Genomic DNA, 288,358 nt, shown 5'->3' on the forward strand with positions numbered 1-288,358 from the left:
ATTATTAATTCTCAAAAACAATATGCAGATAATAACAATAATAAATGATGGTAAATTAAAAATAATATTAAATCAAATAAAAAGGGAAGGTGTTAAATACTTTCAAACTAGAAACACAGTGATTTTGAGAATGCCAAGTCATTAAAGACGGGAAAATAACGGCAGACTGCGCTTCTTTGCACGGTATCTTTCTGTTAATTTTCATGTTGAAGCGTTACGCGCAGGTGAGGTACCTGGCATCTGTAGAGCAAGCAGACGGACGCGCAGGTCACGTGGCCGCAGGCAGCAGCCCAGCTGGAGGAGATCACGTGACCACGTTTGTTGTGCCCGCACCACACGGCCGCTGCGCTGCAATATCATCACCATCACCATCTTCCTCATTATTATCTTAGCCCTTATGAGCGATATTTCCCGACGGAACTCATCCGTGGCGGGGCCGAGCCGATCGCGAACATTTATTCAATGCTTTCCGCCTGAAAGAGCCGCTGTTGGAGCGCTGCGCGGGACAGAAAGGTGAGCTGCGTCGTCTTTTGTGTTGTTTTCTGTCAGATTTGGGTCAATAAACAAGTTCTCGATTCAATCATGAGACCGTTGCAACGTTTAAGATAAAGGAAACAGACGGGGAAAAACAACGCAACGCACGTTTGATCGAAAACACTGCTTTAATTTCAAAATAAGCGAACGACGTAAATAAAAGCAAACAAATGCAGAAAAATGGCATAAAGTCACCAGACAGACAGACAAAGCGGTGTCATCCATGTGAGGTCCCTGCCGTGTACATTCATCATGAGCTGTGCTGAATATATGACTGCTGCCTAATACTAATAATCACAGACCAGTGACACATTTCAATACAAACAAGCAGTTTATTTAGGGTCAGAGCAGGTGAATTGGGACACTTAAGATGTGCTATGTTGTGATCATCATATGAGGAAAGCTCATAATTCATAATAATAACCTGTATTAGTAGACTACTAATATTTTAATCTGAATATTGTGATGAGAGATGACACGTTCTCCTTTAATGGTGGCTAAATGGGCCTTTTTGGCAAAAGTGTTGGAAACAGGGCTGCAAAACGATTAGTCACGATTAATCAATTCAAAATAAAATAGTTTAGGTTAATACTGTGTATATATAAATAGACACACATATGTATCATATATAAATATGTTAAATTACATATAAATTTAAAATTTTTCATTAATATATTCCTGCATGCGTGTGTATTTATATATACATAATAAATATACACAGCACACACACACACACCGTAAACATAAACTATTTTATTTTGAGATATATTATTTTGAATCGATTAATCGTGGCTAATCGTTTTGCAGCCCTAGTTGGAATTGAAATTGTAGTCATACTCATTTAGATAAACAGCTTAAAGCGATTTGTCACCTAAAAAGGAAAAACCTGTCGTCATTTCTCACCCTCCACTTGTGCCTTTTTTCTGTTGAACACAAAAGAAGGTATTTTGAAGAATGTTGGTAGCCAAAGAGTTGACGGTAGCCATTGACTCCCTTAGTATTTTCCCCATACTGTGTAAGTCAATGGCTACCAGCAACTCTTTGGCTACCAACATTCTTCAAAATACCTTCTTTTGTGTTCAACAGAAGAGAGAAACTCATCAACTCAACTATCACTTTAAGTAAGTTACTTTCAGTAGTCTGATCACATTGTGTAATCAGAAGTGAAATAAATGTTTGAACTTCTTGTTTCTTATGGGAAGCATGAGTCTTGTAGTTGCTCTCGGGATGGAGTTGCGAAACGCTCTTGTTTACACTAAACTCAGAATCGATGTGAAATTCCTGGAGTAGCTCTGATACGTTTCTCTCATATTTCTCTAAAGACTCGTGTCTTGACCTGACGTTAACTTTATTTTCATCCAGGTCGTGAAGCTCTGTGAGTCTGAAAATGGCCGTGTGGCAGCAGTTTGGATTGCTTCTGTGGAAGAACTATATTCAGCAAGTGAGTATTTGTCTTATATTTGCAATGTATGTGCTGGTATTTTTCTTTTTGCTGGATGTTAAAAGATGTTTAAAGATAGATGGTTGTTGATGGTATTAAGCTCAAGTTTTGTCATGGTTCTAGACAAACATCAATGGTTTTAGGGCACTGATACATTTTTTTGGGTGTGAAAGAAATACTTTAATGCAAGGATGTATTAAATATATAAAGTGACATTAAAGACGTGTTATAAATGATTTCTATTTTAAATAAATGCTGTTCTTTTAAACTTTATATTCTTCAAAAAATCCTGAAAAAAATGTATCACACTTTTCACAAAAAACACACTCCAAACTTACCAGTGGCAGTGATGTATATAATATTTTAATAGTATTTTCAAAAATGTATATCTTTCTCATCTAAGTCTTGTTTTCCAATACAAATATCTAAACGTCCTTAAATCGAGAAACATTTAATTGAGATCCTTGCTTTAATCATAGTCTTTATTTTGATCAGGGTTTTTTTTTTTCTTTTCAGAAAACTAAATGTTTTATGTCTTATCATTGTGCATCTCAAATAAATGTATCCTGTTTTAAGAATCTTGCACTGGAGAACATTTTTTGATTTATTGTATTCATGTTAACTTATTGTGTTCCCTTGAATTTATTCCTTACATTTTCTTTACTTGGTCTCAAAAAGGTCTTAAATTTATCTTCATAAAACCTGCAGTGTATTGAGTTAACCCTGGGTTATAAAGCCCACAAATTATGCTGCCAAAGGTGTAGTGCGTGGAAGAAATGCAGTGCTGAAATGTCATATATCATTTAGATTCAGGCAACCACATTATAAACTTCCTTCAAACTAGCCTCATTAAACGTTCATGTAATGTCCTATAAACTTCCACAATATGTTAAAATCCAGTATTTTTAGCACGTCTTAAAAGAATTAAGACAACCACAGCATGTTTTGTTCATCAGATTAACGTTGATTAACCTTGCAAGTATGCAGATAGTAATGTGATTTTGCAAACGTAGTGTGAAATCTCAACTACCTCAGATGAATCATTTAGGGCAGGGGTCTGCAACCTTCAATGTCAAAAGAGCCATTTTGGCCCCTTTCCTGCGGAATAAAATTCATGTGGAGCCACAAAATATTTGATGCCCAAATAAAGATAACACGGCATATATCTAAAGTTTTATATTCAGTTATGTTACAGGACTGAGTAGTAGCAATCATTTCAGACTACAAACTGCAAACACTTTTTCCATTTTTATCACAGAATAAGGCAGAAAATATATGTGACACTGGAGCACAAAACCAGTCTTAAGTTGCTGGAGTATATTTGTAGCAATAGCCAAAAATACATTGTATGGGTCAAAATTATCCATTTTTCTTTTATGCCAAAAATCATTAGGATATTAAGTAAAGATCATGTACCGTGAAGATATTTTGTACCGTAAATATATCAAAACTTCATTTTTGATTAGTAATATACATTGCCAAGAACTTCATTTGGACAACTTTAAAGGCAATTTTCTCAATATTTAGATTTTTTTGCACCCTCAGATTCCAGATTTTCAAATAGTTGCATCTCGGGCAAATATTGTCCTATGGAAAGCTTATTTATTCAGCTTTCAGATGATGTATAAATCCAAATTTCGAAAAAGTTGACACTTATGGCTGGTTTTGTGGTCCAGGGTCACATATTTTATAGCTTCTGTACTGTAATAAATGCTTTCAATTACCACTGTATCATTCATATTTATTACCTGGAGAAGACTTGAAAAACACACAAACCATATCGTCTTCACATTTCATCAGTTACGTTTTATGCTTGTTATTCAGCTTAGCTACAGCGATAGCGGGATGCCTGTCAAAAGTTATTATTACTTCTCAGTTAGTCTCAGCCTCAGGCATCACGCCCACAGAATGTTGGCTAAACGTCTGATGCATATGGCACACTTTTCTGGAAACACTTCAGGAATGTCGAAGTCATAATCTGACTGGTTGAATTAAACCGGATTTCCGGGAGATGTGAGTGTCACGTTTATTTTCGGTCCGCCGGGAAACAAAGATGCCGTGGAGCCAAACCCCCTCATGAAAGAAGAAAGCCGTTGTGTTTACAAATGTGACAATGAACGCTTATCAGGGTCAACTAAATGCTGGATTTTCAAAAGTATGTGAAATATTTAAAGTTCGCGGCATAGAATCTTTAAAATGCATCTGAGAGTTTCACACACTGGTCTGTTATTGTGGTGACATTTCCACGCCCCGAAACGTGACACTGAACGAAACGAACTATGATTGGTTGTTTGACATGTCGGTCAAACGACCTCATGGGCGGGCCTTGGCCAATGAAAGCGGACATATATTCCAGACCTTCTGCTGTCAGTCTGAAGGTCTGGCTACGCCAGACTACTTCTCATATGTGCCCCCCCCCCCCCCCCCCCCCCCCCCCCCCGACTTTTAGTATTAATGAAACATACAGCACGTGAGAGTGTTCAGCTCTCCGTGAAGTTCACATCGTTTTGTATACGAATAAAGCGAATCCAAAGCGACATGACTATCTTTTTTCTCTTAATTTAAATCTAGATTTATTCACATTGGCCCTTGAAAACCTCTACTTTAACACACTTGACCGAGAAAAAGTGCAGGGCAAGAGTTTAGGTTGTATTAAAAGTCAGGGGGACACCACCCTTGCAGATTGCACACCCACGCTACAGGGAGCCACCGCAGAGGGATGAAAGAGCCGCGGGTTGCCGACCCCTGATTTAGGGCAAAGTATGAACAATGTGAAAAATGGAACAAAATATTCCAAAATTATGATCAAAAAGGACTATTTAAAGTGTGAAAAGCCCATTAGAGTGAATTGGTGTGAAAATTGTGAAAATCTATAAAGATCAAATATTTTAGTTAAAGAAACCTGATATTTTAGTTGAAAAGTTATAAATCTTGCCTTCGAACAGCAAGACAGAGTCTCTTTTACCATCTTAAAGAAACAAGGAAATGTGTCAAGTAGTTTGCGGTGAATAAAAATGCACAAGCAAAACAAAGGCATGGAGTTGTATTTAATTATTACCCCATTCACCTTACTTCCTGTAATCATTTAACTCGGCTGTATTGAATGACTTCTATGCTCCTTTCCATATTTAGATCAGATTTGAGACTCTCTTTCATAAACGCAAGACAACAGAAGCTCTGTTTAACGCCGATGCATCGCTTTGGTTGTGTTTGCCTGTGTTTTTTGCTCTCGGTATGCTCCACACACTTGTCGTCTTGTGTGCGATGCTGTGCAGCTGAAGTCTATCACAAGTGAACTTTCTAAACAGTCAATTGTGCTGGATCAAAGTGCTGCGGGAAGCGTCCCAATTCCCTCCTGATAGAGGGCTGTTTGCACACTACTGGGCTCCAGCTGTTGCTAGGACACCCAAGCCCAGCTGAGGCGTAAACACTGGGCCGTTCATGCCTCATCATGGCACACAGCGCTGCCTATCTGGCCCAGATCAGAGGTCTAAAGTTCTCCATCAATCGAGATTAAGCCCCTGGTGCTGTGTGGGATCCTGCTCGCTTACACATTGACTTATTGAAACTAGATCTGCAACATGAATGTGACTAATTCACCTGTTGACACAAGCTTGCACATGGAAGCTGATAATCGCTGAGAGCATTGCTTTATTTTAATATCATGACAGTAAAACCATCAACTATAAAAGTTAAAAAAAAACTTAAAAACAAAAAATTTTAATTATGTTTTACTTTGTATTTTTATTTTATTATTTTTTGTCTTGTCATTACCAAAAATTTCAAAAAGAAAAAAATATACAGCAAATATATGCAATAAATTGACTAACTCAAAAGGAAGCTTAAAGCTGGCATACCATTTCCATTATTTATTTATTTATATATATATATATATATATAAGGGGATTCGGTGCCTTGCTCAAGGGTCTTACCGCAGTCGTGGTATAGATATCTCATTCATGTATAGTATATAAACATTTATCATTTGCACAACACAATAATATTTTTTATTTATATATTTATTTGTTAATTATACTTTTTGTTATATTTTACTTTATAAGTATGGAAGTATATTCCTAGAAATACAGCTAACATTACAGAGCTGTGGCCTAATATAATTGTAAAAATGGTAAAATCATCAATTGTACCACAAACAGTTATTTTAAATTTTACTTTTTATTATTTAATTTTAATATAAATAAAATTACAAATGTTTCATTGTAACAGTCTAAATTATTGAAATTAATTCATAAAAATGCAACAATTTCACCACAATAATAATTCATTTAAATGATAAGATTAATTTATTTTTTTAAATTATATGTATTTAAAACTCCTACAGTACTGGACATCCTCCTTCAGGAATTTTAAAAGCAAGATGTTCATTAAATTTAAATTTAACTTTTTTATTTTTGGAGCATTTTTATTTTTTTAAGCATGGTTTAAAAGCTATGGTTTAGCGAGTAGTGCATTTATTTTATTTTACTTTACTTTTACTTTACTTTACTGTAATGCATTTGACAGATGCTTTTATCCAAAGCTGCTTACACTGCATTCAAGGTACACATTTACATTTTATCAGTGCCTGCTTTCTCTTGGTTTATTTTATTTTATTTTCTTGGTTTTGTCTTTTGTTACATTAAATAACCATTTAACCATCCATCGCCCCTTATGTAATTAACCATTATCTCATTTTACCATCTTCCATACATGCATATCAAGCTGTCTAACTAGCCATCCATCCATCAATCCACTCATCTTCTGTTCTTCCCACTGACGTCCTCTTTCTCTTGCTCCGCAGAAGCGTCAGATCCTGGTCACTCTGGTGGAGATCGCTCTGCCGCTGCTCTTCTCAGTCACCCTGATCGTCCTGCGACAGAAGGTGTCGTTCATCAACTACCCCAATGCAACGCACTACCACAGCTTCGGTCTGAGCGACCTGCCGTTCCCTCTGTGCATCCAGGACCTGCAGCTGGCCTACGTGCCTGCAAACGCCAGCGTGGTGCGGCAGATCACAGAGGACGTGCAGCACAGCCTACAGAAATGCATCCGAACCGGTGAGAGCGTTGGCTTTTGGGCTGTTTAACCATCAAAAGTGTGGAAGTGTGTTCATAAAGACAGCTAACATGTCTGAGCTGTGCCCTGAATCATTGGCTGATCTCATTATCGCCTCTCTCCATATGGACAATGAAATGGAAAAAAGCAAAGAATTATTGTATTGTATTTTATTTCAATTTATATTTTATTTTATTTTTAGTTTTAATAATATTGTCAAGAATGATAAAAAAGAAAAATGCATACAGCAAATATAATGGGTGCATTAAATTGGCTACATGGAAAATTTTTATTCTATACTGCCAAAAATGACAAAATATATAAACGTCAAACATGCAACAATTTGGCTACATGGAAATAGACAATGTTATTTTATTTTTCTATTTATAGTCAAAAATGGTAAAAAACTAAATTGTAGTGTACATAACATGCAGAAAATATTTATTTTGTTATTTTATTTAATGCTGTTTCTTTTTCTTTTATTATTTATTATTGTATTTTATTAATCTTGTCAAAAATGACAATAAGGAAAATATATATGGGCAAACGTGGAACAAATTGACTACATGTAAACGTTGGAAATAGAGAACTTTTTTTCTATTTATATTGTCCAAAAATGGCACAAAAAAGATTGCACATCTTTTTGGAAATCACACATTACCCGATAAGTCATGGAAGTTCATTGGTCCAAAAGTGGGTGAAGCCTGCCGTTTGTGTAACTGCTCTGTTGTCTCTACAATATGTTTGAGTTTGCAGTGGAAATGAAAGCATATAATGAGGTTTTGGGAATAAATAGCATCATGACCTTGCCAGAAACCTCATGGCCGCTCTTCTTGACATAAATAGCCTCCGCTTGACCCTTGAATTGCCCTGATGCTTGAGTTTATGAGCTGTTGTAAAGGGCTGCAGGTGATGAGTCGCGTAATAAACGATTCTCTGGGCTGCGTCCTGATCATGTGACTCATGTCGTACCCTGTTTGCCGCCTCATGTCGCTCTGATCGTGCTGATCCATAATCTGTTGCCTCAACTTTGACTGTAAAATGAACAGCTTGATGGTGTTAAAGCGCTGTGTGATATTCGCCAATGACTCACTGCCTGAAGATCCTGCTATAAAAGAGTTTGCAGCAGGGCTGATGTAATGAAAGTCAGCGATTTTGACATTTTAAACCCAGACTTGTGGGATAGCTGAGATGAGGAGTTTCAAGCAAACACATCATTTATCTGAAATGACAGAGCTTTAAGTAGCAGTTCATTTCTAGATGGACGTGATGATGAAAGTGATGTCTTGAGGAAAATAAATGAGTTTAATGCAGGTTCTGATTCAGTGAAGTCTCATTTGACCGAGTAAAACAGATCATTTTGATTGATTTTGTTTTTGTTGGACTGTTTCTTTTCAAATAAGCCATTTGTTCATGAGCAGCATTAATCACACTGTGTGATTATTCATAAACAACACAATAGAAAGACATTTTGTCTATTTATTGTCTTTATAATATTTTGCAGCTCAGACTGCAAAACATTTATAGTTTGTTAACACATAATCATAATCATTAGCCAGTGTTATTTTAGTATTATTTTTATTCTATTATTGTATTTATTAATATTTTAAGTCGACTTATTTTTATATTTTTCATTTATATTTTAATTTGTTCAGTTTTTTTTGTGATTTGTTTAAAATTAGATTTTGCTTTTATATTTTCAGTTTTAATTTTATTTTGTTTTAGTAATGTTATGTGATTTTTAAATGGGTTTTATTTATATTTTCAATTTAGTGATTTTTTTTTTTTTTTGGCTTTAATTTATTTGTATTTCATTTTAGTGATGTTATTCCTTACTTTTCTTATTTTCATTATTTCTTAAGTTTTTCATCTAATATTTAAATTTTATTTTAGCTTTATTTTATTAAAAATGATTTTTAATAGTTTTAGTTTTATCTACAATAGCAACGCTGTCATGAACAAAAATTATTAATATTTTTGGTAGTTAACAATAACAACACTGTCACCAACAGAACAGATTGATATTTTTGCTAGTTTTTCGGTGGTTAACAGTAACAACACTTTCATTATCTTTTTGGTAGTTTGTTCTAATATTTAAAAACTAGAATGGTTCAGACTGGTTCCCTATTTTAACCATAGAATTTGCTTGTTGATCCTGAGGGTGCGGGGAGATCAGATCAGGACAGGACAGAACGCTGCAGACCTTACAGGAGACTGGTGTCACGCTTTCTGAGCCGGTTTAACCGGCTCAACCGACATCTCCTGCTTTCATAGAGAGAGATAATGTATCTAACAATAAAGAATCGTGTGGACTTGGTTACGTGTTAGACCAACGTTTGACCCAGATATGAAAACTGTCATTATTTATTCTACCTCACATCTGTCAAACCCTTTATGAAGTTATGTGTTTTGTGGAACAACAAAGAACAGTAAAATGGCAATAAAAAGTAGGCCTACCTTATAAAATACAAATAATAAAACGCTTTCTCATTTTTTGTTGCACAGAAATTAATAAGAATATGAGCTTACAACAACACAAAGGTGATATAATGACAGACTTTTCTTTTTTAGGTCAAATATTGCTTTAAAGTTGCTCGCTTCATGGGCTCTAAAGCATACTGGTATGTGTGTGTGTGTGTGTGTGTGTGTGTGTGTGTAATTGGATTTAGTTGGTAAATCCCAGTCGTGACCTGGCTGAAATCCGGTGCTGCCTAGTGTCTCATTAGCTTTTCCTTTTAACATTATTTTCTCTTGAAAAAAAAAAAGAAGCCCACCAGTGATGGTGATATCATTAACATATGTTTCCAGTTGGCTGACAAATCCTAAAATCAATTATTTTAAAGGTCAAACAGTGAGCCAGTGTCCACACATCTGCTTTAAAGGTCACATGGTTCCGTGTGATTGCTTAAATGGTTACATACCTCATTGATTCTTCTATTTTTATCAGTTTAACCCTCAAACTTTCTGCACACTGAATTGATCGCATGTAACAATATGAATGATTTGTTTGTTGGAGAAATGCATTCTTTGCTGCCATGATGCTGAAATGTTGTGGGTGGTTGCTATGGTGTTGCTAAGGCGGTCTGGGTTGTAAAATTATGATGCTAAAATACAAATAATTTTTTGCCCGAAGAAAATTAACTTTTTGGACTGGTTACGTGATAATTAAAATGAACGTGTAATGAATTGATTGCATATTTAAACCTATTTAAACAAAAACATGAACAATTATTGTTGGAAAGGCGGGGCTTAGTGCACCTGTCAATCATCGCCAGGACGCAGCAGAATAGAGCGAGAGAGAGACTTGTCCCGAGAGCGAGAGAAATAATCTCCTTTTGTGTGTTATTGTGTGCGTCGGTGACTAATTGTGAGTATCTGCTCAGCTCTAGGGACTGTTCTTGTTTCTTCTAATAATCATATCGGAGACATTTTGGTATTTGTCCACTGTTCGCGATTGAACGTGTGAAATGTATGTAAGGCTATGCTAGTGCATTCAGCGCACGCACAAGTTGTGTTTACAAATACGCTATCACTATTAGTATTATCCGGTTTCATGCTGCTACATTGGTAATTATTACGGTGAAGTTTATAAGTTTAAGAGTACTTAATTGTTCTGACTTGTGAGGTTTATTGCAAGTATTTGGGCACTGTCAGTTTAACGTGCCAATTATGTTTGCATAAAAGAGAACAACGCAAGATTGTGTGTATATTACCACTGAAAGTCAATACTGTATATTGTATTTACACACTACTACCTTGTATACATTAATGTGATTTGCTTTGATACAGAAGTCAAATATTGTTATGCTGATTATTTCTATATTTCTGTTTTATTGTAGAATCACACCATACACACATCCTCATACACCCCCCAAATCCATCTTCAGTGTTCAATAAACTCCTTTGATTGAAGTTAACCGCTTAATCCACTCCTGTGTTCTAATCGACACACTAAGAGGAAGGCTAGAGAAATCAGAACCACCTTAGAATACAATCCTAGATCAGCTCCAAAACAAAATTGGTCCTTCGAGCCGGATCTCAGCCATTGCTCTTGGATCCAGAGGATCTATCAGCCCTAATATGCAACCAGAAGGGGTGAATCCTGAAGGTGCCAGACCTAAACGTCATGTTCATCCTCCCGTTTACCTTGAGGACTACGATCTCACAGCCACACGTCGTAGACCAGTCAGTACGCCTACACTGCATCACGCTGCAGAGGAGTCATGGAGAGGTGGCACCTCAGACGCTGCCAAGATTTCTCCCTCCCCATCTGACAGAGCTTCCAGTCCGGTGAGTCAGTATTCATGGCAAGTGGTCGATGAGTGGCCCCTGGCTGCCTTTGACGGAGAGCGTTCTTATGAAAGACAGCAAGCGTCACAGTCTAGAGCTTCCATGCCATCTGCTCAACCTGCTCAGTCTTCACCATTTCACCGGCCTTGGGAAGAGACTGGGTGTCAGTCATCTCCAAAAACTGTCGTTAATACCTCACACAGGCCTAATCAATCTCTGGTGTGCTCCGAGTCTCTTCCAATGCCACTTCCTCATTCATCTGCCATCAGTCAGGCATTGCCGTTGGCCAGTACAATCGCTGCACCAGTAACCTCAGTTCTTTCATCCCATGAAGATGATTGTAGCTCATTACCTAACCCCAAGCAGATTGTGAGTTATAGAGATCATTCTGCTTTGCCCCGACGACCAGAGAAGAATGCTGAGGAGTCGCAGAGAGAGCATGTGTTGGTAGATTTCCTGGGTAAGATGCTCAGTGAGCTGCAAGTGATGAGAGACCACATACAGACGGAACTGCCAGCCAAACGGGAAGTCACACAGTCCGTTCAGCCTCCTAATTATCCAGATTCCATTCCTGCTAACTATCCCGATGACTCTGTCCGACCAACTACCCGCCGATTAGCGCCGCCACCTATCGACTACAGTAACTATACTCATGATCCAAGCTGGTATCCGGAGCAGAAGTTTGAGCCTGTTAGAGCTGCCCACCTGCCTCCCCTTCATGAAAGCGATGAGCGAAGGAGACCTGGGTATCAGACGCCTAGGCACAGAGCTTCTACCTTACATCCAGGTGAGAGAGAGAGCACTTATCGCGGACCTACTCCAACCATTCCAGACTTCACCACAGGGGACCCTAGTGAGTTTACCAGACTAAAGATTGCTCTTGAGAACCTTCTACCTCCTGATGCTACTGAGCTCTTCCGCTATCAGATCTTGATGGATCATTTGAGATTAGATGAAGCTCGTCTAGTAGCTGACTCCTATCTTAACTCACCTTTCCCTTACAGGGATACTATGGCAGCTCTGACTGAGCGGTTTGGACAACCGTACAAGCTAGCCCTCAGAAGGATAGCGAAAGTTATGGATGCGCCTGACATTCGACGAGGTGACACAACAGGCTTTGACAAGTTCGCCTTGCAAATCAGATCCTTGGTTGGTATGCTGGAGACTTTGGGCCATGAAGGACAGGCTGAATTGAGGTGTGGTTCGCATGTGGAGAGGCTGCTAAGCAAACTTCCTCCTGAAATGAGGTCGGAGTTCAGAAGACATATGTTTCGTCGTCCCGGTGCGGTGTATAACCTCCTGGACTTCTCAGAATGGTTACAATATGAGGCCTGGTGTCAGAGCAGTGAGAGTCAGATATCAGACCGCAAACGGAGGGTAGAGCAGAAGACAGTCTGGGGGAGAGCCGGGAACCCTGCTGGCCGTTCCACTACTGTACTCCATGGATCAGACGAGGGCCCTGCTAAACCACCATCTGGACCAGCTCCGATCCCATTAACCAGTTCAGGGGTCCTCAAAGTACAGGCCAAAGCTTTCTGTCCGTATTGTGACAAGACCGATCATTACCTCAGTCAATGCCCTACTTTCAAGACCTTCAATAAACAGCAAATCACAGATTGGATTCAAACGAATCACCGCTGCTGGCGTTGTGGGCGTGCACACCAAGCAGCCAAGTGTACCCTCAAGAAGCCATGTAGTATCTGTAAAGGCCGGCATTTGCAGATCCTTCATGAAGTCAACTCCAAACCCGTGACTGAAGGTTCTTGTCTTGTTAATTCAGCGACCGAGACTCTGTATTTAGATAGACCTACGGGATGTAGGAAAGTTCTCCTAAAGGTTGTTAGAATTCTGCTTCGTAACGGAGAAAAAACCCTGGATACCTATGCCGTCCTTGATGATGGTTCGGAGAGGACAATTCTCCTTTCCCCTGCAGCAACTAAACTCGGAATCTATGGTCCTGAAGAAAGCCTAGCTCTGCGGACTATCCGGCAGGATGTACAAACTGTGACTGGAGCCTCAGTCTCCTTCCAGATTTCTCCAGTGACTCAACCACAGAAGCTATACGGAATTTCGTCTGCCTTCACCGCTGAACGCCTCGGACTTGCAGACCATTCCTACTCTTTGAGTATCCTGGAGAAGTATCAGCACCTGAAGAACCTACCCCTACAGGATTTCGAGGGAGTACGCCCACTGCTGCTAATCGGAGCTGACAATACTCACCTCATTACCCCTATATCACCTGTTCGTCTAGGCCCTGCTGGAGGACCTGCAGCTATTCAGACAAGGCTTGGATGGACATTGCAGGGACCTGTAAGACTCTTCAAAGATCAGTTATCAAGACAACAGTGTCTCTTCTTGTCCCTTACCCCCTCCGAACTACAGTTGAAGAGGGATGTCGAAAGGCTTTGGCAGATCGATGTCTTGCCATACCGCTGTGAGAAGCAAGCTACCCGATCCAAGGAGGATCGAGAGGCTATCAGTCTCTTGGAAGCCAAGACTACGCGGGTCGATGTCAACGGAATCTTCCGCTACGCAACACCGTTATTGCGCAGGAGGGATTTTCCCTTCTTTTGTGCTCCAAAAGAAGCAGTCATGCCTAATCTCAGAGGAATGGAGCGTCAGCTCGCTCGGACACCAGCGAAGGCAGAGGTGTATAAGTCTGAGATAAAGAAGCTGGAGTTGACTGGTGCTACCGTTAAACTGCGAGAGGAGGGACAGGGACCTGCAGGAGAGAAATGGTATATTCCACACCATTTGATCACTCACAACGGTAAAAACCGCCTAGTGTTCAACTGTTCCTTTGAATACGAGGGGCTGAGCCTTAATGACTTCTTGCTACCTGGTCCAGTTTTAAGCCCCTCTCTCCTGGGCGTCCTCCTGCGGTTCAGGGAGCATTGTGTAGCCATAAGTGGAGATATACGGGGGATGTTTCATCAGGTCCTACTACTACCTGAGGACAGACCACTGTTACGTTTCCTATGGCGTGACCTGCGACGAAATGAGCCACCAGATACCTATGAGTGGCGAGTCCTTCCCTTCGGGACTACATCCAGCCCCTGCTGTGCAACCTTCGCCCTCCAGCGACATGTGGCTCAGCACAGTACTCCTGAAGAGGATGTGAGATTCTCAGTCGATAAATGCTTCTATGTGGACAACTGTCTACAAAGTTTACCTTCTGCAGGAGAAGCACGTCAGCTAGTGGATAAGTTACGGGCCCTCTTATCCTCTGGTGGTTTCGACATCCGCCAATGGGCCAGTAATGTCGTGGAAGTTGTCAGTCACCTACCTCCTGAAGCCAGATCCACTAAGATGGAGTTGTGGCTCTCTCAAGATAAAGCTGACCCCAGAGAGTCAACCTTGGGCCTGAGCTGGCACTGTGAGACAGACCAGCTAGGGTTCAAACATAGACCTATCACATACAATGCTTTGACAATGCGGAGCATTTACCGGGTGATGGCGAGTCAGTACGATCCCCTTGGAGTCATTCTTCCATATACCACCCGAGCCAAGGTGATCGTGCAGCAGCTTTGGGCCACCCACCGGGACTGGGATGATCCACAACTCCCTGGTGAGCTCCGGCAAGCATGGATAACCTGGGAGGAGGAGCTTAAATATCTTCCCCAAGTAACGCTCCCCAGATGCTATAACCCCTCATACATGGATCAGCCTGACATAGCACGGGAAATCCACATCTTCAGTGACGCCTCTGAGAAGGCATATGGGGCTGTAGCTTACCTGCTTTCAGAAGGTCACCAAGGGGAACCCCACCTTGCCTTTCTTCTAGCGCGATCCAGAGTGGCCCCACGAAAGCAACAGTCAATACCGAGGCTTGAGCTCTGCGCCGCTCTGATAGGTGCACAGTTGGCAAAGCTGCTTGCAAATGAGCTCACTTTAAATTTGAACAAAATCACCTTTTGGACTGACTCCACCATTGTGCTGCACTGGCTCCATTCCGAGTCCTGCCGATACAAGGTCTTTGTAGGCACCCGGGTAGCGGAGATTCAGGAGTTGACCAACCAGGCAAAATGGCGTTACATAAATTCGGAAAGAAACCCTGCCGACGATCTGACTCGTGGCAAGCACCTGCAAGATCTTATTGCCCCCAACAGATGGCTTCAGGGTCCAGAGTTCCTACTACAAGCTCAGGAGAAGTGGCCCTCTCATCCCACCTCACGCATTTCTGAGACTGAAGACACCACTGAACTTAAAGGAGGAACATTCTGTGGGATAACTATCACCATGCCAGTGATTCCCGATGGAAAGAAATACAGTAGCTGGAAAGATTTGGTGGAGGCAGTCGCACAGGAACTGCATGGGGCGGCCGCCCAGGATAATTCCCCTCCAGCTAATACTTATAGAGAGGCAGAGACTGTTGTTCTGAGAAGGATCCAGATGGACAGTTTCCCTGAGGATTATCGTCTGCTGAAAAACAACAAGCCAGTTCGCTCAGATAGTCGGCTACTATGTCTTTCTCCAGAGTTTGACGCAGAAAATCAACTCATACGAGTCGGAGGACGACTGAGGCGAGCAGAAGACCTTGACCCACATACAGTGCACCCTATCGTACTCGACCCTCATCATCCTAACACCCAACTGCTTATTAAGGACTGTGACACGAGACTTCATCACCCAGGACCTGAGCGGGTCTTTGCTGAGCTCCGGAGGAGAGTGTGGCTTCTGAGAGGCAGAGAGGCCATTAAGAAACACCAAAGGTCATGCATCGAGTGTTGTAAGTGGAGGTCAAAACCAGCAACTCAGAAGATGGTCGATCTTCCCCCTCCAAGACTCAGATTATTTAAGCCTCCGTTCTATTCCGCAGGAATGGACTGTTTCGGACCTTTCATAATAAGACTGGGACGCAGGACGGAAAAAAGGTGGGGTCTCCTGTTTAAGTGTCTCACCACTCGGGCTGTGCACCTAGAATTGCTAACCTCTATGGACAGTGACGCCTTCCTGATGGCACTGAGAAGGTTCATTGGGAGACGTGGCCAGCCTGCAGAACTGTACTCCGACCAAGGCACAAATTTCAGACGTGGCGATACTGAACTCCGAGAAGCTTTCAGCAAACTCAGTCCAAACCTACAACAGCTGTTAGCCAAGCAAAGGATAAGGTTCCACTTCAATCCTCCGGCATCTCCACACTTTGGAGGTGTGTGGGAGAGGGAGATCCGGTCGATAAAAGCTGCTCTTCGTGCCACTTTAGGCTCAGAAACCGTGTCTGAGGAAGTACTCCTGACAGTTTTGATCGAGGTCGAAGCCATCCTAAATTCAAAGCCTCTAGGATACGTTTCAGCAGATCTGGCCGATCCGGATGCTGTTACACCAAGTTGCCTACTGATGGGGCGGCCAGATGGTTCCTTACCTCAAGTGGTGTTCCCAGAGTCTGAACTCCTCACAAAGCGGAGATGGAGGCACTCCCAGGTATTAGCCGACAGATTCTGGACTGCGTTCATAAGGCAATACCTACCAACAATGCAGACAAGAGGCAAGTGGCAAAGATCCTCACCTGACATTGAACCTGGCACTGTCGCCATGTTAGTTGACCCACAACTACCTCGGTCCTTGTGGCAGATTGGAAGAGTAACAAAAGTCTACCCGGGAGCAGATGGACATGTCAGAACAGTGGAGATCCAGATAAAGGACAAGACGTATACCCGGCCTATTGCTCGGCTGATTGTGCTTCCTGAAATCCCTGAGGAGGATGAGCTCCCTGGAAGTAAAGACAAACAACAGGAAACCTGAATCACTTTCTCACGGAGCAAATTTACAACTAAATTTGGGGGCGGCAGTGTTGGAAAGGCGGGGCTTAGTGCACCTGTCAATCATCGCCAGGACGCAGCAGAATAGAGCGAGAGAGAGACTTGTCCCGAGAGCGAGAGAAATAATCTCCTTTTGTGTGTTATTGTGTGCGTCGGTGACTAATTGTGAGTATCTGCTCAGCTCTAGGGACTGTTCTTGTTTCTTCTAATAATCATATCGGAGACATTTTGGTATTTGTCCACTGTTCGCGATTGAACGTGTGAAATGTATGTAAGGCTATGCTAGTGCATTCAGCGCACGCACAAGTTGTGTTTACAAATACGCTATCACTATTAGTATTATCCGGTTTCATGCTGCTACATTGGTAATTATTACGGTGAAGTTTATAAGTTTAAGAGTACTTAATTGTTCTGACTTGTGAGGTTTATTGCAAGTATTTGGGCACTGTCAGTTTAACGTGCCAATTATGTTTGCATAAAAGAGAACAACGCAAGATTGTGTGTATATTACCACTGAAAGTCAATACTGTATATTGTATTTACACACTACTACCTTGTATACATTAATGTGATTTGCTTTGATACAGAAGTCAAATATTGTTATGCTGATTATTTCTATATTTCTGTTTTATTGTAGAATCACACCATACACACATCCTCATACACCCCCCAAATCCATCTTCAGTGTTCAATAAACTCCTTTGATTGAAGTTAACCGCTTAATCCACTCCTGTGTTCTAATCGACACACTAAGAGGAAGGCTAGAGAAATCAGAACCACCTTAGAATACAATCCTAGATCAGCTCCAAAACAATTATGAACAACTAACGTGAATTTTATGGCAAAATGCATGATAAACACATTTTAAACTTTTTGTGCAATGAATTGCTCACACAAAAATATTAACATTTTAAATTAACCTGAGGAATGATTGTTTTGCAGTCATGATGCTGTTTTGGGTGTTTTCTTCATGTCAGGTGTAAAAAGAGTCAAGTTTTGTTTGTTCACGTTTGAGCTATAATAACAGTAATAGTGAGGTATTAATGATGTGTCTTGATCTTGTTTTCCAGTGCGTGGCTTTGAAACAGAGGAGCAGTTTGAGGAGTTTGTGAAAACTGACCCAGAGTCAGGCAAGATTTTGGCAGCCATTGTGTTTGAGCACCAGTTCACACACGACGACGAGCCGCTTCCTCTGCAGGTGAGATGTCACGAACTGGACGGATCTGTGTTTTGGCGCATCAGCATTCCCAATCACCCTCTTCCTGTTTACTTCCTCCTTTTAGCCGAGATCAACCTGATAAACTGCATGCTGAACACTTCAAATCATTGTGTAGATGACTTTTGTGAAGAAATCACAAATTCACTCCAGCATCTGAAAAATACAGAAAAGAAACCACAGACACACAAAAAATGAGAGCCGGGGGAAAATAACTGACAAAACATTATAATGGTACTGAAAATGCAATTAGATGTACTAATGCAAAATCACTTCCTCCATTTTCTTTTGATTTTGGTGTGAAATATAGAGCATTTTTGTCAGTTTTAGTGAGAGTCGTCCATTTACTTGTCATTCATGATGATAACCGTTACTTAACGTCCCCATGAAATCAAAATTAAAGTTTTTTTTGGCTTTTAGTATGAATATGTTAGCCTTAAGGTTATCTATAAGGTAGTGTGCTCCAAAGCAACAACAAAATTCACATTTACAAGATATAAGCATTCAAAACTTTCTCTCACTTCCGCCAATATGAATCAGCGATTTTGATGACATCACCCTGCACTTCAGTTTCTCATCAAACTTTGTCCAATCAGATTCTCTCTAGAATCCGAAGGGTCCCACCCCCTACACTATAAATAGACGTTGAAGCTGCAGTCAGTCACTTGTTCACAGTGTTAGTATTTCCTGTGTGGTGAATGACATGTAGTGCACAATGTAGGCGATAGGGAACGATTCAGACAGTTTAAATATGCTTTCGATTGGGGTAAATGAGGTCTGGTTTCGCATTGTGTCACACGAACCGCGGCAGCGCGCACAGTCTGCTCCGGACTTTGGCTCCGGTCCAGAGACGCAATCGCACGGAGCGGATCATATGCGCGAGTCGGCATATATTAAACACTATATTAAACACTCAGCAGGATTATGATCACTGTTTTGTTTTAGTAAGAGTTTGATGTTGAATCTAGGGGTAATAGACTGTGGCTGTCAAATGCTGCTTAAACGCTAATGGTTATTTTATAAAGGGGGCGGGGCTGCTCGATGTCCCGCCCTGTTTTCCTCTTTCAGTTGAAATTACATCACCACAAAGAATAACGCTGTATGTTTCAAAGCACTTCAGTGGACCTTTAAAGCCTGTGTTCCTGAAGGAAATGTTCTTTTCTGAGCATTTGTGGACAAAATAACCTGTTTTCCACAGAGGTCAAATCTAGCTGGAGGAATCAAGCCATTAGTGCTCTGGCAACAAATACCTGCCTGCACTTGTGTTTATGAACCACTGAAACTTCAGGCTGAAGAGTTTCAGCTGTTTTGAGATGCACTTGCTGAGGTTTCTCCGTGTGCCTAATGGAGAGCTGTCCACTCTGGTTTCTTCTCATGAGGACACAAGTGAATCATCATCTCTCGTGATGAAAGCTCTCAGCCCTCACTCACGGCAGCGAGTCCTTCACTGACACTGTAATGAGTTTACCACAGCTCCAGTGCAGGTCCTGGATCAGCGTCGAAGAAGAGAGCACATTTCTGTGTAAATTGTTCATAAAATGTATGTTTTTAAACAGTTAACTTAAGAATGGTTTTATGAATGATTTACACAGATGTTAGTTTTCCTCATGTCATGAATGAGGCCCAAAATGACACACGATTCTCCCAATATGATGGATTTCCACAAATGCTTTTTTCTCAATGACTCTTTTATTTTGTCAGATGAAAATTTAGAGTAGGTGCTGAACTGAATTTGATGCAGATAAGAAACGAAGGCTGTGCGTTAAGTCCATTCAGTGTTTCAGGTTGTTTGTCAGTCTTTCACATGAGGAAACACTGGAGATTCATATTTTCAGTGGACAAAATACATTTTTATTGGGTGAATAATTACAGCTGCGCAATTTATTATTATTATCATTATTATTCATATTATTAATAATAATAAAGATTATGATGATGATATCGTATATTGATTATATATTAACAATGTATTCATTTTAATATATAACTAAATAATAACTATTATTATCATCGTTGTTATTGTTATTAGGAATCATTCACTTTATTTTACAGTCAAATATTACAACAGAAATACTAATTATTTTGTTTTAATTATTAATATTAAATACTTTATTTTATAGTAAAATTTGTTTGCATAGTATTTTTATTTATTAATAATAGTAATATGTGATGATGATGATGATTATTATTGAATATTAATTTTTGTATTTTACTGTGAAATATTACAACAGACAAAAATCTTGATTTTGCTATTATTATTCTTATTGTTAAATACTTGATTTTACAGTTAAAAATGCTTGTGTAATATTTTCATTTAATTATTATCATTTAGTTATTATTATTATTAGTAATAATAATAGTAATAATACATAGTCATATTGATATGATATATAATCACAGTTTTGGACCATATTATGCAGCCCTACAAACAACTACAGCAAACCTAGGGCTTAAAGTTGTATTTTATTATTATTTTTTATTTATTTTTTATTTTTTTATTTCTGAATGTCAAATTAAATATCGCAAATGTATATTGCACAATATTCTACGGAGCCCCTACAGGAACATGGTAGTGGGAAAAAAATCACAGTGAGTTAAAAAATAAAAAATAAAATAATTGGGGTGGGAGGGGAAAAAAATGATTATTTTGCTTTCTCTTGCAAAGTTATTTGCGTTCTCTCGCAAAACTTTTGTTATCTCACAAAACTAGTTGAGTTTGGATAAACACTTTCTGTTTACTTTACAGATTCTAGTGGTTCATACAGTTTTATTTTGAACTTGGACAAAATGGTCAGTGCATGCTTATCAAGGCACTGTTTTGGGACATTCAGAAATGCTTTCACAGACAAGGCTTAAGGCTAGTCCCAGACTAAAATGCTTGTTTGAGCTGTCTCAACTGAAAATATCTGGCTCTGACATAACTTAAAATATGTCAGTGCCATTGTTCTGTCTCAAGATGCACACGTGTAACGTTTTCTTCTAAGGCATTTTTATAAAATGCTTAAATATCTTAATTTAAGTAAGGCCTAGTCCTGTCTTAAGCTAAATCCCGTCTGTGAAACCGAGCCTTAATGTAAAACACTGGAGGATTAAATTCAGTATACACCTTATTATTAAAACATACAGACAAGCGGAATAGCCCAGAATATGAACGTAACCCGGTGAATTGCACGTTAAGCGTATCCCCTATAGAAAGAAAACGCTTAATTAATGGACTAAGACAGTGGTATAAAAAGACCAAATTCGGTATACAGTTTATTAATAAATTATATATGAAAGCAGGTAAGCCCAGAATATGAACAGAAGCGTTTTCCTCCCATAAAGAAAACACGGCTTAATGAAGACTATGCTATAGAGTATGCTATAGAAATTATTAAAAAATATATTCTGTGTATTGTCCAAACGCAAAAAAAAAAATTTCACCCACCGCGATTTTTTTATTTTATTTTATTTTTTTTCCCACCACCATGTACCTTTAGGGGCTCCGTAATTTTCAGTATTATCTGGTATGGTAAGTGTAAGGTTGTAGGTTCAAACCCCACAAGAGTTATTCAGTCTTTATTGTGCCATTAGTCAAGACACTCGTGTTATTTTGGGGTTTGACCCTGTATTACATGAAAACTTGAGTCATGTCATATGAAAATCATTGGCTAAGTAACCATTGATCTGATGTGTGGCAGGTCAGCTATCATCTGCGCTTCACGTACAGCCCCAGAAATGCTCCGGCACGCGAGAAGTCCGAGCTCAACCCCAACAATGATCTGGACTGGCACACGCTCAGTCTGTTTCCTCTGATCCAGCTGCCCGGGCCCAGAGAACAACACGAGCCATGCGGGGGCACGCCAGGTCAGTCTGCACTGATGCATTGTGGGAAATGTTGCTGTAAAGTGCCAATAAACTCAGCATAAGAAAATTACAGGCCATGAATTTCAAAACAGAAAATGTGCTCACCCTCAGGCCAAATTTAGCATTACGTCACTTGTTCACCAACGGATCCTCTGCAGTAAATGGGTGCCGTCAGAATGAGAGTCCAAACAGCTGATAAAAACACCACAATAATCCACAAGTAATTCACATGACTCCAGTCCATCAGTTAATGTTTTGAGAAGTGAAAGGCTGTGTGTTTATAACAAACAAATCCATGATTAAGACGTTTTTTACTTCAGACTGTTTTGTCTGTCAATAATCCATAATAATGCTTCATCCAGTGAAAATGGTTATCCCCTGTTGTCTCTCACACCAAAATCCACCCACATATTTGTTTAAAATGCAATTAGATGTTTTGGACTGTTTTCACTTGTAAACTATGCTTGATCTGTGCATTTCTCTCCTGATTCAGACCAGATTACTTTTTTTAGAGGACTTGTATTTTAGCCATTAGCGACAGTTTAACGTTAAAAACATCTTAATGATTGATTTGTTTCTTACACAAACAGCTTTTCACTTCTCAAGATATTAACTGATGGACTGGAGTGGGGTGGATTACTTGTGCATTATTGTGATGTTTTTATCAGATGTTTGGACTCTCATTCTGACGGCACCCATTCACTGCAGAGGATCCGTTGGTGAACAAGTGACGTAATGCTACATTTCTCGAAGAGCGAGTCTGTAAATTCATGTGTGCTTAATGTTGAATTTTTATGCATTAAAATGTAGATGATGTTAAAGCTAACCTCTGCAAACCTACAATTGTAGGCTAATACAATAGTATCAGTTCTTTAAAAAAAACCAACAACTCTGTAATCAAATTGCCCATCAACGTGCAAATTGGACCTGGTAGCGTCTTCATTTGTGATCGATTTCTTCCTTTAACAGACTTGATACACCAGCTGTCAGTTACCGTCAACAGATGAGATAAACCAGCTTGTTCTCTTGCTTCCTTAATGATCTCTTCCTGTACGTGAGGTTTCCCGTGACAGTGCTAGCTATTGATTAGGAAGTGATTTGGGTTAGTTAGCGCTCTCTTTGTCTGATGGCCTCCAGTGCTGCTAGCGGCTTCAAACGCCTGTCTGTTATTAATCATGAGAGTTGCATTAGCATCGGGTCTGAACTTTGATGACTGTCAACCTCTATTTTAGGCACGGTGCTACAAATTACATCTTGATCTCTGCTTTCATCACTCTTCACGCTTCACCGTCGTCCTTTCATCTGCATGTAATTGCATTGAGTTGCTTTATAGTGCTAGTGACCCCGCACAGAGTGTTTTGATCTTTGAGGGTCATTATGGTTTGTAAAGCCATAAGAAGCAGCGAGGAATTTTCAATAAATGTTTAAGCTTTGTGACTTTCAGAAACTCAGTAGAACTATTATTAGGTGTTTTAGTAGGGCTGCACGATAAATCGATTAGTATCTTTCAGTGAAGCACGGTTCTGTGATCAGTAGTAAATCTCCATCCAAAGTCCAGAAGGTGCTCTCGCGTGGAAACTCCAAATACACCCCGCAGAAGAAATCGCTGCAGCTGAATAAACAGAAGATTTAACTGCTTTCATTGATTCAACGTGACTAGTAAACACACGACTACAACAATATATGGTTTATCTGAGTTCTTATTATTACAATTTTCATTATAATAAAGTATATTTATAATGCAATGCTAATCAAAGCCTTTAATCACTGCTTAGAATACTATGAAATATGTTGCATGCCTTATTCTGTGTAAGAAGCTACATAATCTCACAGGATTTCAAGCACTCGACTGACATTATGAAGTGAGTTTGGAGTAAAAACGTTATTAAATGTGGTATTTTCGCGTGCTTTCAGATGGAGCAGCATTTACTACACAGAGCCGTAGTTCACCGACAAGCTACGCAAACAGCTGTCATTATCACGAATGATTTCTTCGATTTCATAATCGTATGATTATAACGTCTGGGATGTGTTATTATTATTATTATTTTTTGCGTAGCTTGTCAGTTAACTACGGCTCTGTGTAGTAAATGCTGCTCCATCTGAAAGCAGGTGATGGAGATTTACTACTAATCAAAGAACCGGCTTTACTGACAAGATGTGCATGACAATCGTATTCGATTAATCATGCAGCCCTATGTTTTAGAGTTTAACCCATCATTGCTGTGTTTTTTGTAGATTGTAACCCAAAGTATTTTTCATTTTGCCCATTAATTTCATATGATGGTCATTTTTGACCATTAAGAACATAAGTGACTTTTTCTTTTTAAAGATCGTTATGCCTTTCCGAATCATGTCCAATTTTTTGTTTGTGTTCATATAGCAAGTATTTCAAAAGTCCCCAATTTTGTACTATTCTGATGCATTGAAACATTTAATAAAAAATTCACAATCTTAAATATTTATGGTCTAATATGACCAAAGGTTGAGGTTACCGTGAGGCATTTACAATGTTTTTTTTTGTTGGGTGAGGATGCAACAGCAAAAATGTGAAGCTTCTAATATTAGAAAAAAAACACATTAATTCTTCTTTTTTTTTTTTTTTTTTTTTTACCTAAAAGCTGAAAATTCTGAATTTTTACTGTCATTTGTTTTTTGTTCATGACATTGCAACGTCATTGCGATGTTTTTAAAATTAAATATAACTTACTTTACACACAAAAAGGTCAGTATTTGATATTTTTACATTTAGATTGGATTAGATAGATAATCATTTTAATTATAATTTTATAAAAGCATTTACATGCATTCTTCTGGTTGTTTTTTCTTTTGCTTTAAATCATAATTTTATAGTCATTTATTGTGTTTTATTTGTTTATGACATTGCATTGTCTTGGTAACACTGTAAAATTTGTTTTTTTTCTATTTTTTTTAAAGTTTGTAATTGATTTTTACAAAAATAATATTTTTATCATGCATATTCTATTTTTGTGTAGGTTAGGTTGTGCTCCAAAAAAATTGCTCTGTATTTTGTTTTGTTAATTTTTTTTTTATTGCTCTGTATTAAGTTTTGTTTACATCATTTTTACAGTCTTTTTATTATTATTATTTTTTTTGTTGATGTCAGTTTGTAGTGTTAAACTTTTAAAACTGAATGTAACTTCAGACACAAAAAAGATTAATACATTTTGTCACACTAAATATAACACACATTGTCTTTACTGGCTTTACTATTAAAACTGAGTTTTAACGTACAAATTGGCCTCACTCACTTGCATTGCATTAAACCTCACTGTAACCCAGATTTTTGCTCTTTTAAAGAAAAGGCAGGGCAAGTGGAAATTAATATTTGTGGTATCCAACTTTAAACCACAAATGCTGTCGATTGAGCTTGTACTTGTACAGAACCCAGAACATTCTCCTCAGTTTGTTTGATTTAATTAAAACCCTCATCAGTTTGATTGAGTGAATCTCATGCGTATAGTATGTGTCTCTGACATCTCTGGACAGGATATTACCGCGAGGGCTTCCTGCAGGTGCAGCACGCGGTGGACCGGGCCATCATGAAGGCCTACAACAGCACGGCAGCGGCGGCCCTCCTCAAGCGAGCCCAAGTGCTGCTGGCCCGCTTCCCTTACCCAGCGTTCATCTACGACGTCTTCATCCTGGCCATCCAGAACCAGCTGCCACTGCTGCTGGTGCTCAGCTTCACCTACACCTCTCTGAATATCGTCCGCGCTGTGGTGCAGGAGAAGGAGAGGAAACTGAAGGTACACAAAGATGGGCATGGACATGGATCCTGTTGCTCTTGATTTGAGAAAGCTCGACTGAGCTGTGTGTGTGTTTTGCAGGAGTACATGCGCATGATGGGTCTCAGTAACTGGTTGCACTGGAGCGCCTGGTTCCTCATGTTTTTCCTCTTCCTCTCCATCTCCATCTTCTTTGTTACCGTACTTATCTGCGTAAAGGTAAACACAGGTTATATTTACGCTCAAGTTATATGACCTGTTCTTTGTTTGCACCTTGTGCTACTAGAAATACCACTATACTGTTTGCATCTCTGTGAAAAGTTTTTTTGGTTTAGCTCACTTGAGACCTGAGAACCAGTTTTTATCCAGAACAAGTTCCACTTGTTGCACAAAAGCACTGGAATGGACTGTTTTTTGAACATTTACATATTTTCACAGATAAAGATGGTATAGATGGTGATATGCTTGTTTATGATAACATTTTCCTAAAGATATTCATTTAGAGTTTTGCTTTAATTAAAAAAGAGATATTTTTAAAGGTGTTGTTTTAGTATACAGTCAACACCAATTAATTGATGTCCTCAAAAATACAACAAAAATCGTTGAAGAAGTCTCTTTTTTGCAGTAAACGTTAGCATATGCAATTTATATATATGAAATATTATATAATATGGTATGCATACCACTGCTTATAAATGAAAAGAAATGGAGAAAAATTAGGAATAATAATTAAAATATAAAACAGTATCTAAGTATATACATATACTTCTATAAAACTCAAGAATAATACTCAAGACTATGAATTTCATTAGTATTTTGCATGTTAAAATTAAATTAGTATTTTGCATCTATTATCAAGACGTTTGGCCATAATACATTTTTCCAAAGCCAAAAAACCTCACTGTATTCTAAAATGTACACTGATTAACTATCTTTTTTTTTTCCAGTAAACATTAACATACATATACAGTAAGTTTTTTTAAGTGTAAATTTTAAATAGAATTGTATAGTTTATATATATTAAAAAAAAAGTCGTGACGTATTGTCAAGTATGGTGACCCATACTCGAAATTGGTGCTCTGCGTTTAACCCATCCAAGTGCACACACACAGCAGTGAGTAGTGAACAAATGCACACACACACACACACACACACCGTGAACACACACCCGGAGCAGTGGGCAGCCATGCTGCAGCGCCCGGGGAGCAATTGGGGGTTCGGTGCCTTGCTCAAGGGCACCTCAGTCGTGGTATTGAGGGTGGAGAGAGCGCTGGACATTCCCTCCCCCCACCTACAATTCCTGCCGGCCGGGGGCTCGAACTCGCAACCTTTCGATTACGAGTCCGACTCTCTAACCATTAGGCCACGACTTCCCCCAAAAATATATATATATATATAGTACTTGTATAAAAGTGATTTTGTTTCATAATAGCAAAACTGTATTGATATTTTAATTTATACATTTCTATAAACCAAATTGTAATTGAAGGAGTGCAATGAATGGTTAATTCATTTACTAAGGAATCAGAATCATTAATTACAATGAGAATCATAATTGTTAAATTCCTTACGATTCCCATCTGAAAAGTACACTGTTTTCTAGTTTTGCCAAACAGTCGTATATAGGTTGTGTATGTAATGTAACGTTAAGTGTTGTCTCTGTCAGGTGAGTCCTAACGGAGCGGTGTTGACCAACAGCGACCCCACGCTGGTGTTTGTCTTTCTGCTGGTGTTTGCCGTGTCCACCATTAACTTCAGCTTCATGATCAGTGCCTGCTTCTCCAGAGGTGACTTCTCCATCTCTGCTTTGTGAATGTGTGATGTCTCTTTTCAGCTCAGAGCGTAATTGTCCTTACACTGTATTCTCTGTTGTGCATTTATAGCATGTATACTGTATATACAGCCGTTTAATCAAGCGGCATTATTACGGAGAGAAACAAAGCCTCATAATCAAAGGCTGGAGATAGTAGAACGTGAACCAAGAGAAAGCAGTGGTGACTAAAGAAATGAAGGCACATATTTGCTATATTTTTGACTCCGTACATGAACAAACAAAATGAGCTGCATTTAAGCTCAACTCTCACAAAGCTTTCAGAAATTAGCTCTCCTTTATCCATAACCTGCACTACTTTTTTCTTTTCTCTGTCAAACAAAAACCTCTGATTACCACAAACTGTGTAAAAGCCATTAACCAGCTGGGGAAAATGCAGCTATTGACCCTTTTTGATGCTAGAAATGCTTTTAGTGAGTGAAAGCAGGAGTCGTGGCTAGACTGTATTGCGTTTGATTGGCACTTGTGAGCACGGCGGCCCTCAGGTGAGCTAATAATAATATGTGTAGATGTACATACCTGCTTTAAGAGCAGATAACTCTTCATCCTGATGGGAGGAATGAATAGGAAATCAGATGTGCATTGGGGTTTTGTGCGTTTAATTTCATGTCATTATTGTGTTCGCAACGGACTCTTTATGGAAACTGCTCTGATTTGGGAACCGGACATTTCACCGCGTCTGGTTTTCAGTTAAAGCTGTAGTTCAGCAAAAAATTTAAACTCGATCACATGTTGCAAAAAATGTGCAAAAATCATGATTTTTGTAAGCAGTAAATACTCACTTAAATGTGATACTTTTCAAAAGAGACTTAGTATTTGAGGTCAGTTTGCATCTCGAATAAATTAATATTGATTTAAGATTGTATAGATATTTACTGGAAAAAAAAAAAACAAGAGTAAGAAACATTTTTTCCATTTAAGGCTTCAAAAAGTCAAAATGGTACATGGATTTCTTATTTATTTTTATGAAGAACTAGGCAAAACACGTTAGCTTCTGCTGAAATAGCATGCCTTGTGCTCTTACTGTCCCAGCTTGTTCACATTTCAGTGTTTTAAAACCTGGCATGACACATTTAATGTTTTGTTTTTATGTGAAAGCGTTTGTTGAGTGAATTGCATTTAAAAAGGTGCTCAAATATGTTGATGCATTAATAAAGTCATCAAATGATTCCTTTTAAAGTGCGGCTTTGAAAACATTTCAGGCGCTCTGGCATTAAATCGTGACACACAGCATTATGTGTAGGAGGAAATAAGGCAGTGGATGTCTGTATTGCTGTAAAATGCAGCCTCGGGCAGGAAATGTAATATCATATGTTGTCCTGTGTAAAAAAAAAAATCAGCTGACACTGTGCTTTTAAGAGAAATGTTTGCTAAAGGCAAATGCTTTGGTTGACAGTAATATTGTTCGTTGTAGATTTACCTTTTCATATGGTTCATGCTTCATTTGCCTAATGCAACTTTGGTTAGATTTTCATCTCAAAGATTATGAAATAATCCATTTCTGAAATAATCTGAGTGTAAAAGAGTGTTCATATAGTTTACTCATTTCATCACAATACTAAAAACCAAAAAGGTACTTAAAGCTAATTTAGGACAAGTACGTTTTTATTTTATTTTTTTGTTGCATTTTTGTTACTGCAGTTTATATAATAGTCTTTATTTGTGGTATATTTTTATATTTATTTCAAATTTGAATTTATTTTTTTGTTTATTTGTATTAATGTGTTTGTATTTTTATGAATTTATTTATTTATGGAACTGTTTAATTTCATTCATTTACATCCATTTCCTTTTTTATTTATTTTATTTAAAATGAAAACCAGTGCAACAAATACTACCATGATGTATAAAACAGTTTAACTATAATTTAATTTAATTACAGGTTCAAAATAATAAAAAATTCTTAATAATCCTACAATTTGATCTCTTCTTTAAGCAACATAGAATGTCTTTGTTTGATTTTAAAGGTGAAATATGACCTGAGCATTTTCCTGATGGGATCTCGTTTCCTCATAACTGTTGAGTTAACATGATAATTTATTGTTGTTGTTTTCTACAGCTGCTGTATGTGAAGCAGAGGTCAGCTGTTTTTTTCTTACAGCACAGTGAGGCCATGTGTCTGAAATCGAATCGGTGCGGTACAATGACCTGTATTCAAAAGCCCATGGAGACTCTGCTCTCGGGTTTAGAAAGACAGAAAATGGACCTTAATCAGCACGTCCTGCTCTGCCAGTCCGGCCCATTCAAAGCCCAAATGACATATTGTTAATGACATATATAGCCCAGTGTGTCATTTTTCTTCCGTTTGTTGAGCAGTGGTGCCACTTTTTTCACTGCGCTTTCTCTCATCACCACTCACTCTTTGGCTCTTTTGTGGCTGTTCGAGGGTTGAAGGTAATGCAGCTCAAGGCTGTCTGTGAGTGAGTGCAGGGGTTTGATTCTGGAGCCTCATAATGAAGACTCATTCACATCACACGTCCGTCATTACATCTCACACACTGAATCTCATGCTGGTCAGAGTGAATGGCACAAAAACAGCCAGGTCACATTTGCCCCAAAATTATTTCTTAGTTTGTAAAATGCTTCCCGGAGAAACGTCTGTAAAATAATGTCACACTGTATTTATGTATGTAAATAATAATATAATTTTACTTTTTTTGTTTGTTTGCTTTCCTTTACAGTTGCCTCTTTTTTTTTTTTTTTTTTTTTTTTTTTTTCCTGTCAGAATCAGATTTTAATAAATTTTCCCCCAAATTCTATGTAATGTGACAAAATAATTAATGTTTTTTTAATTGTTTTAAAAATAAAATAAACATAAAAATAAATCGTATTTAAATATCATTTTTTTCATAAATAATGGTAGTTTTTGGTGTTTTTTTTTCTCAGACAAAATTAGACAACTGTACATTTGTCTCCAAATTCTCATTAATATAATGTAAAATAAATAAAACACTATATAAAACATTAAAAATAAATATTTAAATACTATGTATGCATTTATAAACTATTAATGAATATAATTTATAAATAAAATTATAATTTAATTTAAACATTTATAAATAAAATAAAATGTATAAATAAAACGCATTTGCTGTTAGATTTTTTTTTAAATCAGCATGAATTAGTTTATTACTAACTGTAATAACTATATTATTAATTTTATAAAATGTTTTTATAAAGTGCATATATATCATGGTGTGATGTTTTTTTTATTTCTTCTTTTTTTTTTCTTATTTTATATAACTTTCACAATTACCTATTTCTTTCCTGAAGCAGACTTCCATACATTTCTTCCCAAATTCACATTAATACAATATGAAAAAATAATGAAATTTAAAAATTTGATAAACAATTAAAATAAAATATAAAAATAAATATTATTGCAATATCAAAGTGTCTTCAAATGGTAGTATGTGTATTGCTGTCTTCACTTAAATAAGTATAATGTATTATATTACAGGATTTTTTATGTAGAGAATCACCTTTGGCAATAATGGGAAATACGAAAACACACACACACACACACACACACACACACACACATATATATATATATATATCTGTGTGATTTTTATTTCTTATTTAATTTTTTTCTGAGCCAGAAACTTTCTCCCTAAATTCTCATTAATATAATGTGAAAAATAATGAACATTGAAATATGAATAGCTTTAAAATTAAAGTGAAAACATGAAAATAAATATTATTTAAATAAGTTATATCACAGTATTTTTTTTTTTTAAAGAGAATCACCATTGTGAGTATTTGGAACGCAATACAATGTTTAAAACAATGACACAATGTAAAACATCTTAAAGCTCTTAAAAAGCCATCTTTAAGTGAAATGTATTTTGTCATGTCTTTCAGTGTGAATGTGTTGGACCTGTTCTTCTGATGTTCTCAAATAATTCTAAGCAAAACAGTTTTAATTAAATGTTTTCCTCTCCTGTAGCGAATGTGGCCGCAGCAGCGGGCGGCTTCATCTACTTCCTGAGCTACCTGCCGTACATCTTCCTGTGGCCTCGCTATGACCTGCTGTCACACGCACAGAAAGTGTCCGCCTGCCTCATCTCCAACGTGGCCATGGCCATGGGAGCCCAGCTGATCGGCATGTTCGAGGGCAAAGGTCAGGGGTCCGACTGAACCGACACTGCTGCTGCTCTAATCACACATCTCAAGCTGACACTCATGTTCTGTGTGGTCCTCAGGGACGGGGATCCAGTGGCATAATCTGTTTGAGCCGGTGACGGTGGACGATGACTTCTCTCTGGCTCAAGTGCTGGGTCTGCTGCTGCTGGACTCGGTGCTGTACGGTCTGGTGGCCTGGTACATGGAAGCCGTGTTTCCGGGAGAATATGGAGTCCCTCGTCCATGGTACTTCTTCATTCTGGTAAGTATTGTCTACATCAGTGGTTCTCAAACCTGTCCTGGGGACCCCCAGCCACAGCATATGATTCAACACACCTGATTCAACTCACCAGCTTATTAGTGGAGTCTGCAAGACATGAAATGGGTATGAAACTATTTCATGTGAAACTGTGCTCAAAGTAGGTTTATTTTGGCCTTGTGAACTTAAGTAGTGAGAACCAGCACGAACGCAAGTTAAGTGACTTTCCTGACCGACAGGCTCTTGAAAGACCGGAAGCATTTGGTCTCGGCAGGAAAACCGTGTTATGTCATCAAGACAGCCAGGAAGTGCATGTACAGCCTTATCTCCAGACATACAGGATCTACTGTAGGGTGTGAAAGGGAGGGGATGAAGAACAGTGATTTGTGCAGAGCCATTGTACATCTAGGACACCCACTGCGTCAATGCTTGTGTTTGTAGACAGGCTTATCAGCGGAGCGGCAATTCAGAGGGAAAGTGATACGAAACAATGGCCTTCTGGGTCACACCTTTGACTCAGTGGATGTCTAGCATGTTAATACACAAATTCCTTTGTACACAGAGTGTAACGTAATGAATGACCTAGTTTTTGAGCTAATCTGTAAGTTTTCATAGATTTATGGGTTTGCGGGAACTTCTTACACTCAGTTAGTTACTTATTAGCTATGTTTTTAGAGGTGTTTTCTAAGGCAAGCATCACTATTACTGTTGTTCATGTTTGGGGATTTGAATGGCTCTGACAGTTTATACTGTGGACGTGATGAATACATTACATTACATTACATTAAATGTTACCTGAGCACTCTACTGAAATGAACCAAACTATGCTGGTTTATTAATAAATCTTAAACCAGTTTATGCTGGTTTTACCTGGTCTTCTGCCTGGACTGTATTCACCTGGGGACTTGAGAAAACTTCCAAGTAGGCTTCAAGATGACTTGAAATGATTTCAAATAAGGCAAAAAAGCATTACAATAAGATAAACTAATAGGAATCTTGATATTTCTTGTTTTAATAATTTAAATTTTATTATTTCTCACACCAGGGTTCAAACTGTCTAGAAAAATCTGGATATATGAGGAAGGCTAATTTTAAAAGTGTGATTTTTAGACCTGGAAAAGTCCTACGATATAAAAAATATATAACTCCATGGGCAATTTTATACATTTTTCTAGTTATGCCAAGTGTTACCGCTTTATAAATTGAGTAAAAAATAAAAAGACCAGCAAACCAGCTTAGGCTGGTTTAAGCATGTTTTTTCAGCAATGCAGATTTACAATTATCAGTAAAACTGGTGGAACAAATTCCTATATTATACATATTTAAAGTCATTTTTTACTTGACAGACTTTAGACATTTAAGGTGCAGTCATGTTTATTGGATTTTTACATTGAAATCCAGTTATTTCAATGTGAATCCGCGCAATGTGGCTCAAGTTGGTTTCGCAATTGGTTCAAGTTAGTCACTCTAACTTGAACCAATGTTAGGGGAAGTCGTGGCCTGATGGTTAGAGAGTTGGACTCGTGATCCAAAGGTTGTGGGTTCGAGTCTCCGGCCGGCAGGAATTGTAGGTGGGGGGAGTGAATGTCCAGCGCTCTCCCCACCCTCAATACCACGACTGAGGTGCCCTTGAGCAAGTGTGTGTTCACGGTGGGTGTGTGTTCACTGCTGTGTGTGTGCACGTTGGATGGGTTAAATGCAGAGCACGAATTCCGAGTATGGGTCACCATACTTGGCTGAATGTCACTTCACTTCACTTCACTTCACTAATTCGCAGCAGAAATGGCTTAGTTTTTCTACAGAGTAATGGTTTGCATTTCAGCATTAAATGTGGTTGAAACGTAACTTTACGTATAAACTAAATATTTACAGAAACCTCTGAAACAGAAGATCGATTGAATTGCATCAGTAAATTCATGTTTTACCTGACAGACTTTGAATGCTTAAACTGCGGCTGCATTTTTACCATTTTTGAGTCAATATTCAACGGCAAAATCCAGTTTTTTTCCAATAGGAATCCATGCAATCAGGAATTTTGCAACAAATTCAATTGGTTATGTGAACCAAGGACAACATTAACCATAAAGATAAAGTTTTAAAAATCGTTCTAAATTCTAGAGAATATCAGAATCTAATTTCTCGGACGGCTGAAGGTCTGGAATCCATGGCAGCTTTCATTGGCCAAGGCCCGCCCATGAGGCCGTTTGACCGACATGTCAAACAATCAATCACAGTTCATTTTGTTCAGCGTCTTATTTCGGGGCGTGGAAATGTCACCACAATAAAACTCTCAAAAGTATTTTAAAGATCTATGCTGCGAACTTTAAATATTTCACATACTTTTGAAAATCCAGCTTTTAGTTGATCCTGATAAGCGCTCGTCATCACAGTTGTAAACACGATGGCTTTCTTCTTTCGTGAGGGGGTTTGGCGCCACAGCATTTTTGTTTCCAGGCAGAACGTTAAAGAACACGACACACACGTTTCCCTGGAATCCTGTATAATTCAACCAATCCGATGACGACTTTGAAACTCCTGAAGTGTTTCCACTTTTGTGTGCCATATGCATCAGACGTTTAGCCAAAGGTCCGTGGGCGTGACTTCTGAGGCTGAGACTTATCAGAATCCACAGCACAACTATCATAATAACATTTACATAGGAATAATATAATTGGAATCACTTTCAGAATATTTATTTTTTTCAAGCTGATGAACGATAAAAACATTGACTGCCAACCAGAATCCAGCCTTGGTGTGAACACTAATATAGTTATGATTGTCTTATAATTATCATTCTTAATGTATACAGGCCTTTGCACTCATTAATATTTTATGAGAGAGAACATTATCTGAATCTTTATGAAACAAATGGGAAATATTTAGCCATTATGGTGTAATGTTATGTGTAACAATCTAATATTTCTCCTCCTCATCTGCGCTTAGCCCTCATACTGGTGCAGCAGCCCTCGTGTGGCCCTACTGAAGGAGAAGGAGGAAGAGGAGGAAGCAGAGAAGGTGTCGAAGGGTGAATTCATCGAAGAGGAGCCAGCTGGACTGGTCTCGGGGGTCAAGATCAAACATTTGGCAAAGGTATTATCAGATGCATGGTGTTTTGCTTTAATAATATTAGAGGCATAGGGGACAGATGGTAGACTCTGTGTGCAAGGTCGGTGTGACAGAGACATGGATCACCTGTAGAAACTGTGAATCCTTCTGTCGCAGGTGTTCAGAGTGGGAAATAAGACCAAGGAGGCGGTGAGGGATTTAACGCTCAACATGTTCGAAGGCCAGATTACTGTTCTGCTCGGTCACAACGGAGCGGGCAAGACCACCACACTTTCAATGCTGACAGGTAATGAACACAGCAATGTAGTTTTATGTGTAAGATAGTGTGACTGTCTCTCTCAAATGGCTTTAGGAAATGTGATTCACTTTAGTGAGTCAGTTTGTTTGCATGGTTTTAATGAACTGGTTCAATAAATGATTCATTTGAATCATATGTTTTGTGTTCTTGTAGCATCCCATATGACATTGTATATCATCAGTTTTGTGGTGGAATAAAAATTTAGTTAAATACTGCTTTTTACAGTTATGTTTATGATTCAGTTAAATTATATTTTTAACACTTAAGTGTTATATTGTAAATCTTGTGGCAGTTAAAAACAGAACTGAATGATATAATCTGATAATAAGTCGAATGTCCTCTTATGTAGTTAGCTACTTATGTCAGTAGCTTGTTATGTAATGTAGCTATATTCTTTTAAAAAATAGTATCTTGGCTGTTTAACTACATTCAATTATGTAAATTAATCAAGTAGTTTGTAGCTATTTTGAAAGTGGCGTCACAATTTATATAAACTGATTATAAGATTTTTTTTTAAGACTTTTTAAATATTGATTGACCCCTTAAATATTTTCATAGTTTAGCTACTTTTTTAGCAGCTTGTATTGCTACAAGCTAGTCTCACATTTAATTTACCTGAAATTATGATTAGCTTTTAGCTAGTTTGAAAGTAGCTTCATAAATTGATTATAGGTAGGTTTTTAAAAATATATTTTCCCCTTAAAATCCATAACAGTTTAGCTATTCTTTGTTAGCAGCATGTAATATAGCTACAAGGTTATGCAGTTTCAGTTTACTTTATGATTAGCTTGTAGCTAGTTTGAAAGTACTGTAGCTACACAACACTGTATATAAACTGATTATAAATTGTTTGAAAAGATATATTATCCCTCACAGTTAAGCTGCTCTTTGTTAGCATCTTGTATAGCTACAAGCTAGTAATTAATTTACCTTGGTATTATGATTAGCTTGTAGTTAGTTTCAAAGTAGTTTCACAACACTGAATATAAACTGATTATAAGTTGTTGTTGTTTTTCCCCCTTAAATACCTTCACAGTTTAGCTACTTTTAGTGTTAACAGTAACTAGGATAGCTTTCATTTACTTTGAAATTAGCTTGTAGCCTGACAGTTTCATTCATATTTAAGTCATTTAGCAAATCCAGTTCTTATCCAGAACAACTTACAAAAGTCTTTAGATCTGCATATTTATTAACTAAACACAGCCCTCTGATCGCACACATTCATTCTTGCCAAGTCAAGCTAAACGATATCTCTTATAGCAGCTACACCATTGATTCAGCTGTAACTGTAAACAGTGATAACGGAGGTCAGTCAGAGTTGATCGCTTCTTTACATCATTCAAACTCTCTTTGTCTCTTCTTTCTCAGGCCTTTTCCCGCCCAGCAGCGGTGGTGCGTACATTAACGGTTACGACATATGTCAGGATATGGCTCTGATCCGCCGCAGCCTGGGTCTGTGTCCGCAGCACGACGTGCTTTTCGACAACCTCACTGTCCGAGAACACCTGCTCTTCTACACACAGGTAGATACAGACCGAGGACGTCTGCATACATACCCAACTCAGCTACATTATCAGTTTTTCTGATAAAATGTTCTACGTGCTCTTTTTTAAAAAAATGATCTTTATTTGTAATAAAGTGCAGCAGTTCCCACCCACATTATCAGTGACATTATCAGGAAAATAAAATTCTATTCATTTTTTTCCCATATGGAGAACCTTTTTTTTTTAATGGTTTTAGTTTTAGTCTAATTATTATAATCTTGCCAGCTATGAGGTAAATCAAATTTGATTTGAAGCAGTAAGCTATTTGAAAATTGGACAAAAAGACAAAGACTGTGTACTTAACATCTTTAATGAGGGAAAGAGCTATAAACCCATGAAGCATTATTGGTGACAATCAAATTAAAAAACAATGGAGAAATATGAAATTGTTCATTTAGAGTTATTAATATAGAAATGTTTTTAAGTTTGTTGCAAAATATGCTTATAGAAATGAATATACAAATATAGAAGTAGTTCAAGAGAGCTGGGAGTGACTTTCTGATTGGTGAAGATTCCTCTGCAGAATCATGGGTAATATAGTTTTTCACCAGGAATGTGTTGGCCAATGGCTTCGACAATAGGTTTGCAAGTTATTGTTTAAAAAAAATCTGTGGCCTATGGAGAAAATGAATAGTATTTTTACTTCTGGAACCAACTGTTACTCTGTATTCAGCATTGAGATGGATCTTTACATATCTTGTCTTTTATTTTCAGTTGAAGGGTTATCCTTGTGAAAAGATCCCTGATGAGGTGGACCGCATCCTTCGGATTCTGAATTTGGAGGACAAGCGTCATGCGCGATCCAAAACCCTCTCTGGCGGGATGAAGAGGAAGCTTTCCATCGGCATTGCTTTAATTGGAGACTCAAAGGTCAGGCAACACTTTGTATTTCACAGTGCATTTTACACTATATTGCTAAAAGTATTGGGTCACCCCCTTCTAATGAACATGTTTGACATTTGGGTACAAATCTTAATGTTTAAGCATATAATGGTATTCTAGGGAATTGTGTGCTTCTAATTTTTATAGCAACAGTTTGGACAGAACCCTTTTCTATTCTAACATGACAGTGCCTCTGTGTATAAGTCACGGTTCAAAAAGACATGATTGATTGAGTCAGTGTGGAAGAACTTGACTGGTCTGCAGAAAGCCAAGTCCTGATCCCAGCTGAACTCCTCTGGTGTGACTTTATATGCAGACCTTGAGCCAAAAACTCATCACCAAACACCAATGACTTGTACATAAGGGTAATGTCATTTTAGACACGTCCAAAACTGTTTCAACAGAGATGGAAATACAATTTTTAAATACATGAATTATGTTTCCATCTTTGTTGGCACAGTTTTGTTAGTGCCTTTTTCTGTTCTAAAGAAGGGGGTGTCACAATACATTTGTCCTTATAGTGTCTATACAAGTCATTGGTGTTTGGTGATGAGTTTATGGCTCAAGGTCTGCATTTAAAGTCACACCAGAGGAGTTCAGCTGGGATCAGGACTTGGCTTTCTGCAGACCAGTCAAGTTCTTCCACACTGACTCAATCAATCATGTCTTTTTGAACCGTGACTTATACACAGAGGCACTGTCATGTTAGAATAGAAAAGGGTTCTGTCCAAACTGTTGATATAAAATTAGAAGCACACAATTCCCTAGAATACCATTATATGCTTAAACATTAAACATTGTACTCATAGAAATTACTAAAGTAGTCAAGCATGTTCATTAGAAGGGGGTGACCCAATACTTTTGGCAATATAGTGTATATTTAGCAGGTGATTTGTTACGTTTCATTTGCATTTGTGTTCTGTGTATTTATTTCCATGTCGGTCCAGGTTTGTTTATGCTAGTTAGCATGGCTATGCTGACTATATAAGCGAGGTAAAGAAATTTAAACCGCTTCCTGTCATGTTTACACTGTTCTGTCATAAAGGCAAAAATACCAAAAATAAATCTTAAAAAAAAAAAAGGAAATTGTTTCCAATTAGCGTTAGCCACTCTAATGCTAACAATCCATGTGCTTTTGTTTATTTCCCTGTAGGTGGTGATGCTGGACGAGCCCACCTCAGGAATGGACCCCTCAGCCCGCCGGGCCACCTGGGACCTGCTGCAGGGCGAGAAGCGTGGCCGCACCATCCTGCTGACCACACACTTCATGGACGAGGCCGACCTGCTGGGAGATCGGATCGCTATCATGGCCAGCGGAGAGCTCCAGTGCTGCGGCTCGCCGCTCTTCCTCAAGAACAAATATGGTGAGACCACTGCAAGATCATGACAGGAACAGAAAGAGGTTCTCACGGGACGTTTGTGGATATCCATTAGGGTAATGCGGCCCTGAGTGTAGACATGGGGTTACATTATTAAAGAGCTCCAGATTGCGTCAGTGAAACACTGTCTGTTTGTTTGCTTTACTGCGGATTCGTTTTTAACAAGAGTGTTCGACACAGGCTTTTCAGAGAGACTGTAAAAGACGATGCAGTGCTGAGTCTGACTATTGGATCCAGTAGTAATGTTGCAACACATAAGTGTGAGTTACCACTATTGCGCTGTTTGTTCCAGATCGTTTGATGTGTACAGAATATTGATAAATTTCTAACCCAAATGACCCTTGTTGTTTTCAGGGTACATCACAGCAACTATCCATCTATTATTATTATTTTTTAAGTTATATTTATAGGCTTTATATGCCTTTATTTGGACAGGACAGTAGAGAGCAGACAGGAAATCATTGGGTAGAGCGAGAGGGGAACGGGATCGGCAAAGGACCACGAGACGGGATTCAAACTCGGGTCGCTGCGAGTGCAGTTGTGCTGTATGTCTGCGCACTAACCACGAAGGCATTGGCACGGGCCCATCTATTATTTTAATATGCAAAACCAATCATAGCAGTTGGCATTTACTTCCATTTACTTGAATGCATCTCGCCTATAAAAACAGACTGTTCTGCAGAAAGGGTCAAAAACAGGACACAAAATAGCCTATTTCTGCTAAATGCTGATGCTTTTTGATGTAAAAATCTTGTTTACACTAGAAGTAGACCTGAGAGAACATTATAAAATAATAATAATAAAAAAGCAGTTCATGACCCCTTTAAAATTAGTGTTTTGATCCAACAAAAATTTTGCTTCTAGCTAGTAGTCTCCAAAAAAATAAAAATTATCTGATTTAATCTTGTATTTCTACAGGTGCTGGTTACCACATGGTTATAGTAAAGGATGCTTTTTGTAACGTGTCCGAGATCACTCGCCTAGTGCACATGTATGTGCCTGATGCCACTCTAGAGAGCAGTGCAGGCGCTGAACTCTCCTACATACTGCCCAAAGAAAGCACCAGCCGGTAAGACAACACTGACTTCACATGTTTACTGCGTAGTGTACTGTGCACTGTGCTTAAAATAGTGAAACAGGATGCATTATGCAGTGCAACTGTATTAAGAAACATTGTCCACTTTACCTAATTATGTTGCATGTTAAATGCAGCGAAAAGTGGTTGGTCATTCAGTTTTCTAGTGCATATAGACGTCTGCATACTGGCAACAATGCTGCATACTGCAAAAACATCTACATGGTAGAATTGGTTAACAGGAATGCAAACATCAAGGTCTTATCCTCATTGCCTTAAATCAATAATAACCTTGATTGCTCAAACCCTTACAAGGGACAATGAAAAAATGTTTTGATGTATCCAGATAAATGAAGTGCATGGGACTTTGGTCTGGTTCTTGTGAGCTGCGGTAGCAACAGACAGACTAAATTTACCCATTGATCTGTTTTTTTAGTGAAGGTCTCGAAACAACAGTCTGTTCATCAGACACGTGTGTTTCTCGTCCCCGACCCTCTAAACCATCATCAGTGAGAGACAAACATCCTAAAAGAACTTCTTCAAAGAAATAGTGCATCTGAAAAGTGAATTTATATCATTTTTTATTGTCCTTATGTTCCTTAAATTATATACAATATTTTTTAATGGAACCAGGGTTATGTTGTTAATTAAAAAAAAATCTTAAAAATGACTTGAAATAAAATAAACATCAACGGAAATAAAATGTTGAACATATTTAATATTTAAAAAAAATATATAATAAAATATATATATAATATAAAAACCCTAAAAAAAAAACTAAACTTACTAATGAAACATTTATCATTACTCTTTCTCATTTACTACTATGAAGTACAAAAATATCCAAAACTATAAACTGAAACTTTATAAAAAAAAAAACTATAAAGACATTATATATGAAATATATATTAAAATAAAAAAAAATTACCAAAAACACAATACATTTGCTAAAACATTAAAATGAACACTAAAGTAACATTGCACTGAAGAAAAAAAGCATTTTATAAAGTTGATCAAAAGTACCATAAATATATTATAAATGTAGCCCATAATTGTTGATATTTAGCAAATACCGACAACTCTTTTACAGAACTATCAAAGGGTATTAGTAGACTTCTGATACAGCTTATTAATAATATATGGATTATTTTTGAGGTGCTTCATACAAGTTTTAAGTGACTAGAATAATAAGTTTGCATTTTTTGAACTAATAAAAAATAGAATTAAAAAGAATATGTATGGTTGGATTTGCCAGAATTGATTTCAGTTATTGATTTTGAATCTGCGTGTTCAGATTTGAGTTTAGACCTGGTGTTTCTCCGCAGATTTGAGCTGCTGTTTGCTGAGCTGGAGATGAATCGAGACGAGTTGGGCATCGCCAGCTATGGGGCGTCTGTTACCACCATGGAGGAGGTTTTTCTCAGGTACTTCACCACGAGACCACCACAAATAATGAAGAATCTCTAAAGATGCTGTGTGCTGTGATGCACAGATTTGTATTTTTCCTTGCTGTACTATTTATAGTATTACTATACCGTTATACTCTACTATTATAGTATTTAATATTTTGATTTTATTTTTTATATTTAAAATTTTCATTAATTTTAGTGTAAATTAAATTATTTAGTGTATTATTAAATATTTAGTAATTTTGTTGTTTGTGCTTGTTTTTTCAAAGCTATATTTCTATATTTTATTGTATTCATCTTAAAGTTAAGTTGCCAAGGCATCTCTAATTCTTGTTTCTTTTCAAATTTTTCATCAATTTTATTTTATTTCAGTGTTTATTTTCAGTTAGCAAAAAAATTTTTTATAACACCGTCTCACTCTCCCAAAACATTGTATTCATTTCAATAATATCACAAATAAAAGAAAATGCATTAATATTAGCATAAATTCAGTCACGTAGCACAGATGATGGCTTTTCTTGTTTACAGATCAATACCAATAAACTACATTAGCCTGTTTGCTGAAATGTAAAAAGCTTGAAATTGAAGTGAAAAATGTATTCCTGAAAAAAACTAAACTATTTAAACAGCCATTTTGTGAACAGTATGTTCCCTGAGAAAGATTTTAACACTGACTGTATCCAATCTAAAATCACGTCACATTTGAAATGCTGTTTCAGAAAAAGGTATCCTGTGATTTAAAGAACTGCTGAATTGGATATACAAACTGATTCATTCAAAAGAACTGATTTGCATGACTTCTCAACCCTACAGAGAACTGAGAAGTGTGCAGAAACACTCTCAGTCTCTAGTGCGTCATTCACAAGAGTGTTTTAACCACTGCTCATTTTTCATCTCTACAACATTTTTCGTAATAGATTTGGAGAGCTCAAGTGCAGTCCTATATCTTTTGTCCTACTTTAAACGGCCATTAGCTGTAGGACGGGGCACAGATTGACAGGTTCAATGCTATCTCTCCTTCAGCGTCATTTTTGAAAGCCTTATACATTTTACATAATCGCTTTTGTGTAGGCACATACAATGGCTGCCCAGCTGTGTCAGTAAGGGCCACTTTCTTTCATGCAGATCCACATGTATGTGTCATCTTTTATGTAACCGTTCGTGTCTTTTGTGCTCACACTCTCAGGGTTGGGAAGCTGGTGGACTCCAGTCTGGATATTCAGGCCATCCAGCTTCCGGCTCTTCAGTATCAGCATGAGCGGCGGTCACATGACTGGACCATGGACGACTCCAGCAGCATCAGCGGCATGACGGACGTGACTGATTTCACTGACAGTGGCACTATGATCTCAGAGGATGGCTCCAACATCAAACTCAACACTGGGGTCTGATTTCAGCGCTTCTCACAGAAAACTCACTGTGCTTTTAGAAATGAGCTGCTTTCACTATTCTAAGTAGTAGACCTAAAGCCCTACTTACTGAGAGTGAAAGATTCAGAATATTACAGAGATTTCTGGATACTTTTGACTTGGCATCCTGACAGCGATATGTATAGACAAGCGCTATTCACATGGCCATAAGTATTATCATTAGTGTATTATTTCTCTAGCGCCTCTAAATGCCACTGTACGTTTTCCAGTATCTTTCCTCAAGAATATCAAAATAGGGCTAGAAACTTGTTAAAAATTACCTTTACAAAATGTTCATCCATCTCAGGAGGTCCAATTAAATGTTAATAGTGGATTTTTGTGGTATTTTCTGCATGTGTTCACCCTCAGGCCAGGCTCTATATGCAGCAGTTCTACGCTATGTTCCTGAAGAGGGCGCTCTACAGCTGGCGCAACTGGAAAGTGATGGTGGCTCAGTTTCTGGTGCCGCTCATTTTCACAGTGTTGGCTCTTGTAGTGGCCCGCACCCTCCCTGGAAGCCAAATCACACCCCTGCTCCGTCTGGTGCTAAAACAATATGGCCCTACTCACGTACCCGTGGCTGTAGAAGTCAATGCTGGGCCGCTGGCTACAGCTCTGGCTGAGATCTACACAGCACAGCTGCCTTCCCAGAATGCTATTGCTGCCACTAATATAACAGGTAATAAATAATAAAAAAATAAAAATAAATAGTAGCTGCCTCAAAATCATCCTAACCTGTGGTTTGTCTGATCAGATTTGTCAGAGTATGTGCTATATAATGCCATGAGGGAGGGCGGAGCTTTCAATGAGCACTGCGTGGTGGGCGCGACTTTCAGGAGCCGATCCAGGAAGAGGACTGAGGTCATCGGCTACTTCAACAACCAGGGCTATCACACCCCCGCTACAGCGCTCATGCTGGTTGACAATGCTCTCTTCAAACTACTAGCTGGACCCGATGCCTCCATTCAGACTGGAAATTACCCCATGCCACGCAACATGTCTGAGACGGCCCAGAGCCAGCTTTCTGAGTATGTATTTACTTTGAGAGCATTTAGTGGTGCTTGCCAAGTAATGAAATCTGTTTTATTTTTTCACAAATTCTAACTTTCTATTTTAATGTATACAAAACATGGTAAAAATTTATTTTTATTTTATTTATTTATTTTTCTGGTAGTTGACAGTATTTTCTGATTTATGGAGTGATAAATGGAGATCTAAAATTCCCTTGTGTGTCAACAGAACAAAAAAATTAAGTAAATATTTATTTCAGAAATTATATTATAATTTTCCTAGATTCTGTTTATTTATGATTTAATACAGTTCTTTATTAAAAATGGTGTTAATAATGCAAAAAAAAACTGCCATTTTACAAATTTCATCAAATTGCCATTTTACAAACTGTTTTATTTTTAGGAAAAAGAACACTGCACAACAGAGGTTAGCTGTTAAAATAAAAAAAAATTACAAAAACATTTGATGTTCCTTAAAATAATGTTGTAATATATTGAAGTACATTCTACTGTACAATAGTAATATATTTGTCATAATTTCTTCAAGTTAAACTGAACTTTTATGTTGGCAGGTTGTAGTGAAGACATTTGAGTTTCTGTGTGTATCTGATGATAGTTTCCTCAAATGCAATGGTTAAATTGCTGGTGAAGTGACTCTCATGTATTCATGTCCTCATATAGTGAGATGGCAGATGCTAAAAACACCACAAACATCACATGTGCCGTGTAGTAAATGATCAACAAAGACATGGTAGAGCAAATAGACTTCATGTTTAAATCTTTTGCTATTTAATATTCATAGACACTAGTCCATATTATGGATTTTGTGCCATCCGTGATTCTGTCAATGTTCATGTATCAGAAAATCAGTCCAAACAAACTCCAAACCCTAAGTGACGTTAACTTGGGACACCTAGCCATTTAGTTGGTCTTTCATCCTTATTTTTGTCTCTACAGGGGTCAGACAGGCTTTGCTATCGCCATAAACCTCATGTACGGCATGGCATCATTAGCCAGTACCTTCGCCCTGCTCCTCGTCTCTGAGCGATCGGTGAAGTCCAAACATGTGCAGCGGGTCAGCGGGGTCTACCTCTCCAACTTCTGGTTCTCTGCCCTGCTGTGGGACCTCATCAACTTCCTGTTGCCCTGCCTGCTCATGCTGGTCAGTATGAATGTACTGTCTAGGTTCTGTCAGTGGTTCTTAATCTGGAGGCCAAGTCACAGTTGCAGGGGTGCCTTAAAATGCTTTAAAAGGGTCATTGGATGTCCATTTTCCACAAGTTGATTTGATTCTTTAGGATATTAATGAAAAGTCTATAACATACTTTGGTTAAAATTTCACAATGGTAGAGTAAAACAGCACCCTTTTTACCCTGTCAAAAACCGCTCTTTTCACAGCAAGCCGTTTGGTTGCATGTCCCTTTAAATGCTAATGAGCTCACCCCACCCCTCTCTTCTGGATATATGAGGACGCTTTGTTTTTTCTAGGTGGTCTTCCGAGTGTTTTCAGTGAAAGCATTTGTGGCCGAGAACCACCTGGTGGACGTTCTGCTTTTGCTGCTTGTGTATGGCTGGGCAGTGATTCCCCTCATGTACCTGCTCAGCTTCCTGTTCTCTACGGCCGCCACCGCCTACACGCGCCTCACCATCTTCAACATCCTCAGCGGCACGGCCACCTTCCTCGCGGTCACCATCATGGCCATACCTGGTGAGTCACGTGCGTTCGCACTTGCATTTCAATTATTGCTACAATGTCTGTTCACACACCTTGTGTTCTTGTTGTTGTCTTCCCTCAGAGCTGAAGCAAGTAGACATGTCTCACCTCCTGGATAAGATCTTCCTGATCTTCCCAAATTACTGCTTGGGCATGTCCTTCAGCCAGTTCTACCAGAACTACGAGATCATCACCTTCTGCACCTCCAGCACCTTTGCAGAGTATATTTGCAAGTACTACAGTGAGTGTCTGATAATCACCCTGAAAAACCACTTGACCTGAAAATCATGATCTCATGCTGGGTCAGTAGGCCGATACCGATACTTTTTTGTGTTAAACACAATCTAACAAATATTGTATAGATGATTAGATATGATAGAAGGATGGTACTAAGATATGATGGATGGATGGTTAGATATGATGTATAGATGATTAAATGTGATATAGATGGTTAGATATAATGGAATTATTGGTTAGATGTTATGGATTGATAGATGGTTACATTTGTTGCATGATGATGGATAGTTATATATAATCAAAGATAGTTATGTATGATGGATGGATGGCTGGTTAGATATGATGATTAACTATGAAGGAACTGATAGTTAGATATGATGGTTAAATAAGACAGATTAGATATGATATAGATGGTTAGATATAATGGAATGGATGATTGGAAATGATGGATGGATGTTAGATATGATGTATAGATGGTTCAATATTATATAGATGTTAGATAGAATGATGGGCAAGTGGGCAGCCAATGCTGCGGCGCCCGGGGAGCAGTTGGGGGTTTGGTGCCTTGCTCAAGGGTCTCACCTTAGTCGTGGTATTGAGGGTGGAGAGAGCGCTGGACATTCACTCCCCCCACCTACAATCCCTGCCGGACCTGAGACTGGAACCCACAACCTTCAGGATAGATGGTTAAAAATAATGGATAGATGGTTAGAGATGATGGATATAAGATATGAAAAATTGTAAGAAAACATTTTCCTGTCATTTAGTTTTGGTGGATTTGATGTGGAATTATCTTATGAATTAGAAATGTGGTTTCCTACTGAGTTTCACTTCGCTAATGCAAATGTGATTGTGATTGTGAAGGATATTGAATTTTTGTTTTTGTGTAATATGTTACCCTGTGTGTGTCTATGCTAATTAAATAATCCACTGTGTTTATACAGTTTATGGGTCTCGATAGAGCTGTAAGACCAGAACCGAATATTGCCATAAATGAAATCTCAATCAACAGCACTGATGTCATTGTGACTGACATCACTTAAAGTCAGCTAGCAGTGCAGGCATGAGTGATTTAGCATCATGTGGCACACTTAATGTGGACTACGTAGTCATTCTCCTTGTCATTTTGGCTGGTCATCTGCAGACATCACTTATCAAGTGAACTACTTTTCCATGGATGAGCCCGGAGTGGGCCGCTTCCTGGTGGCCATGTCCCTACAAGGTGTCGTCTTCATCGCCCTGCTTCTCCTCATCGAGCTTCGGTGTGTCCACATACTACTCAACCTCTGCGGGAGCAGCAAGAAGGTGGGAGAGGAATGAAAACACGGGATATAGTGCTCTTATTTTATTGGTTTGAATGCTAACAATCACAGCTGTTGGTGTGTGTTTTTGTCAGGTTTTGCTGTTGGCAGAAGAAGCTCTCCAGCCTGAGGACAGAGATGTTGCGGAGGAGAGGAAGAGAGTTTTGGAGTGCCAGCCAGTGGTTGAGTCAATGGTGGGCAGCCCGCTTATCCTACAGGAGCTCAGCAAGGTATCACATTCACATTCTGTTATTTGGTGCCAAACTACACTGTTAATGTGTTTACCTTAAGGTTTCATTTTCTACCTATATTTTCGAGCATTTTGAAATCAAGTTCTCCAAAAGATTATCAGATCATCTTCAGAAAATGCTGTGAGAATGTGTTTTGCAATGCTTCACTGTATTAACATGCAAATTCCACTGTAACATTGCCACAATGCCCTGAGTGTCGGGTGGCGCCACCTATTGGCCAAAGTGCATAACATGAGGAAAATCTGTTAAAATCTCTAAATCACTTCAAAATAATTTGCCTAAATGGGATTTTTGGTATACAACAACATTCTCCAGAAATAAACAAATTGCTGGCAATTATATGCACTGGATGGAGTTAAAAAGGTTTTGCATATTTTTACAATTGCCACAATGCAGCGAAATGCCATGAAAATTAGGTCAGAGCATGCCCTTCATATAAATATTTGAAGTTCGTTAACCAAAAAAAAAAAATCTGTTACCAGACAAATTAGTTTTAGTTGACTGTTTTTGTCCCTTTTTTCCTTTTTCCTAAAATCTGTGGTTGTTTCACTAGGTATATTCAGGCGGGCAGTCACTGTTAGCGGTGGACCGTTTGTCTTTGGCCATTGGGAAGGGCGAGTGCTTTGGTTTACTGGGATTTAATGGAGCAGGGAAGACTACGACATTCAAAATGCTGACAGGAGATGAAAGCATAACTTCAGGAGATGCCTTTATTGACGGCTACAGCATCCTCCGAGATGTGAAAAAGGTTTTTATTTTATTATCTCATATTGCCATTTCATATAAAACAGTTCCTTGACTGGAAATTAATTTTTAGAGAGGAGATATTTGAATTTTTTTGTCATAGTATGTATAAGTGAATGGCTTAACAGTACTAAATATGACTTTGCTTCAGGTGCAGCAGAGAATTGGCTACTGCCCCCAGTTTGACGCGGTGCTAGATCACATGACAGGGCGGGAAACCCTGAGCATGTATGCCAGACTGAGGGGCATCCCAGAAAAATATGTCACAGCCTGTGTAGAAAATGTCCTGCGTTCGCTGCTGCTCGAACCTCACGCTGACAAACTTGTCCGCAGCTACAGGTATGAACATGACACCTGAGAGAAAGTGGATGGATGGTTAGATATGTTTAATGGGTAGTTAGAAATGATGGAAGATTTATTTTTATGGTTAGATGAGGGTTAGATATGATATATAGATGGTTAAATGTCATTAATGATTGAATATATGATATATGAAGGATGACTTGGGTTTATGGATAGGTGAGGGTATGATATATAGATGTTAGGTGTGATGAATGGGTGTTTAGATATGATAGATCATTAAGTTTGATGTTAGATTATGGTTCAATGTAATGAATGGATGGTTAAATATGATACATGGATGTTAGATATGATAGATGAGTGGTTAGATATGATGATTAGGCTTAGATGATAGTTAGATGTGATATAGATTGTTAGATATGATTGGGTGGTTAAATATGATTCATGTTGATTAGATATGATTTGTCTGGTTAGATATGATGAAGAATGGATGGTAAAATATGATATACAATTGGTTAGATCTGATTGGGTGGATAGATATGATTTATGGGTGGTTATATATGATTAATTGGTGGTTAGATATGATTCATAGGTTAAGGTAAATTGTGATATATGGATGATTATATAATTCATGGGTAGTTAGATATGCTCTATCTACAGATATTACATATATGGCGGATAGATGCAAGATGATTATGTTTGATGGTTAGATGATGGTTGCAAATTATGAATGGATGGTTAAATATGATGCTTGTTAAGTTGATAATGCTTAAATTGGTTATATATGATTGGGTGGATAGATATGATTTATGGGTGGTTGTATGATTAATAGGTTGTTAGATCTGTAAACAGTTAGAATATGATCTGTAGATGATTAGATATGATTCATGGGTAGTTAGATATGATAATGAATGGATGGTAAAACATGGCATGGATGTTAAATATGATGATTAGATATGATTCATTGGTGGTTAGATATGATTTATCACCAGATATGATAGATATGATGGATGATTAGGTTTGATGGTTAGATGATGGTTTAAAATCATGTATGGAATAGTAGATATATATTGGATTGGTGATTGGATAAATGCGTGAGTAAATGAAGAATTCATTTGCAAAAAAAGATATCTCCGTTTTTAACAATTTTCAAAAATCATGTTTTATCATTGTGCATTCCAATTAATCTCAATCAAACTGCAGTTGGGTAAATAACTAAAAAATACAGCTAACTAACATGATTTTTGAAAATGTATTGTTTTTGCAAATAAACTCTTCAAATATGATGGACTAGTTTATTGAAGTGTAGGGAAACATGCAGCAGGAACACTCAGAATGTCAGAAGTTCAATCATTGGTTGGTTATATGCTGTTGGTGTGTATTATAAGTTGTCTATTGGATCTTACACAGTGGTGGCAATAAGAGGAAGCTGAGTGCAGGCATGGCTCTGATCGGTGGGCCTCCCGTGATCTTCCTGGACGAGCCGTCCACTGGCATGGACCCAGTGGCCAGACGGCTGCTGTGGGACGCAATTACACGCACCAGAGAGTCTGGCAAAGCCATCATCATAACCTCACACAGGTGAGCCACGTCACATGATTAAAACAGATATGGACTGGAAATGAAAAGAAGCCTGCTGCATCAGAACAAACCGTTTCTCATTCTCTCTCTGCAGTATGGAGGAGTGCGAGGCGCTGTGCACCCGGCTGGCTGTCATGGTGAACGGCCAGTTCAAATGTCTGGGCAGCCCGCAGCACCTGAAGAGCAAGTTTGGGAGCGGTTACACGCTGCTGGCGAAGGTCCGCATGGAGACAGAGTTAGATGAGATGGACCTTCAGCTCTTCAAAGACTTCATTGAAAGCACCTTCCCAGGTATCTAAATGACATGCATTGTATTTCTGCTGGGCAGTGTGACGGTTTTTATAATTTTCACCTGATGGCTCTCGCAGGAAGTTTACTGAAGGATGAACACCAGGGGATGGTCCATTATCACCTCACTGACAAAACTCTCACCTGGGCACAGGTACGTCTCAGGATCATGCAGTCTAAACATTGTGATGTTCCGAATAAAATACTACTATGTATGTCTCACATGCACTTCTAACGTATTTCTGTGTCTTTATATGTCAGGTCTTTGGTGTTCTAGAAACAGCCAAAGAGAAGTACAGCATCAAGGACTACTGTGTCAGCCAGATCTCACTTGAGCAGGTGTTCCTCAGCTTCGCCCAGTTCCAGCACTGCGCCGAGGCCTGCAGGAAATGACACGCTCAAGCACTAAAGAGGGGGAGCTCCTGGATCTGACCTTCACCTGATAAGTAGGAGGTATAGCCTGGGCCGACTGACTCTCCATCAGACCACTGGACATTGCTCAGGTGTCTCTCTTCACATACACATCTCTGACGTAATTATATGTACGTAACACACACTTCCAGACTCAAACACTGAGAGACAGGACCACTAACCCGAGGTCTCCGCCAGTAGGGTTTGTGCGTTTGCAAGCAGTTTGAGCTTCAACGGGACGCTCGTCACACCATCGGAAACAGTCTTTGAATTTTAATCGGTGGGTCTCCGCATCGAAAAGAAAAGACGTTTGTTTATTCTCTGTAAGCGCGACGGAAAGGATGTCTCGTGTGTGCACATGTGTACGATTGCTGTGTTATTTATAAAGCTCTTTTTTTTGTTCGTTTTTCCTCACCTGTTTTCTACTGTGGTCTCAATGCTGAAGGTACATGCGCTTCGCCTCTTTCCTGATAGCATATGCAAAATAAGGCCAGAAATATAGGAAAATGCGATGTGCAAAAACATAAAATAAAAGCTGCTTCTTTGGGATTTACAAGAAAATTTACAAGAAAAGTCGCTGAATATGAATGTAAAAATGTTATAGAATAGCTTTAGGCCATTTATAGAATTTATACAATACATTTATTAGCATTATCTAGGCATTTATAGTCAGCTGTTTGTTAGAAATCAAATTTATCTTCCAAAAAAGGAAATTATTCCACGTAATACTATTCTTTATGTATGTCAGAATAAAAGTCACTTTTAATGTTTTTTCATTGCTGCTAAAAAAAATCCCATAAAACACATTCCTCAATTCTTTTCAATGAGACCACAGATGTTTTAATGCTTTTCCCTCCACATTTCCAGTTATCATTTTTTGTGATGGAGGATTTTTTGGGCTTTGTGTAATTCCGCAGATGACCACTAGAAGACGTACAGTGCACTTTTTTTTTTTTTTTTTCATCTGCTTCGAGCTGAATGTCTTTAGATACACTAAATGTCCACTTGCGTCATTCTGTCACGGAGCAAAAACCACAAACTTTTGTTTTGTACTTACCGTGCAGTGCACTACTGATGTGGACCAATTCATGCAGCTTCACAAAATCCATAAAAGAGCTCACAGAAACATGAAGCATCGCAATTCAGGAGGGTTTAACATAAGATTAGTTGTCTGTAAAATAATTCTTGTCAATTTTTTGCATTGAATGTTTTTAAGATCTTGTAATTCATGTTGATGAGGCTCAGTGACTCTGAGGTCATGCTGCTAATCTCATTTCTACATTGTTTATGCTAGATTTCCTCTTAGTCACTTAGTCACATCAATGGGTCTTTGTTGAACATGATTCTACATCATTACAATGATTGAAATGAAAGCAGCATGGCTCCCTTCCAGACCGTACTGACATGACTTTGACCACGTTTCGGTCCACGCTCAAGCGAACTGAATGTACTTTCGTAGTGAAGGAAGAAAACGCGGGCTCAATCGAACACACTGACATACTGTAGATAAACAGGGCTCGACGGTGACTGACCACAAATTGTTTCTTTTCTACGTTTTTGTCGTTGATTGGTCTGTTTTGCACAGTGCTCTGGCTGTCGTGTCTGCTTTTATGAAATATTGCATTTTGTGAATCGAGAAGGCAAACTTGGGAATGTTAATGATGACAATGTCGATTAAACATGGTAAAATGTATACCATAATGAAAAAATGGACTTTACATTGTAATCTTGTGTACTGTATCACTAAATTAACCTTGTGAGAAATGTAAGTATTGCCATTTTCTTTTTTTATTAAATCTGCCTTACGCAAAGGAATTGTGTTCTGTAGTCGTTTTCTTTTATTTTCATATAGATCATGTTTATCTTATGATCCCATTCACACACTGATGACTAATTTCTACAATAATTAACTACAAAATTTAGAAAACAGTTTACTTTTCAGCTCCAAACCCAGAAATGTGAGTCCATTATGTAATAAAGATAAACCAGCTGACGAGAGTTAACAATTAACTTCAGTTCAGGAGTGTAAAGTACTCGTATAATTTTTATTATTATTATAAAGTTATAAATGGTGAACAACTTCTGCATAGCAGAACAGATGTTTTGTCTCAGTGTTCTTTATTCATTCATCAAAAGACAATGAACTCGTGTTGTTTATTCTTAACATTTTTCAAGATATAATTTTTGTGTTACACAGAAGAAACTCATACAGAGAGAAAATTGAGAGAGAGAATAATTACAATGACTTTTTAGGTAAACTGGCCCTTTAAATACCAAAGGCACTTTTTTTCTTCTTCCATTTATTATTCATTTTCAAAGACAAAAATATAATTAATGTACTTTTTACTATGTATTTTTTAAATAATTTAATACTTTTTTTATATATACTAATGTGTTATTTAGTGTATATATTTTCATAATTATTTTCATGACATTTTTCTCAACGCATTAAATTTAGTACTTAAATGCAATTTCTTTATACTTTTTGCTTCCCTGTAGTAATTTATTCAGTGACTTTTTATTAATAGTATCAGAAGGCGTAAGTCCGATGTTAGCATTGTTCTGGAAAAAAAGGAGGCTAGAGTTCATTTCATGAAGTTTTTCGAGTAGTTTATATAACTTGGAAAAACAGGTAAAAAGTAAGTGGGTCAGTACCCTAAGGTACAGAAGCTAAAAGATAAATCTTTGTCTCTTAATTGCCTTAAATGCTACATATTAGTCCCTTAAAGGTATATTATCATATTTCCAAAGGGTTAGACCCCAGTGACAGTTGGGTATCTTTTTTCTGAGAGCGTATGAGTTGAAGAAAAAAACAGATATAATAATCCCACTATTTAATGCCATTGTTCTTCTTGAGCTTTTGTGTTCTCAGACCTGCTAGCACTCGTGCGTGAGAATCAAGACACTACATGTTACAACCTCCGTGTTCCTGTCAACCCCTGGGACAGTTTGCAATAAAAGCTAATCATCCTCAGACAGGTGAAGGTTCAGCCATGGGAAAGGAGGACAGAAGTCAACGCTTCTTTTACTACAGCGGCAACAAAAGGTATTTAAATCACTTAGAAATGTGTGAGCATCACTGCATAGGATTACGTGTCTGGTTTTTTGTTGTTGTTGTGGTTGCTCCATTTGCTTTGAATCAGCTGGTGTTTTTTTGTTTGTTTGTTATTTTTTTGTAGTAGATAAAGCGCAGGTGGAGTTCATCACATCAATCAACATAATCTACTAATGTTTTGATGTAGTTAGGAACAGGTATAAAAGTGTTGCACAAAGTTTAATTACCTTCGGTCTGATCTGAACTACATTGAAACAGCAGTGTAATATTGTGATGAAGCATTAATCTTGAAACATTTGGCCGTCAATACATCAGGCCAAATTAACAGTGAAACTGACCGGAGGTAACTTTCTTTCCCATTTATAGTAGCTACAGTCGGTTACTGTTCGTTTGAAGACCATGAACACCAGATGACTGCAAAATGAATAACATGACCGGCACAATAGGAAAAGTGTCACATTTCTCATTATGTTAAATAAATCAACTTTTTTTTCTTATAATTTTGAGTTTTAATCTCACATTTTGGACTTTTTTTTTTTTTTACTCGGAATTCTGAAAAAAAAGGTCAAAATTGTGAGACACTCAGAATTACAAGATATAAAGGTTTTGGTATAAAATTGTGAGATATAAAAGAAAGAAACAAGAAATGTGAGCGAAAAGTCGAAACCAAAGTGAATTGTGAGAGAACTCAGAATTCAGAGAAAAAAGTGAAGATAAATGCAAGATTTAGACTAAGAATTGTCTGAAAAAAGCTGTAATTGCCTTTTATTTTTATCCTCCCTGGGAGGAAACAACTGTGTTAATGTTTTTTAAGAATACTGTATGCGTCACATAAGCTGTCCACATTGACTTCTAATTTAACTTGCTTCTATTATGTGACGGATGAATTTGCACTGAAGAGCTACAACTTTTGGCATCATTTTCAGAAGATATTGCAAGTGTTTTCTGCTGAGAAGGTGAATCATTTTTGAGAGCTTATTTGATTGACAGGATGAAATGGTACTCTGACGAAATGTTGCGTTGCTTAATCAGGTCTGTGAAAGTCACTCCAGGTTGAAGTGTGACAGAGGTGAGAGAAGCACTTATGAACTTTGTTAACAGGATTTGTGTGTGTGTGTGTGTGTATGTGTGTAATTATATATATAATATATAAAATTGATAGACATTTGAATATGGAGCACATTATTGCTGAATGTTGCGTGAGAGATAATTTGCCTAATGTGAACTAGAATATCATAGCCTATTTGTTTTAACTCTGAAAATTACAATCTTATTACAAAACTTAATCATGAATATGCGATTTTAATAAAGTTTAAATATGTGCAAATGTTTTTTTTAAATTACACATTCACAGTTACACTAACTGCTAAATGCAAGGAAAACTTTGGTTTTAATACTTATCTAAACACACTGATGATTTGTCTGATTTAGTTTTTAATATATATGAAATGAATAATAGAGCTCAACAACTTTTAAATTTAATGTTACTCCTCTGAACACAGTATAAGGTAGGGGTAGGGAAGAGGTTCCGCAGGTTTTAAGTTTACTAAAGGTCATAGATCTCTGTGTGTCATAGTTCAGGCGTGATTGCTATTCAATTGTAGACAATATTGCAATATTTAGTGCATATATAAACCAAAAAGCATGCAATAGTATTAGTGCAAAGATTGTGTTAAACCTAAACTTTTGCTTTTATGGCTTTATTGCTTGAATAATGTTCCTGTCCTGTTTTAACATGCTGAAGAAGATTGATGATTTACCACTGGGTGTCACATGCATGCTAACCACACCAAGCCTTTTCTTCTTATGGATTTAAAAAATATTTAGGATTAGGTCCCTCCCTTACACAGCTGCTATAAAAGTGTGAGTGCATCGGTCTGAGGAGCTCAGAGAGAAAATGGCTGTTGTCGAGTCACTGCTGCAGTTTCCAATCACAGGTACATTACTGGGAGCCTTGCTGTTGCTTCTGGTTTTGTATTTGCTTTCTTCTCGATCCAAATCTCAGAAAGAAGGGAAAGAGCCACCAGGACCAAAACCACTGCCGCTGTTGGGGAACCTGCTGACCCTTGACCTCACGAGACCCTTTGACACCTTTTTTGAGGTGAGAACTTGACTTGAAACGCATTCAGTAGCAAATGCAGCCTAACATTTTGATATTTATTTGTAAATGTCTTTCTCTGTGTTCTCCAGCTCTCCAAAACCTATGGGAACATTTTCCAAGTGTTTTTGGGTCCCAAAAAATCTGTGGTCCTAGTTGGATACAAAACCGTCAAAGAAGCTCTTGTGAACCATGCAGAAGAGTTCGGTGACAGAGATATTGGACCTGGTTTCAGGATAATGAATGATGAGCATGGTAGGATGCTTCTTTTTTTTCTTCCCCAAATGAATGTAAATGCAAGAAATTTCACAAGACAAAAATGTTGGCCAAACTTTCCGACCTTCATGGCCTTTTAGGGCCAATGAAATATACTCAAATGTATATGACTACTAAAAGAAATTAGATTCTCATAAAATTTCCCATAAATATGAGCTGATTATAAGGATGTATACAACATTTGGTGGGAACCTAGCATTTTAATAATGAAAACCCTTAAAATGCATTTAATTATGGGACTGTTGGCTTGAAAATGTGCATGCTATGCCTTAAGTGAGTATATGTAGGTTACCAGCAATATTTGGTGACAGAATGTGTAACACATAAATTCATGACCAGTCATTTGTGAAATGACTTGTCACCTTATTAATCTGCCATAAAATGCATGCTGACATTGTATATGTTCCAGAGGTCTAAAGTTAATGTATGTTTAACTCCCTGCATAATCATTCTCTGCTGTGTTGCTGCAGACTCATTGTCAGATGGTTTTGTTTTGATCAGGGATCATCTTTTCTAATGGAGAGAACTGGAAAGAGATGCGACGCTTTGCTCTCAGCAACCTGCGGGACTTTGGGATGGGCAAGAGAGGAAGTGAAGAGAAAATCATAGAGGAAATTGAGTACCTGAAAGGAGAGTTTGATAAGTTTGAAGGTACAAACTGAGACACACATGGAATCATGCTCTTAGTTTATAAGATCCATTGAGAGACGGTTTGTTTCCTCTTCACAGGGAAACCCTTCGACACGACACAGCCTGTGAACTACGCTGTGTCAAACATCATCTCATCTATCGTGTACGGCAGCAGATTTGAATACACAGACCCTCAATTCACTGCAATGGTCGACAGAGCAAATGAAAATGTTCGGGTTGGTGGATCAACTTCTATGATGGTAATTATGATTTATATGTTAACCTGAACAGACATATGGACCTGTTTTGCAGTTTTGTATAAAGTACTCAAACATAAAAAGCTCACCTTTTTACAACAGATTTAGTTCACTAATAACTGACAATAATAATCTAAATGTGATTGTCATTTACAATAATTAATACTAAAATTTGGCATTAGCAACTTTTCGCAACATCAGTATGGTACAATAAAGGTCCAATGATGTCCTGGTTCTTGGCTCATGAACAGTTCAGTCAGTTGTTAACTGGATCACTCTGACTGGAATACTGAATCAAAACTGCAACAGCTGCAATCAGATTAATCCAATTCACAAATGAATCATTCAGCATAAATTGCGAAGTTAACTGAAAACTATCAGATTCAATGTAGTGGGTAAAAGTAGGGCTATAAAATTACAAGTACACAATTCCCTAGAATACCATTATATGATTAAACATTAAGATTTTTACTCATGAAAATTACTAAAGTTTTGTCCATGTAGTTTGCATTAAAGTAAATATACTATACGCCTCCGCTGTTAAAACCTACCACAGTTACCTCTGAAAGTGCATCTCTGGAGAACGTGTCACTCAGTCTTTCTCGTCTCGCTGATTGTCCATTTGTAGTTTTACAACATATTTCCATGGTTGGGACCGTTCCTGAAGAACAAAAAGATTTTTAAACAGAATATTCTACAAAATAGACAACAGATGAAGAAGTTGATCAATGGGCTTCTGGAGACTCTGAATACACACGACCGCAGAGGGTTTGTCGACTCCTTTCTCATTCGTAAACAGAGCGAAGAGGTACTTCCTTTTTTTTTTTTTCACATTTTCACTGATGATTCCCTTTACTGTAAATCAACACTGAAGATGAAAATCATCTGAATAGGTCTACTTTCATTTCAGGTTTAGTAGTTTATTCATTTTAATGCATTTTTGTGGATTGCCTTTGACAGAAATCTGGCAAGAAGGACTCATATTTTCATGAGGACAATCTTATGATGACTGTGATAAATCTCTTTGTCGCTGGTACTGACACCACAGGAACTACTCTGCGCTGGGGTTTGATGCTTATGGCCAAATACCCTCATATACAGGGTAAAAACACAGTAATGTCAAGAGTTTTTCCTAATTTTTGAATTCAATGGTGTCCAAAGAATGTGTTGGATTTGTGTGCAGATCGAGTTCAGGAGGAGATTGACAGAGTGATCGGTGGACGTCAGCCAGTGGTGGAAGACAGAAAGAAATTACCGTATACAGATGCCGTGATTCATGAAACTCAAAGACTGGCAAACATAGTACCCTTGAGTCTACCACATGTAACCAGCTGTGATGTTACCTTCAATGGATACTTCATCAAGAAGGTCAGTCAGAGGAATAAATATGTATGTATGTATGTATGTATGTATGTATGTATGTATGTAATATGTAAGGCCTAGCGAAGATACCATCTGCATCTTGAACATTAAAGTTTTGGTCTTTTCTCCATTTTCTAGGGCACCACTGTAGTTCCTCTGCTGATGTCTGTTTTGAAGGATCCAAACGAATGGGAAAAACCAAACAGCTTTTACCCAGAACACTTCCTTGATGAGAAGGGCCAGTTCGTCAAGAGAGAAGCTTTCATGCCTTTTTCTGCAGGTACAGTGAAACTTCAGCTCAAGGCTGAAATGATGTCTTGAACATTCAGGGGACCACAGCAATTTTAGATAGTATTGGTCTTTTAAATTTTAAAGAATTAAATGATTAAAGCATTGGTCTCAAACTCTAACTAAACTGTGCAGAGCAGGGCTACAGCTCTGCTCAGTTTAGCTCCAACCCTTATCAAACACCTGATCCAGCTAATCAAGCTCTTCAGGATCACTAGAAACTTCCAAGATTTGGAGCTGGTTGGAGCTAAACTGTGCAGAGCTATGGCCCTCCAGGAATTGAGTTTGAGACCAATGGATTAAAGAATTTAGAGGAAGTTAAGAGAATAAAGGGTGCGTCTCAATCAGCTCCCTAACTCCCGAGCTCATGAATCAGTAGACCGTGTACATGAATTTGGTCACTGGTAAGTTCCCTGACTCACTGCACTTTGGGACAGTGATCACTCGAATTCCAGTGACATTATTACATGCGTCAACGGACAACATAGTACGTCATCACTGTAATTTATTTTTTAATGTTATAACTATGAATTTTTCCCAGTATTTTGACTTATTAACTTTTGTATGTCATTATTTTGATTGTCATGTCTTATTTAAGAATAACCAGGGAAGATTTTTTTTTGTGTAACAGCCTTCCATAGGCCTACATTTGACATTGATACACCAAGTGTATTGAGAATGAAGTTACAACCTACCTTCAGCCAACTTGACTTGAGACAGGACTAGTTAGTTTTTTATTTTCGGCTATATATCCTCAACTTCCCCAGACTTCAAATCGGGGAAAAAAACCTGGACAAAAGTCATGTAGTGTAGTATATGCCTTATTCAAAGCTTTAATCATAGCTAAATGGCCTCCTAATATTTGTTGTCTCATCACATTCAATTATGACTTAGCATAACTGACAGCATAACTGAACAAAATATCGAGTGGTTTGCGTTACTGGATATTACTGTTGGCCGTTTAACATTTCTATTGTGAAACAGTTATCAAATATGAGCAAATATTAAATGTGTATTATGTCTATCTATAACTGTTAAAAGCGTTGTGATAGAGTTCGGGCTTGTCCTTTGTAAAGCCCATCTTCTTTGATTTGAGATTTCATTTTGAGATTGACGAGCATTGTTAGAATCTCTCTCTCTCTCTCTCATGCACAGGACGCAGGGTTTGTCTTGGAGAGAGTTTGGCCAGGATGGAGCTCTTCCTGTTCTTCACCTCCCTTCTTCAGAGCTACCGCTTCACAACTCCACCAGGAGTGTCTGGAGATGATCTGGATCTCAAAGGAATAGTCGGAGTCACATTAAATCCATCCCCACACAAACTGTGTGTCAACAGACGCTCCTGATTTAAGAAAACAGAAACAGAAACAAAACTCACCTTGTTGTAGTAGTTTTTGAGTGAATTTTTTTTTTTTTTTTTTTTTTTTTTTTTTTAACTGTAGGCTACATATTCTTAATATGTAACCTCTTTGTTTTATAAAACTTCAAAGATAAGAGCTTCAATACAAATGAAACATTTTGAGGCTAGCCGCTAGATTTATTAATCAAATGAAGAGAAAAGCGCTAATGCTCAAAAAAATCAACATACCGAACTTCTCTCTTTGCTGATAACATGCTTTATTTGACATCATTCCATCAATTAATTCACTATTGTTGTGGTGTAAATCTTTTTTTTTTAGTTTTTTTTGAAAACATGTATTTTACCTCGCAAATAAAATATGTTTTAGAGTCTATGGTTATAAGGCAACACAGTTTTTATGTCGGTGGTCGTGAATGGCCCCTTATTGTGATGTGACAATATACACAAAATACTATAGAGTTTGATTGCGCCTTACATCAACTTCAAAAGATATTGGAAGTGTTCTCTGCTTAGACGTTGAGTTATTCTAACTGTGAACAATTATATGATAAGTTGCATGTTATTTTGGCATTTAATACCATCAGAGACCCTCATAACTGATCTGGGACCCATATTTGAGAGCCGATTTGACTAACAGGGCCAGTTAGTGTACATGACAGTTTCAGCATAGTTTTACATCCTGCCTCTGATGAAATATTCTCTAATCAGGTCAGTGAAAGCAGGTCTGAAGTCACTCCAGGTTGAAGTGTGACAGAGGTTAGAGATGCACTCATGAACTGTCTCATGGGCAAGATGAATATATATCACAACACAGCACATTTCACAGATAATGAAGAGTTTAATCGAATCACTTCATGTTAACTGACATTAAGTTATACAATGCTAAACATATTATTTGAATGTAAATATGCAAATATTTAAAACAATATTTCATTAAACATGCAATGTCATATTATTTAATGTTATTTGTGACTGTTATTTTAAGGCATCATTTGGCTTCAAGTGGCTTGGATTATCGCAGTCATACAGCATATGGTTCACGTGTGATACTTTTATGGGGCATCCTTATTCTCTTTCTCATGTGCTGTGATAGATGGTTCAAGACAGATTCAGATTTGGTTACTCTCCTGCCTTAAATCTCCAGTTTTAATAACGTTTAAATATATGCAAATGTTCTTAGTTTACAATATGTGTCTGGTTGAGTTATTATAAAGTTTCAATATAAACAAAATAAATAATAAAGGATCAGAAGAGCAATTAAAGTCAAGCATATCCTGATTGGAGTCAAGATTGGTGTTGCTCATCTAAGCACAATATAAGGTGAGAGGTTATGCTGGTTTGAAGTTTGATTTTTTTTGATAGGTCACAGTTCAGACTTGCTCATTATTGGCTGTCAATTAAACACATTAATATTTATCCAATGTATAAACCAAAAATCACATTTTAATCATTTTAACAATTAAAAAAATTAAGTGTAATAATATTGGTCCTAAGATTGTGCTAAACATGACTTGGCTTCTATTGCTTTATTGCTTGATAAATGTTCCTGTCTCAGATTAATGGGCTGAAGAAGATTAATGATTCACCAAAGGGAGTAACATAAATGCTGATGTAATTGTGCCAACCCTTTCCACTAATGGACTTTTTTTATTTTATTATTATTTTTTTAGGATCACACAAGGTCCCTCCCTTACACAGCTGCTATAAAAGTGTGAGTGCATCGGTCTGAGGATCTCAGAGAGAAAATGGCTGTTGTCGAGTCACTGCTGCAGTTTCCAAGCACAGGTACATTACTGGGAGCCTTGCTGTTGCTTCTGGTTTTGTATTTGCTTTCTTCTGGATCCAAATCTCAGAAAGAAGGGAAAGAGCCACCAGGACCAAAACCACTGCCGCTGGTGGGGAACCTGCTGACTCTTGACCTCACGAGACCCTTTGACACCTTTTTTGAGGTGAGAACTTGATGGATTTAAAAGATAATAGTAGCCTAATATTTTGAGAGATGTTTGTAAATGTCTTTCTGTGTTCTCCAGCTCTCCAAATCATACGGGAACATATTCCAAGTGTTCCTGGGTCCCAGAAAACCCGTGGTCCTTGTTGGATACAAAACTGTCAAAGAAGCTCTTGTGAACCACGCAGAAGAGTTCGGCGACAGAGATATTGGACCTGGTTTCAGGATAATGAATGATGAGCATGGTAGGATGCTTCTTTTTTTCTGCCTCAAATGAATGTGCAAACTGTAAATGCTTGAAATTTCACAAAACAAAAATGTTGCGCAAGCTTTCAGATCTCCATGACCTTTCCAAGTCAATCAAATATACTCTAATGTGTTTGACAACTGAAAAAAAATACATTTTCATTGATGAATGAATACAAAATTTGGTTGTAAAACAGACCCTTTCAAAGGGTCATATGATGCTTTTTTACATAACACTCCACTTTTTTGGAAATAGGCTCATTTTATAACTCCCCAAGAGTTTAACATTGAGCGCCTGAAAGTAGTCCCCAGCTATGTCATAGACTACTGAGCTGGGGACTATGCATGCCGTCAGCACAGCTGAAGAGTTCTGCGTTCAAACGCATGCAATAGGCTAAAGCTTGCTCCAAAGCTCCAGCAAAAGTAATTACCATGAATGTGTCCGGGGGAAATAGTTAGGAGATATTTGAATTGTTTACGAATAAACCTGGTGTTTCTGAGTTCAATTCGCAAGGATGAAGTTGCCGATCCTGACTCATCTTTAGAGAGAAATGCATCTTTATGGATTATGATTATAATTAAAGAGTTTTTGTTTTCGATTTGTTTTATTTTGTTAAGTAGTAATATTTAATTATATAAATATTACTACGTATATTTAATGAACAAAACAATGCTCCAAACATTTTGCTAAATTAACTTAATAAAAAAAAACTGAAATTAAATAATCGCTTTGCCATTACATACAAAACTGAACTATTTTAATATCTGAAACGGTATTATAATCTTATTTGGGAGAAGGGGGAAAAAATAAGGGCTTGGGTCTGAGTCGGGCCGTTAATAAGCTGTCGGACACGTGCCAGGCTAGGGCCTAAATTTGAGGCCCGTGCAGGGCTCTACAGGGAACGCGATCGCAATTTATACCGAGGGGGACTCCCCTGGAACGTGATTGAACGCGAAACGCTATCTGTACGGAGGGGGACACCAACAAATACATTTTTTTTAATGAATCTTTGCAAACCGCCTTTCCTAATAACATGCTAGTTAGCAAGTTTCATGATGAGTGCAGCTAAAGTTTACCATCTCTCAGAGAGTGACTAAGAAGAGAGGGGCAGGGTGAGCAGAGCTCATTTGCATTTAAAGCAACATGCTACAAAACAGTTTGCTCTGAAAAGAGTTGATTTTGACAGGGTAAAAAGGGTGTTGTTTTACACTACCATTGAGAAATTTTAACCAAAGTATGTTATAGAGTTTTCATTAAGATCCTAAAGAATCACATCAACTTGTGGAAAATGGGCATCTGATGATCTCTTTAACAAAAACCTAAAAAGATTTTGATTATGGAACTGTTTGCTTATAAGTGTATGCTGTCTTTAATCAATGAGTATATATTGGTTCCCAGCAATAACTGGTGTAATTTTTTAAAAGTAGCATATAAATTGATTTGCCAACAGATTAATCTTTTACTAGCCTGCCATACAATGATTTTAATCAGTGTGACACTGTATATGTCCCAAAGGTCCAAGGATAGTCTACTCATTGCATAATCATTATCTGCTGTGTTGCTGCAGACTCATTGTCAGATGGTTTGTTTTGATCAGGGATCATCTTTTCTAATGGAGAGAACTGGAAAGAGATGCGACGCTTTGCTCTCAGCAACCTGCGGGACTTTGGGATGGGCAAGAGAGGAAGTGAAGAGAAAATCATAGAGGAAATTGAGTACCTGAAAGGAGAGTTTGATAAGTTTGAAGGTACAAACTGAGACACACATGGAATCATGCTCTTAGTTTATAAGATCCATTGAGAGACGGTTTGTTTCCTCTTCACAGGGAAACCCTTCGACACGACACAGCCTGTGAACTACGCTGTGTCAAACATCATCTCATCTATCGTGTACGGCAGCAGATTTGAATACACAGACCCTCAATTCACTGCAATGGTCGACAGAGCAAATGAAAATGTTCGGGTTGGTGGATCAATTTCTGTGATGGTGAGTATAATAAATATGTTAACCAAAAGCTGTATTTTGTCCGCAGATACTACAAAATATATTATTTACATACAAGGCACCCATTTTGAAAGTGTCTCTCTTGTGTCCACTCAATTCAGTGGTGTCCAAAGGAACAAATATGTATTGCATTTGTGTGCAGATCGAGTTCAGGAGGAGATTGACAGAGTGATCGGTGGACGTCAGCCAGTGGTGGAAGACAGAAAGAAATTACCGTATACAGATGCCGTGATTCATGAAACTCAAAGACTGGCAAACATAGTACCCTTGAGTCTACCACATGTAACCAGCTGTGATGTTACCTTCAATGGATACTTCATCAAGAAGGTCAGTCAGATTAATGAATACACCTAGCTTAAAATAAGGCCTGGAAAAGTTACAATGTGCATCTTGTTCAAGTTTGTATTTGAACAAGATGCACATGGTACCACATACCATTTTTCTAGGGCACCACTGTAGTTCCTCTGCTGACGTCTGTTTTGAAGGATCCAAACGAATGGGAAAAACCAAACAGCTTTTGTCCAGAACACTTCCTTGATGAGAAGGACCAGTTCGTCAAGAGAGAAGCTTTCATACCCTTTTCTGCAGGTACAGTGAAACTTCAGCATAAGATAAAAAAAGCTAAAGAAAAGTGTCTGTGCCCATCATACATTACCAACCAGCTGTCCAAATACATAACCAACTGGCTCTGACCTACAGCAACTAGCATTGACTGCAAATCTGGCCAAAAGTGTATTCCAGCTCTGCAAAATTTTGCAGGTGAAATCCATTAATTTCAATAGGTATCCACATGCATGACTTCTTCATGCAGATTTCACTCACATTCAAGTTCACATAAATTTGCCACACTGACCAACAGAAAGTTGCTTGGTTTTAAAGTGATTTCTGTGTGAGTAATTCTTCACACATTGCTACATTACTAAAAATGGCTGTGCCCCAAATGTACACTGTACACTATGTACTTATGCACTGTGTACTCAACTGCATAGTGTATCAATTATATACAGTTTTTTTTGTCATTCATAATCTGAGTCTGATAGCCCCTCCCCCTAATTTCGTAATTAAAGCTGCAACAGTTGAGTGCATGAAGTGTCCAACATTTCACACTTTTAATTTGTATGCACCATCTGGGTATTTAAAGTGCACTTTTTCCTTTTGGAATTTTTAATGTGAACACAATACTGTGTTGCACTATTTATACTACAAAATGCCATAGAGTAAGTGCACAAATTGGGACGCACCTATAGGACCTTTTTTGCCCTTAAAATGTTGTTAATGTGACCGTAACTTTAATCATCGCCTATGCTAAATATGTTGAAAATGACTCTTAATATTTCTTGTCAAATTCACTTATGAATTACACAAATCATTTGAATCATTACATTTAATTAAAAGATTAAAAGACTATATTTTCGATTCAAATGGTACTGTATACTTGGACAACAAAGTCGAGTCGTTGCATCACTGCATATTACTATCTTTCTACGGTTCTATTTACACATCAGCACGTCACGCTGGAGAGTGCCAGCTCCCATTAGCTCTGTTTTAAAACCTAGCGTGCAGCCTAAATTGACAGCATTTTAAACCCAACAGAACGTTCAACTGCCTCTCTCTCACACACACACAGGACGCAGGGTTTGTCTTGGAGAGAGTTTGGCCAGGATGGAGCTCTTCTTGTTCTTCACCTCCCTTCTTCAGAGCTACTGCTTCACAACTTCACCAGGAGTGTCTGGAGATGATCTGGATCTCAAAGGAGTTGTAGGAATAACTTTGAATCCATCCCCACATAAGTTGTGTGCGATCAGACGCTCCTGAATGATGAAAATATCCGCAGTCCTTAGAAGATTATGGAAACCAAACATCTCTGCTCGTTTCAGTATGAGTTGGATTTCTGCACTTTTTTTATTTATTCTTTTGAGTAAATGTATATATGTAAATACTAAGCAAAGTGTGAAACTAACCACTTTTTAGTTCTGTAAAACGTCTTGTTGTAAAGGTTGTAATAGGCCAAACAAAACATTTTGAGGCTATTTGCTAGATTGTTATTCATTGAAATAACCTGTGGCGAAGTTTATTTTCATTATATTATTGCACTGTATTATTTGCAATGTAGTGAAGGTTTTCGAGAAATTAATTTTCTATCAAAATATATTAATCAGTTTAATATCTTATCTCCATCTCTGTCAGGTTTTAGACCCAACTTTCCCACAACCATGGCCTAATGAAATTCGCCAATGATTTGTTTACTTCCTTTGATAAATGTCGACTTACTGGTGCAATCTTTATTGATCTTTCTAAAGAATTTGATATGGTGGACCATTACCTTCTGCTTGATAAGTTACACTCTATAGGCTTTGATCAAAACTCTCTTTTCTAGTTTAATTCCTACCTTCATAATAGATGCCAATATGTCTCATTTCACGGCTCAAATTCTGAATATCTGGTTGTTGATGAGGGTGTTCCTCAAGGTTCAACACTTGGTCCTTTGCTTTTCTGTTTATACTTATTAATGACCTTCCCAAAACTTGCTCACACTCTTTTATTCAGCTTTATGCAGATGACACTGTTATTTACTTTTCCCATTCTGATATTGCATATATTCAGTCCTCTCTGCAGTTAGACTTTATCTTGTTTCTGATTGTTTGGAGAACTAAAAAGTTGTTATAATTTGGATGTAAATTAAGTGCAATAGAGACCTCTCACAAAGCACAAGTGCTCTTTCACAGAGCAATGCATAGAAAGCAGACAGTGGTACTTTTTATTATGACTAATTTCAACTTTTTATGCCATAATTATGACTTTTATACAGTCAACAAGCAGTGTTTTTTAGAATAAACAAAACACTGTTTATTTTGAGATATTTAGCTTACTACTTTTTTGATAATTACAATATTATTTTGCATTATTTGACATCTGTCCATATGTTATTTCGCTGTTGTTGTGGTGTTAATTGTAGTTTGCTCCTTTATCTTCGCATTATGGCATTTAAAAAAAAAACCTCACATGCATTTCACTTCACAAATAAAATATGCTTTTAGGCAAACATTGTTTTAGTTGGCCCACATTATAATGACAGTCCAAGTGTTTTTTGGGTCCCAAGTTGTGGTCTTAGTGCAACTGTGTATCTAACTTATCGATTGTAGTGAAACTGACCTCAAAGAAATTCAGTATTAATATTACTGTAATATTATTTTTAAAAGAATACTATAGAGTTTCTCACACAACCTTTAACATCAACTTCAAAAGATATTGGAAGTCTTTTCTGATTAGACACAAGTTATCCTAACTGCATGTGTTACTGTTACTATGGTTGCATTTTTATTTTTGCTTAACCCCCTCAAAGACCCTCATATCAGATCTATGGCTCATTGAGAGCTGATTTGATTGACAGTTATTTTACCAGTGGTTTTACATTCTAAAGCATCTGACGAAATGTTATGTCACCTAATCAGGTCTGTGAAAGCAGGTCTGAGGTCACTCCAGGTTGAAGTGTGACAGAACTGAGAGAAGCACTTATTAACTTCGTGGTAACAGAATAAACTATTGTATAGATTATAGCATAAAAGATAACTACAATAGTGTTTTGACATGTCAATATTAAAGCATAGAAGAGAGTTCATTTCAGTTAATTACAAAATAATAATAATAATAATAAAACATTTCTTTTGTAGTCTGCTCTCACATATGCCTTTGTGACCTTGAAGGATGTAATAACATCTTACTTTAAAACTCAGTAAATACATAGCAGATTAAAGTTCACCCTAGTTTATAGTGTTATTCTGGTGGATCTTATTATCCGATGGGCAAAATGAGTAGTTTACAACACAATAATAGTTCAGTACAAGAGTTTGAATTTTAAAGTCCCTTATAAATTATATAATGCTGAACAAGTCATTTAAATGTAAATATGTAGATATTTGAAACAATGTTTTATTAAACATTATACAAGTTGTTGTATTTAACGTTATTTGAAACTGTTAAGGTATCGTTTAGCTTCGAAGGTCCTGGAGTATTGTACTCATACAATTGATGAATCACTTTTATGATATTTTTATTGTGCTTTTGCATCCTTAATCTCTTTCTCGTGTGCCGTGACCGATTCGGTTCAAAAGAGATTCAGATTAAGTTTCTGCTGTGTAACATCCACTGATCACATACAACATCCCTCTAGGCTTAAATCTTCAGTTTTAATAATATTTAAATGTGAGCGAATGTTCTTACTTTACAATGTGTATGTCTGATTTTGCTGAGATTTGCTGGTTTGAAGTTTGATTTGTTATAGGGCATAGTATCTCCATGGATCACAGTTCAGAACTACTTGCTATTTGTTGTGCATTGTTGGTAAATAAAAGTAAATAAAACAATATTTAGTGCATCTATAAACCAAAAAGCATGTTTTAATCATGTCAATGCAGTAATATTGGTGCAATGATTGTGTTAAACCTGAACTTTTGCTTTTATGGCATAATATTGAATAACGTTCTTGTCTTGTTTTAATAGGCTCGGTAAGATTAATGATTCACCAGAGAGTCACGTACATGCTGATGCAACCACAGCAATCATTTATTTCATGGATTGTTTTAGAATTTTTTTAGGATCACACAAGGTCCCTCCCTTACACAGCTGCTATAAATGTGTGAGTGCATCGGTCTGAGGAGCTCAGAGAGAAAATGGCTGTTGTCGAGTCACTGCTGCAGTTTCCAAGCACAGGTACATTACTGGGAGCCTTGCTGTTGCTTCTGGTTTTGTATTTGCTTTCTTCTGGATCCAAATCTCAGAAAGAAGGGAAAGAGCCACCAGGACCAAAACCACTGCCGCTGTTGGGGAACCTGCTGACTCTTGACCTCACGAGACCCTTTGACACCTTTTTTGAGGTGAGAACTTCACTTAAACACATTCAAATAGTGATAGCAGCTTAACATTTTTTATTTATTTGTAAATGTCTTTCTCTGTGTTCTGTAGCTCTCCAAAACCTACGGGAACATATTCCAAGTGTTCCTGGGTCCCAGAAAAACTGTGGTCCTTGTTGGATTCAAAACTGTCAAAGAAGCTCTTGTGAACCACGCAGAACAGTTCGGCAACAGATATATTGGACCTATTTTTAGGGTATTGAATGACGAACATGGTAGGATTCTTTTTTTCTGCCTCAAATGAATGTACAAACTGTAAATGCAAGACATTTCACAAAACAAAAATGTTGCTCAAGCATTCAGATCTTCATGGCCTCTCAGGGCCAATTAATTATACTCTGTGTAGGACTACTGAAAGAAATGAGATTTTCATTCAATTCAACACAAATTTGAATTATACACTTAAACACATGAAAAAAAACTACAAATATATTTAATTATGGGACTGTTGGCTATGAAATTGAGTGTGTGCGCTTTGTGCTGTTTTTAATCAAGGTCTTAAAGTGAATAATATCTGGTATGTGGCATGTGCAGTTTCATAAAACTGGAAGACTCTCCAAATGTACTGTATATTAGTGGTATAATTTTTTTTTTTTTAAAGGTTCATTTAATTGATAAAAACCCCCAAAGAAAATCAGGGTTAATAAATTATGAATAATTTGGTACCATTGTGTGAATATGTAATCATGTAATTTATAAAAAGGTAACTGATTATGAAATGTATTTATTTTATGAAATTTATTTTAAAATGTAATATAATCTAATTGCAAGTGTTTAATTTTTGGAATCTGATTACATCATCCAGATTACATATAATCACTTAATACCCAGCAATGCATACAATGTTTATAAGAAAACTGGCACTGTATATTTCCCAAAGGTTTAAGGTTAGTGTATGCCCAACTCATGAAGTAATTTTCTTCTCATGTTGCTGAGAAACACAATAAAATGCTTTTGTTTTGATCAGGGATCATCTTTTCTAATGGAGAAAGCTGGAAACAGATGCGACGCTTTGCTCTCAGCAACCTGCGGGACTTTGGGATGGGCAAGAGAGGAAGTGAAGAGAAAATCATAGAGGAAATTCAGTACCTGAAAGCAGAGTTTGATAAGTTTGAAGGTACAAACTGAGACGCATGAAATCTGTGGCGAAGTTTATTTGCATTATATTATTGCACTGTATTATCAATCAAATATCAAAATATATTAATCAGTTTAATATCTTATCTCCATCTCTGTCAGGTTTTAGACCCAACTTTCCCACCACCACGGCCTTAATGAAACTTGCCAATGATTTGTTTACTTCCTTTGATAAATGTCGACTTACTGGTGCAATCTTTATTGATCTTTCTAAAGAATTTGATATGGTGGACCATTACCTTCTGCTTGATAAGTTACACTCTATAGGCTTTGATCAAAACTTTCTATTCTAGTTTAATTCCTACCTTCATAATAGATGCCAATATGTCTCATTTCACGGCTCAAATTCTGAATATCTGGTTGTTGATAAGGGTGTTCCTCAAGGTGCAATACTTGGTACTTTGCTTTTCTGTTTATTTATTAATGACCTTCCCAAAACTTGCTCACACTCTTTTATTCAGCTTTATGCAGATGACACTGTTATTTACTTTTCCCATTCTGATATTGCATATATTCGGTCCTCTTTGCAATTAGATTTTAACTTGCAATATGGTGTTTTTTAAAAGATGCCATCGCCTTCACTCTTTCGATTTAGATATTAGTTTTAATGATGGGTCACTCCTAACTAATGCAGATTTATTTAAATATCTTGGTCTTTGGCTCGATCCCGAATTGTCCTTTAAAGATTTAGTTCATCCGCTTGAACGGATTGCACGTATGACAGTCAGCAGAAGTGAGAAAAACAAAAGTGTTTATTACATTTGAAATATGGATATTTTTCTTACAAAAACGCATGGATTTGCTACAGGAGGCCTTTATTCACCTCCCAGAGCCGTGTGAGGCATGTTTTATTTCACGTCTTCTGGACTGTTGACAAAAAGCACTCGCTTACCCCAATTGTTTTTGGTTCCTTTTCCTTCTGTCCCCTTCAACATATGCAGCATCCATTTTTCTTTGTTCCTGGAATTTTTACTGAAGCCAGCCGAAGGTCATTCCGACATAAAGCTCCATCTGATTTGAACAATATCCCTCCTCTCGCATCTTTCCGTCTTTTCAGGATTAATTTATTTTCTCATTTGAAAATAACTTTCACGTTTTTAATTGTAGTCCTTCTATATCAACGCTTTTCAAAAAATAAAATTCCTGTTTTTTCTTTATATATTTATTTGTTATTTTTTTCTGTTATATTTCAGGGTGTACATACATTTAAATTTTCATGTTTGCACTAAAATGTATGTCTTGTATGTACTCTTATTTGTTTAATACAGTTGTAGACTGTGGGTGGAAGATTAGGGGAGCGAGCTGTTTGTTTGTCTAAGACAAGTTATTATTTTTTGGTTCAAATGTGTTGTACTTTGAATTGTTTTATTATTGAGATCCCCTCAAAAATAAGATGGATCATCTCAAGGGGCTATCCCTTTAATAAAATTCAAATTCAAATGCTCTTAGTTTATAAGATCCATTGAGAGACGGTTTGTTTCCTCTTCACAGGGAAACCCTTCGACACGACACAGCCTGTGAACTACGCTGTGTCAAACATCATCTCATCTATCGTGTACGGCAGCAGATTTGAATACACAGACCCTCAATTCACTGCAATGGTCGACAGAGCAAATGAAAATGTTCGGGTTGGTGGATCAACTTCTATGATGGTGAGTATACTTGACACTGGCCTGTAGTTTGTCCACAGACATATATTATTTACGTAAAAGGCAGCTATTTTGTAGAATGACCCAAAATGTACTCAGTCTTTCTTGTGTTTCTGAATGTGCATTTCTAGCTTTACAACACATTTCCGTGGTTGGGTCCGTTCCTGAAAAAAAAAAAGATTATTGTAGATAATGTTCTGCAAAATAGACAACAAGTGATGAAGTTAATCAATGGGCTTCTGGAGACTCTGAATCCACACGACCGCAGAGGGTTTGTCGACTCCTTTCTACTCCAGAAACAGAACGACGAGGTACGGAAATCACCATGTTGCATAATCTCCCAAAACATTTTCAGTGATATTGCTCTTTACTGGAATATTTGGAAATTCAGGTGGAGAATGAAAATAAGTAGATTACACAAGGGCTTGGATTTTGTAAGTTTAAATATAGTCTTTTTTTTTTGCATATTATGTTTTCAAAGTGAATAAAGTTGCATTTTGTTGATTGCATTTGATAGAAATCTGGCAAGAAGGACTATTCCTCATTATATTAGTAAAAGGGATAATTTTGTGTTTTGTGGGTTTGTACTTATCAGCAATCAGGCAAGAAGGACTCATACTTTCACCAGAAGAATCTTATGATGACGGTGGGAAATCTCTTTGTCGCTGGTACTGACACCACAGGAACTACTCTGCGCTGGGGTTTGATGCTTATGGCCAAATACCCTCATATACAGGGTAAAAACACAGTAATGTCAAGAGTTTTTCCTCAGTGCTCAATTCAGTGGTGTCTAAAGGAACAAATATGTATTGCATTTGTGTGCAGATCGAGTTCAGGAGGAGATTGACAGAGTGATCGGTGGACGTCAGCCAGTGGTGGAAGACAGAAAGAAATTACCGTATACAGATGCCGTGATTCATGAAACTCAAAGACTGGCAAACATAGTACCCTTGAGTCTACCACATGTAACCAGCTGTGATGTTACCTTCAATGGATACTTCATCAAGAAGGTCAGTCAGAGGAATAAATATGCATAGCTTAGAGAAGACACCGTGTGCATCATGAATATCAGGGTTTTGGTCTTTTCTCTCCATTTTAGGGCACCACTGTAGTTCCTCTGCTGATGTCTGTTTTGAAGGATCCAAACGAATGGGAAAAACCAAACAGCTTTTATCCAGAACACTTCCTTGATGAGAAGGGCCAGTTCGTCAAGAGAGAAGCTTTCATGCCTTTTTCTGCAGGTACAGTGAAACTTCAGCTCACCATGTCTTGAATATTATTTGATTGGCTACCTTAATCATTTAATTGCTATTAGACCGCTAACACAGACCAGCCTCAAACAAATAGAGCAGCATGTAATGAAGGGCTGCAAAGCAGCTCTGTTCCAAAACTTAGTGTGCTGCCTGCCTACAGCATTTTAAACAGATCATTCAACTACCTCACACACACAGGACGCAGAGTTTGTCTTGGAGAGAGTTTGGCCAGGATGGAGCTCTTCTTGTTCTTCACCTCCCTTCTTCAGAGCTACCGCTTCACAACTCCACCAGGAGTGTCTGGAGATGATCTGGATCTCAAAGGAGTTGTAGGAATAACTTTGAATCCATCCCCACACAAACTGTGTGTCAACAGACGCTCCTGAATCAAAAAATAACAGTCCTTTGAAGGAAACATTAGTAGTGAGTATCCGCCAGCAAATGACAAAATTATTAATGGCTTTGACCTTTGTGACCTCATAATAATATGAATAATTTCCATATGTGACCTTTGATCTCAAAACGAGTTTCAGATGCGGAAATCGGTCGAGCGTGAAACTCCGAGTCATCCGGGGATGAGATATGTTGTCCGGTTGGAGGAAAAACATAAATGAGTTGTCAAGTAATGTTTTTGAAGATTTTATGGAGCGTTTTGAAAACTTCCTGATAGGAACATCTGTGTGGCGCGCCCCTCCCCATCTGCTGCGCGCGCGCGTCCGGTTGCGTTCCAAAGCGCGCTCTCTCACTCTCCCTCTCTCTGTCTCTGTATGGGAGAGCTGTGAGAAAAAGATATTGGATTTAAGGACAACAACACAATAAATTAACGATTTTAACAGGTCACGAGAACATATCACAATATGTGTACCCACAATATATTATGTTGGTTAAATAATTTAAATAACACTCCTATTAATGAGAAGGGATAATGTTTAGCTTAACGAACAAAATGGTTCAGGGAAAAAACAAAATGCGCCTCTTCACAGTGGGTCTCAAATAAAATATTACAAAAAATGGTCGTGTTTAAACTTTAATTCTCTCTCTCTCACACACACACACACACACACGTTTGCGTAGCCATCTAAAATGGTGATATTACACAGAATCCTGATGTTTTTATCTACAGATAATTATACATGTTACAACGCATCACAGAAAACTTTACATCTAAGAAAATAAATAAATAATTAATTTGCTTTATAAGTAATTTACTCATGGGCTCAATAAAAAGTCCCCCCTCTCTCTCTCTCTCTGAGAGGATGCTTGCCCCACACCGAACAAGACACACATTCAATTGTCACAGTCTTACGCTCTCTTTTAAATGAATTTAATATAAATAAATTATGCGATCACACATACGATATGAAACAAAGCAAAAGATTGACACTAGTTTTAGGTAACAAAAATTTGTAATGAGGGTCGAGCCAAGTAAAGGGGGAAAAAATACAAATTTAACAGGCAAATGGTAAGGAATATAGTGGACTCAACATGTCAGGGCATGCCATTGTTATGTTTGGAAGCCATAAACATTTTATTTTTTATTTCCATGGACATATTAAAATTCAATTCACGTTTATTTTTTTCACAAAACAAATTGTTGCAAAGCAGTTTCACAGAAAAGTAAAGTTTCTACATCCTATTTACAAACTTTTATATTCATATTTACATTATATTAATGAATTTTATCCTGTATCATTCCCATCGCAGTAAACTTTCTGCATTTTATATTTTCATAGACATTATTTAATATAGTATAAAAAGCTGCTATGATCGTGGGGCAATTATTTGAAGTATTACTACACATTGGGTTTGTGTCCCTTTTTTGCTATTTTGTACAATGTCTATTTTGTATACATGTATATTATTCTTTTTATTCTCTTTATGATCTGTGTCCTGTCTTGTCGCTGTCATTCTGTTGCACTGTGGAGCTTCTGTCACTAAAACAAATTCCTCGTATGTGTAAACATACCTGGCAATAAAACTCATTCTGATTCTGATTCCAAACCTGCCCATCACAGTAAACTTTCTACATTTTCTTTTTTAAATGTTATTTATTTTATTTTTATATGTATATTTCATTCACATTAGTATAATTCTTAATTATGAAAATTTCATCATAAATCACAAAACACAAGCATGCATATCCATTATGCTAACATATTATTGTAACTCTGTTTGTACCGAATACACTATAAGCAGACTTTAACCATTGATATAATTTTAAGATACCGAAAAACACAAATGCCAAAACTTGCTTCAGCAATTATATGTAACATACTGTATAAAAATAAACATTTCAAGCTAAAAAGAGACTCAAGTAACAAACTTGTTTTATTTTTATTAAGGAACAAACATGTTACTAAAGCAAAGCAAAACATTGATCATTCTCAGGGGGCAGAGAAAGCTCAATCAATTCAATTGAATTCAAACTGGCTTTATTGCCATGAACACTTCCATAGCATCTACATTTGTCAAAACAATGGTAAACAGTAACAGTATAACAATTTACATTAATTATATACAATGTGTGTGTGTGTGTGTATGTATGCGCGTGTATTAGTCACTGTCTCCATCTTCAGGAGGTTCCCCAAGTTGTTCTTCTGCTGCCTGAAAAAAAAGCATAAATAACAATATTTACCAATCACTACAAATACTTTTTAATGGCTTTTAATTACACTTGGGTATATACAGTGGTGCTTGAAAGTCTGCAAACCCTTTAGAACAGTGGTCACCAACCTGTCGATCGACCTGTCGATAGATCTTTATCACTGTCCCAGTAGATCCCAAAAATAATAGTAAAATAAGTACAAAAAGGCATTACATTTCTCTGCTTTGTTTACAGCAGTAACCAAGGAAATGCTATATCATGGGTGGTTGATAAGTGCTATCTGCTGTTAGAGGGTGAATTTGAGCCTCATTCAGGCCTGCTGTTTTTGTTTCATGCAGATATGTTTTATGTAGCAAAAAAATAAATAAATAAAATACTTAAAACCTAAAGTCAGACCATTCTGTTTTTGTTTTAAATCCAAATTCAAATTCAAATTTTATTTGTCACATACATATACATACATAGTACGACATGTAGTGAAATGTATTGTACGACTGTCCAACAAATTGTCCAACAAAATTAAGAAAAACCTCAAGTTTACAAAAATACAAATAGAAAAGTACAGTAAACATATATACAGAAATAAACTAGCAATAAAATAAAATAAAAATAGATATGAGAATAAAAATAGAATATGATTCTAAATAGATTCTATAAAAAGTAAAGTGTATGTCAGTGATAAAGTGTCCGTGTGCTGTGCAGTGCAGTAAAGTGTTTAAGTGAGTAAAAGGAATACTAAAGACAAAAGACAAATGGTATGTAAGTCCCACTCATTTATCCTTACGTAACCTTCTACAAATTAGTGCAGATTGTATTTGAAAGTGTGCAAAGTGAAAGTGTGGGGTGATGTGCTGAGAGTGGTTAAGACTCCGAATGGCCTGCGGGAAGAAGCTCCTCCTCATTCTCTCTGTGTTCGCCTTCATGGAGCGGAAGCGCCTTCCTGAACGCAGCAGAGAAAAGAGTCCATTGTTGGGATGGCTGAGGTCCTTCACTATCTTCCTGGCCCTGGTCAGGCACCGCTTGCTGTAGATCTCCTGCAGGTCAGGGAGCTCGGTGTGAATGGTACGTTCCGCTGAACGCACCACCCTCTGGAGGGCTCGTCTGTCCTGCATAGTGCAGTTCCCGAACCAGGAAGTGATGCTGCCCGTCAGGACGCTCTCGATGGACCAACTCTCCAGGTTCTTAATCTCCTGTATGTAGGCCGTCTCGTCGTTGTCTGAGATCAGGCCCAACACAACAGTGTCATCAGCAAACTTGATGATGGTGGTGGAGTTGGAAGTGGCCACACAGTCATAAGTGTACAGTGAGTACAGCAGGGGGCTCAGAACACAACCTTGAGGAGCTCCAGTACTTAGGGTGATGGAGGATGAGGTGTGTTTACCCATCCGTACGGCTTGCTGTCTGTCCTTCAGGAAGCTGGAGAGCCATTGGCACAAGTATGTGCTGAGACCAAGGACCTCCAACTTGGAGGTGAGTGTGGAGGGAATTATGGTGTTAAACGCTGAACTGTAGTCCACAAACAGCATTTTTACATAATTCCCTTTTCTGCAGTCCAGGTGACTTGTTGTGGTGTGGAGGAGGTGTGAGATGGCATCCTCCGTGGAGCGGTTATGTCTGTATGCAAACTGTAGTGGATCCAGTGTGTCTGGTAGTGATGCAATGATGAAGTCTCTGACCAGTCTCTCAAAGCACTTCATCACCACTGATGTGAGGGCTACAGGGCGATAGTCGTTTAGGCAGGTGGGCTGGGGTTTCTTGGGGACAGGAACAATGGTGGACTGCTTAAAGCATGAGGGGACTATGGACTGTTCCAGGGAGAGGTTGAAGATCTCGGTGAACACCGGTGCTAGCTGGTCAGCGCAGGCCTTCAGAACCCGACCTGTGATGCCATCTGGTCCTGCTGCCTTCCTGATGTTCACTCTCCTGAATGCCCTCCTCACGTCATGCTTCGTGATGGTGAACACGTTGTCCTCACCGGCTTCCTCAGCGTGCATGCAGTTAGCACTGCTAGCGCCGCTAGCGTGATTAGCTGCAGCCTCGAAGCGAGCATAAAAAGTGTTCAGCTCGTCAGCCAGAGAAGCGTCCGCATTCCCCGATCTGGAGAGTGGTGTTTTATAGTCCGTGATGGTTCTAAGTCCCTGCCACAGGCTCCTAGAGCCGCCATGTTGGAATTGCGACTCTAGTTTCCTCCCGTAGCGCTGCTTCGCCTCCTTCACGGCTCTGCGCGCGCTGTAAGATGCAGCCTTGTAGTCATCCATGTTCCCGGTGATGAGCCCTGTGTTGTAGGCAGCGGAGCGGGATCTCAGGGCGTCGCGGATGGTTTTATCCACCCACGGCTTCTGGTTGGGAAACGTCCTGATGATGGTTTTCTGCACTGTATCATCCATTAGTTTCTCTATAAATCCCACAACCGCTTCCGTAAACAAGCTGACGTCATCAGAGCTGTGCCGCGTTGGACCTCCCTCTGCACCGGGGCTTCCTGTTTCAGCCTCTGTTTGTAAACAGGCATGAGGAAGATGGCGGCGTGGTCCGATTTCCCAAACGGTGGTTGTGACTGTGCCTTGTAGCTGTTCTTGTATGGAGTGTAACAGTGATCTAATGTCCTTTCGCCCCTGGTGGGGCAGCCGATGTGCTGATGGAAGTTCGGCAGTGCACGCTTGAGGTTGGCACTGTTGAAATCTCCCAAAACAATGAATGCGGCGTCCCGGTGCTGTGTCTGTTGAAGGTGTAGTGTTTCAAGTAAATCCCATATCGCAGTGTCCGTGTCCGCTTGAGGTGGAATATAAACGACGATGACCGAGCTAAATTCCCGAGGGAGATAAAAAGGGCGACATTTGATGGTCAGAAGTTCAAGATTCGGTGTGCAGGAGCGTGAGAGGGGAACAATGCTCGCGCTGTCGCACCAGTGTTTGTTCACCATCAGACATACTCCACCTCCCCTAGTCTTCCCCGAGTCCAGCGTTCTGTCCATGCTCGGCCGGCTGGATGGCGTGGTCTGGTACCGCTGGGTTCAGCCATGTCTCGATGAAGCAGAGAAGGTTGCAGTCCCGAATGTCCCTCTGGAACTTGACTCTTGCCCTGAGGTCATCGAGTTTGTTATCCAGCAACTGGACATTGGCGAGCAGGACACTTGGTAAGGGAGCGCAGTGTGCGCGTGCCCTCAGCCTGTTCCTGATAAATCCTGAAATTATACAATCACATTCAAATGAAAAACAACTGCTTGTGCAACATGTGTGCATCATCTTTGTTTGGATCATGATTAAAATGCAGTGGTTGTCTCTAATTTCAAATGGCTATAGGCATTTTTTGTTTAAGGCCAGTTTGTTTGTTATAATTAAATAGCCAATACATTTTCTTTAAAAAAAATCTGTGTCAGAATCAGCCAATTTGTTAGGTACAAAAATAAAATCTGATTTTGAATCAGCTATGATCAGTACATCACTAAGTAACATACTAAATCAAAGGCCTCAAATTGGAAGTACAATCTGGGATGTCTTTTTCTATCAATTCTTCAATAGGTAGATCTTGTCTTTCATAAAGGCAGAGGTCAGGGATCTTGGGCTTAACAATTTTCAAGTAAAACCAAGTCCGGAAAGTTGACAAAGAGAATCCAATCAGAGAAATGCAATGAAAATATATGCTTTCTCATTTATTTATTCAAAGAATTTATCTCATTTTACATATCTGTGACTGGCAAAAGTATGTGAATGTGTCTACAATTAGTAGTTAATTTGAAGGTGAAATTAGTCCATCTGTTCAGAGGTGTTTTCAAACAATGTGATGACTAAAAGGCGTCAGTGTCTGCTCTGTTTTACTTAAAGAACAGGGATCCATCAAAGTCTGATCAAGTTTGTAGAAGTGAATCATGGCATGAACAAAGGAGATGCTTGAGGACCTCAGAAAAAGAGTTGATGTTGCTCATTAGGCTGAAAAAGGTTATAAAACCATCTCTTAATCACCAGTTTGGACTTCCCAAATCCAGTCCGACACATTGTGTACAAATGGTGTATATTCAAGACCACTGTTACCCTCCCCAGGAGTGGTCAACCAACAAAGATCAGTCCGAAAGCAAGAGGTATAATAGTCTGTGAGGTTGCAAAGGACCCCAGGGTAACTTACAAACAACTATAGGCCTTTCTCACACTGGCTAATGTTACAGTTTATGAGTACACCATCAAGCGAACACTGAACAACCATGATGTGCATGGCAGAGTTGCAAGAAGAAAGCCACTGTGGTTACACTTTATTTTAAGGTGTCCTTGTTACAGTGTAATTATACGTTTAAGTACTGAGTAATATTAATTAACTACATGTACTTACTATATGGTTCAGGTTAGGATTAGGGTTGGCTTAGGGTTACTTGCATGCAATTATGCATAATTTATTGCTATTATAATAGTAAGTACATGAAACGTGACACCTTAAAATAAAGTGTTGCCACCTCTGCTCTCCAAAAAGAAAATTGTTGGTCTGCAGTTTGCTAAAGATCATGTGGACAAACCAGAGGGATATTGGAGAAATGCTGTGTGGACGGATGGCACCAAAAGAGAAATATCTGGTTTAAATGAGAAGCATTACGTTTGGAAAAGAAAAAACACTGTATTCCAGCATAAGAATCTTATCCCACCTGTGAAACATGGTGATGGTAGTATCATGGCTTGGGCCTGTTTTGCTGCATCCAGGCCAGGACAACTTGCTATCATTGATGGAACAATTCATTATGAATTATAACAACAAATTATAAAAATGTCAGGACATATGTCCAAGAACTGAGTTTCAAGAGAAAATGGATCATGCAGCAAGACAATGACCCAAGCACACAAGTAGCTCTACTCATTAAAGAACAAAGTTAATGTTTTGGAATTGCAACTTCAGAGTCCAGACCTAAATCCAATTAAAATGCAGTGGAAGGACCTTAGCAAGCAGTTCATAGGAGGAAAACCACCAACATCACAGAGTTAAAGTGGTTCTGTATGAGAAATGGGCTAAAAGTTGTTGTGCAGGACTGATCAGCAGTTACAAGAAAAGTTAAGCTGCAGTTATTGGCGGTCACATCAGATACTGAAAGCAAAGATTCACATAGTTTTGCCAGATATGTAACACATATCGTCCTAGATATGTTTTTCTCAATAAATAATGAGAAAGTATATATTTCTGTCTCCTTTGTTTGGTTGGATTTTCTTTGTGTACTTTAAAACAAACAAGCAGACAAAGAAATTGCACTGTTATGGTCACTGGCCATATATTAAACATGCTATTTTCATTACTCACTGTATAATGCGCCTTCTATTTATACTCACTGTGTAATGCACATTCTGTTTATACTTCCTTTGCACCTTATGTTGTATTTACAGTAATTTGCATTGAGCTGGTCTCTACCTCATAACTCATACCTCAGGCCGTCTCGTTTAATTATAGGCTGAGGGCACTTCATATACGTTGCACATCCTACAGAGGATGCGACCTTCGGAGGATTCGACGTTCGGAGGACACAGTCTTCTAAATGAGACACGGCTCATGATTTACAGACTTACGATTTTGGAATCACATGAATATAGTGGTTTCCCCAGTAACGGAAGTACACAAAGCAGTGCAACACCTAACTCATGTTTATTGAATAAAACTATAGCCTTTTGAAGTGTACATTAATCACATTAGGTCACATTAATCCATACAGCACATTTTTGTCTTTCTGTCCCCAAATTTAAGACCTCTTGCAATCATAATTAGGACTTGCACCATTTAAGATTTTTTTGAGGCCTCAAATTTGATAAAAAATGTAAGACATTTTTTAAGGACCCATGGAAACCCTGGTAGTAGGGGTATTTTTATTTCATGGATGGAGCAAAAACAATGTAAGAGTCTACAAGCACAAACGGCTGCATTCAGTCTTAATGGCATTTTAGGACACAACATCAAGTAAGTAACTTTAAGAGTAAATTATCAGGAAATTTTAATTCTGGGGTGAACTAATCCTTAAATACACAATGTAGGCTACACAATTTGATTATTTCAATACTTCATGCTTGGATTTAACACAACAGTTATAAACCAATATATCCTCTTAATAATGTAAAAATCTCTTGTTATAACACCATTTTTCTGTCCTGTCAGCAATATGCTGCTGTAATTTTGCAAGTCAAGCCTACCTTCTGAGATGCCATCACAGCTTGCATGTGGGCAGTGTACAAGGCAGGGTCTGGGAAGCACAGCAAAGGGAATAGTATAGACTTTGTTAGAGCATTGCATTCACTGTAGTACAATAAGTGTTCATTGCTAATCAAAGGGGACAAAACGGGCACAAAAAAAGACAACTGTAAAAGGCTTACATTATAGGAAAAATTACTAAAAAAGAAACAAAATTCTGATCCAACATCTTTTGTTTAAGATCAATTTCATTGTTCATACATAGGTATTTGCTAGTAACGCTAGTAAAAAGGACAACACATACATTTTCAAAATGTGGTTAATGTGTTAAAACATTTAAAACATGACATTTAGATTTGTAGACCCCTTAACCAACCTTGCATGTTAAGATTCTTGAAGTTATTTCTGAATGTGCAGCTCATCATCAGCGCGGGTTTATATGCTAACAGCCGCTGCGAGGAAGATGCTTCAAATACACGCAGTTTTATAAGACTTGCATTCAAATGAATTACTTTTGAAATTATTTTGCGTTTTGGTGTGTGTTCAATTGTCAGTCACAGCATATCGGAGAAAAGGCCTTTGGTGTCCCACGTACGGCAAACTAAATACATGCAATGATTAAACTAATGCAGAAAATGGCATAATTGTAAGTGTTTATAAACAGACTAAGTTATATCTAGTCTTGTTGAACTGGACTCGAAACCAGTTATCAGCAGAAATCTCAGAGAACAGACATGTTATCATTTTATGTAACGTTAAATGAGCAAACTTCACTTATTAAGCACAGTTAGAAACATGCCTTGGTATGAAAAATACAATATAATACAATATAATACATGTTAATGCCACGATTGCATATTCATATGGATTTATTTGTAAGACGGTTAAGTTACGTTGTTCAGACATAAATAATTTACGTTTTGTCCGGACGACAGAATTAGTTTAACTTGCTGTTAAAACGTTTCAGTGTCTATACAAACGCAAGTAAATATACATCTTGTTGAACCACATTTTACGAAAAATAGACGCGAATTCTCACGAGATAATGTTGATAACTTAATGCTGACTTTGGTTTCGCAAAGTGTGGTCACAACATTAGCTTCATTAACTTCAACGTTTGCTTCATTATCAGAAAAATAGCGTTTCACAAGAAGTGCAACTCTGGTAACAACAAAATATTAAGAATCAAATATGTAATCTTTTGAACGGAGTAATTTTTATCAATTCAACTATTATTTTATGTTGTGGACTATAATGTATTTTATGTGAAATACCTTATTAAGGTCAGTATTAAATAAAACATAACATGAATTTTGTATGATCCGTCTGATTTTGGTAAAATAAATAACATTCTGCAGATTCTGCGAGGTGTATTTTGCATCCAGCGCAGTTCCCGAATGAAATGTCCCCATCTAAGTAAAAGGGAACTGTATGGCAACATTCTGTTAACGTTAATGTTCTCTTTGTAACGTTGCTAGATGACCATAGAATAACCAATACGGGACGTTCCCCTTAAGTCATATCAGGAACGTTATTGTGTGACCAACAGAGGACCATGTGGGAACGTTCTGTTAATGTCCCAAATGTTCTCTTTGTAACGTTGCTAGATGACCATAGAATAACCAATACGGGACGTTCCCCTTAAGTCATATTGGGAACGTTGAACAACAGCACTTTCAAAACCAAAAGAGGACGTCCTAATGTTCTGTAAAGGTTTGGGACTTTCGTCACTTTTACAGGACCTTAAGGGAACGTTACGCAAGGTCGCGAGAACGTCCCCGGCACACACACAAGCACACACGTACGCCTGCACACACACACACGCGTTGGTTTTAATGTTTTCTGGGGACGTTCCATATATAGTCGTAATGATTTTGTACTGTACGCCTACCAAAATTCAGCATATACCCCTTTTTAAATAAAATATTGTTTGCAAGCTATCTTAATTACGAGGACTCAGGAAATGTGATCATAAACCACATTTACATTGTTATATCAGAGTATTACCCACATCATTATTTAAATTTGTGTACTGAAAAATCATATAAACACACATACATAAACATTCATGCTGCTCACATATTATTGTAGAGCAGTATACTCAGACTTTAGCCATTAATATGCTTTTAAGATTCTGAAAAACACCAATGGTAATACATATATAATTATACATGACAGCATGTTACAAAGGCAATTCATTCATCACACATTTTAAACACATTCAGCATTTATTTAAGTATATTGAAACTTATAAAACACATCCTTCTCTTCTTTTAAAGATGTTAATAAATAATTTTGATTATATGTTGCATACTATATAAAAGTAAACATAGTCTTAGGCTATAATAAAATGTCTTACATTTTTTCTGTGAACAATGATGTCCATTCTGCGAATTAAAGATTTCTAAAATAAAATAAAAAATAAATAAAATGTTGTAAAGAATATTAAATATAACAAAAGCTCAGAGATCCTCCCAGGGTTAGTCTCCAATGTGAAAGCGAGGGTCTGCTTCAGACCCTGACAGACAAGAGAGGGTGGGGGGTTGAGTTACAGACCAGATGATCTGAGATGTTAGTCTGTTAACTTTTTTTCAGAGTAAACAAAGACATCTTAAAAAAGTATTATTATTAAAGTATAATCTTAAGAGTGTAAATAAGATCTTTCAAACTTAAAAAAAGATTGTTTAGATGAAATCTTAAAGGTTTTAAATAAAATATTTTACTTATGTTTGCAAATTTAACCTTAATTATGATTTTTATTCAACAGTACCTGTTCAAATTTTAGTTTATCATTTTAAAATAAAATTGTACTTAGTTTATTTTATTTCAAAGCATTTTCACGCTTAAAAGGCTAAATAAAACGTTTCCATATCTTAGACCATTACTAGGGTGGGCCTGTGATCTAGTTCTACACTTATATAGTTGTATATGTTCATACTTTTCTGAACCAGACCTTAATCGGCGTGATAAATATCATAGGCCTATCAATATACTATTGGTTATCTACTGAAAATATATGTAGAAATATACAAAATGTGATGTATCCGTTTAGTATGCCGGTCTTTGAAGAGATTTTATGACTTTTGTAGGCATCAACCCTTTCCCTCATAAAGCTGATTTAAAAGGTTTAAGTCAACTACAGACATGTCGCCACGACACACATTCTTTGGATTACACGCTTGAATTAAGCAGCACATGTGAGGAGCATCCACTGCCATTCAATGGCTCTCCTGAGAATATTGAATTGAGCTTAAAAAAAAAAAAACACAGAACAAGCTAAATGAAAAAGACGTCCGGTGGTAGAAAATACCTACACCGTTAAAACCTATATACAATTTGTATTAAACATATTTTTTTGTATGTATATTTGTGCCCAACTCATACTGACATTTCATTCTTCTGAGTTAGAAGAGCTCAAAGCAGGACTTAATTTCCCAACTTAGGTACATTTTATAAACATTTCTTTCGAGGTATGAACATCATTGCCCCCAGAATAATGTATGTTATATATAATCACAGTTTTTAACCACCTAGCTTCTTTAAAAGAAGAGAATAAATTTAAATGTTGAATACTTCTTAAAAATGTATGATAAATGACTTGCTTTAGTAACATGTTTGACATATATAATTATACATTTTGTTTATTATAATATTCTTAAAATGAAGAGAATGATCAATGTTTTGCTTTGCTTTAGTAACATGTTTGTTCCTTAATCAAAATAAAACAAGTTTGTTACTTGAGTCTCTTTTTAGCTTGAAATGTTTATTTTTATACAGTATGTTACATATAATTGCTGAAGCAAGTTTTGGCATTTGTGTTTTTCGGTATCTTAAAATTATATCAATGGTTAAAGTCTGCTTATAGTGTATTCGGTACAAACAGAGTTACAATAATATGTTAGCATAATGGATATGCATGCTTGTGTTTTGTGATTTATGATGAAATTTTCATAATTAAGAATTATACTAATGTGAATGAAATATACATATAAAAATAAAATAAATAACATTTAAAAAAAAAAAATGTAGAAAGTTTACTGTGATGGGCAGGTTTGGAATCAGAATCAGAATGAGTTTTATTGCCAGGTATGTTTACACATACGAGGAATTTGTTTTAGTGACAGAAGCTCCACAGTGCAACAGAATGACAGCGACAAGACAGGACACAGATAATAAAGAGAATAATATACATGTATACAAAATAGACATTGTACAAAATAGCAAAAAAGGGACACAAACCCAATGTGTAGTAATACTTCAAATAATTGCCCCACGATCATAGCTGTCACGAATCTGGTCCATGCTCTCCCGGTCAACCACCACTAGAGGTCACCCGTTCACCACATTGACTTTTTCACTCACAACACACTGGACTCCATTTCCCACAATTCATAGGGTCATTCGACCCTGCCTGTCTTGACCATGTTTCATAATAAAGCTTTGCACATGCATCCGCACGTCTCACGTCTCGTCAGCCCCGTAACAGAACACTCGGCCACAAGAGGATCCAGCAGCTTTTCAAGGGATCAGGAGAATGGTATGGACACAGCATTTCGTCTGTTGCGGTTCAAGCAGGGTACCCGATCATTGGAGGAGTGTATTGAGGAGTTTTTAAGCTTAGCCAATGACTCAGATCTGCCGGACTGTTTTTTGATTCATCTTTTTGGTGATGGCGTTAATAAACCTCTCAGAGGTAAACTCTTTAGAGAGGGTCCGCGTTCGTCACTCGCTGAGTTTATGGACTATGCTTTGCTGTGCGCGGGCTCTTCTTTTACTGTGGGTGTCGCGGAGGAACGCGACACCGCACTTACTCACAAAATGGCGGCAGCAACAGCACCCCTTCACGTCGTCGCTGTCAAGCCAGAGTCTGCTCAGCGCATCTTAGGGTCTGCTCTCCTCTCTCTGCAGGACATCTACCTCAAACGCTGCAAAAGTAGAGCTGTTAAAATCATCAAGGACTCTAATCACCCTGGTAACCATCTATTCACTTTGCTTCCATCTGGTAAACGCTTCCGTAGCCTGATGGCAAAAACTGAGAGACTTAGGAGGAGCTTCTTCCCCCAGGCCATCAGGCTCCTAAACTCTAACTCTGTGTCATAACATCACACGACTCCATGTAAATATCACCATATCAATAAGCTATTCATAATTTTTCTCTACCTCATATTGCTGCTATTCAAACACCCTGTACAACTTTTTGCACATTATTTTTGCACATTCCTCTTATTACTATTTAAGTCAACAACATACTGACCTGCACATTTATATTATATTTCTTATCTTATTTTATTTTACTCTATTTTATTTTATGTTTTGTACTTCTCCTTCTTAATATTTGTATTCTATATAATTGCACTGTCCTTGGAGTGGACCTGACCTACATTTCAGTGCTGGTTATACTTTGTATAATTGTGTATGTGACAAATAAAACTCTTGAATCTTGAATCACGTCGTCGCTGTCAAGCCAGAGTCTGCTCACGTCGTCGCTGTCAAGCCAGAGTCTGCACACCACGTCTCAGTGCTCCAGCCAGAGTCTGCACACCACGTCTCCACCGAACTGCCAGAGGCTGTTACCACAGATTCAAGGTCAGTCCTTCGAGTTCTGATATCCAGTGTGATGGACCCACCACTGACGTCGGTGCGAGTAGCTGGCATTCCCAGGGCCTCAACCCTGGCTGTTACAGAGACTGTTCCCCTGACCTCAGTGCTTCCCGTTATGGCGGTCGCCATTTTGAGTGTGTGGGCTGTACACTGTGCTCCTGAGGCCTCTCCTGTCCACGAGTCTGTTCCTGAGGTCTCTTCTGTTCACGAGTCTGCTCCCGTGCCTCCAGAGGTGGCGGCTTCCGCTGCAGAACCTCCCGAAGTGGTGGCATCTACTCCCGAATCCCGAGAATCCAGTTCTCATGCCACGGAGGCCGTTCCTGAACTCACTGTCTACCCTGTCACGGTCATGGAGGCCATTCCCGAACTCACTGTCTACCCTGTCACGGCCACGGAGGCCGTTCCTGAACTCACTGTCTACCCTGTCACGGCCACGGAGGCCGTTCCTGAACTCACTGTCTGCCCTGTCATGGAGACCGTTCCTGAGCTCTCGCCCTGTCCTGTGACGGCTAAAGAGGCCGCCTGTGAGCTCACGCCCTGCCCTGTCCTGTCACGGCTAAAGAGGCCATCTGTGAACCCTCGCCCTGTCCTGTCACGGCTAAAGAGGCCGCCTGTGAGCTCACGCCCTGCCCTGTCCTGTCACGGCTAAAGAGGCCATCTGTGAACCCTCGCCCTGTCCTGTCACGGCTAAAGAGGCCGTCTGTGAGCTCACGCCCTTTCCTGTCACGGCCAAGGAGGCCGTCTGTGAACTCACACCCTGTCCTGTCACGGCCAAGGAGGCCGTCTTTGAGCACACGCCCTGTCCTGTCACGGCTGAAGAGGCCGTCTGTGAGCTCTCGCCCTGTCCCGTCACGGCTAAAGAGGCCGTCTGTGAGCTCACGCCCTGTCCCGTCACGGCTAAGGAGGCCGCCTGTGGATCCTTGTCCTGCCCAGTCCTGGCTATGGAAGCTGCCTTTGAATCCTCGTCCTGTCCTGCCACGGCCATTGAGACCGTCTACGAACTCTCGACCTGCCCTGTCACGGCCCCTGGGACCATGGGGACTCTCTCTGTGTTGTCTGTCTCTGTTCTCCCTGTGGTGTCTGTCTCTGTTTCTCCCAGATCCCTGATCCTGCCATGGCTTCCTGAGCAGTCTGCTCTACCGTGGAGATCCTCTGCCCTGTCTACTCCACACTGGTGGGCTCTGGCTCTGTCTGCTCCGCGGTGGTGGTCAGCTGTCTGGCTCTGGGGGTCTCCTGCTCCACCCAGGTGCGCTCTGGTCCCGTCCTGCCCTGCCACGGCTCCTGAGACCATGAAGGCTCTCTCTGTGTTGTCTGTCTCTGCTCTCTCTGTGTTTTCTGTCCTTGTTCTCCCCAGATCCCAGTCTCTGTCATGGGTTCCTGCCCTGTCTGCCCCCCTGTGGTGGTCCTCTGCTCGGGGTTGGTGGTCGCCTGCTCCGCCCTGGTGGGCTCCGGTCCCGTCCGCTCCGCCCTGGCCTCTGGCTCCGCCCTGGTTTCCTGCTCTGCCGGTTCTGCCTCAGTCCCCGGTCTTCCCACTTCCTCGCGAGCCTGGCCCTCCGTCCCTCCCCCTGTTCCGCCTCTGCTCCACCGCCCTCCTGGATTGTTTGGGAGCGTCTGGAAGCCGCTCTTTGGGGGGGGGCTATGTCACGAATCTGGTCCATGCTCTCCCGGTCAACCACCACTAGAGGTCACCCGTTCACCACATTGACTTTTTCACTCACAACACACTGGACTCCATTTCCCACAATTCATTGCACTGATGACACGCACAGCTGTTCACCATTATCTCGCCCACACCTGATTATCATTTCTCAATCACTCACTCACTATTTAAGTCTGGGACTTGCTATTGCTCACTGCCGAGTATTGTTAGCCTGTCTGCACTACAAAGCGTTCTCTGTTCATAGTTTTTCTCGTTGTTTTCCTGTGTTTTGATTCCTGCCCGTGTTCCTGGATTATTCTCTCTGCCTTGCCCTGTTTGGATATTGTACGCCGATCGTCGACCACGCCCGTTTACTGACCACTCTTCTGTCTTGCCCTCAACATACCTGTTTGCTGGTTATTCGACCCTGCCTGTCTTGACCATGTTTCATAATAAAGCTTTGCACATGGATCCGCACGTCTCACGTCTCGTCAGCCCCGTAACAATAGCAGCTTTTTATACTATATTAAATAATGTCTATGAAAATATAAAATGCAGAAAGTTTACTGCGATGGGTAGGTTTAGGGGGATGATACAGGATAAAATTCATTAATATAATGTAAATATGAATATAAAAGTTTGTAAATAGGATGTAGAAACTTTACTTTTCTGTGAAACTGCTTTGCAACAATTTGTTTTGTGAAAAAAACGTGAATTGAATTTTAATGTCCATGGAAATAAAAAATAAAATGTTTATGGCTTCCAAACATAACAATGGCATGCCCTGACATGTTGAGTCCACTATATTCCTTACCATTTGCCTGTTAAATTTGTATTTTTTCCCCCTTTACTTGGCTCGACCCTCATTACAAATTTTTGTTACCTAAAACTAGTGTCAATCTTTTGCTTTGTTTCATATCGTATGTGTGATCGCATAATTTATTTATATTAAATTCATTTAAAAGAGAGCGTAAGACTGTGACAATTGAATGTGTGTCTTGTTCGGTGTGGGGCAAGCATCCTCTCAGAGAGAGAGAGAGAGAGGGGGGACTTTTTATTGAGCCCATGAGTAAATTACTTATAAAGCAAATTAATTATTTATTTATTTTCTTAGATGTAAAGTTTTCTGTGATGCGTTGTAACATGTATAATTATCTGTAGATAAAAACATCAGGATTCTGTGTAATATCACCATTTTAGATGGCTACGCAAACGTGTGTGTGTGTGTGTGTGAGAGAGAGAGAATTAAAGTTTAAACACGACCATTTTTTGTAATATTTTATTTGAGACCCACTGTGAAGAGGCGCATTTTCTGTTTTTTCCCTGAACCATTTTGTTCGTTAAGCTAAACATTATCCCTTCTCATTAATAGGAGTGTTATTTAAATTATTTATCCAACATAATATATCGTGGGTACACATATTGTGATATGTTCTCGTGACCTGTTAAAATCGTTAATTTATTGTGTTGTCCTTAAATCCAATATCTTTTTCTCACAGCTCTCCCATACAGAGACAGAGAGAGGGAGAGAGCGCGCTTTGGAACGCAACCGGACGCGCGCGCGCAGCAGATGGGGAGGGGCGCGCCACACAGATGTTCCTATCAGGAAGTTTTCAAAACGCTCCATAAAATCTTCAAAAACATTACTTGACAACTCATTTATGTTTTTCCTCCAACCGGACAACATATCTCATCCCCGGATGACTCGGAGTTTCACGCTCGACCGATTTCCGCATCTGAAACTCGTTTTGAGATCTAAGGTCACATATGGAAATTATTAATATTATTATGAGGTCACAAATGTCAAAGCCATTAATCATTTTGTAATTTGCTAACATTGAAACAAAACAGCTAATCTTATTTAAATTAAGCCCCGGGATAGTTGTTGCACTAATTTTATTTACTGTGAGTAAATGCACTGAATGAAATCGAAAAGAAGAGAAAAAATATTTTAATGACTGATGATTGTAAAAACTGTCGTTTTGCCATTTGACTTTAAAATGTCTTCGAAATATTGGCATTTTCACCTTGACAGGTGACCTCCAGTAAACTATCAGCTAATGAACTAAATTAATCTGATGAAAGCGTTATTAGCTGTTTATAAATCTGAGTGTATATACCATGGCACATTTTGTTTACAGTAGATCAATAGTTAGTTCTATTCAGTCTTGTTTGAATCTTAAGCTATTAATTCAGTACATGTTTTGTGTGTTAGGCTTTAATTTATTAAACTTTCTTATTCAAAACCAATCCAGTTGTTATGTTTCAGTCACATGTTCACTACAGTCAGTATATCTGTGACACTTTCCACAAGGTACAAAAAGGCCTTTCAATAAAGTTTTTCTTCATTAAATGGCCGTTTCTAGCAATAAATATTACATTAACATCTAAACAAAAACTACATATAGTTGATAAACATACAAGGAATTAATTATTAATGCTGTAATATTGTTGCAGTGTTTGTGCTCAGTGTTCGTAACTAATGGACTATACTTTTTCTTAGCGGAAGCAATAAAATAATATCAGGTTATCATAATATTCCATTTCCACATGTTTGATTGTTTATTTGGTGTCACAGTTGTGAAATAATGGGGATAAAGAACAAAACAAACCTCAAGGAAAATTACTGGATTTATTTTAAGCATCACAGATCAGGTTGGTGTGTGAATTAACTGACTCAAATGCCAGATTAATGTTTTATAAATTATCACTTACATCCTGAATGCAAGTAGCACAGCTCAAAGCTGTGTGATTAGCCAAGAATAGATTCATTCATAAAAATTGTGGACAGGAGGAAAGTAAATGAGCAGAATCAGAGTTATGCTTTATATTTTGATCTTGCCATGAGAAAATGTTTATATCATCATGAATAAAATAGTTGTAAAAACTGTGTCAATTATAGCCCAAGAAAATAAGTCAGGGAAGTGGCCCAGACTTTTTACCTAATCAGAAACACTGTCTGTAAATCAGTGTTCAGGTTTGCTGAAATTAGATCGGCTGACATGTCTTTGGAAGGTGGGGTTTTAGAGCGTGCATATGGTTGATGTAAACCAGTTGAACCTGCTGTTGCCTGGCCAATAAATTACTCCTTTATTGTAAATCACTTTGGATTAAACAGTGCTTCCCAAACCTGTCCTGGAGGAAACTCTAGCCCTGCACATTTTGTATGTCTCCCTTATCTAACACACCTGATTCATGTTTTGCAGTCTCTACTAAGGAGCTGATGAGTTGAATCAGGTGTGTAAGATAAGGGAGACATACAAAATGTGCACGGCTAGGGGTCCTCCAGGAGAGGTTTGGGAAGCACTGGGATCTGAGAAAATCATTATATATGCTATCATAGTAAATAAAAAGTTAGTTTGAATTATTACCTCTATATGATGTAAAAGGTGTTTATATTATATCTATTTTTTTTTGTTACATACTTGCTTTTATGGCATTAGTACTCACATTTACATTAATAGATTCACTGAAGAGTGCCATGTACCAAGATGCTGATGCAACCACATACTCATGGTTACTTTGTTTTGAACGACGAACTCTCCCTGGATTTCCTTGAGGTCCCTCCCATATGTAGGCTACATACTACAAGGGTTTGAATGCAGCAGACCATCTGTGCTGCGCTGAAAAATGGCTGTTGTCGAGTCCCTGCTGTATCTTCCCATCACAGTTACGTTACTGGGTGCTTTGGTATTGTTATTAGTCTTCTATCGGCTTTCCTCCGAGTACAAATCTCAGAAAGAAGGGAAAGAGCCACCGGGACCAAAACCACTGCCGCTGCTGGGGAACCTGCTGACCCTTGACCTCACGAGACCCTTTGACAGCCTTTGTGAGGTGAGAACTTGACTTAAACACTTTTGGTGCTTTTCCACTGCGTGGTACGACTCTGCTCAGTTCGGCTCGGTTTGTGTTTCCACTGCAGTTTAGTTCTTCTTTAGAGTGGACGGGATTCTTCACGTGTCGTTATAGTCTCCACTGCCGTGACTCCTGAAAAATGTTTTAGTTCCGCGTCGCTCCATCAGTCCTCCGCTATCAAAGAGAGGATCGTCTGTATTTCCTCAACAGACAACGACACAGACATTTTTTTTGTTGTTGTTTAAGGCGAGACACTGCAGGTGAATAGGGTAAAAAAAAATAACTAATGGTTATCACCTACTTGCTTATGATTGATTACATTGATAATTGCAAACATTTTTGTATTACAAGCGTTCTAAAATGTTAAGTTTAAATATGCAAATGAGGCGTTATTAAATAAAATGTACACTAATTTGCATGCATTTCTAGAACAAAAATCTAAACACTAGCTGGATGAAGTTAGTAACCTAATATTTTGAGATTTGTTTGTAAATATCTTTGTTCTACAGCTCTCCAAAACCTACGGGAGCATATTCCAGGTGTTTTTGGGACCTAAAAAAGTTGTGGTACTAATTGGACACACAACTGTTAAAGAGGCTCTTGTGAACTATGCGGATGAGTTTGGAGAGCGAGATATTACACCTGGTTTTAGGCTACTTAATGATGGTCATGGTAAGAATAACTAAATGCTTTGTGTTGAGTCCTTATATGGTTTATTAGCACTTTAAAATGTCTAGTTTATAGGCTCATTGTCAGATGGTTTTGTTTTGATCAGGGATCATCTTTTCTAATGGAGAAAGCTGGAAAGAGATGCGACGCTTTGCTCTCAGCAACCTGCGGGACTTTGGGATGGGCAAGAGAGGAAGTGAAGAGAAAATCATAGAGGAAATTGAGTACCTGAAAGGAGAGTTTGATAAGTTTGAAGGTACAAACTGAGACACACATGGAATCATGCTCTTAGTTTATAAGATCCATTGAGAGACGGTTTGTTTCCTCTTCACAGGGAAACCCTTCGACACGACACAGCCTGTGAACTACGCTGTGTCAAACATCATCTCATCTATCGTGTACGGCAGCAGATTTGAATACACAGACCCTCAATTCACTGCAATGGTCGACAGAGCAAATGAAAATGTTCGGGTAGCTGGATCGGCATCTATGATGGTATGGAAGTGTGATCTATATATTAACCAGAAATTATGCGGTGACTTTGAAATGATTTTTAAAATCATTAATACATGCATATCTTTCTCTTCTCATTCTTATTAGCTATACAACATATTTCCATGGTTGGGTCTGTTCCTGAACAGCAAAAGGATTATTGTAAGGAATTTGTTGAAAAATAGAGCACAAATTATGAAGTTGATCGCTGGACTACAGGAGACGCTGAATCCACATGACCGCAGAGGGTTTGTCGACTCCTTTCTCATCCGCAAACAGAGCGAAGAGGTACAGGCACCATGTGGCATAGAAATACAGGAGGACATAGAAAGTGATGAGCAGCTTTGATTAAATTGAATCATATACAAGTTTAGTTGAGAATTGTGAATGAATTATAATCAAGTACTTTGTAACTTTTCTTTTTTCCCTCATATTAGTAAAAAAAAATTGTTTTGTGGGTTTGTACTTCTCAGCAATCGGGCAAGAAGGACTCATATTTTCATAAGGAGAATCTTATGATGACGGTGGGAAATCTCTTTGTCGCTGGTACTGACACCACAGGAACTACTCTGCGCTGGGGTTTGATGCTTATGGCCAAATACCCTCATATACAGGGTAAAAACAGTAAACATGTCAAGAGTTTTTCCTCAGTGCTGAACAGTGTTAAGGAAAGTTACTTTTAAAAGCAATGCATTACACTATTACATTACTCCCTAAAAAGTAACTAATTGCGTTACTTAAGTAATGTTATGTTACTTTTGCATTTTTCCTCATATGAGCTGGTTTGTTTACTTTTAATATAAAAAAGTTCTGTTTTTCACAAATATAAGCCTTTACACACCAGAAGTGAAATAAACAAACCTCAGGCTGAAGGAAAATTCACAGCTGTACAGCAGAGGGTGCAGCTCAAACAAACCTGTCAGCAAACCTTTCAGCTGTCACTATAGGAATAGGCTACTGAATCGGTTTTGTCCAGGTTAGAGGAGTCTGTCCACATTGAGTCTAAAATGACATTAACCATCGTGTTTACACAGCAGTTTCTCCCAATTTCACTCAACATGGAGACAGTAGAGCTGTCAGTCAATAAATGGGAAAACAAAGTTACTGGCATTATTTTTTTTGTAAAAGCACCTCCGATAAGAAATGCATTACTTTTATTAGTTGCTTGAAAACAATCTGATTACATAACTCGCATTACTTGTAATGCTTAACCCCCAACACTGATGCTGGATTCAAGTCCAAAGAAAAAAAATGTTGGATTTGTGTGCAGATCGCATTCAGGAGGAGATTGACAGAGTGATCGGTGGACGTCATCCAGTGGTGGAAGACAGAAAAAACTTACCGTATACAGATGCCGTGATTCATGAAACCCAGAGAGTGGCTAATATTGTGCCCATGAATCTCCCTCATATGACCAGCTGTGACGTTACCTTTAATGGATACTTTATCGAAAAGGTTAGAAGAATAAATATTTTAATAACCAAGTGAAAATAAAATGGAGGCAGCTCAATGAAGTGCTCAGCTTGATGCTCATTTTATTTATTTGTCCATTTTTCTAGGGCACCACTGTAGTTCCTCTGCTGACGTCTGTTTTGAAGGATCCAAGTGAATGGGAAAAACCAAACAGCTTTTACCCAGAACACTTCCTTGATGAGAAGGACCAGTTCGTCAAGAGAGAAGCTTTCATACCCTTTTCTGCAGGTACTTTTTAAACTTAAACACCAAGTGTTTTGAATAAATAAACATTTGAGTTGTAATTAAATACATTTTTCCTCTCTCAGGACGCAGAGTTTGTCTTGGAGAGAGTTTGGCCAGGATGGAGCTCTTCTTGTTCTTCACCTCCCTTCTTCAGAGCTACTGCTTCACAACTCCACCAGGAGTGTCTGGAGATGATCTGGATCTCAAAGGAATAGTCGGAGTCACATTAAATCCTTCGCCACACAAGTTGTGTGCGATCAGACGCTCCTGATACTTGACAATCTAAATGCAATTTACCTAATTTTAAATAAGAATTGGCATAATTTTACTTGATCTGTGTAAATGCACAAAACGTAAGCATGCAAATAACTTCAAAAACCTGATAAGAAAAAAAATATTTTTGCTTAATGTCTTAAGCAGCAGGTACGTGTTGACTGGAGGTACGTATTTGTTCATTTTTATGCTGCTTGTGCTGTAAGGTAATTTTAACAAATGTTTCTAAGTTTTTTTTTTTTTTTTTTTTTTTAAACTTGGTTTCACACAAAAATCTAATCCTCCATAAACAAGATTAATTTACTTTAGAGGCACAATTGCAATTGTGTAAATGAATACATTTACATTATAAGAAACAAAATTGCCAGTGAGATAATAAACTTTCTGTGCTGAAAACCACTTTACTCCTTTTGCTATTTGGCAGATCTTAAGCAATTTAATTTTTTCATTACTGAAAACATATTTGCTGTACAAATGCTTTGTAATAATAATAAAAATGCATTTCAGTGCAATACAGTAAATATTTTAAAAATAGATAATTTGATGACAGATCAGGGTTCATTTGGATTTTTAAATGTAAAGTGTATTTCAAAAATATTATGATAAATATTTTTGGGTGAACTGTTGCTTTAATGTTACATTTGGATCAATCCGAAACGCAATTGTTCATTAGATTTAACAAATCAGTTATTCATTAGATTAACACAATCACAGACCCCTCACCCAATAAACACACGGGGTGCCAGGATGTCTGCGACCGACCCCAGGCCCATGGTTACCATGGCAACCAGGACACCTCAGCCAGACCAGATAAACTTTACGACCTAATGGCATGTCGAGAGTTCTTCCTCTCACCATCTTTCAACCATACATAGTGCCCATAAATAAGGACTCTTCTCTAATTAAAGGTGGGGTATGCCATTTTTCAAAAACGCTTCAGAAAACTGAGTCGGGCCGAATGCCAAAACAAATGTGTAGCTAATCAGCAGTAAGGGGCGTGTCTACTCATGATATGGAGGAGAGAGCATTGAGTGGACAGCTGAGCCGAGCGACAAAGATGGAGATGGCAGATAAAAAACAAAAAAGGAAAACGTCTGCGGAACGATAAGGCAAGTAGGAGGACTCTATTTCGGATCAGCTTTCCAGCGCTGGAGAGAACTCAAGGAGCAGAAGGCCTGCGATCAGATGCTGAGGTTGCTTTGGTTCTTCTCAATAGGTGAATAACACCGTGTCTACACCGGACGCGCCGTGACTCAACAGCTAAAGTCTGCCTCCACTGGATGCAATAAAGCGACCGTTGAAAATCAATTTAAATTTGTGTCAGCACGTCATAAATAGAACGCGGCAGCAGTTTTCTGTTGGGTATTTGTCGCGCCGCGCAGCATCCAGTGTAGACAGCATCACTGATTATAATGACTTCTATAGTATTTTGTATCGCGCTGCTTGTGTCCGTTGTAGACACAGTATAACATTGCTTTTTGCACAGAACTAATCATTGTATGGGTTGCGTAGGCTATGTATGTGTGGGGCGGAGCTATCAATATAGGGGCGAGACCCTTTTGGGCTAGGGGCGTGTTTGTCTTGGTGATTTGAGAGATCAACATTGGCTTCCAGAATTCCCACATTTAATTAATAGGAAAACCTTTCCTTGAATGAACACACACATCCTTCAGGTAATTGTATATTATTACTGTTCTTGTATATTGTCTTTTGTATTGTAGACCGTTTTATGCATGCCTATGATAGAACCACTCATTCATGTAACCTCACTTATACCATGGTTGGTCTCTATCAAGTCGTCTTCAGATGATCTAATTGAGAGTGTATATTATGTTGATACCTATGCAACATATTAGTGTTCTAAGAATCTTTAATAGTTTATCAACATCCAATCCAGATACATATGCAAATTACCATGCTTGGAGACAAAGAGTCGTAAACTTTCCCTTCAAAAGTCAAGACACCATTGACTCTTTGATCCCCCAGAGGTGTGACCTCGATAGAAGATAAAGGCAATCACATCACTGCCCTCCACAGTCTAGCTTTTTTTAGATTCTGAGAAGATGGGGATGTTGTGCTAGAAGTCTTCTAAGTTCGTGCCAGGCCTCGGCCTTGACTTTTCATTCACCAACGATGCTAGGATCATCAGCTGATGTCTCTCTTAGCTCGTCTTCACTTTCTACCTGGGAAGAATCTCCCAACCACCATCGAGTCGGAACATCTTTGGAATTCATCACTCTTCAAACCCGTAAGAACGTGATCGCAAGTCCAAAACCTTGAAACCATCAAGACTTTCATGCGAGACTGCATCCGGACACTCGTCAACAACCAAGGCAATGCAAGTATCGCACATTTAACTAAACGAAACGGAGGTTTAGTATAAGCTGTCGACTCATTGAAAAACGGCACTGATGGTTTCACTCAAAGGTTAACTGACTCCTTTTCCATAGCGTCATTCCCTTGTTAGATCAGGTCTCCACGCCAGATAATATTTAGGATCCAGCCCCGGACCCCAGATCCCATCAGGTAATATCAGTTTGTCCAGTAACAGAACAACTACTCGGCAGAGCTGTTGATACCCAAAATGAGTGTTTAACAGTCTTCTGTCAGTCAAGAAGTTGACCGAGAAGAGCAGAAGCAGGAGACAAAGTGATGATGGTAAAAGTTTGAACAATCTTAGTTGCATATGTTTCAATGTTCAGACTTCGTCTGACCAGCACAAAATTAACATGTACTGTTATACCAAAATTGCTTCACAGCAACATCCCATAACCTCGGGCTTCCATAAACATTCCCCCTTATCTATCTCTGTTCATACAGACAACACAGTTCATGAAACTCCACAAGCATGAGACTGAACCACAATGAAAATGCATAAGCAAGGAAAAATTATGAAATATAGAAACAATAAATTAATAAACAATAAAATAATAATATAATAAATGAGAAAAATAAAATGATAAATCATATTAATGACTAATGATTATAAAATGATTTTATAATCATTATAGAAACACAACACAGACAATTTGTACGTGAGGATCTAGGATCCTTCACCCTGTTCTTCTAATGATTTCTTTCATCCACTTTGCTCCCCTTTTGAATCTATGCGTGAGTGTATGTATGTGTGTTTGTTTGTTAGACTAGTTTGTGTTAGTGTTTAGTTAATAAAACTCTTGAGCACAAATTACATGAGTTTCTGATTCTGCCTTGTAAATTAATGTCCCTTTATGATTCCGATCAAGCTACATGCCCTAATGCATTACTGCTGTAAGAAAGTTATTTTCTGTGGCCACGAAAATATAATTTCTTAGAGTTGATGTGAAATTACACTAAATGTTTGCTGGACGAACAGATTGGTTGATGACCATATTAATTCTGCTACAGTTACTACTGGCAGCTGATATAAATAATTGTAATTAATTATAATTAATTGTCATTTATATACATTTCCCTTTTTAATTTGCTACAGTAATCTACTGTGCGTCTACAGCTACAACACTAGACTGTGTCCTAGTTTATGACAGTCTCCGCCTCCAAATCCAAACGTAGTTACTCCCACTTCATCTGTGCTGCATTTAAACTGCACAAACCTCAAGGTCTTATGGGTATTGTTCTGTGAACATGGCTTTCATGGAAGCACTTCAAGTTTCCAGCACAGGGACATTAATCTGCTGCTTGCTTCTACTCTTAGCTGTTTATCTACTGTTCTTCAGGTCTCAGAGAGATGAAAATGAACCTCCAGGGCCAAAATCGTTGCCACTGTTGGGAAATCTGATAATGTTAGATGTCAGCAAACCACACTTGAGCCTGTGTGAGGTATGAATGAGAACAGTAATGTTGGGCAACCGGTTCAGCTTTGTTTCTGTTGGATTAGAGAACTACAATGTGTTGTCAAACCTGCCTGGTGTGTTTTTTTTAAAGGACACAATTCTGTTTATCCTAGGAAGAAGATATAATTATTCATCCAGATATTACAATTCTATAATCATTTACTTACCATTTAATTCCAAACCTGTATGACTATTTTGAAAAACCAAAAAACAACAAATATCATTGACTTCTATTATATTTACAAAAATATTGCAAAAAAATAATATTTTATGTTCCACAGAATAAAGTCAAATAAAGCTAGGAACCGATTTTTACACTTTGTGTGGTCTTCGGTCATTTTGACTGGAGAATTTTACCTTTTTTAATGACAGCTACATCGGAATGATTTGAAACTTGGTGACTTTTATGGCACTTGGAATGTGAACACAAAAAATTGAGGGCATGATTCGAACAGAATAAAATAAAATCAATAATTCAACTACAATGCAGTAAAAAAGTGGACAGCATTCCTGTTAATTTTTGTTATATTTGTATAGAATTTTAATGTTTTGTGTAACAAAATGCTTTGTGTTCAGGTTTGAATGTAGTGATGATAATGCAAAAACCTACACTTAAGATCAACATGTAAAACAAACAAACAAAAAAAATAAACCTTGACAAAAAGTAGTATTTGAGAATGTGTTGATATACATTTAAATCCACAACCTAATAAAGGTAAACAATTATTTATAAAAACAACTAGGAAATTCGCTACAGAGTCCTATACAGGCATCTAGTGGTTACACTGTGAAATTACATGTTTTTCTTTTTTTGTACTATTTTCAATGGGAAAAATTATCATAATTATAGCATAAATATTAATTAGTACCATACAATTCTCTCGAAATACAAAGGAAAAAAGAGAAAATATTATTGAACAAAAATATATTAGATTGATTTTACTGAAGAAGAAAAAAAAGGTTACATTTCAGGTGTCCGGTCACTTTTGACCACGAAGACCATGATTGTGACTCCCAAATGACTCCCACAAGGGTTAATCTTCAGTATCTTTCAATCTTCATCTGCTGGCGAAGCAGTTCGGTCCAGTGTTCACAGTCTACTTTGGTCCAAAGAAAGTGGTTGTGCTAGCTGGCTACAAAACAGTGAAGCAAGCCCTTATGAAATTATGTAGATGAATTTGAATGACGCCACTGTTCCATGATTTCACTAAAGGTCATGGTAAGATCACCCCAATCTCCTGACAATATCTATACTTAAAGATTTCTTTATAATTATTAGCATATGAGTTACATATAATGGTCACATTTAAGTCACAGTTAAGTCTGATTTCCACTGCATTTCAAATGATAGTCTGATTTTCACCACTAAAATGATGGTTGAGCTTCTTTTTAAAACCAACTGTCCTTTTCTGATCAAATTTGTAACGAAATATTTGTAACCGGATATATGAAGTCATCTCTGAGAGTGAAAGTTTCCATGACTTCTTGTCTATATTTTCAACAATTAATTTAAACCTAACCATTTGCATTTTGTCAAATGCTTTAAATTAAATGTACTCAGTTCATGGGATTAGAACCCATTGATGTCGTTAGCACCATGCTTGACTATTTGAGGTACAACATTTGCATTTACATTTATGCTTTGAATGCTATTCAAAGTAACTTACATTTCATTCAGCTGAGTACATGTTTTCAGCACATGCATTTCCTGGCAATCGATTAGTGATTGGAAGTTCGGATCATTTTACCGACTCGGACCTTTGAGTCTCGTTCAGCAAAATTAACGAATCTTTTTTCGAGTCATTTCGTTCATTTTAGCTAAATATAATTCAAATGTTACGTGTTACTTTCCAAACACATCTACTACTTATGCAAACGTTTATCACACTACAAACAATACAAAACTATAATGCTATAAGAAACAGAAAATATTAATTAATTGTTTACCTGGGTCTTTAGTCTATGATTTACGCACCACCTCTTATCTGACAAGTCTACGGGTTTGAGTCGTTCGTTCATCACGTGACCACGTGCCGGATCAGTACATATCAAATAGGCTACTATAAAGTAAAACTGTATTTTTTTGTATGTTGGATCATATTTAAGAATTGTCATAAAATTATCAAAATATGTGTAATAAGCATTTTCCTAGAAATAAAAATGGTCTGTTCATTTCTGTCACTATGTTTTTGTTACTGTTTCTTGGGCATCTGTGTTATTTTATAAATAAATAAAAGCCTGTTATAAATAAAATATTGATTGACTTGTCCTTTGACTGTCAAACACTAGGATTAGGCTATATAATAAAAAAATATCCAAGCCTAAAATTACAAAGCACTTATAGTTTGTTCATTTTTGCTCCAATTTTGACTTTAGCTGGTATAATTGTTTTTCCTAGGGAAACTTGACACATTGGTCTAATATTTGTATAAGAAGATTGGTCAAAAAGGACACAATGACATAAAGTGAAAGCAAATAAAATTTTGAATTTGAATGATTCATGTTAGTTAAAAATATTAAGGTTATGATAACGTCAGCTTCAATGGTTGTAACCCAAACTGACATAAAACTGGAGAGTTAAAGTGATTTACTTAGAAATATAGTCTGCTTGGGTCACACAAAGTTCAGCTGAAGGACAACTGTCACTCAAGACTGTCACCAAGGGAACAGTGACCATACCCCACACATTCCCTTTTTTTTGGACTAGGTGAGGGGCAGAGAAGAGCCTCAGACAGATGTTAACATCTCAGGAGAATGAGCACTAGAAAAAGGAGTGATGTTTGGACTCATTTTGTGGCAACTTCAGCCACTGAAGCAAAATGCAACATATGCAAAAAAAGTTTTTCAACCAAAGGAAGCACTTCTAATTTGAGGAGGCACCTTAAATCCTCACATCCTACTGTGCTGTTAGCACAAGTTAGAAGAGAGACTGAAGATGATAACCCTGCAGCAGTTGGAGCTGTTTCTACCACCAGCACTTCTTCAGCTAGACCTTCCACAGCTTTGGCTGGCACGCTGACCACATCTACCACATCCAGTACACCAGCAGCACCCACCACCACCCAAGGACCAGTTAGGCCTAGGAGGCCACAACAGCAAACTTCAATGAGCAGTTTTGTAACAAGACCAATGGATCCATTAAGACAAAGCAAACTTGACGAGGCTCTGGTGAGAATGATTGCTTGTGACTTTCAGCCATTTTCTATAGTGGAGGACAAGGGCTTTAAGGAGTATTCACATCTTCTGGACACATCATACAGTCTACCTAGCAGAAAAACACTATCAAAAACTGTAATGCCTAGGCTGTATGACAAGTTAAGAGGTGATATAATGGACCAAATCAAGAGTGCCTCTGCTGTTTGTCTCACAACAGACTGCTGGACCTCTTTGACTACAGAAAGTTACATGACTGTGACATGTCATTTCATAGAGGACTTTCAGATGACCTCCTATCTCCTGGACTGCTTTGTTTTGACAGAGAGGCACACTGCTGCTCACCTGGCAAGTGAGCTGACAAGAGTTACAAATGAATGGGGTGTGGGTGACAAAATTGTAGCTTGTGTTACAGACAATGCCAGCAACATTGTTTCAACATTGTTTAGATGAAAGACCATCTCCACTGGGACCACATACCTTGTTTCGCACAGATGCTGAACCTCATTGTCAGAGCTGCATTGAAGGAATTCCAAGCAATATTGCAAAAGGTCAAGACAATAGTTGAATACTTCCATAGAAGTACAGTTGCTTCAGACAAGCTCAAGGCCACACAAAAACAGATGGGTCAAGAGACGTTGCGGTTAAAACAGGATGTGGCCACAAGGTGGAATTCAACTTAAGTTAAAATAATAATTATTACATGTTGAAAAGATTTACTGAAATCAAAGATCCAATAATCTCCACTCTGGCACTAACTAATGCATCTCTGCCAACCTTGTCTCCAGAGGAATGGAACATTTCCAGAGAAACTTTGGACATTATTAAGCCATTTGAGGAGGTCACCACTGAAGTGAGTGCAGAAAAGTAAGTATAGTTCAACATTTTTTATTGTTATTCATTGTAAAACATTTTAAATTCTCTTAATGATGCATGTTTTTCTGTAGACTTATTTTTAACAGAGAAGTATATACAGTACTGATTTTGATTTTGTTATAATTAATTTATAAACAATTTGTAATCTTCATAAGTTTGTGACTGCCTCCAAAGTCATTTTGATGACAAGAGGTCTTCAGAGGATTGTTGCCCGATATCAAAGAAATCCCTCCAGCTGTGACCCTGTTAAAAAACTAGTGGATTCCCTGATGTCAGAAATGACCAAGAGGTTTGGCAAAGTGGAACACATTGAGAAGCTTGCTGATGCTACTTGCCTGGACCCAAGGTTCAAAAAGCAAGCTTTTGTCAATCAGCAGGCAGCAGAAGAGACAGTAAAGAGGGTTACAGCAGCTGCAGCAGCTATTAACTCAGCTCAGAGTGAATGAGGAGAATACTTCAGATCCTGGTGCGATTGCCAGTGCAGGGGCAACGTTTTGGGAAGACTTTGACGAGAGGGTAGCAAGTTTGAGGCCTTCTGCTACCACTTCTAAGACGTCAGATGCTATGATGGAGATGCGGGCCTACCTTGCAGAGCCCCTCTTATCCCGCACATCAGACCCTCTGGCCTGGTGGAGGAGCTGTTCACCAGTATACAAAACCCTTTCTGAGGTCATGAAGGCAAGACTTTGCATTGTGGCCACATCTGTTCCATCTGAAAGAATTTTTTCTAAAACTGGGCAGATTATCTCAGAAAGAAGAAACAGACTCAGCCCATCCAAAGTCCGGGAGCTTGTTTTTTTGAATGCAAACATGCCTTAAAGCATGTTCTAAAATATAGCCACAGTGTGTTATTTATTTTAAAGCTTATTTATTTTTTATTTATTAAAAAAAAGCCTAGCTTGCTGTGCTATATATATTATAGCTGTGCTAAAAATATATTTATTTTTATTATTATTTTTTTCATTTATTTTTTATTTAAATTGTTTAAATTCATTCGGGATTAGTTATTCTCTTAGCTAGAAAGCTTTTTTTGGCACAAACGTGTTATTTATTTTAAAGCTTATTTATTTTATTTATTATAAAAAAAGCCTAGCTTGTTGTGCAGTATTTTGTTTTAGTTTTTTAAGGCTCTGTGGCTTTAGTATATTTTAATTTTCTTGTATTTTTATTTAAATAGTTTAAATTCATTTTGGAATAGTTATCCTCTTTGCTATAGCTTTTTCTGGCAAAAAAATAAACAATAAAAAACAATTCAGGAGTGTGTACAGAGTGTTAATGTCTAAAGTGTCATATGTTACAAAAGTATAGTAACACTATAGTCCAATCTAAAGGGTTAACTCAAAAGACATAAATACAACAAGGTATTGTATTCTATGAAGATTAGACTCCAAAAAAATAAAAATAAAGCATAACCAACTCGTTATTATCTTTATTACCACATGGTGTTATGGAAAAGAACCATGTGACAGAAATTAAAAGCAATAATTTGAGACCAGAAAAGCATCACATAACTGTAAGAGTAAATAATAATAATAATGACTATGCACCCGTTTGTAAGGAAGGTTGTAAATTAACTAATTTCTCTGTCCAAAACTGTCACGTCACGTGACAAAAGAACGAACGACTCAAACCCGAGACTCGGGAGGTGAACTAATTCCAACAGCACCCATAGAATGTTGTGCAATGCGCATGCGCGACTGAACGAATCACTCCCCGAGACGACTCGTTCTTCCCGAGTCACATTAAGGATTAGAACGACCCATCACGACTGGACATGATAGCAGCACGGTGACACCATTAAAAACGACCTGTGCAGACACTTAAACGTATACATATAGCAAACCGACCCAAAAATGGGTTTTATCTCACATTTGCTCTGTATGAACGCACGAGGTCTGTCTTCTGCTGCTCTGCCCTGAGCGGCTTCAGGCTAAAGCTAACGTTAGCTGGCGATCCAGAACATTTCTAAAGCACGGGGTTTGTTTTCAGCACTCTGTTATTGTAGATTTTGTTGCTATTTTTGCTGTCACGTTTTTCCAAACGCGTAAGTATGGCTGGAGCGGAAGACGCGGCTGAAGGGAGCGGTTGCGCGGGGAAGCTGCGCTCTCGCGTCGGCCTCCGGAGCGGCTCGTGCTCCGGCGAGAATCAGGAGCAGCTCCGCGCCGTGAAAGCAATGCTGCTGGAGCGGCTGGGACCCCACGAGCGCCTGCTCACCTATCTGCAGTCTGTATTATTGTGGGAGAGACCCTTGCACAGCGTCCTACTGTACACGGCCGCCAATATCATGTTCTGGTGAGTGGATGAGCTTTCTCTCCATGGATTTAAGGTTATCTCTAAGTAACTCGGGCTCTGTTTACAACCTGCTTTCAGATGAAACCTTTACATTATTCATGAACATTTTGAGGATCTTGTATGAACCTTTCTTTCTTTTTTTTTATCTGGATGCATAGGTGTCGACATGTTCCAGACTTTTTGCCCCTTTAATTTAAGATAAGACACAGATGGTCAGGTTGGGTGCCTATATTTAGACACTGAGCTCTGGCTGTATTGGTGCTACGGTAAACACAATGCTGTGAGCACACACTTTGTGTTTTTGTGAATTACTTTGTGATTGACCGAACAATTACGTTTAATCTTGTGTTAAGTACCATGTTTGACAGCTTTTACTAAGGCATGTTAAGCTGAGATCAGTTTGCACTAGATTTCTGTGGCCTGTATATGTTGCATGTTGTCTTCCAGCTCCCACAGCTATTAATGTAGACAGTAGCTAATTACATAGCACTACAAGAGACACTACCATACACATATATACTCTCTCTCTCTCTCTCTGTATATATATATATATATATATATATATATATATATATATATATATATATATATATATATATATATATATATATATATAATTTTAATATTTTCATATTATTGTATTAGTAATATATTAAACATAATTATGATTTTATACTTATGTTTTCAAAAAGATTTGTTCCCAAACCGGTTTGTTGGGCCTGGCATTACGGTTGTATAATTTCTTGTTCATGCCTTAAGACTTTTCTCAGGCCAGCCTAACTTGGGAAGCCATGTGCTGTTAGTACACACTTAGACATTTGTGGTTTTAAAATCAACATAAGTTCAAATCGGACCCTATTTACTTTCTTAATGCATGTCCTTTTCTTATTATGAGTCATTTCATTTGTGTAGTCACTACAAAGATTACAAATTGTTTGCCTATTTAATCTAGGGCTGCAAAATGATTAATCATGATTAATCACATTCAAAATAAAAGTTTGTTTACATGCTATATGTATGTGTACTGTGTATATTTAGTATGTATATATAAATACACACACCTTTATGTATATGTTAAAAATATATATATATATATATATATTTGTATGTGTATTATTTTTTATTATAATTTAGTCATTTAGCAGACACTTTTATCTAAAGAGACTTACAAATGAGGACAACAGAAGCAATCAATTGTAGTATTAAAACAACTAAAACGGATCCAAAACTAAAATCTAAAACTTTATAAATACTACCTATACACATTTTAAAAATAAAGAAATTAAAAAATCCACAACTTACTTACGCATAGTAACAAATGGTTATAAAAACTGAAAATGTGTGTATATATAAATATATATATATATAAATATACATACATATATATATATATATATATATATATATAATATATATATATATATATATATATATATATATATATAATTTCTATCTATATATATATATATATATATATATATAATTTCTATTATATATATATATATATATATAATTTCTATTATACATAAATATAAATATTTTATATAATTCTTAACATTTTCCCTTAATATATACATGTATGTGTGGGTATTTATGTATAATAAATATACACCGTACACACACATATTGTATGTAAACAAACTTTGATTTTGAATGTGATTAATCATTTTACAGCCGTATTTTAATCAAAATGTAACAATGTGCTTTTCCTCTGAAATGAATATTTAAGAATTTGTTATGCAAATTTACATTAAGGCTCCATTCTGATACGCAAGTTACGTAACACCAACTTTTTACCATCCTATTCAGATCCTTAATGGATAAAGTCCTGATAATTTTGCCTCCTTTCTTGGAAATATGTCACATTAAATAAGTAAAATTAGTTGGGAATGAGATTTCATGTTGATCATTTGCTATAAAAATGCTCAGTAAGGCTGAAAAGATTTAGATGAAATGCTTCTGGAGGGAAAGATGTGCAGGGAAGAATTGTTATAAGTTGGATGACTTACTCTCTTTTTCTTTACCGTTCAGGCATGCAGTCTTCATTCACTTAGTGCAGTCACCCTCTCCATCAGAGAAATATTCTCGCTGATCTTATTATCTCCTTTTATTTGCCTCAGTGAACAGCAGAGGAACCGCTTGTGGCATTTCTGTGCTGTAAAGATGTTTATTTATCTTTTTTTTTTAACCATAACCCAGGTAATTCATGAAATAAAGTATCACCACCATCTCAGAAGATTTCAACCCTCCATTTAAATTTGGTTGTAATGGTTTCGACAGGTCGTGTGCGTAGGCTGTTTGATCCAGTCATCAAACAGTATTCGCTGTCTGGTTCCACGCCGAGAGATCAGTAGAATTCAGACTGGTCTCAGTGGCGGCTCACCTTTTGGTCAAATACTGTAGCACGTAGCAGTAATTAGCCATGCTGCGAACCTGTCAGAAATCACAACTGCTTGTGCAGCACATGCTGTCTCTGAGATTTGCACAGGAAGACACTGGGGCCGGAAACACCTGTGTAACAAAGGTTTCCTCATACATTCAGCATGATAAATGTGTGACAGATGGTCAAGGTTTTGGTCAGAGATTCCACAACAGAGCTGTTGTTGCAGTAAAAAGCTCACATTGTAATCCATAAAAAAAACTGATTCAAGACACTTCACAAAAAATTCTCAAAAAGCCTTTATTCAAGGTTATTTCATGATGAAAACATTTAAAAAGAGATTATAAATAATGAACTACAGTCTTCTGATCTCTTCTCAGGTTTTTTGCTCTGAGCTCTTTGAGGTTGCTCTTTCTGCTGGCATCAGGTCTGGCCCTGGCTGTTTGTGTCGACACTTGGTGGAATAAGATCTGGCCTAAGATCAGAGGTACAATTGACCTTTCCTCTATTACCTGTCTACAACTACTACCTATAAGATCTCAGCTTCCTTCTGTCTGTTTATTATTTAATATGGATTATGTTGGCTGTAATTAAAATCTCTGTGTTCCCTGTGCTGTGACCCACTCAAGTTTAATTTTCTCCCTGCTCATTCACTCAGGTCCTAGTTAGTTATGAAATTGACAGTTTCTACTAGTGCATTTCCAGGAGGAGAATAGTATCGACCTGAATCAATTTTTTGCATGTAGCTGTTACACAGTGGCTTATTAGTATTTGATCTGCATTCTGGGAAGTCTTTACTAGAATTAAAACCAGATACTAATTTACAAGTCAATGTTACTCTCATAAAACCTGTCAAAATATTCATATTTCTGATGGAAGTGAAAATGTAATTAAAGGGATAGTTCACCCAAAAATGAAAATTCTGTCATTATTTACTCAGCCTCATGTCCTTCCAAACCTGTAAAACCTTCGGTCATCTTCAGAACACAAATTAAGATCATTTTGATGAATTCTGAGAGCTCTCCGCTTTCATCTGAACGTAAACAATGTATCCGCGTACATACGTTGCATAAGTTATTTATGTATGTGAGACAAATTGTTGAATAAAGTCATCGTTTTTATTTTCTTTGCACACAAAGTATTCTCATAGCTTTGTAAAATTACGGTTGAACCACTGATGTCACATGGATTATTTTAACGATCTCCTTGCTACGTTTCTGAGCCTTGATTGTGTAAGGACCCTTGCTGTCTATGGGAGGGTCATAGAGCTCTCAGAATGCATCAAAAAATATCTGAAGATGAACAAAGGTCTTACGGGTTTGGAACGACATGAGAGTGAGTAATTAATGACATTTTCGTTTTTGGGTGAACTATCCCTTTAAAGCAACACTCCACTTTTTTTTGGAATTTTTTTTTCATTTTACAACTCCCCTAGTGTTAAACAGTTGAGTTTTACCATTTTTGAATCCATTCAGCCGATCTCCGGGTCTGGCGGTAGCACTTTTAGCTTAGCATAGCATAGTTCATTGAATCTGATTAGACCATTAGCATCTCGATCAAAAATGACCAAAGAGTTTGGATAATTTTCCTATTTAAAGCTTGACTCTTCTGTAGTTACATTATGTACTAAGACCAACGGAAAATGAAAAGTTGCGATTTTCTAGGCTGATATGGCTGATATGGCTATGGCTATATCGGCCTAGAAAATCGCAACTTTTCATTTTCCTTCGGTCTGTAGTACACGATGTAACTACAGAAGAGTCAAGCTTTAAATAGGAAAAGTATCTAAACTCTTTAGTCATTTTTGAGCGAGATGCTAATGGTCTAATCCGATTCAATGAACTATGCTATGCTAAGCTAAAAGTGCTACCGCCAGACCCGGAGATCAGCTGAATGGATACAAAAACGGTAAAACTGTTTAACTCTTGGGGAGTTGTAAAATGAGCCTATTTCCAAAAAAAGTGTTCCTTTAAGCAAATGGTGAAAAAAATCTTGTAATACTCACAAATGTACCAGACATTGTTTTTGTTCTTTTACAGTTAAAAGGCAAGATGAGAGTGAGAATGAAAGGTAATGTCTATTTGTTTACTCTTTTCAGGTTTTTCCAGTGGTTTGAGACTTGAGAGTTGTTGAATTTAACTGTTAATTCTCTCTGCACTTCTCTGATTGACTCTCAGCTGGGGTCTGGTGCATCCTGGGACTTTGAGTGTGCCTGAATTATGCCACCACCTGGCTGAAGTTTGGGTTATGGGCTCTTCCTGTGCAGCAGATACTGTGCAGTTCAAACAGAAAAATCCAGGGAAGGTGAGATTACGTCCAAACCAGAAACACTATTAAAATAGACTTTATTACAATTGCATAGTGAGGCCTATATTGTGTGTGTAGCCAGACGTTTGATTTGCAGAAAATAGTTTGGTCCAGTTTGCAGATTTTTTTCTGGCTAAGAGCCACCCACTTAGACAGGAAAAGACTTTCCGAGCAACATGTAAAGTGGCCAACCACGATGCATTTTGTTTTGCATTCGTGTCATAGAAGGCCTTTCATTATTATTATGGCTTTTATGACTGCTATATGAGGATGAATAATTATATTATTGATATAATATACAAAGTCTTTTGTTTAATGCTAAACATTTATCAAATCATGAAACTCCATTGTTTTACAGTTTTGTATGCTGGTTTGTGGCCTGTTCACCTCAGTGGCCATGGTGGGGCGCTACATCCCTGGGCTGGTGCTGTCATACATGGCTTGTGAGTAGCAGAAATCCTTCAGGGCTTGCTCATACTATCCAGTGCCTTAACAACTGCAAAATATTTACTTTCTTTCTCTCCCTCAGTGCTGGGTGTATTGCTGTGCCCATTGGCTCTATATAATCGGCTGTGGCAGCGTGCATGTGTGAAGCTGGAGCCGGCCCTGCAGTGGCTGGACTTCAGCGCCAAAGGATATATGATGTTAAAGCCTATAGACAACCAGTGTAAGTACACTGTAGATCTATACAGTGTTAGTCCCATAAAACTGAAGTGCCCACTGACTGATGTTATGCTGAAGACAAATTCTGCCTTTTTAGAATTTTATTTTAAGGACTATATCGGTTCAGGTATCTGAAGATGCAGTTTAAAATTTTGTGGGCATAAAGGTCCATTGTATATTTTTAATAACGTAGTGATGCACAGCTAACACAGAAGTCACTTTTAAACCAAGCAGCTTTCTGTTGGTCTACCCAGCAAAGTTGCATGTAAAATTTGAACACAATGCAAAACCTGCATGCGGAAATATTTTGCCCTGAAATAAAATTTATGATTATGTGGATTCCGATCGAAAGACTGGAGTTTGTCTGCTAAATTTCTTGTTGTAGCAAATGTAAGTGCCTTTTTAGCTCCAAACCACTGTCTTATCCATGTTATTTAGCTCTTATTCTACAAATCTGTGCAAAAAAACTTTTCTTGATGTTTGTTGTGATATACTTTGTTGACATGAAGACATTCAATAATCATATGGCAATCATAAGGGTCTATTGCATACAGTAGCATCTCTGTGATGTGCAGTTGCTTGTTTTACAGTAGAACAAAATTAACAAATGATTTTAGATGAAGAATGAATCAACACATAAGGTAATACTGAATGTTGTACAGAAACTTTGAATTACTTTGACAGACAGTTTCACAATTGTATTTGACCGTTACGTATTACAATAAGCATTTGTGAACACGACCAGTTGATGTCTCTTGTAGCTGTCTGTCTTTTACTGTATATTAGTTTTCAGAAGTTTTAATAAACCAAACTTATGTTTCCCCTTCTGTTTTTGCAGTTCTTCGTAAGCCTATCAGAAGCGGGTCCTCAGATGATGCAAGTGACAGCGAAGAAGAACTGGCTGCATTCTGCCCAACGGTGAGCCCAGAAACAGGGTTATTTATAACACAGGGATTTAGAGCAGCTGCATGGTCGTGAGGTTAGGGGATCTGTAGGGTTCATGACAGTAAAAAGCAAATTGGATGGTCATTGTTTTTTTTTTTCTAATACACTCACATTTCTCTAAATATTCTGCACCTGTAGTTTGACGACGCAGCAGTTGCTAAGGAGCTGGCACTGACTGACTCTGAGCACTCGGATGCTGAGGTGTCGTACATGGATAACGGCACCTTTAACCTCTCCAGGGGTCAAACACCCCTCACAGAGGGCTCAGAGGGTAAGACACCTAGGCATCTTCTCTCGTTTTTCAGTCTTTGTATGTGAGTCAATGACAAGATTGTCAACCGTAAAGAAAAGGGAGAAAAAAAATCTGGTTTAAAACACAACAAATTCTTAGAAACATGCAAAAAAAACCCCAACAACTTTATAACATTTTAAAGAAAATCTTCAGTTTAATGACTCATGAGGTGCAATGATTAAGTAAAAAGTAATAAAATATTTCCTCACTCATAGAATACATGTGAGTGTACACATCTAATCAAAATCATTATTTTGTTAATGTATAGCCTATATTTTTCAAGGTTAAAAGTTTTTTTTTTGTGTGTGTGTCAGTAAGTTGAAAAAAATGTAGGGCTGTAGTCAACCAAAGAAATGCTTAGTCGACCAATGTCCTGTCCTGCGCAACGATCAGTCGACTAAAAAAAAGACGCGATGTTTTGCATTTTGATTGAACATTTAAACAATTTTCATAGAGCATTTATAAAACAACAACAAAAAACATCAATACATAAAACTGTAATAATAATACAATTCTTTGAAAATTAAGTGATTTTTTTTAACTGCAAAGTGAGGAGATCTGTCCTAGGTCTATAGTGACAGCCACAATCGCGCACCTGACCACACCACACGCTACAAAAAATATAACTGCTAAAACTGCCAAATAATGAAAAATCCTAACAAAAGCTCTCGTTTATACAGGCTGTATATTCTTCTTTACTTTCAAAGCTATGGGTTAACTTTTGTCCAGCCGACCTATAGGCGTTTGCAGAGATGCAGAGCAGGCGTTTGGCTGCCCGAGCAAGTCGTGGATATCTCTCCTCATTATTTTTCCACCACGCAAGTGGCCCAGCAGTGTCCACTTTACTTCTGTCCTGAAGATAATCTTTCATTTCGTCGCAAGAGGATCTTTGTGCGCTTGGCTCATCAGGGTCATCCTCTGCACCATGTCCACAAAGAAGCATTGCTATCTCCTTCTCTTTTGCCGTTTTCTATTTTTTTGCCAACGGGTCAAATATTTTGTAAAATGCAGCCAGACAAAAGATTTAGATTTCTTGGACATTTTGTCGACTAAAGCCAAAACAAGTAGTGTTCTAACTGAATGAATACAGCAAAACTACCTATATTCCTTACTGAGCGCGAAGCAGCAGTGCAGCCAGCCACAGGTGCGGTTCCTGAGTGTTCGTGGTGCGCTAAACTGTGGCGCTGTTATAAAATAGCCTAAATTAAAGCATTTAAAGTTAAGGATAAAACATAGGCTAATTATATTTAGAATACAGTAATATATAACTGCTAATAAAGGAATAAATATCAAGGAGTAAATCAATGAAAATTTCTTTATTGGTGAAAAAAAAAAAAAATTATGCAACTGGTCGACCAATGAGAATGTCAGTCGACCAAGACGGCATCGACCGATTAGTCGACTAAACGACTAAAGTTGACAGCCCTAAAAAAATTAAAACTCAAATTCAGTTCTGAAATTAAATTACTGTATGCATAATTCTATTTTTGATACAGTACTGTTTAAAAGTTTAGGGTCAGTAAGATTTTTTTGTAAAGAAATTAATTTATTATTAAATTAATTATTTTTTATTTATTTAGCAAGGATGCATTAAATTGATCAAAAGTGACAGTTAAGATATTTAAAATGTTACACAAGTTTTCTCTTTCAAATAATGCTGTTCTTTTGAACTTTCTATTCATAACAGAATCCTGAAACAAAAATTTTAAGCGGCACAGCCATTTTCAAGATTGATAATAATAAGAAATGTATCAGCATATTAGAATGATTTCTGAAGGATCATGTTACACTGAAGATGGAGTAATGGATATTGGAGATCAGGTTTTGCATCACAGGAATAAATTACATTTTAAAATATATTAAAACAAAAAAAGTTATTTTAAAGTGTAATATATATTTTTTAAATCAAATAATAAATTATTAGTAATTAAATGGGACAAAAATGAGAGTTATGTCGATGAACAATGTAGCATTTTTTTCATGCTATAATATCTTAATCTATCTTTATTCTCTTAATAGATCTAGACAGACACAGTGATCCAGAAGAATCATTTGCCTGTGGGCTTCCAGACTTCCCCTCCATCAACCCAGATGCCACCCTGATGGAGGACGATGATGATGCCAGCATTGGGCTGCCCAGTCTCAACTCAGCCGCGTTCTCTGGCCCTCGCGGCTCTACTTCTGCCCTGCTGGACCTGGACACCGAGATGGATTCTGATCAGGAAGATCTCGACCCCGAGATCTCCTTCGGCTCCCTAAATACTACCTCTGACCTCACTAGTAACCTGGCAGGGGTCATTGCCAGCAACATGATTCAGGCAGCCATCGCAGGAGCCATGCAGCCCTGCCCACCACAAGGCCCTCGGAGAGAGAGCGGCCCACAGGCAGGAGCTGCTCCGAGGGGATACAGGAAGCAGTCGAGCTCCAAGTTAGACACAGACCTGGACTTTGATGGCGAGGACTTTGAGATGTTGGATCAGTCCGAGCTGAACCAGTTGGATCCTTTTGGAGGGGGGCAGGGGGGCCAAAACAGAACCCAGGGATCCAGTTTCCTGTCCAACTTGCTGGGGAAGCCACAGTGAGCCCATCTTACAGAAACTCCCTCCGTCTGTCTGCTCCTCGTGTCCCTTGCACCTTGATCCGAGTAGAAGTTTGCCGTGTTGGTTTGAATGTCTACTGAGATGCTTTCAATTTATCTGAGTGAGTGTGACGGAGAGAGAGTGTGTTTGTTTTGCACTGTTAATGTAATATTAGATTCACTTGCCAGGTTTCCTCCACTGGCTGCAGTTGATATCACTGTGAAGTAATCTTGTTTGTAGTCTGAATCTTCTCTGTTTATGCTCCGTGAGCTTCCGTGTCCTCTCTCATTCGTTTGTGTGAGTGTGTGAAAGACTCCGATTTACTTTGTAGGCTAAGCAATAGGACAACAATTTATAGAAACATTTAAAATGATCCAAAATCTCTTTAACTTCTTAGAAACCAGCAAAACAAAAACACCAGATCTTTTTACTACATCCAAGTCTTAAAGGTCTTTCACATCCATCGCTGTATTGTATGTCTTCAATAATAACACATGGGACCAAATCAGACATTCCATCATCAATGCAAAGTCAAGACTCTTAATGTATACAGATATGAAGTCGCCTGTAAGAAAGACTGTGAAATCTACAGTCAAGACGTCGCTGAGCAGAAGACTCTGATGAAGTAACAGTGACATATTAAGGCCGCAGCCTCATCTCATGTTTTTAAAGTGGTAGTTCACCCAAAAATCTACGTTCTGTCTTCGTTTACTCACACTCATGCAATTTCTAAACCTGTATGACATTCTTTCTTCTGTAGAACATACAAGAAGATATTTTGAGAAATGTCTCAGTGTTTTTATCCATGGCAACAAAAACTGTTCAATTGCCAACATTCCACAGAAGAAAACAAGTCTTAAGGGTTTGGAACAACATGAGAGCTGAGTAAATGACACAATTTTCTTTTTTGGGTGGCCTATCACTTTAAGACTCTGAGACATAAACGTTTCTTAAGGTCGCTGAGTGATAAACAGCAGTCAGGTTATCTCATTTTGCCATATAGGGGTGAATTCAAGTAAATGCTTTTTTCATTGAAACGACTGGGGAAAATGTCCCAAACAACTTGAATTCACCTTGTTTGCACCTGTTTTTTTCCCCCATTTGTTTATTTCTTTATATAGTAACTGCACATATATTTTCATCATGTCTATCTGACGGCAATGAACATTTCTTAAATCAGGAGTAATGTAATACAAATGCATTAATTATATATCATTGCCCAGCTATTTTAATCTCAACAAGATTCTAAAAATTTTGAAGTCAAGACAGTTTTTTGGAAGATGTTTCTTCCATGATGATATTTACGATATTTAAGTTCATACAGGCTGGATTTTTTTCTGCATTATTTGAAAACCTCATGTTAGTAAATGACATTAGCTCTTTCCTAAATTTTTTAAGTTGTAAAAATAGGGAAAATTAGAGTATATTGTCTTTCAAATGGCTGTTCTTTGTCTGTTCATCAGTCAAATTGAAAAAAATCTAAATCAAACAATACCAACTTGTTTAACAGCTCTGCAATGCTGTTCATCTGGATAATATGGCAGTACATTGATTTAGTTTGTAATGACTCTACCTCAAACAAGACATTGGGCTGTAACTGCCACCCGTTTGTACACAGCCTCCTCTCTTCAAACACACCTTTAACCGTTCTGACTTTATGCAGGAACTTTTATACAGGTAGCAGCAGAAAAACTGTAGCTCTGCATCCTCTCATCTCATCTGGTCTGGTCTGATATGAGATTTAGAGCAAAGTCTAACATTCAGTACAGTACTAAAGCACAAAGGATTTGAGAAAACACCTTTCTTACTTCCTTTCTTGTGGTATGATGAAGCTGGTAGAATTAAATGAGTTGACTTTGCTGTTTTATTTGCTGTTTCTTTAGTAGATGCTGAACCTTTTTTGTTTCACTGCACTTTTCTCAAGTGAACTGTTTCTATTTCTGACCTAATGCTAATGAGACCCATCATTGCTGGCTTTAAGCTTTCATTATTGTGTATGCTGAAAAGTAGGAAACGAACCGGAAAACTGCTGTAGCGATAAAAAGGCATTCTGTTACCAGAGATCAGTGAAGTGTTTTCTATTTTCCAAGCATTGGTTTTCTCATTTTAATTTAAGGTAATGGAGCGTTGAGGAATTAAGGAAGCATCTTATCATTCTCATGTGTATTCACAGTCTGTCACTTCCTGTTATTCCTGTTTATTACATTTCAAACAGTCTTACTTTATCCAGCCAACTTGAGTTAGAAGAGCAGTACTGTTTATTGGAGTGTTTCATATTTCCCTAATTGCTGATGATTTTTTGGATTGCTGTGTTAAAAAAGGTTTGCATTATTATTATTATTATTATTGGTGTTAAATGTGACATTGAAGTGCAATGCATAGTAGGTTCATAGATTGGAAAGTCTTTTATTTTCCCCCTTTTTACTTTCATGTTTATAGTTAATACTATTATTAACAATACTTATTTATATGGACACACTCTTTTATGAATATGGATTCATTTGGTTTGATAAATTATCAATATTTTGAAAAAAGCATGGCAAGATTTTTGTTTGTCAGTGTGATTACTATTAAATGCAAAAATTCTCTGCCCATTTTAGCCATTGACCTTTTTGTGGTCAATTTCAACAAAAATCACCAGCAATTCTAATGGGACAATGCAGTGGTGGTTTATATACTGGAAGAAAATTATGCCCAGCTTCATCTATTGATGTTAGTGTTTTAAACATGAATCAGTTAGCAGTCTACCATGTTGGGACAAATGCAAAATACAGAATCACTTGACTTTTCTTTCTTTGCGTGAGCATTTTACTGGAGTCTTTCTGTAGCTGAATTCTGCAGTGATTTTTCTTCTGTAAAGAACTATTTCCCTCTTCCATTCTCTGTAATTGGTTTTTGATAACTTTTGATGTGCAAGACAATAAAGAGATGAATGAATATATTCTTTAAGTAAAAAGTGAATTTTTTTTTTTTTTTATTTATTTCCATTTGTTATTGGATACATTTAATTTTGTTTTGTGACCTATGGACCTATCTAGTCTAAGTTTCAATAACAGTGACTATTATTAACACAGAAATAACACATTTTAGTATTTTTTTTTTTTTAAATCTGTTGTGGAAAGCAATACAATAAAGTAATAATAATAAAAAAACAGTGAACATGGTTAATCTTAACTAGCTCTACTTCTACAGCAAATTATATTTAATGAATGTACAAATAATGTACATCATACAATGAAATTGGTTTTAATTCGTTTAGAAATAATATAAACAGTATAGATAATTTGAAAAAAATCCTTCATTAAATGTTTACCAATATAATAATGATATACTATTTTAATCAATTATGTTGTTGTCTTAAGAAGAAAAAAGCTAAAGATGTAGAATAATGCATTAACGAAGGGCATTTTAATTGTGAATTTTAAATGTATAAAATCATTAGAAGTTTATATACATTGTCCACAATGTGTACATTATGCATTATAACGACACAATGTTTTATACACACACACACACACACACACACACATGTTGGTTTGTGTGGTTTATGGGGACTCTCCATAGGCGTAATGGTTTTTATACTGAACAAACTGTGTGTGCTATTGCCCTACACCAACCCTACACCTAAACTTAGCCCTCACAGGAGACTTTGTGCATTTTTAGATTTTCAAAAAAACACCATTTAGTATGTTTTTTAAGCCTTTTGAATTACGGGGACATAGGCAGTGTCCTCATAAACCACCTTCATATTGTAATACCTCTGTCATACACATGTCATTATACAAATTTGTGTCCTCATAAACCACATAAACATGCACACACACACACACACACATATTCACTCATAAGCAGAAGATTCAACACACACCATCAATAAGACGCACGTGTCGTCCTCACGGGTGCTCCCACAATTCAACTCGGCGGCGCGCGAAAGCTGACTGGTAAACAACAGGAAGAAGTGCAGCTCGCTGACAGATCTAAACAATGAGCAAAAAAGACAATGCAGGTTCGCGATGCTTCTTTTACTTACACTACTGAACATTTTATGCCTCCGTTTTGTTGTGATTTCATAAACGGTAACGTTATAGCACAACGCTACAAAACAATAATCAGCTATGCTAACTTACATCAGTTTTCCATCTTTGTCTCCCAAACAGGTGTCGCACAGATCCTCGCTTACCTGAACGAGAAAAACAGACCCTATAGTGCTCAGGATGTCTTTACAAACCTACAGAAGCAGTGTGGTCTGGGTAAAACGGTAAAAAGCAACACTGCATTTCTCTGATTTACCCCTTTTGACCAGTTCTGCTTTAATGACATCTGTCCAGTAGCTTAAAGAGTGTGTGATGATACAAGAGCTCTTGATGTGTTAAATGTGATCGTTGAATATTACAGTTTGTACAGAGTGTGTTATGTTATGATTTTTGAGATGTTAAACGCCTTTATTTTCTCAGGCTGTGGTCAAGGCGATGGAGCAGCTGGCCCAGGAGGGAAAGATTAAAGAGAAAGTCTATGGAAAGCAGAAAATCTACTTTGCAGATCAGGTTGGTTTGATTAGGATGGAGACAGTTTGCTGTTAATATGAAGAGAACTGGTGCTGGGTAATCGGCCTGACAGATATCCTTCCTAACCCTTCAGTCTCAGTTTGCGGATGTGAGTGATGCTGAACTTAAGACGATGGATGCTCGTGTTGCAGAACTCAGTGCTGAAGTACAGACCATCTCACAGAGCTGCAGGCAGCTGGAGACAGGTGTGCGCTCAACATGTGCTGCTGGGAAGAGATCTGTGGTTTGAACTTGTGCACAGACTGTTTGTATTCTATAAAAAGTTCATCTTTTTGCCCTCAGAACTGAAGGAGCTGAACAGCTCATTAACCACAGCAGAGATGAAGGCACAGATCCAGGAGCTGCAGGCAGAGTGCTCTGGATACAGAGGGAGGCTGGATAAAATCAAGTCAGCTACAAACCATGTGACCCCTGAGGAGAAGCAGAAGGTTAGAAATCACCGTGTTCTTTAATATCTGGTGATCTTTTGGCCTTGGCAACATTTGTCAAATTAACTATTCTTGGATCAACAGTAGGTCAGACTAGTGGTTCATACTTTTATTTCCTGCCAGCATTTTTACCTCAGACCCACCAAAAAAAATTATAGTATTTATTTTTTGGCAACACAATATATATATATATATATATATATTGAACAGTAGTGTGTTTGTGTGTATGACAGTAATGTTACAAAATAATGCTACAAAGTACAAACTATTTCTATTTCGAATAAATGTTGTACTTTTGAACATTATATATATCATCAAAGAATCCTGGGGAAAATAAATATCACAGTTTCGACTTAAATATTAAGCAGCACAACTATTTCTAGCATTGATAATAATAAGAAATGTTTCTTGATCAGCAAATCAGGATATTAGAATGATTTCTGAAGGATCATGTGACTCTGAAGACTGGAGTAATTTTGCTGAAAATTCAGCTTTGCCATAACAGGGATAAAATGCATTTCAAAACATATTCCAATAGAAAAGTTATTTGCAATTGAAACAATATTTCATAACTGCATTTTTCATCAAATGTTTGAATAAAAAATTCTGGAATAATATCTGGAATTATACAGCTATATTGTAACTCCATGACCGCTATTAAAAAACTGTTTTGCTGAAAAAAGTGGCATATTGTGCAAAACATTTTCTCTCAGTCTCACAATTTTGATCACAGTTTATTTGAACAGTTACATGACATTACATTGGTAACCTTACTTTACTTTACTTTTAGTCATTTAGCAGACGCTTTTATCCAAAGCGACTTACAAATAAGAAAAAGTAACTAAAACTAAAAGTTAACACTCTGTAAATACTCTATACACACCCATTTAAGAAACCTATTTAAATGAGCTAAATCATAACAACATGCAATACATGACAGAAAGCTAAGTATTATCGTTTACCAGCTCTGTGCATGATTAATGAACACAAAATGTAGTGTTGAGTAAGTGCAAATGACAGTCCATCCACTGACCTGAATCTCTCCCACACTGGCCCTGGGCCATTCTTATTGTTGAGAATGGAATTCTTATCTTTTTTTTGTAAGCAATGCAAAAATACTAATCTAAAGCCTTCTAGCATCTCTGGAATATGTTTGATTCATTAGGTGAAGTTTATACAGATAATGTGGCTGTCCTGGGGCAGTCGACAGTATATTATGCTTGTTTATGTTGCTGACAAATGTATTTCTTGCCCCTCAGGTTTACAAGGAGAGAGAGACTTATGTGAAGGAATGGAGGAAGAGGAAGAGAATGGTAATGATCCATTAAAACATTTATTCACAACTTCAGATTCTGCCCAGGAGACAAAATGTCAGCTAGCTTTTAATGATACAGCCGTAAGGCGTGACTTTATGAAAGTGCATTCATTTCAGATTTATCTGTATGTCCCCAGCACCATGGTTTATTTATGAATGAAAACTGCTCTTGCACATTAAGGTCAACTGACCTAACAAATGATACCTGTGATAATGCTACATAGGGCCGGGCTTCGGGCCAATTTCCACGTCATAGTTCAGACGCGGGCCGGGCATCGGGCCTGTTTTGGGTTTCTCCTTATTTTATATTGTAGACGTCTATCGATTAGGGATGAAAAAAATTGCCGCGCTGGTGGAAACAACACGAGACTGCGCCGTGACTGAGAGCAGCTCGATGGTGTTTAGTGTCCTGCAGCAGCAGCAAATGACTTCAGCGCAGCTGAATACTTCTGCGTTCAAATGCATGCAATAGGCTAAAGCTTGCTGCAAAACCCCAGCAAACATAACCATGAATGTGTCTGCGGGAAATAGTAAGGAGATATTTGAATTATTTACTAATAAACTAATGTTTTCTGAGTCGCAAGGATGAAGTTGCTGATCCTGACTGCCGTCTCCTCATTAGACGCGCCTTTAGAGAGAAATGCATCTTTATTGATTGATTAAAATTATAATAAAAGAGTTTTTGTTTTCGATTTTTTTTTCGTTAAGTGATAATTTAAAGCTTTCTATAGATATATTTATCATGTCTGTGAGGCATGTAATCGCTCAGCTGAAGAGCTCGTGGTCAAGACGGCAGAAAGCGCATCATGTTTGTTTTCTTTGTTTTATAAAAGAACTACCTTTTGTTGGTATTGTGAGTGCACACAAATACAAGTAGACCCTTTACAGGTCGGAATGATGTATTACTCTTACCTTTATCAAAAAATAAAAAATGCGGGCGTAGGCTATTTTAAATTGTTTCCACTAAAAAAATTCAAGTGTTTGCTGGTGCCTCCATGTCCTGCAGAGCGCGCTTTAGCTTCCACTCTCCGCACAAACTCAGATAGGCTACACACATTATTATTATAGCGCAGGTTTAACGTTTAAACATTGTTATATACTTGAACTGTTTTAGTATATCTATAGATTTTATTTTAGGCAAGTCGTGATGATATGAGAAGGCTAAATTGATCAAACATAGGCTATGATCAGCTCATGCCGCTGGCCGCTTGGTCGTTACTTAAAAAAAAAAAAAAAAAAAAAAAAAAAAAAACTTAGGCTGTTTAACGAACAAAAATGCTCCAAACGTCTTTCTAAATTAACTTAATAAAAAACCAAACGAAATATAGTAATTTTGCCATTACACACAAAACTGAACTATTTTAATAGCCGAAACAGTAGTATAAACTGTTTTAGGAGAAGAGGGAAAAAAAGACGGGCTCGGGTCGGTAATTCTGATAAGCTGTCGGACGTGGGCCGGGCTAGGGCCTGAGGGTCTCAGGCCAGGGCCGGGCTAGGGCCTAAATTTGAGGCCCGTGCAGGGCTCTAATTCTACATAACTTACACTATACAGATAATTAGGTATACAGGTACATCTCAAAAAATTAGAATATCGTGAAAAAGGTCAATATTTTTTGTCACTCATTTCAGAAAGTGAAACCCATATATTATATAGATTCATTACACATAGAGTGAAATATTTCAAGCCTTTATTTCTTGAAATTTTGATGATTGTCTTGCAGATAATGAAAACCCAAAATCCAGTGTCTCAGAAAATTAGAATCTTACATAAGATCAATAAAAAAAGGATATTTTAAACAGAAATGTCAGGCTTCTGAAAAGTATGTTAATTTCTATGCACTCAAGACTTGGTTGAGCCTCCTTTTGCATGAATTACTGCATCAATGTGGCGTGGCATGGAGGTAATCAACCTGTGGCACTGCTCAGGTGTAATGGAAGCCCAGGTTGCTTTGATAGCGGCCTTCAGGTCATCTGCATTGTTGGGTCTGGTGTCTCTCATCTTCCTCTTGACAATACCCATAGATTCTCTCTGGGGTTCAGGTCAGGCGAGTTTGCTGGCCAATCAAGCACAGTAACGCCATGGTCATTGAACCAGCTTTTGGTACCTTTGGCAGTGTGGGCAGGTGCCAAGTCCTACTGGAAAATGAAATCAGCATCTCCATAAAGCTTGTCAGCAGAAGGAAGCATGAAGTGCTCTAAAATCTCCTGGTAGATGGCTGTATTGACTGTGGACTTCAGAAAACACAGTGGACCAACACCAGCAGATGACATGGCAGCCCAAATCATCACTGACTGTGGAAACTTCACACTGGACTTCAAGCAACATGGATTCTGTGCCTCTCCACTCTTCCTCCAGACTCCAGACCTTGATTTCCAAATGAAATGCAAAATTTACTTTCATCTGAAAAGAGGACTTTGGACCACTGAGCAACAGTACAGTTCTTTTTCTCCACAACCCAGGTAAGACGCTTCTGACGTTGTCTCTGGTTCAGAAGTGGCTTGGTACCCCTTTTCCTGAAGACCTCTGAGCGTGGTGACTCTTGATGCACCGACTCCAGCTTCAGTCCACTCCTTGTGAAGCTCTCACAAGTGTTTGAATCCGCTTTGCTTGACAGTATTCTCAAGCTTGCGGTCATCCCTGTTGCTTGTGCACCTTTTCCTACCCAAATTCTTCCTTCCAGTCAACTTTGCATTTAATATGCTTTGATACAGCACTCTGTAAACAGCCACACTTTTTAGTAATAACCCTCTGTGACTTACCCTCTTTGTGGAGGGCGTCAATGTTCATCTTCTGGATCATTGCCAAGTCAGCGATGATGTTCCCCATTATTGTGGTTTCAAAGAACAAGAGATACCCGGAATTTATACTGTAGGGATGGTCATTAATTGAAACTCAAATGTAAATATTCTAATATTTTGAGATACTGATTCTTGACTTTCATGAGCTGTAAGCTCTAATCATCAAAATTAAAACAAAAAAACTTGACATGTAATGAATCTAGAATATATGAAAGTTTCACTTTTTGAAATAAGTTACAAGAAAAAATGAACTTTTTCACGATATTCAAATTTTTTGAGATGTACCTGTATATTAAGTCTTGTGTACCATAACATGAAACGCCACACACAACTTTTAAGTAATTTATGTCTCTTTACCTGCCAGGTTACCGATATGGTTGGAGCTATTTTGGAGGGGTACCCAAAAAGCAAGAAACAGTTTCTGGTGAGTCATTCCCTTAAAACGGGTTTCCAAACTTTTTTCGGGTTTCCAAATTTACTTTAAGTACTCCCTGAGATTTAATGTTAATATTTAAATTACATCACGTTTGCTTGTTCACGATTCTGTTGTCAGTTAAAGGTCACATGGCATTCAAGAAAATAGATAAGAGTGAATCTTTAACTTGTTTCAACTCTAATCACAAAAATGAAGAAATATATTAAATTACTGTTGTAAATTACAAATAAAAATTTATATTTGACAAATTATAACTTTTACACTTCAAGTAATAATACTAATATTTATCTTAAATATTTCACACTTTAATGTTCAAACTCAAGCTTGTATTTTACCATAATACTACTGAAATGCTGTAAACTTTAAACTTCTGTCTATTCAAATATTGGAAATTATGTGACTGTAAATAAAGCAAACCTGCCTCAAGTAGCAATGCATGTTAAAGTCGCAGCACATGCGAGATAGTCTTTTTACATGGGATATTATTAAAGAGAGAGTTCACCCAAAAAGGAAAATTCTGTCAATATTTACTCAGCCTCATGTCGTTCCAAACCCATAAGACCTTCGTTCATCTTCAGAACACAAATTAAGATATTTTTGATGAAATCTGAGAGCTTTCTGTCCCTCCATAGACAGCATCTCAACTGACACGTTCAAGGCCCAGAAACAGTCCATGAAAATACTCCATGTGAGATCAGTGGCTCATCCGTAATTTTATGAAGCTACGAGAATACATTTTTGTGCGCAAAGAAAACAAAAATAATGACTTTATTCAACAACTCTTCTCTGCCGCAGCCCCGTTGGCCGCCATTATCGACAGTACCACAACGCATGCGTGTGCATGAAGTATTCTCGTAGCTTTATAAAATTAAGGTTGAACCACCGATGTCACATGGACTATTTTAACAATATCCTTACTACATTTTTGGGCCTGGGAACATTTCAGTTCCATTGCTGTCTGTGGAGGGTCAGAAAGCTCTCGGAATTCATCACAAATATCTTAATTAGTGTTCTGAAGATGAACGAAGGGTTTGGAAGGACATGAAGTTGAGTAATTAATGACAGAATCTTAATTTTTGAGTGAACTATTTCTTTAATTATTTACTTTTCATCAACTTAAAAACCCCACAGTTCCCTCACAATCCCCTAGGGGTTCACAGCCATTGATTTGGGAAACCCTGCCTTAGAGTATCATGTGTATTTTTATACTGGCAAATGAAAAACATTATTTCCTCTACATCTTGTGTTTGAAATCAGGAGGAGGCTGGGATTGAAACAGATGAGGACCATAAAGTGACAGTGCCCAACATTTGATAGAGGACCATGATTAAATTCATATGCCACCAACATTGTTGCTGGGACACCAGACCTTTGGAAAGGTTGGAAAGTAATGTAAAGGATTCTAGGACACAGAGAGAACTGTTTTGTTAAAAACCAATCCTATTTATAAAAGTTCTGTTGAGAAAGAAAGAACAAACAAGCTGTAAATAAGTTTGAACATTGTTTATTTTTCAATGAAAAAAAATATACAATACAAAAATATTTCCACCAGATTCTTCTGTTGAAGTCAGAAATGCAGAAGCACAGAGTCTAGTATAGTAGTTCAGCATGACAGCCTCGTTTCTGTGAGCTGGCATTCGCTCCACTGTATGGCTTAACTTGTAAAGACATCCCTTATTCCAGCACAGGTCAGACAGTTGATTGTACTATCATCTGCTATTTAAAAAAGATCTCAATACCTAAAAATCTGTGTCCTGAGTAGACTTCGATTCTAATTTTCCTTACGCCTTAATTAACATTCATTAAAAATATAAATAGAATTGGGCGGTCACACCATGTGAAGCTGCTTCCACACGGATGTGACTGTGTCTTCATTGATAGCTTATGCAGCACAAAACATACTGATCACAAGAGCTTAAATCATTAACAAATGTAGAATAAGACATTGCGCTACACAAAGCTGAACAAAAACTGACATAACATGACAAAAAAGAGGTTTATCTTCCATTATTTGTGCATAGACACTGCAATCTTTGGTCACAGCATCCCAAGGACAAAGAGGAACTAAGATGGCTCAGCACTGCTGAACTTTAATTACATTAAAACATGCCAGACAGCTGTTTTTGGACACAAAAACCAACCGACAGTGATACGTCACAGTGTATCCAGACCTCTCGGCTCCCCTTTCCAGCACTAGGCTGTTCGCAAAGGTGAAAATGTAGTTGTGCTTTGGAAAATGATTTGAACATGAGGTAAAGATGATAACTGAATGCAACACACCAAGCTTAAGCTTTCAAGGCAGCTGTCGTTTAAAATGCAGTAAATTGAGACATATCTGAGATCCTCCCTATATGCAGAGTACGCAAGCTGCGTAGGGCCCCCGAAACACTAGGGGCCCCCTTGCTCTCAAAGATGATTTAATTTTAGTCTCGTTTTTGAATTTGGCCAGCGGTTATGAAAACATGAATATTCATTTCTTTTAATGCTGTGCACTGTTGCCCTTTCTACGTAAAAATCTGTCAAATCATGTAACGTGAATGGCGTGCAGTCTCTTGTCAAGACTACAAAAAATAAAAACGAGTTGAAGAGATACTGTCTCCCAAGCGCTTTCCGTGAGTGCGATTCGGAGTGAACACGGACGTGAACGCATTTCATTCATTCATAACTCGCCTCTTACCAAGCACAAACACCCCCCACCCCACCCACGCAGTTTTGCGTAGGGCCCCCAGAAGTCTTGCATCGGCACATCTCTCAGTATATGGGGTGTGAAGTTGTCTGACACCTGAGTATTTCTCATATTTGTGGTTGTCAGGATGCTATTTTATCTTAGCATCACAACTGCAAACTTGAATACTGATTAAACTCTTCTGGTTTTAGAATAAACAAAAATAAATGATTACACTTCAGGACTGAGGTGTGTCTGACAGCATCAACTAAATAGAATTTATACCTTCTTTAATTTCTAAACCAGCTGAAGGTGTGCGAGGAAACAATATGCAAACGCAAACATCTTGGATCAGATTATTACCTTCCAAATTATTAGTAATAAAATGAGGAACAAATTATTGCATTTCTACATTTGTTGACTGGAATCACTGCCATAAACACTGTCAGTCAATACTTGAGCAAGCGCTACTTTATCTCTTTAGATTTCTTGAATGCACCCCAGTCCATTAGTGTGCTGATACCCTGCTGCATAGTGTGTGTGTGTATGTATGTGTGAAAGAGAGACTGTTCTTGAATGAGATATTAGCCTGAGAGACAGACAGACAGACAAACATACAGATTGACAGCTTCAGTACAGCTGACCATTCATTTGCTGCAGCACGGTCACCACAAACTCCCTCAGCGTCTGTGAACAATACAGAAATACATGGTCAGTCTGTGAGTTTCTAGTGTTCATCTAAGCCTGTGTAGGTGATTGCCTGAAAAGCTGAAGCTTGTTGCATGTGTAGTGATCAGGTTGTCTACGTTGTTTTGAGTGTTATTAATGTTCTTATGGCACGCTTTGTTTAATGCATTTCCAGGTTGCTTTGTCTGGTTGGTATGAGCACACACTTTGTTTTTGGCGAGGGGCATTTATACTTGATAATTTCATGCATTTTTCCTGTTAAGAAAAATAGTAGTCAGCTATGTGATAAAAAAAAAAACAAATAAGCCAGGCTTATTTCAGTTAGTCTGACCTATTTTGAACTAAATCAACTGTCAAGAAGTTAGACTAACTGAAATAAACCTATGGCTAATTTGGTAAACTTGTTTTATGAAATAGGCCCCAGGTCACTTAGCAAACTTCAAACTTGCAAAATGACTTGCTAATGATTTAAAATTAGACTGAACAAAATTTTAAATGAGCTAAAACAACAAGAACAAAAAAATTCTCATTTTAATTTACCTCCTTAACAACTGTTTTTTCTTTGAAAAGCCAGGGTTCCCATGGTCTGGAAAAACCTAGATAGCCTAATTTTAAATGTGATTTCTAGACTTGGAAAAGTAAAGTTAATTAAATATTCAAAAATATTTAATGAATATACATTATTTTCTAGCTTTCAAACTCTACAATATTTTATCAGGTAGAAAGTGGTTAAAAACTATTTTTAAAAATCATTCTGAATCCTTATTCAGTAAATCACAAACAACTGGAAAACTCATGGGGCCTTTAAGTATGGTTGTGGACCTTTAGCTTAAAAAAGCTTAGAACTGCAACTCATTTGTAGTTTGTCATAATTCAGCTATTAACAAACCTTAAAGGAATAGTTCACCTAAAAATGAAAATGTTGTCATCATTTACTTATAGGGCTGGGTATTGATTCAGATGTGCCGATTCGATTTTGATTCTCAATTTTTTTTTAATTACATTCAGTGAATATAGTTTTAATATAAATGCAATTGATAGTTCTAAAAAAATTAATAGTAATCATCCGTTTACAAATGATGAGTTAATAAAAAAGAAATTAAGAGCCACAGGCCTGTATTTTAAACCAATTTTTTTGTACAAGGTCTTTTTTTAAACAAAAATAGGTCCCTATAAAATGCTCTTCTTTATTTTTTCTGGTAATCAGATGCAGGCATAAAAAATTAATTTAATTTATCCTAATCAAATTGAGCATAATTTATCCTAAAAATTTAATTATATATTATTTTTTGGCAAACAAAGTGCTGCACAACAGAGGTTTACTGTTAAAATGAAAAAGAAAACAAATGTGATTATTCCTTTAAAAGTAAATATTTATTAGTAGTAGTAGCATTGTTGTTACATTGAGTCTTAAGACTGCTAAATAGTAATATTTCTAACAGTTTCTGCACGATAAACTAAACTTTTATTTTGACTGGTTGCCGTGAGGAACTTGCAGCTGCTATGAAAGTGAAAAAAGTGAAAGTGAAGTGACATACGGCCAAGTATGGTGACCCATACTCGGAATTCATGCTCTGCATTTAACCCATCCAACGTGCACACACACACAGCAGTGAACACACACACACCGTGAACACACATCCGGAGCAGTGGGCAGCCATTTATGCTGCGGCGCCCGGGGAGCAGTTGGGGGTTCGGTGCCTTGCTTAAGGGCACCTCAGTCGTGGTATTGAGGGTGGAGAGAGCGCTGGACATTCACTCCCACCACCTACAATTCCTGCCAGCCCGAGACTCGAACCCCGCAACCTTTGGATTACAAGTCCAACTCTCTAACCATTAGGCCACAACTTCCCAATGTATGTGATATGATGGTAGATTTTTCAAATTAAACGATAAAATGTTAATGAAATGAGTCTCAGAGCAACTGGAGATGATATTCTTGTGTTTTATCGTCAAATAGTGAGATGGCAGAAGCTGAAATCACTGCTTTGTTAAGTGTGTAGTAAACAAAATAGTGTGTCGCGCCATCCGCTATTCATTCATTGCGGAAATCACATCACACCATGTGGCGCCTTATGCGTGATGTCAAATGCTTCTGCAGATTTGTAGTATCACTACAGAATTTTACCTGAGCATTGCATATCACGCATATTGCTTTGTTCATGTCAACAGTATCTCCGCCAGAAGTTCTGAATGAATGACGGGCTTTCTGTTGTAACATCGCGCAAGAGGGTGACATCTAGTGGAGAAGAATATTAAAAATGTTGTTGTTTGTTCCCATTGACTTCCATAGTAGCCTATAGTTTATAGTATCAGTTTAAAGCGGCTCTGACAAAGTCTGCGTATGCCGCTGACAGAGATGCTACTCATGCTGTTTAATGTGTTTGAGATGTGCTGTTTTCCTTAATGCATAAGTTATAGTTCACAGGTATATTCTCCATCTGTAGATGTTAGAAAGCCATGGAAATATTTCCATTTTGCTGTCAGAAGTGCACGAGTTTTTGCTTTGCGATTCTCCGCTAAACTTCAGACTTCATTTGGAACGATCGCCAAACAGACAGAGCGCGATGAAATAGGAGCACAATAACTCTGACTAAAATATACATTTTGATGAAATATTTGTAGTTGGACAATAAATGTGACACATGTAGAATTTTAAAACTACAAGTAAGTGTATTTGCATGGTAGCACGAACTGTAAAGTGTAATGGGGAAATTTAAATAGCCTAAATACTCAATTAGCCTGTGCTTTTGTTATTTTAATTTTTAGTGTAGTAAATTTAGTTCTGCTTTAAAAGCATTATTTATGTTTATAGATTGCAATGTTACAATGTTAGAATGTAATGTGATTTTAACCCTTTTTTGCACATAATATATGCCTACATGCTTACATTCACTTTTTGTTTGTTTAATCCAAATACAAAATACCGAGATATATACTGTAAATCAGCCAAAAAATACAGAGATATTAATTTTTGCTCATATCGCCCAGCCCTACGTGTGAGCATGTGTATGTGCTACCTGGGGCTTGCAGTGTTCCTCGATCCAGCTGAAGACGCAGGCAGAAAGCTCCTGAAAGCTGCTGACTGACACTGAGGCACTGAAGGACTGGAACAGAGAGTCCATGATGCTCTGAAACACACTGAACTTCACCTGATCTGAAACCTGCTCGCTGCCCTGCTGAGGGTTATTCTGATGGGCCTTCACAATGTGTTCATAGTTCCTGAAACAAACCATTAGAGACACATTAGTATCTGAGACTTTTCTTCCTCCCTCCCTTTTATAGGTCTTAAAGGTGTTATCTTTCTTGGCAGAAGAGTGACAGTGTCAGATAAAGCCAAAAACAACCCTGCGGGAGAATAAGTGGAACTACATTTGTCTGCTTAAGCTGTTAAAAATGTCCCGGCCCCCTGTAAATAACCCCCCACTCACATTTTCATAATTTTCAGCGCCATCACCTCCTTCCTAAGTGTGGAAACATCCTCTTCCTGCTTCTTCTTTTCTTTGTGGAGAAACTGAATGTAGTCGATTGCTGCAAACACACACACACAAGCTGCTGAGCTTTTCCATTCCAGAGTGAAAGACATGTGACAAGGAAATATAAATAGATAATGACAGTTCTCACTCTTCTGCAGGACTGTAGCTTTACTCATCTTCTGTGTGGCCATGGCAAAGTCAGACTGCTGCTGGCATGTAGGCACTATAGACTGCAGGTCATCATAGCCTTTCTGTGGGACAGAGATCCGTACAGACACATTTGAGTGACAGAAGTAGAACGCTAGAAGCATGGCACTGTGTTCTTTTACACACGAGCAGCTCACAATCCAGGATCTCAAAACGGCTCTGTTCACAGTAATTTCTGCTCCACATAAACTCATCTCTGCATGTTTTGGGTTGCTTGTACCGTGTATTGGGAAGACATGCGCTGATCATCTTCCCAAATTTGTAATAAAAAGCACTTAAACCAGCTGTTGTCAACAGAAGAGATGATTTAAAGGGTCCCTGCATAATTTTTCCACCATAATGAAAGCTTGATGGATTATTATTATTATTGCCATATTTCTATATAATCACAAAGTGTTTGGCCAAATTGAGCATCCTTACAAACAAGCACAGCACCTGGAGCTTTAAAAAAACAATTATGATTGTAAACAATTTACAATTTTTATCAGGGAATAAAGTAATATTCTTTGAGCAGACCTATGCTTACAAAATCAGTATTTCTATTTGGCCAAAATATAACTAGTGCTAAACGAAAGTTAAATCGATCCAAAGACCGACATATCTTTGGCAGTTACATCTCATCTTGCGCTATATTTTTAAGACAGCATGTGAAGTTAAACATATTTCAACACAAAATATGGATCTCATGACACTATTCCATTTCATTGCATCAGACAGAACTGCAATGCTTCTGCCCTGAACTGAAAGTCACAAAGTAAAGCTGCTGTCAGAAAAGCAACTGACTACACCCAAAAGACCACCATTACCTAATGTAATATTAATTATATTAATTCAAACTGAATGTAATCAAGTCAAGTAATCAAGTGCTTTTATGATCGATTACTGCTGTCACTTTCAAGTACTTAGATTCCCTTGTGCTTATGTAAGCTACTATATTTTCTTTGTTTTCCCTAAACAAATTTGCTCTTCTCACGCTTACCTTGATGGCATCTCTGCGTTTCTGCTCTGCCTGTGTGTGTGCCTGTCTCCTCCGGTCTTTATACGACTCCTTATAGGGCGTCTCATGTCTGTTATCACTGTCTTCATCATCTAAACCATAGGGAAGAATGTAGTTGTAGCAGACCGTGTATTGATGTCTGTCATTAAAGTTGCAATAATCAACATATGTTTTCTTTAATATCGCACAGCTGAGTGTAACATAATTGAAAAAGGAAACAATATAGGCCATGGACTTGGTTCTTTGCACCAGAAGGAGCAGAGAAAAGTCTGGCATACAGTACGTATGCATGGATTTAATTGTTCACAATTAGATCTAACATGCATTTTAGAAAATAGATGGGTGAATTTAGTATTTCATGACAGTGAAACGAAGTCCATGTTAGAGCAAAGGTTATAAAATAATGTCTATGTTTGATATTAGATGATCGAGGTATCATTACCTGTGTTTGGTACTGAAGAGGCACTTGTGGATCCGATGCTGTTGGCTCTTGACACCAAACTTCCTTTGCGAGCACTCTCGGCAAAGAAACCTAATGATATAGAAATGTATACAAGTATAAATGTGTACACTAGTGTTCATTTTTGGTTACTTAAACATTTGACAGCACAAAGTAGTTTCAGTTTGTCCAGCCTATGGGTTAATTATATTCTTATAACCAGTGTTGGGAAGGTTACTTTGGAAATGTAATAGGTTACAGATTACAAGTTACCCTTTTTAAAAAGTAATAAGTAGTGTAACTTTTCAATTACTTTATTAAAGTAATGTAACTGATTACATTTGATTACTTTTCTAAATTTCTAATGTTTTCTAAATCATTTTTTAAACATGTAAACCAGGCAGGGTTAACCTTACAGCAGGACTCAACACAGTCAGACTTTCGAAATCCTTCATCACTTGCATTAAAATGATAATAATTTAACTTTAAAGCACAGCCACCACAAAATCAGACGGACTTTGAGCTCATTCTGAGGTTAAATACAGATTTAAAAGCATAAGAAATAGTTTCATAGCTATGATACAGTTTTTGAAATCAAATCTTTGAATAGTTATGACAGGAAACACTGGCATCTACCAATAACTTAAAAAATAAAGCAAATACATTAATCCAAATAGGAGTTATTGAATAAGCATGTGTCCTAAACTCCTGAAACAATGGTGTCTCTTATTGTAGAGCAGTCACTGCAATTTATGAAAGAAATCTATTAAATCTGTATGTGAGTGTGTGTGAATACAATTTAGATGTAACCCCCTTTGTAATTCTTAACATTTTCACAAGTAACTGTAATTTAATTAAATTTTTTTCTCAGTAACTGATTACAATTACATTTATTTTGAAATTAAATTACGTAATTACTCCCCAAGACTGTTTATACCTGCATGTCTAACTTTCATCTTGGTATATAAGCTGCTGGAGAAAGAAAAAACAAATGATTTGAGACTTTCAGTAGTATTTTCTAGCTCTGGTACTCACTGTGATCGAAGCCGCTGTCGCTGAAGGCGCCGTCCGTCTGCTGAGACATGGTGAGACGGGTGATATTAAAAGACAAACAGAAGAACATTCAGAGACCAGCCAATCGATGATCACATATGCAAACAAAGCCTGACCTGTCCTGCCTTACCTTTATCTAGGACACCTCTAACTCCCCACTGTGATGTGTCCCAAATAACCCCTTTAAAGGGTGACATTTAATCTCCAAACTCTCAGATTGAGCAATCTCTGTCATATTGTCAAACTGTCATTACAGTATTTTATTCGTTGCATATGAATTTGTCAGGAAGTTATAATACACCGGACCAGCAGCATAAATACGGCGAAGGCACAAACAAAGAGAACTAACATAGTGAGCTTTATCTTGCGTCTCGAGTATTTTGGGGCATCATGTGTCACTTGAATCGAATCTCGATCTCTGGGGAGTCGATTCGTTCGTTCGAACGCGCCTTCGATCCCCAAAAATTCAGTCTAGTAACAATTTAAATAGGTTTCGAAACACAGCCATAAAGAGTCAATGTAGCGAACAAGCAAGTTAGCTTAGCGGATTCTTACACATCTGTTATAGCTTCCATTCTAACATTTACAACATAAATAATCGTAGAACAGCTTTCGGCCGCGTTTTTGTAGTGATTTGTTGTCTAAATCACCGCTGAATACACTCCATTTTCAGACCACGATAACGTGTGAAGCAGGGTAACGTAATTGTTCATTTGACTTGCTGAACTTTACGACTAATGTTAGCCAGCTGAGCTAGAGAGTGAAACCAACCGCTGCAGACCTACACAGATAAACAGAAACGAACTTCACGAGGGCGAGTTGGGAGGATATGGCTGTTTAAAATCAACGGACAGTCTTTATCTTCTTCTTCTTCTTCTTCTTTGGTGTTTATTGGCGGTTGGCAAACCAACTTGTAGGTGCATTACCGCCACCGACTGGACTGGAGTGTGGACAGGATACATGTTTATAGGATTAACATAATATGATAGATGGGGAACAAAAAAAAAAAAAAAAAAAAAAAAAAAAAAAGAAAATAAATAAAATAAAACAAAAATTAAATAACTGTCTAAATTCTTTTACTTAATTCCGTTTCTTTAATAAACTTAGTAATAATGTCATATATAGCCTTTTCCTTTAGTATACCTATTATTGAAAAATCTTTATGCTCAGCTTTAATTAGTGACTGAATAAAATTATGTCTTTCTTTGTTGTATTTCCTGCAGTGAAGTATTACATGTTCAACTGTCTCTTGCTGACTACAGTGATTACATTCCCCAGTTGGATGTTTGCCGATTTTAAACAGTGTACTATTCAATCCTGTGTGACCTATTCTCAAACGGGTTATTATATTCTCTTCATTTCTGTTCCTGCTCTCTCTCCTCCCAGTACCAACTTGTTGTTGAATATTATATAAGTGTCTTCCTGTTTCAATACCATCCCAGTGTTCCTGCCATATAGATTGTGCATATCTCCTAATGAACACTTTAGCTTCTGCTTTACTTAATGGAACTTGTAAATCTATCTGCTTTAATTTTAAAGTTTGTTTAGCCATAACATCCACCTTCTCATTTCCTACCACACCAACATGAGCAGGAACCCAAATAAATTGAATTGATATACCCATAAGCTTTAAGTTATACAATTTATGGAATATATCATTAATTATATCCATCCTAAAAGATGAGCTACCAGATTTTATGCTTTCCAGTGCTGAGTAGCTATCAGATGCAATAACTATGTTATTCATTTGCTTTTCTTCTGTCCACTGCAGGGCCATTAAAATTGCCAATAGTTCTGTAGCATAAACTGATAAATGATCAGAAACTCTTTTCTTAATGTAAGAATCATTCATTGGAATATACACAGCTGCACCGGCATATCCTGTCTTCGGGTCTTTTGATCCATCCGTAAATAAAAACACTGAATCATGGAAATGTCTCTCAATATACTTCCACACTATATACCACACTGGAAGTTGTTTGGATTGATCCTTTATTTCCTGTTGTATACTGAGGTCAACGGTTGGTAAGGGGAATAACCAGGGAGGGATGGAGGATATTGAGACTGTGTTGCTGTACTGTACTTGATTTAGTCCTATATACCTCGCCTTTGCGTCACCTATCCACCCAAAACTCATAAAATTTGTTACATTATGTTCCCAACAGTCTGTCAATACACTTTTGACAGGATGTAAAACACTTTGTCCCTGGATATTAACCCAATATGCCAACATTAACTTCATTCGTCTTATACCTAAAGGCATTTCTCCCATCTCCACCTGCATAGATGATACCGGCGATGTTTTAAATGATCCACTGCAGATTCTTAGGGCTTGTGCTTGCAGTATATCTAATTGTTTGAGGTTTGTTTCTGCTGCTGACATATAGGCAATGCATCCATAATCAAGGACAGATCTCATGAGTGCCCAGTATATACTCTGTAGGGATGTCCTACTAGCTCCCCACTCCCGTCCTGATAAACACCTAAGAATATTAATAATATTTTTACACTTGTCCTTAATTTTATCCAGATGAATTTTCCATGTAAGTTTTTCATCAAACCAAACTCCTAGAAATCTTATAACTTTAACTTGCTCAAGAGGATTCCCATATAATTTCAAAGAGAGGGGTATGCTTTTAAGTCGCCTTGAGAAACAAATGACCTGCGTTTTTGATACAGATAATTTAAACCCCCATTTATTAGCCCACTTTTCAACTTCCTCTATTGCCTTTTGCATTTTTTTATGAACATATGATATATTGCGACCTCTAGTCCACAAAGCCCCATCATCTGCATATAAAGATTTTCCAATATTCTGTTCAACTTGTGAAAAGATGCCATTAATCATTATGTTGAATATTAATGGACTGCACACACTACCTTGTGGTGTTCCATTCTCCACTGTATGCATTCTAGAGTATTCTTCACCTACTTTAACTTGTATTTTTCTGTCAAATAAAAAGTTCTGAACCCAGTTATATGCTCTACCACTAATTCCTAAAGACTTTAACTTGATTAATAATCCTTCTTTCCAGAGCATATCATATGCCTTTTCCACATCAAAGAAGATAGCTACTACTACTTCTTTGTTTGTCTGTGCTTTCCTAATGTCTGATTCTAGACATAATACAGAGTCCATTGTATTCCTGCCCTTACGGAATCCACTCTGATAAGGAGACAACAGATTTTTACTCTCTAAAAAATATGTTATTCTTTCTGTAATTATTCTTTCCATTGTTTTACATAATTGAGAAGTAAGTGCAATAGGCCTATAACTAGAAGGATCTGATGGGTTTTTTCCAGGTTTAAGAATAGGTACTATTATTGCTTGTTTCCATACTGAAGGGAGTTGACCAGTTTCCCATACTAGGTTAAATAATTTTAGTACTTTTTCCAGTGTATTATCTGTCATATTTGCCAGCATTTTATAACACACTCCATCTCTTCCTGGAGTGGTCTGCCGAGCAGTTTTGATTGCTCTTTTTAACTCAAACATGTTTATAGGCAAATCTAATAAACTATCTGACATCTCATCTTTCTTTACCAAATTAGGATAATTCATTAATGTGTTACTCCTACACTGTTTTGCTTCTTCTGAAAGATTATCTGCGCTATGAACTTTCTTAAATGTTTCTACTAGAAGTTCAGCCTTATCTAAATTGGTGACAGCCATTTTGACTTTGCCTATAATCACTGGTAACTCATAATTCCTTCTAATCCCCCCCATTTTCCTAATCATATTCCATACATCTGACAGATGTACTGTTCTTCCAATACTATCACAGTACTGTTTCCAAAAAATACGCTTTTGTGTTTTTATTGTTTTCCTTACTACTGCCTGGGCGCTTTTATACTGAATCAAAGCCTCCATAGAATGCTGCTTTTTAAGTTTCTTAAATGCTTTATTCCTTACTTTTATAGCTGCTTTACAATCATCATTCCACCAAGGTACATTCTTTACATGTCTTATTCCTGTTGTTTTAGGTATAGTTTGTTCAGCCGACTGAATTATTTCATTAACTAACTTACTATTGAATATATTTACGTCCATCTGGTTTTCTTCTTGCAGAGTCATACATCTATCTTCACAAATTACTCGAAAGACTTCCCAATCTACTTTCTCCAACTTCCATCTAGGACTTCTATTTTCTTTTTCATGACATATTTTTGTACCAACCGTAGTCACTACCGGATAATGATCACTCCCTATTGTAGTATATTTGTTTACATTCCATGTAGTAATCCCTGCAATAACAGAAGACACAAATGTTAGGTCAAGTGCAGTTTCTGTATTTTGTATACTGTTATATCGTGTTCCCTCTCCATTATTAATACACACCAAGTGATTATCATCAATGAATTCTTCAATTATTTGTCCATTCACATCAGTATTATTACTTCCCCATAATGTATTATAGGAATTAAAATCACCACACCACACTACTTTGTCATGCAAATAACCTACAACAGCTTCTAAAATAACTTGACTTAATTTTTCACATGGATTATAATAATTAACAATATCTATACTCCCTCTTTCGGTCCATATCTTAGTTATGATTGATTCATACTCTTTATTTATTTGTTCTACCTTATATTTCATCCCATTTTGTATAAATGTTGCTACTCCTCCTCCTCTGCCAGATTCTCTATCTCTTCTAATTATACTATAACCATTTATTATATAATCCAACTGTGGTTTTAACCATGTTTCCTGAATACATATTACATTAGGTTTCACTGTTAACATATCGATGTATTTCTTAAGCTCTTGGCCATTTGCAATTAGACTCCTTGCATTCCACTGTAGTATGGTCAGTAACATTAAGAAAATCCAACACATGCCTGAGAAGATTGTGTCTCTTCAGTAAGGGAGTCTCTTACGGTCTCCCATTGCAGCCCTTTAACATCTAGATATCTCTCTGCAGATTTAACAATTATTTTAATCCTTTCATTTCTACTTTTTGTCTGTGCAGAGCAATTTATTATTTCTGCCATGAACATTACAAAATCATTCTTTTTCACTATCAAAGTTTCCTCCTTCAATTTATTACATCCTTGACATTTCTTTCCTTGATTAATTTCTTTCCTGATAATTTCTGATTGCTTAACTACTGTCACATTCCCTGAGACTTTCTTTGCAGCTTCTGCATAACTGATTCCCTGAACAACCTTGATTCGTTGCACTTCGGTCTGCCTCTTACTAACTTCACATCCTCTGTAAGCGGCACTGTGTTCCCCCCCACAATTACAACACTTCAGCTTTGTACCCTCCTGGCATTTTCCATACTCATGTTCTCCACTACATTTTCCACATCTCTGCTTTCCCTTGCATACCGCAGCTATATGCCCATATCTCTGACATTTAAAACATCTGATTGGAGGGGGAATATACAATCTTACGTCATAGCACATAAAGCCAATGTACACTTTTTCTGGAAGTTTTTCCTGATCAAAGTTGATCATCACCGATAGACTATCCTGCATATTACCATTTCTGTTAATTTTAAGACGTCTAACTTCATTTACTCTAGCATTTGTTATGTTTCTCTTCACATCATCAACTGATACGTTTACCGGAATCCCAGTAATGACTCCTTTTGTAAATTTCTTGTAAGTCTTGGAACATTCCACTTTCTTTCTGTTGATTATGTTCATTTTGATTGCTTTCCCTTGCTGTTTCTCATCCTTACACACAATCATCAGGGCTCCATTTCTTAGTACTTTAGCACTCTTTATTTCACCTATTTCCTTATTTAACGATTTTGTTAGTTGAATTGGATTCATACCTCCAAACGAGTCCCCTTCGTCCATAAGTTTTGCAAAAATTACATACTCCTCCCTCCGCTTCTCCTCCGTATTTGATCCCCTGTCTGAATCACTTTCATCGGTTTTGTTTTTCCTTTTCTTTTTCCGTTTATTATTCCTAACCGACTCCCAGCTTTCGTATATCCCGCCACCTACTTCCATCTCTCCTAGTTCATTTCCTGATCCGTCACTTCCTTCCACACGCTCCTGTCCATTCACAGTCCAGCTGTTGCCAACCACCCTGGGAATCGACATCTCCCCCTCCTCCATCTTCCGCTCCCACACCACAGTCTTTATCTGAATATTTTTCCTTACTTTGAGCCAGGGGTCCTCCGGTGACGCGCTGTTTTCCGTCATTTTGAAATACACAATGGCTGGATGTTACGAGCTGCGCCCCCTATTGGCCATGATCTGGTCGGACCTCTAGAGACTCATCCTCCACTCTCTCTCTCTCCTCTTTCTCCTGACTACTGACGTCTTTGTCGGACGTTGAAATGACGTCCCCTGAAGAGCCAGAATGAAAGTTTTTATGACGTCTTCTGGACGTCCAATATCGACGTCCACAGGACGTCTATAGAAGGTTAAAATTTAGTTCAAATGTGGTCATTGTGGACGTATTTTCAACGTCTTATAAGGTCAACTGCAGTCTCATTTAGACGTCGTTTATACTGTTTCTGGACAAAATAAACACTCTTAGGCTGCATTCAATTAAATCTCATGTTTATTTCAATGTAATTTCTATATGTACTTGTAAATTAACTTAAAGACACTGTGTTTGTACAAAAACCATGAAAACATAAGAAACTTCACTCCCCACATGAGAAACAAATATTATAGTAATTTATAGTAAATACTATAGTAAAGTGTATTATACTGTATATTATAGTATTTACAAAACTTTATTAATGAATGCTACAGCATATAAACTATAGTGAACTGATAAACTGTAATAAATGCTGTAGTATAGCCTACTTTAGTTTTTACTACAGTAAACTGTAGTGTATTGTAGTATAATATACCCTATAGTTGTAGAAAACTTAGAACAGTATTGGGTAAAGTAATTTGTTTATATTACTATAGCTGTTATATTACCACAAAAACTATAGAATTACCACAACAAATTAAATCAATTACTTTACTATAGTATGGTTTAAAAACACAGTAGTATTTACTATAAATTACTCTAGTATTTTTTTCATGTGGGTATACAGTGGATAACAATTAACACATAACAAACTATTTAGTTTAGTTGGGTCCATACATTGTTCACCTGTTGGAAAAAACTGGGGGGAAAAAAAATCTCCTTTTTTTTATTTCAACTGCAATTAACATAAAATTCTTAAAGATGGTATTCTTTATTCCTGCAATAGTCAACTGTTCGGTTACACTTTATTTTGATAGTCCACTTTAGACATTCTACTAACTATAAGTAACTTTATAACTACATGTCAACTAATTCTCATTAATTTTCAAATACATGTCTACTAACTCTCAGTAGGGTAGGTTTAGGGTTAGTAGAGTAAGTTGACATATACTTGCAAAGTTTCTAATAGTCAGTATGTTGTATGTTGTGGACCCATCAAAATAAAGTGTTAGAAGATATTAAGCAGACAGTCTACTAATACTCTAATAACTGCTGGTTGACATGTACTTGCAAAGTTACTTACTGTTAGTAGAATGTCTAAAGTGGACCATCAAAATAAAGTGTTACCAACTGTTCATGTGCCAAAATAATATCTGCATGCACAATAATGAAAAGAACACAATATGCTATAGTGCAAGGGTTTTCAAACTGGGATTCAAGACCAAAGCCAAAGGGTCCGCAAAATAATTTAGACTATATTTTCCAGACTACAGGTGGTGTTTTTTAATCTTCTGAGATGTGCTGAATTATTCCAAAGAAACTTGTATAATGCATTTAATGTCAAAAAGCATAAGCCAAAATGTAAACACTTAAAAGGTTTCTATAAATATAGTTCTCATGTCTATGTGACAAGTAGACAGCACCACTGAGTTTTCTACTTTTCAGGATGAGGTTCACAGAAACCGAGATGGCAAGCACATTTTGTTTGTTTTCTTTATTTTACAAAATAAATACTGCTTGTAACTAATGGCACTAGAATACATATGCCTATATATATATATATATATTTTAACATTTTTGTTCTGTTTTGAATAGTATTGAATTTAAACGATTGTAAGTGAGGGAAAATAAAATACATGTTTACAGTGTTTATAATGTTTAAGATTCTTAACGTTTGTTTTATTTATCAGTATTTACATTATTTCTGAAAGTAATAGTAAAATGTGTCTTATACACCGATGCAACCTGTGTTTTTTTTTCCTGACCTGATGCAACTTTCCGTAAAATATGGTAAATTAGGCCTATATTGTGCTGTATTATTAAACAAGTCATATAAAATAAGGACCATTTAAAACAATCAATAAATAAAACAATCATATTATGTTCATTATACTCCCACCCACAATAACTTCAACCTTAAAATCTGTTGTAATTATTAGGGTGTCCTTGACAAATCTTGTCTGCAAGGGGTCCCTGGCTCCAAAATGTAGGAAAACCCCTGTGCTAGTGGACAGGCCTCCATATACAGCAGAGATTCTGGTGTGGCAGGTGGAACTGTCTGGTCATCACAACATCTCTCTGTCTTCACGAACTGCCCTGAAACACAATTGAAATATAAACAATTATTATAAATACAAATATAGCTTCACAATGCTCATTTTGGCCTCTGGGGTGAACATATGATCAGAAAATACTGCCAGACTGATGTTTAGTCTTTAGTGAATCATTTCAAAGTATTTATTTAAAATATTTTTTGTTTTTAAAAAAATATTTTAAAGTATTTTTTAAAGCTTACATTATTGTTAATGTAGTGATAGAATGTATTTGTCAATAATAAACCTAACCTTTAGGTGTCAGTAGTGTTATATTTACCAGTAGAGTGTGTAGATTACGAATCGGAAATTAAACTGTTTCTGTTCCCGTCCTGAAAAATAGAATAAAATCCGTTATTTTTATGTTTGTTACTGTTTGTTTATTGGTTCAAGAAACATTACAGTGAAGTGTTTTAGTGACTAAAAGGGACCAACATAAATTTACCTCAGAATTTACCACCAGATATGTAACGTTACAATTACAAAAAGGGACATTTTAAAATATATAATCTTTCTAATCCAAATATATAATTGGAAATATAAATTTTAAGTGAAATTGATAAAACGACGAATAGAAGTACATTTATAATGCTTACCTTTGGCTCAGCACCGGTCGGTTTGACAGAAGACCGTTACTGTTACTGTTTGAATTTCACAGTAACTTTAGCTCCGTCGCGTGGTGAAGCTCGTTCGTTGGTCAGGTATCTCTGTAGGTTTTATAAAGTGCCCTCAACGTAGAATTAAATAAATTGCATAAAGGACCTATCGCGGTGGTTATAGCTTCAGTCTTTTGTAATAAACAGAATTAATATATATATATTTTTTTATTATGCCTTAAACAACATATACAGACCAATACAACAGACAATATAAAGCCAGGGAAATAAAAGAGAGAAAGAAAAAAAAGAAAAATACACTCAAAAACATGCAAGACCTTTACATTACTCAAATATTTTGAAGGCAGAACACAAACGGACAGTTTTAATAGCCTTTCTATTAGTGCTACTTTGAATAGTACAAAAATTGCTTTCCAATTCTCTGAAAAACACTGTAAAACAGGGTGTTCTGTTAGAAAATTTACACTTATGCATGTGAAACTTAACTAATTGAATATACAGATTAATGACAAAAGCTTCGTTATTCACATTATCCTGAATAAAATATCCAAAAACTAAATTTTCAAAGAACAAAATAAAATTAGAGAGCACCTTTTCTGTGATAAACACAGAGACGTCATACCACAACTTTTTAACAAAACTACAGTGCCAGAAGACGTGGGATACAGTTTCCAAGTGCAAAGAGCAAAAAGAGCAGATAACATCAATATCCTTCTTAAACTTACTAAGAAAGTGTATAACAGGATAGAATTTATGAATAATTTTGAAAGAAATTTCTTTTATAAACAGAATTAATATCTTCCGTCTTCGCAGTTGTTTGCGCCATCACGTTTACGTCACTACGTTAACGCCCCTCACGCGAGCGCACGTTTAAATAGATCTATATTTAATTAAATGTAAATATATTTATTTAATATCTATTATATAATTTTGTTATAATATAAATGATAATAATTTAATAAATATTATATACTATTCAATATTTACATTTAAATATGTATCTCTTTAAATCTATTGAACGTTAATCTATTTTATTTTAAATCTATTTAATTTAATTTAATATTGTATTTAATTTATAGATCTAATTAAATCACACACAGATGTAAAACTGCTGTTTCTGTCCTAGTGAAAAATACCACTCAAATAATTAAATAAAAAATAAATAAATCCATTTATCCAAGATTTTATATGGTCACATTAAGGTATAATTAGGCCTATGTTTTTAAACATTTAAATATGACTTTACATTATTTTAACACCTAAATATTTCATAAAAGTATGCTACATGTGATCAGAAGTCATAGGATTGCTTTGTTTATTTGTATAAAAAGTTATATCGATTTCCTGAACCTGTTCTGCACGTTCTACAGACGTCCAAAAAACCCTTAGCAAGACGTTCAAATTTTGAACCTCATATCTACGTCCAAGGGACGTCGTAGTTAGACGTCCAGAACCGTACTGGATTTGCACGTCATCTAGACGTCCAGATATGGTCCTGGACCGACCGACGCAATTTAGACTTCATCTGCACGTCGGTTGGACGTCTAATGTTTGTTGGGGGACCTCCGATGAACTCTAGTCCATTAATATATTTATCTATTCGTTCCAATGTTTCCAGTGAGTAAAGATACACATCAGTGTGTGGTCATGTATTCCACATGGTGGAGCTCTAAGCATGAAGGTAGATCAGCAGCTAAACTCGAGAGCTTGTTGATCTGAATGTGAGAACTTGTCATATTAACATTCGTATTTGTAAGTTGAAATTTACACTCACAGCTCTGATCTGAAAAGCTGAATCTTTCGATTTGCACACACAGACAATAATCAAAACACCCGTGTTTTGAAGTCGAAGTTGCCGATTAATAGTTACACATGTGTAGAACATGTGTAGAGTGCTTTTGCGCTTTACTTCAGTTTCGCTGTAAAATACCTTCATATCTAAGAGTGTCATACATCAAACTGAGAGATAAAGCTCACATAGCACATAGTAAAGGGTGCAGGCCCTATCTATCTATCTATCTATCTATCTATCTATCTATCTATCTATCTATCTATCTATCTATCTATCTATCTATCTATCTATCTATCTATCTATCTATCTATCTATCTATCTTTGCATGTATGCATGTCATTTCCATAGAAATCTTAAAGTCTTGGCTTTGGAAAAGCTATTGAACATTTATGCTGTTATTGTCGGAGGGAAACAAAATAGATAAATAAAATAATTCTGTCCATTAAATAGCGTATTATAGGATTTTTTTAACAGTAATATATTTATAACCAGCAGAACACAACAGTAAATAATAAATTAAACCAGTGATAAACATTTAATAAATTAAAATACAATTAATAAAAATAAATAAATCAGTAATATGCAATATTAAACAAATGTAATAATCTGTAAAATAAAATAAATAAATAAATAATAATAATAATAATAATAAAAAATATATATATAATCTAATAAATATGCCAGTGTGGTTTTATTGTGTTCAGTTGTTTACCCAACAACCATTACAAAGGTAACACTTTACAGTAAGGTCCCATTAGCTAACGGTAGTTAATGCATTGACTAACATTAACTATCAATCTGCAATATATTTGTTACAGTATTTATCAGTAAATTTATTGGTTAACACAAGTAAAAAGCAACTGTTCTTGTTAGCTCTGGTCGCTTAAATAATATGAACAGAGACACTTTTTGATTTTATTTATGTATTAGTAAATGTTGAAATTAACTGAGACATAAATGCTTTAGGTCATTACAAAAAAAAAAAAAAAGATATTAGGACAATTGGAAAAAATTAGAAAACAAGTAGCCTTGTGACAACAAGCCCTGATCAGCAGCATCAGTGTCGTAACGTACAGTACATAATATGCACATGAGTGGTGTGATATGTTTTAGATCATTATATTTTTTAAATCCAAACAGAACTTAAACTGACACACCCAGCATGCTTTCTCTCTCGCTCTAGTGCAAGGTATACAGGAAGCGTTGATGCTTCTGCTTTTTCTGTGGTTTCCTCTTGCTGTCACAAATGCTTCTCTCTCATTTCTGTAACACACTCCAGTGTGCTCGGACCGGTGCCTTCATGTAAATTTGCCAACATCTGTATATTCTTCTGGAAGAAACTTCTGCAGGCTTGATCCGAGGGGGTGGAGATAAAGGAAGATGCTCCAACATCTGAAGCACTCACATGAGAGGCAGATAACTGGAGAAAAGGCCTGTTACGCTGGTAATCAACACACTCAGCCACACTGAGAGGCTGAAGAGCTGAACTTTTAAAGGACCTCTATTGTCTTTATTGTGAAACCATAAACAGAGGATTTTCTTCTTCCTTTTTTGGACCCAAGGAAAGGTGAAAGTTCTTTTTACCATCCATTTTGTAATCGGTGGAATTTTCTGATTGTGAGTTTGATTTTTAAGTTCTCATCTCATTTGGTTTTTAACGTCCTGGACACCGTTTTTGGTTTGAAAGGTATCCATACTGTCTGACAGCATGTCCTAAAAGACTCCATGTGCTTCCACCTACACTGGATCTGAGTGACTAGAAAACTTTGTGGATTTTTACCTGTGGTTCGCAGAGAAATTTGTCTGGGTTTTTCCAGAGTTCGGCCTTTTGGAATCGTCAGTGGTTGATCCAGAAAGAGTTCAGTATCCTGGAATTCCTAAGGAAAGTTGTGATGGGTAACGCAGCCGGCGGGTTGGAGCAGGTGGATGGACCGGAGGCCAAAGGCTCAACAGGAGGGTCATACACTGCTCCCTCCACACCCAAAAAGAAATGTGCCCCTGCTAAACTACCCATGCCTCCTGAAGAAGAGCTCGAAGAACGCTTCAGTGTGGTTTTGGTGAGTTCTTTATACACAGACATGTTAACATTACATACAGTGGCATGCGAAAGTTTGGGAACCCCTTGCAGAATCTGTGAAAATGTGGATAATTTTACCAAAATAAGAGAGATCATACAAAATGCATGTTATTGTTTATTTAGTACTGTCCTGAGTAAGATATTTTCCATAAAAGATGTTTACATATAGTCCACAAGATAAACAAACAGCTGAAATTATTAAAATAACCACATTCAAAAGTTTGGGAACCCTTGGTTCTTAATACTGTGTGTGGTTACCTGGATGATCTACGACTGTTTTTTTGTTTTGTGATGGTTGTTCATGAGTCCCTTGTTTGTTCTGAACAGTTCAACTGAGCACTGTTCTTCAGAAAAATCCTCCAGGTCCTGCAGAATCTTCAGTTTTCCAGCATCTTTTGCATATTTTAACCCTTTCCAGCAGTAACTGTATGATTTTGAGATCCACCTTTTCACGCTGAGGATGATTGAGGGACTCAAACACAACAATTAAAAAAGGTTCAAACATTCACTGATGTTCCAGAAGGAAACACGATGCATTAAGAGCCGGGGGTGAAAACTTTTTGAATTTGAAGATCAAGGTAAATTGTACTTCATTTGTCTTCCAGGAAACATGCAAGTATCTTCTGTCGCGTCAGAAGGGCAGTACTAAATGGAAAAATATGATATTTCAACAAAATAAGAAAAATTTGGACATCTTCATCCTGTTCAAAAGTTTTCACCCCCGGCTCTTAATGCATTGTGTTTCCTTCAGGAGCATCAGTGAATGTTTGAACCTTTTTTAATTGTTGTGTTTGAGTCCCTCAATCATCCTCAGCGTGAAAAGGTGGATCTCAAAATCATACAGTTACTGCTGGAAAGGGTTAAAATATGCAAAAGATGCTGGAAAACTGAAGATTCTGCAGGACCTGGAGGATTTTTCTGAAGAACAGTGCTCAGTTGAACTGTTCAGAACAAACAAGGGACTCATGAACAACCATCACAAAACAAAAAAACAGTCGTAGATCATCCAGGTAACCACACACAGTATTAAGAACCAAGGGTTCCCAAACTTTTGAATGTGGTTATTTTAATAATTTCAGCTATTTTTTTGTCTTGTGGACTATATGTAAACATCTTTTATGGAAAATATCTTACTCAGGACAGTACTAAATAAAAAATAACATGCATTTTGTATGATCTCTCTTATTTTGGTAAAATTATCCACATTTTCACAGATTCTGCAAGGGGTTCCCAAACTTTCGCATGCCACTGTATCAACACAACAAAAGTAGCTAATCTTGATACTTCCTGTTCTGATAAAAACAACAGACGTGTTAGGAACTACAACAGTATTAGATTCTCTGTCTTTGTCTTTTGGAAACATAAATACTAGCTGTAGAATAAAACAAAAAACAGGAACTTCTTGTATTCTTGATGCATAGACAGTGATGATCTTAACAGAGAATCAAATTCAACATGAACATTTCAAAGCAATTGCAGTCAAACACCTGAAATGCAAAATGAAGTAACATTTGGAAAAACACTTCTTAATACAATCTGATTAGTGTCACTTTAGTTCCACATGGGCTTTTGGTATAGGAAATGGCAGTGGCGGCATGACAAATTAGGCAGCTTCTTAAGAGAAGTCATAAGATAAAAAGAGGTCCTGTATTCTCGATGACGACTGACCTTTGTTTCATCTTTCGGTTCATTGCAAGACAACATTGTCAGTTGGTTATACTCCTAGATATGCCACCCCGTGTGTTGAGCAATGTGTTGTATCATTTAACTGATTCCTAATGGAAGCTCAGTTATCTTCCATTTGATTCCACTTCAGCAACACAGCCTGTATCCATCTCAGAATAAATATTGTGACTTCTCATAAATGTGACTTAAATCTCACAGAATGATTTTGTTTCATGTTTTTAACAAAATAAAATGATAATTTTACCAAAGTAAAAAAAAAGCACTTCCATCTAACAAATGGCCATTTGATCCTTCTGAGCATACTCTTATTGGTCTATGCACAGGCGGGCACAACCAGACTGCCCCAGGCCCTATGATGAGTTGGACCCACTAAACTCATCTTTACAGTGTTGTAAAGTACTGTATGAAGGAATTTGGGACAATCGCTGCAGTTTTGTCCTTGACCCCATAAATTCAAGTAACTACTACCCTGATTAGATTACTAGTGTGTGCTAATGGATATATACATTACATATGGTCACACTTCAGAGTGCTGTCCTCATTACAGTCTACTCCCATAAGCCCTGAACTGTGCTTAATATATAATACCAACTTAATCTAGTCTACACTTTATTCACACTCTTGAACCAGTAGACCACAGTTAGTCCCCCACCCACCCGCTCTCTGTTCCTCCAGTAACTGCTCAATTTGTTTCAATGCGCTTTCGCTCTTTATGCACACAGCCTTAAAAAAAAAAAAAAAAAAAAAAAAACATGCTCAGAGCGGAAACGTCTTAGTGCTTTAGGAGGAAACACCCAAGATCACAGTGTTTCTACATTAAACTTTACACCTTTTTTTTTTTTTTTTTTTACAGACCACACCCTCTTAATTTGGTTGAAAGGTGCAATTCCAGATCTGGTGTGAAAGTACAAAACATGTTGCTAATGATGAATTTTTATGTGTTTAAGTGCAAGAGATGTGGCAACTTAGAGATGTGCCATGTTTTCAGGAAGTCACATTGTGTCAGACTGATGACTGGCACGGCATATGATCTTAAGTAGATAAACTTAAGGGAAAATAATATGTACTTAATATAATAATTTACTCAAAAATGAAGATTGCATAATAATTTACTCACCCTCATGTCATACCAAACCTGTATGACTTCTGTGAAACAACAGTGCACCCCATAGACTTTTATTGAGACAGTTTTTCAAATTTCCACAAAAACCATTGCAGGTTTAAAATTAAATGAAGCTAAATAGTTGCCCAAATGGTGACAGGATTTTCATTTTTGCCTGAACTCTGCTTTTAACAATCTGAAGTAGACTAAAGAAGGAACAATAATTGCATCATAACACATTTTGTAATGTAGGCATTTCCTTCTCGTCTGTTCCACCAGCGTCTTGTGTCAGATATAAATGGTGATTAATATTACAAATTCATGATGTAAATGGCAAATCTGATGTTATTTGAAACTGAGGAAAGACTGCAGTCTATACATGCGAATGTATCTTTCATAAACTATACTCAGACTTTCCCTTGCTATACTCCAGGATTCGGATCTCATCAACATTACAAACTAATTAGTATTATAACACTGACAAACTTCTCTTCTTTTTCATATGATGCTTTTTTAAAGATCATTATTTTGTGTATTTGCTGTAACAGAATATGTTGACATGCTTTAATGTTCAAAAAACATATTATTTTTCAAATACTGTGCATTATTGTAGGTCCTCTATGCCCCGCCACTCTTAAAAAGCTTTGTTTACTACAAAGCCCCTCCTTTAAGTGCAGTCTGCTCTGATTGGCCAACTGGCACAGTGCATTGTGATTGGCCGAACACCACAAGCCGCGTCGGAAATGTAACGCCCCTTTCCATAATCGCGAGCTTCAGCTTTCAAAATAAAAGTAAAGACAGTTAATAATGTCCTTAGTTTTACCATCAGTTCAAGCTCAGTGATGAAGCTCATATGTGTTTGCAAACAAGCCACGATTACGCAAGGTTCCGAAACTGTTGTCCATAAAATGCGTTGCTGTTCTGTTGTAAGTTGTATCTTAATGATTCCCAAAGTGCATCTACTTTCGGAAGGCCAAATAAAGTGCTTTTGCTTTCACCTAGAAACACACAGCTTCTCCCTGTCATGGCTGCATCAACACTACTGTGGTTACTGAAACCACGCATTATGCAAATATTTCCACATCGTGACATAGACATGTGGGGGCGTGTTTAAATGCGCCGTTTTAGGGGGGCATGGATGAGTCTTAACTTTGATAAAGAATATCTCTTTGGTTTTGAGACTTTAGTCTTTGCAACTTCAGGGATCTTATCTATGCAGAAACAGCTTGTAACACTCCAAAGAGAAAGCAAAACTTGAAATCGTATCATATAACCCCTTTAATATCCAATATTATATATGCAATCTGTCAATTGAAATCCAGTACTTTGTGACAGATATGCAATAAGAATAGCAATATGTTTACTTATAAGTGTATTAACATTGATACTGCAGTCATTTGAATCCATGAGTCTTCTAGCATGTTTGTACAGTTCTGCTATAGAGAGGATTTCACCTGATCTCCAGGTTACTGTAATGAACCTCTAATTTCACTTCTCAGAGCACCATGAATCTGCCTCCTGACAAGATGAAGCTTCTGAGTCAGTATGACAATGAGAAGAAATGGGAGCTGGTCTGCGATCAGGTGAGTCAATCAACTTCAACATTATGGGTTTTAAATAATGGCAGCAAAGTAGAACTGAGAGTATCTTGATCGTTTCTCTCGCTTACTTCTCATTTAGAGTGAGACATTACTCATATTGAAATATGTAATAAATTAGTCATATTGAAGTACGTATTTTTTAGCAGTTTTCTCTGTGTATTGTCATAATACTTCATGTCTGTAGTGGTGTGACCTTTGGGAGGAAGTCATCTGGTAGACTACATTTAGACACACCAGAAGCATAAAACAGATCTTTACACTGTGACACAAATACAAAAACTAAACTATTACAAGTTATATGAGGACTGTAACCAGGGCTCAAGCAACTGTGACCAATTTATATAAGCGCCTGAAAGATTGAAAGTAAAAACAGCATTTCATTAATTTCTCCAATCATACATATATCAGGAGAAAATGTTCAAGTTTTACAAATGTCTCTAGAGTTTACTAAAAAATGCTTCAAATGTAATAATCTGATCTGTTTTTTTTGTTATATGTTGTGACAATATAATTAAAATACAGGTTGAGGCATTTGTAGTGATCAGTTTCAGAAAATGCATAGCCTATAAGAAGGAAAAAACAACAGTGATAGACTCTATGTAAATGATGTTAATTTAAATAGGCTTACAACAACACAATGGTAAGTTTTGCTAAGGAGGTGTATTCATAAGTTCGGATACATTTTTGTGGAACCTTTTTCATAACAGTAAAAATACTGATGCAAGTGTGCGGTTAAAGGAAATGATGTAAAGGCTGATAATGATCAGACATCTCAACAGGAGAAAAAGACTTTGAGGGGAAAATAAGAGCAGCGGTATGAGGTCAGACTCTCAAGGTCGTGAAACTGTCTACGCACTTCCTGTGTTAATATTTGTGTCTTCCTGACAACTGTGGGATGCAAGTTTTGTAGCTATGCATGCAGAGAGCACAGGTTGTTCTTGCAATGAATGCATACAACTAAAATGTATTTCTTATGGGCATTATGTAGGCTATATACCACCTTCAGTTGGAAATATGTATTAATACGACCAGAGAAAAATCAAAAAGTGTTTGAGATGGATGTACAATACAGTTTAAAAGTTTGGGGTCAGTAAGATGTTTTATTTATTTATTTATTTAGCAAGAAATTAATGCTTTTATGTGGCAAAGATGCTTTAAATGGTTTAAAAGCGTCAGTCAATACATTTATAACGTTACAAAAGATTTCTGTTTCCAATAAATGCGGTTCTTTTGAACTTTATATTCATCAAAAAATATATCTTGGTTTCCATAAAAATATTAAGCAGCACAACTGTTTGCATCAAATCAGTACATATACTGTACTAGAATGATTTCTGAAGGATCATGTGACACTGAAGTCTGGAGTACTGATGCTGAAAAATTCTAAAATAATACATCAATACATTCAAATAAAATTGTACTTTTATGTTAAATTGCAATAGTATTCCACAATTTTACTGTTTTTACTGTATTTTTTCTCAAATAAGTAAATATGGGCATAAGAGACTTCTTTAAACATCAAAAAGTCTTACTAACCCCAAACATTTGAATGGTATGATTCAACCTTTCTATAATTCTATTGCATCAAAAAGCATTTAAATATCTTCATCACAGCTGGAAACTAGTCCATTTATTGTTTCTCTTTCTCTTGATGTCTATTAGGAGCGATTTCAGGTGAAAAACCCTCCCTCTGCTTATCTGACTAAAATCAAGAGCTTCTACCAGGACCAGGGTGGAGTGGCACGCAGGGTCAGTACCATCACTCTCTTTCTGTTCTTCCCTCATCACCTCCATACACGCTCATTTCCCTTTTATCCATATCAGTGCTGAAACCTACATGCCCAAAAAGCCCAAATGAAAACTCAGTTTAAAGTCTTGATGAGAAGTGAATGACTGTCTGTCAGTGTGTCATCTTATCTCTGTGATTCCTTCTCCACAGTTCAAGAAACGTGTGCAGGAGTCAACTCAAGTCCTGAGAGAGCTGGAGATCTCGCTGAGAACCAATCACATTGGGTTAGTGGCAGCTCTATTTTCTTGTGCAGTGCAAAGATAGTCTTCACTGCTACTCCTGAATAAACCTGAAAGATAATTTTGCACCTGAATAATGGAAAATCTCCATATCATGATATTCCTTTTGTACTCTATAGGTGGGCTCAAGAGTTTCTGAACGAGGAAAACCAAGGCTTGGATGTCCTGGTGGACTACTTGTCATATGCTCAAAGTGATGCGCCGTATGTTTATTCTGTCATTTCTGTCTAAGATTTCCCATCAACACCATTACGGTTGTCTAATGCAGTACTTGTCCAAGAAGATTTTATGAGTAAATCCTATTTTTGACAAGAAGTAACTACAATTCACTTTCCATATTAAAAATAAAGGATCCAAAAGGGTTTTTTGCAGTAATGCCATAGAAGGGCAATTTTTGTTTCCCTAAAGAACCTTTCATTGAACAGCTCTTAGAAGAACCATTGCTCTCTTAAAAATAAAGGTTCTTTATTGGCAATGATGGTTCCATGACGATTCTTTAACATTCATAGAACCTTTCCATTACACAAAAGGATATATTTATAGTGTTATTTAGATTATAAGTGTTCTTAACTCTAAGACAAAAAAAAAATGGTTCTTTTAAGAACTGCTCACTGAAAGGTTTTTAGGGGAACCCTAAATGGTTCTTCCATGACGTTGCTATGAAAAGCCCCTTTTTCAGCCTTTATTTTTTTCTTTTGTAAGAGTGTAGTGTGAAGTACATTTTAAAAATCCAAAGAACCCTTTGTAGAATGGAAAGGTCCCACGGTTGTTAAAGGTTCTTCATGGAACCATAGATGCTTATAAAGAAATGTATTTTTATGCGTGTAGTCACTCGGTGGCTAGAAATGAACTCAGATTCTGTGCTGACGTGTTTCTCAGGTTTGAGGTGGAATCTGTGGAAAACGGCGGATCTGTATCAGACAACAGGAGGTTGTCAGAGAGATCAGTGGAGGATCTAGCCAAAAATGTTAACCATTCTTCCACACATGGCATGACCAGAGCGGCACGTGCATTCACTGTCCGGTGAGTCATTGCTGATCGCTGCTCAGTATAAGGACTAAAATGAAGAAACCATCATGTTTAGATAGTGTCCTTATTCACTATATTCAGTGCTCATCTTTTGTTCATTCCCTGCCTTTCCACATTAGAATAAGTAACTTGACCTATGGCAGAAAAACTATGCGCAATGCCCGATTGGCCACCCAAAGAGATGACGTTCACCTCTGCATTATGTGTCTGCGTGCTATCATGAATTATCAGGTATGCTGGCGTGAGGAACACATACAATCACTAGGCTCAGCTACTCAAATATCATTTTAGGAGAACTTTGTGACTCACCATTTTTTTTTTTAACAGTCTGGGTTCAATTTAGTAATGACTCACCCCAGATGTGTCAATGAAATTACACTCAGCCTCAACAACAAAAACCCCAGGTGAGTGTTTTTTTTTTTTTTGTAGACTGTAGGGGTTTGTGTGTTTATTGTGTGAGTTTGTAATACATTTAAATACACTGTCCATAGGACTAAGGCACTTGTGCTGGAGCTGTTGGCTGCAGTGTGTCTGGTTAGAGGAGGACATGACATCATCATCTCGGCCTTTGACAACTTTAAAGAAGTAAGATGACCAGCCTTCATCACATATACACACACATTTTTTTAATCAAATGGGATGTCCTCATAAAATGGTTTGGTCATGCAGATGGTCAGGATACATTTTCTTCTGCCCAGATGTACTATCTAAAAACTTAAATAACTCTTTTTAATCTTTTACCTCCTCTAAGTGTACTCATGTTGATTTTATTTCTCAAGAAACATGTATTATTATTATTATCAAAGCTGAAAACAGTTGTGCTGCTTAGTGTTTTTTGTGGAAACCATACTAAGAAAGATCAAAAAGACAGCATTTATTTTAAATATTAATCTTTTGTAACATTATAAAACGTATTTACTGTGACTTTTAATCAATTTAATCCATCCTTCCTGAAAAATTAGTTTCATTCAATAAAAAAAATAAAGAATGGTAGTTTATGTAACATAAATATCACAAATTATGCTACCAATACTACACAAATGCCTTTTAGACACTAGTAAAAGTCTAGACATCTTGTAGCATATAATATTACAAATGTCATACTCAACACTTACCTCTGAATTTGGCCCACTTTCTCACAGGTGAGTGGAGAGAAGAACCGCTTTGAGAAGCTAATGGAGTACTTCATGAATGATGACAGCAATATAGACTTCATGGTGAGCTTTGATGTGAATCACAATAACACGACAGTTAACCTGGTCCCTTTTGTTTTGTGTAATATGATTGATTTGAAACTCTATCCATTTGATGATTTTCTTCACAGGTTGCTTGCATGCAGTTCATAAACATTGTGGTTCACTCAGTGGAGAACATGAACTTCCGTGTGCATCTTCAGTATGAGTTCACCCAGCTGGGTCTCGACCAGTACTTAGAGGTAAGACTAGTGTACAGGACAGAGAAATACTTTCTAAAAGCATAACGTACATCTTACACATAATTAACACGGGACTGGATATTAGATTTGAGATGTTTTAAATGCAGTGTGTATTCATGAAGCTATGCATTATCCTTGTAATGTAACACACAACTGTTTGTGTCCGCAGTCCTTAAAGGAGATGGAAAGTGATAAGTTGCAAGTACAGATCCAGGCGTACTTGGATAATGTGTTTGACGTTGGAGCTCTGCTGGAGGATGCAGAAAATAAAGGGGAAATAATGGAGCATTTAACAGAACTGCAGGAGACCAATGCACAGGTTAACTATACTCTATGGACACAAACACATTTGCACATAATCATTTACTGCATAGTGCACATGCCTCATGTTGCAGGTAGGCTGTTCTGTTCCTCATAATATTCTTGTGTTGTAGCTGAATACCAGATTGCAGGAATATGAGAATGGAGCACTGGAAAAAATGGCAGAACTAGAGCAACAACTAATGCAGGCCACTAAAGAGTCAGCACTGCTTAAGGTACCACACTGCATTTTCCTTTCATTGCATACTATCTACACTATGTACTAGAAGTATTTAAGATTGCATTTACATTTAGTCATTTTGCAGACGCTTTTATCCAAAGCAACTTACAAATTAGAAGCTATCAAAACCAACAAAAGACCAATAATGTAAGTGTTGTGACAAGTCTCAGTTAGTCTAATGCAGTACACACAGAAAGGACAAAAGAATAGAAAAAGAATAGAGAGAGGGTACATTTTTTAATTAAAAGAAAACAAGTTAGAATAGAAACAGAATAGAGATGGCAAATGTTATTGGGTCCATTATTTTTAATAAATATAAAGAAAACAAGTAGACAAAATAGAAATAGAATATAGAGGGTCAAGTGTAGATGGAAGAGATGTGTCTTCAGCTGTTTCTTGAAGATGGCTAAGGCTGCTTGGATTGAGTTGGGCGGGTCATTCCACCAGGAGGGAACAGTTAATTAGAATATTTAACATTAACAGTTAATTTGTTTTTATTGTTTCTTTCAATTAATTGTATCTTTAATTAGCATTATTTGTTTTTAATTTAAATTTAATTAAAAATAATTCAAGATCTTATCTTATGAAAATAAATGTATTTTGTTTTCGATATTTAGATGTAAAATATGCTTAGGTATTTTTATTAGAAATTAGACCAAACATGTATCATAGTAAAGTTTCTTTTTTTGGTAGCTTATGTACGGTATGCCAAATGCAGTACATACATTCTCAGAATAATAATAAGAATATCAAAATTGGGAATTAGTCATTGTCTCAAACCTTTACGTGTGTGTGTAACAGGAGAGCTTGCGAGAGTCCTGTGCCCAAGTGAGCACTTTGCAGCATAGAGAACGAGAACGAGAGATTCAGAGAGAGAGAGAACGAGAGCAGGAGCGTCTGTCGCAGCCCTCACAGGTAAACAGAGAGGCGAGTGAAAAGGAGTCCAAACTGGAGGCGAAGCTGAAGGAACTGGAAGAGAAAGGCTTAGTCCGACTGGAGCGTACAGCCTCTGGAAGCTTGGACATCGAAGTGATTCCAGTCACCGTAGAGAAAATTGTCACTCAAACAGGTAGGAGCACTTCTGCAAGAGTTCTCCTTCTGCTTAGCATCTAAAATTAAAGGGGTCATGAACTGCCTTTTTTATTATTTTTTACTGTTTTCTGAGGTCTACTTATAATTTCATCCAGATTTTTACATCAAAACACATCATAATTTAGAAGTAATAAGCTATTTTCTGTCCTGTTTTTAACTCCCCTCATCAGAGCGCTCTGTTTGAATAGACGTGGCGGATTGTAGACTGAAGTAAACGGCCACTGCTATGATTGGCTAACATTTGTGTATGTTTGACAGCCTACATCCTTCACAAATAAACGCTGCTCTGATTTAGATTAAAAACGCATAAATACTCAGTACATATCAAACGATCTGTAATAACAGACAAAGCAATAGTGACCACGTAATGAAAACAGTTACTCACACTTGAGTGGTGCGACATCGGATTCAATATATTTGGCGTAGCATCGTCTTTTAGTTTCAATCTCTCTGAAAATCCTGCATCGAATTTTGCCTTGTTTGTAAATTAATCCGTGGTAAAATGAAGTGAACAAAGGTCCAAGTTCTTATTGATGTGGTCTGGCACTTCATTAAAAATACATTTCATCAAATAAAGTTTAGGATTTGGTTTCTGGGTAGACCTGCGTCTGCCTCTCTTGTTATTTAGGCAGCGATGTAGAAGCAGGCGTTGATCTGCCACACTATTAGTAAAGTGAAGTGAAGTGACATACTGCCAAGTATGGTGACCCATACTAGGAATTCGTGCTCTGCATTTAACCCATCCAACGTGCACACACACAGCAGTGAACAAACACACAGCAGTGAACACACACACACTGTGAACACACACCCGGAGCAGTGGGCAGCCATTTATGCTGCGGCGCCCGGGGAGCAGTTGGGGGTTCAGGGTGGTATTTAGGGTGGAGAGAGCGCTGGACATTCACTCCCCCACCTACAATCCCTGCTGGCCGAGACTCGAACCCACAAACTTTGGATTACGAGTCCGACTCTCTAACCATTAGGCCACGACTTCCCCAAAATTACGTCATAAAGTGGCACATTTTGGTAGATTGGCTTCTTTTAGTTCTGGAACTTACAGGATTTTTTAATAGCACAATGATCTCTATCAAAAGATCAAGGGAATTTTGATTTCTCAGTTCATGACCCCTTTAATGCTTCTAGTGAACTTAAAACGTTTACCTTTAGCTAACAACATTGATATTATCATAATGTCTGTTTAATGTTCACAGTGACTGTGTCAGGTCCAGCTTCTCAAGCGCCGTCCCCTCCAGCTGCAGCACCGCCTCCACCTCCTCCTCCTCCACCAGGAGCTGCAGCACCCCCTCCACCTCCTCCACCACCTCCTCCTCCTGGAATTGGAGGTATTCCACCTCCCCCTCCTCCTCCCCCTCCTGGCGGAGGTCCACCACCACCCCCGCCCCCACCTGGCTGTGGACCACCACCCCCTCCAGGAGCTCCTCCTGCCCCAGGGGCTGAAACAGGTAAAGGGACTATTAAAGAAATACTTACACAGACATGCAACCTGAGCTGAGTGACTGTATCTTCCATTGTTTTGCACAGGACCAAAGGGACGTAAACCAGTTCAACCAAAGTTTAGGATGCCTCTGTTGAATTGGCAGGCTTTGAAGCCCAATCAAGTGACAGGAACGGTGTTTAGCGAGCTGAATGATGAGCAACTCTTAGGGGTAACAGCAAAGAAATCCTTAAAATTCACCCAAAATTAACCCGTATGACTTCTGGAGGACACAAAATAAAATATTTTGAAGAATGTATAGAATGAAAGCCAGTGAGTTACAAAATTACTTTCGAACCCATTGACTTTCACTGTGTGGATGAAAGGATTTTTTCAAAAATATTTTAATTTGTCTTTCACAGAAGAAATAATGTCATACAGGTTTACAATAAAGATGATGAGTAAATGAATTTACATTTTTGGGTGAACTAGCTCATTAAATAATTGAATAATTGGTCAATTAATCAGTTAATCTATTACTCTCTCTCTGTCTCAGGAGCTGAATATGGATGTATTTGCAGAGCAGTTTAAAACCAAGGCTCAAGGTCCTCCAACAGATCTCTCTAAGCTCAAGGTTAAGGTGGCTGAGAAGGCACCTAGTAAGGTGTCCCTGCTGGAGGCCAACAAAGCCAAAAACCTAGCTATCACCCTCCGCAAGGGAGGCATGAGCCCCAATGACATCTGCACAGCCATTGAGAGGTGTGTTTCAATAACAGCAAACTGCAGCAAAAAAAAGCTTTAAACCAACCTGAACCGCATGGAAACTCTATTCTCTCTGTCTCACTCTCAGATATGATCAGCAGTCTCTGAGTCTGGACTTTCTGGAGCTTCTTGAACGTTTTATCCCATCGGAGTATGAGATGAAGCTACTGCAGAACTACGAGAAGGAAGGGCGGTCACTAGAGGACCTGAGCGAGGAGGACCGATTCATGAGCCGCTTTGGTAAAATCCCACGCCTTGCTCAGCGGATCAACACCCTCACTTTCATGGGCAACTTCCCAGAGAGCGTGAAACGTCTGCAGCCGGTCAGTTCACATCAATCTTTGGCTGTTGTACCTAGTACAATTCATGTTTTATTCAAAAGTCATCCTTTCCCCCCCCCACCTGTTTCTGTAGCAAATAGATGCGATCATTGCAGCTTCCGTGTCCATCAAGTCTTCATCAAAGCTGAAGAAGATGTTAGAGGTGAGTAGACCTCATTTGTGCTTAGAGGTATGAATGGTGTGCTCCTTCAGTGCAGCTCACTTATCAGTCTCCTGCTTCAGATCATCCTGGCTTTTGGGAACTACATGAACAGCAGTAAAAAAGGAGCAGCCTATGGGTTCCGTCTGCAGAGCCTTGACCTGGTGAGTGAGTTTGTAGCTTTAAGGCTCATGTTTTTATGCAGGACTTAAGTGTTATGTATGCTTTGTAAATAACAGCAGAAAGTTACAGGCCCAGGTGTGTGTTTTGGGGAGCTCTCTTTTTATTAGTTATAAGAGGCCTTTTTTTAATGCAGAAATAAAGAAGCTAATGGATTCTGAAAAAATAGGGATTGAAATTTTGCATGTGAATGAAAACTTTGCATGCCAAACTTCTGTATAAATTACTTTTACCTTTACCTTTCAGTTTTACTTTCAGTTATGTTAGTACATCAAGCTAAACTAAATGAAAATGCAAAATTGAAAATGGAAAAAGTTGCCAAAATAAAGTAGCTGAAATAAAATAAGTTGGTATATTATATTTTATTTCAGTTTACGTTCAATTTGTTTCAAGAAATGAAAGTTTCAAACTATAATAACCCCAATTAAAATTCATTAAAATAAATGTCAACAGTGACAATTTGCAGGCTATTTGTAATTTCAAATTAAATAGATCTCAAGGATCTATTTAATTTAATAAGATCTTGAAAAAATTCTTCAAATTTCAAAATATAAGCATCCTATCTCACATTTTCATTTACTAATTACAAAGACTGATAAGAAACTAGTCATCTATCAAATTTTATATGATACTTTCACATTATAATTGCTGTATAAATATATTGATCTGATTCATTACTTCATGAGGATATTTACCCAAAATAAAAACAACTTTTGCATCTACCTTACCTTATTTGTACCCTCTACCTTTGCAATAATTTCATCTCATATTTGCATCTGTCCTTGGTGACCACAGTTAAACCTCCCAGTGTCCTCACTCAGTCTCACTCTCGTGTCTTTCAGCTGTTGGACACTAAGTCCACAGACCGCACACAGACTTTGATGCACTTCATTGCAAATATGGTGCGGGAGAAATACCCTGAGATTGCCTCCTTCCACACTGAACTCCGCTTTGTAGACAAAGCTGCTCCGGGTAAGACATGCCATAGTTACTGTACATACTACAAACATGGGGATACATAGTCTTTTCTGTTCTGTTTCTCACTCCTTTGCTCTCTCAGTGTCTTTGGACAGTGTGCTCCAGGATGTGAGATCTCTGGAGAGAGGGATGGAAGGGACCAAGAAGGAGTTCATGGTGCAGGACGACATCACAGCGCTGAAAGAGTTTGTTAAGGCCAACAGTGACTTATTAGACTCGCTTGTTAAAGATGGCAAGACAGCACAGGTGAGAGCACAGTGTTTGCTCAATGCACACAAACTCTTTGACATTAATTCTGCTTAATTAGTCTTGCTGACTTTTTCTCTTTTGCCAACAAGGATGCATACACGTCTGTAGTGGAATACTATGGAGAGAATCCAAAGACGACACAGCCTTCCATGTTCTTCCCATTCTTCGTCAGGTTTATCAAAGCTTATAAAGTGAGAGATTCTGCAACATTTATCCACAGCTATTGAACTGGTTCATGTCAACACATACACATAATAACAAAGCTGTTATTATTTGATTGTTCACATGCTTATAGGAATTGCTGTAAGAACAGTAAAGGAATAAAATGTTGAATAAGCATGTTAAAGTGCCCCTATTATGGGGTTATGAAAGGTTCATATTTTGGTTTTGGGAGTCCCCAACAACAGACTGACATTCATGCAAGGTCAAAAAACACTTTAATTTACTTTTATCTTGCATTGCTCAAAGATTCCCAAACGATAAATTTTTCCAAACCCCTCCTTTGCATGACACTAGTCTGCGGTGATTAGTCAGATTGGTCGATTTCATTTCCATTTCATCATGCCTGTAATGCTTTGTGTACAGCCGTTACCGGGGAAACAGCTCTTTTTACCGCTCCAAAAGCGGCACCTAGTGGCAAAGAATGAATTTGCATTTTTTTCATTCAGACCAATGCGAAAATCAAGTTTTCCCATGTCTGCGCGTGCAACGTGGGCGGGGCAATATGCTAATGCTTCATGTTGACATCAACATGAAAATGATTCAGAGTCGACTCTTTCTTGTGAGAGAGAATATCTTTATACACGGTGCACTTTCAGATTTAAAACTTGCAGGATGTTTTCATTCACTTAGAGCTGTGTTACACACTGCATGCAAGCTCATTTTCAAAAATCCATAATAGGGGCACTTTAACCTCTTAAGACCCGAGGAAAAAGTTTTCGATTGTGTCTTTACATTGTTTAGAGCATTAAAAATTATGTAAAAAAAAAAGATATTACAAATGATATTTCATTCATAAGTTAGAGGACGAAGTTGGTAGAGGACATCGGGACTCAATTTCTTTAAAAAAAAATAAAAAGACATGAATGAACATGCATAGGCAAAAACAACAGATTCTTTAAATCACCAATACATTTTTAGGTTGATTTTTTTTTCTTCTTTTTATAAAGATGATTCTCAACTATAACAGAATGATTCGATATAGCATTTTTCTTTCTGCAAAATTTGTGTAAAATGGCCATAAACAGGTTCTCATTATACACAATGTATCTATAAACTAAATCTAATTAGCATATTAATGGATTTTTGGGGGAACATGTAATGAAAAAAGAAGTGTAATAATGGGAGGAATAATTGACCAGATTTTCATAATAATATGTAATATTTCATAGAATACTGAAATATTTCTTTCCCTATTCATTTGTTGTGTCTCCCAAAATGCGTAATAAACATGCTTTTAGTCCCGGTGTCTTCATACATCCTGTTTCATAACAGAAAGTCACATTTTGATTTGAAACCCCATACCATTTTCCAGAGATGTTTTATTAATTGATTTATGACACACAATTTAAAAATTTGATTTAATTGATAATTACAAAATATGATCATATTTCCATAAGAGTGTCACTAAATTAATTTCAGATATTTTTGAAGACCAAGGAGAGTGGTTACTGTGAAACATCAAAACATTTAAAATCCCTGAATGTGCTCTGTACAGGACATCCAGCTGTGACATGTATAGTCTCAGAGAAATTCACTAAAATATAATGTCCTCATATGAGGCCGCAGGGTCTTAAGAGGTTAAAGGAGCTGTGCTCTACAGAAAGAGCAAAGATACTGCAATTGTTTCACCAACTGATTATTAATAACTGTGGTTTATTATTGTGTCACAGCAAGCAGAACAAGACAATGAACAGAAGAAGAAACAAGAGATTGCAGCAGAAGAACAGGCAACCCCTTCCCCAAAGAAGAAAGATAGCACTCCTCAAAAGGTTAGAAAAGTGTCATTCTAAAATGTGTATGTAATTTTATTCATGAAATATTTTTTTTAATATATCAACTATTCGGTTATTTTATTTAAATAAAGCATTGCGTGGAACTGCACACCCTTAAGTTATTCCCCTGAAAACTTTCCTACTATGATCAGGGTCCCATGATGCCCAAAATGCCTCAGATGGACCTGATTGCAGAGCTGAAGAAAAGACAGGTGAAGCCCCAAGTCACAGACGGGGCCATTGAGGGCATTATAACAGGTAAAAATGTGTTACAGATATACAGCCAAAATAGTCAAAGTCAAAATATACCTTAAGCACTTTCCTTATGGTATAAACTGGTAAGAGCGATTAGCCTCCTACTATTCTATAATCTCTATTTTTTTCAGAATTAGAATTTAATTTTTAATTTGTCTCATGTCAGATTTGAGAAATTCACCCTACAGAAGAGGTGATGGTCGGAGAGCAACTCCACGACAAGACAACTGAGACTTCTTTCCTTTCCACAGGACACTTCTGTACATAACACCTGGTCTTATTCTTTATATAATAAAACATTTTCAATCTGTACAGTGATACAAAAAATGACTGCCAAACATACACATCAACAGACGCTGCACACAAACAAAGAGTCACACTAACAGACACCCATCATCACACACGCTTACATAAATGCTCTGATACATGTAACCTTTGGAGAATGTTTAAAATAATTGTACATAAGGCACAAAAAAGATTTTTGTACCATCGTATATGCTCCTGAATATGTAAACAATTCCATGAGCTTCAATTTTCTGTTTATATTGCTAAAGAAATTGTAAAAAGTGTTCCTAGATAAAGGCACTTATATACAGCCTGATAATAAATAATACCCCGATAAGAATTCTTAGATATTTCAATAAAACAAGTGAAAAAATTGTACAGTAAGACCCATTTCATTTAGTATGAGAAACCAAAAAAAGACTCCGTAGAAATATTGTCATATAAGAGAGCTGTACTTTATTAGACACACAACCACAGCATGTACAAAAGGTCTCGGCTCTCAACGATTTCTCACAGGAAAAAAAAAATAGTCACATTTCTCACAAAGTTATCATGGCATCCACACTGATAAATTAATTTTTCTTCTGTATCTATAGTTTATACATCTAATTTGTATATAGAGAGATTCTCAGTTGGTATATTACTCTACTCTAGAGGTGGGAGAGTCACAGCGTGGGTAAAGGGCTTGCACCATTACTAGTGCACTGATGGTCAGAGCTGAGTTTAATCTGCTCAGTAAAACACACTCAGAGCTCGCCACTCAAGTCTGGTTACCACATCACCACAGGTTACAGTAAGACTGGACATGCCTGAGCCACAAAGAAATCAGACAGATCATTTTTTCCTACTTTCTCTACAGCTGTGAACCTCATATCAGTGCACTTGACCTCACTATTCTCTTTAAAAAAACAAAACATAGATAACTTTTTTTTTTTTTTTTTTAAATCATCTGCACCGTGCAATTGCTTTTAGAAAGTACATGCATTGCTATAATTATTGTTTTTAATATTTTTAAAACTTTTAATATATACCTTATAACTCCATCTTTTAAATAAAACTTTTTTTCTGGACATAATTTTGTAGGACTCTCTAATAATTACGGTTTTATTTACACGCTATAGTCTTTTCATACTTTTTTACTCTTTTGTAGTATTTTATTCTTATTGCTTGATGTCAGAATTTTGTAACATCCACACATCCATGTAGAAAAAAAAATCTCACTTAAGGGACTAAAGAGCTCTGGTAAAATATTCTACATAAAGACGTTCCATCATAGAATGTGCTTTCTCCAAATTACTCTGTTATTTTTGGTCAGCCATAACTAGCAGAAGCATCCAGCTCCTCCTATTTCCTGCAGTCTTTCCGGGGGAAACTCTAACCTGCAACTCAACATTAGCATAATGTGGCAGAAACACTTGTGCAACTGTTTCCTTGACCAAGGGATTTGTACATTGACAGTTTAAACATCTGCTACTCAGTACTGAAAGTTGCAGACTTACTCCCTACCACTAGAAGGCAGAAGAGGGTCGTGAGTGACAGTTCATTTACATTTACCATTATATCCACACTGATCATTTCACTCAAACCAAACAAATTAAGAGTTAGCAAATGACATTCTCAGGTCACAATACAGATTAGAGCTTCATAAGTATCAGCAATGAACCCGATTTCACTCGGATTTTTTGAAGTGACATACTGCCAAGTGTGGTGACCCATACTCGGAATTCGTGCTCTGCATTTAACCCATCCAACGTGCACACACACACAGCAGTGAACACACACACACACCGTGAACACACACCCGGAGCAGTGGGCAGCCATTTATGCTGCGGCGCCCGGGGAGCAGTTGGGGGTTCGGTGCCTTGCTCAAGGGCACCTCAGTCGTGGTATTGAGGGTGGAGAGAGCGCTGGACATTCACTCCCCCCACCTACAATTCCTGCCAGCCCGAGACTCGAACCCGCAACCTTTGGATTACGAGTCTGACTCTCTAACCATTAGGCCACGACTTCCGTCTTTTGAATGGCTGACTGGATAAAGGCATTTTCAAATTCACCCAACACTTAAAACAACTCAGAAAATTAACACAATATCAACCTGTGGTTAGATGCAGCTATACTTTATACATGAACTGGGCTGTACAGAGTAATATTTTCAACTCAATATACAAAACACCTCTCTTATGAATAAATAATTTTCTAGTGTGCTATATATTTCCTCGGGATTACAAAAACAAAAATATGTACAAATAAATCTCAGTTAATATAAAATCAACAAAAAAAAAATATACAAACGCAAATCTCGCTTCATACATTTTTTTTTTACCAACCATGTTGAGTGAAAAATAAATGACTAACTTTAAAGATGTATTTATTTATCATGTCTGAGCTGTTATCTTGCCATGTTTTGAGAGAGAAAGATTCTACTTTAAAAAGGGAGATTTTCCCCACCTTTCTACATGTATCCATCGCAGTCTATGAGGGGGTCAAGAAAGTCTTTTCTTAGCTCACAAATTTCTACCCCTGGCTTTACTAAGAGAATGAAGTGTACTTCCTGACAGGAAGTGCTGTAGATTCTTACCATCTCCATTCAAGCACAAAACCCACTTCTCGTTTCTGTGAAACTGTAGCCACAAGGGTAACGTTTTGAATGTTTGAGAGTGCTCACTGCAGCACCGATTGCTAAATTTGTCTCATTTGCTAGTTTGCAATAATAGTTCAGTCTGGGTCTTTAAAGAGACCAAGCTGTGAATCTGTTGCTTCCTGTGAACTGTCCAGACAAATCTAGAGTGTAAAAATTCTAGAGTATGAATCAAGTTAATCATTTTAACAAAAGTAATTTTAAGGAATTTGCAAGCCACTGCTCAACTTTTTGTGTAATAAGCAGATCCAGGCATGACTTACAAATAAAGCTTTGTTTGCTCTTTTATTCAAAGATGTTAAATTCAAACAACATGGCTTAAATTAAGGTGTTTCCATGCATGTAACAGCCTAAGCTTGACCTTTTTGCCTCTCGCAGCACCTACCACGTGAATCATTATACATTTCAAACATGAATTACAGGCCGATTTGGCAGCGAGACACGGAGTAACACCACTAATCTCTCCTCTGGCCATTTACTCTCGACGTCGACCTAGTGCTTAAGCCATTATTTTAAACCCCACACCACAAGCAATCAAGTTCACACATTTGTTTCGTCCGAAAGCTGGAAAAATCTCCCCTCTTGCTCTATTCATCTCATTCTATTCCACTCTCACTCACCTTTACACATTTAAATTCTCGGGACTCATGAGGAAACCTGCAGGTTGTCGCATTGAAAAATTCACAACATAGAAAAAATCTTTATCGCTCTCTCTCTCTCTGTGTGTGTGTGTGAGAATATCATCAGGACTAGAATGAGAAAAGAACATGGGTGGGTATAACCAGAGCCTCATCAAAAATGATAGTGAATCTAACTGTGTGTGGTTTGATAGAAAAGCACACGGAGGGTTTGACTGGCTCATTAGGAGAAAGGATGAGTTGGAATGCTCTACCGCACAGATGTCTTTCACTCGATGGATCACGTCCACTGGCATACATGCTGTGGAATTACCCTCTGTCTTCTTGCTTGTGCAACCCCTACATGGTGAACCTAACCATCTGTTTGTTCATTTTAAATTGGAATTTGGTTTCACAATCTGGGAGGCCCAAAGGTTAAGACAGCTTGTGCCGAATGTTTGATGATTGTCAGATCATTGTACTTTCTCTGGATTCTTGTGCTTCTTTAATGACAAGAACAGGGGAGTGTCCTATATCCTTATGTAGGAAAACTGTGACGGTTAAGAACTTAAGAAAACAATAGCCTAACAACACCATCCCATAATAATAGATTCAAAAAGCAGGCAGCCCTCCGCTTTCCCACAATCCCTCTGTTGCCATGACAACTTGTGCTAAGTTACAGCAAACATGTAAAATGGCTGTATGAAGACCATTTGAGTGCAAACGAGAACAAAAACAGACTCTTAGGCAGTGTATGTATATCAAAGGGCTAGTTCTTTGGAAAAATGAAAATTCTGCATGAATTGCTTTCTACTATAGAACACAAAAGAATATATTCTGAAGAATGTTTTTGTCCACACAATTAAAATCAGTGGGGTCCGAAGCAATGTTAGACCCCAGTGACTTCCATTGTATAGACAATAAACCAAGACATTTGCAACAATACAAGAATGAGTAGATCATGACAGAACATTCATTTTTAGATGAACTATCCCTTTAAGGGAGTGTATAATCATCAAAATGTTAATCATAGCACCAATTTCTGTTATTTTCCTTTAGCAGTACGACTGATAGCCAAAACGAGCGATGCTGCCTCAACATTAAGGTTTTGCTGTTATTTTTTTTTTAACATTCCCTTCGTTGATATAGATATGAGCAATAAAACATCTCAACAAACACCGACTACTACAGTACTCACTTTCGATTATTGCAACTCTACTTGGTTTTACATAGTCTTACTGTCTTGATTTTACACTTGATGGACATCTACCGATCTCAGCTAGATCTCCAACATGTGAGATTTGGCAAATGAATGAGGGTTTGGGTAAAGAGTCCTTCCCCAGACCTCCGGTGGGTGGTGTGATGCTGGCTGTGCAGTGGAGCTGGAAACAGGCTGGTGGTGAGTGTCCAAGCCCATCTGTTGGTTCTCTAGTTTGGGGAACTGGCAGAAACGCAGAGTAGGTAGGGTTTACAGTTTGGATCTGTTCACAAATAGTGACACTATGATGCAAAGCGGTAAGTCATCTGCCTCCGTGCCCTACGTCACTGTTCTCTGCCAGGCGTCTTGGTAGGGATAGTCAGGGAAACACAACACTATAGAAGCTAAGCCTTCAAAAAACCTTCCTTTTAGGTCAGTCACATTTCAATTCATCTACTTGCACTGTCCACATCCTATATAGGGATAATTTCCAGCCACATCCTCCTTAATCAGTCTTGTTCCGCTCCGAGCTGCCGGTGACAGAGGGTTTCAGGGCCAGCGAAGACAGACTCAGTGAGGTGAGAGTGGAGGGAGATGAGGGCGAGGAAGAGGAAGTAGGCGAAGTCGGAGAGGGAGGGGAGCGGCCGTTATAGATGGGAAGAGGAAGGCTTGAGGAGTTGAAGTTCTGGTCTCTGAGAAACCGGTGTTGTCTTAAGGTGGACGACAGGAGGAGTGCCTCGGCCGAGAGGCTGGATGAGGAAAGACTAGCCAGAAGCGCTTTGGCCTGGTTGGAGGAGGCCGTCAAGGAGGACAGTGCCCCCTCCTGGGGGTACTTTCGCAATCTGGAGGGCAGGTGGCCGGAGAAGCTTGTGGCTCTGGTGCTTGCGAGGAGCGACTCGGTTGCTCTGGCTCTGCTGATGTTCAGACTCAGAGCCTGAGGGGGTGGATGTTGAGGGCAAAATTAGGGGGTATAAAGGACAGAAGAGTGGGTAGAGAAGAACAGAGTAAAAACTAAGAACATTTTGGGAGGCTTTTAAGGTTTGGTTTGGCTGCAATACATCATTAATCTCTCTCACAAGACAATTTCTTTAAGGAATGAATGAGGCTCTGGTGAATATTGACAGCTGGATGATGTTTTTTTCCTTAAAAGTATACAGGGTTGACTAGGAGGAACTGGGTAAAGGATTGTGGGCTTCAGTCGGGAGATGCTGATGAAGAAGTGGTGGTGGTGAAGAAGGCTGAGGAGAAGGTGGACAAGCTTCGGTCAGGTCAGGTTGGTTTGGGTCGCTCACTTCTGCTCACTGGGTCAAGGAGTTGGACGTGAATGGTTGCCATGAGGGCCGACGAAGGATGGCAGGTAGCGGTGACAGAGGAAAATGCAAGAGGAAGGGGACAATGGGAGGAAGGATGAAGACAAAACACAGGACAATGTTATTCAGGTTAGGATCATTCATGCATGATGCTAACCAGGTACACAGCTCTACATGTGGATTTCACCACACGAGGGCGAATCCACGTACATTTATAACACCCACAATGCATTATGCTAGAAGAAACGGACCATTTGACAAGATCTTGGTGGTTTTATTGAACATGAGCATATATGCGTCTCTATCACCATCAGTCACTCACAAACACTCTTTCGGTTCCTGTGTGACAGGACGCTGAAAGAGTTCCACTGTGATCTGCTCAAACTCTAATCAGTTGTGAGGGAGATGGATGGACAGCACGGATACGGATAAGGAGTGAAGAGGAGAGAGCGATGAGGGTGAAGAGAGAGCCCAGAGAGTCTGCGTCTTTCCACATGAAGTGCCAATTATTCCACCCTGATAGAGCAGAAAAAGACTCTCCATCTCTCTCTCGCTCGTATCTCTCTTCCCTTTAACCTTCTACCTCTCTTTCATTTCTCTCACTCTTTTCCAAACCTGCTGGCCCATGTCCTTTTCACAGAGCCTTCTCAAAAAGTCCCTGGAGAACACAACTATGATGGAGATTAAAATAGCAACTGCTTTTGCACATAAGGAATACATTCCCCTTTTGGCCATTTCCCACTTACTTTCTCTGCCCTTTTAAAATGTATGTGCCACAAGCTCATGTAATTGAGAATAGACGTAAAGCTGTTCAAGGAAGTCATATGTGAAATGAAAATGGGTGCTAGGGGGGTACACAAACAACTTGAGATAGAGATAAAAAGATACATTAATGAAATATGTGCAAGGATTTTTTTTTCTATTTTTTTGCATTTACTAAATTGAGAAAACCAATTTTGTCTGCAAGACTTGTGATTCCTTCATTCTACTGCCTGCATAAATGTTTTTTGGAAGTTTTTTGGGAAAAGAGGTCACACTTTATTTTAAGGTCCGATTCTCGTTATTAACAAACCATTAACTAAGATTATTTTCTCAGTAAACTCCTAATTTGATGCTTATTAATAGTTATTAAAGTAGTTATTAAGTTTAGGTAGTGGGTAGTATTAGGGATGTAGCATATGGTCATGCAGAAGATGTCCTTTTTATAAGTGCTAATAAACAGCCAATATGTAATTGGTATGCTAACAAGCAACTAGTTAATAGTGAGAACTGGTCCCTTTACTAAAATGTTCCCAGAAAAAAAAAGAAAATTGCACAATACCATTCAAAAGGGGTCAGTTAGGTCAGGTTTTTTTTTGGAAGAAATTAATACATTCATTTAGCAAGGAGTATCCATGTAACAGTCAAACATGACAATAAAGACATGTATAATCAATGTTACAAAAGGATTCGGTCTCAAATAAATGTTGTTCTTTTCAACTTTCTATTCAAAAAACCCTGAAACATGCATTACAGTTCCTACAAAAATATTAAATAGCAACATTGATAGTAATAAGCAATAGTTCTTGAGGACCAAAAAACTATTAGAAATATCAGAATGAGATCTGAATGATCATTTGACACTGAAGTAATGGCTGCTAAAATTACATTTTAAAATAAACTAACATTGAAAACTGCTATTTTAAAATTTAATATGTTGTATATTTGATCAAATAAATGCAGACTTTGTGATGATCATAAAGACTTGTACACCACCTTTCAAAAGTATGGGTTGGTAATATTTCATTAACAATTAGTCCAATAAAGACAGGGAGAAGAGGTCAGAAATGGGAAGTGAATCAGACCAAAAGACATTGTGTGAAGTGTTTGAGGAGCAGTGATGTGTTAATTTACATTAAACAGTCAGGGAGGGCAATCGTTTCAAAGATGAAGTCTTTCGAGAGAAGGCTAGGGTACACAACTAAATCAAATGTGGATGAGGCAGAGAGGCACAGTGAAAGGCACAGCAAGCAGAAAAAAAGCCTCAATGAAATGATGAGTGTGCATAAATGTTTGTATCCATTTGCTGACAAAAATGAGATATACGAAGTCCACTTCAAAGGGAATAATTAGCTGTTACACTGACAAGACTAAATCCTGATCATATCCAGCTTAGCAGGAGTGCCTATAACAGCAAATATGCTCTCCTGTAATTATAGTTGCAATGAACCCTCTGATCTTGCTCGCTCTCTTGCCAATATCTGCTTCTCTCTTCCTTCCCCATAAAAGATTAGATTCTTTTCTAATATTCATGCCCTGTTGAACAGGGGCCAGATTTATTAAACACAGAGTGAGGAGATTTACAGAGCACCAGCATATCTATCTTCTCCTTACCAACAGCACACAGGCACATAGCTATCTGTGTATGTGCGTCTTTTTCCTTCTAATCCATCTTTCAAACCCTCCCCTGTTTTCTCCACCTGTCTCGTTCACTTCGCTTATGTTGTGGAGCTCACATTTCCCTAGTCTCTGGCTTCATGCTTTCTCTCTCCCCCTTCTCCTGAGATCCACCTGTTTCTGGTTTATTTGTTCTGTTAGAGGGATTTAAGTGCACTTTAGAGTCCCAAATGTTCTGCGATTGACGCTCCAATTCAGTTTTTCAAAGTGTCACTGCTAGAAAGTTCTCTTCCCAAGCCTCACTTCACTTGTGACTGACACACAGAGACAAACACACGCATACACACACACACACATCTCTCCTAATGCTCTTGGCAATAGTCTGAGCTGTGGAATCTGAGCTCTGAAATGCCCTCAGACAGACATTCTGAATTGGTTTCAAGCAGAAAATGATCTTCTTAGCTTTCAGCAAACCATTTTAAAAGTTAATACAAACTTCCACAACAGTAAAGCCAAGAACCATAAAAATGGCCTAAAACCATGTTCCATGCAAAACCAAGACTGAAAAAAAGAACAAACCAAAAAGAGACCAAGACTACAGACAGACTAAGCCTAAAATCAACACTTAGGCTAGATTAAGATTTGACCAAAACTCTAACTAAAACTAAATACAAGACTAAGACCAAGTAAAATTTTTAGGCTAAACTAACAATAAACCAAAACTAAGATTAAAGATAGACCAAAACTAGACTGAGACTAGACTAGGCCTAGATATATTTACCCTTTGCAGAATATGCAGATATGTTAATAATAGTTATGCAAATATGTTAAAATAAGAGGGATCGTGAAAATACCATGTTATTTTTTATTTAGTACTGCCCTGAATAAGCCAATTCACATAACAGATGCTTATATTTACTCCACAAGAAAAAAGAGCCAGAGGGTGTAAACATTTGAACAGGGTGATGTGTAGCCTAAATTTTTCATATTTTGCTTAAATATCTTTTTGGTCCCACTTTATATTAGGTGGCTTTAACTGCTATGTACTTACATCAAAAAATAAGTACAATGTACTTATTGTGTTCATACTGTATTGCAAAAGACTTTAGCTGATATTGAGGTGGGATACGGATGAGGTTAGGGACAGGTTAAGGGTGGGTTAAGGTGTAAGGGATGGGTCAACAGTGTAACTATAAATGTATTTACAGAAATTAATTACAGATGTAATTACATCCAGGTATTTTTAAAAATATAATTACAATGTAAAAACATGTATGAACACAATAAGTACATTGTATCAAATGATTCATTTAAATGTAAGTACATAGTAGTTAAGGCCACCTAATGTAAAGTGGGACCATCTTTTTATTTTTTTCATCAAGTACTGCACTTCAGAAGCTACATAAAATACTTCCATGTTTCTCAAAAGACAAAATAAATACAATTTACCCTGATCATCCAATTCCAAAAGTTTACACCTGCTGACTCTTAATGCATTGTGTTGCCTTCTTAAGCATCAGGAAATGTTTTCACCTTTTGTAGTAATGCACGAGTCCCTCAATTGTCCTCAGTGTGAAAGAAGGATCTCAAAATCATACAATCGTTGTTGGAAAGGATTCAAATATGCAGATGATGCTGGAAAACCAAAGAATATGAAGGAGCTGGAGGATTTTTCTGAAGAACAGCGGGCAGATTTAAGATTCAAGGGTATGTAAACTTTTGAAAAGATAATTTTTATGAATTCAGTTATTATTTTGTCTTGTGGAGTATATATAAACATCTGTTATGTGAAATAGCTTATTCAGAACAGTTCTAAATAAAGAATATCATGTAATTTTCATGATCCGTCTTATTTTGTAAAAATTACTGACATTTTGCATATTCTGCAAGGGGTTTTTAAACTTATGAGCACAGTTGTGGATGGATGGATGGATGGGATAGGATAGGATAGGATGTTAGAACCATACCTGCTGTTGACCCTGGTTCTTAAGGAAGTCCTCTCTCTGTTTGCTTGTTTTGCTCTTTTCTGATCCGCTCTGCTGCAGGTGCTTGAGACGAGACAACGCCTTTCCACCACCAGTCTGAGAAGGATGAGAGAGAAGAGGAGATTAATTTGTGCAATATATTTGGTATCATTTTCCATCCAATTTCCAACATTGTATTTGCCATCATCAGCAGTCAAAGGAAGTGCTGGAGGAGAATAGTGTTCAAGACATGCAGGAGGGTGATGTGTTTTTAATAGAACACATGCACTTCAGCACAGCCCTCTCATTCATTCTCACACACACAGACACATATTACCTATAATTTCTTGTATTAAATTCAGAAAATATAAATTATTTGCCTCTGCACGAAGTTGACAAAAGCTCTCAGCAATACAAAATAATGGACGCTTCTCTAGTCTTTTCTCTCTTTGCATATATTACCTTCACAAGATCAAGCACTAGACCAAAGTCTAGAGTCACAACCAGCCAACAGTCCTTTTAAAGCTTCAAGGAGGCCCATTAGCTGTGTTTTATGCTAATGAGCACATCGCTGAACGAGGGGCTCTGTAAGAGGATCTAATGCTTGCAATCAGGTGGATCTGTGGTTGCCAGGCTCCATCTGTCCTACGAGAAGGCGTGCAATGACCTAGAGCAAGGGGCTCGGACACACCAGTTAGGAGGGATGATGCAATGCTGGCTTGTATACAAATGTGTGGGCTGAAAGCAACGCAGTGGAAAACACAAGTGACTTCATCCAAATCCTTCCATTCTGTCACTCACAGAGATCAACCCTGTTCTCAGCGGAGCTGAGTAATACACATGACGCCTGGTGGATCGCTGCTTCATAGCGGTTTATCCTGACAACTACTCTCTGAAGACAAAAGACAAATGCGAGAAGAGACAATACCGCATAAATTACGCAACAAAATCACTGGAGTAGTTACGAAGAGCTTCCCTGGGCTTTATCTTTTTATTTTACAAGAAAACCACATATAATGTCCTATGTACCAGAGGAAAATAAAACAAGGGGCAAGTAATCAAATTGCAAAGTCATTTTAAGAGGAGAAAAAAAGAGTGGGCTAATAAAGATGAGGAGGAAACAAGAGAATTTATTGTGCGAAAGATACAACGTGTATTTCTACAGAGGCTGGAGGCAAACAATTTACTTTATCAAAGCATTTGCAAAAGACCAAAAACCAAAAACCTTCCACCAGGCTGGAAGAAAGAAGATGGAAAAGACAGAAAGACCAGGGCTGAAGAAGATACTGAGGGTTAGGTTGAACCTTAGCTGTGGATGTGCTGATGCAGGATGGTTTCGGTGGGACAGCGGGTTTGTTTGTGTCTCCTCCGTCTGCTGTATGTCGAGTGCTGCCGGATCCCTTGGTGGAGGACCTCTGCGTCTGGACGGACGCTGGGAAGATGTTCCCTGTGTGAGGATCAGTGCTGAACTCCATCAGGCTGAGCTCTAGCTCACGGATGGTTTCCTCCAGACTGTCCAGATGACGGTATGTGCTATGGCAGATGTCTTCCTTCCCCCCCCCAACGCCTTGAGTGTGGATCAAACCCACTTGAGATGTCTCTACGGGCCCGTTTTGTGGCGAGTCAGACAACGCAGTGTCCAACTTTCTCATTCGCTCTTCATTCGTTTCTGTCACTGCCTCGAGAGACTCTTGAACCCTTGGCTCCCTCCGCAGGGGCTGTTTAATTGCTCTCTCGCTTGTTAAGGACGGGCAGGACTGGGTCACATCCTGGACGGGACTCTGGAGCTCCCTCTGGGCTGCATCCAAGTCTTGTAATCGAGAGACTTTTTGGCTGACTGACAAGTCTTGTTTCCATAGTGCCAGACGGGGAGTCCTCACAATGTGGCTGAAGTAACTTACTCTGATGTCATTTCCAGTGTTATTGTCTTTAATTGTCTGCGCACTATCAGACCGCCGGGTCTCTGCTGAGTCCTCAGAGGGGGACGTGGGGAGAGAGTTACACTCGGTTAAGACTATCTGGGGAACTGGAGTGGAGGACATCCCGTGCTGCATCTGCAATTTAGCAGGACAAATTTGTATAATTAACTCATGAATGTGAATCATAAATGTATGAGGTTGTAAGGTTAATGTAAAGGTGGCTAAAATAAACTTACCAGAGATTTCTCTGTAAAATCACTGGAGTGATCATCACCACCCTTAGATGTGATCAACTGCTGGCACATACGTAGCGTAGGACACATACAAAATTAAATAAAGAAATCACAGATATTTAAGCACATTCACCCAAGAATTGTTCACTAAAAAAACATTCAGTCTTCATTTACTTTTACTTGTATTACTTGCTTATATTTTCTCTTTTTCATGTAATTACAATCCTTCAATGTCTGAATTCAAAAATAAGTACAAAAATAGTCCAAAATAGTCAATTTGACTCATGTTAGTCTTGCTTTCTGAGAAACTGACTAAAACATACATAGCATTCAAACTCATAATCTTATCCTCTATTTGAGTTGTTAAAGGGATAGTTCACCCAAAAATGAAAATTCTGTCATTAATTACTCACCCTCATGCCGTAAGACCTTCGGTCATCTTCACCCATTTTTGATGAAATCTGAGCGCTTTCTGACCCTACATAGACAGCAACGCAACTGACACGTTCATGGCCCCGAAAGTTAGATTGTACATCGTTAAAATAGTCCATGTGACATCAGTGGTTCAACCGCAATGTTATGAAGCTACAAGGATACTTTTTGTTCACAAAGGAACCAAAAATAACAACTTATAACAGCTATAAAAAATAACAACGATTCAACAATTTCTTCTCTTCTACATGCATGCATTGTGGTACTCTCATGAATGGCAGCGGATTGAGCCAGAATAGAAGAAATCGTTGAATAAATTTATTTTTGTTTTCTTTGCGCACAAAAAGTATTCTTGTAGCTTCATAAAATTACGGTTGAACCACTGATGTCACATTAACTAATTTAATGATGTCCTTACTACTTTTCTGGGCCTTAACCATGGTAGTTGCGTGGGTCAGAAAGCTCTTGGATTTCATCAAAAATATCTTCATTTGTGTTTGTGTTCGAAGATGAACGAAGGTCTTACGGGTTTGGAACGACATGAGGGTGAATAATTCATGACAGAACTTCCATTTTTGGGTGAACTATCCCTTTAACTTGTGACTGAATCATTGAGTCAGTGAGCTGAACTCAAGAGCGTGATTCGTGAATAAATCATTCAGACTAGCTTTGTGAAACAGATTAACTGATTGAAAGAAATAAAAATAATTCTGAAGAATTAATTACAAACCAGCTATTCTTCTCATGAACTTACATTATTATTACTTTTTGTATTGAAAAATATTCTGAAATTAGCCGACTTGGAATATGGACTTATTTTATGTTATCTTTAATGTTTTTGCATACTTTTTGAATCTTAAAAGTTTCAGTCCCCACTCATATTACTTCACGAAGAAGAGCATAGTAAAATACAATGTCTCCTCCTTTGTTCCTCAGAAGAAAGTCATATGGTTTTGAAAGACACGAGGGTAAGTAAATGATGATAGAACATTAATTTGAGCTTTGCTTCTGTGCTCACTTAAAAATGTAAAAAATCTGGACAAGAGCTACAACACTGCACTATCAACCCACTTTTAGCTTCAGTGGAAGAAATTAGAAATTGGGCATTTCAACACAAAACAGTCATGCACATGTACAGTATTTGGTGATTGTGTAGTTGTGAGAGAGTTTTCTTAGTCTATATAGGAGTATGACTAACATTTCAGAGGGAAACATATAGATTCATGTGTGTGCATGAGTGTACAACAGCAGTCCACACTAGCTCGCAGCAGGGGCTGTTACCTGTCCAGCCGAGGACACATGGGGCAACAGCTGTAAACTAGAAGGAGGATATTTCCTGGGAGAGGGCAGGGGGAGAGTCAGACGTCGCTCAAAGAGCTGAACGGTCCGGGAGATTGGAGAGAATGAATGAAAAATATGCGATGCACAATATAAGTTCAGACCATGACATTTCAGGATTTCCTATGAAAAGCTCTAAAGACTCTGAAACTCAATCATTTAGGTTATGCACATTCACATACTGTACAGAATTGTAAATCCCATAATTTACACAAAATTACATTATAATTTGACGGAACATCAGAAATGACACGCAGTATCTTTAAACAATGTTTAGAGCTCAGCTATTTCTGTTCATGAATGTGTATGTAGAGTGCGGGTGTTATTGAGTTATGGGTTTGTTTTGAGATGTAGCTTGTGAGCCTCATTAGGTTTGAGAAGGAGGTGGGTATGGTGTCACCACAGCAGTGCCCTGATCTCCACAGGTCTCCACAGGGTTTCCAACAGAGACATGCAGCGGGGATGGAGGAGAAGAGACATCTGCTCGCTTACCCTGTCATCCACTCAACCAAGACAACAAAATCTGTTTGCTTGTTGGTGTTAATGAGCCTTGTAGTTTGTGTGCTGTATGTATGTGTGTGTGTGTGTTGCTGCCCTGAAGCAGGTCAAGGAAGCCTAAAATCAACACCAACACAACTCAAGCAGTGTCAGTCAGGATGCACTGTTATGTCCCCATGGCAAAATGATAATATGTAAATGGAGACGGCTGGGGAGAGAGGTTAGAATTTTTAATTGTGCATCAATTAAACAAATATAAATAGATTTGATGCATGTTCTGAAGTAGGACTGGGTAAAATTCATTATTAAAGGTTTGTTTAAAATAATACAAATTGAACTGAAATGAGCTGATCAAAAAGTACAATCTTTAAAAATAATAATTTTCCTATAGATTATATATACACTACTGTTAAATGCAGTCTAATTATATTACATATGACATTTTGTGACATTTGCATGTTATAATAATCTGTTTCAAATAAATTCTGTTCTTTTGAACTTAAAACTAGGTAAAGAACTTAATATTAAGAAGTTCCCTATTTCAAAATTGATAATTACAAAATGTTTCTTAAGCAGGAAATAGATTCAATGATTTCTGAATCTAAAGGACAGGAGTAATAACTGCTGAAATTATATTTTGTAATATATTAAAATAGTTATTTTAATTTTTTATCAATAAATAGTTATTAAATAACAATTTTTTTATAATATTTCACAATATTGCAGTATTAAAGTATTTTTAATCAAATAAACACAGCCTTAGTGAGGATAAGAGACTTCTTTCAAAAACATTAATAACTTTTGAACAACAAAATGTATATATGTAATATAATAGAAAATATAAAATTAAATTTAAATTAATTATAGAATTTACAAAGACTGATTATTAATAATGTGTACTGTTTTTAGAAATATCTAGTGTGTGTTGTACGTACTGTAGGTATGACAGAACATGAGTATTACAGCAGGTACTGTATATGAATTTCTTTGAAATGTTGAAATTAATTTCAATTTCAAATTCCATTTATGAAATTAATTTGTTTTTCAATTTTCTTAAATTCTAAATTGAATTGCAGTTCTGCATTCTTTAAATTCAGTTTAAATTCTGGAATAAAATTAGTATGTAGAAGGCATTCCCAATTCAATTTGAGTGGTGCATAACCCTACTCTGAAGTCGCTAATGCATCGAGAGATAAAGTATATGGGTAAGTGAGATGGCATATATTAGATGTTATGGTTGTTGATTCTATGTACAGTTAAATTAGACACAAATGGTATCCCACAATATACTCACCAGTGCCTAACTTACAGCACTTTACATCAGTACAGCACACAACATTGTCAAACCACTCATTTGATTTTAATAGTTCATGAGCCAAAGAGCATAGACATAAATTCATATCTCCTGCCTGCTAATGTGTGCTTAATGAATGAGCCAACCCACCAACTGGTAGAATCCAGTGAATGTAATTGAACTGCACTGTGGGTGTACACCAGACACATCTGGTGCGTGTGACATATGGACATTAATCACCAACATTAAAACTTCAGCCGTTAGAGTACAGACGGTCTGATGTGACTCCTCAGGTAATACATGTGCTCACCTCTAGCTCAGCAGCTAACTTCTCCTCGTTGCCCTCCTCTCGCTCTCCACCAGCGATGGTTGGAGGGGTGGAGGCCGGTCGGGGGGCTTCAGATATACTCCTCCTCAGCTTAACGTGTGGCTTCTGATACTCAGTCTCCTCTGATTCTGATTTCTGTTTATATACACACAGACAAAAGGACAAATATGTATATACTATATACATGTTTTAAAAAAGGGGACTTATTTCAAAAGTCATCAACACACACGCACACACACATATATGTATTGATGTACTGTAATGTAATGGAGACATTGTCTATGTATCCACTTAAAGAGATTGAGATATTTCTGGACACTTATGTTACACTTAATGTCTGAATGTTTGCAACAAGAGAGTATAAAATGAATGAATTAATAAATAAACATAAATATAAAATACATTTATTTATTTATTTGTTAGTATTTCTTTATGAAAAATTGTTATGAAATATACATATTTTTATTTATGGATGACAACCAATCAATCAATGAATAATAAATATGACATATGAATATATAAATATATATATATATATAAATATTCTAAAATATAAACATATTTATATATAAACATATACATATTCTAAAATATAAACTCATAGGGGAAGTCGTGGCCTAATGGTTAGAGAGCCGGACTCGTAATCGAAAGGTTGCGGGTTCGAGTCCCCGGCCGGCAGGAATTGTAGGTGGGGGGAGTGAATGTCCAGCGCTCTCTCCACCCTCAATACCACGACTGAGGTGCCCTTGAGCAAGGCACCGAACCCCCAACTGCTCCCCAGGCGCTGCAGCATGGCTGCCCACTGCTCCGGGTGTGTGTGTGTGTGTGTGTGTGCATTTGTTCACTACTCACTGCTGTGTGTGTGCACTTGGATGGGTTAAACGCAGGGCACCAATTTCGAGTATGGGTCACCATACTTGACAATACGTCACGACTTTTTTTACTTTTTTTAAACATTCATTGATTAGTTTATGAATGGATGAATGAATAAATAATTATGGTAACACTTTATTTTACGGTTACATCTATTAGTTGCTGATTAGCATGCATATTACTAGAATATTAGCCATGTATTAGTGCTAATTAAGCACATATTAATGCTTTATTCAACATCCCTAATCCTACCCAATACCTAAACTTAACAACTACCTTACTAACTATTAATAAGCAGCAAATTAAGAATTTATTGAGGGAAAAGTCGTAGTTAATAGTTAACAAGTGTTACCTATTCTAAAGTGTGACCATAATTATATAAATATTTAAAAATACTAATATATATTTATTTATTTATATGAATGAATGAATGAATGATGTAAAATTAATTATGGCTGTTTTGACTGAATTGCAGAAAATAATAACTAAAAGGCTGCAAAAAAGTATAGAATATATCCCATTATAATGTAATGACTGAATCATAATCTTTCTCAATCTCTCTCAAATTCACCTGTGACCAACAGATGATTTATTAGAGCCGGAACAACTGAGGTGATAGAGTAAATATCAACCATGACTAACACACCCACAAACATGGGCGGCTTTTATGAGATGCCTGACATTTTTGAGACACTGCACTCAAATAAAAGTGATTTAGTGTCTTCTCCTGACTCCTCTGACGGTCCATGTGCTGCTCTTTCAGTAACAGCTTGCATATAAATGTTTGAGAAAGTTTGCATGCATAAACACACACATGCAAAATCATCTGTGTGTGGGTGTCATTCTGAATGTCACCAGTCACCTTTATATTCTTTCCAGGAATGATCATCTCTCCGCTGCGCGTAGTCAGGGCAGGGGAGGAGGGGAAACTCCGGCGGGGTGGTGGAGGAGGGGGGGATTTTGAGGTCTTCTCTGTTCGATACCTCGCCACCGTCAGTTCATCCGAGCCTCGTCTGGATCCACTGTCTTTACTGGAAAGTTTATTCTGAGGTTTATTAGGCTTGTGTTCAGGTGTGGCATTTGTGCTAGATGGACTCTGGCTCTGGTTTTGGTTTTGAATCTGGTTCTGAGCAGGTTTGATCTGCTTGGCGGCAAAGTCCAAGTCAGGAATGGCCTTCATGAGCTCAGCCTGAGTCTCCTCCAACAGTCGATTAATGTCCTGAGCGCTGTACTGTGTTAGACTGGCCCTCTTCTCTTCCCAGTCCCGCTCAGCTGCCTGAGGAGACATACAGATTACATTTTACAAGATCATTAGTGCTTCAAAACAGCTAAAGAAGCTGAAGTATTAAAGCCTATTCAGAATTTTCAACTCATTCAATCATTCACAAGATTTCAAAAGTAAATATGTAAAAGTGCACTATTATTCAAAAGTTTGAGGACGGTAAGAGATTTTGAGTTTGTTTCATTTTTCTTACACTTACCCTGATTTGCTGCTCAAGAAACATTTATTATTATTAATGATGAAAAGAGTTGTGCTACTTAATATATTTGTGGAAATATTTGAATATTTTGTGACACTTTTTTAAGGATACTTTGATGAATAGAAAGCTAAAAAAAATAGAATTTTTAAAAATAGAAATCATTTGTAACATTACAAATATCCTTAGTCACCTTTAAAAAAATTGATGCATCCATGCTGAAATAATTTCTTAAAAAAAAAAACCTTACTGACCTCAAACATTTGAACTTCATTACTAGTTCATAACAATTCATCATCAGTTGTGCCACTCTGCATAGTAAGTATTTTAAATTGTTGATTAAAACATTGTCCTTCTTTTTAGCAACACAAATTGTCCAAGGTTCATTTCTAATTTAAAAATATACCTTCGTACTATTGTCCAATTTAATGACGTCAGACCTTGGCCTTTACATATTAAAACAACATTACTAAATAAAAAAATGTATTTCTCTTGTATACATTTAGACAAACGGTTTATTTCATTTTAAATCTCATTCCTCACCAGTCTCACTTCCACGGATGAAGCCTTGTCAGACCCTCCTCGACCTCCCCCCTCGCCCAGCTCCCGTCCCTTGAACGAGCCCACCATCCCATGAGAATCCTTCTCACGCTGTGCACTAGAATGGTTCGAGTGGCTGTGGCCTTGACTAGAGTGAGGGCTCCAGTTAGCCAGGCTGGTCTCATTGAGGTTTAGCGGTGGACTGGTTGGAATATCAAAGTCTGTGTTCTTCCTGTACTCGTCCCCTCCTCCGAGTTTAGGAGAGGGGCTGGAATACTCATCCTGGGTTTTCCACACTCCTTCATTCACCTGCCTGATCAAACCATAAAACAGCACTCAAAATAATGAAGAGTAAATTACATTTGAGACGTGTGGCTAGACAAGGAATGATTAAATAATTGTTTGTCTACCTCCTCAGCGTGGTGAGAGTGTCTGTGATAGATCTGCAGCGTTTAAGCAGAGCGTCCAGTCTGTGTGGCTCCTCTTTCAGGAATTTCACAGCTTCCACTTCCACTCGCAACACCACTCGCATTTTACTCTGGAGCCCCGGGAACTGATCTGAACAAGAGAGACAAAGAGAAAAACAGACAGGCAGAGAAGTGAACAACTCTCTTCTGTAACCAAGGTTCAAGTGTCTGGCTGTGAAGGACAGAAAAGAGTCTGAGTCTGTCTCACTCTTCAGCTCGGTGAGAGTCTCTCCAAGTTTCCTCAGTAGCGAGCTTTTCTCCTCCAGCTCCTGCACTGTCACATGTCGGTGATTGACAGAAATCTCCTTTTGGATTTCCTCCACTGACTTTTCCAGATCACTGTCAAGCACAAACACCCACTCATCAATTCATTACATATTGACTGAAATTCAGAAAGAGCATAAACCTGCATGGCATATTAATTGACGATATCACAAAGCACCTCAGTGTTATTACACAGAAGGGAATCTTGCACGTTTTGATGTTTCTGACATTTAAAAGTTCAAAAATGTAGCACGAGACGAGCGTGAAAATCCCAAGCCCGCCTCCCTGTGCTGTGGCATCGGCACGCATTTGAATAAGTGTCAGTGCAGCAGGGTGTATTAGCACTAAACGACTGAGACGCAGTCGGAGTGTTTACACTCGAAATCCAATTTAACCACGTCAAATAAATCCACCCCCCACAAAACGGTTTGTTACAAACAGCGTCCCGTTAATAATTGAATCACATCAACTGGCTGTTAGCTATACTTAATAACCGCTATCAATTAAAAGCAACACGACTTATCTGGTAGCGAGTTGAAGAGGCGGATTTAGTCACCCTGCTGCTTTTAATTGGAAGAAAATAAATCAATGAGATGCTGTCCGTTGTTTGTACGAGCTAACGCTGAGGTGTGGGTCTGCAGGTCTTTAACTGAGACTGTTTATGCCTCATTGTTATGCATTTATTCACTTTCGGGTATGAAATGATGAGAACCTGTGCAATAAAAATAACTGGGAAATTATTTTTTGCACATTATGCAGCAGTGTCACTAAGCTAGTGCCTCAGACTGCATTATTATAGCACATATTGTGTGCGAGACGCACTGCAGTTGCTGTATGATGAGTTCCTCCTCGTTCAGGTATTTGAGTCTCTCCTCTTCCACTAGGAGGCGCTGTCTCTGGAGAGGGTCTTCCTGTTTCCTCAGCGCATCTGATAGACGCAGACTCAGCTCTGTCTCGGTCCTCTTCAGTAGACTACGTATGGAGTCCTGGTTCTGCAACTACACACAAACACAATCCAATTAAAGTCCGCGTCAAGGCAATTTAGAGAACCGTTTCTAAACACGTTATAAATGTTAGAAATGTGTTGCTGAAAACACGTCACAAAGACTGTCAACTATGTAGTACTGAATTGTGGAGTTAGGCCGCTAACTTGCTTTTCACCAACTGTCATTATTGTTACTACAGCCTACAGTTTGCTAACTAGCTATGCCTTCACATAAATGCATATTATAAACATGTATGGCTGTGTAAATCCAATTAAGCTTCTAGAAGGAGCAAGTTTTTTAATAACGTTTTAAGCAGCTTTTTATAATTACAGTAGAAATACTGGAAATATATGCCAATATGGGGGAGGGGTGTTAAAATATTGTGTTGGACAGCATAGGCTTCCGGTCAAAAAAATTGAGAATAATAATGCAGGACATTTTACTTGATCAACCTCCTATGGTGTTCCTAGAACAATATTCCCAACAACCAATCGCAGCCCTTCTATGTTCAGTATTAATCTATGAATGATTGTTAAGCATTATAGTCTTCAGACGTTTCAGGTGTGTCAGTGTGGGAGCATTTTACAGAAGGTCAGCTGTCATAATCCATCACAACACAGCCATCAGATGACTCATATATGTATCCATATGTAACATTGACCTGTCTTTGACCATATGCAGCTGTCATCTTGAATGTGAAGGTATAATGTTATAGAATTGACTTTGCTAGTGTGTGTGTTTGTGTATAAAGTATATACCGTATACTATCCTTGATAGTGTTTATGATGGATCACACTCGTTTAAGGTCTCTTGAATGCCATAATGTGAAAGCGCATGCATGTCCTAGAGTTTATTTTCTAGTATTTTCAATTTGTGCATGTTGAAGGTTGTGTGGGAGTTGGAGTGCCAAATATCACCATAATTTTGTGATGCGTAAGCACTCTGCAGACAATGTTTGTTTGCCCTGAGAGAAAAACAGAGTGGACTTGCATAGCGCCGATAATGAGAAAAGTGTGTAAAAACTGTTTTTGCACACTCTACGTTTGTGTACACAATGAAATTTTAGTGTCATTTGGCGGTAGTTCCTCCTCGAGCTGAATTATTTATAAGTCTCATGCATTATTCAACATATCCATGTCTCCTAGGTAACGGGATGAGGGCAGGGGCCGTGTCTCGAGCTCTGGCATTCAGGCAGGTAATAGTCTAACTCAGCAGTCTGCAGTTGTCATGTCATCAGAGGCTTGACTCTCGACACCAAAGCAATTGACACCAATCTCAAAGTCCCCACGCGACAAGCTCAGACTGTTGCACCATCCCCTCAACTTCTCCATGCATTTGCCTTACTGGCTTCCAACTCACATCCACCCCAAAATTGGAGTATAGTGTTCTGTTTCAGTACTAAATGTTCATAAACTGCAAAAGTGGCATCTTAATGGGTTCAATCAGTTTTTTTGACATCCCATACAAATACATAAATTTCTCTCTATTTACATAGTAAAAAAAAATCTCAGTAACTCTTTACTTAAAGACTTTATTTATAATGCATTATAAAGGGATATTAAAGGGTATAATGCATTATAATTATAAGTATGCATAATGTGCCTTGTGATTCATTATAACTTGTAAATAATTCGAATCGAATTTAAAATGCATAGTGTAACAATGAATTTATAAGTGTTACAGTATATTAACTGTGGTTACAATTATTCAAGAGATTGTGCAATGCATTATAAGGTGCATTACAGTGCATTAAAACTACTTCTATAAAGAATTATACATAAAGGCTTTAAGAAAAGTGTTACCAAAATCTCTCTCTAAAAATTTGCTAAACAACTCTTAATGTCCCATGCAGGTTCCTTTCAGGTTTGCTTCTAAGTTTGCTTCTCTAACAAAATTATTGTGTTTTAAGAACTAGTAGATACTTATACTTATTATGCTTAAAATATACTATATATTTTATTTCATAATTAAGAATAGTTAATATTTTATAATTATGTGTTCATTTTTTGCATTATGGGATTGTATGTAATAAGGACTATAATTTTTCATCTTTCATATATATTGAAATCGAAATCTTTTAGAAAATTCCATATGGAAATAAATGGTTTTAGGTTTCTGAACATGAAGAACCATTGTGAAGTGAAGGAAATAGGAAATAAGGAATATTTAAGATTCTGTACTCTTTCTAGGTCACTAATTGAATAAGCAATTTAATCATGTGAACTCCTTTGTATAAAAGATCAAATTCCCTTGCTTGCATTGAGAGAAACAGACGACTCTCTAGTTTATTCAGAGAGTTGAGATGCGGGTGTTCACTCATGAATCACACCGGTAGCTATCATTTCACAGTCAATTTTTATTAAAGCACTGCTGACTGAAAAGCTGACTTAATTTGGGGCCAGCTTCCTCTCTCTCTTTATCTATGTATCCCTGCGGGCCCATACCATCTCATCATTGAGTATGATATTAAGAGTTATTGCCTGCCCTGCTATAAGAGTGAATCACACACAGCAGCAGCCGGAAAATGAACAGTTTTCATTATGAACATAGTTGAACACATGCTCACTTACACATAAATACACACACACTTAGATATACTTATGAACAGTAGTGTAATCAATACAGCATTCCCACATTTTTTGATCAGTGAATTTCTATGGCATCCCAAAAATTTTGCAGTCATGGTTCTTTTTTTTTTTTTCAATGTGTGTCTACCTTTTAAAAATTTGGGTCAGTAAGATTTTAAAGGTTTTTCAAAGAAATCTCTTATGTTCACCAAGGCTGCATTTATTTAATCAAAAATACAGTTAAATTGTAATATTGTAATATACAATTTTAACATTTTAAAATAAATTCAGCATCATTAGTACAAGTGTTAAAATTGCTCTTTGTGAGTGCAATCCATATAAAATTATTCTTAGCAATCATGGATAACTGGAAAATTTGTGAAGATTCATTGCTGTGAGATCCCTGTTTGTAGACACCACACTCACAAAGAGAAATATCTGAAGCAATTTTATAGCTGAGCATAACTTGAAAAAATTATTTTCCGCTGTAAAAATTTCCATGACTTTTTGAGGCTAGAAAAAAAATCATTTAAAAATTCCCTCGCATTTCCAGGTGTTGCATGACTATGGGAACTCTGTAAATACAGAAAGGAAAGCGTATGACAGACACACAACCCAATAGGATCTGTCAGACTGTTAGTGTGCCATTTCCTCTCTGCTGGCTTTCAGCCCTCCCTAAAGCTCCCTCCACATCCATCCTTTCTCTCCTCCTTCACACATTCACCAACACAAACATTTCCCTTTATCATACTCCTGCTCAACATGTCCCCATTATAATCTGACAGCTGGCCGTACAAGGAATTTCTACAGTTTACAACAGTATCCATATTTATTTATTTTTTAAGACATTTTTCCCCATTCAGACATCAGATTCTATATCCATCCTGCTCATCAGAGACAACTGCTGTCTTGGGATAGTTGGCCCATATCTAAAAAAATCTGACATTTTGACAGATACATTTCTGAATGATACAGTTGAATTTCCCTTGTTCCCCATAGAGGCAGCTTATCAAACATCACTCTTCTCCCTCTTTTTCTGTCTGTTTCTCTGTATTTCTGCCCAACTTAACACACACAGGTACAGAACACCAGCATTTCAATCTACACTTTCTGTAATGTAAAAAGTAAGCGATTTTGAATCCAAAATTCCCAGTGTCTTTCAGAGACTCTTTTGTAAATATGTATTAAAATCATCAGTAACACAATCAAAAATGTGACCCTGGACCACAAAACCAGTCTTAAGTGTCAATTTTTCATAAGAATAAAATAAGCTGAATAAATAAGCTTTCCATTGATGTATGGTTTGTTAGGATAGGATAATATTTGGTCGAGATACAACTTTTTGAAAATCTGGAATCTAAATATTGAGAAAATCACCTTTAAATTGTCCAAATGAAGTTCTTAGCAATGCATATTACTAATCAAAAATTAAGTTTTGATGTATTTACGGTAAGAAATTTACAAAATATCTTCATGGAACATGATCTTTACTTAACATTCTAATGATTTTTGGTATAAAAGAAAAATCAATCATTTTCACCCATACAATGTATTGTTGGCTATTGCTACAAATATACCCCAGCGACTTAAGACTGGTTTTGTGCTCCAGGGTCACAAATGTTCAAAAACATTAAAATAGGTTTGATTTCACCATCAAGTCCTCTGGTTTGGATGTTGAAGTGTGTAACGCCAAAGTCCCTTTAAGGCAAGTCATGTCACTCAGCGGCCATCTTTGAAACACCTCTCGGGCATGCAAGTGCAGCTATCTCTTAGAATGGGGAAACATCAAATTCTCCAAAACTGGTCGCCAAGCTTACAATTAAATTTCATATTTGAAATCACCAATGAAATCTGACAACAACTGTATCATAAATGTTGTTTATTTTTATTATGCGCAGTGCTAGGGGCACATCTCAGAATGCTGACTTTTTCTATAGAAACCATGACTTCTAACGGCAGCTGCAGTGACGATATCGATTGGCTCTTTGGCTCAGGCTTCTTTCGATAGAGCGGCCATATTGAGCATTGCATTTTTCCCCATTCAAAACTAGACAAGCGACACGTCTTGGGGATTCTATAGTCTTTGGTAACGCATGAAAACTTTCCATACTGAACTCTAAACATGACCGAGATGGATGCATTTCCTCCTCTACACCACACACAATGAACACCATCGGGACATGGAGCAACAAATCTGCCGTTAATACCAGGTGAGGCCATTCGGCACGTCCTCCTTGTTTTTCGCTGCTGTGTAAATAAATTAGACTGATAGAGATATTATGAGGACTACAAATCGGAGCTGCTGTTCCTGCCGTCTGTGCCTTCTGTACCACCTTCTGTATCACCTCCTTAAATCGTCCTCCCTGTCAGCAGGCAAACATCTAGATGGCTTGCAGTGTTAGGTGCAGGTTAGTGCAACACTTCCTTGATTCTGACTGGTTGACACTCATTCCAATATGGCTATAAATTATTTCCAGGTCTGCAAATCGCTTTTTACATTTAACCAATATCTAGGGATAAGCACATTTACAAGTGAATTCCATGGAATAAGTGGAATAATTGACACTGAACTGCTTAAGAATTCAAATTTAGTAACTAGTAATCGGCTTCGCATCATGCCGTATTTCGACCTCAGGCGTGGTTCAGCGAAGTCAGCAGCGAGAGAGAGCATCGGGAGACGAGCGGTGAGTAAGTAGGTCGAGTGCAAAATGATGAACACCTGTGTCTGATTGCAGTAATTGGCGTGGAGAGACTGGATAAGAAGCCTCGGACAGGCACAGGAGGCGGAGAGAGAGCAGGACGGGAGGGAGACTCGCGTGCAGAACGAATCTGCTTGACTGGAGGAAACCAGGAAACTGCATATCGGAAGAAACTGAACTTTCGTGAACCGTGCCGGACGGCAACCTTTCTTTTGGTGATTTTGAGTTATTGGAATAAAGTCTCACGAGTCTCCTCAAGCCAACCTTGTCCTCTTCCTTCCTTATCCCTAACCTGAACCTTATCACAGACACCTTTCTAAGTAGGAGCAAAATTACAAAGTTTCAAGCATCAAGAAACATTTGTCCTCAACACTGAACTGAGCTGAACATTAACACTATTGCCTTTTCTAGAGCTGCACAATCAGTCAATCAGAACAACTTTGAAGTTTGATTTAATGTTTTATAACAAGCTATGTGTGAGCAGTCCCAATGAGATTACTACCTAGTGTGATGTGTCGAAAACAGAAGCCAAGCAAGTGACAAATTGTCTTGACATGCTACGCTTTTGATGGTCACCCATGGTGAGGACAAAAACTCAGATTAACATGGAAGAGAGATGTGATTTATCACATGCTGCTTTATCACGTCATGCCTGTTCAGTTACCTGCTGTGTGTCAAGATGCACGAGATTGTAACGTCTTACCTGCATTTTACGGAGCTGTGCGAGCTGCTTGCGCAGATCAGTGGCGTTCTGTTGTAGGTCGTGCATGTGAAGCTGCATCTGTAGCCTGGAGACGGTGGAGGCCTGAGTGCCTCCAGATGAAGGCGGAGGCATCAGTGCCAGCGGCGCAGATGGACTCAGCGCTAATAACCACAACACAGGACAAAGATTCGACACTGTGAGCTTGAAAGACGCACTCAATCAAATACAAATTATTTTGCACTTACCCATCTACACCTTCTACACCTGCATTGTTTAGTCCTGCTCCTGGAGATCGACCTTACAACAGAGTTTGTGTTGCTTTCATGTTACAACGAATGTGTTTAAAAGTCATATTTAAAAGTCGGAAACTCAGGATAATGCTGCATTCAAGTCCACCTGGGAAGCTCTTACTGACAAGTTAGACAACTGCTTTTAGGATGTATCACAAGTTAAGTTGAAAACACAATATCAAAAACGAAACATCAAAAGCTTGTTTTTTGTTGTATTAGTAGATAAGAACTAATGAATACAATTATTATATTTGCATAAAGAAAACAGTTAAGAGTGTGTAGCTTTATATTGGTGATAAATTCAAAATTATTCACTCTCATACTTCAGGTTTCCATGTTTGGGCTGAGTTTTATTTTTTTACGTTTTTGAAAGAATTCTTGTATCTCAGTCTTATTATAATCAATACTGCATGCATTTATTTGATCAAAAATACAGCAGAACAATAATATTGTGACATATTATTACAATTTTAAAATGTGATTTATTCCTGTGATGGCAAAGCTGAATATTCAGCTTCATTACTCCAGTCTTCAGTGTCATGTGATCCTTCAGAAATCATTCTAATTTTAAGATTTATTGCTTAAGAAAAATTGTGTGCTGCTTAATGCTTAATATTTTTCTGGAAACCACTGGTAAATATGACTTCGCTTGGTCATTCATGAGCACAAAACTCATGATTGATATTTCCGAACCAAAGGTTGCATAAGCCCAGACTTTCCAATTTAAGGTCATGTTGATTAAAGAATTATGGCAGATTATATTTAATCATAAACTGTGAATGCTGATGGTGCAGTATAGTATGTACAGATTCTGCATGTAGCCTACTGTTAGAGAAGAAACAATATAAAGCTTGCCTGAAAAAACTAGTCATTTCTTTGGTTTACGAGGAGACCAAAGTACTGTACATTTCTCATCATTCTCCATGAAAGCATGGAGTGATAAAACACCAATAAATACACAATTACACACCTAATGTTCATTATGGCTCTTTATTTTGTTTCATTAGCTCTAAAAAGCTTTCCGTCTTAGTCGGTAAGTGAAAATAAAGAGAAAGAAATATGAAACTGCGCTGCGAGTCTATTTTATTCTGAGCAAAATCACTTCATAATGTCACAATTATGATTTCCGAACTTGTAAGGAGGAACTTCCCAGGAGGATTTGAACACAGCATTAGTTCAAGTCATGTTCCAACACACCTGGCTGTAAATTCAATCAAGTGACCTTGACTAGCTGGATCAGGTGTGTTCGATTAGGATTGAGGCTAAACTCTGCAAGAAGGAAGATCTCCAGAAACCAGATCAAGGACTTTTGCTCTACGCCCATCCTTCTTTGTGTTTTCAGACAGAGATACACTAACCCGCACACACACAAAGCGTGTTGAACCCATTCAGGAGCATGCTGTTAGTGAGGAATACAGAGATACCAGCACTCTCCAGTCAGCTGTTTTTAACAAAAGGGTACATGTACTGATTGCCCAAGATTCAGGAAGAGTGAAAACCAACACATCCTCCCCACACTTCATTTTCAGCGTGTGAATGTGTTAAGGTTTAGGAGTGAAAACAGACTGAGGGAGAGAAATATCTAATGCAGACAGGCCACAGAGGAGAGATACAGTAGAAAACTACAGTGGATTCAGGCATTAAAGGGATAGTCCACCCCCCAAAAAAAGAAAATTCTGTCATTATTTATTCACCCTCATGCTGTTTCAAACCTGAGTTTCTTTCTTCCATTGACCACAAAAGATGATATTTTGAAGAATGTGAATAATAAAATAGTTGATGGTAGCCAGACTTGCCATCAAATGTTTGACCAACCTCCTTCAAAATACCTTATTTTGTGTTCAACAGAAGAAAGAAACTCATAGGTTTGAAACAAACTGAGGCTGGGTAAATGATGACAGAATTTTAATTTTTGGGTGGACTATCTTTTTAAATAAACAGAAGGATCACATTTCCGTTTATATAAAAACAAACACGCAATACATACACCAGGACAGACAGATTAAATATGAGAGAGCAGAGACAAGGCTACCTTTCTTCTTCAGCCGGCCAGCTGTAACATACATTAGAAGCTTTCAGCTTGCAGTTAACTAAATAACCGTAATTAAGAAAAGAAAATTGTGCTGAATTGGACTTGTCGTGGATCAGATTCAAAGGGGGAGACTAGGCCTCATGGGAAACTCTCTCGATGGCCCTTTTCTGAGGTAAGAGTCGACTTAGGCTCACCTCTCTTAACTGTGAAGAACCTTCAAAGACAAATCTAGCCAATCAAAACTGGCTGCAGCCTTTGAAGGCTTGTCCACTGATGAAGACGCTCTCTGAGGACACCCATTGTGGATTTGAAAAGCAACAAAATTGAAAACTAACAAAAAAAGCAGTACTGAGCAATATCCGTGAAAACATCAAGGTTATTCTGACAAAGATGAACAAAGGAGTGAAAACAAAATAGGGTCCTTCATTCAAGTGCACTCTGATGAAGAATCATGTCTGGCTGTTTTAATATGTCAAAGGCCTGTTTGAGATCAGCAGTTTTTAAACTTGGGCCAGCCTGATCTACTAGGAACACAATATTTTAGACATTGGTTTTACAGCCTGCCTCACAACTGTTCTGAACAACCATAAAGAAGTAGCTGGACTCACTTTCTGTGGCGGAGCCATCGCTGGTGGATTCGGTCTTCTCGCTGGAAGAGAAAGGGAAGGGCCGTGAAAAGTCCGCCCCCTGGTCCGGAGGGCAGCCCGCCATCATGCAGAGACGCAGCAGGCCGCATCTGAGGATCATACAGCCATGATACTACCACTGTACTACAGCACCTACAACTACACTGACACTACACTACTCTAACACAACGACTACACTAGCCTTCTCTATAGCTAACAAAAGGTTTCACCATCTATCTTATATTATTCTACTGTTATTGCGCCTTCTACTATCTCCACACATTAAAATTCCTTTGAGTAACACAGCTTTATTTAACCTATAAAACAATTGTGTTAAACTATGTACACTGCTTTTCAAAACCTTGGAGTCAATAAGATTTCTTTTTTTTAAAGAAATTATTACTTTTATTCAGTAAGGATGAGATCAATTGATCCAAAGTGACTGTAAAGATATCTATAATCAAATTCACTTCTTTCTAATCATCAAAGGATCCTGAAACAAATTAGCAGCACAACTGTTTCCAGCAATAATAGTAATAAGAATTTTTTCTTGACCAGCAAATCACCTTATAATGATTTGACACTGAAGACTAGAGTAATGACTGCTGAAAATTCAGCTTTACATCACAGGAATAAATCACATTGTAAATTATATTTAAATAGAGGATCGTTATTTTTAATTGTAATAATATTTCAAAATATTACTGTTATTACTGTATTTGTGGATCAAATAAGTACACTCTTGGTAAGCATAAGAGACTTTTTTCTACCACGTTAAACAATTTACCAACCCCAAACTTTTGAATAGTGTTGTATTAGAACTGAGCTATACAACCCAATATGCTATTATTCTTCAGTCTGACCTACCTATTTTTTATATTCCAAAACCATTTAAACACTATCCTTAACCACACCTATTCACTTATACAATAATCTTATAATCTCTACTCAATGCTTTCGCCAAAACTGTCTTTTTGAGGTTAGGATCTAAATATTATTCATATATTTCATAAAATAGTTGATGTGAATGACTTGTCACATCGAATATGAATGATAATAAATGTCCAGCAACATCAAAGCATTGGGTACAAAGAGATTCATGGCCATCGCAGGACAAAAAAAGACCACCAGCACACACGATTTCAATACAAGCACTTTACAGTCAGCAAGTGAAGACATTTTTGCAAGCTTTTGAAACATAAGAAAAGCCAATGGCTATATAGCAAACAAGAGAACACAGGATATTAGCGAATGACAGCAAAATGGTACTATGATAACAACAGCGAGCATGTGTGAAATGGTTGAATGTATTGTGTAAAACTGTTTTTTTAAGTGTCAAGGACTTTTTACATGGTACACATTCTTAGGTACAGATGTTTTCCATATACACAAGAGAGAGCGCAACAACACTCACTACTGCTTTAGCTCAATGCTAACAAACCGCAGGCTGCTTCTATAAATGATATGATTACTGTAAATTATGTATTTAATGTTGCATGTGAAAACTAATCAAACAAAACAACACAACAACTACAAAATGCCATTTATTTCTCCATATAATGTTATTTCTCTATAAAATAAGTTGAACTGTGAACTCACAGTTACTGTGTACCATGTACAATGGTCTTTACGTGTCAAATGCTTATTGTGACTGACTTCTCAGAAGCCTTTATGAGTGAGATGGCTTTTATTGGTTGGACGTCAATGTGACATTGACATAAAATTAAAGGTCTTTGTACACAGAGTCTGAAATTCTTGTTCAAAATATAAATAAAAATGAATAAATTAAACGTGACATTGTGTCAATCATGTTTACACATTGGCATTGGTTCCAAGTTAATGGATCATAAATGGCTCTGTGGATGTAGTCATGTCTTACGTGCTGTCACTGTCTGGTGCTCGGGTTAGAACGCTCTGAACCAGTCCAGTCAGACTGGCTATCTGCTTCTCCATTGCCTCCATACGATCCCTGCTAACGAGACAGAGACAAAAAATGTATACTTTAACATACATTTACCAGGGTTTTTTTAAACACTGTTGCAGTAGTAGATGTTCCATTACTGGCAGTCAAATCTGTTCAAAGACAGCAACATTTCCCATAACAGTGGATTGTCTAGGGCAGGGGTGTCTAAACCTTTTGAAAAAAAAAAATCAAAGGTTATTTTAAAGACTAATGAATAATGCATGTGGTGTAACCATGAAGTAAACAACAATAACATATGCTCCTAAATAATTACTTTCAAAAAAGTTTAAATATACAGTATACTGTATATAGAGAAGAAATTGTTGAATAAAGTCTGTATTTTTGTTTTCTTTGCGCATAAAAAATATTCTCTTAGCTTCATAAAATTAAAGGTCTTTGTACACTGAGTCTGAAATTGTTGTTCAAAATATAAATAAAAATAAATAAATTAAACGTGACATTGTGTCAATCATGTTTGCATACTGTCTCCGAAACTTTCATCTGTCACCAAAAAATTCGGATCAGATTCGATTTTCTGTGTTTTCTCATTCGTAGCAAGCATTTTGATAGGAAAGGATGACGAATACGAAAAAGCTGAAAAAAAATGCATATGAAAATTTCTGACTCAGTGTGCAAGGACCTTCAGGTTGAACCACTGTTGTCACATGGACTATTTTAACGATGTCCTTACTACCTTTCTGGGCCTTGAACTTGCCAGTTGCATTGCTGTCTATGCAGGATCAGAAAGCTCTTGGATTTCATCAAAAATATCTTAATTTGTGTTCTGAAGATGAATTTACAGGACTGGAATGACATGAGAGGTAGTAATTAATGACAGAATTTAAATTTTTGGGTGAACAGTGCCTTCAATAAAGGATTTTTTCTTGCATTTGCATAATAATAAATGCTGTTTATTAATTTATGTTAAGAACTGAGGTTCAGCTCTTGTCCATGAAAATGTGAGTTTGTCAATGAAAAAGTAAATAAATAACCTCACATACATGTACATGTACTTTTGCTAGTGCTCACCGTGTGTCCGTCTCGCCACCAGATAATGACGACCCAAATCCAGGTCCCTTACTCCCATCTCCTAGGGGTTCAGAACTGGAGCTGGGTCTGGACTTCGGACTCTCCACAAACACCGAAGAGGAAGCTGAGTCTTTGCGGAAGGTGGTTCTCACAGGTGACCCTCGGCTGGGAGACCCAGTGAACGAATCCCTGTCCCTCAGCTGCACATCGGGAATCTTCTGCGGGGAGGAGGGTGGCAGACGAAAGCCCATGCCGAGCGTGGAGCTGCTGTGGCTATCGGAGTATAGAGAACCTCCAGGCTTATACAGGCTGTCCTCCAGGTCGCTTTGAAGCGCCGCAGCTGAGTATGTACTGAGAGACCGCACCGAACCTCGGCGGTACAGACCTCCTGACACCGGGAAGCCGAAGGGGTCGGCGATAGTGGCCAGGGACTGAGTAGAAGCGATACTAAGCCGACCCTCGTGCATCAAGCTGTACGGATCAGCATAAAGTCCTTCATTCTTCAGGAGGACCATGCCTTTACCAGACATCTCCTCATCGGGTTTGACATCACGCCGCTCCAGGATGGCTGAGGAGGAGGGGGTTAGGCCTTGAGCCTGTCCGTGAGAGGGCGAAGGGTGATGGGAGTGGGACAGATGCTGGTGACCCTGTGGGTGAGGGTGACCCGGACCAGCGAAAGAGGGGGGCCGACCACCACTGTAGGAGAGACGGGATCGGGAAGGAGAGCTGGAGGAGGGTGAGGCAGTGGAGGAAGGAAGAGTGTTGAGCCGACGGGTAGGCGACGAGTCCCGGGATGAGTAAGCCATCTCTCTCTAAAATAAAACAGAGAGAAGAAATTAGCATTTTATGAATATATCACTCTGGGTAATTTATATAAATAATCTGTGTCAAAGTCAAAGAAAAAAAAATAAAAAATTGAATGCATAAACATAGAAATTATTAAAGTAATGCATTTAAAGTAGATCAAAGGTGCAAACTTATATTATACAATATATTTACAGAAATAATTATAAACTTCTGTCACTCTGAATGTTTTTTTTAAATATATGACACATAAATAAAAATAATATGTAATTAATATAATAATACACACATTTGATAAATTAAATAAATTTGACATTACACATAATGGATAGAGAGTTGGACTTGTAACCCGAAGGTCGTGGGTTTGAGTCTCAGGTCTGGCAGGGATTGTAGGTGAGGGGAGTGAATAACCAGCACTCTCTCCACCCTCAATACCACGACTGAGGTGAGACCCTTGAGCAAGGCACCAAACCCCCAACTGCTCCCCGGGCGCCATTGGCTGCCCACTGCTCCGGGTATATGTGCACTTGGATGGGTTAAATGCAGAGCACAAATTCCGAGTATGGGTCACCATACTTGGCTACACACCACTTCCCTTATTTACCTCAAAATGATAGTGAACTGTCATTTTAAATGACATAATGAAGAGGAAGTGAAGTCATCTGTGTTTTCAGAGGAGTCAAGTTCATAAATTGGCAAGTTCTACTCTCATTTAACGTTTAGATTTTTTTTGTTTTTCATGCTCGATAAGATTTGTCAAAAACAAACTAACAACAACAACAAAAACAAATATAACTTTTTATAAAAGTGTTTGTTTTCTATTATTTATAAAAGCAGAATAATTCCAAATTCTTTTTTCATCATTTACATTCAGATGGCACAATACAATTTTATTTGTCTAATAAAATGTTTAAAATCCTACAGAAATCTAATGTAAAAACCACCTTCTTTAAAAAATTTAAAAGCCACCAGTTCAATAGAATAATTCAGTTCCATTCATACTTAGGAGAGTTAAAGTGGATATTTGCCAAAAATCACTCAAAAGTTGCTGACAAATCAAACATCTCAAAGCAAAAGCAGTCCTCTGAGGTTTAGCACGGAATCAAGAGCAGAGCTCTAGGCTCATTGCCCCCATTCTCTCACACTCTTTCTTTTCATGGGTCTGTAATTCAACTCCGGAGAGCTCCATTCACCCTATTCACTCCTTTCACCCAGCCTAGCTAAAGCTACTGGCATAACATTGGATTACATGACAATGTATTCAGATTTCACCAGCGCTTCTGAGTGAGCGCATATACTTTACTAAGCTACAGTGAGTAGAAGGAAGAGCTTTTAAACTCTCCATTCACAAACACCAGGAAACCCACACTCATCTAATAGATGCTTTTTCTGCCTTGTTGCATCTCAGTATCTTTCATTTTCTTCATTCTCACCTCTCCTTTGCTACATCCTGCATATCATTCTAAAAATGTTATATCTGCTTGTCACTTCGCTAGCATTTATTCCACAGCTTGTTTTTATTTTTATTTTAAGGCACTCGTCCATCTTTTCTTTATATTTTTTGTTTCTTTTCCCCTCTTCATCTCTGTTCCCTTTTTTTCCCCTACTCTGAGAGTAGTCAAACTTACTGAAGCATTACAGGGATATAGCTTGTTAGCCTGCATACACGGACACACTGACATAAATGCAAGTACACACTCCAGGGAGCAGTTGACATGCTCTGTCTAGAGTTCTGTTGATGATAGGGAAATGAGCTTAATATATTCACTCAAACAGCTAAGGGCTGTAAAGTTTCAACTCGAGTGGCAATTTGAACAAATTCAAAATGGTCAAAAGGTGCAATGAGCTGGTCACTGCAGGCTGCCACTTTCGAACCTATTTTATAATTTAAAATATGAAAGCAGCAATTAACCTAAAAAAAACTCAAGTTCCAATTTAGAGTGTATATAATTTTTGTACAGTATTAATTATTTTTAAACGAAAACTGAAAAAACCTGCACAATCACTCTCTCTCTCTCTCTCTCTCTCTCTCTCTCTCTCTCTCTCTCTTTCGCTCTCTCTCTCTCTCACACACACACACACACACACAAATTGCATAAACACTTAAGATGGGAATAGTAAGTAATGAAACCAGGGGAATATTTTCAAACTGGGTCCTAAGGTGCTGTAAGTAAGTGCTAGGAGGTTGTATTTTAGGACTAGCAAAGTGCATAAGTAATTAAATGTTTCATTTGATCATTTTTAGCACATTAAAATAATTATTATTACTGTTTTATTCTAATCAAATCATGAAATTAATCAGATTTATTAAAACCTATGGACAGTTTAAATGTTATACATTTTACATTAATAGTGGGTAGAAAAAAATACTCTTGCAATAGCATAGCATAAACAATAGCACATTTTGCTACAACAAAAATTTGTTGTGGATGTGAATCTTTAGCATACAAATCTTTAGCATCTCATTATCATACAAGCAACCAGTCAGTAATTAATTATACTGATTTAAGTCTAAATTAGTGAAAACCCATTCTGCTTTCCCAACTCTGACAACACTCTATAAAAAACACACAAACACTCAGACATCAGTGTACACACATACAGTACACCCCACACAAACAGACAATAAACAGAAACATATGCATACATTAACAGAAGATTAAGATCCAAGATGACGGCGCGATCAGACGCAGCGGCTACTCCGGGTCCCAAAGACGGTGCTTTTATGTCTTTTATTGTCGTCTGTTCGTCTCCAAATAGTGTCAGTTTACCGCTAACTCATAAGGAAAATCACCCCAAAACTCATCTATGATCGCCAAAGTCTTTTGGATATCTGCAACGCATACAAAAAACAACTCTCAACGGCAGCTACGGAGAAGCTACGAGGCCTTTGTTTACTGCTGGAGCCGGACCTCGAGACCGCGTACCACACAAGGCAGCGTTGCAAGCGGTGTGAGAGAGGACGGAAACGCGGTAAGCGTGGAGGTATACGAGCTAGGCTAAGAGCTAACCCCACAAGACCGGCTCTTCCAACACTCATGCTCTCAAACATTCGCTCTCTGGAAAACAAACTGGACTTAATTCAACTCAGTCGGTCTACACAGCATGAGGCAAGGGATTGTTGTGTGTTTGTTTTCACCGAAACATGGCTAAACGACAACATCCCGGACTCTGCCATTCAGCAGCACGGGCTAACCACCTTCCGAGCGGATAGAGATTCATCACTGTCTGGTAAGACCCGCAGAGGTGGCTTGTGTGTGTATATCATCAAAGACTGGTGTAACAATGCTGCGGTATTATCAAAACACTGTTCATTGCTGGTGGAGTTTATGTTTGTGAAGTGTCGACCGTTCTATCTGCCGCAGGAGTTCACGGTCATTGCTATCGTTGCAGTTTACATCCCCCGTGTGCAAACGCTAAGGACGCGCTTCGTGAACTGTATAGCGCCATCAGCGAATAAACAAATAACCCTGACGGCTTTTTCATCATAGCCGGTGACTTCAACCACGCAAACTTAAAGACAGTTTTGCCAAAGTTCTACCAACATGTGAACTTTGCAACAAGGGGAAACAACACACTGGACTTTGTTTACACAACAGTAATGAACTCTTACAAGGCTGTACCCTGCCCCCACCTCGGGTACTCAGACCACATCACTGTTATGCTTATCCCAGCATATAGACCACTTCTCAAACTCGCCAAACCGGTTCAAAAGCAGATAACAGTATGGCCAGACAATGCCACCTCAGCACTGCAGGACTGCTTCCAGGACACAGACTGGAACATGTTTAAAGAGGCAGCCACCTACAACAACCACACAGACCTGCATGAGCACACTGAAGCTGTGACTGCTTACATCAAAAAGTGCACTGCACTGATGATGTGACAGTCACCAAAACCATCACCACACGTGCCAACCAGAAGCCATGGATGACAGCAGAGGTTCGTGGGCTGCTAAAGACCAGAGATGAAGCATTCAGATCAGGAGATAAAGCAGCCCTCAAAACAGCAAGAGCCAGTCTGTCCTGTGGCATCAAAAATGCAAAACGGTCATACGCTCAAAAAATCAATCACTTTACAGACAGCAGAGACACACGGAGCCTGTGGCAAGCCATTCAGACCATCACTGACTACAAGCCCTCGCCACAGGCCTGTGACACACCTGCACAAAAACTGGCCACACCTCCCAACGACCGGGCGCTCTGTCTGTCTCCAGCCGACGTAAGGAAGACCCCATCTAGGATTAACCCACGCATGGCTGCGGGACCTGACAACATGCCTGGCCGTGTCCTGAGAGACTGTGCTGCACAGCTGACAGATGTCCTAACAGATATCTTCAACACCTCGCTGAGCCAGGCAGTCGTCCCCACGTGTTTCAAATCCACAACAATCATACCGGTACCAAAGAAATCACCTGTGTCCTGTCTCAATGACTACCGTCCCATAGCACTGACTCCAATCATGATGAAGTGCTTTGAGAGGTTAGTCATGCACAACATCAAAACCAGCCTCCCCAACACACTCGACCCGCTCCAGTTTGCATACCGTCCAAACCGCTCTACGGACGATGCAATTTCCTCCACCCTCCACCTGGCTCTTACCCACCTAGAAAATAAAGACTCCTATGTTAGAATGCTGTTCATTGACTTCAGCTCGGCATTCAACACAATAATCCCACAACAGCTCATAAATAAACTAAACCTGCTGGGCCTTAACAATTCCCTGTGTAATTGGATCCTGGACTTTCTAACCGGAAGACCTCAGTCGAGCTCTACCACACTGAGCACAGGGGCCCCACAAGGCTGTGTGCTCAGCCCGCTGCTCTTCACACTGCTGACCCATGACTGCACTGCCAAGTTCAGCTCCAACCACATCATCAAGTTTGCTGATGACACAACAGTGGTAGGTCTCATCAGCAACAACGATGAAACGCACTACAGAGAGGAAGTGGCACAGCTGGCTGAATGGTGTGGCACTAACAATCTGTCCCTCAATGTGGGGAAGACAAAGGAGGTTGTGATGGACTTCAGAAGAAACTCCGTTGACCATCGACAGCTCGACTGTGGAGAGAGTCAGCAGCACTAAATTCCTGGGGGTGCACATCACAGAGGATCTCACCTGAACCAGAGGTGCCCCTCTCCCCTCCATCCTGGACATTTTCTTTACACGATGCTCCAGCAAAACCAACAGCATCGTGAAGGACTCCACCCATCCCTCCCACAGTCTCTTCCAGCTCCTACCATCAGGAAGACAGTACCGGAGCATCAGAGCCCGCTCCGCCAGACTGCTCAACAGCTTTTTCCCCCAGGCTGTGAGAGCCCTGAACTCAAATCACCCCACCCCCTCTGAAACCCCATGCAAACCCCTACCTCCTGAAACATGGATTTTTAATTATGAAAATGTGTGTGAAATATTTAGAATTGAAATATTCACAGTTTAAATAAACAACTATGTTCAATTTCAGGACCTAAAAATGCAAGCCCCGGAAATACAAGGCATTAAAATGCAAGCACTGTTAATTGCAATGCATCTTTTTTTTTCGATTTGTGGAATTCAGCATGCTTTATGTTTCAAAAACTATTGTCATTATTCTGCTTCCATATAGGTTTGCCTTTCATCTTGCCACATACTGCGATCTACATCCTTAACCTTGCGATTTCTTATTTTGACTTGGGAAAGAAAACATTCTTTATCATTCTTGATCATGCTTGGCGCCTTCTTTTACCCATAAGCCCATGCTGAGACAATGTAAGATGGAAAACAGCTGAATCATTGAATGCAGGAGGAATATCTTACCCTGAGGTCTCCGTTGGCCAGATGTGCTGCAGGATAGGAGGCATAGATGGGCTCTTTACGATAGATTTTAATGATACTGCGGTCCTGTATGTCTCTCACGTCCTCCAGCTCGTAGAAGACGTTCCTCGCTTCGTCTTTGATCAAGATGGCTGTGTTTGGGGACTTCAGCATTCCTGCTGTCAGTTTCTGTGGGAACATGTGCACGATAAGTGCGTGCAAGGTCTCCAAACTGTTGAGCTCATGAGTGATATGAACACGTCTGGTCTCATCGCCAAACTGCAGGAAAAGGACACCTGAGGAGAGAGAAGGAGATAAGTAAGAAAAAAGTCAGGAAAGACCACCATGATGAAGATGAAAATGGTGAAGCATACGCTCCTAATTGTGAGATTTATCATATCTATTTGAATGGCATATCAAACTTCCATCTATTTGGATTACACAGTCATCATAAACTAACAAACTAAATGTGATGTATACAGTATTTATCATCAGTCATACATAAACTAAAGAGGTAAGAAAAAGGCAAGATTTCTGTTATAGTATTAATAAACTGAATGTGTTTTACACACACAAAAACAGCCTCAATAGTTATTCTCAATACATACATTCAATTACTTTCTGACTAATACAGTTTAACTAACTGAATTTGGCATGTATGAACAGATTTATGCAGATTCTAAGCAATTTGAATGAATGCATTTAAAAAAAAAAATCAAATAGATGAAAATAGCTGATAATAAACTGTGCAGAAATCTTACCTGCTGCTTATCTGTTTTATTTATGTGTGACCGATAAATATGAAGTGTGAAAAGCATCACATTATGTTTATTAGTCTGTTTGTTTTAAAACTGTGTAATCCAAATGGATGTAAATTGGATGTAAAGTATTTTAACAGGGATGTCAGCGACAGCAAGTCTCTCGTTCAGGGCTGCTGAACTCCTCCTGCAGACTTTTTGCCATCAGTTTTTGTCAATTTATCTCGGCGCACTTCACCTAACGGGGCAGCAGGCGATCCTAAACTTCCTGCTGAAGGGACAATAATCTCTCTGTGGGGAAGAGCTCCAACCGAATCACTTTCAGCAAATATTGTGCGCTCGCTGCTAACTCGCACTCATCTATAAAAGTTCAACAATACTGTATCACGTCTAAGAGATACTTTGCACCATGGAAACCAAAGCTGAAAAACAAACTGTTGAAGGTCAGTTCATCTGAATGCATTGTACTGCTGTAATTAAAGCACTGCTATTAACTATCAACAAGTAGAAAACATTTCACAGTATCTAATTGCAGGACAGCAAAATGTCATCTTCTGCCAAAAGCAAACCAGAAATGTGGGGCACGCCCAGAATGAACAGAATGAATCAGACTTTCCATCTCCGCAAATGAACAACAGCAGAATGTGTTTTATTATTGTGTCATCTCACTCAACTGTGATGCTGCACACACATTTAATGTGACATTAAAAGTAGTAATGTAGCACCATGTAACGTCCAAAACTATTAAAAATAGCCCAGATATTTCCTGAGGTTAATTTGATTGCAACTTGAAACTGTCCTTGTACTCAGGGTTATTTACAAGGAAATGTTTATCATAATGAATACTTAATTGTCTATCAAACATTCAAGTAACTTTCTGCATAACCTTTGGGATGATGTTTACATTTCAACAAAGCATTTTGATTTTGAATTGCGCCCTGAAATGGTTTTGAAATAGTTTCTCAAGAGGCTTAGAGGCACTGCTGATAAATTTAAATTGGTTATGCAGTAACATTTCAGAAGATATTCATAAACAATAATTTAATTTGAAAGTTACAGAAAGTCGATTGAATGAATGAGAGGCACTGGTGAAGTTGCTTAATTTCTAGGGGTGTAACGACTCGTTTTAACAACGATTCGATTCGTATCACGATTCGTGGTTGTCGATACGATACAAGGACGATATTGGTTCATTTAGAACGATACGATCCGAAACGATTCAGTAACTTGAAATCGATTCAGTAACTTTTTAGCCAAAAATTCAACCAGTGTGACTGAAATAAATACCTGGATACTGGGCAGTGCAGGTGAAGTTTCCTAGATTCCTGTTGTTTCTTGTAAGGGAATCAGGTATCAATTAATTATGGATATAAACAAACAAGTAAACAACAATTAATGGCAAACGCATTCATATTTTATTTGAAAAAAGTGCAACAAACACTTTAGGTTGAATTAACAGGAAGTTAACCTTTTCTGCTCTCATTTTCAATATTCAATACATTTTCAATAAAAGTACAGTAAGTGCAACCAACATTTCAACAGTAGGTCTACCTGCTACTTCTGCTTTTTGTTTTTCAACATAAAAATATTACAATATATATAAAAAATAAAGTGCAACCAACATCTCTTCCGGTTGAATTAACAGTAGGTTTACAGCAGGTAAACCTACTGTGCTGTAGTTTTTCAATATAAAAATAATACAAATACAGTATTAATATAAAAAATAAAGTGCAATCTCCATCTTTGCAAAAGCCAAAGTGTTTCCACACACTGGACCGCAATGGTGGCTTGATGATTTCGCGCTCGTCGACTTCTGCCATCCGCCATGCTCTGTTTTTTTTATTTATTTATTTTATTTGAAGAACTATAACATACAACATGTTATCAAGAAACAAAATAATAATAAAAAAGAAAAATTAAAAGATAGAAAGACAAATTACAACAAATAAAACAGTAGCCAGGGGGAGGAAATTACAAAACTTAAAAATAAACAAGAAATACATATATACACGTATATATATAAAATCAAATAAATAAATTGTAAAATTCACAAACTTTCAAAGTTCTTACAGCTTTCTTATTCACAGAGTCTCTAGACATGCTATGTTTTGTTGTCTTTGCACTGCTGCTGGCGAGTGGCGATGACGTCACAGATAGGCAGACTGAATCGAGTAACGTTTAAAAGTAAAGTAAAGTAAAGTCGTGACGTATTGTCAAGTATGGTGACCCATACTCGAAATTGGTGCTCTGCGTTTAACCCATCCAAGTGCAGACACACAGCAGTGAGTAGTGAACAAATGCACACACACACACACACACACACACACACACACACCGTGAACACACAAAAAACATCCATATAAAGTCTGACGTGCTTAAATCCAATGCGTTATTTCCTAGTATCGATACAATCGATTGATTACCTTTTAAAACGATGTTAGATCGATATATGTCGTCCGGAAGGCCAACTTGCCGAGCACAGATCGATGTAGTTGGATCATATGAATATAAATCGATACATCGATGTAGTTGATGAATCGTTACACCCCTATTAATTTATAGGCATTACAGGGCTTAACAGAAGAGAAGTGTTTGGAAAATGACTAAATTTAATTATTAAATTTAATAATTATTAAATAATTAAATTACACTACCATTCAAACGTTTGGGGTCAGAAATATTTTCAGAAAAGTCTGTATGCTCACCAAGGCTGCATTTATTTGATCAAAATCACAGGAATATTGTGTAATACTAATGCAATTTAAAATAACTTTTCTATTTTAATACATTTGAAAATTCCATTTTATTCCTGCGATGATCAAAGCTGAATATTCAGCATCATTTCTCCAGTCTTCAGTGTCACATGATCCCTCAGAAATCACTATAATATGCTGATTTGCTGCTCAGGAAACATTTCTTATTATTATCAATGTTGAAAACAGTTGTGCTGCTTAAGAATTTTGTGGAAACGGTGATACACTTTTTCAGAATTCTTTGATGAATAGAAAGTTCAAAAGAACAGCATTCATTTCAAAATCTTTTGTAATATTATTAATGATTTTACTGTTACTTTTGTTCAATATAATTTATCTTTGCTAAAAAGCAGCATTAATTTCTTTCCAAAAAAATCTTACACAGTGGCTTTAGTAAAGTCGATAACTTATTGTGTTTATGTGGGCATAAGCGTATTAGTCATTTGAGTGTCAGGTAAAGAGAGTAATTTACTGAGAGCAGTGTGTGTATATGTTACCTGGAGAGCGTAGTTTATTCTGGCTTGCAGAGCGGGAGAGTGGGAGGCTCTGACGGAAACGGTTCATGCGGTTGAAGCCCAGCGGCATGTCGGCCTCAGACATGGTCTCCAGAGACTCAGCAGATGCGAAGGACAGTTTAGACGCCTGGTCTGCCAACCCTGACTGAGTGGACTGGGAGTGACGTGGACTACGGCTCTAAATGACAAAGTGAGAGAGAGATTTCCAGCATTTTAAATGGCATGATGTAAAAGGCAGACATTACTAACTCACAAGGAGAAACCAAAAGCAAATTCCTCCAACCAGAGTAAATTGCACCTAAACGTCCCAAGCTTGTACCCAACAACACTCACAGGATATATCATCATTGCTCCAGCTCTGGGTGAGATAGTAAGGCAGATAAAAAGGACCTGATTCTCTTTTTGTGTAATGATGGGAAAAACAGCAATCCATTGACAGGAAAATCACTCACAAACAAACAAGTCTCTAGGGATGTGTCTCTACAAACAGACGGAGACGCTAACAATTACACAGAACAAAACAGTCTGCCTCACTATAGCATATACGGTAACGGTGAATCACACATCTGTGGATTTCTTGTCAGATGTTTCTGGTTATTTTGTAGCATTTAATGAAGAGGATCCACACAACCACATCCTGGTGTGATTCACGAGCTCAGAGACACCTGTAATGAGGCCCCAGGATGCACTGGGGAAAGACTGGCAAGCTGGTTTGCAGAGCAGGACACATCCACAGAGCGGCATCACCATACATCAAACCAATTCTCCTCTGTACTGCAAAAAATCTGCTTCTAAATCAGTATTTTTCCCTTTTAAAAGTTGAACATATTTAAAACTAGACAAATTTACTTGAAAAGAGCGTTTGTGTAACAAATATAATTTTTAGAGGATATAAAACATCGTACAAAAGTTTGGGTTCCTTAAGATATTTTAATGTTTTTGAAAGAAGGCTGAATTTCAAAATAGAACAAAATTTGTAATACTGTGAAGTTTTATTATAATTTAAATTAACTGTTTTATCGTAATATATTTTAAAATATAATTTATTATTGTGATGGCAAAGTCTTATGATCCTTCATAATGGAATGTAAAAGTCTTTACTGTCAGTTTGTATCCAATTATGGATCTTGAAAAATGATTTACAATTAATAAACAATTATTTTGTTCTTGTTTTAACCATAAATTTAGTAACATTTAGAAAAGTTTATACTAGATTTAAACTAGATTTGATTTGCGAAAAGTGAACAAAAACAAATCAGCTAATACACATGTATAAAAGTAAAACTTATAAAAGCAGGGTGTTTTGTTTACACGCAAGGTAAAAGCTCAGACACACACACACATAAATGCTGAGGCAAAGAAGCAGTACTGTGTCCGTCCCTTTGCAGACAGTGTCTCTATTCTCTATTCCAAGAGTGGAGTAACATCTCACAAGAACTGGTCAATCTGTCCATAAGGATGAGAAGCTCTGAAGTCATTAAAGTCATTAAAGTTTATAACTGAACAAGCCATAACTAGTAAGAAACTTGCTGGAATTGAAAGCAGTTGAAAGTGAGAGGATGTTTCTTTCTTGTTGAGTTTATAATGCGAACATGAATCTGCTATGAGGTTTGACTGCGTCGTATGATGAATTTTGTAAAAGGAATCTCTTTAAGATAAAAAAATTTTGAGATAAGGGCAAATATGAGTAAATACACATCAAAAGCTAAGGAATGATGTGACACATTGCTGCAGGTAAGAGCACACATATCTAAACGTGTAAACTGCTGATACTTTCCATATAGAGGAAATACATTTGAGCTTTCATAAATACTTGAATTCTGACTGTTGGCCAACAAAAGGAAAACTGTCAGTTGTTTTGATGTGGTTTCAAACCTGAACCAAACTGAGGGAGAAAACGCAGCACACTGTTAATTAACGCTCCAAGTGAAAACACCCTTAAGACCATCCACATAATCAAGATCTCCTTCTCTCTCAAGCACTAATGCACTTTCAAACGGCTTTTTGTCAAACAAAACAGCTCTCAGTTTCCTTTCAAATTTGTATTTGCATCAATAAACGTGTGTGTCATATTACCTTCGTAAAGTGCCTGTATTTTCTGAATAAAACAGAATCAGGGATCCCTGCAGGATTCTCTGCAATAAATCTCCGCCTTCATTGCACACACACGCATATCAGTTCTGTTCCAACAGCAGGAAGGAGGACAACCTCATGCCAAAATACATCTGACTAGAAAATGAAACGAAGGTAACAGCATCTGACAGGACTGTAGTGTGAACGGCATATAATTATGGTAATTACAGATACAGCTGAGAAATCCACTACAACAACAGAAGCAGTACAAATCTGAGAACGAAATCACTTATTATTTGCTCATTCACTATATACTGAGTATATAAACTGTGTACAAACAAACAAACACTTTGATTTAAATACATGCAATAATGAAATTAATCATAATAAAATTAACGAGTTAAAGCACAATGTTCCGAAAGGAATTTATTTTTCACGTTTTACCAGTATTTGGAATTTTACACTGCATTGAATTGTTGTAGTTAACGGAAATGTCCTTGAAATTAATGGATAAAGTTCCTGAGCTGTCAGTACTTTCTTTCTTTTATTTGTTTTTTTGTGCATATGTTTTTGGAATAAAGTAAACAACACTGTTTAGCTGTTCAGAGAAAAGTGCCAAGAGAAATATTTTAATGCACAAATATCACACTTAGTTCAGGAGACTATTTCTCAAATTCTCAGTTTGTGTTTAATTCACCTTGTTTTATAATCCTAAAGAGCAATAGTGGTAAACAGATTGAGCTTGTTGGCTTTATATTATGTTATATATATATACACATGCATACATATTACACTCACACACACACACACACACACATTTGTGCTATCCTAAAAATTCCAACAAATTTAAATTCCCAGATGAGATAATATGCAGCAGACGTATAGGGCAGTAAAATTAACGAGGACAGCATAGCCTACATCAAGTTCATGTCGACATCTCTGATTACTTTACATTATTGAGGTCTATTGAGGTCTATTTTGAAGCTCTTCTAACATATGAGATTACATTATCTTTTTCTTATGAGAAAAATATGAGTATGAACACCTAAGCAAAAGTCTCCATTAGGTCTCCATTTAATTTAATTGCCGTATATGAGTAACGAATAAGTTATTACAGAAACCTCTTTTGTGCATGTGGGAATTAAATAAAAAAAAGAGAGAGGCATATTTTTCTTTCCTTGTAAATGAGAGAAGTGTGTCTATTTCAGATAAATTGATGGAAGACATAGTATAATATAAGATATGTATAATGCGCATTTTATTAAAATAACATTAACTATTACAAAGAGACAGACAGAGGAGGAAAAGGAATGAGATAAAGAGAGAGAAAAGGAAAGAAAATAATTGCTCTTGAGAATAATCTTTCTCTCTCTTCTGCTATTGTTAGGCACAGGCTGAAGGCACAGCAGAGATTGCTCCAGCAAATTGCAGTAGATTGTGGCCTATTCAGTCCAATGCTGAGAGAGGCAGGGAAAGCAGGGAAATGGTAAGCTGGTAGGTGGTCATAAAATGGCGGCATTCTCTGCACTTATTGTTGGGGACTAATAGCAATGATGAAGACTAAAATGATAAGAAGAAGGGAAGGAGGTAAATGGATTAGTTCAGCACACCTTAGTGTCTGCTGGAGGACAAGCTGTGAGCTGTCTCCCAAAACAAGAGATAACAGGTGACACTGTTTAACATAAAAAATAATGCTAAACTGGATATACAGGCAGTGCGACATGTGTCCGGTGTATGTCTTTGTTTATGTTGCACGTGATTTTTAGGATACCTTGAAACTCATTCAATGGGCTGAATTTGGTAATGACTGTTTTTGGAGAAGCTACTCTAAATTGTAATTCGACAGGCTACAGTACTTCAGTTACTCTTTGGAAAACATTTAATTATCTTAAAACTACATAAACTATATTATTATTTCTTATTTCACATATTGCAAAATAAATAAAATCACAGTTAAAACTATATTGAGCCTAGGCTTATTGGAGAACCGTGCCTCTACCCACATTTTTGCAGAAGTTTAAAAACCTACCTATATTGTACATTCCATTCACTGCAGTTTCCAGCTGAAACTGCCACTAGTGGTAATAAAACAAACTTTTCAGACAAAATATGATTACAGTACAGGTTATCAGTTAATAAAGACCTTTTTCTTGCATCATATGTTATGACCTCAGAACACTTACTGTATAAGAGTGCATGATTTGTAAATTAACACAGTTTGACGCATCACAGAACCAAATTTAAATGCAGTAAACTTGCTTAGTAGCACACCTGGTACAGCACTGCACTTTTGATGGGGAGGGTTCAGGTATGTGAACAGATAAAAAAAATTCAAAGACTTGTAGAAACACACAAAAAAGGGCATGTTTTCTTCATCAAATGTGTTTTTATGTCAAATTTGCTTTACAGGCGATAGAGCATTCTTTTGAACCATTAGCGCCACTCACTGGACATTTCATTTTAAAAACCGCCGTGATATCTACAAACATAATGAAAGGTTGTGTGGTTCATGTATATTGGTTCTGGATGAAACTGAACTTACATTTCAATTTGAAAGTGTTGCAAAATGTGCAAGAAATGCACTTGACAGAAATGATACACAACCCAATTATTTTCCCAAGTGGAATCTGAGAAATCTTTACCTGACACCAACACAACCAAATTGGTAGACACAACTTCACAGCAAAAAATAACAACTAATAAAACAAACAAAGCAACCTAATTATACAAAACACTGTGATAAGCAGCAGAATTTAGTAAAAGATTTTACTAAAATAAAGGAAAACCTTTAAGTGATGAATTAATTTAGAATTCAGTAAATCATTCATGCAGCCTCACAAAATGTTTAACTATTGAATCAGACTTCCAAGAGCTACCTGAAAAATGCTAGTTACTTAAAAAGCCAGAAAAGTTGGAAAACAACTATTGTCAAGCTACTGAATATTTTCGTAGCACCACTACTTGAACTTAGCTACTCTCCAATACGGTCAATGATGAGCTCTGCCCTCTCTTCACTGTTAGCATATGGCTAGCTCTAATGATTTGAAACATCTGATAAAGAAAAGAACAACAGAAAATGCTAATGAACCAGCACTTGGACAACAAAACATTTCTAGATATGAGGAAGTTATCAAAGTAAAAAACTAGGCAGCGCAAATGAGAGAGGAACCAAACCAACAAATCACAGCTCTGACAGTAATTTGCAGAGAAGCTAATTTTATGTGGCATAACCAGCCAGGGGAGACGTTTGCTTTTAACAGGCATCTGTTTGGGGCCTCAGAATCTACACCTAAAGGAAAAATTATCTGGAAGCATCTGACAATTCATCTTACCGTGACAAGAACACAAAAACATCAATAGAGAAGAGAAGGGGAAGGGGAAGGGGAAGGGGAAGGAGAAGAGAAGAGAAGAGAAGAGAAGAGAAGAGAAGAGAAGAGAAGAGAAGAGAAGAGAAGAGAAGAGAAGAGAAGAGAGTCCATAATTCAGGAGAATAGACAAGAATAGAGAGTGTAAAGAATAAGTATTGGGTAAACGAGAGAGTTTGAGGTGTATCTGTTGCAAGGGATTTGGGGGGTCAGGTCAGGAGTCGTCCATCAGTCTAGAAAGTCTAGAGCGAAACAAATAATATAATGATTCACAAACCCAACTGAGACGCCCAACACTGGCAGAAAAACACAGCAAGATCTCAGTGGTCCTAAATCAATGTCAACGTGTATTCAAACAAGCTGTCTGCTTGTTATTTAGTATCTGGATTTAGTATCTATGTGTTCAATTCTATTAAGTTGACTTCAGCTGTAAGACTTTTATGGGTTCTGTGGGCAGGTGTGTAAGAAAATGGAGGAGAGAAAAAGAGAGATAGATGGAGATAGAAAGAAAGAACAGGGGAATGAGATTTAGAAGATAAAAACCAGTGAAGCAGATAAGCACAAATCAGCCTCAGACCTGCACGGCCCACAGATCAATGACTTTTAACACACCTGACACATGATACACACCTATTCAACACCATAGGCTTCAGCTGTTTTTATATGATGCTCATTGCAAGTACTGCAGATTATCATCATTTTAAACATTTAAGGATGTCCATGCGAGTCAGGGTTGTTTTTGTAAGATTTATCTCACTTTTGGCAACAATTTTGTCCCCGCTGCTCAGCCCAGATAGAATCCACTGTCATTTTTTGTTGATTTTTGGGATGTAAGGTTTATAAAACTTGATGTGGATTCAGAGTGGGCCTACAACAGACATCGATATACACCATGTACATACAACATAAGAACACACAAACAGGTATCAAAAGAACAAGTTTTTGATATAGGAACACACAGAAGTAATCAAGGTACTGACCTTAAAGCTCCAGTAGTTTGGCTGCTGCTATGGAAAGAGAGAGAGAGTGTTACTTAGACATTTATCTCTGTGTGTGGTGACACCTCATACACAGTCACCATCCCCAACCATTTGACATCTTTTGTGAAAAAATAATGTGAAGGAAAATATGAACAGAGAGAGGGAGAGAGAACAGATCCCAGAGAGGATATCTGTCAAAATTTACTGAGAATTTTGGACTCACATTCACTTCAGCTCATTCTTAATAATAAGCAATTGTAAGTAACTACAAATAATTTATTGCATAACTTAGAGTCTCTTTGTACAACTAAGGCAGAGATGCTCGAATTACTGCTTTATTATTTATTCTCCAATTACAATATAATATTTTCATTCACCATTTGATGCTATATGTATTTATACAGCCAAAACTAACGTTCAATTAAGGGCAGAAGGAATTTTTTTTTGCAAGTCTCTTATGCTCATAAAGGCTCCATTTATTTGATCAAAAATACAGCAAAACAGTAACATTGTAAAATATTACAGTGTGGGTGGGTCAGTTCCCAGTGGTTTTCATGCAAATTACCTTCTGTCCCAAAAGGTGCTAACTCGGCTTGATCAAAGCAAATTCAAATTGTGAGTTCCTGCCTGCATTTCAGGGGTGTTGGTCTTGGTCTGAGGTACTTAAGGAAATGTGGCAAAAGGGACATATTATTGACATATTGAAAAATTGACATAATACATACAGTATTTACCTGACTGAGAATAAATTGATACATTTGACCTTATTCTGTTTTACTCTGTAATTATTGACTCTAGTAGATTACGTTGCATCCTTGTTAAAGACATGAGCAACCGAATGAACGAGTAAATATAAAGTCAAGAGTTAACTAGAATAATCAAATATCAGAAGAATACTAATTAGAAATAGACAAGCAATCAATTTGTATTTCAAGATAAATACGAGGTCATAATAAAATGGAGTCAGATTAAATAATAAAATGGAGTCAGATTAGAGTTTAACTTAAATTGAAGAACTTTGCACACCGGAAAGACCGAACACGCAGGAACCCTTCATCCACTATTTGGATACCTTCTTTGGGCCAGATGGGTGGACCTTACACCCCAAAATGATGAATATAAAGTTCAAAAACACTTTGCAATAAAAATCTTGTTACATTATAAATGTCTTTACTCTCATGTTTGGTCAATTTACATTGCATACAATTAAAAAACTTATCGAGTCGAAACATGTTGGTAGTGTATAAGCAGCAATAAACAGACTTTTTACACCACATATGCGGCTTCATATACAGCGATTTGCAAAATTATGGCATTACAGCACATGGTGACACATAATTCCTCTAGTCTGGTCATCTTATGGAGGTGTTCTGAATGGGCCGGCCCTCTAAAAGAGTCTGCATGAAGGTATTTTGAGGCTTTCTCTCATCTGTCCATCAGCTGCCCTGCCTGACGGACTAACTGACAAGATTGCAGCAAATGAGAAAAAAATTAATTAAAAAGATCCCCTCTGTGTCTATGTTTGGCCTGCTGCCCACACCTATCAATCATACTGAAATTGGTCAGTTGTCTGAAGCGCTCACACCTATCTCTCCCATTTCATCCGTGAATTTCACATTTACAGAAAGTCAAAGACATTACCAGCTAAGACCAGATTATGACATTGTCTTTTTTAATTTTCTTGGTCACTTTTTTCTCTTTGTTGCAACTTTATTCAAAAAAGAGAGATAAAGAGAGAAAGAAAACTAATATAAATCACTTTCATTTCCACCACAGAATGATTTGAGATGTGATGGAAATGACACTGTGGTGAAAATAATATTTTAAACACTAATTTGTCTGTCATGTACGTATGCCCGGTGCATTATTAGACAGACAGCATTACATTATTAGAAGACAATTTAAATAAACTAGTGAGTCTGAAAAATTGTTTATTTTCTTTATTCAGCTCATTAAGGCTACAGGGCTTTACAAAATGCCCCAAGTTCCCATATATTCTTTGAATAAAACTCAGGCTGCCACTTATTTGGTGAACCCAACCCTGATCGATCAAGACCTTTGAATATTTCATGGCCAACATACATTTAGAGAGGAAAATATATCAATTGGAAAGCTTAACATCAACTAAACATTTCCTTCTACACAAGGCCAAAAATGCAGCTGAACTCCCTTGAAACAAGATGTTGATATCATTGGCGTATAATAGCTCATCGCTCATATAGCAATAGTTCAGCATTATATTTCTAGTAAAATAATATTCTGTGTATTCATTCACCTGCTTTCAACTTTGTGCAGTTCATCCTGCCAATGCCCTACAAGGAGCAGCAATATGAAAAATACATGCAGCTCCATGAATACCACATTTACCTATATTCATATAATATATATTTCAGTCTTGTTCAGTGTATCTGTGTTGCTGATATATAGAAAAAACTGGCCAACCCTTCGCTGTGTTTATTCTGTTATATAGCAGGTTTAACTGGTTTCTACGTCTGGGCTGTTTTAATGATTGACTCTGCCCCTCCAGACAGAAATGGGTCAGATATAGGGGCAGGGCCTCGCCTGCAGGGATTGATTCTGGGTTACCTGATGTCAGGTACTACTGAACGGCAGATGGACCTCATTGCATTGCTGCCAGGAGGTGTTCTGGTACTAAAGCCTTTTGAGCAGTTGATGGTCAATCCGTGGGGATAAACCGTACTTTGGAACAGCTTGAGATTTAAGTGCCCGCTCAAGGACGTAATATTAAATGTCTCCCAGCAGTATTTTTAAGCCAAAGCGTTCTCGTATAACGTGGAACATGATTGTCTGAAGCATGAAAGGAATGGCAGTGTAGCCAGTACATCCCTTATTTTCAACACACACACACTCAAACATTCACCTAAAATGTAAATGTAAATATTAAAGGTTTATGATTCACTGGCTGATAAAAAAAGTGGACTTTAAAAGTAGACACCTATCAGCATGGATATAAGAAATGCTTTTGGACATATTTTCTCTTGATGACATCCCCCAAGATGAGATTTTGTAAATTTTAGCAAAATCCTAGCAACATATCTCAGAAAATTTGTCTGAAACGTATGGCTAAGTTAGAAGCGCACACACACACACGCACACACACACCTTCACGGCCATTTCAATTTGTGCTGTGGTCTCCGTCCAAACCACAGAGGAAGTGAAAAATTCACAGCAATGAAAAGTCTCCTAAATCATTTCAATGTGACAGCGCTAAATTTCTCTCTTTGACATAGCTTTTGATAAATAACTGAAATAACACAACTACCGACGCCATCATATTGGATCATAATTGAGGGGCTGCTTCAGCGTCTTATGGATTTATGCACTGCAGGGCCAGGGAGCTGCGGCTTGGTGATGTTATTTTCCCCTAACAAGCAGAATTCCATGGAGCGGTATGAGGCTGGCGTCCTCAGTTGCTAAGAAACAACTCTAAATGGGGGATAATTGACTGTCTAAGCTGCGGCTGCTTTTGCCAGCGGAAAATCAACAGCATGTTTAAGGGTTAATAGATGATACAGGAAACATTTAAAAAAGGGATAATGCAAAACAGATTTCTTTCAGAATGCAAAGCTCCCTTCCCACATCACCCAGGCCATTTAAGAAAACTAAAACTCTGTTTATAACTGATACTAACATTCATTTCATATGGACAGCACTAAATAAAAGGGGTTCAAATTGTTTTGTGTTTCGATCACTCAAACCATATTTTGAAGGAGCTGAAAATGGTAATCCATCAGTCTCACCTGTCAATCACCCATTGCCCTAAAGTAAGTGTTTATTCAACAATTGCATAAAATAATGCTGAAATCTTTAATAATGCAGTAAAGCAGCAACACAGATCACGTGAAAAAGCACATCCAAAGTACAGTTAATAAAGTTACTTGACTAAAATAACTGAAAATTCTGCTCAGAACATAATGCTTGTGGTGAGATTAAAATTTGAATGTAAATTTGATAATATTGTGCCATTTTCTCAACATGCACTGATGAACTTTAAGAGTGACTTTGAAAACATTGGTGTTGAAAACATTTTCACCCATAAATTGTAGCATATTTAACAAATAATTACAAAGAAATGGCAAGTAACACTGAGTTGAACATGGAATTTTGAAGTAAAAAAATGTAAAATAGGATTTTATGGTAAAATGCACTCCAATATTGGATAATGCCAAAAGATAATGCCAACCCATCAGAGGACCTCAGAGGATGCCAAAGCTCAGACAACATGCAGAATTACCAAATTTTCCCATAAGTTAAATATATTAAGGTTCTGCGATACATAAATATATTGTGTTAACTTAATTTCCTGTAGAGCTGCTTTGCAACGATTTGTATCGTAAAAAGCGCTATACAAATAAACTTGAACTTGAACATTCTTCATTTTATTCACAAGTTTGAAAAATCATTTTTAAAATATAGTCACAGAATCAGACGGTGCATTTCAGAAAATCAGAAACACATTTGCAACATGTTACTATCGGGTGAGAACAGCTGAACAGTTGTGATCAGTACTGAACTGCGTTGACACATGGAAGTTAAACTATCAGAGGTTATTTACATAAGCCAACCGCAATCCTACAGTGAGTCTTAAAGGTACAGGAACAAATATAACTTGCTGTTAAATGCTATAAAGTGAAAACTGGAATTGAAATATCAAATATGACACATCCTTGTGCAATTATCCCTAACTAGCATTAATCAGGAGGTCAAAATAAAATACTCCAAAAGTGCAATAGAGCATGCCCCCTTTAAATACACCCCCTACATGGCATGCATCAGAAACATAGTGGCTTTAGTTTGCAAGTCAAATGCCACCATGTGCACCAATACATCAGCATTACAACTCAATCTAGCTTTATTAAAACAGAAGCACATCCTCATGCGCGCTAAACACAACAATCAGGCCTGAATACTAGTTGCATCTGATCCTGTGGCCAGCACTAGTCTCCACCTGAGAAACATGTGTCAGCCCAGCAAGACTACATCCAGCTACACCACCTGACCCGCATGCAAACCAGCTCTTCCTTCCCCTCACATGCACACAAATACAGTACATTCATGCGCAGATTCACTCACACTTAAAAAATCAAACCCAAGCAGTGTCCATCTGTATGCAGTCACCACATCAAACAATCTCGCAATGACAAAACAAATGAAGCCGTCAGCGCGAATCTCACCTGCACCTGCATGCATGTGCGCTAGTGAGTGTGCTTCCTCCCTACACACACACATGCGTGCACACTAGCTAGATGCCTTCAGTCTAAGTAGCTGGCTGTCAGGTGTGCAGAATACTCATTCTCTTATTCCTGCCCTCTCTTTCTCTCTCTGGCACATGCGACGGCAGGTTCTTTATTTAATTCATTACAGCATCGTCCGTGCTGAAGTCTCGGGAAAAGGCTGGCGGAGGGTAATTAACTCTTCTCCCACCGATTTACACACCGTTGCACTCATCTGTCCCCTCTCTCGCTCTCTTCTTGTCCTCCTCTTCCCCTCCCCCTTTCCATTATTCCACCACGGCTGCAGATAGGCAAATAAATAAGGAGGAATTCCTGTGAAGCGTCTTCCTTCAGAGGTGAGGATATTCCGAAAGCCTTCCCCCTTTTCTTCTCTCTCTCTCTCTCTCTCTCTCTCTCTCTCACTCTCTTTATTCCTTGTTCTCTCGTTCTCTCTTTCTCTCCAGCCTGACCTTTGCAATATGATATCACCAGTTTCCATATAAGGGGGGTGTTGCCTTGACAACCATGGACTCCACCTGTCTCTCACCCAACCTCCCCGTCTCTCTCTCGCTCATTTGATCCTATCATCTCTCTCACACTCACTGGGCATTAATGTCACGCTCAGGTGTATACTGTGATGAGAATCACATACATGAGGATGAAAGAGCTGTAAAATAGGTGATGAAAAGACAAAAGAGAGCCCTGCTGAAAAGACTATCTTAGACCAGCATGAGTTCCCATGTTTATGCTGGTTTGGTGCTAGTCTAGAAATTAATAATTATTATGTGTGAATATGATATGTGTGACATATCATAGTCATGTTGTTCGCCAAACAAAAAAATGTGCAATGACCAATCTACTTAAAATTTGCATAATTTATTCATTTTGTTTTAAACCTGTATGACTTTCAGTGATGCACAAGATGATTGTACTAGTTATTCTAGTCAACAACAACAACCTTTCAAGCTTCAAATAATGATTTAAACTTTATTAATAAGAACTACTCGTAACACTTTAGTACAGGGACAAATTCTACTATTTACTATTTACTATAAGGCGACCAAACTACTTTTATAATACTTTTACGGTGCTTTGCATTTTTTTTCTCAATGCCATTCATTTTAACTGCATGGGGGAAAAAACAAGAAAGACTAGTGATCGACCAATATGTAACCTAGACTAATTAATTATAATTTTCAATACGTTTTTCTGTCCACAAGCAGGACCTTTATTTTGGCATCATTGAAAACTCCAGCATTTGAGCTCAGATGCTCCTGTTTTCAATCTTCATTAGTTTACAGCCATTTTTAAAGCATATTATTCAGCAAATACACATTTATATCTTTTAAATAAGTTGTTGAATATCTAATAAATATTTGATTTTACAAACAGTGTTGGTTATAATGTTCATTTCCTTTTTAGTATTATGCTTTCAACAATTTTATTTGTAAAAATAAGCTACAGTTTGAATCAGTTATTTTGTCCATCAAGTTTGAACTACTTTTTCATATTGATTCATTTTCAGTGTACTGTATAAATTTCTAATTGAATAAAATTTTAATGTAAATTTCATAGCAGTGTGTTATTTACCATCTTCAAATCATGTGATACATATTTCAGCTTTAAGTGTGTCGTTCTGCTCTCTGGATCCACATCTGCCATCAAAGTCAAGTTTTGAACAACATGAGGGTGAGTAAATAGTGACAGAAAATTTGGGTGTACTATCCCTTTAAACTAGTTTTAGAAGCCTGATAGGGACACCGGTGTATGCCACAACACAGTATATGCTGCTGACCAGTACTGCAGGTCATTTCAACAGGAAAAAAAAGAACAAGAACAAAGGATTAAACAGTAAATCATTTTCTAGGGGGATATATTGATGGAGAGATAATGGGATGATGGGTATAATTAGAAAGCCGAGGTAGGAAAGTCTCTTTTTCAACACTCATCCCTCTGAAAATATCAGCGCAGGTGGATTTTGAAAGACTTGAGCGTAAACATGTCTGTTATACCTGCGTGTCTCTCACTCTTTTCATGCGCACAGCTGATTGGCTGATACTGGCTTGATGCAGTGACATCATCCATATTTGAATTAAACATTACGTCACCCTCCTCCATAAGAACCAGTTGTTCCATTCACAGAGTGGCTGCTGCACTCTAGCATGCAACTGCCTGTTTTCTATGGTGAGTACAAAATGTTTCAATGACATTTTGACAGCGTTTCTAAAGCTGTGTGAAATCTGGGGAGATGGGAGCATATTAAGTCTATGTCACCAGTGACTGAAGTGTTTGTATGTACTGCAGGCTCCATGTATCAATGACTCCTTCAGAAGACCTCTCAGATGGGTACAATTTCAAAGCCACATGTTGCGCATGTTGTGTCCATGCATGCTTAATGTAATTTACACAAGCAGCATATGTTCCTGAATCAACATCCTTTTGTAGTTACTGGAGTAACACTGCTATTAACCAGTCAGAGGCTTAAGGATGTTGAACCAAGAACCTGTCCTATGTGTGTGCATTTTCCGAATAAACACACTATACTAACATTGATAATAATCAGAAATGTTTCTTGAGCATTAAAATAACATATTAGAACGATTTCTGAAGGATCACGTGACAGCAAGTCTGCCCCGGGCCCATATGCAAAAAAATTTGTACGGCCTCCCCACAAATTAAATGGGCTCCAACTCGGTTAACATGTTGATTTTTCTGATGTAAATAACGTTACGTGACTATTTTAATTACGTTATAAATGCTTGGAAATAATATTTATCATTTTCAAGTCCATTCATTGCACACAAGCCACCCAATAATCGCAATAAGCTTTGTGCTTTTTTATTATAACACAAAGTCTCATCCTTCTGTAAATTTTAAGATCAGATACAAACTCTGCCCCACCAGTGGTTATTTGTAGTGAGGTTACTACATTCGCCTCAGTTCAAGCGGCATGTGAATCAATTATATTTTCCTCTTTAATATTTGCAGCACGAAATAAACATGAATAACTATTTGAATGCATATTGAAAAAAAAATCTGAACGGTTTAACACAAACGGAAGTCTCATGAAATCGATCAGTTTCAAAAACATCTATAAGCCTACGTTTTATTGTTGTTTTTCATGTTAAGAATGACAAGTTGGATGCCACAGACTTTTTTTTTTTACAGTGTAATTTTCACATTAACTTCACGCAATATAACATGATTTTATTATCATAATTTTGACTTTATTCTTAAAATAGTATGACGTTAATCTTTTTTAGTTCTTTTTCAGTGTGACACTAAAATGCCACTGTAGGGTATTTGTACTGCATGCAAACACAATCTTGGCACAGCAGCCCAAAAAACAAAACAAACAAAAAAATAGTACTCCCTATTGGACGCGCCTTTAGAGAGAAATGTATCTTTACAATTAAAATACAATTCACACAGGCTAATGAAAGAGTTTTTAATTTTTGATTTGAATTATTTCTTTGTAAAGTAGTAATTTATAGCATTCTATAAATATATTTATCATGTCAGTGAGGCAAGTATTTGCTGAGTTTCGGTTCAGTTTTTGTGAAGTGTTTCCATGCTCAAGATCAAGACCACCCTTGTTTTCTTTATTTTACAATAGTAAAACATTTTGTTGATAATGTGAGTGCACACAATTACAATTATTTGCAGCTTTGAATGATGTATACTCTTACCTTTATGAGGAAAAATTATGGCGTATTTTAATTTTCCACTCTTATTAAGAAAAAAAAAATGCAAGTGATCTCGCTAGCGCCTCCATGTCCTTCAAAGTGCGCTTCAGCTTCCACTTTTAGCACAAACGATTTGATATGTATCCCACATTTATCTTAAATTTTTTAATTTATATTGTGAAATTTATATTGTGAAAGGCGTATGCAGGGTAATACCCTGCATACGCCCCTGCTTAAAGCTGAAAATTCAACTTTAACATCACAGGAATTAATTACATTTTAAAATATATTCAAATAGAAAACATTCATTTTAAATTGTAATAATTTCTACAATATTACTATTTGTACTGTATTTTTGATCAAATAAATTCAACCTTGGTGAGAATAAGAGACTTCTTTAAATAACAATCCCAAACTTTTGAATGGTAGTGTACAACATCATCTCTAATATGACATCAACTTATTAAATAAAATGTCTAAAATAAATAAACGTAATATTTCGCAGAAGTGTAAGTTACTGTACTTAAAAAAAACTATCTACCTATCTACCTATCTATCTATAGTAGTCAACATTTGAAGTGGATCAAAGTTGTTCTAAGATAAGAACGCATTTTGATTTTAGGTTAACTTTGGTGAAAGGTTTCGATCCACTTCAAATGTTGACGAACTGTAAAATAAAATAAAATAAAATAATAAAATAAAAATCCATAACCCTAACCATTAAAAAGAATATTGTTTCCTGTCCTCGCCCTAAACTTAGCCCTGGAATATGATTGGTGAATCAGAGTGTTGTTCCATGACTAACAATAACATTGATCCTGCAACATCAAACAAGGTAATTCTCGTACATACCTGTTCACGAGCATTTCTCTCTGCGGTGCCCCTCATGCTGCCGTGCGAGGGGGATGGAGAGGGTGGTAAGGAGTGCTGGGGAGGGTACTTGTTCTTCAGGTGGTCCATGAAAGCGTCCCGCTTGCGTTCCATGTCGGCCTTGTGCAGGTTGGTGAGGGCCTCCAGGCTCTGGGCGGCGATGACTGTGTGCCGGTGCTCAGAGGTGTGGACCAGCCCCACGTTGGAGAAGCGTCGCGCGTTGTTTCCCAGCGTGCGATATTCACGCGGGTACTCCAGGTCATCAGTGGAGATCATGTGACCTCCGCCACGCTCCAGGTCTGGTTTGAGAGAGAAATGAAAGGGGGCGAGGAGGAGTTGAGGAACGTGAAGTGTGTGGCACCAGCATCCATTCGGTCATGCACGACCACACGCATACATGCAATAGCACAAACACATTCACAGACAGAAAGTGGAGGAGAATGGGGTGAAGGGGAGGAAGAGAGAAAAATGGGATGAGATGTTAGACTTATTACAACAGAAAGGAGCACAAGAGCGAGTGGCTGCTCCCTGCAGAGTTATTGATCTCAGGTTTAGTCGAAAAGAGGGAGCTAAGGAAAAGTAAAAGCACTAAACTATAGATCAGAATAAAGTATGGAGCCAAAATTTCTCTGTAGGAGATTACATTTTGTTTTGCCTGTCGATTCGCTTTTGTCATCCGATGTGGCATTTCTTACTCTCTGAGCATACATACTGGATCACACACCCCAAGTGCATGCTCCTCCGCATGCAAATTCACATATACTCACATGAAAATGTGTTTATACAAGCTGGAAGAGAAAACCATCTGAAAAATTTACTACAGAGGTCAGGGGCATCATATAAATTTTTTTTGAGGGGGCACCAGTGGCATTTCAGGCTCATTTCATGCCTTTTAAACACTTTTCAGCAACTTCACCCAAAAATGAAAAATCTGTCATCGTTAATTCACCCTCAAACCATTTTAAGGCTGAAGTATGTGACAAAAGCAGTATGTCAGAATTCACAGCACTCATAAAAGAGTAGGCAAAAAGTACCCAGATGATCTACTTCAGACAAGATTCTGAAGTGTGCATCCAATTATTATCTCATGAGGCCACAGGAGAGGATTTCTGAATGCCAGTGAAGTAATGCAACTGACGCTGGTAAATCACATGACAATGACAACATGGAAAAAGAAGCACGCACAGATTACATTCAAGCAACACATTTTACAACCCCAATTCCAGAAATGTTGGGACGTTTTTTAAAATTTGAATAAAATGACAAAAGAATTTCAAATCACATGAGCCAATATTTTATTCACAATAGAACATAGATAACAAACATAAATGTTTAAACTGAGAAATTTTACAATTTTATACACAAAATGAGCTCATTTCAAATTTGATGCCTGCTACAGGTCTCAAAATAGTTGAGATGGGGGCATGCTTCCCCATGAAAAAGAAGTTTATTCAAGTGTGCTAGTATACTTCTTTTAAACTAAAATATAGGAAAGTATACTTTAGTCGACTTTTCGTGTGTACTTCTCAGAAATGGGCTTTATGTACTTCTCAGAAATATACTTAAAATGGCATTTAAGTATACTTGACTTACTTGACATACTTAGAAAATGTCTAAATATATTTGAGCTATACTTGTGCTCCCAGAATCTGTTTTCATTGCTATATGGTAGGGGGTGCTAGTACACCTCTTCTGTAAAGAATTTCCAAAAAAACACAAGTGAAGAAGAAACCTAAACAACAGATGCTTCCACATGAAATCTGACACGATCATCAGACATAAAACAGCATCAAAACTGTGTAACGTTATGGAATAAAATGTCACCAATGAAGAGGACTGTCAAGCTTTGGGGTGTTGATAGCCATCTTCCTTTTTCATTATTCTGAATCCAATCCATATTATTTTTTCAGCTTTTTGTTCAAAATGTTCTTTATTTTTTATTTATGAAACTTACCCACATTCAAGTGTTAAAAAAAGAATGCATGAAGCTAGAATAAAATGTTTTTGTTTACAAGCAGATACTCTGTTCTTTCTTTTGGTGTTTTGTATGTTCAGATATTCATATAACAAAATATATTCAAATTAATACCTAAATAGGGACATAGTATACTTAAATTATGATATAAATTTCACTTTAAAAAAAAAACTTGCGAGTATACTTTCAGTATAAAACTGTACTATGAGTAATATCATTGTGCCTGGTGCACCCGTGGTACTGCGGCAAAGTTCCTTGATTATTACGCCGGAACAAGAGTATAGTTCCTAGCCAAGAAAAGCTATTTTACGTCGGTCTTAGTACACGATGTAACTACAGAAGTGTCAAGCTTTAAATAGGAAAATTATCAAAACTCTTTAGTCATTTTTTAGCAAGATGCTAATGGTCTAATCCAATTCAATGATCTATGCTAAGCTAAGCTAAAAGTGCTACCGCCAGACCCGGAGATCGACTGAATGGATTCAAAAACAGCAAAACTCTAGGGGAGTTGTAAAATGAGCCTATTTTCAAAAAAGTGGAGCGTTCCTTTAAGAAGAGTTAAAGGGATAGTTCACCTGCAGTTGCTGGTCCCCATTGACTTGCATAGTGTTTTTTTTCCCATAAAAGGGAGTCAGTGGGGACCAGCAACTGAAGGTGAACTATTCCTTTAAGAAGATGAAAAAAAAAAAACAGGTGAGGAAAATCTGTTTAAAAAAAGAGTGATTCTATAATATAGTGAAACATGTGACCTACATTTTATTCCACAGATACTTGCAAATTGCAGTTACAGCATCTAACAGCAGGGGCAAACTGAACCATGCTAACCAGCCAAGCCTTGACACCTTGGTTTACTGTTCGGGCCCCCTCAGATTAAAAGTGCATGACACTTCTGACAGAGCGGCACAAATATGTTTACGCATTCCCAAACTGCCTCAAAGGACAAGAGGTGCAATCTAATGCACACGTAGCTTCACTACCCCTCTCTCTCACTCATATAGACAGGTGGCTAATGCACGCAGACAACACCGGGCCAGGCACTATGCAGAGACAAGACATTGACATACAACTGACAAAATCAGTGGAACAAAATGACAAGCCAGTCAGAGGCTCTGATTGGCCAGAGGCAGACCAACATGAGAGGATGGGAGTAGCTGGGTGTGGTTACCTTGCTTCGGAAAGCAGGCCCCAATACTGGCTGAAGAAAAAACAAAAACAACGACCACAGTTAAGCTCATCATTCTCTCTTTCATTCCCTTTATCTCTCTTTCATATGCACGCACGATAATTGGCTTTGGTGCTGTTGGCAAGAATTGATTCCCAAATCATCTCTCTCTTTTGTATTATGCAAAAGGAACATTGTTCAGTCAATAACACAAAAAATGAAATCCTACATGAGGAGCGAATTCTCTGACTGCTGTTCACAAAATATAGAAAGGCGCTTCTCACACTGCTGCTGTCATTTTTTTTGTGTAAACAGCTTTCGGTAAACATCCTCAATATGAAAGGGGTTCCAACCGAAAACCTTCCCGAGCACCTTCTGTCCTTAAAGCCTCTGAATAAACAAATTCAAACACCCACACAATCACTACATTAAACTTTAGATTTAACAATCATTCCTCCTTCTAGCTACTGCTCTTCACTTGTTTTCTCTTTCACATGGTAACAGATTCAAACCTTATAACCTCTTATGACTAACACATCAATAAATACAATGTTTTGAACTGATGTTGTGAGGCGTTTGTGTGGGTTAGGAAAGTTTTCAGCAGGGAGTGAGGTCAGAGAAGGAGGTATTGGCCCTGATCGCTTGTGTGGAGTAATTCTGTTAATAAAATGTTTGTGAAGAACCTGAATCTTTTAGTGGGCTAAAATCTAGCCCCTGGTGATGGAATACTGCATTTAAACCTGAGGCCAGATTACAGGAGCACGCAGAGCATAACAAAACTACTGAAAGCTGCAGGTGACATAGTACTCAAATTATATCTTCCCTGATTTGTTTGTATGTTACTGCATTTATTCATCATGCCATATAGATTTATTATTTCACTAATCAATCCATTCCACGGTTCCTTGTTAGAACAATTTACTGTATGTACAACAAACTTGTAGCTAATGTATAGTAAACTGTCAGTACTGGCAAATAGCTCTATGGCAAACTTTTAGCAAACAAACACTACTGTTCAAAAGTTTGGGGCCTGTAAGAATGTTTTTGTTTTTGAAAGAAGTCTCTTATGCTCACTAAGGCTGCATTTATTTGATCAAAAATACAGTGAAACAACTGTATTGTGAAATTTGATCACAATTTAAAATAACCTTTCTGTTTTTATATATTTTTAAATAAAGCCTTTATGTTTTATGCATTATAAAGGGTTATTAAAGGGTATAATTAATTACAATTATTCATAATGTGTGCTGTAATACATTATATCTTATAAATAATTATAAGCGAATTAAAAATACATAGTGTAACAATGAATTGATAAGTGTTGTATTAACTGTGGTTACAATTATTCATGAGATTGTACTATGCATTATAAAGTGCATTACAAGGCATAATTAATGCATTGAAAATACTTCGATAGTGCATTACTGTAAGAGAACTGTTGTGTGTGTGTGTCATGTGTTCCTGCCTCTTGTGCCCATATTTGGTTTGTTTCCTGTCCTTGTCTCATGTCATTAGTAGTTTATTCGAATCCAGCCGTGTCTGTTAATTTACCTGTGTATTTATAGTCCTGTCTGTGTTGTGCCATTTTGTCTGGTCTACTCGTTACTCCCCGGTGTTCCTGTCAGTGTCTGCCTTGTCTTGCCCTGCCTGATGTCTAGTAAATATGTTATTTGAGTTTACATCCTCGTATGCGTGTTCATTGTTCCTCCCTGCTGTGTGCACCGTGACAGAAGACCAGACCAGTACAGTAAGCGTCGTCCCTTCACCGCGTTTTGTTTTGTTAAGTTTTTCTAGTGTTTTGTTTGTTCCTGTGTTTTGTGTCATACCCGCCGTTTGCGGGAGTCAAGCCCGCCGGATCGCCGCTGACTCAATGCCCGCCGGATCGCCGCTGACTCAATGCCCGCCGGATCGCCGCTGACTCAATGCCCGCCGGATCGCCGCTGACTCCAGCTCGCCGTGCGCGGGGTATCATGCCGCCGTCCGCGGCTCAAGGACCCCGCCGTTCGCGGGAGATCACGCCGCCGTCTGCGGCTCAAGGACCCCGCCGTCCGCGGTTCACCGACCCCGCTGTTCGCGGGAGATCACGCCGCTGTTCGCGGCTCACCTAGCCCGCTGTTTCGCGGGGAAAGCCAACCCGCCGTCCGAGGTCACTCGGCCCGACACCGGTTGGGGCTGCCTCCAGCCCACCGGTCCCTGCCGTTGGGATGGTCAGCCGGCCGGCTGCCACCGTTGTGGTAGTGGCAGCCGGCTGCCGCCGTATTGACCAGTGACCGAGGACTTTTTATCTTGTGTCTAGCCCCGGAGGGCTCCTGATACCCCCACACCCCCAGGGAAATTTTTTTGGGGGGGGTAGTAGGGTTCCGGCTGTAGGGGCCGGGCCGAGAGGGGTCCGAGGCCAAGGCTCCGTAGACCATCTGCCTTGGCCTTCTGTGCTCCCTGCACCGCCATGGTCACCTGAGCCCCTGGCTCCACCATGGCCTCCTGGGCTCTCCTGGGTCTCCGCTGGTCTCGTCCAGCTCTCCTGGGTCTCCGCTGGTCTCGTCCAGCTCTCCTGTGTCTCCGCTGGTCTCGTCCAGCTCTCCTGTGTCTCCGCTGGTCTCGTCCAGCTCTCCTGTGTCTCCGCTGGTCCCGTCCAGCTCTCCGATGTCTCCGTCTGTCTGTATCGCTCTGGAGGTCCCTGTCCTGTGTTCCGGTCCGTGTCTGTCCTGAGAGGCCTCCAGAGCGCTCACCCCCCCCTCCCCGATGGAACTGTTAAGGCTCGGGACGAGCCTTTCGGGAGGGGGGAGTAATGTAAGAGAACTGTTGTGTGTGTGTGTCATGTGTTCCTGCCTCTTGTGCCCATATTTGGTTTGTTTCCTGTCCTTGTCATGTCATTAGTAGTTTATTCGAATCCAGCCGTGTCTGTTAATTTACCTGTGTATTTATAGTCCTGTCTGTGTTGTGCCATTTTGTCTGGTCTACTCGTTACTCCCCGGTGTTCCTGTCAGTGTCTGCCTTGTCTTGCCCTGCCTGATGTCTAGTAAATGTTATTTGAGTTTACATCCTCGTATGCGTGTTCATTGTTCCTCCCTGCTGTGTGCACCGTGACAATTACAGATTAAGGCCTTAAGTAAAGTATTACAGTATTTTGTTTCTATAAAAGCAGTGCTGAATTTTCAGCAGCAAATCTTCAGTATCACATGATCTTTAGAAATCCTTTTGTCTGTCGAAAAGAGATTGTGCTGCTTAATAGTTGAGGAAACCATGATACAGTTTTTTTCAGAATTTTTAAAAGAACAGCATTTATTTGAAATTTAAATCTTTTGTTACATTATTTTTACTAACCAAACTTTTGAGCTGTAGGCTAGTGTAAATATCAGCCACTAGTAGCAAATAGTGCAGTGATGTGGCAATTATACACAAGTTTGCTAAATTAAAGTGTGATTATTCACACTCTGTTACAGAATAGGGACACAGACGGCGTGACGTGATGTGAACAGGTTTTTATTGAGACTTGAGGATATGGAATGAGACAGGTGAGCGATGATTCTCGGATTCTTCCGTGATCAGGAGGATTGGTAACTTGGAAATCCTCTTTAAACAGGAGACACGGAACAGGCGTTAACCACACACCTCACCAACACAGTGGACCAGGACGAGACACTGGAGTGCTGTGAGATGTGTGTTTTTAAGGCTTGGCTAATGAGTAAACAGATGACGTGCAGGTGTGCTCAATCAGTGGCTAGGTGAAAACAGGTACGTGAGTGCATCGTGACTGGTGGAGAGATGACAGATCCGTGACACATTCTTCTAATTTTGTAAATGTAACTTAGGTGAGAAATGTTTGAGAGCCTGTCATTAGAAGTATGAACTGTTGTGAAGAACTGCCACTTAATATATTATTCTATTCTATTCTATTCAAACACGTGCCATTTTAAACTTGAGAAAACAGAACGAAGACCCAAAGTCATTATCTCTGTGAGGAACAACATATCATGGTACTTGCCTCTTCACCTCCTTCCAGGAAGCTTGGGGCTAAAAATACCATCACCATCCAATGTATTATTTAAAGCATTGAATCTGAAAGCAGCTGGTGTTTTACTAAGTAGAGCTGGTGCTTTAAACAAATATCAGGGTTGTTCTGAGAAACAGACAGCAGTGGTGTTCCTGAGGAATGGCGAAATTGAATGACCTTGTGGTTAATGTTGTTAGCATTGAATACTTTAATAGCACTCATACTCTCCTGAGAAGGAGCATTATCTTTCAGAGAGCAGCCTGTTGAAGGACAGACGGAACTGATACCGACTTACCATGATACTTGCTCTAGGGAGTTTGAACCACTAATACACCCTGACAATGTGACTAAACTGTGTAAGCTTTAGCAGTAAGAGCTTTAAATGGAAGCAAGAAGGACATGTTCAATTCACTTAAACAGGCTGAATAATTGAGTGATATCACTGTGTTAAAGTTGTTTTGTTCAGAGAACAACTACATGTTGGTGACTGCACTAATAAAACCGAGCCTATGGTAATTTGATGGTCTTAGCTATTATTATGTTTTACAGTACAGTTGTGAAATCTCATTCATTTTAATACATTTTAAAATCGAATTTATTCCTGTGATGGCAAAGCTGAATTTTCAGCATCATTACTCCAGTCTTCAGTGTCACATGATACTTCAGGAATTATTTTAATATGCTGATCTGCTGCTCCAGAAACATTTATTAGTATCATAGTTTAAAGTTCAAGTTAAAAATAAAATCTTTTGTAACATTCTAAATATCTTTACCGTCACATTTTAAATCAGTATGACATGAAATGAATAAAAGTATTAATGAAAAGTATTAATTATAGTAATAATACAGACACAAATACTATAAAATTATTAAATAATTTCAATATTTTTATAGTAGTTTCAATAATAGTAGTTGTAATCTAACTATGGTAAAAATCTTGGTTTTACTTGTGGATATTGTGGCTTTACGTAATACATTAATAAAAATACTAAAGCTGAAGCATGATTACTATGCAAAAATTACAGTAAATTTACATTTAATGTGTATGATAAGTAACGCAATCACATGCAGCTCTGCTCAGAGCTGTATTAAATTAAAGTAAAGCAGTGCAAAGTCAAAGGGGACTGCTTCGGCTGAATTTGAGTCCACAATGGGCCAGATTAATGCAATAAAGCCAAAAGGCTTCAAGCATTGATTCCAAGAAAACTGCACCCTGCTGTCTCATTCTCTCATCTCAGATCATATACCTTCAGCTACTCATTCTCCTAATAAAGACAAAATGCTAGAACAAAATAACCACCTTGAGTGTAAGGAAACAAAGGGCATTGATTTGACCTGTGCATGGAAGCAGATATCATCAGCAAAGAGAGTCGACCCATCTGATGTGCTAAAAGCAGGTAACTGCCGTAGGCACAGAGAAAGAGAGAGTGAGCACACAACGCCGGAAGTGGAGACGGGTTGTTTGCCTCCATCCATCAGAGATGCCAAGCTAGAATTACTCTGACAGGCAAAATCAATGCAAAATAACAGCCTGAGAACTTGTTAACAAGACCTTTTAAAAAAGTACAAGAGAACAATGATGTTTAGCGAGCAAGAGGGAGAGAAAATGAGAGCTAACAAACTCTAAACACTAAAGCCATCTTTATCCCACTGTTATGAAGAACTACTGTTTGCAAAGCCAATACTTGTGCTCAATACAATGTGTCTTTGTGAATTTTCTGATAACTTTACAGCACAGCCTTGTATTGCTGCATATTTATTCTAGAGACCTTTTTTTATCTTCCAGAGATTATAATTACTTGAGCTCCAGCTTCAGTTTGCAGATAAAAAATAGAAAGAGAAGCAATTTCAAATTCCTAAATTAAAAAAGTTTCCATCCGCATCATAGTGGCAGCACTAGCATCTTACAATTAAAAAGAAAAATGATGGAACCATAGTAAGTGGAACTGTGTGATTGCAGCTGAGCCCAATCAAAATATGCCTGTGAATCAGAGAAGAGAAAATCCCTGGCACATTCTAGGACACTGGACAGTAAAGAACCAGCAATTACATCAAAGGCTACATATTTTGTATTGAAACACACAAACAGTAGTTTAAGTTTAGCACCCTAAACGTACATCTTCTAATGCCTCCCGTCTCATCTTCCCCCTGGCCGTTCCTTTAACCACAGCGAAACACACACATGCTGCCATTAGGGAGACAGACTGCCTTCTGCTCGCCTGGGAGCCCATCAGGAGCATATGGAGAGGAGAGAGAGGAGGAGGTTATGAATGATGGGGAGGCAGAGGAGAGACAGGAAGTAAACAGACAGGGGCGTCATGCACCAGTTTGTTTTGAAGGAAGACCAGTGGCAGTTCTGACACCCTTGGACTGGAAAAATTGAATATGTATGTATATATTTATAAAGATTAGGTTCAGTAAGATTACTTTCATTCAGCAAGGATGCATTACATTGATCAAAGGTGACAGAAAAGACATTTAAAATGTTACAGAAGACTTTTATTTCAAATAAATTGTTCTTTTGAACTTTCTATTCATCAAAGAATCCTGCATTATGGTTTCTTTCCACCGTGTTTCCAAATTGATAATACTAAGAATTGTTTTGTTTTTTGAGCAGCAAAACAGCATATAATGATCATGTGAGACTGAAGTAATGGCTGCCATCAAAAGAATAGAAAACAATAGAAAACCCATACTAATATATATATATATATATATATATATATATATATATATATATATATATATATATATATATATATATATATATACACACACACACACACACACACACACACACACACATATATACAGTAGGAGTGGGAATCTTTAGTCACCTCACGATTCAATCCGATTCCGATTCTGGGAGTCACGATCTGATTGCAGAACGATTCTTGATCTACTCCGACTTGAGAATTTTAAAATCCTTACATTTACATCTTACATAAGTAATTAAGTACTTTTTTAAATAATTACAAATAAATAAAAAAATTAAAACAGTTATATGTTAAGAATAGAAGCCCAATAGAAACCATCACAGAAATTCTAATGGTTTCCATTAAAATACAATTATAAACCATTAGCTTTTTTTCCAGTAAAACCATTACAAAATTCCTTTTTGTAGTGTGTTTTGGGCATTTTTCCAATAGAATTTAACATCCCACCAATAGAATCCATCACATACCAGTAGACACCATTATAGTTTCCATTAAAACCAAGACAATTCCCATCATAACCATTAAATCCGTTACATTTTCTATTGTGTTTCGGGCAGGGCTCTATTGTTTCTTTTCAGCAGGGTTGTTTTTTACTATGACATCATAGACAGCGGGAGATCTATTAAGCTGCATTCATGCACGGATCTCTTTTGAAATATAAGTAGCCTAATGTAGTTTGTCCTGTCCGTTTAATCCCTTAAGACATAACTGGCTGTGTTTACATTAATTTTGCATCATAAAACCATTTTGAGACGCAAATACATTAAACCACGGAGTCGCGCGCAGCCGCATGCGCGAGCATCTACACAAACAAACGCGCGTTAGCATTTGAAATTGAAAGCAACCTTCTGTTAGTGAGGTTAATATTTTAAATATATAAGTCCACTGCATTCCAAACCACATAAATTATGACTTCGTAGAGCATTTGTAAGGAAAATACCGACGGGCGAGACCGCACATTTCAAGTGTAACATCAAACAAAGCGCATCCTGTGCAATGAAGCCCGTGAATGTCGTTGTAATTCGCTTCAACCTTTCCGAACTTTATGAAAGATTATTTTACGGAAGGTTCGAGTGGTGTAGGCCTGCTATGTGTGTGAGGGATTGGAAGCAAGCAGAATACGGGTGTTTCTAAAGCAAACTCCGCGTCATTGCACATCTAGTTAAAAACTAAACTCGGAATCGATTCTAAAATTCTCAGAATCGATCCAGAATCGTTGGAGAGAGAATCGCGATGCATTGATGGGTCGATTTTTTTCTCCCACCCCTAATATACACACACACACACCAAGCCGGCTGTTGTGTATCATCAGTGTTTTAGTGCATACACTAAAACAGCTACAGCCTGTTTTACAATGGCCTCTAGTGTTTGGCTGCTCAACAACAATACTGGCTTTTCATCAAGGACCTTTTTAAGGGTGGAATATGTCATTTTTGCGCCACTAGTGTCACCCAAGTTGTCAAGTTGCTGGTTAACATAACCCCGTTAAACCCTCCTGGCAGATGCAGTTACTACACACTTTATAGGCCAAAAACATATTTCTCCTTTGAGCCATTCAAAATTAACCATGTATCCCAATAACTCCCAATTGTATTGCCCTTTGACCTACCATGAGAGCACATATTCAAATAATTAAACAACACATTTTTAAGTTCACAGTCGGCTAATGGTCACATGAGATGCAATAAAATATTTATTTTGTGTGTGTGTATGTTTTATCTAGACTGATTTTAATGTAAATTATTTATTTATTATAATTAATTATTAGCTTTTCATGAAAACACAAACCCCCAGTGGTTCGCAAAGCCCAACCAATTAAGACTTAAACTGTCTTGTTAGACAAAATGGAAAAATTTATCTCATAAATTCCCTTTTCGATTTAGCCATCACATCCAGAAAGTACAGTAAGAACTAATTGAATTAAACTAATTAATTCCTTTGGTACTGTAAACGCTACACATTTCACATTCAAAACATTGCAATTATTTAAAAAAGCCAAAGGCATATTCTAAATGGAGCCCTACCAAATGTAATGACTTATTCAGGGTGAATTAGTCTGGTGGATATACAGTAGAGAGAATAGCTGAAACACACACACACACACAAAAAGCAAAAAATCAGTTAATTCCAGGAGATATGTAAAATCCATCCAGTGGGAGGAGGTGCCATCGGTCAGATATTGTTAAACAAAACTAAACAACTGCAACTGTTCAATCACTCCTCTCTCTTTCTGTAGTTGCAGACAGAGCAAAGAGACCTTTCCTCGCTGTTGTATAATTGCTATTACCGCCTAGGGGCCATCAAACTGACTGAGAAACAACTCTTTCTCTAATAAGTCCATTATGGATGAGTCACACAATCAGAAACACATTCAGCAGCATACACAAACTGAGAAAAGCAAACAAAAGTAGCAGCGCATGGCAGCCTCTCTATCTGTTGCATGCGGTGTCCTATCTCCCCGTCTTCAACATCAGATGTTTAAGAAGTGTTCATTATTTAGCTTTTCCCTGGAAGATTTGATTAGACTCAAACAGTGAGACTGCAAATCAATCTGGTTTCGCCCTTAATGTTCCCAATACCGTTATACAAACACTCACTCACTATGGTTGGGGCGGATTACCAGCTTGTTTGTTTCCCCTGGTGTTAATAGCAGGCTTTTTAATTAAACTAAACAAGAGATCGCCATCCCCCGTCTCTTTTCTCAGTCGCTGTGGAGACTCATCCCACGAGTAATTACAATAACAAGACTGCTAACAATGTCAATGTTTGATGAGACAGAGGCAGTTTTTAAACTTAATGAAAATTTTAATACACATAAGCGTGTGTATGTATGTCTATGCTGGATTCATCTTTAGTATGCTTCTGAAAACCATCAGAGACATCATTAAAGGAGCTGAGAGAGAAACACTTCATCTGCTTGCAGTTTTGCTCCACAGACCTTCAGTCTAGCAGAACACTTACTGTCAAACGGTTTCAGATAGCAGTCATTCACAGATGTACAGGAATGTAAAATCAAATCAGAAGCGAGATATTATAAATGAAATATAATTAAAAAGGCTGTTATTACTTGCTACATAATCGCAGTCGGGCAGATATGCTCAGATTAGATCAGCAGTGCCACTACAATAGCAAGTGTGATATTCCATACAATTAAATAAACAAGAATCTAATATTGAGTAACTTTGACATTAATTACACAATATTACCAGTTGCTTTGTACATTTCTGCTTTGCAAATGAAACTGTTACAAATAAGTAAAAAGTGTGAACTGTTATTGATGATTTGTTCCTGAATGAATCAGTGTTTTCATTCAGTGTTTTTGAATGAAATGGTCGAGTGAATAATTCAGTATTTCGCTTATGAAAGCAGTCACTTGATTGGTTCCTGAATGAATCAATGCATTTAAAAGAATTAACTGAGTGAATGATTCACTGAATCACTGATAAAGATCTTCTGGTGCAACAAGGAAAACTGTTGATTGTCATATACTGTGTACTTTTTGATGCAATCTGACTGGTTTCACTAGCATTTATGTCAAAATTTCCATGTAAAACATATCTAAGTGTGTCTAATGATTTTACTCTTACAACTACTGTCAGTGTGTGTAAACAGTACAAATGAAAACATCTGCACAAGTAGAATGTTTCAATCACTGCGATAATAAGATTGCTACCAAATTTTACCCAAACAAGACCCTGAAATTGCAACAATACATAATTCAAAACTAAATTATTATTATAAATATTTGATGTTTTAATTTTAACGTTCTTTGCACACACACTCACCCCCTCATTCATTGTTAAGTTTAGTTAGCTATTAGCTCACCATTTCACCATGCCTATTAAAGAGGAAATAAAATACTGATAGTTTCAGGTCTGCTAATGTGACCGTACCAGTCAGGTAGAGTTGGGTCAGGTTTAGTTTAATGCCAGTGCAGACTAATCCTTAAAATCAGCAGGAAATTATAGCATTCAGACACACACAGACATCAACCTTTTCCCACCTACATGATCTAAATTCAGTTAATCACTGTCTGCATGAGACTTCATTAGCTTGAACACTGCATAAAATGACCAATTCCTCAAAACAGATCCACATAGATCACTTTAAAAGGGAATTTCTTAAATATGAAAATAAACACAAAGCAGGAAGGAGAGAGACATGAACGTTTGTTTCCTGAAAAGTTGAGTCACATGAGGTTCTGCTTCTCTAGGTATTTAACTGTTATATAATGCAAGCAAAGAGGAGGAAGGTCCAGCATTAAAACAGGTTTATTTTGGATGGGACTGTTACCAGCAGCAATATTGGTCTCTATTTCTCTCTGCTTCTTTTCCTCTCGCTCTCTCTTTTTTTAAAACTGCTGAAATAACAGGGTCTGCCAGGTCAGACGTGTTGGAGAGCTACGCGTGCTTCTTCACTCATCTCTTTACCTTACAGCGAAGAAGCAGGCAGAAGAATCGACCTACTTTCAAGTTCTCTCAAGAAAGACGAGCGGTCCTGCTCCACGCTGCCCACTTCACTGACGCATACAAAGAGCATCACATTTATATTTTAGGCCTTCATAATTCCTTTAAAAATCCTTGAGATTTTCCAACACCATTTAGGCATGCATTGCTTTTTCATTCATTAAGTGATGGATTTAATTTAAAACAACTTAAATGAATGAATCAGAGTTGATGATTAGTCTATTCCTTTATTGGATGTGAGGCGGCAAATGTTAAGCCTGTTACGGGAGGCTGAACTTTATAGTCATGATGTCATAATGATGTATAACTTGAGGATAAAACCTGATTAATCCTTTGACAGTGAAATTAAATTAAATTAGTCCTATGAATCTATACAAATTAGCGATTATTGTATGCATATAAACTATCCTCAAACACTCTTTCACTGTTCAACACACACACACACACACACAATCCCTTTCATGCGTTTCCTCACTGATAATATCATGTAAACATAAATATGTAAGACAGTGTCTAATAATTAGAGCAGAATAAATTTCACATAAATTTGCATGATAAATCACCCTGCAGTTTTTCTGTTTGAACTCTGAAGGAGAAAGGTCATGGGGAATTAGAGTTAAACTGAATCTTAACTTTATCATGATTAAATAAAGTCTACTGCTGCACACGGTTATGAGATATGAGTGGATGTAAACACATTAAATATACTAAACACTAAAAATACAAACCAGTGTAATGTATTTTGCATTTGCTTTTTTATTTTCAGTTTTCATTTTAACTTCAGTTGAAGTTTTTTAGTACTTAAACTTCTTTTAGCTTTTTTTTTTTTCAGCCAAGGTTTATTAAGTAATTTTTTTAATCTAATATGTATATTTTATTTTATTCCAACTTTATTTCAGTTACCAAAAGAGATTTTGAATAGTTCAGTTTTACTAAGCATTAACGAACGACACTGCTGCAAACTTTAAAAACAAGCACGACAGAAAAAGCTTGAATCAGACTGACTTACGGTGAACTAAAAAAAAGAATAGGCATAGTGAATGTAAAGCATAGGCATAGTGAATGTAAAGCATAGGCATAGTGAATGTAGATGAAAAGATAAGGCTGGTTGGAGTTATAAATAAGGCAAGGCTGATGCAAATATTGCATAACGTGAGTGTGCAGAATGCTTGTGATCTAATATAACATCTCATATCAGATTGCACAATGCTCTAGTACACCTGTACACACAAAAGAACATCTTAAAGGGGTCATATGATGCGATTTCATGTTTTCCTTTCTCTTTGGAGTGTTACAAGGTGTTCATGCATAGATAAGATCCCTGAAGTTGCAAAGACTAAAGTCTCAAAACCAAAGAGATATTCTTTATAAAAGTTAAGACTTGTCCAGGCCCTCCTAAAACGGCTCATTCAAACACGCCCCCACATGTCTATGTCACGATGTGGGGAGATTTGCAAAACACTGCCCAAATGTTCACGCAATGAAAGGCAGCGTGATTTTTGTTCTCTTTGTAGTGCTGTTGCTGCTGCCGGCGCCATGTCGTGGAGACACTGTGTTTTGTTGTGAAAGCGAAATTACTTTGTTTGGGCTTCCAAAAGAGGACACAACTAGAAATCAGTGGTTAAGTTGTATTTACAACACTGTTCCAGAACAGTTCAACCCAAATATTACAATGTGTGCAGCGCAATTTACAGATGACTATTTCCTGAACCTCGGAGGAGAGTAGCCTTGCTTGTTGGCTTGCACAAAGGCTGTTTCTGGCAATTCCAACTTTGCAAGGACAGTCTGGCGCTTCTGACTCACAGCCTGTAAGTAGGTTTCTGCTACTGACTATTCAAATGCAAGTTTTGAGCAGTGTAGAGTAGTGCTTGTTTGTTGTTTCTCCGATCACAAATGCAAACATGGTAATGTTTAAATAAAAAACAGTACAAGTCATTATGCTCAGTAATTATGTCCCCACTGGATGCAACAAATGCCTAGTTTGTAATGGGTTTTATTGTTTTAGTCTCGTCTCGCCGGGAAAGGCCATCACAATACAATAAGGCGCGTAACATTTCCGTCTCACGCTTGAGGTATTCGGCCAATCACAATGCACCAGATAGCTGGCCAATCAGAGCACGCCTCACTTCTCAGAACGATGAGCTTAGTAAAAATCGATGCGTTTCAGAAAGGCGGGGCATAGAGGAGCAACAATAATGTACAGTATGTGGAAAATAATGTGTTTTTTGAACCACAAACCACGTAAACACATTGCATTACACCAAATACACAAAATAATGTTCTTTTTAGCAACGTCATATGATCCCTTTAATTGAACACAATCAATGCATGATGAGTAATACATTCTTGGAAAAACAAATATTAGCAAAATAAGCAAAGGGAAAGAATTAAAGTCCTTTGCTGTAAAATTTATTCAACATGACAAACCACAGATTCAGAAATATTTTATGTGCCCCATTCTACACACAAAGGATTCCATGAAGAGGCCTTGTGAATAAACTACTCTGTTCTCATTTACTCATCTTCAATATTCTTTTTCTTTTGTGAGCTGTCCCTTTAAGACTTCTAGGTGACTTTATAGAGTTCCTCGTTCTGCCCTGCTATGACCATGAATGAGATCGAAACTTGAATCAAATTAAGTTGGATGATGGAACACTGACACTGTTATTTATATGAACTAAACCAACACTGAACTCACAAAATAATACTACTACTGTCTTTTAGAGCTTCTTTACAGCAGAATCTGAACAATAGCTGAGTTTCCATTATTATTGCTTCCGCTAGTTTATTTCTATGAAGATGCTTTGTCAATCTGCATTGTATAAAGCACTTGGTGACTTTATTTGACTATGGTACTCTAGCTGTTCCTGCTATAAATAAATCACTTATTTAAAAGCAAATCTAACTAAATGAGAAGTTAGAGGACTTTATTTTCCAAAAACATCACTGAGTACTAAGGAACTCTTTGAAACTGTTGAAAATGACAGTTTTAGAAACTGAACATGTCATCAGCTTCAGCAGGTCACATGCTGTACATTTGCAAAGGAACTGATGAGTCATTGCTGTATCTGGCTGATGTTGTTTTTTTTATTCAGGATGAGGGCATTGTGTTTTACTGCATGTGTTTGCTCATTTGTTTCTGGATAGAGAATGTTTCCTCCATTGATTCTGTTGTATTGACTTTGGCTCAGAGACTCCCAAGTGCTATACATGAATGCCTCATGAGAAGGCATTGAAGTCAAACCGAGGGCATTCTTACACCGACAGAGCAAAAGAGACATCCTTTTTCTTAACTTAAAGTTGTTGTAGAAAGTTAATAAGGCAAAATTTGCCATCTTTGCTTACGAACGCTCGGTCAAGGACAAGAAATTTGAATTGTTTATTGGGCACTGGTAAAAACGAATAATAAAATAACAAATAAAAAAATAAAATAAAATAAAACTCTGACAGCAAAAAAAGCGTTTTTCTCCATCAACAAAGTTAACTAGCATGCATAAAAAATATCCCATTTGGGATCAATGAATTGTCTGTCATTCTATGTGGAAAGCTTTAACAGAGCCTGAATCCCCAGTCTAAATCTCATTCTTATTCTCAGTCCCTCCGGCTCTCTGTGTCTCTGTCAGTCCCTCGTGGTTGCCCATAGGGAGTGGTGCACGGAAGGAGGAACGGGTGGGGCAGCCTCACAGATGGGCTGGTGGGTAGGCTTCTGTGGTTACAGGCTAAGAGGAAGAGGAGCCATCTGGCAGTGGTTTGGTGAGATGACGTGTCTTGCCCCTCACCCACAACCCGATGGCAACATGCCTACCGCTCCACCAACTGTTATACGAACTACAGGTATCAACCTTACAGATACAGCTGTATGACAACACCTGCTCTCGCACCTGGAAGTAACTCTAATCCCAGCCAGGAAATATCCATCTACCCTAATACTCAACTACCCACAAGTGATGAAAGCTACAACAGCATGAGGAGTTAACCAGCAACAGTGAAATACTGCCATCAACAGACATTAATTATTACCTTCGCTACTTCAGTAGTTCTCAAATTGTCGCACTCAAAAGTGAAAAACAATGCTAAATGCAAATCATAAACAAAACAAAATAATAAATCAAAATGACAATAATTGCAATAACATTTTTAAAAAACAAATCCTTCAACCCTAAATGGTAAAGGATTATTTTAAAAATAAAAACAAACAAATTAAAACACTTATTACAAAGATTAAATATTTGATGTCATGTCATTTATTTACCATTAACCAACATCAGAGAACAGCAAATGTGCAAATGATTGAAATATCACCTTAAAATCTCAGAGGGTTCTTCAAGTAAATGATATATATAACTATACATAATTAGAATATTATGTCATAGGAATTCAGCTGCCAAAAAAATGTTTGAGGTTCCCTGCCAGTATACTGTTTATGTCGAATGTATAATCAATCAGATATTTGGCACATATTCACCTGTCACTTGGAAATAATAATATATATATTTTTAAAAACTCTTAAACTGGTCATTCATTTCTGCTGTTGTTTATGAATTTACAAAATTGACATGACTTTCTTACCTTTCTTAACCTTATGTAATATTAGTAATTTTGCATTTTGTTAGGCATTGTATGTTTTTTTATAAACTTCAATATTTGATTCTAATTTTATTTATTTTTTCATACTAAACATTTTTTGTTAAAGTGAATGTATCTGTTAAAGTGTATGTAAAATCTAGAATTCAAAATTATTTTTTTACACCTTTAATGTTACACCTTTAAGAGCCCTAAAATATATATTATTGTTTAAAATAATAATAACATGCAAATGTGATTACTTGTAAATTTTTAAATGAGTAAAAGAAACAAATAAAACTGAACGTAAAGTTTCATAGGCTTGCAACTCCACACACACACCAAGTCCAAACACTTGATCAGATATACTGTAAGCACATTGTGTTATATAAGGTCAGCGTGTCGGTCAAGAAGAATGTTCATGATCTTCATCATTCTTTCTGTCACATCCCTTTAAGCATGTTCACAGTGGAGGGGACAGAACTGCTCCTCAGAAACCTGGGAAATGTCAAATGGCCTGTTTGTGAAATGTGAAATGTGTGTTTGAAGGGAATTTAGCTGCTGCTGTTGTGAGTAGAGCAGTGGACAGTGGACACACTTTTATACTAATTTCCCAACCAAAATCATAACCTTATTTCAAAACAGATCATGATCTGTGTTCGAAAATCTTCAACCAACAGCAATAACAACAAAATGTTTTCAGCGCAAGTCAAAATGTCAGCTCTCTGAATCCACGAGAGGAAAGTGTGTGGTAAAGAAAGAGAGAACAGAGGCGGCAAGAATAATCAAAAGAGCATGCAAAAAAAAAACTGCGACAAGCGGTGGTCAGAGAAGAAAAGTAAGGAAACGGAAAGCAGAAGAGAGGAGAATGACTTATGTGCGGCCCGAGCTGGAGGAATGGGGTGTGACAGAGAGAGGCATGAGGGATTTGGTAAAGCACTTGATGTCTTGTTAGCCTCAACCTTCCTCACACTGTAATTGGCTAAAAATATCACATAGCTCATGTTGAACAAGGTGCATTCTAGTTTGTGCCACTGGAGCATTTATCATCACATGGCCCCTAAAGTGCCAAACGTAACTCTTGCTCCCCCAAATCCAACACACAGCCAAATGCCTCATCTTTTCCTTCTGTTTATTCCTCCTCAAATCTAGCACAAACCCCACTGCTAATTACCTGTACTGTTCTAGGCTCTAATGATCTTTTAATAAAGCCCCATTCCTTCAGTTCTCCTCTTTTTCTTTTAGCATAACCAAGTACCACACCCTTCCTTTCTGTATAATTCATCAGGTCATTATATGCTAATATAAAACATCCTTGATCCTCTCCTCTGATTTTTCATTCCTCTTTTCTCCCATTTCCTCTTTCTATATTGTCTTTCCTTCCCTCTAGATTGCATTTAATCTACTCTGTTTTATTATGTTACTTCCATCTGGTCCTTTTTACTTTCTATTTCCTTTTCATATCCTCCCTCCAGCATCAATGCTACTTTGCTTCTGTCTTTTCTCTAAACGCTCTGATTGGCGGGAGGGGAAAATGGTCTCATTTCTTTCCATAGATACAAAAAAAAAAAACTCTCACAGGCACTTTCAGCCTCTTCTTCAACTCCTCTATAGTGGACGACAAGTCTAATGTGTTTACTCTCAGAGCAAATATACTGAGTTTCAGAAGTCTGAGACCGCATTCAAAATTCAAAATCTAATTTAAACTTATTTTTTTACACCTTTAAGAGCCCTGAGATAATCAGTTACATGGGAAATAAAATAAAATAAAATCTCAATGGAGAAAAATATTTTTTTGCTGCCAAAGTGCAGCATGCACACAATTTTCCTTCTGGGATCAAAGTGAAATCACTTCACGAAATCCCTTAAATCTGGAGTTCAAAATGTAATTTTAACTTAATAAACAACATTTTATTTATGAAGTAAAATGAATAAGAAATGTTTCTGATTCTTCAGTATTTCTAGGTCACAAAGTAAATTAGTTAGTGACATTGATCTTGTGTCTGATCTACAGACAGTCAGATATTCCTCCTCTATTGAAGCTCAAGATGCCCAGTGGATCATCTCAAATCATTCTGGAGAACATGATCATCAGGCTCAACACAAACTTGTGGAGTTCATTCATCTAAAGTGCTTCCATGAAAGTAAAAAAAAAAACTTTTAATTGAACTTTTCACTTTAGTAAATATGCTGTAATGAAACATGCAGTATTACATTATAGATTAATACAAAACAGAACAATTTTCATTAGTAGTCTTTTTAACCCAAATAACTGAAAGTAATCTTAACAAATAAAAACAGAAAAAGGGCAAACATCCAAACAACATATTATTCCCCCTGGCAAAGACACTTCTCATTCCACTAAAAATCAGCAATAGAGGGAAAAGAGATGGGAATATCAAGTTAAAGATGAATAAGAAGAGAACAATTTGCATCCAACCTGGCTCTTCTTGTTCCTCATTGCTCATCACTTTTCCTATCTCTTCTGTCCAGCTTTATCCCACCATCATTCCAATCCATTTCCAAAACAGTCAACCATATGACTGAAAATGTCTAAGCATTGACAGAGAAGGAGAGAGAGAGAGAGAGAGAGGGAGGGAGGAAGCGTTGGCACCGATGGGTTGGGTTGGTTACAAAAATCTCTCTCTCTCTCTCTCGGTTTCGCTCACATCTCTCTCATTATCCACAGCTCACTGCCCTCCTAAAATTCCAGCGTATGTGTTTATGAGGGTGTATGAGGGAGAAAGATTTAATGTGGGTGCGTCCGTGTCTGTGCATGTGAGAGAATGAGCAGACAGTGGTGTTGTTCAGTCAGTGGGTGAAGGATAAGGTGGGATGTGTCACTGAGGCATCAGTAATATCTAACCTGGCTACCTGACAGGCCTACTGAGAAAATACACACACAATTTCCACTTTCCATTGACGTCTACTGCACCCACAGAGTAGGTAAAGCCTGACCCACACACAAACACACAGCAGCCAAGGCATACTGGCTATTGCACTATTAGACTGACATTTTGAGAAAAACATTGCAAAAATTGTACTTCTAGTGAAACAGCAGCTTTAGCTTTTACAGTACATGGGCGGTAATGTAGACAACTTTGTATCTTATATACCCCTAAAAAGTGCATATTAGTACAATAAAGTAGTCCATGTACCAGGATTATTATTGCTAACGGTAACACTTTATTTTAAGGTGTCCTTGTTACACGTTATGTGTACTTACTATTCTAATAACAATTAATTATGCATAATTACATGCAAGTAACCCTATGTCAAACCCTAATCCTAGCCATACAGTAAGTACATGTAGTTACTGTAAATAATATTACTCAACACTTAAATTTATTACACTGTAACAAGGAAACCTAAAAATAATGTGTAACCTTGTTAACTAAAACTAAATTTAAAACTATAAACAGTTCAACAAGCAAAAGCACCAAAATAAATGTTAACTATATAGAATAGAGGTGAATAAGGTACAAAAAGAATGACACTGCAAACCAATATGATATACTGCTAACTACCAAAAATCATTTTTAGCCGTTTACATGCAAATAAGTAAGTACTGGTAATAAAAGGTAACTACATGGGTTAGGTTCAGGGTTAGTACCTACTTTTTACCTAGTTTTTGTAATTACTATAATAAGTACATAGTATGTACATGAGTAACAGGACTGTAAAATAAAATGCTACCAATAATCCTGCAATGCAAGTAAATCAGAATTACGACTTTATTAATAAACTGGTTGCTTTTCGTTGATGGAACATAAGCATTTCTGTATTCTACTTAAAGGATTCTCTTTGATATGTGTGTTCTCAAAAAAACTAGGCCGGTACCTCTTCAAAAGGTACACTTTTGTACCTAAAGGGTCCATGCTGGCACCTAAAGTGCACATATTAGTACATACAAGGTACAAAAGTACCTTTAGAGAAGGTACTGCCCCAGTGACAGCTTTTGTACCCTTTTTCTGAGAGTATATGTTAAAAAAGCATGAGTATTCAGACTCATTATCCTCTCGTAAATAGTAGTAGTCGTAAATTCTTACGACTCCTACTTGTCCAATTGCTGAAGAAGAGGACATCATTTGGAGTTTGCGATCCCGCGAAACACTCACTGCGGTTGGATCTGCAATAAGGACACTTTCTTATCACATATAACACATATGCTCACTTTAATAAAACAATAGAATGCAGGTTAAGGTGTTTACATGCCTTGTAAAAATTGGGGTAATGGGCAAAAATCTAGCTGTGTCGATCAGTTTATGCTTGAGCTGTTTATGACATTTCACCGATATGACCACACGTATTGTCATCTTATTAATCAGTTAAAGAACATGCATGTAAGGCACTCAGTGACAGCAGCTTATTTTTTCTGCACAACAAAAAAATATATTTTGAAGAATGCTGGTGACCAAACATTTTTGGTGCCCATTGACTTCCACTGTACGGACAAAAAAAAGAAAAGAAAAAGAAAGAAAAACAGCACAGACATTTCTCAAAACATCTTTTATGTTCAACAGAAGAAAGAAAGTCAGTAACATTTCAATATAGGAACCAATTCTCACTATTAACTAACTTTCTCACTGTTAATGAACTTTGCTTCTTAGCATGCCTATTATTAACATATTAACTGTTTATTATTACTTGTAAAGCACATATTCTGCATGACCATATTCTACATCCCTAATCCTACCCAATATCTACACTTAATAACTACCTTACTAACTATTAATAAACAGCAAATTAGACGTTTATTGAGGTAAAAGTAATAGTTAATGGTTAGCTAAAATTGGACCTTAAAGTGTGACCAGAAAGTCACACAGATTTAAAATCAACATTAAAGTGAGTAAATAATGACAGAATTTTCATTTCGGGTGAAGTAATCCTCTAAAGTGGATGTGTAGGCACTGTGGTCATGATCCTATGTAAATCTTCACAGTAGGCTGTCAGTCTTTGTGAAACTCAGAACACGCGTTTAAGAGTTTTATTCCCTTTAGGGAAATATTTCCAAGAATCAGACAATTCCCTTGATTCCTACAGCACCAAGCCACTATTAACACAAGACAAGAACAGGCCCATACACTCTGATCTTCCAGCACAACATAAGAAAAGCTGATCAAAGAACGATTGTTTCTCTCAATTTCACTTTTCTTCAGGCTGCAGCTCCACTGAGGAACTGACGTCCATAATTAACGAGCTTCAGACAGACTGCTGCCCTGATTTACCTGTCTGCTTACTAACTGTTCCGTCACCAAAACAATCTTTTTTTTATCTTCTTTTAAAGACCCAAACCTTCTGTAAGGTTGGCATGCAGGCCATCTTTATTGATGAACGTCTAGAGCGTAGGAGGCTGAGGCAGTATTTGGATGTCACCAACAGTGGCAGATTTTTTCCTCCTCTGCTTAAAGCAATCATTTCTCTTTCCATCACCCACTGAACTCACTTTATTCTGCTGGAAACATTGCTCAGCATGGAGGTAAGAAAACATACTTACACAAGCATACGCTCAAAAAGAAATTTAAAAATGTGATAAAGTCTGAAATGGACTTATACTATACATTATAATATACAGCAACGAGCGACTTATACTTCCTGTAACTCTTAAGCATCATGACCTTGAAAACCATTGATATTCTCCTTTTTTGCTCACACTTGTCTGCTCACAAATGTGAATATTTAATGAAAAAGGGTTTGTAATTAGAAAAACACTGAATAAAAATCAGGTTGTTAGCGAACCCTCTTTGCAGCTAAAGAGGTTTCAGTAAATTGGTTAATGATTTTTTTGTTTAATCTACACTTGGATTGACATAAAACCGAGTATGGCATGTATTAAGGGCATCTTAGGTGGCTAAATTACATTTTTGGGCCAAGAACAGCTCTTTTAAGCATGAGTGCACAGACTGAGGTTTAGACCCCCAGCTCCCCAGTGCTGTGTTTTAATTGGCCGATGTCAGGACCTCTGCACTGAGGAACCATGTTTTAATTGCCTGTCAGGTAATTAGTCAGGATTCAGGAACTTTTCAGACAGCTTACTCCTGTTACATAGTTCAACATCTGCTCACATTTAGTGAGATCAAGTTTAAATGTGAGTGTGAATTAATGCTCTAATAATATAATAATACATAAACCATTGGGACAAAAAGTTAACTTCAGTTTGGAATAATTATAATTATTAATAATTAATATATATATATTTTTTATTGATCTTTTAAAAAAGGTTCTTATGCTCACCAGCATTTATTTCAAAATACAGCAATGGAGTAATAAAAAATAGCTTTTCTATCATAGGAATAAATTACATTTTAAAATATATTCAAATGGAAAAGTTGTGTTAAATTCGAATAATATTTCACAATATCGCAGTTTTTACTGTATTTTTGATTGAATAAATGCAGCCTTGTTGAGCATATCTGACTTCTGACTTCACAAACATTAAAAAAACACACAACATACAAAATACAAAGTATAGCTATGATAACATAATTAAAATCTATAAAGAAAAAAAAAACACTCAGCTTAAAAACATAGAAAAATACACAAAAAGAATTCATGTTTAGTCCAGCTGTCGAAGTAATATTTTTGTTTGCTACTGTCTAATAAGACTCTGTTTGTGTGTGTAAGAGAGAAAGTTTGTGTCTCTGTATAAGAGACAAAAGAGAGAGAGACAGATCGGCTCTTTTTCAAAAGTTATGCTTTGAGAAACTAATTATTACGGTAAGTGTTTATTTGTAATTGGATTCAATGCAACGAGAGCAATGGTTTTCAAATGTTGTACTTGCAGAAAGTCTTGTGTGTGTGTGTGTGTTTGTGTTGTGAAGGCAAACCAGCTTTGTTGAGAATCACTCTTTTTTTCCCTCAGTTGCACAAGAGAATGTTGCTTTAGGGAACTAACATTCACACAGAGAGTTTCTAAGGGTCGTTAGATACTGAATCTCATGATTTTCAGCAAAAATAGTTTTCTGTTTGAATATTCATCAAGTGATATACATCAAGTGGAGACACCCTGGAGGTGGCAAGATTTAATTTCTGTAATTTATGTGCATCCCGCCAGTGTGCTCTTTGAGCACTGAGGTCTGCTGTCTTTCAGCAGAATTAACAGATGATTCTTTAATTAGTGCAGGGCAGTATGAGTCCAAACTAACTGCCATTTAATTACCACTCACAAACACACTGCACTGAACTTTGAGAGAGTGAGTGTGGCTATGTTGTATATCTGCTGGCAAAAACTGGGTTCAAAGTTACATTGAGAATTTCTTCATCTAAGGTATTAAAATGGACAGATAGTGTCTCCAGCATATATCGTGACTGCACTCCGGGTGACCTGAGCTTGAGTCCCCCCTCTCTCTCAGCTCTATGGCCCATATAAATAAAAGGGAAAATAGCAAAAATAATTCATTTTTGAATTATTAATTTTTGCAAACCAGGCTTGTGATTTTAAAATATAAAAATCTATATTAAAATAATTACAAATATATATTAATTAAATAAATATAAAAAAATACACAAATAATAGCTATGACAACATCTAAACAAAAATTTGCATAATTGACTTTTTAATGGAAATGATTTGCATAATTTATTAATAATAACTTTGCCTCAGTTTTTTTGCATAATTTCTGTGTTATTTAAATGTCTCGAAAATGACAAAAATTAGAAGACCATGCTTTAGAAAGAATATGAAAAAGAAAATCAAGATAATTATCACTTGTGAATGTTTTTTTCTTTTTTTTTTCTTTTCTTTTTTTTGTAGTCATTCAAATCAAGCTGTAATTTTCTCAAATAATACAAGCTGTGTTTTTAAGATACATAAATGCTGGCTATGAAATTACATTAGCAGGACCAATAAGTCAGTGTTTTTATTCAAAACAAAACAAATCTATAAATAAATAAAATGATTTTATATATATATATATATATATATATATATATATATATATATATATATAAATAAAATTATGTTTATTTTCTAAAAGAGCCCATAGTTGAACAAACACATTTAAAAAAAAAGAGCATTTCTGTGTGAGAGAAAGAGACGGGGGACATAGAAAGAGGGAGATACAGTATCTAAAATCTAATGCACTTTCATGGCTGTTTTTCCTTCCTTAGCAAGCTCTCGGGGACTGTTAACAAACTCAGAGATACACACACTCACACCTCACCAGACAACACTGTGAAACCACGAAGACTCCCAGTCAGCCTAGACGTCTAGATCCAAAACAGTGCTGAATAATTTAAGGGCTACACATGGCAAGACTTTTCTGTGGACAACAGTGGAGCGTTTGTGAAATCTTACCAGAAAGTCAAGTCAAGTCACCTTTATTTATAAAGCTCCTATAATAACACAGATTGTGTCAAATCAACTCTACAGTATTAATATAGGAAAACGCAACACATGAGGAATGATAAGTTAGAAAACACGGCCATGGCAGTGACTAAAATAAATAAGTGAAATATTCGATATCATTGCAAAGTTACAGAGCATACAGATGACTGACCAGCAGTCTGTCTAAGCTTAGTGTGTATGGGTGCAATGTCTACATACTCTAGCTGATATATACATTTATAATGTGAGCACACACTGCATATCAGTAAGCACATATGTCTATGTTCTAGCCCTATACTGTCTTACACAACATAGATAAACAGCCATGGGACTATTAAAGGTAAAATAATTTTTCAGCAGACAGCCAGTAGTTCTGCCAGAGCAAATGGGAATTGCATTTTTGGAAAAATTGCAGCATCAAAACAGCATGTAATTATCTACAGCTGCCAGACACTATTATCATCACATAAAACAATTACGAATTAAATCAGCAAACTTTAAATGACACATTGCGTGAGCGTGTCTGCACAGCAGCAGTGCATTGTGGGCATGTATCTTGGCTGATACCGACAGGCCAAATGTATTCTGTAATGTCTCATCCTTTTGAAAATGTTTTTCCAAGATTTTAGCTGTATTAACATTAAACATTTATGGCGAGCTGCACACACAAACACACACACACACACACACACACATACACACACATAAATAAAAACAAGCACAAAGTGTCTCTGAATGTTGAGAATAACAAATTCAGCACAGATAAAGAATGTCACGCATGGAAATCTGTCATGTAATGCATCAGTCACACATAAAAACACACACACACACACACACACATACACATTCAGACAGCACAATGACAAAGACTGGAGGTATTTCAAACTGGCAAAGGATGTATAGCCTGAATCTATTTACAGATTTGCTTAGACTTTTTTTGGGGGGAAAAAATCATATTTCCAATGTTCAAACTATTTAATTCTCGATTTTTTCAGTTGTGAAGGGTATAGAGGATCACTTCTGAGTTTTCACATAGATAGCTTGGAAATGTCAGCTTTATATATAAGTGTGAGCGTGTGAGAGTGTTCGTGTACAAAGCCACATATGCATTGGATGTGTCCATGTGTTAGCTGAAATATAAGGCCATCTGGTGATCACAAGACGCAACCTCTCTGATCTGATGCCTACAGACTCCAGCCACAGAACAATGTGTCAAGGAATCATAATTTTTCACACCCCGGCTTTGAAAATAAATAATGGTGGCACTAACAGTAGAAATTCTCACAGAGCTGCTCTTGACACACATAAAGCTCAAAATAGTTGAGCTGAATTACCAACGGAGCAAAAGCACACAAACTAGAGCTTGTTCATAGTATCAAATCAGCAGCCAGACAAACTCATACCAACACCACCAAAACATTATACTGCAACAAAATACTTTTTTTAATTATGTCTTAAATATAACATGCCTTGCACATTACCAAAGATACTGTGTTAATTTAAAAGTAACATTGGTTTCTTAGCAACACAAAAGATATTGAAGGATAGTTCAGGCAGTTATTATATAATGAATATATATATATATAATACAGTAGATTAGTAATAAATAAATTAGTAGTTTAATAATTTACAGTAATAACAGTAAATTATTAAACAGTAAAACTTAAGAAAGATCATAGCTTGTCACAGCATAATATACATAAAAATATTACACTTTTTACACTAAATTATTGTTATAAAATTATTATTCAATTTAATATATTATATATTATATTATATTTAATAATAATATGAATTATTAATCAGATATATTAAATTGTCATTAAAATGGTCCTATATATATATATGTATATATACACACACATATATATTTTAAATATTATTTATTATCAAAAAAAATGTGCAAACAAAACTTTTGGTGCATAATTTAAGCAACTAACCCTAAATAAACTCTATAATGTTACTATTATTTGTTTAATAATATTACTGATTTGTAAAATTATAACAATGACATCTTAAAATAAAGCATAACCAAAGTAATAATAAAAAATTATAAAGTGTGTGTGTGTATATAGTGTATATATCATTAATATATTAATAGAGAAAGAAATTATATTAATTAAAATAAATCATATGTATGTAAACGTGTGTGTATCATTAATATATTAATTATATATAATATATACTAATATATAATATATATATTAGTGCTGTCAAACGATCATCCAAAATAAAATATTTTGTTTATATAATATATGTGTGAGTATTGTGTATAGTTATAATGTATATACAAATACAAACACATGTATATATTTAAGAAAAATATGTGTATATATTAAATATATTTATATAGAATAAAAAATATAATAATAAATATATAAATGTATGTATATATATATATATATATATATATATATAGAGAGAGAGAGAGAGAGAGAGAGAGAGAGATAGATATATATATAGATATGTAAATATTTTCAAAATATATACTGAATGTGTGTATTTATATATACATAATAAATAAACACAGTACACATACATATATTATGTAAACAAAAACTTATTTTGGATGCGATTAATCACGAGTAATCATTTGACAGCAATACTATATTTATATATATATTATATATTTATATATTATATTATATATATATATATATATATATATATATATATATATATTTATATTATATTATATATATATATATATATATTATATATACATATACATATATACATATACATATACATATATGTGTGTATATATATATATATATATATATATATATATATAAAATAGTATAATAAATTATATAATAAATTACATGAGAGAGAGCACAAAAAAGATAATAATATAAGATTAGTTGAGATATAATTGCTAGCCAAGTCGAGAAAACAATAAAAGGATTAAGGATGAGTGACACTGTCAGATGGACGAGTGATGGAAAGATAAGATGATGTAAAAAAGCATAACTACAAGCTTATATGCAAAAGCATATCTAAGAGCTTGACCACATGCTTGTCAGCTTGATGTAACAAGAATGCATCTCTAAGCACACACAGATACAGAAGAGCATGTAAGAAACAGGCATCTTTGAAGAAGACTGCGCTGTCACTTACTCATCTGAACCGACAAGGACGATGGTTAGTCCGTTAGCTTTAGAAGAGGACAGGATGAAGGAATCCAGTGTAAAGAAGCCATTATTCCAGCAGTGTCCAACAGCACTCACGAGTCTCTCTGTGTGTGTGTGTATGTGTGTGTATGTGAGCGTGCATTAGCGTGTTACACTCGTGTGAGGATGCTGTCGATGCGTGAACAAGTGAAGAGGGCAGAATGTGACACCAGCAGGACGAACAGCCAATCAGAGCGTGCGTTCAGACAAACAGGTCACTCTCTGTGACTTTTTCTCATCCCTTAGCCCTCTCTCACCTGCTTTCCCTCTCTTATTTTCTTCTCTTGCTTTAGGGGAGAAGTGGAGAGGGTGATAATGGGAGACTGTCCGTCATGCTAGTGGATGACCCAGATTCAGAACAAGAGAGGGAGAAAGGAAAGAAGAAGCTGGATGGAGTGAAAGAGAGAGAGTATGAAGAGCGGAGAAAGAGAGGAGGAAGAGCGGAAGGTAGCATGTCCATGGTGATTTGATTAGACCGGTTGATCATGGAGCGGAAGAAATGAGAGATCCTCATCAGATAGAGGAAAGAGGGAGGAAAGAGAAAGAGGAGAGAGGGACAGAGTGAGAAAGAGTGTGTAGAAAGGAGGAGGAGCAAGAGGAGTTCTGCTGAAACACTCAGCGCCTCACTGTGGTAAGCACGCATGATACATACTTGCGCGCACACACACACACACACACACACACCTCTAGCTAAATCAACACATAGACTTCTATTGGTGCTATATTTTTATAGCTAGTTATAATAACTACATACTAACCCTACTCTTACCACCAAAACAAAACATTTTTATTCTAAGTAATTTATTTAAATACTTTTAAAATATTTTTTAAATTAATTACAAATAATTATCATTTTTATTGACTTCATATCATTTGAGAGAGACTATATTTCTACTTTTTAAAAACTCATTTGTCACACCACAGGACATTCATAATGAACTTCTGAATAAAATGAGCTGATTAAAAAAGTGAAACTTATAAGAGAAATCACAGCCTGTCACAGCATTATCTATCTATCTATCTATCTATCTATCTATCTATCTATCTATCTATCTATCTATCTATCTATCTATCTATCTAATAAATAATTATTAAATTATTATTGACATTACATACATTTTATTAAATATTATTTATTATTTATTATCGATTTATCATTTATTATAAACAAATGTGTTGAAACGTTTGGTATATGAAATATCATATACACAATTAATTTTATTGAGTATTATTTGATTAATTTAGGTTATTGATTATTTATTACTAAATGTTGATAAAAAAAATACTGGGCATTTATGCATTAACAATACATTTACACAAACACACATGATTAAAGAGACTTATTCTGAATGCTTTTGGCAGTAAAGGAACACTTTAAAATGGACATTTGTCTCAACAGTCATTTATCAGAAAGGCTCAGTCAGCAGGGACCAAGACTAACCTCTTCTAACACACTTAAGCTTTAATGTTGATGTAAAAATGTAAATGTCTAAGAGATGAAGGGAATGAGGCAGCAGCAGCGAGATATGCTGCGCATGACTGCACAATGTTAAATAAGAAGCAATGCAGCTCAAAAACACCAAGATACTGTAATATTTACATGAATCACATGCTCTCAGAACAGCATTACTGCAACCAACACGATCTGTACCATTTTAGACAGCAACAATGCATAATATGCAGTAAACAAGCATTTATGGTAACAGAGGAGTCAGCATTATTTTCAGCACCAAGGACAGCTCCAGGTTGGCCCAGTTTATCAGCACCATGGACAACACCAGTGCACCTCTCAATGCAAATAGCAGCTCTTTCAACAACACTTAAGATCTGCACAAACAAAGATCTTAAAGAGCAGCTCCATGTAGAGGTGGACAAATGTTTGAGGCATTTTGAATACACAATGCAAATATCATAGTGCCAAGCATTCTGTCATGGGCCATGCACAGGGATCAAATGTGAATCTGTTAAAAGCGAGGAATGAATAAAAAAACATAATGGAGGTTCAGATGGGAGAGTCACAGTATGTATGAAGTAAAGATCAATTGATTGCACTCTCAGTGGGACAGGAAGAGCGCAATCTTTCTCAAGAGCCGTCCTTCACTCGCCCTTCAACTCACAGCATCTTTTGTTCTCCTTCCTCAAGTGTTTTAAACCACTTTTAAAGGGAGGCATATCATGTACATCTGGATTTTCCTTGCTCATTTGAATTAAAACAGCCTGAAGTACTAGCACACCAAACAATCCAAAGCCTCATCCCTAATTTATGAAAATTAAACTGCAAAAATGTGTCACTCAACAGTCTTTGTTCCCAAAGTGAATCTCAGTTTGACTAAAAAGTTGTGTAGTACATATCAGCATGGACTTTTTTTTTGTTGACACCTTTCACATTGTAATGCAGGAACTAATGCAGGTTAGCCAATCACAACAGAGACCATTTACATATAGATTTAAATGGGTAGTTCACCCAAAAAAAAAAATTCTGTCATTATTTATCCTTATGCGCTGTGTTCCCAGCTTGAAATTTCAGAAAGAAAAAATGTCCATGGGGTCCAATGTTGTCCTGTCACCAACATTCTTCAAAATATTTTGTGCTCCAGATTCAAATTTATACAGGTTTGGAACGACATGAGGGTCAGTAAATGGCGACAGAGCTTTCAATTTTGGGTAAACTATCCCTTTTTAGGTATAGTAGCAAAACAATCTACGTAATTGAGAGAGAAGTTGGACAGTGGACATGTTAAACTACATTATGACTCTTTTGGAGACCTGAGAGGGCAAAAATACTAAATAAACATTTACCAAAAAGTCAGATATGCACGCTACAAGTGATTAAAAATGGATTGCTCTGTGTCTATATAACTCAAAGACATTTCTGGGTCAATTCAATATAAAAAGATGTTTTTGTGTCCACTGTAAAAGAAAAAAAAAATCAGTGTTTGATCACAGCAGAGGAAGTGATTTAAGGTTGGGACACATGTATCTGATCGATTCTTTGTTTCTTTCTCCCGCTCTCCCTCTCTTTTTAGTAGGTTGTATCTTTATATTGCGTAAGACCCCATTCACCCTTTCTCTCTTTACTGTGCTTATCTCTATCACACATACTTCTGCCTACTCCTCCCTCCTCCCCTAAACCAAATATCGCTGCTTTCATTTTCCCTCTCCTCCTTTGCTTTGTTTTTTATTCACTTTGGGGACAAAGAATAAGTAATCTCTGCATCTTTTCAATCTGTCACTCAGCCGGAGAATGGCAGAGGAGCGGAAAAGAGGAAGAGAAAAAACACGACTGAGGAGAAAAGATGGATGGGGTCTTTTGATTTTAGAGTACTTGTTAATTTTCCCCAGCTGTCGTTCACACAGAACAGCGCACGCACGACTATAGATAGATGCTGAACAGTTTAGCGCTGTGGCATACTTCATGACTCATTATGCTGAAAAGAGTTCGCAGAAAGTTGATGAATCTTTTTCGACCTTGAAACCTTTTATCTGACATAATTTATAGCTTTAGTCTAATGTTGTAGATCAGGGCTGTTGTGTGATATCTTTAAGATAAACACTCAACAACCATAGCAACAGGCAATCTTAATACAATATATACACAATAATCATGTAAGGAATGAGTTAGAGAAGGATATATCAGACCTAGTGTGCAAATAAAGTCTTATAAGCGGCACAGTCTCGCCTCGCCATATTTTTCACAAAATGGCAGACAATCTGGTCCAAATTATTCTGGCCAAGTACCACCCACAATACAAGAGACCGTCAGACTGACAGACTAAAGCAACAAACCACAGCAACTTCTGTTTTATGTGCTGTTTGGATTCAGATGGTGAAATAGATTAAACCACAACCCTAAAATAATACATTTATACATAATAAAATTAATGCATAAATAAAAATGTATAATGTAAATTTTGATGCAGATATCGTGAAACTGTTAAATAAAACAATAGTTTGCAGAAACATCCATGTCATTATTAAATAATTTTTATTATGTTACATTAGAATAAGACATAATATTTCACTAAAAATAAAAAACTGTAAAAACAGTGATAACTGCTTTCACTTTGAATATATTTTTTTTAAATATAATTTATTCCTGTGTAGAAAAGCTGAATTTTACGCACCATTACTCAAGTCTTCAGTGTCACATGATCCTTCGGAAATCATTCTAATATGCTAATTTGCTTAATATTTTTATGGAAAGTGTTTTTTTCTGGATTTTTTGGTGAATAGAAATTTCAAAGGAACAGCATTTATTTTAAAATAGAAATGTATATATATATATATATATATATATATATATATACATATATATATACAGTATATATACACGTATATATTCATTCATATAGATTTTATTTAGAATTTATATTTACAATTTTTTGAATTTATGTTTTTGTGTGTTTATTTTTCTCAGAATAGTGCATTGTACAATTTTAACACAACATGCCACATTACTATACTGAATGACTTTTCAAGAAATTTGAAAAACTTTTCAAATGACATCAAATCCACACCTGATTAGCTCACGGCAATCCGTATTAGCTTCCCTCCATTCATACAAAACACAAAAGTCCCAGGGAAGAGAATTTAGGTGGAGGAACATTAGCTAAGCCTTCCTGCACTCACTAATACTCTCTGAAAGTCATGACCAGTCTGTTTCCTGCCACTGATGCGTGTGACTCATTCCTCTGCAATCTGGATAGACTGGATAGAGCATATGAGAGGAATATAACACCATTCAGATGAAAAAGTTAGCTTAAACCACTTCAAATTATGCGATCTGACAGGGCCTCCAACAACGCTTGGTTATTTTTCATGCGTAATGGATGCATTTACAATATGTCTCAGCGGCTGTCAAGTAAATTGCCTGCTTCACAACACCTGGCACAATGAGAAAAGTTCACATACAGTTCAGAAAAACATGAGTTTACAGGGTGCATGAATTTTAAAGCTTACAGTATATGACCCCTGGCTATTTAATATAAATCGCATTGTAAATAGGCCTACAGTAACCACATTTACATACGTAAAGACTGCGGCTCTCCGAACTCGATACAAATAGTGGATTGCTTCATGGTTTCCCATGGTAGTTTGGCTCTGGCATGCTCTTCTGATGTGCTGCACTAATTTGCCTGTGCTGTCAAAGGCCACAGAGCATAATATGAAAGAGGAAAGCATCAAAAGACATCAGCCCGAGCGCCTGTAGTGAGAAACCTACTCCATCTCTCCTCACTGTCACATTCATTCCATCATTCCTCACTGCTGCACACATTTAATTTCCTCTTAACTAGCCATTCTTAAAATAAAGCACGTTAGATTCAATAAATAACAATTTGCACTATTTAAGGCTGAGTTGACTCTACAGTTTTATACAGAAGTTACTGTTTTATATATTATAGTTTCTTCAAACTGGTTTCTGGGTTTTTAAATCAATATCACATACACAGTGGGGAGACTGACACCAATGAAAATCTGAAAATCTAATTTTTTTCTTTTAAAACCTAGTTTAAAACAAAAGGAACAAAACTTTTGTTTTTAAATGAGTAAGATATATTTCGGATTCTGCACTATTCCTATGTAATTCTCCACTATTCCTGCACTGATAAAAGAAGTAAATTAGTTACAATGATCATGCGATCATGATCATTCTTCCACTGAAGCTCAAGATGCTCTTTGGATCATCTCAAAATATGCTGGAGAACATAATAATTAAAAATAGCATACACTTTTGGAGTTCATGGAGCTTGAGTGCTGTTGTCATAAAGGAAAATAAGGAACAAGCTATGAAATTCATGTATTTCCATTATGATACATCAATAACATTATTTTACAAAATAAAACAGAATAAAATGGAATTTAATTTTATAGTTTTTAATAAATTATTAATGTTATATATTTTCACTGGTGAATGTATCCTACAATTACAGTCATAATCTCCTTCTAAAATTCCAGCTCAGAGAGCTTTCTATTTTTATCTCAACCCTCCCTTAAAAAGGTTTTATATTGCATCAAACATGCAAGCTGTGCCACACACACACACACACACACACACACACACAGGGAAAATGCCATAGAGCACAACATTTGTCTCAGGCCTGCTAATGATGTGTGCAAACAATTAAGAAAAAGACAAAAGCTTTTCAATTCTTTGTCTCGCAATCCAAACACAACACAATCTAATCTGCACAGCAGACAGAGAGAAGAAAGCTGCTGTCTGCATTAAAGTTCCTATACAAGCTAAACCTCCAGTCACTTCTCAAAGCTCTTGGACCCGATCTAGAAACACTCTGGTCAAAACTTATTACATGGAGGTGAGTCCGGTGAGTAAAAGCCCTCCCCATCCAGCCCAAACAGCAGGTAGTCTTCCTTCCTGCAGCATGACTATCAGCCCAAAAAGTGTAGGATGTGATGCTTCAGCCCACTGCTGTCTAAATACACATTTAATGCACCATCCCCCCATGTGTGTGTGCATACCTATGTGACCACATGTACTAGGAGAAATGCTACACGTAATGGTACACACATACTTAGATCTGCAATGTACAACATTGCTATTGTGAATAGAAACATGCACCAGAGGGCACAGAAGCACTTAGATTAAACCCCTTCATTTTTTTCTAGAGGGGGAGGAAAGGAATGAACAAAGTGATGCTAAATGCATCATATTTTAAATGCTGTATTTGTATTTATATTTAAATCCAATAATTTTAAGAGAGTCAAAATTTTGCTGCACTTTTGCAAGGACAGTACATGCAAAAAAAAAAACAAAAAAACCTTTGCATATCAACAAACCTGCAGTAAAATGGCAGTTTACGGCACATGTGTGTGATAAAGGTTGATCCATGCTTTTACATGACAGAATTAACCTCTATTCAACCCCAAAGACAATACTGAAAACACATAAAAAAAAACAGTAGCCAAAAGCCAGTCATCAGTCGCTCAGTAAACACAGCTCTTCAATCCTGCTCTTTTTATCTTTTTTCTCTCCTCTTCCGCTCTCTGCCAAATTACCTCCTTTCTGCTGCCTCCAATTAAAGTGATTATGAGACTGTGGTGTGCTGCGTGTGTGTATGCAGAGAAAAGAGGAATAACATGCTGATTATAGCTAATAGAAAACGTGCATCTGGCTGTGGTCGAAATTATGTATCAGAATTTGTCATTTATCATTTCTATGCATTTATGTATATGCGTAAAATTATATGGAAACGTAATGACATTTGCAGCATGTCTGTAATGTGACATGAATTTGAAGGAAACAGAATTTTTATTGGAAAATAATGTTCACAAGGACTTCATTTCATCCACTGGGATTTGATTGGTTCGTGAAAACATTAGGCAACCCATTAGGCTATGATATTATTAGTTAATATTTTTGCTTGCCATTTCAGAGGTACAGAAATTATTACATTTATAGTAAGTTATAAATGATACAAAAACTGTTATACAGTAACATGCACTGATGAACACCCTAGACATGTATCATGAAAGTAAGTAGGATCAATTTTGATTTCATGCTTTCTTTCAAGGTGATTTGTGCAATTTATTTTCAATACTTTATGGATGTACTGACATTAAAATTCTAATAATAAAAAGCCAATATTTTCACGGCATGGAATTAAATATTAATGTACAATTCAATGATATTATTGTACAATATGAAAAATTTAATCTCAAATTAATTTTGAGATTTGATATACTAATTTGAACAGTGTAATTAAATTATTACTTTTTTAAAGTTAACTTTATGTGAGTGTTAGATGATAGCAAAGGCAATCTAAAGGTAAAATCAGAATGTACAATTAAATATGTAAAAGTATCAATAATCTACAAAAAAGCACTAAAATATTAGATTTATTGATATGGCAAGGATATATTTTGCATCCCAAAAATACTTTCTTACATTTAAGCTAAAAACGCAGAGACAACTCACTAAAAAGCACTGACAAGTCAAGAAAACATTGTCATTATTTTTGCACATCCATTTGGTGGCACAAAAATGACACCTTTAAACACTCCAAGCAGCTTCACAGGTGTAAAACATGTAAACCAATGACAACTTTAGAAAACGTTCACAGTCTAGAAATGGCAGGCTTCGTTCAATAGAGCACTGTTCATGCTGAAGGTCGACAGAGCACAGCTCACAGCCATGTAGAGAACAGCAGGATCTGTGGCTCAGGGCTCCATGTTAAAGAGTGGGCAGACATTGGTTGTCAACAGCCTTTATGCACACTGAACAAAAGATGGAAGGAATAATCCAGAGGGAGAGAGGAAAGAGAGATAGCAATATCACAGCAAATCATGTGTCAAACAGAGAGAGGAGCAGGAAGGAAGGAGAAGAGGGGAGAAAGAGTGCTAAATCAATACTGCTTCATATGCAGTGCATGTAAAAGTTAGATCATGCAGGACAGGAGGGGTAGGATGAGTGGGGAGGAGAGGAAATTTCAGACATGAATAGGTACAGTGGTATTGGTGTACTTGTTTGTTTCGAGGAATTCATTCTCATTCTCTCAGTTACATATACACACACTGGGCACTGTGAATACCACTGTCTCAATTAGATTTTACATTATTCACAGGGCACTAAACTCCAACAGCTCAATGCAATTGTTTGGTATTACTACAGTGTTGTTTTCAAAATTAGATATGCAAGTGGCTACCAGTGATACTGAGCAAAGTTCTTTGTCAGTGAAATAGGTGTTTAAGTTTGAGCTTACTGCAGTCATGTTAGAATAGCGCTCATAGTGTTTAAGTGTAGCACAGTGACATTTAGGTTCAGTACAGTGGCGTTTAGGTTAAAGTTCAAATAGTGTTTAAGTTAAGAGCAATGACATTTCTATTAGCGTTCAGACAATGCATAGGTTCAGTGCAGCGACATTTACGTTAGCATTCAGACAACGTTTTGGTTCAGTGCAGTAATGTTTGTGTTAATGTTTAGATGATGTTTAGGTTACTTATGTTACAATAAAACATTTATGTTAGCCTTCAGAATATGTTTAGATCCAGTGCAGTGACCTTTATATTAACATTCTGACAATGTTTAGGTTCAGTGCAGTGACGTTTACTTTAGCGTTCTGAATGTGTTTAGGTTCAGTGCAGCAACGTTTACATTACAATTTAGACATTGTTTAGGTTCAGTGCAGTGACATTTACATTAGCGTTCTGAATGTGTTTAGGTTCAGTGCAGCAACGTTTACATTACAATTTAGACATTGTTTAGGTTCAGTGCAGTGACATTTACATTAGCGTTCTGAATGTGTTTAGGTTCAGTGCAGCAACGTTTACATTACCATTTAGACAATGTTTAGGTTCAGTGCAGTGACGTTTACATTAGATTTCAGACAATGTTTAGGTTCACTGCAGCAATGTTTACATTAGCGTTCTGAATGTGTTTAGGTTCAGTGCAGCAACGTTTACATTACCATTTAGACATTGTTTAGGTTCAGTGCAGTGATGTTTACATTACCATTTAGACAATGTTTAGGTTCAGTGCAGTGACGTTTACTTTAGCGTTCTGAATGTGTTTAGGTTCAGTGCAGCAACGTTTACATTACAATTTAGACATTGTTTAGGTTCAGTGCAGTGACATTTACATTAGCGTTCTGAATGTGTTTAGGTTCAGTGCAGCAACGTTTACATTACCATTTAGACAATGTTTAGGTTCAGTGCAGTGACGTTTACATTAGATTTCAGACAATGTTTAGGTTCACTGCAGCAATGTTTACATTAGCGTTCTGAATGTGTTTAGGTTCAGTGCAGCAACATTTACATTACCATTTAGACATTGTTTAGGTTCAGTGCAGTGATGTTTACATTACCATTTAGACATTGTTTAGGTTCAGTGCAGTGACATTTACATTAGTGTTTCAAATGTGTTTAGGTTCAGTGCAGCAACGTTTACATTACCATTTAGATAAGAAGAGGTTTAGCGTTCAGAAGATGTTTAGGTTCAGTGCAATGACATTTACATTACCATTTAGACAATGTTTAGGTTCAGTGCAGTGACGTTTACTTTAGCGTTCTGAATGTGTTTAGGTTCAGTGCAGCAACGTTTACATTACCATTTAGACATTGTTTAGGTTCAGTGCAGTGACGTTTACTTTAGCGTTTTGAATGTGTTTAGGTTCAGTGCAGCAACGTTTACATTACAATTTAGACATTGTTTAGGTTCAGTGCAGTGACATTTACATTAGCGTTCTGAATGTGTTTAGGTTCAGTGCAGCAACGTTTACATTACCATTTAGACAATGTTTAGGTTCAGTGCAGTGATGTTTACATTACCATTTAGACAATGTTTAGGTTCAGTGCAGTGACGTTTACATTAGATTTCAGACAATGTTTAGGTTCAGTGCAGCAACGTTTACATTACCATTTAGACAATGTTTAGGTTCAGTGCAGCAACGTTTACATTACCATTTAGACAATGTTTAGGTTCAGTGCAGTGATGTTTACATTAGCATTCAGACGATGTTTAGGTTCAGTGCAGTGATGTTTACATTAGTGTTCAGACGATGTTTAGGTTCAGTGCAGCAATGTTTACATTACCATTTAGACAATGTTTAGGTTCAGTGCAGTGACGTTTACATTAGCGTTCAGAAGATGTTTAGGTTCAGTGCGGCGACATTTACATTACCATTTAGACAATGTTTAGGTTCAGTGCAGTGACGTTTACATTAGCGTTCCAAATGTGTTTAGGTTCAGTGCAGCAACGTTTACATTACCATTTAGACGATGTTTAGGTTCAGTGCAGTGATGTTTACATTAGTGTTCAGACGATGTTTAGGTTCAGTGCAGCAATGTTTACATTACCATTTAGACAATGTTTAGGTTCAGTGCAGTGACGTTTACATTAGCGTTCAGAAGATGTTTAGGTTCAGTACAGCGACATTTACATTACCATTTAGACAATGTTTAGGTTCAGTGCAGTGACGTTTACATTAGCATTCCAAATGTGTTTAGGTTCAGTGCAGCAACGTTTACATTACCATTTAGACAATGTTTAGGTTCAGTGCAGTGACGTTTACATTAACGTTCAGACGATGTTTAGGTTCAGTGCAGCAACGTTTACATTACCATTTAGACAATGTTTAGGTTCAGTGCAGTGATGTTTACATTAGCGTTAAGACGATGTTTAGGTTCAGTGCAGCAACGTTTACATTACCATTTAGACAATGTTTAGGTTCAGTGCAGTGACGTTTACATTAGCGTTCAGACGATGTTTAGATTTAGTGCAGCAACGTTTACATTACCATTTAGACAATGTTTAGGTTCAGTGCAGTGATGTTTACATTAGCATTCAGACGATGTTTAGGTTCAGTGCAGTGATGTTTACATTAGTGTTCAGACGATGTTTAGGTTCAGTGCAGCAATGTTTACATTACCATTTAGACAATTTTTAGGTTCAGTGCAGTGACGTTTACATTAGCGTTCAGAAGATGTTTAGGTTCAGTGCAGCGACATTTACATTACCATTTAGACAATGTTTAGGTTCACTGCAAAGACGTTTACATTAGCATTCCAAATGTGTTTAGGTTCAGTGCAGCAACGTTTACATTACCATTTAGACGATGTTTAGGTTCAGTGCAGTAATGTTTACATTAGTGTTCAGACGATGTTTAGGTTCAGTGCAGTAATGTTTACATTACCATTTAGACAATGTTTAGGTTCAGTGCAGTGACGTTTACATTAGCGTTCCAAATGTGTTTAGGTTCAGTGCAGCAACGTTTACATTAGCGTTCAGAAGATGTTTAGGTTCAGTGCAGCGACATTTACATTTCCATTTAGACAATGTTTAGGTTCAGTGCAGTGACGTTTACATTAGCGTTCCAAATGTGTTTAGGTTCAGTGCAGCAACGTTTACATTACCATTTAGACAATGTTTAGGTTCAGTGCAGTGACGTTTACATTAACGTTCAGACGATGTTTAGGTTCAGTGCAGCAATGTTTACATTACCGTTTAGACAATGTTTAGGTTCAGTGCAGTTACGTTTACATTAGCGTTTAGACAATGTTTAGGTTCAGTTCAGCAACGTTTACATTACCATTTAGACAATGTTTAAGTTCAGTGCAGTGACGTTTACATTACCATTTAGACAATGTTTAGGTTCAGTGCAGTGACGTTTACATTAGCATTCCAAATGTGTTTAGGTTCAGTGCAGCAACGTTTACATTACCATTTAGACAATGTTTAGGTTCAGTGCAGTGACGTTTACATTAACGTTCAGACGATGTTTAGGTTCAGTGCAGCAACGTTTACATTACCATTTAGACAATGTTTAGGTTCAGTGCAGTGATGTTTACATTAGCGTTAAGACGATGTTTAGGTTCAGTGCAGCAACGTTTACATTACCATTTAGACAATGTTTAGGTTCAGTGCAGTGACGTTTACATTAGCGTTCAGACAATGTTTAGGTTCAGTGCAGTGACGTTTACATTAACGTTCAGACGATGTTTAGGTTCAGTGCAGCAACGTTTACATTACCATTTAGACAATGTTTAGGTTCAGTGCAGTGATGTTTACATTAGCGTTAAGACGATGTTTAGGTTCAGTGCAGCAACGTTTACATTACCATTTAGACAATGTTTAGGTTCAGTGCAGTGACGTTTACATTAGCGTTCAGACGATGTTTAGATTCAGTGCAGCAACGTTTACATTACCATTTAGACAATGTTTAGGTTCAGTGCAGTGATGTTTACATTAGCATTCAGACGATGTTTAGGTTCAGTGCAGCAATGTTTACATGACCATTTAGACAATGTTTAGGTTCAGTGCAGTGATGTTTACATTAGCGTTCTAAATGTGTTTAGGTTCAGTGCAGCAACGTTTACATTACCATTTAGACAATGTTTAGGTTCAGTGCAGTGATGTTTACATTAGCGTTCAGACGATGTTTAGGTTCAGTGCAGTGATGTTTACATTAGTGTTCAGACGATGTTTAGGTTCAGTGCAGTGACGTTTACATTAGCGTTCTAAATGTTTTTAGGTTCAGTGCAGCAACATTTACATTACCATTTAGACAATGTTTAGGTTCAGTGCAGTGATGTTTACATTAGCGTTCTAAATGTTTTTAGATTCAATGCAGTGACGTTTACATTACCATTTAGACAATGTTTAGGTTCAGTGCAGTGACATTTACATTAACGTTCAGACGATGTTTAGGTTCAGTGCAGTGACGTTTACATTAGCGTTTAGACACATTCTTCAAAATATCTTTTAGCACAAGAAAGAAATTAATACAGGTTTGGGACAACGTGACAGTTAGTAAATAATGACAGAAATTACATTTTAGGGTGATTTATCCCTTTAATTACAGCCGGCTGTCCCTTTAATGCCCTAAACACACTGCACGATTTTCGTCTGTCTCAGACGAAAGATTGGCATCGTGAAACAATCGTGGCCTATCAGAAATCGCCGTGATTGCCAGTCTTTCGTCTGGGACAGCCAAAAATCGTGCAGTGTGTTAAGGGCATTAAAGGGACAGCCGGTTGTAATTAAAGGGATAAATCACCCTAAAATGTAATTTCTGTCATTATTTACTCACTGTCACGTTGTCCCAAACCTGTATTAATTTCTTTCTTGTGCTAAAAGAATCTGTCTGAACGCTAATGTAAACGTCACTGCACTGAACCTAAACATCGTCTGAATGCTAATGTAAACATAACTAGCCCTAGGGGGAATAAATCAGATCATATCTGATACTGCTACTAAAGTGGCCATTGAATAAAAAGCATTTATTCAGCTTTATTCATTTATTAGCTGCATTGTAGCTGTTACATCTTGTGCACTTTATACTCGCAAAACATCTGCATACAAATCACACCTGGGACTAATTCAACTCAAAAACGCTGAGGTCTAAACTCTTTTTCAGTGCATTTATTTTATTCAAACTTCTTTAGTACTGGAGTGATGCATAATGACTGGTGGTTAAATTCCCTCTCGACTTCCTGTGAAGTGATGTATCGATGTTCCCTTATTCCCTATGTCAATGCCCTTTGAACTGAACATAATTTCAGAATGGAATCTCACATAATATGGCAGAATATCCTTTGAAGTCCACTTAACAACACACTTATGGACAACTGGATGCACCTTCAGACTCAACCTACCCTGTTCTCAGGTTTGACTCTGACTTAAAAAAATAAGCTGGTCTTGATTACAGCACTGCTTATTCCCTTTACATCAAATGGGATTCTATTATTCCACAGTCCACTAAATCCATAATGGAGCTGCACCAGACTATAAAACATGCTTTATATAACTACATTATTAGCTACAGTATTAAAAAAAAAGTCAAGACAAACGAGGAGAAGAGTGAAAAAAAATAATATGCAATCACAGACAACCCTATCCGAACAGAATTAAAATTCTCAGAGAATACGTGAGTCACCCAGAAAACGGCAGGTAATTTGCTCTGCAATTTTTTTTTGCCAAGGTTGTGCAAGAAAAACACAAGTGTTTGATGCGAATGGGACTACAATATATACAAAGTACTTTCCTGAAACATGAATTTACCTGACTTCCACTGGGAAAACTAGTCCTAATTGGGCCTTACTCCTGCATACACACAAATACACACCACAGAGAAGGAAATATGATGAAATCGGAGAAGAAAATGGATGGACAATGCAATAACCACATTCAGAAGCCATCTGATGTAGCTTAATGTAACTGATTTCTGTGTGTGCATGTGTTCTGTCATCAATCCGTGTTGTGATTTTGATCTTGATGAAGGTCAAACAACAGGCAGTTTAACTCACTCACGGGCATGAAAGCAACTATCTCTCTCATTCCCTTTCCATTATTTCACTCCTCATCAGAGTTCCAGGCTGTAAGCTTTTCCTTTTCTGTTTCCACCTTTCTCTATCCTCACTTCACAATTCCATAGACAGCATAAGCAATTTAACGGCACATTACCATAATGCATTAAACGCTAAAGCCAAACATCAGCTCACTACCACTTGCTCCAAATTTACATGTAACATTAAGCCACTACAAATGTGCATTCACTGCACTGCACCCCTATAGCTTTGCTTGTAAACAAAACCCTGGTGTACTTATTACTGAGCTAAAAGACTTGGTAATTACAGACAATATAATGACCTCACTAACAAACAGTGTCTCAGACACTGAGCATGACTGAGCATGCAACAATGACATATGACCAGTGTTGGGAAGGTTACTTTGGAAATGTAATAGGTTACAGATTACAAGTTATCCTATCTAAAATGTAACAAGTAGTGTAACTGTTTCAATTACTTTATTAAAGAAATGTAACTGATTACCTTTGATTACTTTTCTAAATTTCTAGCAGATGTTTTCAAATCATTTTCAAACATTTCAAGCAGGCAGGGTTAACCTTACAGTTGTACTCAACACTGATTACTGTCAGACTTTCAAAATCCTTCACATGAATAAAGTTTATGATCATTTCATTTTAAAGCACAGCCACCACAAAATCAGAATTTAGCACCTCTTTTTACTTTGAGAACAATATTAAATACATATGGATTTAATACATATTGGATTTACAGTAAATTCGTAACAAGAAATAGTAAATATTAATACTTATTCAGATGTAACCCCTTTTGTAGTCATTAACATTTTCATAAGTAACTGTAATTTAATTACCGATTACATTTATTTTGTAATTAAATTATGTAACACTGTTACATGTAACCAGTTACTTCCCAACACTTAATAATATGACCAAGAGCAGACAGTGTGGAAGTTGAAACAATCATGCAAAATGGTAGTAAAGTATATACACAAGAATATATTAAGGATTTCAACAAGCTTTTTTTGAAAAAATATAGTTAACACTGTATTTCGATAGTCCATTTTAGACATTATATAAGCTATAACTATAAGCTCATTCCATGTTAAATCAAACTAATTTCTGAAACTGAAATTGTTTAATTTAATTAATACATTTCTTAAGAAGGACTAACATAAATAGTGAAGAAAGCCAAAACATTAAGGCCTGGTTTCACAGACAGGGCTTAGGCTAAACCAGGATTAGGCCATAGTTCAGTTAGGACATTTGTGGCCCTGGACCACAAAACCAGTCTTAAGTCGCTGGGGTATATTTGTAGCAATAGCTAAAAATACATTGTATGGGTCAAAATTATCAATTTTTTCTTTTAGTCCAAAAATCATTAGGATATTAAGTAAAGATCATGTTCCATGAAGATATTTTGTAAATTTCCTACCGTAAATGTATTAAAACTTAATTTTTGATTAGTAATATGCATTGCTAAGAACTTCATTTGGACAACTTTAAAGGCAATTTTCTCAGTATTTAGATTTTTTGCACCCTCAGATTCCATATGTTCAAATAGTTGTATCTCGGCCAAATATTGTCCGATCCTAACAAACCATACATCAACGGAAAGATTATTTATTCAGCTTTCAGATGATGTATACATCTCAGTTACAAAAAAATTACACTTATGACTGGTTTTGTGGTCCAGGGTCACATTTAAGTAATTTTTATTAATGTACTTAGAAAAAAAAACATTACCGCTGTCCATCTTGAGACAAAACAAAGGCACTGATATATTTTAAGATCGGTCAGTGCACATTTCTTTCAGTTGAAACAGCTCAGACTTACATTTTAGTCTAGGATTAGGCTTAAGCCTTGTCTGTGAAACCAGGGGTAAATGTTATGGACGTATATTTACTATAGTTATCCACTATTTTATAGACGGTTGGTCAAAACACAATTTTCAAAAATAAATTTTTTGGAGCCAAATTACAAGGGGGAAAAATTACTTCAGAATGATGGCAGCATCATTATGATATTTTTACACAATAAGTAAGATCTGTTGATTTTAGCAACCTGTTGCATTATATGCCAATGGTGACATTTCGAAAATGGAGAAAAAGCTATTTATTTCTTGAAACGTGCAAGCCTTTACCTCAAGAAGTTAAAAATCAATTTTTTCAGCCAGGAATCTTTGAGTTGATGTGGAATAACCCTATAACTAACTTTACAACTCTAACTAGCAGTCATTAGAGTATTAAAGTAGACATTATACTGGCTATAACTAATTTTGCAAGTATTTCAACTTATTCTACTAACTCTAACCTAGTTGTCTACTACTATAGTCTAATGAGAGTTAGTTGACATGTAGTTGCAAATTAATGAACATAAGTTATGTGTTTTTTTTCTACAGTTATTAGAATGTCAAAAGTGGACTATCGAAAACAAGTGTAACCAAAATATAACATCTGAAAGTACAATTCAGTACCTATGTTGCATATTGTTGGGATAGAAAAGAAAAACACAGTGATTTTCTCATGAAAGAATGTTGGAGGATTGAAAGAAAGGTGTCATGAGTGCATCACCTCAGCCCTACCCATAACCCCCTCTGCCCCCACACACCTTCCACATCATCTCGGCCTGCTTTGTATGCTGGTCGCGCTGCCGTGTGCTCTCTCTCTCTATCTCTCTTTCCAGCAGTGATGGCTGAAGAACAGAGGGAGGAGACGAGTGTCAGAGGGAGACCAGCCGATTACCATTTCAGTGCAAACACACACTTTCACGGTTTCAGAGTGACACAACAGACTCGTGCACACATACATATATATGACATATTTGTGCCAGGAATACCAGTGAACCCCTCACCTTGTGTTGAAGGCCCCTATTGAAACATTTACAGATTAGATGTAGCTGTGTGTGTGTGTGTGTGTGTGTGTTTGTGTGTGTGCGTGAGAGAGAGAAAGCCTCAAGCAAATCCATGAGCGTTTAAATATGCAGCTGGTACCGGATGTTTCCCTCCCCCTGTCACTCAATATTAAACATCATCCTGCAAACACACAGACTACATGAGTAACTTTGCTCTCATACTCATCTCCATACATATGGGGTCCATGCATAAAGTGCAATTTAGGTTACATATTATTGGGACAAGAGAAACACTGTGATCTTCTCGTCAATAATCATGATCTTCTCATGATAATCAATCATAATAATCACATTTCAGAAGCATTGTGTGATAGTGTGAAAAAGACTTATATAAACATTTACAAAAATGATCGCAGTGCCACAATCACAGTCAAGCTGTAATTTTGCCAATATATTAGATTTTTTTTTATTAGATTTTCTTTTTTGTGAGTATTTGGGTATTATTATAAAATTAGCGTTCATCATTTTATTCAATTAAAATATTTAAAGTGTAATTTATATTACAATCATTCCCACCACAGTATGCTGTTAAACTCAACACTGTTACGGAACGTGTGGTTGTAGCGGTTCAAAGAACAAATCGGAAAACAACGAGGCTTCAACGCACTTCTTCCTTTAATAAACATGTAGACAGGACAATGAAACAAACCAAACTGAGTGCTTTTAAAGGAAACAGGAACAAAGGCGTAAATGAGATAATTAACTAACAACAGGTGACAGGACTCCACAATGATTACTAATTAACTAAATGACAGGAAAACCCAAATAAGGAAAAACAGGAACTGAAGGAAAAACCAGAAAACCCCTAAACTCCTGACAAACACATATGATCATTCAAAAGTTTGGGGTAAAGTTTATTCTCACCAAGGCTCCATTTATTTAATCATAAGTACAGTAAACAGAAGTATTGTGAAATATTACAATATTATTCAACATTGAAAATATATATAACTGATACTATATTTTAAAATGTGATTTATTCCTGTGATGCAAAGCTGAATTTTCAGCATCAATACTCCAGTCTTCAGTGTCACATGATCCTTCAGAAATCACTATAATATGCTGATTTGCTGCTCAAGAAACATTTCTTATTATTATCAATGTTGAAAATAGTTGTGCTTCTTAATATTTTTACTGAAACCATGATACATTTTTTTCAGGAGTATAAAAAGTTACAGCATTTATTGGAAATAGAAATCTTCTGTAACATGCTGTTACAGTCACTTTTGATCAACTGAATGCATCCTTCCTGAAGAAAAGTATTCATTTATTTAAAAAACAACGTTGGACAATGGACAATGTTGAAATTGTTAGTGGAAAATTTAAATAAACTAGTGAGTGTTAAAAGAGTGAGAGCTGCAAATAGAGAGACATCTCACAGACTGCTTTTAAAAGCAGATATTTGTCTGCATGGGACGCTCTGCTGAATGTGTTCATTGAATTGAGTGATGGAGCGTGGTGCCGATGGAGCCTTGTCTGGTACTAATGGCTAACAGCAAACAACTGTGGGCTCCTCAGGCCAGACAAAGTGGTGATTGCTTGTTTCTGTCTGCAGGCACAGACACAGGCTCCAGTCTGACCTAGTTCTGCTGCCGATAAAAAGAGAATTAAGACCAGTCCAGCCACAAATCGCAGCACTACTTCCAGTCCTGACAGGTGAACAGTCATTCACAGATGAATGACATGGAGGAATCAGGGGAATGCTTAAATATATACATGCAAAGAATAGAATAGAATAGAATAGAATAGAATAGAATAGAATAGAAGTCAAGTATCAAATATGTCAAGCAGTGAGCAATTTGTGTGAGATCAAGTGAACATGTTTAAGATAAATACATGCCAGTGACTTATGGGTAGATGTTTTTTTGCTGATATCAACAGACAAAAAAAGAGGCAAAAACAAAAAAGAGAGACAGTGGATATGCAGGTAACTGCCAAAGTGTCTGCGTGGTGTCTGTGGTGCTGTGTGATTGCCTCACAGTTTGAATTATATCAGCTAATGATAAGAATCACTGAAGAATGACATGAAGTGAATATTATCAAGAAGTTAGAACTTCTGAAAGCCTCCTTTCATGTTGAGCTGAATATCAGAGACCATTTTGAATCAGAGCAATAAAGGTGTGCACATCATTTAATTTCATATATGGGTGAATCTTCAGTTAGGGGAACTTTTCTGTCCCCTAAAATCATTTTAAAGCAAAAAAAAACTATCATTCTAGGTTTAAAGAAGAGATCACATTAGCTTTTTATTGCTTTTTATTACCTACTTTTTGAGTGGCGAAAGTTTAAATTACCCTAACTTCTTAACTTCCCTTTATATACACAAACACTACTGTTCGACAGTTTGGGGCCAGTAACATTTTTTAATGTCTCTTATGCTTACCGTATCTGCCTTTTTTTTTTTTATCAAAATACAGTAAAAACAGTAATATTGTGAAATAGTATCATTTGAAATGTTTTCTATTTTAATATATTGTCAAATGTAATTTGTCCTTGTGATATCAAAGCTGAATTGTCAGCATCATTACTCCAGTCTTCAGGAAACATTATAACATGCTGGTCTTCTGCTCAAGAATCATTTCTTATTATTATCCATGTTGAAAACAGTTGTTTTCAAACTGTGATACATTTTTTTCAGGATTCTTTGATGAATAAAATTTTTAGAAGAACAGTGTTTATTTGAAATACAAATCTTTTACGACATTATAAATGTCTTTACTCTGACTCAACTCAAACGTCTGAGGAGTAGCGTAATACACTGTATTTATATATATATATATATGGCAACACTTTAGAATAGGGAACACATATTCACTATTAACTACGACTTTTCCCTCAATAAATTCCTAATTAGCTGCTTATTAATAGTTAGTAAGGTAATTGTCTAGCTCAGTTTAGTTTAAATAGTATCTGCAAAATCAAATTGACGATAATCACTAGAAATTAAGTGTCCCCAACTGAGCAAGCCAGAGGCGACAGCGGCAAGGAACCACAACTCCCTCTGTGACAGAATGGAGAATAAAAATAATTTATTTTTAGTTTTATTGTATTTAAGTCGAGGTCTTCACTGGGGATATCTCAGTAATATTTTTTGACTTAAACAACAGTTATACAGATAAATTGAATAATCACATATCTGAACACAGGTCTTGTGTAAGCCTGTATTAACCTATGTCTTGAGTAATCCGTTCACAAGTAATCTGGTGAGACAGATCGTCGTTTACACCTTGTATTAACATGCTTCTCCTGTCACCACTCACTAACTGAATTTCTTAAATTCGAAAACGAGACCTCAAGCACAAACGAGACATTAACACGAATCCTTGCTGTTTTTACAGTTGAGTAAATTAACGGTTTGAGTGATTGGATCAAAAACCATATTGGAGCCATTTGGACTTTAGCGCTGTCTACTTGTGTTTGGATCACCGAGACGACTAGGACAAAATAGGGCCGTGATTTAATCCAGACCATTTAAACCATTGGTCTCAAACTCAATTCCTGGAGGGCCACAGCTCTGCACAGTTTAGCTCCAACCCTAATCAAACACACCTGATCCAGATAATCAAGGTCTTCAGGATCACTAGAATCTTCTGAGCAGGTGTGATTTAGAGCTGGTTGGAGCTAAACTCTGCAGAGCTGTGGCCCTCCAGGAATTGAGTTTGAGACCACTGATTTAAACAAAACAGTCAGTGAGTACAACAATGCTCTGTTCTGACAAAAGCAAAATGACAGAATTATCATTAGCAGGTTCAAGTCTACATGTACAAAGATGGACAGATGAAGAGAGAGAACACAGAGAAAGATGAGAAGAACGGCATGAGCACGACATTGAGAACAGAAAGGATGTCAAAGGGGATCTGGCTGTTCATTTATAAAGACTAATCGATTCACAGGAGGAAAGTGCTAAGAAAGCATTTGTGGGCTTTCTGTGCTCCTATAGCCGCCAAGCGTCGGATTTATGAACTAAATCTGTAGATATGGACACACACATTGGAAAGCAATGCAGACACACAGCTGTATTCAGGGATGTAATTTTCTGATTTATTTTAGGGTTTATCTTGTGAGCCAAGACCTAAAACCTCTTAGTAAATCCTCTTTTATACACAAAAACAAACACATATATTCAAATAGACTGACTCTGACAACTTAGTAAAGGATTTTTGGGCCTAAATAAACTATTACTGCGGTCCCACTGAAAAAAAGGAAGAGAAAAATCTACCCTTTGCAGAAACAGGCAGTGCTCCAATTAATTCAGATTGAGTCTGGAAAGAAATAACTGTCATTAAAGCGCCCCTGCTGTTATAAAGCCCCGGTGAATATACCAGCATGCACCTGTTTGTGTGTGTGTGACTGAAACAAGAAGAGAAAAAGTGAAAGGATAGATGGACGCCCCTCAAGGTTATCTGTCACAGCAATGTCATTGCTGGAGGCTGGTGTATCCCATGTTGCCATATAATGTGGAATAGATCTCTGGCTGATGTTTAGCGCAGCAACAGTGACACTCTACGGTTTCCTCTTAAAAAAAACACTGCATCCAATCATCAACACACTGTCATAAAACCATTATGTCACATCGTTAGCCAATCACAGGAGAATTCACATTAAAACATGGAAATGATGGCAGAGCCCTCCTGAGGTTAACTGCACTCAGATTAACATTCAAAAAATGTAATTTAAGATAGAAATATTGAGGTAGTATCACACAGCTATCAAAAATTCATAATCTGTAGTTATAATGGATATTTGTCCCTGATGCAGCTATAATTTTTACAATTCAATAAGCCTAGTGTTTTTTAATATAGCCAAAGTATTTTTTATTTACACTACTGTGTAAATGACAATTGCACATTAGCACATTTTATACTGTATAAATACCAAAATAATACACATGTATATCAATACAGGATATACTGTTTAAACCTTTGGGATCAACAAGAGACATTTATGATGTTATAAAAGATTTCTATTTCAAATAAATTATATTATTTTCTACTTTATTAAAAACGTTTAAAATGGCACTGAAAAATTTATATTGGTTTCCACCAAATTATTAAGCAGCACAACTAATTTCAACATTGATAATAATCAGAAATGTTTCTTGAGCAGCAAATCAGCATATTATAGTGATTTCTGAAGTATCATGTTACTCTGAAGACTGGGGTATTGATGCTGAAAATTCAGCTTTAAAATCACAGGAATAAAATGTATTAAAATAGAAAACAATTATTTAAAATTGTAATAATATTTCACAATATTACTGTTTATCAAATAAATGCTGGCTTGATAAGCACAAGACACTTCTTTCAAAAAACATTTTGAAATGAATAACACAAGTTGGGTTTTGCACCGCTATCCTTTTCCTTATCCCTTTCCCCGTTATCGTTCTGTCATCTGCAAAATCCGCTTCTCTTCTCTCATATGAGGCTGTAAGTGTGCTGCTATATGATATAATCTCTTTATTATATTGAGCCTCCCTCTCAAACCCTGTTACACTAATTCAAAATCCATACAACTGAAGAACTGGCATAATGTAAATCCTCTCTCAATCCATGGCTTTATATTCAGACAGTAATATTAATGCAAGGCTTGTTCTATACAAATACACACGAATGAAAAAAACACACAAAGCATCACTAGCGCACTATTACAGCACCTCGGGTTATAGTCACGCAGCAGCAGAATACTGCTGTCAGTCCTGTTTGAAGTGCTAATACTGTTCTTCTCATTGACATTTCAGTGTACAACCACAGATACAACCTACATTTTCACCAGTCACAACCAAATTTTGAGAAGGGTTTGTGGGTTGTATTTTTACCGGAAAGCAATAATATTTGGGATGTAATTGTGTGGTTGGAGAAAGCGATAAAACTCTTGTTAAGTTTTTAAATGTTCTCTGAGAAATCGCACTCTTTTCAATGAAATATTAGATCATTGCACTTTTCCTCATTCTGACCTTTAATGAACAAAATTTTGGACTTCAACCAACTGGTTGAGAAGTGTTGAGTAATGCTGTATGCATCTTTTGAGCTTATGCTCCTCCTGCAATGTAATGAAGTTTACAAATGACAAGATTCAAGAAGATAGCAAGATGGTTTCCTGCCTAATGATATAGGAATGGATGGGGATTTGATTATCATGCATCAGTAAAGGAGCAAATCCAAGCTGATCTGAATAATAGTGTTTTTACACGTTTACTCTGCTGCCAAACTGTGTTCTACCAATCAGCTGAGAAAACAGACAGGGAGATTCTGATCTTGTATCTGTGAGGACAATATAAAAAATTAAACTGTTAGTATTTAACAGAAAAATGGGAGACTAAATATTTGAATATAGAGGCAGACAAAGACAACACATTTTACAATGCCGTATCCAAACAGTTTTAAAGGGGTAATCCTCCGTGAAGTAAATCACTATATTTTGAATAATCGTCTAACCTCTTGAATATAACGATACGTCCCTCTTAATATCTGTTTGTCAGAACTGTTAAATGTCATTTATAACCACTCCTCTATCTGCCATTCACCCCAGCAGACATATTCTGTGCAGAAACTCAAATCAGGCGCAAATCACCTCAACAGCACTCACACAATCAGAACAGAGGCAAAACTGGTGTGGTGTCAGGATGGTTATTTTTTCACCTCACAGGTATAAATGCTGCTTTGAACATGACTAACCTGATACAATGTAATGCACAATATTTTCTCCTGTTAAACAGATAAAGGGAGGTTAATGGGAGTGTTTAAAATTACAAGTAGTGTGGAGTGCAGAAGCAGGATAAGAGAAGACACTTGTGACAGTGCATTCAGTGAGATTATATATACTTCAGGTACATGTTTTAAATGTATTCATGCTTTAAAAGTACCATTTTTGTTTTTGCTTTTTCAAAATCACAGTTAATGTTTACTACTGGTACTGCAGGTGGTCTGCTAATTATGATTTTAAACCAAATTTTGAGCAAAAAATTAACAAGTTAACTTCAAAGCTCCAATTGAAGAGATAGTTCACCCAAAAATGAAAATCTTCCGCTAATTTACTCACCCTCAGGCCATGGTGATGTAGGTGACGTTTTTCTCCAGTAGAACAATAAAGAAGATTTTTAGCTGAAACTGTGGTCTTTGGTGATTCATAAAATGCAAGTCAATGGCTGCCTGTTTTTGAGGGTGGATAAATTAACAGCACATTTGAATTTTAAAGTGAACTATGCCTTTAAGAATTTCCTTCATCAGTTGCTTTATGCTTTCATTACACCCACCTGTCGTTCTTGACACCTATTTCTCCTTTTCATTCCTCAGAGCAATGCTCTTACACTCTTTGTCCTCCACACCTTCGTCACCTCCACTTTCTGCATTTTTCGCTCTCTATAGAGTGCAACAGTCAGGCTCCGGAAGTAAAAACTACATTCATTTTTCTCCATAGGGAAATTGAATTTTAACAATAACTGATAACAATAATAACATTAAATTTAAAGAACTGTTGTGAGCTCTGAGGTTGTTAATCGATTGTGTATGTACTTTTTTCAAACCCATCTGATCACATTAATTCAACTTCTTTAACATCTTTAACATCTTTAACAGTGGAATTTGTGGTGAAAAATAAGGTTGCAAAAAAGGTGGACCATTTCCAGTACATTTAGGAAACATTCCAGAAATTTTGGAAACTTTCTAGGATTTTTTGGAAACTTCCAGGGATTTATGGAAAGTTTCCAGAAATGTACTTACTTACTTTTGTCATTTAGCAGACGCTTTTGTCCAAAGCGACTTACAAATAAGAAAAAGTAACTAAAACTAAAAGTTACAACTCTATAAATACTATATACCCACATATTTAAGAAAATAAAGAAATTAAATAAAATTGACACATGCATATAACAACATTTCAATAATAAACATATAAATGAAAAAACTAAAATAAAAAGCGATACTTCTATCCCTTGCCGGTGTCCCTGCCCGGTGGAGTCGCACGGTAGAGTTGATGGTCTTTACACTCTTTAGAAATTTACTAGAAATTTTTCACCCCTTTGCAACACTAGTGAAAAACTACATTACTCATGATGCTGTACAGCAGTGATAGTCAAATCTGGCTCGCGAGATCCACTTTCCTGCAGAGTTTCCTGATCAAACTCACCTACCTGTGATTTTCTAATGATCCTGAAGACACTGATTAGCATGCTCAGGTGTGTTTGATTAGGGTTAGAGCTAAACTCTGCAGGAAAGTGGATCTCACGAGCCAGATTTGAGTCTCCCTGCTGTACAGAAAATTTTCCCAATCAGAGAGTCTCAGTGAGCAAAGCACACCAAAAGATCTTAGGTCTGCCCACTCCCAAGAAGCACCTCAAATAATGTGTGAGTGAGTGAGTCATACTTAAATATTTGTATGTGTGTGTGTGTATATACAATCCGAATGACAGAAATGTTGGGACGTTTTTTAAATTTGAATTTTTTAAAATCACATGAGCCAATATTTTATTCACAATAGAACATAGAGAACATAACAAATGTTTAAACAGAGAAATGTTTACACTTTTATCCACTAAATTAGCTCATTTCAAATTTGATGCCTGCTACAGGTCTCAAAAAAATTTGCACGGGGCACCAAAGGGCTGAAAAAGCAAGAAATTTTGAAATGATTCAGCTGGGACAACAGCTGAAGACTATCAACTAATTAAGTTAACTGACAACAAGTCTGTAACATGATTAGCTATAAAAGGGATGTCTTAGAGAGGCAGAGTTTCTCAGAAGTAAAGATGGGCAGAGGCTCTCCAATCTGTGAAAGAGTACGTTAAAAGATTGTGGAATACTTTAAAAATAATGTTCCTCAACGTCAATTTGAAAAGGCTTTGCGAATATCATCATCTACAGTGCATAACTGCTTCAGAGAAACAGTTTCAGTGAAAACTGTTTCAGCGCATAAAGTTTCAGAGAAACTGGAGAAATCTCTGTGCATAAGGGACAAGGCAGAAGACCATTGTTGGATGCCTGTGGTCTTCGGGCCCTCAGACGACACTGCATCACTCATTGGCATAATTCTGTCATTGGCATTACTAAATGGGCCCAGGAATACTTCCAGAAACCACTGTCAGTAAACACAATCCGCTGTGCCATCTGCAGATGCCAACTAAACCTCTATCATTCAAAAAGGAAGCCATATGTCAACATGGTCCAGAAGCGCCATCCTGTCCTGTCCATCCTTGGGGACACTTCATTTCCAGCAATATCGTCGACCTGATTGCAAAGACACTATTTAAACTGAACTGAGCTGGATGATGACATCACTGAATTCAATAATGAAATGCCTTTAACTGAATTTTTTTTTAATTTTACATTATTGACACACTATTTTCCTTTTTTGATATTGTGCAGTTGCTTTGACACAATTTACATTGTAAAAAGCGCTATATAAATAAAGGTGACATGACTTGACTTGACTTGTCCTGTGGAATAAGGCTCATTTAAAATGGACTGTTTCAAAGTGGAAAAATGTTCTATGGTCAGACGAGTCTAAATTTGACATTCTTGTTGGAAATCACGGACGCCATGTCTTCCGGGCTAAAGAGGAGGGAAACCTTCCAGCGTGAAGAGGAGATGCTACACCATGGTAAACATGCCCCCGTCCCAACTATTTTGAGACCTGTAGCAAGCGTCAATTTTGAAATGAGCTAATTTTGTTCAAAATGTTTTAAATTTCTCAGTTTAAACATTTATGTTATCCATGTTCTATTGTGAATCAAATATTGGCTCATGTGATTTGAAGTTCTTTTACTTTTCATTTTATTCAAAGTTAAAAAAAACGTCCCAACATTTTCGGAATTCGGGGGAATATATATATATATATATATATATATATATATATATATATATATATATATATATATATATATATATATATATATATATATATTCTAACTGGTCCAAGACATTGATTAGCTAATTGTTCATTGATGCAAGCAGTCCATTAGCTTGCCCAAGCTGGTCAAAACTAGTCATACCCAGTCAAAGCTAGTGATTACCTGATCGTTAATTCGTCCACGCTGGCCAATTAAGGGGTCAAAGATGGTCTATAGCTAGTCAGTAGCTGGTACAAAGTGACCAACCCATAACCATCTTTCAAATACCAACCTAACCACATTACATTACTATTGTATATGCTTGTAACCGCTATGTTGCTGGTATAAAATTGTGAATTAAATATTTTAATTCACCCCTCACAAAAGTGTTTTTCTTTGAAAAACAATTGATCTCACAGTCTTGGAAACCCTGGATAAATGAGGTAGTCCAATTAGTCCAATAAAAAGGTGAGATTTCTAGACCTGGAAAAATCATGTAAATGAATAAAATCTTATAACTCTGTGGCTATTTTTTACATTTTATGAATTTGCATTTTTCTAGTTATGCCAACTCTTTAATATTTTATCGGGTAGAAACTGAGTAAAAACTAAGTCCTTCTTAATCCTTATCCAGTAATTTACAACGACTGGAAAAATAATTGGAGTTAAAATAATGTTGAAACCACTGGTCTAACAGTGCTATAAATCAGTAAGATTTTTCAACAGGAAAAGAAAGAACAGAAAAAAACTTGTCAGATGCTGTTCTTGAGATTATCTGTAGTGAAGCTCCTGTAAACTCCTCAGTGTTCTCCATCCACTTCTGTTCCTTCTTTTGTAGGCATACCGGCCCTCTCTTTTATGCTTACCAAAGCTGGTCTGTCCCAAGAGACTGTGGGTATGCCTTCAGGAGCCAGCTTCCTTCTCTCCTCTCCCTGCCTTCCCCAGTCTCACTCCAAGCAAGCATTCCCTTAGTTTCAATCCATCCCTCTATCTCTCATCTGCTGTATATGCACTTTACTCTGATGAAGAATTTTCTTGTATTCTCTAGTAGCATTTCTGTCTCAGGCCTCATATGAAATCTTTCAATCATTTTTCTCATGCTTTATTTTTTTCTCCCAGCAGACTTCAGGGACAAATGCCTCTAAGCTTCTCTTTGCCCATCATGATGCTACATTGCTATAGGTGGTAGCCTGGGTGTTGGTATGCAGTTGCTTAGTAGTTCTTCTATTAAGAGTTTATTAGTATGTTATGGTAGCTTGGGTGTTTTGAGTGGGCATAAAGCCATGGTCACATTAGACCTTGATCATGCAAAATTTCTACAGACACTGCAGACTACAGACACTGTTTTCACCATATGAATCACCAAAAGTGAACTTTGGAACAGCAAAATTCATGAGTTTGCATTTGTGTAAAAATTTGTATGCAGTTGGACCACACTTTAAAGGGACAGTTCGCCCAAAAACTGACACGTTCAAGGTCCAGAAAGGTAGTGAGGACATCGTTACTAAAAAGTATTCTCGTAGCTTCATAAAATGACACTTGTCCTTACTACCTTTCTGGGCCTTGAACGTGTAGAAAGCTCTTGGATTTCATAAAAAATATTTAAATTTGTGTTCCAAAGATGAATGAAGGTCTTACAGTTTTGGAACAACATGAGGGTGAGTAATTAATGACAGAATTTTCATTTTTGGGTGAACTATCCCTTTAAGAGGCCAAGATCCAAGGAATAGTTTCCCCCAAAAAATAAAAACATGCAAAAACGAAATATCTGGCATCATTTATCACCCCTAAGATCACAAAAGAAAATATTTTGGAGAGTAAAAATTGTCCTTACAATGAAAGTCAATGGCGTTTCAATGTTGTTTTAGACCCCATTGATTTTCACAAAAAAAATTTAAACATTCTTTAAAATATCGTAAGGTTTGGAATGACATGAAGGTGAGTAAACAAAATCTTTATTTCTGAGTGAAATATGTCTTAAAATGCACATTTGTATTGTTTTATAGTCCAATAGGTAAGTCCAAATGCTTAGAAAAGTAATAGCAAAACCATAGCACACTTCTACTTAACAAGCCACATGATTTGAGGTCTGCAGCACAAACAATGCGAGTCAAGTTGCACATAAGTTTATTCCTTAGGGTTCAAACAGTAATTGCCTTCACAAGCACCAAAAATTCTCTCCGACAACATGCTCACACACTCACTCCAGGTTTAATCGGTGTGATGACTTCCTCTGCTTCCTATGGTATTCCTACACGGCCACTGAAAGCTCAGACACAAAACCACAAATATACACACATGCGAGCATGCACACACACACACACACACCCACGCTTTAGCATCATTAGCGGCGTTTGTTTTCCCCCTCTCCCTTTTTCCCATCCTCCTGTTTCTCCAGGAATGGATCCCTTAATTCATCTCTGAGCTCCCACACCCACTGAGCCTTACTCATCACTCCCATCCCTGGAAACCCTGCTCACCGTCAGAGCCCTTGGATCCCACAGACACAGAGCAATTGGCATGAAGCACCAAAGGACACTCTGCACATAAACACACACACAGAGAGACACATACACACACACACCCTCCAACCCCACCTTGACCCACCCCCTCACCAAAAGGAAAAAACAGCGGATGAGGAAAACAACAAACACGGCAAACAACAAAATACCTGCTACATAAGAATGGATGAAGATAAGGTTGACATGCCTTGGGATGGTGCATTTCCCATAATGCCTTCACTGTGCTCCGCTGCCTACAAGAGAGAGCCACCAGCCTGCTTCCTGATCCACCCTCCTGGTCCTCCTCCTCTCTCTTGTCTTCACTCCGTGTCGTTAGCCTCTCCCGGAGCCAGCTACGCTTCTATTCGCTCCTTTTCTCCTTCCGTCCCTGCCTTCCTTTGTCTCGCTCTCTCGCTCCTGTCCTCTGTTCCTCTCCCTCTCGCTCTCTCTCAGCGTGTGAGATGGGTTTTCTCCAGCTGGTTCTCGAAGGCAGTACTGTACGCGTGTGAGGCGATGTGTGTGTGTGTGCGAGACCCAGGGAGAACGAGCGTGTGCGGTCGTGTGTGCATGTGTGTGTGCGTGTGTGTGAGTAAGTACATCCTTGCTCGGCGCTGTGCAATTGAGCTGGTTTACGAGTGTTGGAGAAGCTGCAAAGAGCTTTTACTCAATACAAAACCTGAACTAAGCAAGAAGAAAAAAACACTCAGTGATAGATTAGCATGGTTTTGTTGTTCTCCTCTCTCTCTCTCTTAAAGGTACAGTCTGTTCTCTGCAGTGATTGTGCTAATCTCTTTTCTCTTTGCCCTTCTCTCTTTCTCGGTCTCTGCACACTCCTTTGTAGAGGAATATTAGGAGCTCTAGGGATCGGAGCTCTCCATGGTTCTGAAAGTCATGGCAAGGGCCCTAGGGAGCGGTGCTGAGGCGAGGGGAGGGAAGGGGAGCCACGGAGTTCCCTCTATAGGCTCAGAGAGACCACCAGGAGAGGAAGGTGATCAAATTTAACATGGAAATGAAGGTGGGAAGGCGTTAAAGGGGTTTAAAGGTTGAGTTTTACTCAATAAATAAATAAATAAAAAGAAAAAGACTAAAAAGAAAATTTACTCACTCTCATATTGACCATCTTTATGAAAGTCTTTTTTGACTTTCAGAGAAATTGCTTATATATTTATATTATATCAATAATTATAATACCAGCAATACATTGATTGTTGTTGACATTTTTATTATTATTAAACTTATGCTTAATTATTGTTTTTGTTATTGTTGCTATTATTTTTAAACATGCTTATCCTTAAATATGCTATTACTATTATTAACTATTACTATTATTATTACTATGTTTAATTATTTTTTGGTGCTGTTGTTTTATTTGTTTGCTATTTTGAATATTATTATTGTTGTTTTTAATTATTCTTATTCTCAAATAAATGCACACACATACTTGTCTCAAACGTTCGTTTAAATGGACATGTTGTTTTAGCTATATTAAGATCATACTTCAATACATTTAAAAACTATAAATTCCAACATATTTCGACCATTATATGGAATTTAAAATATTTAATTCTGTGCTTCACAGGAGAATAAAAGCCATTCAAGTTTTAAATGACATGAGGGTGAATAAATGATGACAGAATTTAAAGTTTTGGTTGCTCTAGCCCGTTAAATAATTAAGACAAAGACAGCATTTAACAAAGTATGAGTGAAGGTATTGACATTGACAATTTTAGACAGGAGGCATGAGTGTGTTAAGCATAAGGAAACACATTGTGATAGTGATCCTGAGTGCGTGAGGGTTTGACAGGAGCTCAGCGTGGAAGTGTCAAACAAGTGTTGCATGATTGCAATGAAATATGGCGAGGTTGCCATGACAGCAGCATGTCCTTCTGCATGGGAAGGGGAGAATTTCTGCCCAAGTTAGCAGATGAAGGACATGACTGTGTCCATTAAGTGCAACAAACACAGACATCCCTCTCTTATATACATGCACAAAAAACACATTAATAAACAGTCACACAAACACTTTTTTAAATCTGTTATTTTCCTCTGATCACAAATCAAGCCACCTTCTAACTAACATAATGACCATGAAATTCATCAAGGTATTCTAAAGGTCACATTAAAAATGTGGTACAATGTGGGAAGTTTGAATACGAAACTGCTGCACGTTACACAATCACAGCCAATCAGAAGATGCATGATGTTTAATGTACAGATATACTGAGCAGGACTTTGGACCAATGAGATTTCACTGTGGATGAGGCTGCTTGATGCAATGCTGTAAAAATAGAAACCAAGTGATCAACAAAATGTCCTGCCACAGTTGCAGCTAGTTAGGACAAAAGCACAGATTTACATGTTAGAAAGCTTTCATCGCTTATCACAATATCACATGGAGCCCACAGAGGATAATGTGTAACTGTGACATCATGCACAACAGGAGAAAAGACATGGAACAGATGGTGGAAACACATGAAGGATCATGCAGAGAACACGTAAGCACATACTAAGACAACATATCATGGTACATGTGCAAACCAGGAGCAACAGCAAAGGAATAAATGGGTCAACATTTTAATGAAGGTCACGTTAAGGTCATACTTCAGTACTGTTCATACTAAGTCATACTTAGTCCAGCAGCAGGACACATGACCAAAGAAAAATATATATTTTTAATAACATTAGGGTTTATTAGATATTAAGAGATATAGTAGCCTATCAAAAGTTTGGAAACATTTTGATTTTTAAATGTTTTAAATGAAGCCTCTTATGCTCACCAAGACTTTATTCGATCAAAAAATATAGTAAAACAGTAATATTGTGAAATGTTATTTAAATTTAAAATAAATATTCTTAGTTAAAAAAAAAAAATTCTATTTGAATATATTTTAAAATGTAATTCATTCCTTTGAAGCAAAGCTGGAAACATTTTTTTCTGGATTCTTTGATGGATAGAAAGTTCAAAAGAACAGCATTTATTTGAAATAGAAATCTTGTGTAACATCATAAACGTTTTACTGACACTTTTGATTAATTTAAACGTGCCATCAGATGCAAAATTCACTTTTACAAGGTGTTTGAACATAAATGTGTTTTGGCAAGAATGTCTCCTAAGAGATTGAGGTGTTTTGTTGTTGAATGTAATAATGAACATAGCAGTCGTCATTTACTCCCAACATCTGAGCCGCTGAAGATGCAGTGGATTACCTATGTTTTTGAAGGGAATGCACCCCCCGATCTGCCTAAATGCGTCTATGTTCATGCGAATCATTCGTGATCCAGCTTCACCTACAGTTAGTTAGTTACAGCTAGTTAGCTGTTACGTGTTGGTGTTGTAGTAATGAAGCGCGTGACGAGGAATGGAAGAAAATGAGTTTTTTTTTGTTATCAACATTTTTTATTTTTCATACATAACACAGCATATATATATAAAAAAAAAAAAAAATATATATATATATATATATATATATATATATATATATAAAATATACATTTTTATAAATAAAATATAAATAAAATAATAAAATAAAACAAC

The 288,358-nt window shown here is 37.3% G+C and overlaps 10 protein-coding genes across 15 annotated transcripts; 8 read left to right on the forward strand and 2 right to left on the reverse strand.

Moving 5' to 3' along the window:
• The first annotated feature begins 296 nt into the window (after positions 1-296).
• LOC306849255 (phospholipid-transporting ATPase ABCA3-like) lies at positions 297-52,817 on the forward strand. Its single transcript, XM_079384161.1, has 31 exons — positions 297-513; positions 1,897-1,975; positions 6,777-7,032; positions 18,150-18,277; positions 21,976-22,141; positions 25,652-25,911; positions 25,993-26,109; positions 27,557-27,677; positions 31,671-31,844; positions 31,927-32,108; positions 35,049-35,195; positions 35,328-35,457; positions 36,838-36,992; positions 37,728-37,883; positions 39,049-39,259; positions 40,193-40,343; positions 41,675-41,773; positions 42,945-43,143; positions 43,537-43,846; positions 43,922-44,195; positions 45,135-45,339; positions 45,666-45,885; positions 45,974-46,132; positions 47,273-47,433; positions 47,525-47,659; positions 48,234-48,428; positions 48,576-48,763; positions 50,135-50,305; positions 50,400-50,596; positions 50,674-50,747; positions 50,855-52,817. Exons 2-31 carry the CDS (start codon positions 1,922-1,924, stop codon positions 50,984-50,986), a joined length of 5,127 nt encoding a protein of 1,708 aa, XP_079240287.1. The 5' UTR covers positions 297-513; positions 1,897-1,921; the 3' UTR covers positions 50,987-52,817.
• Positions 52,818-55,886: 3,069 nt separating this feature from the next.
• On the forward strand, positions 55,887-61,276 carry LOC306849280 (cytochrome P450 2K1-like). The gene is made up of 9 exons (XM_079384208.1): positions 55,887-56,160; positions 56,250-56,412; positions 56,935-57,084; positions 57,163-57,323; positions 57,949-58,128; positions 58,281-58,422; positions 58,504-58,688; positions 58,821-58,962; positions 60,126-61,276. Exons 1-9 carry the CDS (start codon positions 55,957-55,959, stop codon positions 60,311-60,313), a joined length of 1,515 nt encoding a protein of 504 aa, XP_079240334.1. The 5' UTR covers positions 55,887-55,956; the 3' UTR covers positions 60,314-61,276.
• A 796-nt stretch (positions 61,277-62,072) lies between these two features.
• LOC306858548 (cytochrome P450 2K1-like) lies at positions 62,073-66,341 on the forward strand (the record flags this gene model as incomplete). Its single annotated transcript, XM_079399128.1, has 7 exons — positions 62,073-62,276; positions 62,358-62,520; positions 64,120-64,269; positions 64,348-64,512; positions 64,669-64,853; positions 64,973-65,114; positions 66,154-66,341. The coding sequence occupies 7 exons, from the start codon at positions 62,073-62,075 to the stop codon at positions 66,339-66,341; spliced, it is 1,197 nt and encodes a 398-aa protein (XP_079255254.1).
• A 2,855-nt stretch (positions 66,342-69,196) lies between these two features.
• LOC306849267 (cytochrome P450 2K1-like) lies at positions 69,197-75,467 on the forward strand (the record flags this gene model as incomplete). The annotated part of the gene is made up of 9 exons (XM_079384186.1): positions 69,197-69,400; positions 69,489-69,651; positions 70,404-70,553; positions 72,065-72,225; positions 72,354-72,533; positions 72,818-72,959; positions 73,048-73,232; positions 73,322-73,463; positions 73,674-75,467. The coding sequence occupies 9 exons, from the start codon at positions 69,197-69,199 to the stop codon at positions 73,859-73,861; spliced, it is 1,515 nt and encodes a 504-aa protein (XP_079240312.1). The 3' UTR covers positions 73,862-75,467.
• Positions 75,468-93,042: 17,575 nt separating this feature from the next.
• On the forward strand, positions 93,043-97,072 carry LOC306849273 (cytochrome P450 2K1-like). Its single transcript, XM_079384196.1, has 9 exons — positions 93,043-93,301; positions 93,832-93,994; positions 94,098-94,247; positions 94,326-94,486; positions 94,592-94,771; positions 94,957-95,098; positions 95,754-95,938; positions 96,043-96,184; positions 96,265-97,072. The coding sequence occupies exons 1-9, from the start codon at positions 93,098-93,100 to the stop codon at positions 96,450-96,452; spliced, it is 1,515 nt and encodes a 504-aa protein (XP_079240322.1). The 5' UTR covers positions 93,043-93,097; the 3' UTR covers positions 96,453-97,072.
• Positions 97,073-106,009: 8,937 nt separating this feature from the next.
• Positions 106,010-118,725, forward strand: LOC306848122 (reticulophagy regulator 3-like). The gene is made up of 9 exons (XM_079382488.1): positions 106,010-106,608; positions 109,369-109,475; positions 111,028-111,058; positions 111,166-111,292; positions 111,654-111,738; positions 111,825-111,962; positions 112,797-112,876; positions 113,042-113,174; positions 115,215-118,725. The coding sequence occupies exons 1-9, from the start codon at positions 106,367-106,369 to the stop codon at positions 115,775-115,777; spliced, it is 1,506 nt and encodes a 501-aa protein (XP_079238614.1). The 5' UTR covers positions 106,010-106,366; the 3' UTR covers positions 115,778-118,725.
• A 941-nt stretch (positions 118,726-119,666) lies between these two features.
• On the forward strand, positions 119,667-127,880 carry LOC306856078 (homologous-pairing protein 2 homolog). 2 transcript variants are annotated; one of them, XM_079395085.1, is made up of 8 exons: positions 119,667-119,780; positions 119,932-120,032; positions 120,229-120,318; positions 120,392-120,524; positions 120,622-120,767; positions 122,027-122,080; positions 125,246-125,305; positions 126,575-126,834. In XM_079395085.1, exons 1-8 carry the CDS (start codon positions 119,759-119,761, stop codon positions 126,629-126,631), a joined length of 663 nt encoding a protein of 220 aa, XP_079251211.1. In that variant the 5' UTR covers positions 119,667-119,758; the 3' UTR covers positions 126,632-126,834. The 2 variants fall into 2 exon arrangements, with proteins under 2 accessions (XP_079251211.1, XP_079251212.1); XM_079395086.1 differs by having other exon boundaries at positions 119,672-119,780; positions 120,413-120,524; positions 126,575-127,880.
• LOC306856059 (max-like protein X) lies at positions 126,807-141,153 on the reverse strand (the record flags this gene model as incomplete). 5 transcript variants are annotated; one of them, XM_079395040.1, is made up of 9 exons in its annotated part: positions 126,807-128,669; positions 130,798-130,908; positions 131,690-131,891; positions 132,101-132,200; positions 132,294-132,396; positions 133,332-133,441; positions 133,792-133,881; positions 134,824-134,863; positions 140,965-141,068. In XM_079395040.1, 9 exons carry the CDS (start codon positions 141,004-141,006, stop codon positions 128,613-128,615), a joined length of 855 nt encoding a protein of 284 aa, XP_079251166.1. In that variant the 3' UTR covers positions 126,807-128,612. The 5 variants fall into 5 exon arrangements, with proteins under 5 accessions (XP_079251166.1, XP_079251167.1, XP_079251168.1 ...); XM_079395041.1 differs by lacking the exon at positions 130,798-130,908 and having other exon boundaries at positions 140,965-141,153; XM_079395042.1 differs by lacking the exon at positions 130,798-130,908 and having other exon boundaries at positions 134,824-134,860; positions 140,965-141,006.
• A 5,817-nt stretch (positions 141,154-146,970) lies between these two features.
• On the forward strand, positions 146,971-165,324 carry LOC306856675 (formin-like protein 1). Its single transcript, XM_079396058.1, has 26 exons — positions 146,971-147,791; positions 152,099-152,182; positions 153,863-153,949; positions 154,140-154,213; positions 154,348-154,431; positions 155,108-155,251; positions 155,377-155,488; positions 155,585-155,661; positions 155,749-155,842; positions 156,400-156,474; positions 156,582-156,692; positions 156,862-157,011; positions 157,127-157,228; positions 158,035-158,302; positions 159,537-159,788; positions 159,868-159,992; positions 160,317-160,519; positions 160,611-160,845; positions 160,937-161,005; positions 161,086-161,166; positions 162,025-162,154; positions 162,243-162,406; positions 162,499-162,600; positions 164,302-164,400; positions 164,556-164,661; positions 164,825-165,324. Exons 1-26 carry the CDS (start codon positions 147,627-147,629, stop codon positions 164,887-164,889), a joined length of 3,258 nt encoding a protein of 1,085 aa, XP_079252184.1. The 5' UTR covers positions 146,971-147,626; the 3' UTR covers positions 164,890-165,324.
• Positions 165,325-169,901: 4,577 nt separating this feature from the next.
• LOC306858558 (SRC kinase signaling inhibitor 1-like) lies at positions 169,902-227,592 on the reverse strand (the record flags this gene model as incomplete). The annotated part of the gene is made up of 19 exons (XM_079399139.1): positions 227,577-227,592; positions 224,419-224,735; positions 214,647-214,673; positions 208,211-208,406; positions 204,206-204,498; positions 197,606-198,417; positions 196,493-196,585; positions 194,596-194,723; positions 193,988-194,008; positions 191,666-191,826; positions 185,533-185,708; positions 184,655-184,785; positions 184,390-184,537; positions 183,983-184,292; positions 182,824-183,237; positions 181,071-181,223; positions 176,351-177,100; positions 175,050-175,163; positions 169,902-170,330 (listed from the first exon to the last, which is right to left on the reverse strand). The coding sequence occupies exons 2-19, from the start codon at positions 224,710-224,712 to the stop codon at positions 169,902-169,904; spliced, it is 4,650 nt and encodes a 1,549-aa protein (XP_079255265.1). The 5' UTR covers positions 224,713-224,735; positions 227,577-227,592.
• Positions 227,593-288,358: the final 60,766 nt, after the last annotated feature.

The sequence above is a fragment of the Barbus barbus genome (assembly GCF_936440315.1).
Source record: "Barbus barbus genome assembly, chromosome: 3".
NCBI classification, from domain to species: domain Eukaryota; kingdom Metazoa; phylum Chordata; class Actinopteri; order Cypriniformes; family Cyprinidae; genus Barbus; species Barbus barbus.

Bases quoted from the DNA above. Each gene is read 5' to 3' on its own strand.
- LOC306856078 (XM_079395085.1), top strand. From the start codon at position 119,759: ATGAGCAAAAAAGACAATGCAG. The intron at 119,781-119,931 runs GTTCGCGATGCT...TCTCCCAAACAG, and splicing joins GAGCAAAAAAGACAATGCAG to GTGTCGCACAGATCCTCGCT. The intron at 122,081-125,245 runs GTAATGATCCAT...TTTACCTGCCAG, and splicing joins GGAGGAAGAGGAAGAGAATG to GTTACCGATATGGTTGGAGC.
- LOC306849280 (XM_079384208.1), top strand. From the start codon at position 55,957: ATGGCTGTTGTCGAGTCACTGCTGCAGTTTCCAATCACAGGTACATTA. The intron at 56,161-56,249 runs GTGAGAACTTGA...TGTGTTCTCCAG, and splicing joins CCTTTGACACCTTTTTTGAG to CTCTCCAAAACCTATGGGAA. The intron at 56,413-56,934 runs GTAGGATGCTTC...TGTTTTGATCAG, and splicing joins GATAATGAATGATGAGCATG to GGATCATCTTTTCTAATGGA.
- LOC306849273 (XM_079384196.1), top strand. From the start codon at position 93,098: ATGGCTGTTGTCGAGTCCCTGCTGTATCTTCCCATCACAGTTACGTTA. The intron at 94,248-94,325 runs GTACAAACTGAG...TCCTCTTCACAG, and splicing joins AGAGTTTGATAAGTTTGAAG to GGAAACCCTTCGACACGACA. The intron at 95,099-95,753 runs GTAAAAACAGTA...ATTTGTGTGCAG, and splicing joins CAAATACCCTCATATACAGG to ATCGCATTCAGGAGGAGATT.
- LOC306849255 (XM_079384161.1), top strand. From the start codon at position 1,922: ATGGCCGTGTGGCAGCAGTTTGGATTGCTTCTGTGGAAGAACTATATT. The intron at 22,142-25,651 runs GTCAGTCTGCAC...ATCTCTGGACAG, and splicing joins GCCATGCGGGGGCACGCCAG to GATATTACCGCGAGGGCTTC. The intron at 43,847-43,921 runs GTAATAAATAAT...TTGTCTGATCAG, and splicing joins TGCTGCCACTAATATAACAG to ATTTGTCAGAGTATGTGCTA.
- LOC306856675 (XM_079396058.1), top strand. From the start codon at position 147,627: ATGGGTAACGCAGCCGGCGGGTTGGAGCAGGTGGATGGACCGGAGGCC. The intron at 156,693-156,861 runs GTAAGACTAGTG...TTGTGTCCGCAG, and splicing joins GTCTCGACCAGTACTTAGAG to TCCTTAAAGGAGATGGAAAG. The intron at 164,662-164,824 runs GTAAAAATGTGT...GTCTCATGTCAG, and splicing joins CATTGAGGGCATTATAACAG to ATTTGAGAAATTCACCCTAC.
- LOC306848122 (XM_079382488.1), top strand. From the start codon at position 106,367: ATGGCTGGAGCGGAAGACGCGGCTGAAGGGAGCGGTTGCGCGGGGAAG. The intron at 111,059-111,165 runs GTAATGTCTATT...ATTGACTCTCAG, and splicing joins GATGAGAGTGAGAATGAAAG to CTGGGGTCTGGTGCATCCTG. The intron at 111,293-111,653 runs GTGAGATTACGT...ATTGTTTTACAG, and splicing joins AACAGAAAAATCCAGGGAAG to TTTTGTATGCTGGTTTGTGG.